The following is a 231740-nucleotide window of genomic DNA, read 5'->3' on the forward strand; positions in this document are numbered from 1 at the left end:
AAAGTTGTTTTTTTTAAAAAAAGCACATTTGTATATTGAAGAGTACACATGTTATCCACACTTACTATCATGTTAGCCATTTCCTAGAATGCAAATTGCCCCAATTTGGGCATTCTCTTTCACTTTATTACAGCCCCATAACTGGGGCTGGGGGCAGGGGGGCCTACACCCTCTGCTGTGTCGCTATTGTCACTGTCCATGTGTTGGAGGAGGGAGATTTGAAGCAGAGTGTCTGCATGTCACCTCCTCACATGATCACATTTCCTTGAACTTCTGTGCCCAATTAAAAGGGCAAGAAAAACAATCCCCAAAGTATCTTGGCAAAATCCAAGGTGAAATGGACAAAAGAGTTATAAACTGTGACATCCCAACCATTTGCTGGATCTGCCAGGAATCCATCTGGCTGGGTTTCTCCAGCCACTCTGAGCAGCTTACAACAGAATGCTAGGAACACGATAAAACATCAGACATTAAAAACTTCCCTAAACAGGGCTGCCTTCAGATGTCTTCTAAAAGTCAGATAGTTGTTTATTTCCTTGACATCTGATGGGAGGGCGTTCCACAGGGCGGGTGCCACCACCAAGAAGGCCCTCTGCCTGGTTCCCTCTAACCTCACTTCTCAGAGGGAGGGAACTGCCAGAAGGCCCTTGGAGCTGGACCTCAGTGTCTGAGCTGAACGATGGGGATGGAGGTGCTCCTTTAGGTACACTGGGCTGAGGCCGTTTAGGAGTTCAAAGATTAGCATCAACACTTTGAATTGTGCTTGGAAACATACTGGGAGCCAATGGAGGTCTTACAGGACTGGTGTTATGTGATCTTGGCGGCTGCTCCCAGTCACCAGTCTAGCTGCTGCATTCTGGAATAGTAGTTTCTGAGTCACCTTCAAAGGTAGCCCCACATAGAGCACATTGCAGTAGTCCAAATGGAAGATAACTAGAGCATGCACCACTCTGGTGAGACAGTCTGTGGACAGGTGGGGTCTCAGTCTGTGTACCAGATGGAGCGGGTAGACAGCCGCCCTGGACACAGAATCGACCTGCGCCTCCATGGACAGCTGTGAGTCCAAAATGACTCCCAGGCTGCGCACCTGGTCCTTCAGGGGCACAGTTACCATATTCAGGACCAGGGAGTCCCCCATACCTGCCCGCCCCCTGTCACCCCAAAACAGTACTTCTGTCTTGTCAGGATTCAACCTCAATCTGGTAGCCGCCATCCATCCTCCAACTGCCTCCAGACATTCACACAGGAAATTTTGTCAGGAGTGTATTGCTTAGCATGTAGCTAACCCATGCCAAATATCAGACAGTTTGTACAAATCCATGGGGGTTTATTATTATTATTATTATTATTAATAATAATAATAATAATAATAATAATAATAATAATAATGTTTTATTTATTTATTTATTATAGTATTTATAGTATTATTATTATTATAGAATAATAATAATATCCAGGCTGTGGAATGCAGCCTTGACCAGCTCTGTTTACCTGTATAGGGAGTCTCATGCCTGTATAATTTCCATGACCATGAGGTAAAATTTGATGCGGTGATATATATATTTAATCCACCTCAAATCCTTTCAGGGGAGAAAATCCCAAAGGAAGGGGAAGCAGCCTGCTTCTGGGATGAGAGGAAGTGAGGTCGGGGTTTAATTTGTTGTTTTTTAAAAAAGATATTTATTGAAGTTTTACAAAAACATAAGTTTACAAAATAAAAAAGGTCATATAAAAAGAAAAGGATACAAAAAAGAGAACATAGAAAAATACATGAAAAAGAAAAAAGAAGAATAAAAATACAAAAGACAAAAGACAAATAGCTAAAAAAGAATTAAAAACAAATCCGTTTTTTGTAACTTTGAACTCATTAGCTTATTTCCTTGGCCTCCTCACACCTCCCCTTTTTGTATTCCCATGTAAATAATCAAATCAGCAAATCCTTACCCTCTTTCGTTTATCTTAACTCCGTATCTTAACATATTATAACTCTATATTTCATCCATTATCAATTCATTTTTGCATATTCTTATTAACTTTGTTGCTAATGCCATTTATTTTCAATCCAACATCATTTTAACATTCATTAATTTTACAGTATTTCTGAAGATAGTCTTTAAATTTCTTCCAGTCTTCTTCCACCAACTCTTCTCCCAGGTCTCGGATTCTGCCAGTCATTTCCGCCAATTCCATATAATCCGTCACCTTCATCTGCCACTCTTCCAGGGTGGGTAATTCTTGTGTCTTCCAGTACTTTGCAATAAGTATTCTTGCTGCTGTTGTTGCATACATAAAGAAAGTTCTATCCTTCTTTGGCACCAATTGACCGACTATGCCCAGGAGAAAGGCCTCTGGTTTCTTCAGGAAGGTATATTTAAATACCTTTTTCATTTCATTATAAATCATCTCCCAGAAAGCCTTAATCTTTGGGCACGTCCACCAAAGGTGAAAGAATGTACCTTCATTTTCTTTGCATTTCCAACATTTATTATCGGGCAAATGATAGATTTTTGCAAGCTTGACTGGTGTCATGTACCACCTGTATATCATTTTCATAATATTCTCTCTTAAGGCAGTTACAGATAGGTAGCCGTGTTGGTCTGCCATAGTCAAAACAAAAAAAATTTTTTTCCTTCCAGTAGCACCTTAAAGACCAACTAAGTTAGTTCTTGGTATGAGCTTTCGTGTGCATGCACACTTCTTCAGATACACTGAAACAGAAGTTGCCAGATCCTTCTATATAGTGAGAAGGTGGGGAGGGGTATTACTCAGAAGGGTGGTGGGAATGGGTGGTTGGCAGATAGCTGTGATGAGCCTGTTGACAACTCTTATTGCAGTCGTTAAGAGAAGGATCTGGCAACTTCTGTTTCAGTGTATCTGAAGAAGTGTGCATGCACACGAAAGCTCATACCAAGAACTAATTTAGTTGGTCTTTAAGGTGCTACTGGAAGGAAAAAAATTTTTTTGTTTTCTCTTAAGGCATTACATGCCGTAAATTTCATACCGGTGGTCCACAACTGTTCCCAGTCAGCAAACATAATGTTGTGACCAATATCTTGTGCCCATTTGATCATAGCAGATTTAACCGTTTCATCCTGCGTATTCCATTTTAACAGCAAGTTATACATTCTTGAAAGTATCTTAGTTTTGGGATCTAACAGTTCTGTTTCCAATTTTGATTTTTCCACCTGGAAGCCAATTTTTTTATCCAAATTATAGGCCTCTCTTATTTGATAATAATGAAGCCAGTCTCGCACTTTATCTTTTAATTTCTCAAAACTCTGCAATTTCAATTTGTCTCCTTCTTGTTCCAATATTTCCCAATATTTCGGCCATTTGGCCTCCATATTGAGCTTTTTCTGAGCCTTCGCTTCCATTGGTGACAACCACCTTGGGGTTTTATTTTCCAGTAAATCTTTGTATCTTATCTAGACATTGAACAATGCTTTCCTGACAATATGGTTTTTAAATGCTTTATGTGCTTTAACCTTGTCGTACCACAAATATGCATGCCAACCAAAAACGTTGTTAAATCCTTCTAGGTCCAAAATGTCTGTGTTCTCAAGAAGCAGCCAGTCTTTCAACCAGCAGAATGCTGCTGATTCATAGTAAAGTTTAAGGTCTGGCAGGGCAAATCCGCCTCTTTCCTTTGCGTCAGTTAATATTTTAAATTTTATTCTAGGCTTCTTGCCCTGCCAGACAAATCTGGAAATGTCTCTCTGCCACTTCTTGAAACAGTCCATCTTGTCCAATATTTGCAATGATTGAAACAGAAATAACATTTTTGGCAATACATTCATCTTTATAGCTGCAATTCGACCCAACAAGGAAAGCTTCAAATTTGACCATATTTCCAAGTCTTTTTTCACTTCTATCCAACATTTCTCATAGTTATCTTTAAATAAGTTTAAGTTCTTAGCAGTCATATTAACCCCCAAATATTTTACTTTCTTAACTAATGTTAAACCAGTCTCCTTCTGAAACCTCTCTTTCTCAATCGGTGTTAAATTTTTCTCAAGAACTTTAGTTTTTTACTTGTTCAGCTTAAATCCTGCCACATGACCAAATTCTTTTTTTTTTTATAAATATTTATTAGAGTTTTCAATTTTATACAAACAAAAAAGAAAAAGAAAAAGAAAAAAAAATATTAAAAACAAATCAATTTCAATACCAATTTTCAATAACATATTTCCTTGACTTCCTCATACCTCCCCTTCTTGTTTTCTAGTTCAAATTATTTATCCAGCAAATCCTAATCTCTTAACATTCCATTTAGCTAACACCTTATTTTCCAATCAACTTCTTAAATTTTGTAACTTAAACAATATTTATACCAATTCATTTTACCATAACAGCTAGAGACCACATAAATTCAATCCAGCATCTTTCAAAGTTCATTAATTTTGCAATGTTTCTGTAAATAGTCCTTAAATTTCTTCCAATCTTCTTCTGCCGACTCTTCTCCCTGGTCGCGGATTCTGCCAGTCATTTCTGCCAGTCCCATACAGTCAATCAACTTCATCTGCCATTCTTCCAGAGTGGGTAGATCTTGCGTCTTCCAGTGCTTTGCTATAAGTATTCTTGCTGCCGTTGTAGCATACATAAAAAAAGTTCTATCCTTCTTTGGCACCAAATGGCCGACTATGCCCAAGAGAAAAGCCTCTAGTTTCTTCAAGAAGGTATATTTAAATACCTTTTTCATTTCATTATAAATCATCTCCCAGAAGGCCTTAATCTTTGGGCACGTCCACCAAAGGTGAAAGAATCATTTTCATAATATTCTCTCTTAGGGCATTACATGCCGTAAATTTCATACCGGTGGTCCACAACTGTTCCCAGTCAGCAAACATAATGTTATGTCCAACATCTTGTGCCCATTTAATCATAGCTGACTTAACCGTTTCATCCTGTGTATTCCATTTCAACAGCAAGTTATACATTTTTGACATGATCTTAGTTTTGGGTTCTAGCACTTCTGTTTCTAATTTAGATTTTTCCACCTGGAAGCCAATTTTCTTGTCCAAATTATAAGCCTCCATTATCTGGAAATAATGAAGCCAGTCCTGCACTTTATTTTTTAGTTTCTCAAAGCTCTCACATGACCAAATTCTTGAATCAGTTCTAATACTCTTTTCGTACTAGATTCTGGCTCCTGTAACGTCAAAACTAGGTCATCTGCAAAAGCTTTCAATTTGTATTGTTTGGCTCCGACCGAGGTCTGGGTTTAATTTGAGCCAGATGGAAGTGGTATGTCAACCACAGAATCCCATCCTGATGTCAGGTCTGGCATTTGGATCACAAGGACTTTTAATGCTGCTGGACGAAGGATTTGACATTTTGAAGCTCATCGTCTCGCTGAGAAAATAGCCACTGAGCTTGCCTCGTCACCTGCAGGAACAGGGAGAGAGGAATGGAGGGCAGTTGGTGTGAAAGGCAGAAAAACCCAACCAGTCACACGCCCTACAGAACAGCTAGAAGGTTCTCGCATGCCGGCTTCCTTAAAATGAGCATGAGATGATAGACTATATGGAATTGGCGGAAATGACTGGCAGAATCCGAGACCTGGGAGAAGAGTTGGTGGAAGAAGACTGGAAGAAATTTAAAGACTATCTTCGGAAATACTGTAAAATTAATGAAGGTTAAAATTATGCATGGATTGGCAATAAGTGGTAATTAGCAACAAAAGTTAATAAGATTATGTAAAAAAATGTATTGATAAATGGTTGAAAATATTGAGTTATAATATGTTATGACACAAAGTTAAGATAATTGAAAAAGGGTAAGAATTTGCTGAACCAAGTATTTAAATGGGAATACAAAAGGGGGGAGGTGTGAGGAGGTCAAGGATACAAGCATATGAATTTGAGGACATTGAGAAAAATGGATTTGTTTTACCTTTTTAACTTCTTTTTTAATTAGCTGTTTTTTGTGTATTTTTTGTGTTTTCTTTTCTGTATTGTTTATCTTTATCTGTGGTTTCCTTTTTTATTCTGTAAATTTTTACTTTTTTCTTTTGTAAAACTCCAATAAAAATTTATTTAAAAAATAAAAAAATAAAATGAGCATGAGATGCCCAGGACTGCTGCAGTGGGTCAAGAGAGATGATAATAAACAGCCAGGGTGTGACAGCAGGGAAATAAATAGGAGATGTGTTAGTGCTAGCATCATCTGAGAAACCAGACAGGCTCTGGCTGCAGTGTGACAGATGTGTGGCTCGTTTGCAATCAACCAGCAGATTAAGCCTTGGGGGCTTTTAGGGGCTTGTGGGGTTTATTATCAGCTAAAGCAGCGAAAGCTACACGGAATTGATTCTGTTTCTGGTTCCTGTTGTCATTTTCACCCTCTCCGAGTCAGAGGGATGGCTACGGTTTGGCCGGATGGCCTAGAAAACGGCTCCCAATCCCACCGCCCTCCACCAATGGCAAGGTCATCTACTGCCCTGGAACATGAGAGGGGGGGAGAGAAGGAAAGACATCCCAGCGTATTAATGGTTACGGACAGTGGTGTAGCGTGGGTTGTCAGCACCCGGGGCAAGGCAAGTAATTTGCGCCCCCTAACCCGTGGATTTGCGCCCCCTAACCCATGGATTTGCCCTAACCCCAGATGTTGCGCCCGGTGCGGCCCGCCCCCCCTGCACCCCCCACGCTACGCCACTGGTTACGGAGCATGAGCCAAGTGGAAATCGTCACAACCCTGCAGTCCCTCGGGAGAACGGGGAGTGTCACACTCCTAACAGGGGTTCCCTGGACCACTGTAACTAATTTAAATGGATTTTTCTACAGAGGAAAGGTTTTTTTTAACCACCCAGGGAATGGCCTAAATTCTATTTTTAGAGGTTTAGAGTCCCAAATGCATACTTCCAGAAGCAAACCTACAGAGAAAATGTTAGATTTCAACTTGTGTATCTTGACACGAGAGACGTCACCTTGCCAACTAAGGTCCTTATGGTTAAAGCTATGGTTTTCCCAGTAGTGATGTATGGAAGTGAGAGCTGGACCATCAAGAAGGCTGATCACCGAAGAATTGATGCTTTTGAATTATGGTGCTGGAGGAGACTCTTGAGAGTCCCATGGGCTGCAAGAAGATCAAACCTCTCCATTCTTAAGGAAACCAGCCCTGAGTGCTCACTGGAAGGACAGATCCTGAAGCTGAGGCTCCAATACTTTGGCCACCTCATGAGAAGAGAAGACTCCCTGGAAAAGACCCTGATGTTGGGGAAGATGGAGGGCACAAGGAGAAGGGGATGACAGGGACGAAATGGTTGGACAGTGTTCTCGAAGCTACCAGCATGAGTTTGACCAAACTGCGGGAGGCAGTGGAAGACAGGAGTGCCTGGCGTGCTCTGGTCCAGGGGGTCACAAAGAGTCGGACACGACTAAACGACTAAACAACAACAACATATTGACACGGTTTCTGTTACAGTAAAGGTAAAGGGACCCCTGAACATTAGGTCCAGTCGCAGACGACTCTGGGGTTGTGGCGACCATCTCGCTTTACTGGCCGAGGGAGCCGGCGTACAGCTTCTGGGTCATGTGGCCAGCATGACTAAGCCGCTTCTGGCAAACCAGAACAGCGCACGGAAATGCCGTTTACCTTCCCGCCAGAGTAGTACCTATTTATCTACTTGCACTTCGTGCTTTCGAACTGCTAGGTTGCCAGGAGCAGGGACCGAGCAATGGAAGCTCACCCCGTCACGGGGATTCGAACCGCCGACCTTCTGATCAGCAAGCCAAAGAGGCTCAGTGGTTTAACCCACAACGCCACCCGTGTCCCATCTGTTACAGTATTCTGTTTTAATATCCAGTTGGAAAGAACATTCTTCACTGTTATTTTATGGAGCGTGGAGCTGAACTTTACAATCCACTACAACTAGCGGCCTGATGGAGCGTCTCCACCCCTATCATTCAGCCCAGACAATGAGGTACAGCACCATGGGTTTTCTGGCAAGTCCCCTCACTGCGAGATGTGAGGTTACAGGGAATCAGGCAGAGGGCCTTCTCAGTGGTGGCACCCGCCCTGTGGAACATCCTCCCATCAGGAGATAATCATATGACTTTTTGCAGACATCCAAAGGCAGCCCTGTTTTAGGAAGCTTCTTATGTCGGATGTTTTGGTGTGTTTCTTTTTATTATTATTTCATATTCTTTATTGAAAAATAAAAAGTACTGGGGTAACACAGTCAGATGGGCGGGGTACAAGAAATAAATTATTATTATAATTCAGCTATTTGATCACAACAGTTTCCTAGAGTTTAATTCATGGAGGGGTGGGGTATTTCTGAACCTCTAATAACCTATCTGTGGTATATCAGTGTCCTGTGGATATATTAAGCCCCCATGCGATACTCCCTGAAATGGTTAGCTGTATCCATTTATTTAATTTTGCTATTTTGTAAAAAAAATATATACGTTGCTTGATTGCAAAAACACCCACCCACACAACCACATATGAAAAGATAAAACAAGAAAATCAAGTGAAATTTGCAGCTGTACTTTAGAACATGCGAAAGTTGCAATTCTAAAACAGATTAAAATTACTTCAGCTTTCTAAGAATCTGGACAGAGTTGTCAAAACAAGAATGTTTTTAGCAGGTGCTGGAAAGAATACAGTGAAGAGGCCTGCTTGATCTTAACAGTTAGGGAGTTCCAAAGTTTCAGTGCTGCCACACTCAACGACCGAGTTCTTACAAATGCGGAATGGGTATTTATATGGCAACTGTAGTTGTGCCAATTCCACCAATTGGAGCAACCGAGCGGGCAAATACGACGAAATCATAAGTAAACTGGTCCCATGTTGTTAAGGACTGTATATTCTAATATAAGAGAACCGATGTTGTTTGATAACTATCCCTGCTGTGGTTGGAAATTATATTCATTTACTACTTGCTCAAGTTTAATGGTATCTGTTATCCATTTGTGTCCTGGGCGCCTGTTCCTCTTTACACAACTCTGCTCAGCCTTCAAGTCTGTGATGCTGTTGATATACAGTGGTACCTCGGGTTAAGTACTTAATTCATTCCGGAGGTCCATTCTTAACCTGAAACTGTTCTTAACGTGAATCACCACTTTAGCTAATGGGGCCTCCTGCTGCCGCCAGAGCACGATTTCTGTTCTCATCCTGAAGCAAAGTTCTTAAACTGAAGCACTATTTCTGGGTTAGCAGAATCTGTAACCTGAAGCATATGTAACCTGAAGCGTATGTAACCTGAGGTACCACTGTATACCGTATTTTTTGCTCTATAAGACGACCAGACCATAAGACGCACCTAGTTTTTGGAAGATGAAAACAAGGAAAAAAATTCGCTGCGCAGCGATCCCGTTTGCTGTCCTGGCTTATGGGATAGCCTCTCCCGGGAGTCTTCATCCCCTGCCCAGGAGAGGCTGCATGCGGCTAAGGCTCCCCCAAGAGCCACACTCCCTTTAAAGAGCGCACGGACTGCACCCACCGCACCCCCTTCCTCCGCCAGTGGGCCTTTGGGAACATGATATATAATGAAATGAAGACCATTTTAAAACTGACTTTTCTCAAGAGGGCCGAATCTTTCCTGCTGGCGATATTAAACAGTGGAATCCCAAAGAAATCCTCAACGGTTTTTCTTTAGGACTGCCATACGTCTACATTTTCCCAGATTTTACTGGGATTTCAAAGGCAGAAATGATGCTTTGTCAATCGAAAAAGTACAATTTTTTTTGGTGTTTTTGTAAAAAAAGCTCAAGAACCTTGGTTATGGTCTTCCTTAAAATGTTCAATAATTTGGGGGGTTACCTAAAAGAGGTTCAACCATTTTGGAGTCTTCCTTAAAAAAAAGCTCAATAACTTTTCAAAATATGACAACCCTAATTTATGTATGTGACCACAGGCAAGGAATCTCTGCACACAGAAATGGAAGTAGGAGAGAACACCCTCAAAGGAAGATGGGTTAATGAAAACCTTGAATATGCAGAGATGGCTAAACTGATGGCGCTGACAAGAGACACAAATTTAGAATCCTTTGAAGACAACTAGAAACCCTTTACTGTCTATTTAAAAAGGTATTTCCCATATGCGAAGACTACAGCAGGGTTTGAAATGTAAGAAAATAGCAGGTTTTATTAAGAAACATGTTAAAGCTGGAAATGTGTGTTGCTTTGCTGCTTCAAAATGTGCCAAGCCAGCTGTTATGTAGTTGAATAGGATCCAAAAGGCAGCAGCCTGATTGGCCCTAGAACAATAGGATTCAGAATGCAGCAGCCTGATTGGCCCTAGAACAATAGGACCCAGAATGCAGCAGTCTGATTGGTCCACAGGAGCCACCCAATCCAGCTCCAGGTGGAGGTGAATCCGCAACCTGATTGGCCTACAGGAGAATCCCGGAATTAGCCAGTCACGTGGGGCCCATTGTGTAAATAATGTATATAAAGCGGACATTCTGGGGGAACTTCCATTTCCTCCTCACCACTATGAGCTGAACAAAGAGCACGAAATCCACTCTCGACTCCGAGTATATTTCCCCAGCCTTGTTGCGTTTGGGTGCCATCCTGCCCGTGATGCTGAGGGCTGCAAAGGGTGGTTGTGGAGGTCTGTTCCAGAGTCCCACCTCCTCAAGCTGATACGTGCCAGACGTCAATAGCCGCTTCTTTTCTACCCCGCCATTTCCACTGATGTTTCCTGTGCATTGATGGGGATGATGAGCCTTGAGGGTGAAAGTGAGAACAAAGAGTCCCAGGTGCTTGTGGTGTGTGATGGGGTGGAAGAACCAGCCGCTGTTCATGAAATAACAGCTGGTCCACAGTGGCGGGCAGAAATGCACTACAGCTCTCCACTTAGTGAATTGAAGCAAACCTTTTAAAAACAACAACATTTTTACTTATACCCCGCCCATTTGGCCAGACCTTCCCAGCCACTCTGGGTGGCTTCCAAAAGGATACAGTGGTACCTCGGGTTAAGTACTTAATTCGTTCCAGAGGTCCGTTCTTAACCTGAAACTGTTCTTAACGTGAATCACCACTTTAGCTAGTGGGACCTCCTGCTGCCGCCACGCTGCTGGAGCATGATTTCTGTTCTCATCCTATTTCTGGGTTAGCGGAGTCTGTAACCTGAAGCGTATGTAACCTGAAGCGTATGTAACCCGAGGTACCACTGTATTGCAAACACAATAAAAGATCAAACATTAAAAGCTTCCCTAAACAGGTCTGCCTTCAGGTGTCTTCTAAAAGTCAGATAGTTGCTTATTTCCTTGACATCCAATGGGAGGGCACCACTACTGAGAAGGCCCTCTGCCTGGTTCCTGATAACCTCACTTCTTACAGTGAGGGAACCACCAGAAGGCCCTCAGCGCTGGACCTCAGTGTCCTGGCAAAACGATGGAGGTGGAGACGCTCCTTCAGGTATACTGGACCGAGGCCATTTAGGGCTTTACAGGTCAGCACCAACACTCTAAATTGTGCTCGGAAAAGTACCGGGATCGAATGTCGGTCTTTCAGGACTCAACAATGAAATGCTCAAATGTTTCTTTGGTTGTTCCAGCCACGCTCCGTACTAGGAGCCTATGTAGGTCTTTCAGGACCGGTCTTATATGGTCTTTCAGGACTGGTCTTATATGGTCTCAGCGGCCACTCCCAGTCACCAGTCTAGCTGCCTCATTCTGGATTAGTTGTAGTTTCCGGCTCACCTTCAAAGGTAGCCCCACATAGAGCGCATTGCAGTAGTCCAAGGAGGAGATAACCAGAGCATGCACCACTCTGGCCAGACAGTCTGCGGGCAGGTAGGGTCTCAGCCTGCGTACCAGATGGAGCTGGTACAGTCTTATTAAATAAGACAGTATTGTAGATGATAAAAATGTAAATTACATTTTTTTCTTACCTGAACTGATGATAGTCATTGTTTGGATGGGGGGGGGCTTTTATCCATTTCTGCAGTCACACAATCAATCAATCAATCAATCAATCAATCATAAAACAAACAACAAGTCACAGACACAAAAATGAAAAAGCCACACCAACAAAAACGCACAAAACAGCAAAAACAAAAGCACCAGATATCACCTCAGAACACTGCAATCAGAAGCGGAAGGCTTTAATTATGATGGGAGGACTTAATTTTGCTGCTTAAGGGTAAAAACGGGGGTGGGGGGGAGGAAAGCTTATTACTATGTGGGGGGAGTTAAATTTGCTGCGCAACAGTAAAAACGGAAGCTCAGGAGCACGTTCGGCTTCCGATGCAAAGTTCGAAAACCAGAACACCTACTTTCGGGTTTGCAGCGCTTGAGTTCCGAGTTGTTTGGGAACTAAGCTGTTCGAAAACCGAGGTACCACTGTATATTCTCAGTTGTGAGCTTTAGAACTTTTTTTGCAGATAGTTTTCAGAACTCTTTTTATAGCTGTGTAGATCTAGCCACAGAGCGGATGGGGCAACCCAGACAGATGGGTGGGGCATAATAATCATGATGATGATGATGATGGAATAGGATGTCCTTACTTTCAATGGGATACACGGGTGGCGCTGTGGGTTAAACCACAGAGCCTAGGACTTGCCGATCAGAAGGTCGGCGGTTCGAATCCCCGCGACGGGGTGAGCTCCCACTGCTCGGTCCCAGCTCCTGCCAACCTAGCAGTTCGAAAGCACGTAAAAGTGCAAGTAGATAAATAGGTACCACTCCAGCAAGAAGGTAAACGGTGTTTCCGTGTGCTAATCTGGTTCGCCAGAAGTGACTTAGTCATGCTGGCCACATGACTCAGAAGCTGCACGCCGGCTCCCTCGGCCAGTAAAGCGAGATGAGCGCCGCAACCCCAGAGTCGGCCACGACTGGACCTAATGGTCAGGAGTCCCTTTACCTTTATTCCATTATTATTATTATTATTATTATTATTATTATTATTATTATTATTAAAGGTAAAGGGACCCCTGACCATTAGGTCCAGTCGTGGCCGACTCTGGTGTTGAGGCGCTCATCTTGCTTTAGGTTGGAAGGAGCAGGGCCCAAACAATGGGAGCTCACTCTGTCGCGGGGATTTGAACCACCGACCTTCTGATCGGCAAGTCCTAGGCTCTGTGGTTTAACCCACAGCGCCACCCATGTCCTTAATAATGGAATAGGACGTCCCTATTTTCATTGGAGAAATCTTGGATGGTATGTAAAGCTCTCAAGCAGAGGAGGCATGCCAGAAATGTTGTTGTTGTTTAGTCGTTTAGTCGTGTCCGACTCTTCGTGGCCCCATGGACCAGAGTACGCCAGGCACTCCTGTCTTCCACTGCCTCCCGCAGTTTGGTCAAACTCATGCTGGTAGCTTCGAGAACACTGTCCAACCATCTCATCTTCTGTCGTCCCCTTCTCCTTGTGCCCTCCATATTTCCCAAAATCAGGGTCTTTCCCAGGGGGTCTTCTCTTCTCATGAGGTGGCCAAAGTGTTGGAGCCTAAGCTTCAGGATCTGTCCTTCCAGTGAGCACTCAGGGCTGATTTCCTGCAGAATGGATCGGTTTGATCTTCTTGCAGTCCATGGGACTCTCAAGAATCTCCTCCAGCACCATAATTCAAAAGCATCAATTCTTCGGCCATCATCCTTCTTTATGGTCCAGCTCTCACTTCCATACATCACTACTGGGAAAATGCCAGAAATAAAAGGTGTCAAACCTGTTTTGTTGCTACTGGCAATCCGCACTCAGACAATTGTTGGTATTGGTTTCTCTTTCGGCAACAAAGGGGGCCCCATGTGTTGCTCTGTTGCCAAAGCAGGGAGCTAGCTGGTTCCTCCCCCTTCGTGAAGCTGTTCTTTAAGGAAAGGAGGGCAAGGGTGGCGAGAGTGGGGTGGGATTCATGCCTCTTTGGGGGACAGATGTGGGGGTCTCAGCCCTCCGCCTGTTAAAAAGATGGAGGAAGAAACGCCTCCTTTATTTATGAAGGCCAAGCAGGGATGAGCTCTTCGAGGCCTGGAGAATGGGGGAAAGCCCGTCAGGATTATAACTTCCCAAATCCAAAAGCCTATTAAAATTAAAACCAAATTGATTTTTCAGCCGACATCGAGAGAAAATGAGGGCTCCTCCCCACTGCTGTTTAATCTGCTTGTTAACAGCAATAGATTTTTGATGTCTGTGTGACTGTTTGCTGGGAAAAGGTAATGATGCCCTCCTCCCACAAGCAAAACACAACCAATCTAAAGTGAAATCTGAAATATAGGATTTACATCTGCCCCACATAGGGAAAATATGGGACACTTCCTCACCTCTGTGATCCTCTTCCTTTGTTTTGCTCTGGTGTCAGGGTTTAGATGAGGAATTAGGAGGTCAACATTAGACAAATGGAAACAAATATTGCAGTCCCTGAATAAAAATATTGTGGTTCACAGCTCCAGACAACTTGAAACAAAAGGTTTACAGTGCTGTTTGAAGCTCACTGAGAACGTTGGGTTTTTGTTTTTTGTTAGGAAAGGATATATAATGAACTGAAAAAAAAGTTTGTTTGTTTGTTTTTTAAAGCGTTTTATTGAACATAACAACAATATAATATTTTAACAATAAAACATACCTTCCAAAAAAAAATTCCCTAATTTTTTTCCTCCCCCCTCCCCCAAAAAGAACCCCCTCCCCCCCCCCCGGACTTCCCTCAGCTCCTCTCTCTGGTTTTCTGTACTTATAATTCTCTGTATATTGTAAAATTGTAAAGATCCTTAACTTATCTGTCTATGTATTATTCATAATAAATTTGTGGGTGTTTATTCAAAACCTGCCAAGGAGTCCAATTCATTTTGTTGTTTCTTTAAGTACTTTGCAAAAGGTTCCCATGCTTCTTTAAAGTCACAGTTGTCCTTGTCACGCAGTTTGTGTGTCAGTTTCGCCAGTTCCACGTAATCCATCAATTTCTCTTGCCACAGTTCTTTAGTCGGGGTTTCTTCATTCTTCCATCCTTGTGCTATTAAGACTCTTGCCGCCGTTGTCGCATACATAAAGATATTCTTAAATTTCCTTGGCAGGTCTTTCCCAACAATTCCTAACAAAAATGCTTCCGGTTTTTTTAACAAATGTTAATTGGAACATTTTCTTCAACTCATTATATATCATTTCCCAAAATTTTCTGATCTCACTGCAATCCCACCACTTATGATAAAAAGTCCCTTCTTTTTCCTTACATCTCCAATACATGCTTGAGCCTGTTTTGCACATTATTTGGGAAAAAATGTTTAAAATAAAAAAAACGACACCAGAAGCCTTCTTATTAGGAATTGTAGGTACCGACATCCCAAAGGAACAGATAAGGCTCTTCATGTATGTGCCAACAGCAGCACAGATGCTATTAGCCCAGAGATGGAAAGAAGAAATAGTCCCTACCAGAGAGGAATGGCAAACCAAGCTGTTAGACTACGCTGAAATGGCAAGATTTACCGGAAAGCTCAGGGACCAAGACGACAAAAACTTCAAAAAAGAATGGGGGAAATTTATAATTTATTTAGGAGACCACTGTAAGCAGATGAAAACATTAGCAGGATTTTAATCTCACTTGTAATATAACAAATACTATGGACAATATGGAGAGATATAAAATGTAGATTATGAAATGATATGCAGTTGAAAGAGTGGACAATAGGACCTGTGGAGGGGATGGGAGTCTGGAGATATAGAGGAATCTCTTTATATGGATATGTATTTGGTTTTGTTATAAATTTATATATAAAATCAAATAAAAATGACTTTTTAAAAAAGAGAACTTTTTTGTTGGTGGTGGTTTTGTCTTTGTCACTGTTCTACATACAGACATACCTGGGGTTACACTTCAGGTTGCGTTTTTTCGGGTTACGGAACCGCCGAAACCCGGAAGTACGGGAATGGGTTTCAGCGGATGCGCATGCACAGAAGTGCTAAATTGCACTTTGCCCATGCACAGAAGCACTGAATCGCAACCCGTGCGTGCGCAGACGCGCCACTGTGGGTTGTGAATGTGCATCCCGCACGGATCACATTCACAACCCAAGCGTCTACTGTAGCATAGCTGTCAACTTACAAATTTGAAAATAAGGGACCAGCAGCCTCGAAAATAAGGGATCAGAAGCCAAAATAAGAGATTTTCCGGGCACAGGTATGTTCAACTTCTGAGCCCCTCCGAGCCAAAGGCAGAAAGCCCAGCCAGCAGCCAAACGAAGCCTCAGGCGGTGGTTCCCACAGCGCAGCAACCCGGCAAAGGGGATGCAGCAAGGAAAACCACCGTCACCTCTCCGCTGGGAAGTGCTGAGCAAAGGCGAGTCCCCAGGCAACGCGGCCGATTTGATCGGCACAAGGCATGCAAGCTCCACCCCCCCAGTCGTTCTTAGACTCCTTATTGGGTGAGCAACGCAGCCAAGCAACCCAGTTGGAGCCTCCCTCCTCCCTGGCCGGCAGGGAGGGAGGGAGAGGAGCTGCTTCCTTTGAAACCCGGGAAATTTAAGGGACATCATCAATAAGGGACAGCAGCGGGACACGGCAGTGGGATAAGGGAGTTTCCCGCCAAATAAGGGACGGATGACAGCTGTGTACTGTAGTTCTAAAGGGATCTGTTTCAGGCCTGGCTTTTTTGCTCTGTGGTGGGTGAGAACAGGGAGCATAAATGTTCAACCAGAACACATTCCTCTTACGTCTCATAGTGAGAAGCAGCCATGCCTCTGAATGACAGTTGCTGAAAACCGCAGGAGAGGACAGTGCCTTTGCGCTCGGATCCTGCCTTTGGGCTTCTCACAGGTCAGCCACTGCGACAACAGGGTGCCAGACTAAATGGACCACTGGCGTCATTTTTCACTGGAAAGAGACGCGATGTGATGGGTTTGAAGTTGTGTCTTCTATACAACATCACATTTTCATTAATCGGCCCTGAGGAGAGGGAAATTCCGCCCCATCATTCTGCACCCACAAACACTCAAAACAGATTTCATAACTTTGCTTACAAGCATGCCCTGAGCAGGTGGAACCCCCCCCCCCAACTTTTAAACTATGTGAGATTCACAACACTTTTGCAAATTATCTCCATCGCACGCACCATGTCGTATCTGCAAAGTAAGCCCAGGCTTGCTAGGTTTAGATGTGGTTAATGCAGCACTTATTCTTGGCGTGTTTATCTCAGTATCAAGGAGGGGGCGAGCCCTTTCAGAATCAGCCACAAAATCGCTCGGCAGAGCAGCCGGCGTATAAAAAAAACGAGACAGCCTTCAAGGATGTGACTGCGACATGATGGAGGGCAAAGAGCACGTTGAAGTTGAGGTAAGTGGGAGAGGACTTGCTCTCAAGAGCGATTGGGGTGTACGCTCCTTGCAACCCCCCTTTTGAGAAGAGACGAGCAGGAGGAGAAGTTCGTGAAATTACGAGATAGTGGGTAGAGAAATGTTTTCCTCCCTCTCTCACAACCGTGGAATCCGCGGATATCCAATGAAGCTGGACGCCGGAAGATTTAGGACAGATAAAAATAACTTACTCACAGAGTGTGTAGTCCAACTATGGGACCGGCTTGACCAGGACTGCCCCCGACTTCGATGGCTTTAAAAGAGGATTAGACAAACTGTGCTAGCCATGATGGTTATGCTCTGTCTCCATCGTTGGAGACATCAATGCTTTTGAATACCAGTTACTGGAAGCTACGGGAGGGAGGGTGCTCTTGTGTTCGAATCCTGCTTTCCAGTTTCCCACAGGCATCTGGTTTTGCCACTGTGAGAACAGGATGCTAGACGAGATGGACCATTGCCTTGATCCAGCAGGCTATTATTATGCAGCGAGTGGCGCTGTGGTCTAAACCACTGAGCCTCTTGGGCTTGCCAATCAGAAGGTCAGCGGTTCGAATCCCCGAGACGGGGTGAGCTCCTGTTGCTCAGTCCCTGCTCCTGCCAACCTAGCAGTTTGAAAGCATGCCAGTGCAAGTAGATAAATAGGTACTGCTATGGCAGGAAGGTAAATGGTGTTTCCGTGCGCTCTGATTTCTGTCACGGTGTCCCGTTGTGCCAGAAGTGACTTAGTCCTGCTGGCCACATGACCCAGAAAGCTGTCTGCGGACAAACGGCGGCTCCCTCGGCCTGGAAGCGAGAAGAGCGTCACAATCCCGTAGTCACCTGACTACACTTAACCATCCAGGGGTCCTTTACCTTTACCTATTATGTTCCTATGGAATCCCAAGGGACAAGCGCAGGATTATTCTAGATTAACCCCACCAGTTTATTCCTTGAGATCCTCCCTGCCATCATAATACTTGTGTGTGTGACTATTTTGTTTGTAACTACAGTGGTACCTCGGGTTAAGTACTTAATTCGTTCCGGAGGTCCATACTTAACCTGAAACTGTTCTTAACCTGAAGCACCACTTTAGCTAATGGGGCCTCCTGCTGCTGCCGTGCCGCCGGAGCACGATTTCTGTTCTCATCCTGAAGCAAAGTTCTTAACCTGAAGCACTATTTCTGGGTTAGCGGAGTCTGTAACCTGAAGCATATGTAACCCGAGGTACCACTGTATAGTGTGCATTTTTGTGTTTTTATATTGTGAAATGCTGAGTGGTCCTTGGATGAAAGGTGACGTATAAATTTATTAAATAGTGAAATAATAATCATCAGCACAAACATACCGGAATTACTTTGTTTTTTTGTTTTTTTGTTTGTTTGTTTTTAATAATTTTTATTAACTGGCCAATCACATCAAATTAAATCACATCACATAAATTCCAAATTACAAAGACAAATTTTTAAATTTTGTTGGGGGAACCCATACTTCAAGATCCAAAGGGGGATTCAGATCATCTTCTTATTACTGCGTTAATGTCCAAATCAGTCCCAATCAGTCCAAACAAAATTCATAATTCTATCCAGTCTTATCTTGGTGTTTCCACATCATATCTTGTTCATATAATTTCTATTTTTCCTTTACGATCTCTTCTGTTAGTCTCCTTAAGCCGATAAGCAAAATAATAATCCTGTGTGGATTTCCCGTTCCTCCACTAAGTCCAGATGGTTTCCATATATCTCCTTCGTAGATAACATCGCTCTTTCCATCATAAATTTGGCATTTGTCGCTCTTAAGTCCCACCGAGAAGTTGATCCATGATATGTAAACAACTCTATTTCTCTCTTTCTCCTCCCAGACCCAAGAGCTCCAACAATGCCTCCCAAAATGGCGACGGCATTTTTAACTGCATCATTCCAAAACTCTTAGCTTTCCAGCTTCATCTTGAAACATTGCTTTGGTTCGAAAGTTTATCTCCACACAGCCTTAAATCCACAGCTTAAGTCCTTAGTTTCTGACTCATTAGGGGAGGGGATTCTTGTTAAATCACATAAGAAAAAGGAAGGCAGGTTTTTTTCCCCTCCCCCCTCAGTCATACCGTATCTTGACGTATCTTCTCATATTTTATTCTTGTCTTGTTATCAGAGATCTCTTCTGTCAGCAGTCTTTACTCCCCTTTTTCCTTGAAGCATGTGCAATTTATCTCGTCCAAATTGTTTCTTTTGAAGATGCTTGCAACTAGCGGCGCGAATCAGGGACGGCGTCCAGGAGTGCCGGAATCCCACAGGAGGGCTTTGTGCCTAGTGCCCCCACCCCCACAAATTTGGGGGGTGGTATAGGGCACAGCAGGCAAGGGCCGTCCCCCCCACAATCCTGGGGGGGTTAAGGAGGCTAATTACCCCCATCATAGCCTCCAAATTACCTCGTGTGGGTCGGAGAGATGTTATTGTCAGCCATCGTCCGATGCGCCACCTAGTGGCCCCCCCATACCAGAATTATTTTGAAAGAGGTTGTTATTGGTAGGCAGTGGGGAGGAGAGGGATAGCAGCCCCACCGCCCAGTGACTTGCAAAAAGGGAAAAAGAAATCTACTACCAGTTGAGATTAAGCATCCTGTTAGTCTGCACTTGTCGTTACTTGCAGGTATCTGTAAAGCAATGTATAACTACATGAAGAGGTATCTAAAATGATGCATATTGTGGAGAAAGTGAATGGAGGGGATGTTTCGCTCGCTCTCTCATAATACTAGAAACTGGAATCATCCAGTGAAGTCGAATTGTAGAAATTCAGAACAGATTCATACATCACATAGTTACACTTTGCAATTTGCTACCCAAAGACGAGGTGGTGACCAGCAGCTTAGATAGCTTTAAAGGGGGGTGACACCAGGGACGGAGAACCCCCACCCCCAGGATCAATCCTGGCCCACCATGGCATCCAAAGTTAACCCTTTTATTGCAGGGAGGGGGGTGGAGGCAAGGGTGGAGACGGAGCATTTTCTGGGAGCATTTGTTCAGTGTGCACATCTTCATCCGTTTTGCAAACTAAAAGGTGCGCCCACGTCTAAGCCACGCTTCGCATGCATGTCACATGTCACTGCCCACTTTCACCATGTCACCCATCCCATAAAGCAGAATTCAGAATTCATAAAGCAGAGTGCGGAATTGAGTGGCCAGGACGCTCACTGGAGAAGGACGGTCTGTGCATATTACACCAATCCTGCTCCGACTGTATTGGCTACCAATTAGTTTCCGGGCCCAATTCAAAGTGCTGGTTTTCACCTCTAAAGCCTTAAATGGCTCTGGACCACAATACAGTGGTACCTGAGGTTACAAACTGTTAAGTTGTGGGTGAACATATCAGACGACACAGCGATTCTTCAAACAGCTCTTGTTTATTCACAGGCCAGAACAGAACTGAACTGAACTGTTCAGCCAGCCTGCTTATATAGAGCTCCACTACAACGCAACAGTAACCATTTTCTGTAACTATCCAATCACTGAACGTCATTTTCAATCCCTTATTTGCATATGTGGACCTGAGTGAAAACTATCTATAGTATCCCCCTGCTGGCCCAGGGTGAGAACTTCAGTACATAACACAGATGCTTCAGGTTACAGACTCCGCTAACCCAGAAATAGTACCTCAGGTTAAGAACTTTGCTTCAGGATGAGAACAGAAATTGTGCGGCAGCAGCAGGATGCCCCATTAGCTAAAGTGGTACCTCAGGTTAAGAACAGTTTCAGGTTAAGTACGGACCTCCAGAATGAATTAAGTTCTTAACCTGAGGTACCACTGTACCTAAAGGATTGCCTATATTCATATGAACCTACCTGGATCCTGAAATCATCTTCCGAGGCCCTTCTTCATGTGCCACCCCCTAAAGAGGTCCGGAGGGTGGCAACACGAGAACGGGCCTTCTCTGTAGTGGCTCCCTGTTTGTGCAATGCTCTCCCCAGGGAAGTTCGCCTGGCGCCTTCATTATATACCTTTAGGTGCCAGGCAAAAACGTTCCTTTTTAACCAGGCCCTTAAAAGGTAAAGGTACCCCTGACCATTAGGTCCAGTTGTGGACGACTCTGGGGTTGCGGCGCTCATCTCGCTCTATAGGCCAAGGGAGCTGGCGTTTGTGCGCAGACAGCTTCCAGATCATGTGACCAGCATGACTAAGCCAGAGCGGTACCTATTTATCTACTTGCACTTTGACATGCTTTCGAACTGCTAGGTGGGCAGGAGCAGGGACGGAGCAATGGGAGCTCACCCCATTGCGGGGATTAGAACCACCGACCTTTTGATCAGCAAGCCCTAGGCTCTGGTTTAGACCACAGCGCCACCTGCGTCCCATCCAGGCGCTTGGCTGACCTAATCAACATCCTATACCCTTTACAATATGATTTTTTGTGGGGAGTGGGCTATTGGGTTGTTTTTGTTGTTATTATGTATTTTGTGGTTTTATATCTAGATTTTATTTTGTGAACCGCCCTGAGATTCACAGGTATAGGGCGGAATAAAATTCTATTATTATTATTATTATTATTATTATTATTATTATTATTATTATTACCATATTGGCCCGAATATAAGCTGCACCTGAATATAAGCCACACCTTTAAAATTAGAGGGGGGAAAGAAAAAATACCCGAATACAATCATACCTCGGGTTACAGATGCTTTAGGTTGCGCGTTTTCGGGTTATGTACGCGCCGAAACCCGAAGGTACTAGAACGGGTTACTTCTGGGTTTCTGTGCTTGCGCAAGCTCAGAAGCGCTAAATCATGCTTTGTGGATGCGCAGAAGTGCTGAATTGTGGCCCGCGCATGCGCAGATGCGGCACTGCGGGTTGTGAATGCTGCTGGTTGCGAACGTGCCTCCCGCACGGATCACGTTTGCAACCCGAGCATCCACTGCATAAGCTGCTCTGTTCCTGGCTGCATACTGGGGGGTGGGGGGGCTGCGTTGACGGCAGCCTTTTCCCTTCCTTGCTTCCCAGTCTTGGTGGAGAGGACGGGGGACTACACACCACCACTTTGCTGCGCTACTGGCGCTATTTGCCCCACGCTCCTGGCTGCATACCGTAGGGCTGTGAATATAAGCCACACTTTTAACTTTTCATGGTTGGAATTTGGGAGGAAAGCGAAGCTCAGATTCAGGCCAGTACAGTAATACAGTGGTACTTCGGGTTAAGAACTTAATTCGCTCCGGAGGTCCGTTCTTAACCTGAAACTGTTCTTAACCTAAAGCACCACTTTAGCTAATGGGGCCTCCTGCTGCTACCGCGCCGCCGGAGCACGATTTCTGTTCTCATCCTGAAGCAAAGTTCTTAACCCGAGGTAATATTTCTGGGTTAGCAGAGTCTGTGACCTGAAGCGTCTGTAAGCTGAAGCGCATGTAACCCGAGGTACCATTATAATAATAAAGCATGATAATAAGCACCCCCTGCTTTGCAGGAGCCGATTCCTTGGATGGATGAGCCAGCGGTCACCACCGAGTGGTACCCGTGGGATTACAACGCATCGCCGCCAGACCTGCCTGAGTTGTGCGATAAGGCGGCCCTCCGTGCTGTGGCTCACATCTACCTCCCCGTCATGGCCGTCCTCTTTTGCGTGCTGGGCGTCCTGGGCAACGGGATCCTGTTGCTGGTGCGCACCCGCTATCACACGGCCCAGTCCCTCGGGGACGTCCTGCTCTTGCACCTGGCCGTCTCTGACTTGCTGCTTCTCCTGACGTTGCCCGTGGGCGTGGCTGGGATGGTGGGCAGCTGGAGCCCGGGCACCGGCACGTGCCAGGCCTTGCAGGGCCTCCACGCCCTCAACTTCTATAGCGGCTTCCTGTCCCTCATGGGCCTCACCGTGGACCGCTACGTGGCCATCGTGGGGGCACCCGTCGCCCATCGCCTGCACTCCTCCGCCACCTTCTGGGGTCGGCTTTGCTCAGGGCTGGTGTGGCTGCTCTCCGCGGCTCTGGCACTGCCCCACTTCTTGTACGCCCGTGTTGAGGACTACGGGGGCGTGAGCCTCTGCAGGGTGGCGGACGTCACAGCGGCCATCAGCCTGGTGCAAGTGGCCTTGGGTTTTGTGCTCCCGTTCGCAGTCATGGCGGCCTGCTACACAGCCATCGCCCGTGCTCTCCTGGCCTCTCCGTGCGCCCAGTCTCTCAAGGCCCTGCGCTTGATTTTGGCCCTGGTCTTGGTCTTCCTGGCTTTGCAGTTGCCCTACGCGCTGCTCACCGCACTGGACACGGCCGATTTGATGGGACACCAGGCGTCGAGCTGCAAAGTCATCCTCCGCCGGGACTTGGCCCTCCTCATCACCAGTGCCTTGGCCTTTGCCCGCTGCTGTCTGAACCCTGTGCTCCACACCTTCCTGGGCATGCGCTTCCGTAAGGACCTGCAACGGCTGAGCCGGGATATGGGCTGCCTGAGGCAATGGGCATGCTGCGGTGAAAAGCCCGGCAACTTCAGGCAACAAGCATCGTTCACCACCCATCTGGACGGAATCTCAGGAGTGGCACCGTGAAAGAGCAGCACCCAAGTGCCACCCACCCGGGAAGAGTCTTGGCATCTTGCAAAACCCACATGCAAACACACACCCATTTCCTGCATTTTTTGACAATAAAGCCTTTATTTTAGGATGATGCTTTGTCGTTCTTAATTTCACTGTAAGCTGTGAAGACCACACGGGCCCTGGTCCTTTTCCCTTATGGGCCCGTATAGAGTCCTTATGTAGGTTCCCTACTGGTAGGAGAAAATGACAGAGGCCAACCAGAGAATACTGAGAAGCAAAGCAACTAGTAAGCCTGATCTTTATTCAACTGTTGCAACAGGGTCCTCACTCATCACATGAAGGAGGGAGGAGGAACCCAGAACAATGGTGCACAAGCCCTTACATAGACTTTTGAAATTGCCCTCCCTGTAGCTCAAGACCTCCCTCCCCCAACATCATACATACATCACAGAAGGAGGTGGTCTACAGGAGAAATCCTGTTGGCCAGGATATCTGTTAATGGTCACTGATGGCAGCCTGGCCATCTTTTGTGATGCTAAATACTTTAATTCCTGAATCTAGGTCACAGGCTCACCCTAAAGGTAAAGGGACCCCTCTGGGGTTGCAGTGCTCATCTCGCTTTACTGGCCGAGGAAGCCGGCGTACAGCTTCCGGCTCATGTGGCCAGCATGACTAAGCCGCTTCTGGCGAACCAGAGCAGCGCACGGAAATGCCGTTTACCTTCCTGCCAGAGCGGTACCTATTTATCTACTTGCACTTTGATGTGCTTTTGAACTGGTAGGTTGGCTGGAGCTGGGACTGAGCAACGGGAGCTCACCCCGTCGTGGGGATTCGAACCGCCGACCTTCTGATTGGCAAGCCCAAGAGGCTCAGTGGTTCAACCCACAGCGCCACCCGCGTCCCTCACCGTACTCATACACGAATATGCCCTTAAGACAGGGTTTATAAGCAGAAAGACAAAGAGAAGGCTTTCCCATTTCCTCCCTCCTTACAGAGAAATATATTGAGGTCAATTTGAGAGAGTCAAAATGACTTCAGGATTGCTCTCCTGTACTATTTCAGATACGTGGTTTATATACTTATGTAGGTGTTTGCCTTGTACATTTATGAACGTTTATTTTATGTTTGGGACCTTAGAATTCTTCTAACACCATGCAAAGCCCAGCTTTTTGAAGACAGTTCTCTGCTTGGAGGTCTGTCCAGTCCAAGTCTACCTTAAAGATAAAGAACTGTCAGAAGGGAGGGCAGAGAGGACCTTGAAGAAGAGAGAGAAAGAGCCTTGAAGTGTCCTGTCAACAGCCCTGGACAGCACACCGACCTGCCACACAAATAAGCATGGGCAAATCTGCCAGGTTCATCAATTTCCCATTTTGCCAATATGAAGTTCAGTTCACCACAGTTCTGCATCAGTCTGCAATTATTTTTTAGTCCTCGTGAACATTTATCAGCATTTTAGGAGCAGATTTCTCCCAACGCACCCATTTTTTGTATGGAATTTTGCCTAGCATACACATTGTCACACGCAATCGGTGCGAGTACAATGCATTTGTGTGTGTGTGTGATCTTCACTAACATATGCATGTTTATGTGCACTTTATTTGGTAATATTTTTTATTTTATTATTTTTTAATTTCTATACTGCTTTATATTTTTACTAATAATCTCAAAGCGGTTTACAGCATATTAAATCAATAAAACAATAGCCGGGCGATGTTCCTCCGGCCTCGGGGGGAGCCTCTTTCGTAGGGCTGGGTGGGTCTGGGCCTCACCCCCCAGACCTGGTAGAAAGGGCCTTGCAGGGAGCGGCCTTCACGCCTCACAGCCGGGCGATGCTGGGTAAGTATTTTAGTTTATAGCTTTAGAATTGATTTTCCTTTTCAAAATTGTTGTTGTTATTGCTGCCTGTCGCTCCCTGAGATCCTAGAACCATTATAACAGAGCAAATCTCTCTCATATTTTTGTATGTGTTTGTGTGTGGAATGCTCTACAGTGGTACCTTGGTTCTCAAACTGAATCCGTTCCAAAAGTCTGTTCCAAAACCAAAGCGTTCCAAAACCAAGGCGTGCTTTCCTATACAAAGTAATGCAAAATGGATGAATCCGTTCCAGACTTTTAGAAACAACCCCTAAGACAGCAATTTAACATAATTTTTACAATCTAACGAGACTATGGATCCATAAAATGAAAGCAATAATCAATGTGCTGTACTATAAAATAAATAAGACAGTATTGTAGATGATAAAAACTGATTTTTTCCCCCTTACCTTCACTGATAATAGTCATTATTTGGATGGTGGGCTTTTATCCATTTCTGCAGTCACACGATCAATTAATCAATCAATCAATCAGTAGCTGAACTGGGTTCCACACAGTCACAAAAATAAATTAACTGAAAAAGCCTCAAAGACAAAAAGGCAAAATAAATAGCAAAAACAAAAACGCCAAACTTAATCTGTTCCGGAAGTCCGTTTGACTTCCAAAATGTTCAAAAACCAAGGCGCAGCTTCTGATTGGTGCAGGGGCCCCGGGGAAAAAAGCCAACAGATACATCGGATGTTCGGCTTCCGAAAAACGTTTGAAAACCGGAACACTTACTTCTGGGTTTTTGGCATTTGAGAACCAAGGTACCACTGTATAAGCATTGCGGTTTTCCATAGTGCCCTGCAGGGGTCAGCAAAGGCAAGTATTTCACTTGCTATTTGTCCTTTTCTTCACATCTGAAACCAATGGTCCCACAGTGCTGGGTTTATTAAGGTCTTCTCAGTCCATCTGTATAAATTATTTTAATGTTTCCATAGGGGGAGAGCTCTACTTAATTCTTTTCCTCCCTCTGTTGATGTTACTTCAGGGCTATGTACTTGGCCCTCAGTTTCCTTTCTACACACTGTTCTGGCGTGACTTTGTAATACAGTGGTACCTCAGGTTAAGTACTTACAGTAATTCGTTCCGGAGGTCAGTACTTAACCTGAAACTATTCTTAACCTGAAGCACCACTTTAGCTAATGGGGCCTCCCGCTGCCGCTGCACGATTTCTGTTCTCATCCTGAAGCAAAGTTCTTAACCTGAGGTACTATTTCTGGGTTAGCAGAGTCTGTAACCTGAAGCGTATGTAACGCAAGGTACCACTGTATGCATGGATTTCTGCATCACCTGTATGTTTATGACATTCAACTCCACTTCTCTACCCCAAACCTTTCCCCACCAGTGGCGTAGCGTGGGGGGTGCAGAGGGGGCCAGCCGCACCGGGCGCAACATCTAGGGGGAACGCGCTCGCACTCGCAGCTCTCTGCCCCCTGCTAAAATCCACAGGTTAGGGGGCGCAAATTACTTGCCTTGCCCCGGGTGCTGACAACCCACGCTACGCCACTGTTCCCCACTCCAAGTCTTCATCTCCAACTGCTTCTCTGATATTTATCTTTGTTGTTGTTGCTTAGTCGTTTAGTCGTGTCCGACCCTTTGTGACCCCCTGGACCAGAGCACGCCAGGCACTCCTGTCTTCCACTGCCTCCCACAGTTTGGTCAAACTCATGCTGGTAGCTTTGAGAACACTGTCCAACCATCTCGTCCTCTGTCGTCCCCTTTCCTTGTGCCCTCCATCTTTGCCAACATCAGGGTCTATTCCAAGGAGTCTTCTCTTCTCATGAGGTGGCCAAAGTATTGGAGCCTCAGCTTCAGGATCTGTCCTTCCAGTGAGCACTCAGGGCTGACCCTTGACCAAAAGGTTCCTGCCCCGAGGGGGCTTACAATCTTTAATTGGACAGAGGAACGGAACAGAGAAAGGTTGAGCTCCAGGCTGGATCCTGAGTCCTCCTGTGACACATAAGCCAAGGTCTCTGAGTTTAGACTTTGGGATTCCTAGACATTTCCCACCTGTAACCTCTTCCTCTGTTTGTGTTTTCCTTTCTGTCTCCCAGGTCCTAAGAGGCTCCTGTGCCGTCGGGCGCAGATGTCTAAACATGGCAACCTTGAAGTTGTGGAACTGATGGGTCCAAGAAGGCATGATGGAAGGAACAGTATTTGTTCTTTAACTGTGTCTGCCACATTTATATGTGAGGAAGCCAGAATCTAGCAGCAATCCAAAAGAATAAGAAAGCTAGCCACTATTGTCTGCATTGCTGACACACATCTAAAGAAGCAGGTAAGTTTTGGCACTTTTAAGTCACTGGTTTTTATTCACACAGTGTTCCCAGTTGCGCCTCAGCTGTGTCATATCTACGGGAAACTGCCAAGAATAGACCCAGATCCCATGTCATTCTGGCCTCCTTCGGGAGAAAGAGTGCAATATAAATTCAACAAAGGAAGGAAGTCAATTTGTGTTTATGTACGTAATGATATGGTTTTTTTCTGTAGATGTGTGCTTTTTCATTTTTGTTTAATTTAGTTTTGTTTCCTTTCCTTTTTTTTTTCTTTTCTGTTTTTTTTTTTCCCCCTATATGTTCCGGGGTTTTTTTTTGTTTGTATAGTATTATTTTGGATTCAATGTTTGTAATTTTTGTTATGATTTTGCATTGGGAAAAAAATGAAAAAATAAATAAATTCAACAAATAAAATAATTAAAAGTGAGTGTCCGGCTTGGGAACGTTCTTTGGAAGCCGAACGTCCGATCCACTTCCTTCTGAGTGCAGGAAGCTCCTGCAGCCAATCGGAAGCTGCGCCTTGCCCCCCCCCTCTAGAACCCGCCACTCTCAACCAACTCTCAACCGCCTTCCCCCCAACATTCAGACTTGCTTTCAGAACCTGACCCTGCTCTACTGCTCCACTATGGCTGAGTTTCGCAAAGGTGAGAGCCTGGAAGCTACAATACCGCTGCTCTGGCGCCGTGAGGAGCGACTGGATGTCATGGCATGTTAATTCCATGGGGAATCCATTTCCCACACATTTATTTATTTGTTTATTTATTTTAATTTCTATACCGCTTTCTATTTTTAATAAAAATCTCAAAGCAGTTTACAGCATAATAAATCAATCAAACACTAGCTGGGCGACGTTCCTCCAGCCTCAGGAGGAGCCTCTTCAGTAGGGCTGGCTGGTGGATCTGGGCCTCGCCCCCCTGGCCAGGTGGAAAGGGCCTTGCAGGGAGCGGCCTTCACCCTCCCACCTGCCCCCTAGGTCCCTCCGCTGGCTGGCCGCCCCCTGATGTGGCTGGGGGGAGAGAAAAGATGAAAGGCAATCTGCCCCAGAAGAAAATAATTGGAAAAGCTTGCAAATACCAGATAGCCTTAGGATTTAAATACGTAACGTGATGAATTGATATGTTTAATGCTGAATTGTGAAGAAAGAAAGATGTTAAGTGATTAAGTTAATTTTTTAAGAATATAGGTTTTGGAAAACTGTTAAAATGATATACACGGAAATTCAACCAGGGGGATATGAGGAAGTCACTTAACAATGTTACTAAGTTTGGTTTAAATACAGTTGAGATTTATGTTTGCTTGTTTATTTATTTTGGAAAATTAATAAAACATTTTTTGGGGGGAAACAAAATCTTTGGGGAGGGCCCCTGGGACCCCTGTCCCCTCGAGCGGATGCCTATGGCAGGAGAGTAAGATGTCCTTCCTTTGCAGGGCCGTGGTTTGGGAGTGCCAGTCAAGGCTCCGGCCACGCAGCAGCCCAGCGGTGCCACGTCCCAAACCAACATCTGCAGGTATGCTGTGCCCTTCTGCGGCAGGGGTGGGGCAGTCTGAGGGGGGCACGGCCGGTGCGCTCACACTCGGCCCCACACAGCAGAGGGGGCCCAAAGAAGGCGGAAGAACAAGAGGGAGGGGTGCCAAATTGTAGGGTTGTACAGGCAGGGCCGTAGTTAGGGGGTGGTAAGGTGGGCCCCTGCAGGTGAGGGGCACAGCGCAAAATGGGCTAAAAATATGTCCATAAATATTGATTATTGCCTCATAAGGAAAGGTTTTTAATAGAGGGTGAATTGAATGGGTGGAGGGTTGGAGGAGAGGCAGAAAGTAGAGCTCATTTGTCCGTGGCTAGGGGGCGCAATCTGGATAGTTCTCCAGGGGCGCAAGATCACCCAGCTACAGCTCTGCCTACAGGGCACCCTTGACATTTGAGAACCCTTGGTTGGACACAGTTCCAGGTTGAAACCTGTGGAGGCCCCCAGGCAGTCAAAATATCCCTGGGCTCCTCGCAAATCATATCCTGATACATTTTTCATTTTACCAATAATTAATAGGCAAAACAAACAGTATTTATTCTCATCCGTTGTTGCCTGGCCCATAGGCTGGTGCCTGCTCCGTCCATTGGGTAATCTGGCTCTGGTGGGGAATGCTTCTGTGGAGATCAGTCCCAGAATTCTCCCCACCCCCCCACCCCCGGTCATTCCTTCCTTCAGACAAAAGAAGAAGTGGCTCTCCTTGCCTTCTTAGCCCATATATTTCTCTGATTTCTGTATCCCATGCAAATGTCCTTCCTGAGATTCTAGCCAAGCTCAACTAGTGGTCTCAGTTACCATAATGAACCTTAGAATAAAAGAGATACCTGTTATTACCTATATATTTATTTATCTGGAACTCCTCCAACCAATCTTACTAACTGAGCTTGTTTGTTCCTTAGGCGAGAGGCCGGCCAGAACAAAGAGGGAAAGGCTCCCAGCTCAGGTAAGTGGAAATGCCAGCTGAGTGCCCCATATTCTAGGAATGCCTCCTTCCCTTGTCCCCCACCCTGATGCTCCAGACTGAGGCTAGCATGGCAGGGAGCCAGGCGCCTGCTCATGTTTCTTTTTTCTTTGCAATGTGGGAGCCTTTCCCCAACACCTATTTTGTTCTGGCCAAATCCCTGGAGAGACGTGGCGAACATCAGGTACGAGGACAGAGGGAATGAAGGGATCTTTGTGGGACGTGTTTTGGGAGTCCTAGAAACACTCTCCCACCTGTGGCTTCCATTCTCATGTGATGTCCTTCTTCCTCCACAGGGCCACGCCTCCAGGGATGAGGCTCCAGCGCCGGCTCCCTGGATGAAGAACCGGGGGATGAAGAACCGGATGACATCCCGGCGGTTCCCGGCAGACGTCCCTCGCGGCGCGTCCCCACTGCCCCTTCTCCGTACGGGCATGGCTCCATCCCGGCCTGGTTTGGCACAGAAGCAGCAGCCAAAGTTTCCTCCCATTAAAACAGCTTCTCAGGTGATTTCTGAGAGGGAGGAGATTTTGGCTGTTGCTTCTGTGCTAGGCCAGTCGGACTCCCGTACGGTGGAGAAGTGGGGAGCCCTGATAAGATCAGGTAGGAGGAAATGCCCCTTCCCTTGTCCCCCACCCCCCCGCCCCAGACTGGGACTAGCGTGGCTGGGAAACAGGAGCCTTCTGATGTCTCTGTTTGTTTTGCAGCGAGGGAGAAGTTCAGCCATGGAACCACCGCATTCCTGGAGGGACTGGAGCCCAGACTACGGCCTCTCGCCCCTGAGGTAATGGGATGGGGGTAGGAGGGGGCCTTTGGAAACACACCAGGAGGGCCTGCGGGATCAGGCCAAGGGCCCGTCTGGTCCAGCCTCCTCTTCTCCCAGGGGCCACCCAGATGCCACTGCAAAAGCAGCCAACAGGATTTGACCCCAAGAAGCAGTGCTTCAAAGATCCCTTCTTTCTTGCAGGATCTCGATCGTGCACCGCTGTGGCTGCTGCCCAAGCCTCCTCCAAAATGACCAGGTAAGAGGAAGGGAACCTCTGCATGGGGCGGGGAAAACACCCTCCAAGTTGAGTGTACGTGTTTATGCTCTGGGTGCATTTCTGAAAAAAGGCATGCACTGATAAGGCGGGTTTGGGGACTGGCGGCCTTTGTACAGGGGTTGCTTGACTACAGCTCCCATTGTCTTTGACCACTGTCCTTTCCCCCCTTCTTTTTTTATAAAAAAAAACCACAGCTTGAGGCGAACTCCAGAGCGTTTGGATCTCAGCGGACAGACTGTATTCCGGTTTCTGATTTTTCAGCTGCTGAAGCATTTGAAAGCTGTGGTGTGATAAATAGAGGCTTTACAAATGTGAAGAGCGAACTTTTCCCTGTTCATCCTTTGGACACACCGGATAATTTTGTTGTTGTTGTTGCTAAATCAAGATAAGATGAATTTGTCTACTCTGAGAAATATTCCAGAGCTGCATGCACCGCTGAAGCTGCAGATGGAATTCCAAGCAGCGAAGCAGGTCCAGCGTTTTCCTTTCCTTCCTAGTTCTAACTTGTCCCCGGATATCTGGAAAGGCAACTGTGACTGCATTGGTTTTGAGGATATTCTGAACGACCCGGCACAGAGTGAAGGAATGGGAGATCCTCATCTTTTGGTTGAACACAAACTTGGTTGCTTATAATGCGCACATCCTCCATCCTTCTGTTCATGAAAATGTTTCTTACTGTGTCCCTGTGGCTTCAAGTAAACCATATAAACAGTAGTTGTACAGCACTTGTTTTGATACACACAATCTCTCACCTGCCTTGATAAAAACAAGGCACATTAAATGCTTAAATATATTACTTTTGTTCTGTGTTTACTGTCAGTACAAATGTCTTGTAACTGGGTATTTTTTAAAAAATCAGGTAATACATCTCTATCCAGGGCAATAACTGTTTCATGTCTGCAACTGTGGAACTGTAGATATTAAAAAGTTTATAGAAAAAGGACATTTTAGATTGAATGTTCGTGTTCTTTGCCTTATATAACCCAGGTATTTGCTGTTTAATCTTTCTTTCCTTGTGCTTGATGACTTCACCTGCCATCTTTAAAAAACAACGAATATATATATATGTAAAGGGAATTGGGGTTGCTCGTGCGTAAGGGGGCTGCTGCTCTAGGCAACGTTGTCTGGCTAAACCTTTCCCTGGCTGGACAGCCCTTTCTCCGTGGCTGTGTCAGTCACTGGCAGAATCCGTCAGTGGGTGTTTCCTGAACTTCTTCCAACATAAAAGCTCTTAGACGCCAAGTCTCCGCCTAGCTTCCCTGCGCGGAAGTCTTCTGCGCAGAGTGGGCGTGGCCAGCGGAGGTCCTGGGCTCTCCCCGCTGGTCTCTGTGGAAGAGTCTTGGAGCCATCTCTCCGAAGTCCTTCCCTGCTCCCCTTTCTTCCTGGTGTCACGCCGATTTCCTTCCCCAAAGGAAGTGTTCTCTCTCTTCCTGCTGGTCCCTTCTCCTGCATCGTTGGGGAGCCTTACCTCCACTCTTGGCTCCGATGGCAGTTCCCTGACAATATATATATGCAAAAAAAAACCAAAACAAAAATGAGCTCCTCGCCAGAGCAATGCAAGCTCTGAAGAGTTTGGGCTGTCGCAATTTGGGAAATGAGCTTGTGGCACTAGAGGGAGAGAGCAGCTCATCGGCAAGCAGCCTCTAAGACTCTCACCAAAGCAAGGAAACTGCCCCAATTAAATCCATATAAGAAGAGAGAATTCTTGAAAAGCGTCTGGGGGTACAGCTAAACCTTTAGTTTCAGAGTATATGGCCATAGAATAAATCACAGAATTGTGGAGTTGGAAGAGACCTTGAGGACATCTAGTCCAACCCCCCGCAATGCAAGAATCTTTTCGCCCCACATGGGGCTTGAACCCGCAACCCGGAGATTAAGGGTCTCGTGCTCTACTGACTGAGCTATCTAGGATAATTGTTCTGGTAATGCTGAAAATGGAGCTCGGCACATGTCCAGCTCAAATTTTTATTTAATATAATCCAAGGCTGGTATTGATAGATCCCCAACACAAATTCAAACCTGCTTCTTGCCCTTCTATAGCCTTCCAAATGACAAGTATTCATTTAGTTAGTGACAATACACCATAGGATGTAATGCAGATGCTTTCAAAAACTGTATTTTGCTGCCCCCACGTGGCCAGAGCTGGTTTCAGCTATTGCCTCCCTTGAATTCAGCTTTCCGAATTGACGCTTCTGAGATTTTGACTCCCTGATCCAAGATGCTATGCTACTCACCTCAGTGATTTTTTGAAAGCAGCTTGGTGTCCAGCAAGAACGCAGCTTGATAATAACACGTCAGGTCATGCGTGTTCTTTTGGCATACTTATAATGCAGGTATTCTCTTCAACAATAATGCATTATCCAACCCAACGGGTCCCAGCGCAACTTCCGCAACTGCTTGAGGTCCCTCTTCCATCCGAATCCTTGATCTCTCTTCCCCTCCCTGCTCTCCTGACTTGGCTTCTCGCTGTTGGTGTTACTTGGATGTCAAGACGGATGAATGATGCAGCAAGAAAACAAGCAAAAAGGTGGCGCAGAATGCCAGCTGGTGGAGATACAGGCATCTGCCATGGCTGCACCTAACTCACTGCAAATAAGGATTGAATCTGGGCCCTTCTGTCTGCAAGGGAGACACTCTACCAGGGAGCCACTTATAAAGGAGGAACATAGTAGTTAGGTTCTGTATGAGGTGGCGGCATAAGGCATGCCTCTCCCCTATGGCTTCAGTTCCCCCGAAATGTAGGAACCGTCACCTTCACAATAAGTAAAGGTAAAGGGACCCCTGACCATTAGGTCCAGTCGTGGCCGACTCTGGGGTTGTGGCGCTCATCTCGCTTTATTGGCCGAGGGAGCCGGCGTACAGCTTCCGGGTCATGTGGCCAGCATGACTAAGCCGCTTCTGGCGAACCACAGCAGCGTCCGGAAACGCCATTTTAGCTTCCTGCCGGATCGGTACCTATTTATCTACTTGCATTTTGACGTGCTTTCGAACTGCTAGGTTGGCAGGAGCAGGGACCGAGCAACGGGAGCTCGCCCCATCGTAGGGATTAGAACCGTGACCTTCCGATAGGCAAGTCCTAGGCTCTGAGGTTTAACCCACAGCGAGGGGTGTGTGGGTTGTTATGAGTTGTTATGAGGCTTCCCCCTAAGTACACTCACACCCTTGACATTGTGGCTTGGAACACAGTTTGATAAAACTGCAAGGTTCTTTTTCTTTTTTAAGTGGAGGAATAGGATTTAAAAGAATTCTGAGAAAACTGCTGCTGCCAAAGCCCCCCTTGTGAAAAGAACAGGTAAGAAGACGGAAAGATTTAAGAAGACAAATTTCTTACGGTAAATACGGTCAAGCCAGAGTGGGCCATGTTTGCTGCACTGCAAGATTGCAGAGTCCCCTCTCCACAAGAGACAGTCTCTGCCTCTCTCTCTCTCTGTGCCATCTCTAGGGTGCATAGAATCAGGTTGTGGGCCTCAGTTCCTCATCCCAGCTGTCAACTGCCTGGCCATGGTTCTCCAAAGGGTGGCAGATAGAAGTTGTTCCCAGCCTTGCCTAGATATACAAAGGATGGACCCACCATTTTAGGCCATAGCTCAGCACCTGTGGAAGGCCACAGGGTCAGTCCTCAGCATCCCCAGGTGAGGCTTGGGGAAACTCTGATTCCCAGGTGAGCTGCTGCCAGCCAGGCCAGAGGAAGGCAGTCTGGAGCTCCCGGTACCCGGGACCTGGCTCCTGAGGCAGCTGTCTTTGCAGCCCAGTGGGTGAGGTCTTCTGCCAGGCCAAGGGCCAGGCGCTTTCCTGCATATTCACCTCTGGCGACTGAACCCTCTGTGGCTGAGGTTCAGTCTGTCTCTCTGTGCTCCTGTGTTGGGTTAGCACAGCGGGAGTGCAAATGCTTCCAGCATCCTTAGAATCAAAGAATCACAGAGCAGGAAGGGACCTTGAGGGTCATCTAGTCCAACCCCCTGCAATGCAGGAAGATGCAGCTGTCCCAGGTGGGGATCGAACCTGCAAGCTGGGCCTTTTAATCCCCACACCTGAACCGAAGCAGGGAGGTGAATCCAAGCCCTTCTGGGTGCCCAGAAGATGCTCTGCCACTGAGCTATAGCTCCTCGGAAACAGAAACACAAGAAGGTGATTTAGGACTTAGATTGCTCTTTCCACCTCAGAGCGGCTGGGGCAACCAAGTCAGATGGGCAGAAGACACACACACACACACACACACACACACACACCGTATTTTTCGCTCTATAGGGCACACCCGAGCAAAGGACGCACCTAGTTTTTAGAGGAAAACAAGTAAAAGATATTTTGAATCAAATCAGTGTCGGGGCTGAAGGGGGAAGCCCGGGGTTTTCCCATAAAGCCCCAGCATCCCCAAACTAGAACAGCGAGACGGAGGGCTGTGCAGTGCTCAGTCTCTCTGTTCTGGCTTCGGGGACAGCCTTTCAAGCCTCCGCAGGGCAGCGGGGTGCCTTCACCCCGCTGCCCTGCGGAGGCTTTGCGCAGCTAACCCTGAAGCCTTTGGAGCGCAGCGTGAGGTCCCGCTGCGCTCCAAAGACTTCAGGCGGCTATCCCTGAAGCCTGGAGAACGAGAGGGGTTGGTGCGCACCGACCCCTCTCGCTCTCCAGGCTTCAGCGAAAGCAACGCGAAGCCTCCGAAGCGCGGAGGGAGCGCTCCCTCTGCGCTTCGGAGGCTTCACGTTGCTATCGCTGAAGCCAAGGAGCCTGCATTCACTCCATAGGACGCACACACACTTCCCCTTAGTTTTTGGAGGGGGAAAAGTGCATCCTACAGAGCGAAAAATACGGTGTGTGTGTGTGTGTGTGTGTGTGTGTGTGTGTGTGTGTGTGTACATATATATATATATGCAAGAAGATCAAACCTCTCCATTCTGAAGGAAATCAGCCCCGAGTGCTCACTGGAAGGACAGATCGTGAAGCTGAGGCTCCAATACTTTGGCCACCTCATGAGAAGAGAAGACTCCCTGGAAAAGACCCTGATGTTGGGAAAGATTGAGGGCACAAGGAGAAGGGGACGACAGAGGACGAGATGGTTGGACAGTGTTCTCGAAGCTACAAACATGAGTTTGACCAAATTGCGGGAGGCAGTGGAAGACAGGAGTGCCTGGCGTGCTCTGGTCCATGGGGTCACAAAGGGTTGGACACGACTAAATGACTAAACAACAACAACAACATAGATGCCTACACTGACCAGCAATTGCTCTGGAAGGTCTCAGGGCAGCAGTATTTACACACACACACACACACACACACACATTGTTTCCACACACACAAATTGTATTAGCCATTGAGGTTGTCCCAGCCACTCTGAGGTAGATGGAACAATCCGAGGTTCAATCCGTGCACGTTTTAAAGGTAAAGGTAAAGGGACCCCTGATCATTAGGTCCAGTCGTAACCGACTCTGGGGTTGCGGCGCTCATCTCGCTTTATTGGCCGAGGGAGCCGGCGTACAGCTTCCGGGTCATGTGGCCAGCAAGACTAAGCCGCTTCTGGCGAACCAGAGCAGCGCACGGAAACGCCGTTTACCTTCCCGCCGGAGCGGTACCTATTTATCTACTTGCACTTTGACGTGCTTTCGAACTGCTAGGTTGGCAGGAGCAGGGACCGAGCAACAGGAGCTCACCCCGTCGCGGGGATTCGAACCACCAACCTTCTGATCGGCAAGTCCTAGGCTCTGCGGTTTAACCCACAGCGCCACCCACGTCCCTTTATGCACGCTTTACTTGGGAGTAAACCCCACTGAACCGTTGGGATTTATTTCCAAGTAGAAGACAGCCTCCCGATCAGGATTGGAAACAATCATTTCCCCCCAAAATTGTGCCCTAATTGCTTCCTTTGTTTCTTATATATTGTATTTTATTGTATTGTATTTCACACTGAATTCCATAAAATGATACTCATTTTAAGTACAGTGGTACCTCGGGTTACAGACACTTCAGGTTACAGACTCCGCTAACCCAGAAATAGTACCTCGGGTTAAGAACTTTGCTTCAGGATGAGAATAGAAATCACACGGCGGCATCGGGAGGCCCCATTAGCTAAAGTGGTGCTTCAGGTTAAGAACAGTTTCAGGTTAAGAACGGACCTCCAGAACGAATTAAGTTCTTAACCCGAGGTACCACTGTAAAATGATACTCCTCTTAAGTCTGCCTGATAGCTCCTGCAGTCCTGCATCAATTTTGAGCTTTTCCATCTGCCCGCTTTCCCTCCCCACTGCACCCCACCCTGTTACTCTGCTTCCTCTCTGTTATGTACTGAGTTGAATAGGATCCAAACTGCAGCAGTCTGATTGGTCCTTGAACAATAGGATCCAAAAGGCAGCAGTCTGATTGGTCCTAGAACAATAGGATTCAGAATGCAGCAGTCTGATTGGTCCTAGAACAATGCAGCAGTATGATTGGTTGGCAGGAACCACCCAATCATGCTCCAGATAGAAGTGAATCCACAACCTGATTGGCTTACAGTAGAATTCCGGAATTAGCCAATCATGTGCAGCCCATTGTGTAAATAATGTATATAAAGCAGATACTTTGAGGGGACATTCATTCATTCCTCCTCACCACTATGAGCTGAATAAAGAGCATGAAATCACTTGCAACTCTGAGTATATTTCACCCTCCAGTTTACTCTGAGTAACATTTCTCGGTATTCCCAAATCTTATTCACCCCACTGTGACTTTGCATGTGGTGCTGATAAAGATATCCCTGAATGGCAGCTTTCTTTCTTTCCCACAAATGGACCAGGGCTCATGCCCAGCCATTCCTGCATCCACACAGCTGCAAGACGTCCAGGAGTCAGCATCCCGGAAGCTGCCTGCTTCTTCTTGCCCTGCTTCCCAATCAGCTTCCCTCTCTTTACACACGAGGTGTCCTCTGCAGCAGGCAAGGGCGGCCCTTCCCTGGGCACGCAGCAGAGAGCCATCTTAGTTGCGTTGACAGTGCAAAGGGGGGGGGTGGATAATCAAAAAATTTAAGGTGCTGGAATGCCACCGGGACCATAGAACACCGGTCCTAAAGGATCTACGGTGGCTCCCAGTATGTTTGCGAGCACAATTCAAAGTGTGGGTCCTGTATACCTGAAGTAGGGTTGCCACCTGGTCCTTTAAAAACAGTTTTAAAATCCCATCCTTGGCAGCAAACTTGTTGTTGTTGTTTAGTTGTTTAGTCGTGTCCGACTCTTCATGACCCCATGGACCAGAGCACGCCAGGCACTTCTGTCTTCCACTGCCTCCCGCAGTTTAGTCAGACTCATGTTTGTAGCTTCGAAGACACTATCCAACCATCTCGTCCTCTGTCGTCCCCTTCTCCTTGTGCCCTCCATCTTTCCCAACATCAGGGTCTTTTCCAGGGAGTCTTCTCTTCTCATGAGGTGGCCAAAGTATTGGAGCCTCAGCTTCACGATCTGTCCTTCCAGTGAGCACTCAGGGCTGATTTCCTTAAGAATGGATAGGTTTGATCTTCTTGCAGTCCATGGGACTCTCAAGAGTCTCCTCCAGCACCATAATTCAAAAGCATCAATTCTTCGACGATCAGCCTTCTTTATGGTCCAGCTCTCACTTCCATACATCACTACTGGGAAAACCATAGCTTTTACTATACGGACCTTTGTTGGCAAGGTGATGTCTCTACTTTTTAAGATGCTGTCTAGGTTGGTCATTGCTTTCCTCCCAAGAAGCAGGCGGGCAGCAAACTTAAAAGGGTAGAAATCAGGCTGCAAAAGCTTGTGTTGAGCAAGTCCAGCCATGAAGCTAGCTGCCTCCCGCCCCCTTTTGCCCCACTTAAGAAAGAATCTGGTATCAGCCTGGGAACTTTAAAAATAAGCTTTACTTACTTTATAATCATGCATCGGTTCACAACAGTAGAGGCATTAAAAACTGTACAGGAAAAATTCATACATTTGCAGGAGACTCTAAACCCTAGAAATTGATAAATGGTAGGATTTTGATTAATTGGGATATCAATGAAAGTATAGAAGATTGGAAGAAATTTAAAGACTATTTACAGAAATATTGTAAAATCAATGAATATTAGAATGATGTTGGATTGAAATTAAGTGGTTTCCAGCTGTAATGCTTTAAGAGAATATGAAAAAAAGGATTATAAATAGGTAATAATATAATGGTAAGGATTTGCTGAACTAATAATTTGTGGTGGAATACAAAAAAGGGAGGTAAGAGGAGGTCCGGGAAACAAGTTAAAGGAAAATAAGCAATTGAAAATTTATGTGTTTTTAAATTTTCTTTATTCTGTATTTTTGTTATTTATCTGTTTTTTCTCTTTTTTAATTTTACTGTAATATCTTAAAAAATCTTAATAAATATCTTATAAAAAAAAAGAAAGTATAGGCTTGCAGAACTGTGCCAGGCAAGGAATCCCTGGGCTGACTTTTGCGAACCAGGCCGGCCAGTCTAGCAAAGAGCAAATCTGTTAACACACCTGAGCTTGCTGGTCACATGACCCAAGGGGAAGTGGGGATGAGCTCCAAAGGTATGGTGGGTACACAGCCTATGGTTTCTTTCTTTCTTACTTTATTTTCAATGCATAATTACAATACAAAATACAAAAATAAAACATAAGTAAGAAAAATCAAAGAAAAAATAAAAATAAAGAAAAACAATATCAACAAAAAAAAACATAACAATACATACATACATTTTGACATCCTTCCACCCTTTCTAGACTTCAAATTTCCCATTTATCTTATTTGTTGTGTTATTTTATTTACATATATGTTACTTCTGGTTTTATGCCTTTTATAGCCGTTTCTTCATTTCACTAACCCTGCAAAAGTCATTCATTACATATCGATATATTTATTCCAGAACAATGCCTTTTCATGTACTCTTTAACACAGTCCCATTCTTTTATTAATTTTTGATCTGATTGTCCCCGCAAGACTGCCGTTAACCTTGCTGACTCTCCCACTCACATGAGAGCCCATACTGGATCCTGCTTCCTCCACAGGAATGGCGTGGCTCTCATATCCATGTCCTGAGGGACAGAGAGCAAAACGTTTCTCTCTCCCCTTTCTCCAGCCCAGGCAGAATTGCAAGGGGTCAGTGAATCTGGCTGGTAAGAAGATGGTTGGAGCTTGGAGCCCAGCCAGGGCTGGCTGTGGGCAGGATCCTGGCATTGCCGGGGGTTGGACTAGATGACCCTTGGCATCCCTTCCAACTCTACCATCAAGCAGCCAAAGGAAGGGGCGGGGGAGCAAGATGCCCAACAAGGGGAGACACAACCACACACCCCAACAGCACCCTCTGGCCTGACCCACGGTGGCCTCACCCTAGCACACTTTGACCACCCTGATTTTATTTTTCTTAATTCATCTGCCTGACAACCCAGCAGCCTGGCCCCTGTTTGCCAGCTGATGTCACAAAGTGCTGCTTTGCAAGCAAGCCTTATAGTGCCCTGCAAGAGGGATGCCTGTCAGATGATGGTGATAGACTTATCAGCAATGCTGAGAGGGAGGAACTCTGAAGGTAAGAGGAGCTCCGAGGCCCATAGAAATAAGAATATTATTACTACCATATGTGGTGGTCCTGTCTAGAGATACAAAGATTTTGGAATATGATTTATGAAGAGATAAAGAGATTGATAGAAACTACATTTAGCAAGAAACCGGAAGAATTTTTACTAGGAATGGTTTCAGATAATATTCCCAAAAATAAAACCAGGTTATTTATGTAAGCAACATCAGGAGCAAGGGTTATAGTGGCAAAACACTGGAAAGATAAAAATACACCCACTGAAGATGAATGGGTAGTTAAATTGTGCAAGTACTTGGAGCTCGCAAAGCTGACAGATGCAATAAGAGATAAACCTAAAAAGATGGTGAAAGAAGAATGGGCATGTTTAAATAATTATCTAGGACATAAGGGTTCATCAAGGTTATGTTTAGAATGATACCGCATAGGGAAATGTTCCCTGATCCCAAGATGAGGGATTCTATGGAATGCAGATAGAGAGAATTGATAAGAATAATGATCTGTTGTGACCTTGACGGAAGCGTACAATAGACGAACCTTCTTGTGTTTGGGCTCATCTTCCTCTTTTTTTTCTCTCCCCCCCCCCCCGTTTTTTTCCTTTTTCCTTTCCCCCCCCCCCTCCTCCTTCTTTCCTTTTTCTTTTTTCTTTCCCATAATGGCTTATATTCTATGCCATGTACTTTGATGTTTTTTGTAGTTTTTTTTAGCTTTTTTCATTATTATTATTATTAAGGATTTTTCTTTTGTAATTTTGGTTGTTTATATTTATCTGCATTGGTTTAAAGCAAAATAAAAGTATTAAATAAAAAATATTATTGTTATTAGCGTCACCCGTCACTGATGGGTGTGGCCTGGCTCCCTGGCTTGCCTTGTCCACAGCTGTCAATAACTTGGCAGGTCCCCAGATGATATTTTCTGTTATGAATAACTGGTTGGTAACTTCCTCTGTTTTTATTTTCCTTCCTGTCTCCCAGCTCCTGTGAGAGGAAGGTGAATGCAGCGGCTGTGGCACCGTGGGGAAGCACTTCAAGTCGTGGTGTGTTAATTCCATGGGGAATCCATTCTCCACATGTGCCATATAGGGCTGGCGGGGGGAGCAGGCCCGCCTCACCCCAGCCCCAAATAATTGGGGAGGTCCCAGGGGACCCCGGTGCCCCAGAGTGGATGCTTATGCCAGGAAAATACAATGTCCTTTGTCTCTCCCAGGGCCATGGTTTGGGAGGAAAACCGAAGGCTCTGGCCCACCACCACCAGCAGCCCATTGGGCAATCTGGCTCTGCTTGGGAAGGCTTCTGTGGAGATGCATCCCAGAATTCTCCCCACCCCATACGTCCTTCCTTCCTTCAGACAGAAGCGGTCATGGTGGGTGGAAGTGGACCAGGAGAGGAAGTGGCTCTCCCATTGCTGGGGATGGGATTGCCATTTCCTCATGCCAGCAATGGGACAGCCAGCTGGAGGAGGAAGGCCTGATTTAGATACCGTATTTTTCGCCCCATAGGGCGCACTGGCCCATAGGATGCACCTAGTTTTTTTTGGGGGGGGGAATAAAGAAAAAAATATATTTCCCCCCCAGGCGCGGGGCTGGGGCGGGGGAAGCCCGAGCTTCCCCCGACCCCAGCCCCCAGAACAGCGGGCTCCTGCTGGGCTCCCACGCCTTGCGGATATCTGCCTGAAGCCCAAACCAGGTCGGGGGACAGCGGGATGGCGGCGTTCCGCCTCCCCGCTGTCCCCCGAGCTTGTGGGGCTGGCGGCGGGAAGAAGCGTGCTTCTCCCCACCGCCAGCCTCCAAACCAGGTCGGGGAACCGAAGCCCGGGGCGCACTGTGCAGCACGCCCCAGGCTTCGAGATGCAGGCTGCTATCTGCAAGCCTAGGGAGCCCGACGGGAACTCCCGCGGGCTCCCAAGGCTTGCGGAAAGCTTCCTGAAGCCTAGAGAGTGAGAGGGGTCGGTGCGCATTGACCCCTCTCGCTCTCCAGGCTTCAGCGAAAGCCTGCATTCGCCCCATAGGACGCACACACATTTCCCCTTCAGTTTGGAGGGGAAAAAGTGCGTCCTATAGGGCGAAAAATACGGTATTCCTGTAGTTTTACGGGAAGTGTTTCTTTGTGGTCCACTTCTCTTCCCCCCGGCTATTGCCTTGGGGAACAGCCCCCCACCCCCCGGAACTGACTCCATGACTATGGCTTCAGAACTGCATGAATCTATACCTACTAGCCCATACCTAAATATTTTGGGAAATAGATAGTTCTCCATGTTTGGGCTTCAATTTAGGCATACAGTTGGCAGAAATATGTTGCATTTCAGGTTCTTTCTTTGCCTTGTTAGCCCATATTTCTCCTAATTTCTCTAGGGATGAGGCTTCAGATCCGGCTCCCGGGACGAAGAGCAAGATAACATCCCAGCGGTTCCTGGCTGAGGACGCTCGCGCCAGTTCCCCACTGCCCCGTCTCCGTGCGGGCATGGCTCCTCCCCGGCCCTGCCTGCCACAGAAGCAGCAGACAAGGTTTCCTCCAATTCGAAGAACATCCCGAGTTATTTTAGAGAGGGAGGAAACCTTGGCTGCTGCTTCTGAGCAAGGCCGGCCGGGGCGGAGCCAAGACGCCCGTACGGAGGCGGAGGCCAGGTTGCGGGAACTTGCAAGATCAGGTAGGAGGAAATGCCCCCTTCCCAGGTCCCCCACCCTCCTGCCCCAGACTGGGGCTAGCCTGGCTGGGAGTGCCGGCTGATGTCTCCTTTGCTTTGCAGCGAAGGAACAACTCAGCTTCGGAGCCGCCGGATCCCGGGAGGGACTGGAGCCCAGGTGGAGGATACCTGCCTCAGAGGTAATGGGACAGGGGGAAGGAGGGGGAAGGAGATAATGGGACAGGGGGAATCAGCCCTTAGCGTGGAGTTCTCCCCTGCTTTAAAGATCCCTTCTTTCTTGCAGGATCTCCCGCCTGCACCGCTGTGGCTGCTGCCCAAGCCTCCCCCCAGAAGAAGACCGTAGGATGTTCCGGCAGAACCAGAGACTTTTTTAGTAGCTTTGATTGCTCAGCTATCAGTGGCTGCTGCCCAAGCCTCCCCCCAGAAGACCACCATTGTAGGAAAGAGGTACCTCTGGAACGCCCTCTAGTGATGTACCAGCAGCTCCCCGACCCACAGTGAGAGGGACCTGTTCCTTTGATTACCTGGGGCAGGGATGCCCTACTGTTCTTACTTCCTCAGATCCTTTGTGGATTCCAGGTCGCTGTACCCATCCCTATAGGCCAAGACATGCGCTGGCACCAAGGCCTACAGAATCCCCTTCCGGACTTTGCAAGGACCATGACCCTGACTCCACCTCTACAGGCTCATCAGGCTCTACAGGTTTGCCCTCTCCTCCATTAAGTCGTCTAATCCTCTTTTAAAGAGGGACACAGTACAAGTTGAGCGTCAACGGGGAATGGGAGAACCTTCCTGCATGAGAAGTGGGTGGGCCAAGCTTTCTTTGGGAGTAATGTCAGGACAGGGGCATTGGGCATCCGTTCCCCACGTCTGCCAGGAGGATCCCAAGTCCTCCTTCCTCCGCAGGGCCACGCTGCAAGAGATTGTTGTCCGTTGCCACTTCCCAAGCTGAAGGACAAGAGCGAAACTTTGTCATCCATGGTGTTCCAGTCTGGCCTTTCTGGATTGTAAAGTCCTTCCAAGTCGCTGGAGGGATCCATGCCGCTCAGTGCCTTGCATGACAGGGATGCCACGCATGATGTCTGAATGTGCCAGTCCCTGACGAGGAGAATGGCATCACTGGCATTCTTTCAATAAAGAAATTGGAGGAAATTGTTGCTTTCGATATGCCGAGGATCAAATAATATTTATTAATAAATATTGTTAAAATGAAAAAATAATGAGCAGTTTTCTTTCCTTCTCTGACTGCTGCTGGGAGCTCTGCTTCAGAAGGCTGAAGCCGGTTCTCAAAAGCTCCTTTGTGTGCTTGAAGCTGCAGGTGAAGTCTCTCCACCATCTCCCCCTTCAGGCTGCTGTTCAGCAGGTGAAGCTGATTCCTGACCCATGACACTATTCGCTGCCCCAAGGAGCCCTTACTCCTGCCAGTTGGGTGCCAACTTTCAGGGAGCAAGACGGTGGAAGTATTGGACCAACCGGGGGGAGGGGAGGCATGGACATGTGAGGCATCTTCCCATGAGGATTTTCTATGAAGTCCATGTCCATGGAATTGGCCATAGCCCCCCAATTTCTATCATCTTCTTCTTTGGCGATCACACGTAGCCGAGTAAAATTGTCTTCCATGAACACAATCTTAACGGTGAGTCCATAATGGACTGTGGAGGCCAATTCTGAATCCACACGTCCTTCCACGGTGGGGACATAGGTTTCTGGGCAGGAGCTGATCACGGTGAGGGTTTGCCAAACATGCTTCCTCTTAGATTGTTTTTCCCTTTTGTCCTGAGTTCGAGTGTCCAACGTCCCTGACATCATTGGTAAAGGCTGTTCTCCATTTGAAACGCTCACGGGCCAGCCTTTCCTGATTGTCTACACAACATTTCTTTTAGATTTGCCTTGAGGAAGTCTTTTAACCTCTTTCGTTGACCACCAGCATTACGCTTTCCATTTGTAGGTTGCTTGGGAAGACAAGAATCAGGCATAGCCCAGGTCTGTAAGCTGCTTCCCAGGCACTTGGAGGGGGTGGTGCGAAGCATCTGGGCCTTACCAGAACAAGCCAAGCCCTGGCTTTGTGGCTCACCTAAATTGAGGGAATTCTGTTTCTGGGCAGCTGGCAGAGCCCCTCTTCGCTGGGCATGGGACTGCCACATGCCCCGGCCTCCACAGGAGACTCACAGTCCCTCTCTGCGTCTCTGTTCCTTTTGGGCCACCTTCAAACGAGGGCAATGGCGGCTGGACTACTGATCCTAATCTGAAGAGCTACCCAGCCCAGCTTCAGGTTCTTCACCAAGTGAAGACAACGGCAGCTGCTGCCCCTTCCCTAAAGAGAGGTGCCTTCTCACACTGCCCCACAGGGACCTGGGAAGCACCCCAGGCCAGCTCCAGAGGCACCATTTGCCTGGGGAGCTTGTACCCAGGGCTGCTACAATTAACAGCAGTGCAGGACTTTGGGAGGCAGAGACGCAAGAAGGCATCAAGGGGGGGAGGGAAGGAAAGAGGGACAGAGGCCAGTGTTGCTTGCAGCACCCTTAACCATCATTCAAGGCACCAAAGGGTGCCACAGCACCCTGGCTGAAAACCACTGCCCACCCAACAAGCATCAGACATACATCACAGAAAGAGGCAGTCTTGTCTCCTGGCTGGTCTCTTGTTCATGATACTGGAAATGCTTGCTGGATGCTCTTTCCTGGCCAGTCTGAGCCGTTCCCTTGAAATGGTAAAAACCTCAGTTCTTGAATCAATTGTCACAGATCTACCCCTATTTATGTGAGAGGTTTATAGCTTTGGAAGGATTTGTAAGTGAAAAGAACTATTGGGAAAGGTTTTTCCTTCAACTGCAGAGTATATATCTGGGGTCATAAAGAGGGTCAAGATGGCTTCGGGATTGCTCTGTGAACTCGAAGAAAGTGTTTCTTTTTTCAGGGAAAAGTTTATAATTTTTGAATGGTGAAGGACTGGTTTTTCTCTAGGGTGCTTGTCTGCTATGTGTGCACCTTCAGATCTGTGTAACACTCCTGGCAACTTCTGTTGCCCAGTGCCTGCAAGCCCCCTACTGTGACATCATAGAATGCTTGGAGTGTTGTTGTTTTTTCAAAACCCACCAGCAACTGCTCATCAGGAGCAGAACTGAGCAGCTTCTGTGAGTGAAGTGAAGGGCTATTTCTCAGAAGGGGAAACCCTGGGAGAGACTAGGGTTCAAATACCTCCTTATTAAGCTGTGAAGCTAACTGGGTAACCTGGGGCCAGCTTGTGGGGATTAAACGAGAAGGTGAGAACTATGTATGTCATCTTTTGAGCTCCTTGGAGAAAAAGATGGGATATCAATTCAGACGCCCTCAGAAGGTGGTGGACTCTCCTTCTTTGGAGGTTTCTTATTATACAGAGGTTTCTGCTGTAAACTGCCTCCTGTGATGTATGTATGATGATTTCGGGGTGATCTTTGGCTAAGGGGCTGGGCAATGTCAAAAGTCTTTCAAGGTTCCTGCACACTTTGGTTCAGGGTCTCTCGCTCCTTGAAAGGAGGGGAGGGAACTCTGTTGCAGCAGAAAAATAAAGATCTGCCTTGCTTTCCACTGGATCCTGCCTCCGTCCATTCTTCTCTGACTGATCATGGACTTAAGGGAATCAGAGTCCCATGGGGAGTTGGGCAGCAAAAGCCAAACCCCAATTTTTACATCATACTGAAGTCAGAAGGCTGACTAATATGCCCACAAGGTTTGGGTGGCAATAATAGTAGTTTTTGCTATGAGAAAAGAATAAAATTGTGTACCACACAACTAGGTTGTTGTATTGCTTGCTGGCTGGTGGCTGCTTAAGCAGCTGGAAACGATAAATAATAATAATGTCAGAAAAAACATAATTGTGGACCTGACTGCCTATGATAATACAGTACTGGGCTATGTGCAGTGTATTCACAACAAACACAACACGGTGCTAACACAGACAGACAAAGAATACTGAACACAGCTGTAAAAAAAACCCTCACAAACTTAACCTAAACACTAAAATCCAAAAGAGTTTTCTGTATCATTTAGGCCACATATTTATTTATTTAAATATATTTAAAAGCATTTATAAACTTTTAATTTTTTAAAAAAAACTCCAAGTAGTGTGCAACATAGAAACAAGTTCATTAAAGCAAAAATACAACACTATAAACGCTTACGTATCCCTGGTATTTGCAATGTTTTGTACTAGTAGTGTAAGATTAAGCACACTTAGATGGAATTAAGTCCGATCAAAATAAATAGGACTCCTTTTCTAAGTAACTATATTATATAGACAGCTTGGAACCATAGCTGACCACAGGAAGAACTCAGTATCAGTAAATATAATCCATTTGCCCCAACAGTTTCTACCAGATTAAATATGAAGATAAACCCTCAGTCTCTAATTGATATGAAGCCAATCTGTGTTCCAAAGTTCTCACCATCACGGACATGAGAATAGAATTTATCAGGGCAACATGATGTACAGACAGTTACATTTTGGTTCTGGTCTGTTACAGAGTCGTCCTGGATGTTCTGAGGCAGAACCCCTCCAGTCTCCAGAAGAATACTAATAAAGAAGAAGAAAAAAGGATGATGGATTATTAAATGGACAGTTATTAGAGGGTAGTTATTATATATACACAAGATATTACTTCCAATATCTTAGGGTTAAAATCTTTTCATATGGCACTAAGCCCCAAGACCTTCTTCCACATATATTGTGTTTAAAATTGGGAAGCTCTGATTTATAGAATGGGGGTGATAAAGATAACATGTAACCTTAAACATGTAATATTAATATGGGAGAGTATATAGTGGGGGCCTCTGGCTTCTTCCAAAAACAGCCCCAAGTGGGGTGCAATGCTCCTCACTGCCAGAGAAGGCGAGATTAAATGCTGACCACCAATCATGGCTCAGCTAGTAGAGCCTGATTCTTAACCTCAGAATCGTGGGTTTGAGCCCCACTTTGGCCGACAGATTCCTATATTGCAGGGGGCTGGATTGTCCTTGTGGTCCCTCCGGGCTCCACAATCCTGTGATGCTAAAGGAAGAGTTAAGAGCCTAAGCTCTGCCACAAGCTCCATAGCGGCAGCAGCCCCCCTTCTGCTCTGCTTTCGTTGGGACTCCTAAGCGGTGGACATACTATCAAAGGCTCATTGGCATGGATAGCCAAGGCCATCGCTACCAACAACGCCCTTTGGAAAACAGAACAGTGGATGGGAAAGGCCTCCTTAGAGGGCCGAACGGTAAACTGGGTGCAGATAGTACAGATAGTCAGAATTGGCCCTTGGATGCACATCTGATTAAACCTGTGGGGCCTGATTCAGCCAAGTGAAAGGAAAGCAGAAGGCTGCTTATGTGGGGAAAGGGATGGGCAGGGAGACAAAGAGCCCCACCCTCCTCTTCTTCTGTAATGGGATCAATTAACCAAAAGGGAGCAAAACACACAAGGTTGTTGTTATTATTATTCTTTATTGAGTTTATATACTACCTTATACCCGGACGTCACAGGAAAAAAAATCACAACATACATAATCAGAATAAAAACAACAACCCAACAACACCCCCCTCCCCGAAAAGAGCCACATTTTAAAACAGTATAGGACGTCAAACACATCAACCAAAGGCCTGGTTAAAAAGGAAGGTTTTTGCCAGGTGCCTAAAGGTGTGTAAGGGACGCGGGTGGCACTGTGGGTTAAACCACAGAGCCTTGGGCTTGCCGATCAGAAGCTCGCAGTTCGAATCCCTGCGATGGGGTGAGCTCCTGTTGCTCGGTCCCTGCTCCTGCCAACCTAGCAGTTTGAAAGCACGTCAAAGTGCAAGTAGATAAATAGGTACCACTCCGGTGGGAAGGTAAACGGCGTTTCCGTGCACTGCTCTGGTTCGCCAGAAGCGGCTTAGTCATGCTGGCCACATGACCCGGAAGCTGTACGCCGGCTCCCTCGGCCAATAAAGCGTGATGAGCGCCGCAACCCCAGAGTCGGCCACAACTGAACATAATGGTCAGGGGTCCCTTTACCTTTTTTAAAGGTGTGTAATGAAGGCGCCAGGCAAAGTTCCCTGGGGAGAGCATTCCAGAGACAGGGAGCCACTGCAGAGAAGGCCCCGTTCTCATGTTGCCACCCTCCGCATTTCTCAAGGAGGCACACAAAGGAGTGAGATGATCTCAGGGTCTGGGTAGGTTCATATGGAAAGAAGCGGTCCCTGAGGTATTGTGATGTGCTAAACACCAAGAACTCTCCCAATTAAGAATAAGCAGAACCAAGCTCACCGTGTTGCTCTTCTGATGTCAACGTACGGGGTTGACGATTCATAAAGTCTTACGCACTTGGGATCAATCCTAAGAAAACTCTTTGCCGATTCCCGAGGCAGTTTAAAGCAACAGGGCCCAACCGACGGCCCCAGGACCACAAGGATATCCTTCACGTCGCAACCGTATTCAGTTACCATCGCGTTAACGACAGCCATCGATACTCCTAACAATGTGCCTTGCCAACCTTAGAAGCAAGGAAAGAAAAGGAAATCTTGCAGCTTTTAAAATTGAAAAGCAAAAGAAAACCCAACCTACAAAAGTTGCATTCAATGTATGTGAACTTTTAAATAGGTGTAAGCATGCAAAATAGGGCACAGAAGTATGGGTTGATGGGTCCAAGTAGGCATGATGGAAGCAACAGTATTTGTTCTTTAACTGTGTCTGCCACATTTACGTGTGAGGAAGCCAGAATCTAGCAGCAACCAACAGAATAAGAAATCTAGCCACTATTGTCTGCATTGCTGACACACATCTAAAGAAGCAGGTAAGTTTCGGCACTTTTAAGTCAGTGTTTTTTTATTCACACAACATTCCCAGTTGCGCCTCAGCTGTGTCATATCTATGGGAAACTGCCAAGAGTAGACCCACATCCCATGTCATTCTGGCCTCCTTCGGGAGAAAGAGCGGAATATAAATTCAACAAATAAAATAACTATATTTTGATTCTTCAGTTGAACTGGTTAAAGATATGACACAATCCAGCGATAAATAATTTTTAAATCCCAGAAAAGTCAAAAGGTCTTATCTTTGGCTGCATCAGTCCATTAGAAAATACCATTACAGTGGACGCTCGGGTTGCGAACGTGATCCGTGAGGGGAAGCATGTCCGCAACCTGCAGCGCCGCATCTATGCACACGCGGGTTGTGATTCGGCACTTCTGCGAATGCGCAAAGCGCGATTTAGCGCTTCTGCGCATGCACCAAAACCAGGAAGTAACCCATTCCAGTACTTCCAGGTTCGGCACAGTGTGCAACCCGAAATCACATAACCCGAAGCATCTGTAACCCAAGGTATGACTGTATAAACGTTATGCTATAAATAGAGATTCAGGATTAAACAGTGAACTGAAAACAAAAAGGTCCCGACTCAAGGATAGCCATACCTGTATTTACCGTATTTTTCGCTCTATAAAATTAAGGGGAAGTGTGTGTGCGTCTTATGGAGCGAATGCAGGCTCCTTGGCTTCAGTGATAGCAACGCGAAGCCTCCGAAGCACAAAGGGAGCGCTCCCGCCGCGCTCCAGAGGCTTCGGGTTGCCTTCACTGAAGCCTGGAGAGCGAGAGGGGTCGGTGCGCATTGACCCCTCTTGCTCTCCAGGCTTCAAGGATAGCCGCCTGAAGCCTCCAGAGTGAAGCGGGAGCTCCCGCTATGCTCCGGAAGCTTCAGGTTCCTTTTGCTTAAGGGTAGGTGCCCCTTCAGCTAAGCGGGAGGAGAAATGGAAGGGGCTCCGTTTCTCCTGCCGCTTCGCTGAAGGGGCGCTGCGCAGAGAGGGGGAATTTCCTCCCCCCTTGTTCTCCCCCTCTAAAACAAGGTGCGTCCTATGGTCGGGTGCATCCTATAGAGCGAAAAATACGGTGAATGGAATGAAGGATGGGGTGGGGACTGACGGGAAAATTCAGAGCAAGAAAGCACACCCAGGGCAGAGCCAGAGTAGAAACAGAGAAATGCATAAAAGGAATGACGGTTGTCCAGTGGGTTTCTTGACCTTTGCAAAGCAAAAAAAGGAGTCGTGTTACCTGAATGAGCAGCACCACATGCTTTCTTGACAGGATCAGCGAAAAGCACAGGGATGCAGTCTGCTCCAGGGGCAGCGAGTGTAACACCTTTCTGGTTAGTTACTATCCCATCATAGCTCTCCGGCTCGGCCTTTCCCATGACCCAAACATCACTGGCGTGGTTGACCTGTTAACACCAAGGGAAGGCAAGGCAATCTGAAAAGCTGAAGTTAGGAGTGCTCTTTTGCTCCTGTATTTCCTGAGGCAACACTTCTGCCTAGCAATATTGAGCAAGTCAAAGTGACACAATTGACTTCCGAAGCCTCAAATGGTCTGCAGCCAGGATATTTCAAGGACTGCTTACTGCCTATTCTTCAGAGGTCCTTCTGTGTTGAACCACCACCATCTCAGGTATGGTGGGGGTTCGTAAGGGGGGGGAGAGTGGTGTCAATTCTTTGAAATCCCTTCCCTGAGGAGATTTGCTTAGCTTCTCCACTTTCGATTTTAATCAATAAATTAACCCTTTCAGCCAGCCATTTATTTTCTAAACCCATTTAGTTCTGCTCAATGGCATCATAGGCAGAAGGGCGTTCCAACACAAGGACTGCTGTCGGCGAGACAGGATGATGAGTTCTCAGATCTTTTAAAGGCTTTATCAAAGAGGAGACAGAAGGAGAAATCCTTACCAGGCAAGAAGCAGTCTGGGGCATTATCGGGTTTTTTTCCGTTTCATGAGAAGTCTAAAGAACCATTCCGCTTTATCAATGTTATCGCCATGATTACATTTGGGTTATTTTGTGTTAATTCTGTCAAATACCTGGGATATCTCAGCTGGTAGAGCATGAGACTCTTAATCTCAGGGCTGTGGGTTTGAGCCCAGCGTTGGACAAAAGATTCCAGCAATGCAGGGGGTTGGACTAGATGACCCCCCAGTGTCCCCTCCAACTCTACAGTTCTTTGATTCTAATACAAATGCTGTGAATGGCATGCATCTGAGGGGCTGCGATGACCCCCTAAGTTGCATCCTGCAGGGACAAATGCCTCACCCTGAAGAGAGACTGCTTCCCATCACTCATTTAGAACTCTAAGGGTTGGACCACCAGGAGCAGGAAGAAAGTAAAGAAAAATCTGTCCCAGGATCTGTTTCCTTCTTCCTGCTCTGCATGGGCACCAGGGCACACTAGCAATCAGCAACAGGAGGGCATCTTCTGCACATATTTTTTCCAAATACATTCTGACGAGTTCCCCCCCCCCAAAAAAAATGACCCCTGAATTTTTGAATTTTATTGATATTGATGCTGCATTGTATTCTATGCTGTTTTATGCTGTTTTAAAGTGGCATTTTAATCAATGTTTTATATTTGCTGTTAGCCGCCCTGAGCCCGGTTTTTAAACTGGGAAGGGTGGGGTATAAATAAATTATTATTATTATTATTAATAATAATAATTTTAATTATAGGTGGTTAGTTCTGCCCCAGTGAAGCCAGGTTGTACCTTTTCCTATTATTGTGACTCACAATTGCTACCTTCACATACTATAAGCATTTCTGTTACCAAAGGGGAATCCTATAGCAAGATCCACTGGGATGAGCAAGTTAGGGTCCATTGGATCGCTAGCTGAGCCAGGAGGTTCCTGGAGCAGCCGGACTACACAGACTGAACTCCCTTATCCTCAGCTCAGCGGGAGACAATCTGGAGCAGGCATAGGCAAACTCGGCCCTCCAGATGTTTGGGGACTACAACTCCCATCATCCCTAGCTAACAGGACCAGTGGTCAGGGATGATGGGAGTTGTAGTCTCAAAACATTTGGAGGGCCGAGTTTGCCTATGCCTGGAGTATCTTCCTCAGCCTGGCTTAGCCAGAACAGAGACAGCTGAGCTGAGCTTGGCTGGTCTTAAACTGGCATAAGCCCTGAAACAGGGTGGCATTTAGGCTGGATCCTAGGACTATTCACTTGACTCAGCAACTCAGTGAAACTCAAACACAATAATATAATTTCTTGGCTGCTTTTCATTCGCATGAATCACAAAGCGGCTTACAAACAATAAATAACAGTGACATACTAGAACATCACAAATGCAACATGAAGCAGACAACATAAATCTTGTGCACAGGATTAGTCTCCATGTGGATGAGCCTCAGTGCTGGGAAAACGGCTGAGTTTTGTTTCACTTTCAAAGCATCTCTGCTTCTCACTACATTCCAAGCAGAGATCTTTGTTCAAAAACAAGCTTTTAGTTGGTTTTGTAATAAATTGGCCTAAAACAGTGACTCATGAAGCTGGTTCCTCCGCTGAGAATATATGAGAATATAAAAGTGGGGATAAAAGACAAGGTAGGACCGCAATCAGCAACTGGAATACCTGAAGATGCTGTTTTCAACAAGAAAAAAAAAAGGAGTAGAAGTGAAAACCAGACCTGAAGTCATATCCTTTGATCTGAAAACCTAAGTCCTTAGTTTCAGATGGTGGGAGCAGGTGGGCTCATTATTGGGGGTTTTCTGTATAGAATTTGTTAAAAATACATTTCATTGCCAATGTGTTTAGCACTGCAACATGTACCGTATTTTTCGCTCTATAGGACGCACTTTTTCCCCTTCAAAAATGAAGGGGAAATGTGTGTGCGTCCTATGGAGCGAAGACGCCATAGCCCTGCGACCCTCTCCCGGCTGGAGAGGTGACGCGCGCCTATGGCAGGAGCCTCCATAGGCGCGTGTCACCTCTCCACCCGGGAGAGCGCGTGCGGGGCTAAAGCAGCCCCCCGCGACCCTCTCCCGGCTGGAGAGGTGACGCGCGCCTATGGCAGGAGCCTCCATAGGCGCGCGTCACCTCTCCACCCGGGAGAGCGCGTGCGGGGCTAAAGCAGCCCCCCGCGACCCTCTCCCGGCTGGAGAGGTGACGCGCGCCTATGGCAGGAGCCTCCATAGGCGCGCGTCACCTCTCCACCCGGGAGAGCGCGCGCGGGACTAAAGCAGCCCCCCGCGACCCTCTCCCGGGTGGAGAGGTGACGCGCGCCCATGGCAGGAGCCTCCATAGGCGCGCGTCACCTCTCCACCCGGGAGAGCGCGCGCGGGGCTAAAGCAGCCCCCCGCGACCCTCTCCCGGGTGGAGAGGTGACGCGCGCCCATGGCAGGAGCCTCCATAGGCGCGCGTCACCTCTCCACCCGGGAGAGCGCGCGCGGGGCTAAAGAAGCCATAGCCCCGCGACCCTCTCCCAGCTGGAGAAGTGACGCGTGACTATGGCAGCAGCCTCTCCGCTGCGCCTTTCCGCTGCTCCCTGACCTGCTCTTTGGGGCTGGTGGTGGGCTTCCCCCCGCCAGCCCCAAAGAGCAGGTCGAAAGGAACCTGAAGCCTGGAGAGCGAGAGGGGTCGGTGCGCACCGACCCCTCTCGCTCTCCAGGCTTCCAAGGTAGCCGCCTGAACGCACCTTAAACGGCACCTTGTTTTAGAGCGGGAAAACAAGAGGGGAAAAATTCTCCCACTCTCTGCGCAGCGCCTCCTGCCACTTCACTGAAGGGGCGCTGGGCAGAGAGCGGAATAATTTGTTTCCCTTGTTCTCCCCCCTCTAAAACAAGGTGCGTCCTATTGTCCGGTGCGTCCTATGGTGCGAAAAATACGGTAAGCAGATGTGAAGGCTCAGCCCTAGCAAGGATTATCCTGACAAAAATTTGGGAGTATTTCAGAGTCTTTTGGTCTGAGTACAAGAAGTGCATGATGAAGTAATACTTTTGACTACCGATCCTGCTGATGGCTTAACTTCACGGCCATTTATTTATTTAAAATACCTCTCATCTTTCCACAACTGCTCAAGATCGCTCATAGCATCTATTTGAGAGAATTACGTTCAGCAAAAACAAACCTAAAGCTGAACGCTTTTTTAAAAGAAAACTTTAAAAGAACATATCCGAATTCAAAGCAGCAAAGGCCTCTGTCAGGTCCAGGAGGAACACTGATGACCTCTTGGACAATACTTGTCCACAAAGCAGGGCCAATTTCCGAAAAAGGATTAAATCAGATGTTTGAGGCTCTTGGTGGAGATCTTAAAAAGCTGTGTCATGAGTTGTTGTGACCCTGAATGGACTCCTGTGCCTTTAAGAAAAGCATAAACAGAAGAAGTCATACTGGGTATTTCCCCCTTAAAAGTCCTCCCCCAGTTTCAGTTTTCTTTGCCTTACCTTTACCCTATGATATGCATCAGGGTTGAATCCAGCAGCAGCAGCTAGCCTGCGAAGGTTTTCCTTAACCACAATGGGTGGGTCACGTCGTTTGGAACTACTGAAGAGATTGAAAGAGCTCAACGTCGGTATATAGGAGATGCCGCCCATTCTCGTAGTGAATCCATGGAGGAAGACAGGATCTAGTGAAAAGAACAATGGGGTGGGTCATGGTTATGCAGGCCTAATATCACCCAAAATATGCTTCAGGGGAGCAAGAATTTGGCATAAAGCTGGGATGGGGGAGATAGGCTGGCATAACTCTGGATGAGCTGAGGAGGAGGGAATTAAGCAAGCATAGTCTGACTGGGAACCTCCTGGGATTCACTGAACCCAAACCTGCAGCAGATCTTCAGTCTCCAAATCTATTCCCATCTCTCCAATACACAATCTGGTTTAAAACCAGTTACAGATACAGTGGTACCTCGGGTTAAGTGCATAATTCGTTCCGGAGGTCCATACTTAACCTGAAACTGTTCTTAACCTGAAGCACCACTTTAGCTAATGGGGCTTCCTGCTGCTGCCGTGCTGCCGGAGCACAATTTCTATTCTCATCCTGAAGCAAAGTTCTTAACCTGAAACAATATTTCTGGGTTAGCAGAGTCTGTAACATGAAGCGTATGTAGCCTGAAGTGTATGTAACCCGAGGTACCACTGTAACTTCAACCTGCCAGTAAAAATTCCAGCAAAAAAATCCCTCCAGCTCAAAATTCACACATTACTCTCCATAATTTTGTCCAGAAATATTTTACTCTATTGAAGTCTAAAGAAAATGCAAGATTTTGAATCAGGCTTCTTCTCATGACCTTTGCCACCCGCTTTTTATACTCAGAACTTAGTGCCTCCTGTTGCATTTTATCTCTATCCGTAGGAGTTTTTGCCCAAACACAGAAAATTCTGCAAAAATCCTAACTATTGCTAAGAATAGTAGGCAAAATGTACGATTACTGGGGCAATCTGACTTTTCTTGCTGCAGAAAGTCCTGGTGGTTGAGGATAGATTGAAGCGCATGTACAGTCATGAATATGAACAAAAGCTGTTTTTCTAATGAAATGTGCATTTAAGAACCAAACGATTATTTTTTATTGAATGCTTCAACTCAGTAGACATGCTTGCTTTTTTTGGTGGAGCGTGACATTCATAAGTCTGTTTTTCCCCCCACAAGCACAACCAGGATCATACCAGGTATCGAGCAATAAAAAAGGACATTTGAAAAAAGAAAAGTACTGCAGTACTAATAATATGATTCTTGCACATATTTTTTTGTTACCTGGGATCAGTGAAGATTTGAGAATGGTAAGTTCCCCTTTCAGACTAGGAAGGCTCTTCAAAAATATCGTTATCTCAGTTTGGATCGTTTCTCTGTCTTGGTCTGTAAGTGGCATTAATTCACCTTGCAGTTCTGCAGATTTTCTGAGGTTGTTTTCTTCACAGTTCATCTGAAAATCTTTAAACTCAAACTGGTAAACACTAGTAAAAAGTTGATTCATGTACTCTCTCATTAACGGTTTTCTTTGCGCCGGCACAATTACTTTAACAGTGTCGATGTCTTTTTCATCGAGTTTTTGTTTAATGGTGTATAAGACAGCAACTGTATTTTTGGCACACACAACCTCAAGTTGTTTCCCTGGACCGTGAAAGCCTCGTATTGCTGTATGAAATACATCTCCACAATTCCCTTCACTTCCAAAGGTTTGGCAACACATAAGGTAAACAGGGTAGTTCTCCCCCAGAGTTTCTAATGTTCTGATCACCGATGCCTGGGTCCAGTTATTCCACGACCTGGGTCCGAAGATGCACAAATCAATCAAGACTGCCTTCGCCATATTCTATGGACAACACCTGATGATGGCAAACGTGGGGTGATCGGCTGGCTGGTGGAGGGAAAAGAGTAAGAGAGAGAGAATGCATCATCAAAGATCTGGCAGATCAAGCAGATCAAGCAGATAAAATGAACAATCCAGAAAGGGATTCACAATCCGATGACACAGAAAACAGCAGCAGCCTATCACTGAGTGCACAGCAAAATTTTATCATATTTCGAGACCCACCAAGGACTTAAGAAGGGAAACGTCTGAATCAAGTTTCAGCTCCTTCAACTACACTGAAGGACTCTCTTACGAAGCTTAATAAAAGGATATTGTTTCTTAATGCAGAGGTTTGTGATGAAATATTTTTGTTTAGGCAACTTTATCCAGACATGCGGATGTTGAAGCATTTCCATCTATTTTTAGTTTATGGCAGATTTTGTCTTTAAAATGTTTTTAATTACTAGGTTTTAGCTGTTTTTATTGGTAATTTTAATATTTCCTGTAAACCTCTGAGAGGTTTTGTTACAATCAACCAGTATATATATATATATATATATATATATATATAGTAAATAAAGAATAAAATGAAAAACTCAGAGGCTAAATAGTATGCCTGCTGTTTACCTGGGAGTAAATCCCATTAACTTCAGCAGGGCTTACTTGCAGGGATACATGATGCGATCAAGCTGCGTGAATATTTGCTAGGATAAGACCCTTTTCTACTGTGGAAAGGAATAGAAAAATTCAATAAGCTGAAGCAGACCTAACTTGAACAGAATCTAATTTTAAAGAAATTATTACGTGAAGTCTACTAGGGCTGTCTTCGTATGTGCATTATAAGATCCTGCTCCCACCAGAAACAACCAGTGGGAGGAGGGGGGAGAGCATAGATAGGATGCATAGTTGAGGACAAGATCTGCCAAAAAAAACCAAAGAATCTTGCTGGCTAAAAATTGGAAAACACAAGAAGTGCCAACAGTGGAGGAATGGCAGATGAAGATGATGGACTTTTGGGAGCTAGCCGACCTGACCGTAAGAGTCCGTGACCAGAAGGAGGAGGAGTATCAGGAGGAATGAAAGAAATGTAAAGACTATTTAGCTAAATATGCTAAGATAATCTAAATAGAAATCCTTGCAAGTACCAGATAGGCCTAGGATTTAAATATGTGATGCTATAGAATAATATGTCTAAAGTAAAAATGAAAAGAAAGATATTAATTGACTAAGTAAATTATATGTGAAAATAGTTTTGGAAAACTGTTACAATGATATACACTGAAACTCAGCTTGGGGGAGTCGAGGTCATCCAACAATGTAAAGAATGTAAAGAAAAGTGGAATTATTACACTTAAGATTTATGTTTGTTTGTTTGTCTGTTTGTCTGTTTATAAATATGGAATAATAATAAATATGAAAATTCAATTAAAAAATGGGGGGGAAGAATCTATTTATGTACGCTACAACATCGGCAAGAGTCTTGTTAGCGCAAGGATGGAAGAATGAGGAAATCCCAACGAAAGAACAGTGGCAAGAAAAATTGATGAGCTATGCGGAATTGGCTAAATTGACATACAAACTGCGAGAGAAGGACAACGGTGACTTCAAGGAACCTTTTTACAAATTATCTAAAAAGACAACAACACGATTTGGACTCCTTGGCAGTTTTTGAAGAAACATCCACAAAGTTATCAGTTGAATATATGATAGATAAGGCAACGATATGTACAATTTTATAATATGCAGAGGATAATATGTGCAAAGAAATCAGGGAGGGGAATTGAGGGAAGTCCTGGGGGGGGGGGAGAGGGAGAAAAAAAGGGGGGAATGTAAATGGTTATGTTGATTGATAATCTGTTTGTTAAATCGTTCAATAAAAATATATTTAAAAAAGAACAAGATAGGATGCATGGCTGCAATCTTAAACACACTAGCATCTCAGTATCAATGGCACGTTCAAGGGAACTTAGAACTGGAAAGAGTATATAAATAAAGCCATTAAACGCCCCCCACCCCGTGAGATACAACCCCCATAGGAAACTGATGTAATTTACTTACCGATCGGGAGGAAACAGTTTGCACCTCCCAGAAATATCCGCGCTGCGCTGCAAGCTGCGTCCTCTTCACTTGGTATAACGTGAGAATGCAAAAGCCACTTCCTGAAAATGCCAGATTGCACAGGCCCGGGGGAATTCCAAAGTTTGCGCAGGGAGGCGCTAATCCAATTAATTTCCGCCAAGCGGCTGGACAAGAAGAGCAGGACTTCGCTTCCCAAAAGGGCGGCGAGCAGAGCGGGCCAGGATCCGCGCTTCTCCCCGGAGAGGAAGGCAGAGCTGCAGCCCGCAGCCCGGCGGGAAGAGCGCTGCAAAAAGGAGGGAGCCTCGGGGGTCTTCTGCAATTCGGGCAAAACACACACAGACACACCAAAAAAAACACAAAACCCGTTTCGTTTTGGAAGCCTGGAACAGCTGCTCTGCAAATGCTGGCGCCCCCGGGCGCTCAGCTGGAGAAGGAGGGCCAGCCCCTCTCCTTCCCAGTGGGGCGTCCCGGCCAGAGGGCGCCCCCAGCGGCTCCTCGAGGAGCTGCGCCAATAATAATAATAATAATAATAGTTACAGATAGGTAGCCGTGTTGGTCTGCCATAGTCAAAACAAAAAAATTTTTTTTCTTTCCAGTAGCACCTTAAAGACCAACTAAGTTAGTTCTTGGTATGAGCTTTCGTGTGCATGCACACTTCTTCAGATACACAGATGTATCGTCAGATGTGTATCTGACGAAGTGTGCATGCACACGAAAGCTCATACCAAAAACTAACTTAGTTGGTCTTTAAGGTGCTACTGGAAAGAAAAATAATAATAATAATAATAATAATAATAATAATAATAATAATTATTATTATTATTATTATTATTATTATTATTTATTATTTGTACCCCGCCCATCTGGCTGGGTTTCCCCAGCCACTCTGGGCGGCTTCCATAGAAACCAAAAATACACTAAAATATCACAGATTAAAAACTTCCCTGAACAGGGCTGCCTTCAGATGTCTTCTGAATGTCAGGTAGTTGTTTATCGCTTTGACATCTACTGGAAGGGCGTTCCACAGGGCGGGTGCCACTACCGAGAAGGCCCTCTGCCTGGTTCCCTGTAGCTTTGCTTCTCGCAGGGAGGGAACCGCCCGAAGGCCCTCGGCGCTGGACCTCAGTGTCCGGGCAGAACGATGGGGGTGGAGATGCTCCTTCAGGTATACTGGACCGAGGCTGTTTAGGGCTTTAAAGGTCAACACCAACACTTTGAATTGTGCTCGGAAACGTACTGGGAGCCAATGTAGGTCTTTCAAGACCGGTGTTATGTGGTCTTGGCAGCCGCTCCCAGTCACCAGTCTAGCTGCCGCATTCTCAGTGGCGTAGCGTGGGGGGTGCAGGGGGGGCCAGCCGCACCGGGCGCAACATCTGGGGTTAGGGCAAATCCATGGGTTAGGGGGCGCAAATCCACGGGTTAGGGGGCGCAAATTACTTGCCTTGCCCCAGGTGCTGACAACCCACGCTACGCCACTGCGCATTCTGGATTAGTTGTAGTTTCCGAGTCACCTTCAAAGGTAGCCCCACGTAAAGCGCATTGCAGTAGTCCAAGTGAGAGATAACCAGAGCATGCACCACTCTGGCGAGACAGTCTGCGGGCAGGTAGGGTCTTAGCCTGCGTACCAGGTGGAGCTGGTAGACAGCTGCCCTGGACACAGAGTGGACCTGCACCTCCATGGACAGCTGTGGGTCCAAAATGACTCCCAGGCTGCGCACCTGGTCCTTCAGGGGCACAGTTACCCCATTCAGGACCAGGGAATCCTCCACACCTGCCCGCCCCCTGTCCCCCAAAAACAGTACTTCTGTCTTGTCAGGATTCAACCTCAATCCATTAGCCGCCATCCATCCTCCAACTGCCTCCAGGCACTCACACAGGACCTTCACCGCCTTCACTGGTTGTGATTTGAAAGAGAGGTAGAGCTGGGTGTCATATTATATCATAATAATAATATTATTATTATTCTTGGCGCAACTCCTCGAGGAGCAACTGGGGGCGCCCTCCGACAACCGGGGTATATGGGCGGGGTATTCATAATAATAATAATAATAATAATAATAATAATAATAATAATAATAATATATACCCTGCCCATCTGGCTGGGCTTCCCCAGCAAATGCGGAAATTAATTCAATAGGGCTTGCTGGTTTGTTGTCCAGTGCCGGGTTTTACGTACAAGCTAGACAAGCTTATACTTTAGGGCCCCACTCTTTTGGGGGCCCCCAAAAAAATTAAAGGGGAGAAAAAAAACCCTGGATGTACATTTCCAAAATATAAGATAAAAAACAAAATAAAACCTACCTACAGCAACCGTGTTAGCCTGCTCCCTAAAACATTCTTGTGGGGAGTGGGAGGTTATTGGGTTGTTTTTTTATTTTGATTACATATTTTGTGGTTTTATATTCTGATTTTGTTTTTGTTTTTTTTATAAGATATTTATTGAAGTTTTACAAAAACATAAGTTTACAGAAATACAACAAAAAATAAGAAAAATAAAAATACAAAATACAAAAAACAAATAGATACAAAAAAATTAAAAGCAAATCCGTTTTTGTAACTTTAAACTCATTTAACTTGTTTCCTTGACTCCCTCACACCTCCCCTTTTTGTATTCCCATTTAAATAATCAAATCAGCAAATCCTTACCCTCTTTCAATTATCTTAACTCTCTATCTTAACATATTATAACTCTATATTTTCATCCATTTATCAATTCATTTTTGCATATTCTTATTAACTTTTGTTGCTAATACCACTTATTTCCAATCCAAACATCATTTTAACATTCATTAATTTTACAATATTTCTGAAGATAGCCTTTAAATTTCTTCCAGTCTTCTTCCACCAACTCTTCTCCCTGGTCTCGGATTCTGCCAGTCATTTCCGCCAATTCCATATAGTCCATCACCTTCATCTGCCACTCTTCCACGTTTATATTCTGATTTTGTTCTGTTGAAGCGCCCTGAGACCTCCTGGTCTAGGGTGGTATATAAATTCAGTAAAATAAATAAATAAATAAGCAAGCCACTAAGTAACAGCCTGAGGTAAAAACACCATTTTAACCGATCGCTGAAAAGGCGAGCCGTTAATCTGTTGAAACGGACCCACCTGGGCCCATTTGAAGCGGCATCTTTTGAACAGCCGTGGCGACATATTACTGATTTTTGCTGAATTTGGGGTGGAAGAAGTGTGCTTGAGGAACCAGTTAAGATATTGAGCCAAAATTTTTAAAAAAGCAAAAAAGATATTAATCGAGTCTATAGGCCCAAGAAAAAGGGGAGGAAAAGAGGCCACATTGAGAAAAATACGAGGTTTTGTGATTGCCTCCTTAAATTTAAACTGCCACAGGCCTCAATTGGCTGCTCTTTACATTTATCTATGGCTTCATTTTACGAGGATAAGAGTAAACATGTATAACGTGGTCACCAAAAGACAGATAAAGTTGTCAGGTTTTTTGACACTGCATTGGCTGAACCTCTTTTGCCTCTGAAATAAATGGCATGCGATTTTATTTCTAAACCCATGTCATTAACTGAGTCGACCCTTTTCTGTGGTTTTGCCACCGTTTTTTCCTGTCTAGTCTCCTCAATACCTGACTTGAGGAAGTCTTTGTGGAATAAATTCTTTTTTCCTTCCCCTCAGTCCATCAGTTTTCGATGATAAGCTATTTTTCAGTTTACAGAGAAGGTCTTGCCAAGTACTATTCTGTTGTGAGGGAATCATATTCCCACACAGAAACTGAAGGAAACTCACTCACATAATACTTTTGCTGTCATACAGATTGTGAATTATCTCAGCTAAGGTCTGGTTCAAATAGTCTTGGAAAGGCACTGAAAATCTATTTAATGTTGAAAAGTAATTTCTGTTTGCATTCATTATTTTGAATCTCTCAGTGCCCTCATCCTTGGATGTCCTTCTATCATTATATTTGCTATTTTAGCTAGCTTGATAATATAAAATTATGAAATTAACATTTAAAAGACAAAACAATGGCAAAATAATAATGCAATTTATTTGATAGAGATGATCCTGGAAAGTTTCAGAACAAAATGGAGGACGGGATAAGCAATCAAAGGAGCCTCTAAAAATGTGCACTTTATAGAAATGTGCACTTTGGGATCCAAGCCCATTTTTCAAGAAAAATAATATGTTCCTAAGGTTTCTGCAAGGAAAAGGAAACTTGCCAAACCCATCTTTGTGTGCATATGCACAATACCTTTAAAGCTTGTTTAAAGCTCATTTCTCTGCCTCAAAGAATTCTGGGCTCTGTAGTTTACTCCTCAAAGAGTTACAATTATCAGCAAACCTTAACAAACTACAGTGCCCAGTGTTAAGTTGTGGGTGAACATATCAGACGACACAGCAATTCTTCAGACAGCTCTTGTTTATTCACAGGCCAGAACAGAACTGAACTGAAGGGTTCAGGCAACCTGCTTACCGTATTTTTCGTCCCATAGGACGCTCCGTCCCATAGGACGCACCTAGTTTTTTTTGGGGGGGAAATAAAGGAAATTTTTTCCCCTTTATTTCCCCCCCAAAAGCAGGTCAGGGAAACTGAACCAGGTCGAGGAACAGCGGGATGGCGGCGCTGCGCCTCCCTGCTGTCCCCCGAGCTTGTGGGGCTGGCCGATGTCTGTCCGGTGCACGGGGCGCTGTGCTTCAGGGCGCCCCGCCCGGCGGGCGGCAGGCTGCTATCCGCAGCGTGCGGAGCCCTACAGGGAATTCCCGCAGGGCTCCCCACGCTGCGGATGTGTTCCCGGAGCGCTGGGCGCCCTGAAAGCAGAGCGCCCGACGCTCCGGGTAGCAGACTGCTATCCGCAGCCTAGACATCCCTGCGGGACCTCCTGCAGGGCTGCCTAGGCTGCGGATGTGTTCCCGAAGCGCCGGGCGCCCTGAAAGCAGAGCGCCTGACGCTCCGGGAAGCAGGCTGCTATCCGCAGCCTAGACAGCCCTGCGGGACCTCCCGCAGGGCTGCCTAGGCTGCGGATGTCTTCCTGAAGCCTGGAGAGCGAGAGGGGTCGGTGCGCACCGACCCCTCTCGCTCTCCAAGCTTCAGCGAAAGCCTGCATTCGCCCTAATGAACTTAAAAAGGTATTTAAATATACTTTCCCCAAGAAACCAGAGGCCTTTCTCTTGGGTATTGTCGGCCAAGGGGTGTTAAAGACGGATATAACTTTCTTTATGTATGCTACAACAGCAGCTAGAATACTCATTGCGAAGTACTGGAAGACGCAAGAACTACCCACACTGGAAGAATGGCAGATGAAGGTGATAGACTATATGGGTTTGGCAGAAATGACGAGCAGAATCCGAAACCAGGGAAGAGAAGCAGCGCAAGAAGAATGGAAAAAATTCAAGGACTATTTAAAGAAATATTACAAAGTTAATGAAAGTTAGAATGATGTTGGACTGGAAAGTAAATGGTTACTATTAGTAATGGTTAAGACAAGGAAAATAAGGAAGAATAGTCTAAATTTAAATTAAAATAAGGGAAGATTTGCTGAACAATCGATAAGAATTTGGAATACAGAAAGGGGAAGCATGAGGAAGTCGGGGAAGATAGGATATGAAATTAGGATATGAAATGATACATGTTTTTTGTTTTGTTTTTGTTTTTGTATGTTTATGTTTGTTGTATGGTGTTTATATGGAAAAATAAAAATTTTAAAAAAAAAAAAAAAAAAGAAAGCCTGCATTCGCCCCATAGGACGCACCCAGATTTCCCCTTCATTTTTGGAGGGGAAAAAGTGCATCCTATAGGGCGAAAAATACGGTATATAGAGCTCAACTACAAAGCAACAGTAACAACTTTCTGTAACTATCTAATCACTGAACGTCGCATTCAATTCCTTATTTGCATATGCGGACCTGAGTGAAAACTATCTACAGTATCCCCCTGCTGGCCCAGGGTGAGAACTTCAGTACATAACACCCAGAATTCTCTGAAGGGGAAAATGTGCTCTGAATGTGCACAATGTCTAGTGTGTATACAGACATTCTTTAGCATCTTCCCTCTGCAAAGGGATTTCTTCTGGAGAGGGTTTTCAGAGTGTAGGGCTACAGGTAGGAGGACAGGAAGAGAAAGATGAGTTGGGCAAGCTGCTTTTTGGATACGATAGAACATACTTTCCATATCATATTAAAATATATGCATATTTAACATTTATTCACAGGGCCCTACTTGTATAAACTCAACTTTCAAAGCAGCTCTTCAAATAGCAAGACTTATGTTAGATGTAGGAGGCGGGTGGCACTGTGGTGTAAACCACTGAGCCTTGGGCTTGCTGGCCGGAAGGTCGGTGGTTCAAATCCCCACGACGGGGTGAGCTCCTGTTGTTTGGTCCCTGCTCCTGCCAACCTAGCAGTTCTAAAGCACACCAGTGCAAGTAGATCAATAGGTACCACTGTGGCGGGAAGGTAAACAGCGTTTCCTTGCGCTGCTCTGGTTTCACCAGAAGCAGCTTAGTCGTGCTGGCCACATGGCCCGGAAAAACTGTCTGCGGACAAACATCGGCTCCCTCGGCCAGTAAAGCGAGATGAGTGCCGCAACCCCAGAGTCGTTTGCGACTGGACTGAACTGTCAGGGGTCCTTTACCTTTACCTTTTTATGTTAGTTGTACAGTGGTACCTCGGGAAGTGAAAAGGATTCGTTCCGGAGCCCCGTTTGCATCCTGAACAGAACGTAAGACGCGTCTGTGCGGGTCGCTTTGGCTGCTTCCGCGCATGCGCGTGACGTCATTTTGACCATCTGCGCATGTGCAAGTGGCAAAACCTGGAAGTAACACACTCCGTTACTTCCGGGTCGTCGTGGAGCGCAACCCGAAAATACTTATCCTGAAGCGTATTTATCCCGAGGTATGACTTTAGTTTTCAAAGCTGCTTCTCTCCAACACTTTCTGTCTTTTCTTCTTCTTCTTTTAGGCATGGCTAATCCAAGTTCATCATTGTTAGATGAAGCTGTGCAGCAAATAGCAGAACAACAACATGCCCAAGCCTCTGAAATAGAAAGCAACAAGGCTGTCCTTATTAGGTTGCAGGTAATAGGACTTTTAGAAAATAACACTTGCACAAAAGGAAATGCCATCCTGAAACTCTGCTCAGTTTCAGTTCAAATACACGGCTTAGTCAAGAATTGTCCAAGAGGGCAGTTTTTAGGACTCATCCAATTGAAATTACAGTGGTAACTCGGGTTACATACACTTCAGGTTACAGACTGAAGCGATTTATGAAGTCCCCAAGGCTCAGGTCCATATTTAACAGATGCAATGCCTGGGTGCAGATATCCGCCCAGTACCCCCAAATTACCACGGATAGTGTTGGGGTGGCTGCGCACTGCTAGCAATCTGGGGTGGGGGACTCTCCCCCATGCCGCTGCGGGAGAGCGATCCCGCAGAGGCTTCGGTGTGAAGTTGCGCTCCTCCCAAGCCTCCGCGGGAGGAGAGCGCAGCTTCCCTCCGAAGCCTCCTTGGGAGGAGAGCGATTCCCGCAGAGGCTTGGGAGGAAAGCTGAGTGCCCACCAGCCATATGGTTGGCGGGGCGCAGCTGGCAGGCATGCAAGGAAAGGGGAGGCCGCCGGCAAAGCTGCGTAGCTCCCCCACTTGCTGGGGCGCCCCTGAGAGGCCTGCACCCTGGCGTGACGCAGCACTAAGCCCTATGGGAAAGACGGCTCTGCCAAGGCTATATTGCACTACAGCATTTACCTCAGAGACATCACCTTGCCAACAAAGGTCCGTATAGTTGAAGCTATGGTTTTCCCAGTAGTGATGTATGGAAGTGAGAGCTGGACCATAAAGAAGGCTGATCGCCGAAGAATGGATGCTTTTGAATTGTGGTGCTGGAGGAGACTCTTGAGAGTCCCATGGACTGCAAGAAGACCAAACCTATCCATTCTTAAGGAAATCAGCCCTGAGTGCTCACTGGAAGGACAGATCCTGAAGCTGCGGCTCCAATACATTGGCCACCTCATGGGAAGAGAAGACCCCCTGGAAAAGATCCTGATGTTGGGAAAGATTGAGGGCACAAGGGGAAGGGGACGACAGAGGACGAGATGGTTGGATAGTGTTCTTGAAGCTATAAACATGAGTTTGACCAAACTGTGGGAGACAGTGGAAGACAGGAGTGCCTGGCGTGCTCTGGTCCATGGAGTCACGAAGAGTCGGACATGACTAAACAACAACAACAGAGTTGTCTGTACCATATGGAGGATGATTTTAGGGACAAGTTACATATTTTTTTCTTAGAAGAGCAGCAATTTCACATTTGAGTTCTTTAAGAATTATTGGGTGGATGCTACTTGGACACCAACTTGTCAGATTTCTTTTGCCATTAAGGCCTGGAACCTCATCTCTTGTCAACACTATTTGCCCCAGTTCCTTGGACTCTCTCTCTTCCTGCGTACATTAGTTCAGGCACAAGGATATGTCCTATTTCTTCTGCCCTAAAGAGAAGTGGAAAAAGTCATATGATTTCCTGCAGTCTCCTTGCCCCAGCGCCCCAGAAGAAGACGTGAAATGCAGCAAGTTGGTGGAAAGTTTTTATTTATTAAAATAACAACAAATAGATGATCTGCAGAATAAAAGTCAATTCGAACAAGTGTGGGCAGGTGAAGATAGTTTTTTCTCCTATCGGCATGGCTTCTCAGCCAAGGACTGGAATAAATTACCTTCCTTGCTGTTCTAGAGTCATTTAGGCTACCTAGAAAAGAAGTCTGTCATGTGGTAGGGGAGGGGAGGCAGAAGCTGTTTGAGGAAGACAATTCCAAACTTCCCTTGAGTGTACAGAACTTGTCATGTTGATTGGGTATTGTGACAACATCACAGATCATTTTAATCAGGAAAGGCCAACAGCAAAACAATAAAATTATTTTCTTCAATTTAATAAATTGGAAAGCCAAATTTCTAGATAAATCAGAGTCATGTGTACTTTTTACAGTGCTATAAATTTTTATACTACTAATTATAATGCTTTCACAATTTTGTTTTCTTTTAAATAAATAAAAATAACTAGTTAACTAAACCTCAAGCAATTACACCATTGTATAAATAATTTAATGCTATCCACCAAAAGTATTAACCTTTCACTGTATATTACTATATTTTCCCATAGACTCAGCTTCAGGATCTTGAGGCACAAATGAAACTTGTTATGGCAGACAGAAAGGCAACAGAAAGGCAAATGTTTCATCAAGATGAAGCCATAATAAGGACAAAAGATCACTGTGAAAATCTGGAGGTTCAGATCACAGCCTTGTATGTTGAGAATCTAAAGCTTGCATTTGATACAGAAACACTGCAGGAAGAGTATAAACTGATGCTTCAAAGAAACAGTGCCTACTATGCAAAAATGGCTGCTCATAGAGACCACTTTGTGGAGGCAGAAAACAAATTGCCACTCATGACTGAGCTCACTAAGAAAAGAACTGCGGTCAAAGAGATGATTACAAACAAGGAGGAATTAATGTCTGTTCTTCAGAATCCAGAAGTACCGGTAAATACAACTAACCAATCTCAGGTCCAATTAATTGGCTTTCTCACCTTTGTTATCTTCTATGTAAAATTGTGTTTTCTTTATGTATCTGACTGGGACCTAGCCTAATACTTTGTTCACAAGGAGATAAGTGCTGTTACTCACCATTCTCTACGTTTGTGACCAGATGCTGCTGTTTGCAACAATTCTCCTTGACAACTGGGGGGAGGGCATTCCACAGGGTGGGCGCCACCACTGAGAAGGCCCTCTGCCTCGTCCCCTGTAACTTTACACAGTGAGGGAGCCACCAGAAAGCCCTGGGAGATGGACCTCAGTGTCTGGGCTGGAGGATGGAGGTGGAGACATTCCTTCAGGTATACTGGGCCGAGGCCATTTAGGGCTTTAAAGGTCAGCACCAACACTTTGAATTGTGCTCAGAAACGTACTGGGAGCCAGTGTAGGTCTTTCAGGACTGGAATTATATGGTCCTGGCGGCCGCTCCCAGTCACCAGTCCAGCTGCTGCATTCTGGATTCGTTGTAGTTACTGACTCACCTTCAAAGGTAGCCCCACGTAGAGCGCACTGCAATAGTCCAAGAGTGTACCACTCTGGCGAGACAGTGCACAGGCAGGTAGGGTCTCAGCTGGAATAGCAGGTGGAGCTAGTAGACAGCTGCCCTGGACACTTCTCTGTGTATGTCAGTGTATGTGTTTGGGTGTTGTAGAAGTAACCCAAAACCACAGCAAAAGTAAATAGCCAACTGGTGGCTGGCAACCTTTTGACTTAGCAATGTAGAATACACAGTCGGAACAAAGTAGGAACTATACAGAGCATATCTAAAGCAAAAATTAAAACTGCTTAACTAATTTCAATTTCCTGCATGGGTACCACAGACATGTCCAAGTCCATGAAGAAATCAGGAATAGCAACAGTACCCAGAGCTTCAGCTATGAGAAGTAGTAACTGTACTTACGTATAATGTCCTGTTGCTGCAATCTGACCTCAAGTGAAGACACTTTCTGTAGGAGTAGATTTGGCTGTCATTTCGATCAGGAAATGAATTAGGGTTAAATGCCCTTCAGAGCTGCTTAGCTTATGAGATTAGGAGCATCCCATAACTGCTTTAAAACAAAGAGAAAATATTAGGAGATCCAATTATGGATCTCCTCTATCACATCTAGTTTGGGTCTAAGAATCAACATGCTTGGACATGGAAAACCACATTAGTTGCTAAGCACATTATTGCATGCTTGAAAAGCGAAAGTTCTGTTTCTGATGAAATTTGGGTATTCAACAAATTTAGATATTACTTTTAAGAGCGAGTTGATCTTGGGAGATCATGTGAGGATCATGTATCCTACCCATTCTATGTTTTTATTTTTTTCATTTCTCCTTTTGTTGTTGTTCATCTGCCAATTACTATTTAGATTCCATTTTGGCATTTACTTAAATCTTCTAGCAGTGAATCTTGAAACAATCCCAATTGTTATTTAAATTCCAAAAAGATCTGTGAACATAAAAATATTTTCACATTCTTTTATCTATCTGTAGGACGAAATCGCATATTTGGAAGCTGAAATTAATGCGTTGAAAGAAGCTATCAGTGGGAAGGAAAATGCACTTAGAGATGAAAGAAATGTGCATGCAAGGCTTCAAAAAGAAATTCAGGTGATTTTCAGTCAATAGATCATCATCAATCTTTATTACGGTCCAGAGACCCAACAAATCATTACAAAGCAATACACAATTCATACAGCCTACCTCCAGGTTAAACAAGCATTTTGTTCAGAATATAGGGATCATTTGTTCTTGCAACCACTGATAAAAACTTTGCCACTGCTAATGTTCTAGCATTTGTCTGGTCTTCTAATAGGAACCTGACATAGTGAGCCTCTGATTTTCCTGGGAAAGGTACCAGCAAGTGTAGTATCAGTTCAGCCCTGGCTTGCTCATATTTTGCACAATGCAACAAAATATGTTTTATGGAATCGATGTCTTGAGCACACAAGCAAAGTCAATAGAATAGAATATGTCACCAGCTGTGTTGTGGTTCATGTCTTCTAGAAAAAGAACTCTTAATTCTAAAACTTAAACATTTTTGAAAAATCCCAGTAGTCTAGGAATATGAATAAAAGCAAATCAGTATTGCTGGGGTTCTCTCCCACCTCCATTCCACAAACACAGAACAACAAAAGCTGGTATTTTACTTTATTGCAATGTGGAATAGTTACGATATTCTGTTTATTGTTATTTATTATTTATCACATGAACCACTTGCTTGACAATTTGTATCAGTAGCGCATGATGAGCTGGAAAAATATTGCTATGTTACAGAATCAAATGTTGGGTACCAGTATTGTGAATATTTGGGTCTTATTGACTCTCAACATAGACCCTGGTGGTTGTGTCGTCTGTTTCACTGTGTACTATAAACCAGCACATAGAGGAGCTAATTGATCTTTGCGCAAATGACTACAACATATTGATTCCTAAAATGGTACATTGGTGAGTCAAACAAACATTGTGTGTGGGTCCTCTCCACACTGGTTATACAGTGGTACCTCAGGTTACATACACTTCAGGTTACATATGCTTCAGGTTACAGACTCTGCTAACCCAGAAATAGTACCTCAGGTTAAGAACTTTGCTTCAGGATGAGAACAGAAATCGTGCTCCGGTGGCGTGGTGGCAGCAGGAGGCCCCATTAGCTAAAGTGGTGCTTCAAGTTAAGAACAGTTTCGGGTTAAGAACGGACCTCCAGAACAAATTAAGTTCTTAACCCGAGGTACCACTGTATTGCTGTAACCTGCTCTGAGACCTTCTGGGGAAGGGCAGGAAATAATAATAATAGATAACATGAGCAATGCAAATGAGGGTTTAATAACTGCATGCAAATAAATTTTAATGAAGCTCCAAAAAGTTGTGGTAGGTATCTCAAGATATCTCTGTGAAGTCCAACAGGAGTCTGCCTTGCCCACTTTGGTGTGAAGTTTTGGAGTAGTCTGCTAGCAATATGCTGACAATACCCACTCTCTCTCTCTCTTCTGGCCTCATGGTCTTTCTCGCTACACAGTCAGAATGACCAATGGTTAGAGATGATGGGAGGGGCAGTATTTAATCCCATACATGTCAACTCAGAAATAAAACCCACTGTGGGAGAGAACTGCATCCTAAAAAACCTTTGTGACCTTATACAGTGGTACCTCGGGTTAAGTACTTAATTCGTTCTGGAGGTCCGTACTTAACCTGAAACTGTTCTTAACCTGAAGCACCACTTTAGCTAATGGGGCCTCCTGCTGCCGCCGTGCCGCCGGAGCCCGATTTCTGTTCTCATCCTGAAGCAAAGTTCTTAACCTGAAGCACTATTTCTGGGTTAGCAGAGTCTGTAACCTGAAGCATATGTAACCTGAAGCGTATGTAACCCGAGGTATCACTGTATCTGTTTGCTGTATGTCTGTTGTGCTCAAGCATTTCTCAGCTGTGTTTATTCTTATTGTAACAGGTGCAGAATAAAAGATATGAAGCTATACTAAAGCGTTTGCATTGTCAAGTGAACAAATTTCAATCCAGCAAAAGACAGTGGCACTGTAACCTTCAGCAAATGGAAGAAAAAGTGGCAGAACTAAGGAATCTCCTCGAAGCAACAGATTGATAGACTATATGCTCATTTTAAGGATATGGTCTGCTCTCTTTATGTAACAAACCGTTAAGTTTGTCTTATACTTACCGTTCATGGAGCTTTCCTATCTCCTCAACATTTTCTTTCTGATACTGTCTTTTCCCCAGTTACAAATGCACTTGTTACCTACACAGGAGTCACTGTGATGCAGAAAAGCATTGAAGTAGGGGGAAAACAGAAGTTCACGCCACCTGCTTACTCTCTGATTTGCTGTTCTTATAAAGCTTGGTTGTGCTATTTGAATTTAAGCCCCACAAATATAAAGAAGCCACCAGATAGATCTGATTCTGGGGTAATTCTGTGACATGCAAAGCTATACCTAGTCTGAATCTGGGAAATCCATAAAGCAAAATATTTAATTCATCCGGATGGACAAGAAAAGGTGAAGCGCGTGGCTGCAATCCTAAGGCTGTTTACCTTAAATCTCAGCAAAATCACTGAAATTGGGGGCCTAAATACAGGTTATACACAAATGCATGTAACTGAACCGTGAGGGTTATTATATGTTTAGAACACTATGGGACAAACTGGTGCATGGTAGTACTACCATTTGGTACTCAAACTTGCCCCTTCTCTGAAGAAAAAGAGGACAGAGGTGTTATAGGCATTAGATAGGAGGACCTGCACTTAAATATTTGGGGTTCCAGTATCTCTGAACAATCTGTTACTTTCTGTTTCCCTTCTAAGGGACTGAATTGTTACTACCTGTTTCTTTGCTATTCCAGTATTAAAAGAAGACTTAAGCAGAATGGAATATGAGGGGGTTCCCTGTTTCATTGCTGTGGCTGGGACACTCATGTGCCCTGTCTGTCTGTAAAATATTTTTCATGTGGTTCAGTCTAGCAAACATATTTTTCTGTATAGCAGAGGCTGTTTGAGAGATGCTGCCTGGACAGCGAAGTTTTGCACTACTCTCTATGTAAAAGGTAAAGGTAAAGGTACCCCTGCCCGTACGGGCCAGTCGTGTCCGACTCTAGGGTTGTGCGCCCATCTTACTTAACAGGCCGGGGGCCAGCGCTGTCCGGAGACACTTCCGGGTTATGTGGCCAGCGTGACGAAGCTGCTCTGGCGAGCCAGCACCAGCGCAGCACACGGAAACGCCATTTACCTTCCCGCTATAAAGCGGTACCTATTTATGTACTTGCACTTAGGGGTGCTTTCGAACTGCTAGGTGGGCAGGAGCTGGGACCGAAAGACGGGAGCTCACCCCGCCGCGGGGATTCGAACCGCCGACCATGCGATCGGCAAGCCCTAGGCACTGAGGTTTTACCCACAGCGCCACCCGCGTCCCCCACTCTCTATGTAAGGGCTAACTAAATGCCAAAGAACCTTTAAAAAGTGGAATAAAATTTTTGAAAGGGTTTTTCTTCCAAACTTCACAGCTTATCCTTTTATTTGGTGCAAGGCAGGACTGGCCCAAGACATTCTGCCACCTGAGGTGAACCAGAAAATGGTGCCCCCATCTGGTATTAGAGGTAGACTGCCCCTGAAGTTGGGGACTCTATTTCAGTTAGGGTCATCTAACAGCTCTTGCTAGGACCGCCCCCTCACCGCAACCCACCACCATGTCTGCATGCCTCTTGCCTCTTTTTAAAGCCATCTGACCTAGCAGCAACTTCACTGAATCTTTAGACTGTCAATCCTACTAGTTCAAAGCAGAAAGGATCTCCAAGGATTTCATGCCAAGGATCTCCACTGCATGCTGTCTCTCCCGCATGGAAGAGGCAGGCAGTGAACCTGAGATATACTCGGAGTCGAGAGTGGACTTCATGCTCTTTACTCAGCTCATAGTGACGAGGAGGAATGGAGTTCCCCCAGAATGTCTGTCTTATATACATTATTTACACCATGGGCCCCACGTGATTGGCTAATTCCGGGATTCTCCTGTAGGCCAACCAGGTTGTGGATTCCCTTCCACCTGGAGCTGGATTGGGTGGCTCCTGTGGACCAATCAGACTGCTGCATTCTGAATCCTATTGTTCTAGGACCAATCAGACTGCTGCCTTTTGGATCCTATTAAACCACAGAGCCTAGGACTTGCCGATCAGAAGGTTGGCGGTTTGAATCCCCTCGACAGGGTGAGCTCCCGCTGCTCGGTCCCTGCTCCTGCAAACCCAGCAGTTCGAAAGCACGTCAAAGTGCAAGTAGATAAATAGGTACCACTCCGGCGGGAAGGTAAATGGCGTTTCCGTGCGTTGCTCTGGTTCACCAGAAGCGGCGTAGTCATGCTGGCTACATGACCTGAAAGCTGTACACCGGCTCCCTCGGTCAGTAAAGCAAGATGAGTGCCGCAACCCCAGAGTCAGTCACGACTGGACCTAATGGTCAGGGCTCCCTTTACCTTTACACCTCTGTACATAACACCACCGCTCTGACCATGACAAGGGACTGATGTCAATATTCCCCCACTTTCAGGTCACCCTCTTCCCATGCCCCAGTTGTCAGGATTTTATCGATTTATTCCCTGTTCTTCAAATGCATTGTCACGTTGGCTTCCAATAGAATTTTATAAAATGCCATAAAGATTATTAATGCATTAAAAGGCACTAAGAGCAGCAACTATATGAAAGTAGCATCCATTTTAACATAACTTCTAAACAAAAGTTTAAAGCCTATAAGTCCAGGCTGGGTGCATGGGTGGGACAACCAAAAGATATAAGACTTAAATTATATTGTGAGCTTACTCTGCCTGCAGGTCAATTGAGAATGCTTATGGGTTCTGGATTACTGCACTGATGCAATTGAAACCAGCTGGAAGTTCCAAGTGCTTATTTAGGACAGCCTCCGGCAAACTGGGTCCCTCTAGATGTTTTGGTCTTCATCAGCCCCAATTAGCACAGCCAAGGATCAGGGATGAGGGGAGTTGTACCGTATTTTTTGCTCTATAAGATGCACTTTTCCCCTGCTAAAAAGTAAGGGGAAATGCATGTGCATCTTATGGAGCGAATGCAGGTGGGAGGCTCTGCTCAGCACTCCCTTTAAAGAGCCGCGTGGAGCGTGTGTGCGGCTCACTTGGGGCTTTTCCCTGAGGAGAGAGAAGGGCTGCCCTTCTCCCTCCTCGGGGAAAAGCCCCCAAGATCCACAGACACACTCCACGCGCTCTTTAAAGGGAGCGCAGCTCTTGGGGGAGCCTCTCCCAGGCAGGGGATAAAGAAGAAGCCCAGACAGCGAATGGGATCGATCCGCTGGCTGATCAATCGGCAGGGGAGGCTGTGCGTGGCCAAGCAAGAAGGCAGGACGGCCAGCGGGATCGCTGCGCAGCGCTCCTTCTCGCTGTTCTAGCTTCTGGCTTAGACGCGCAAAGCCTCCGCAGGGCAGCGGGGAGCCTTGATTCCGCTGCCTTGCAGAGGCTTCATGCGGCTATCCCTGGCTTTTGCGGGAGGTGGGGGAAGGGACGGAGCGTGTGGCACCGTTGGTGAGCTTCACAGACTAATCTGCCTGAAACAAGCTAAGTAGAAAAGCCCCCAAGACTCGGGGAAAAGCCTGCAAGCCCCGCACACACGCTTCACGCGGCTCGTGAAAGGGAGCGCTGAGCAGAGCCTGGGATACAGGCTCTGCTCTGCGCTCCCTTTAAAGAATACCTTTTTCCTTGCATTCCCCCTCTAAAAACTAAGTGTGTCCTATCGTCCGGTGCATCTAATAGAGCGAAAAATATGGTAATCTGCCAGGTAGGGAGAGCTGACCTATAGGTGGTTCCTTCTCTTGCAGTGAGGACTGAACCTTAGTAATAAATCAGTCTGTGACTCCACCTTGTGGAAAAGAGTTATGCCTGCACAGATGCATTTTTGGACAACGCTGATTTTTTTTCTTGTGGGAGTTCTTGTTGAGAGAGCGGTGCACATCTGCACAGGATATGTGACTCACCAGGCTGAAAGCATTCTACCAGCCACATGTGGTGGCCTAACAGTGGTTTCACAACGCACCAATTTTGTTGCTTGGGGTTTCGAACCAGCATGATCCTGACAAGCCACAATGCCTGAGTGAATCAAGCTTGGCTTGTTATAATTACTGCAGTTCTAAGAACAACGACTTAGACTATCCAGTTGGCTCACAGCTGGAATGTGATTTGAAACTGGGCACTGCCTGGGCTCCAGATGACAACATTGGATGGGTTGGGTGAAAGGGCCCTGGGACCTTATGGTGAAGGGTGGGTAAGAAATTGAGGAGAACAACAACATGCATGAAATCCAACAGTACACCTCATAATCTCAAATACAGATCTACACCTCTTTCAGTGAAACAAAGTGGCACTTGATAGGTTGGATAAATTAAGGACTATGAACCTGTGACGTTTGCAGAATGAGCAGCCCCAATGGTACCTGTACTGAGAGAATTCTCCTCAATTTGGTTCAGGATTGGACTCAGCAAACCACACAGCTTTTAAAAGTGGATTATCCATTTCACATTTCCAGCTTTGGAATATCTGTTGCACTCCTGATGACATAATGAGGATTGCGACAGCATGTCAATGCCTAACCCTACCCCCCCACCCAAAGCTCACCAACACTGCATGTTTTCTTCACATTTACCTGGCAGCAGCTGGAGTAGTGGAATGTCAGGAATGGTAGTGCCCAAGGCCCAAGCATCCTTGGAAGTTTAATTTTCCAAGGGCATCTGAGTATTTAGGAAGCTTGGGGGAGGAGAGGGAGGTGCACTGGTTCAAATCATTATGAAATCCAAAGTAGAACTCGCAGGACATACCGTGCTTGCTTTGTAATGTTCCTGAGAGCATTATGTGCTAGCCAAGCTCATGTTCAAAGGCCTGCATCTATGAACTTCAGCAATATCACTAATGGAAGCAAGATGGCTCTGTGTACAACTATGTCGTAATTTATGAAGTGCAGCGTTCTTTCAAATCCTGTATTTGGGGAGGAGATCTAAGAAGGGGGCAAACTCTCTCTCTTGTTTCACTTTTAGGGTGGAGGGCCCCTTGCAGATTTTAGAGGGGCGCTGACCAGAGTTCCCAAAGTTTTCTTGTTATAACAGTCCATAACTGTCAACTTACAGATTTGAAAATAAGGGACCAGCAGCCTGGAAAATAAGGGATCAGCAGCCAAAATAAGGGATTTTCAGAGCACAGGTATGTTCAACTTCTGAGCCCCTCCGCACCAAAGGCAGAAAGCCCAGCCAGTAGCCAAATGAAGCCTCAAGCGGTGGTTCCCACAGCACAGCAACCCGGCAAAGGGGATGCAGCAAGGAAAACCGCTGTCACCTCTCCGCTGGGAAGCGCTGAGCAAAGGCGAGTCCCCAGGCAACGCGGCCGATTTGATCAGCACAAGGCATGCAAGCTCCATCCCCCAGTCGTTCTTGGACTCCTTATTGGGTGAGCAACGCAGCCAAGCAACACAGTTGAAGCCTCCCTCCTCCCTGGCCGGCAGGGAGGGAGGGAGAGGAGCTGCTTCCTTTGAAACCCAGGAAATTTAAGGGACATCATCAATAAGGGACAGCAGTGGGACACGGTGCTGGGATAAGGGAGTTTCCCGCCAAATAAGAGACGGTTGACAGCTATGTGACAGTCACCATTTTAGATTTTGAAGAAAGCCCCATTCTGAAGGGATTTTGGTGGTGATGGGGAACAGCGCTCCTTTTGTTATAGCAGTCAGTCCCCTCCCATGCGCTTCCAAACAGCTTCTGTTGCTGTTCTGTTGCGTCTGCACCTCTGTTGCCACTGCCAACAGAACAGAGCATTAAGCACTCTGGTAAATTTCAGCAATTCAGTAAATTTGCCCCCAGCTCCCCATTTACCCTTTCCATGTTTTACGAATAGGACTACGAACAGAGGGGAGGGCATTCTTGCTTGCCAGCAAATTTGGGGTGAAGAAAGTGTTGCAATTATCTATCCCAACATGTTTGGATTTTGATTCATCATTAGCTAGAGGCCAGCTACGCACATGAGTCACGCTTCTCAAAGCCTCATACTTGATTCCAAGCAGTATCGTCCGCACACCAAGGGCTGTTTAATTTAAGTTAATTAACTGTAATTTTATCCTCCTTTCCAGACAAATAGTGTCTCCTACAGCAGCTCACATCAATGCAAAAAATGAGACAGGCCCTGCCTTCAGGTTAACAAGTGGGGGGGAAAGGACAAGTTATATCCAGGTATTCTCATGCAGCTGGGGCACGGCTGATCTTTGCTGGGATAAAGGTGCTGCAACTGCCCCAGTGTTCCAGACACTGGTGGCATTACCTCCTTTCAGGAAAGAACAGGCAGTAAATCACACTGTGCAAATTGGAGTTAACTCTTTATTAGCAAGAGTACTATTTGTACAGAATTGGCGGAATGTCAGGCCTAACGAGCTCAGAAGCTCAAGTCCGGTAGGTCTTGCCCCATGGATCAGTTGCTGAGACTGAAAGTCCCAGCCTCCTTAAAGGTAAAGGGACCCCTGACCATTAGCTCCAGTCGTGGCCGACTCTGGGGTTGCGGCGCTCATCTCGCTTTACTGGCCGAGGGAGCTGGCATACAGCTTCCGGGTCATGTGGTCAGCATGACTAAGCCGCTTCTGGCGAACCAGAGCAGCACACGGAAACGCCATTTACCTTCCCACCGGAGCGGTACATATTTATCTACTTGCACTTTTTTGACGCGCTTTCGAACTGGTAGGTTGGCAGGAGCAGGGACCGAGCAACAGGAGCTCACCCCGTCGCGGGGATTCAAACCGCCAGCCTTCTGATCAGCAAGTCCTAGGCTCTGTGGTTTAACCCACAGCGCCACCCGTGTCTCATCCTATTATTGAATAGGATGTCCCTATTTTCATCAGAGAAATGTCAAAGGGTATGTTATAACAATAATCTAGGGACCAAGGAATGGGAGCTCACCTCATCGCGGGGATTTGAACCACCGACCTTCTGATCAGCAAGTCCTAGGCTCTGTGGTTTAACCCACAGTGTCACCTGCGTCCCTCCCAGCCTCCTTACAGCCGTCTTAAGTACCCTGCTCTCCGGGTTTCCCCCAAGCAATCAGAGACTATACCTGCGTCAAGCTAACTTCTCTGCCCTGTTCGCTCTGCAGTGTATCGTTTTGTTTGTTATTCCCCTTGTATACTTACAAGAATATGTCATTAATGTGCCTCGGTATTTCTTTGGGCCATGCTGTCCCTAGCACCCAAAATATTTTTATTCTACTAATAAAAATATTTAGCAACAACCATTATAAAAACGGCTTAAGCAACTCGCTGAGCCAGAATACCAACCATGCCCAAACATGCACTGGCAGCTTCAAAGCTCCTTGGCTTGTACGTCTATCCATGCAGCCTCTATAAAGATCCAGCATGGTAAGGGTGGGGCTTGCCACGGCACGCTCACTTTGCCCAGTTGTAGCATCGTACATGTTCTACGGGAAGCCAGAGCAACTAAAGATCTCGTGGGCTAGAAGTGAATGTACGCTTGGGAGTGAGCATCCAAAACACTTCAGTAAACACGGCTTCTTTCTCAATAATACGAAGAGGCCCAACTGAATGGAGTGTTCATATGTACACCTTCGAAGCCCATTCTTTCCCTCAAGGAATTCTGGGCATTGTAGTTTTCCCTCTCACAGAGTTACAGTTCCCAGCAAGCCTTAAGCCACTGTGCCCAGATCTCTCTGAGGGTGTACAAAGCCCAAGTTTTATATGAAAAGAAGGTTTAACGAACAATTCTACTGCCAAATACTACTTCCAGTGAGCATTCCTGCTAAGTCCTTTGTGCATGAGGTGTATACAGGTTTTTTGTTAGATTGTCTCATACATACCATCCAATGTTTCTCAGATGAAAACAGGGATGTCCTATTCCATTCTTCTTCTTCTTCTTCTTCTTCTTCTTCTTCTTCTTCTTCTTCTTCTTCCTTTTCCTCTTCTTCCTGTTCTTGTTCTTCTTCTTCACTTTTCTGATTGGGTTGGCCCAGCCACTCTGGGTAGCTTCCAACTTATGTAAAAACATAATAAAACATTAAACATTAACAAACTTCCCTCTACAGGGCTGCCTTCAGATGTCCCAAACACATCATTGAGACTGGAGGCAAGTCTCTCTTCAGTAGAAGTATGGACTTGGCAAAGAACTCTTAACTTCTGGCTCTGCTTAAACTCAAATCCCCCCGGTTTACTATCCCTAGTACTTCAAGACTCCCATAACAGTGCCTGGCTTAAAACCGTCTATCAAAAACTTCACTCTTGTGGCCTATCCCCACAACACCTACTCACTATGGGCCCTACTAAAGCAAATAGTCTAATTGGTCAACGTCTAAAAGATATTGAGCATCAGAATAACCTGGCCACTATAAGGAAATTCTGCCCTTGGTATGTTCATTTTCCACCTCTCTATTTTGATTCTCTGGCCCCATATCTGCACAAACTTATTATCCCAAAATACAGATGTGCTTTTACACTTGCAAGACTGGATGTTCTGCCATCTGCGGTACTTGAGGGTCGATTCCAAAAGATCCCACCTGAGAAACGTCTTTGCCCCTGTGGAGATGGTAGCACCGAAACAGCGGCACACGTCCTCCTCTCTTGCGCTCTCTACAAAGACCTGAGGAACGAGAGCATCACCCCACTCGTACTAACCATCCCAGGGCGCTCAAACACTGCCACCATGTCCTTTCTTCTATCAGATAAAAATGAGCAGACAACAGCAAAGGTTGCTAGGTTCATAGCAGGGGCAATCAGAATAAGGGCCACTAACTGATGGCTGATTCAGGACTTTAAATTGTGCTCTTATATCAAATTTCCTTTTTTGCATATACTGTAATGTTTTACTGCTGCTATGGCAATTGGCTAATGCGAATAAAGTTTTATCTCATTTTGTTGTTGTTGTTTAGTCGTTTAGTCGTGTCCGACTCTTCGTGACCCCATGGACCAGAGCACGCCAGGCACTCCTGTCTTCCACTGCCTCGTGAGAGATTTTACTTTCTTGGGCTCCATGATCACTGCAGATGGTGACAGCAGACGCAAAATTAAAAGACGCCTGCTTCTTGGGAGAAAAGCAGTGGCAAACCTAGACAGCATCTTAAAAAGCAGAGACATCACCTTGCCATCAAAGGTCCGTATAGTTAAAGCTATGGTTTTCCCAATAGTGATGGATGGAAGTGAGAGCTGGACCATAAAGAAGGCTGATCGCCGAAGAATTGATGCTTTTGAATTATGGTGCTGGAGGAGACTCTTGAGAGTCCCATGGACTGCAAGAAGATAAAACCTCTCCATTCTGAAGGAAATCAGCCCTGAGTGCTCACTGGAAGGACAGATCCTGAAGCTGAGGCTCCAATACTTTGGCCACCTCATGAGAAGAGAAGACTCCCTGGAAAAGACCCTGATGTTGGGAAAGATGGAGGGCACAAGGAGAAGGGGACGACAGAGGACGAGGTGGTTGGATCTTATTTTATCAGATGTCTAAAGATTGTCTAGTTACTTATCGCCTTGGCTCGGAGGTCGCATAACTGTACCCTCCAACATTTCTCCAGTGAAAATAGGGATGCCCTACCATGCTCTCCAACATACCTTCTGGGCTGAAATCAGGGCTGGTGCTGGTGCTACTTCCCCACTGCTGGCAGCCTCACCTATGTGCTGCCTATCACCAAGCCACAGCCATTCCCCTCTTGCCCCATTGGATGGGTGGTACTGCATGTTGCCACTGCACTCGCCGCTGCTCCTGCCCATCCCAGAAAAGGAGGTGGGTCAAACATTGTGCCCACCCATATCCACAAAATAGGAGTGTGGCATAGTACCCCATTCTAGATTAAGGCAGAAGACTGGGGCTGTATACACACCTCAAATGTAAAGCACATTTAAAGCACATTCCCTAATGGGAACTGTACTTTGTTATATCACTCAATCCTTTATTAGGCGTAGCAAACCACACATTATAAAACAAACACCGTATACAAATTGTGGAAAATACGAATTCAGCATAACAATTTGCATAAATAATACAGTATAACACTACGACATCACCGACCAATCAAGAACCACTAAATCTCTCTATAATGGCCCAGTCTTTCCACATGGACAGCACTCAAAAATTTAGCCACTATTAAACTAATTTGTGAAGGGTGTTGGGGATTTTATTTATTTATTTTTAAAATTTAACTTAGATACCACCCTTATTCCAAAGATCACGGGGGAGTTTACGGCATAAAAATACAAAATGGGAACACAAAATACATAACAACCCCCCAAAAAACAACAACAACTCCCCTGTATAGCTCTGTGAGGGGTAAACTACCGTTCTCCAGATTCTTGTGTTTGCATGTGTGTACTCACACTTTAAATGACACCAGAAACCACTATAGGCCTATTTGATAGACATGTAAAATAACTTTGCAAGTCCACAATAGTTACAAAGCTGTGCAAATGTTCAATAGTCCACCTGACCCTACGCATATTCATGTTGTAGAACAGCAACAGCGGGCAGGGCGGGGCGGGGTGGAGAAGGCAAAGCACTGCCCTAACCAATTTGTTCCCTCCTCTTCCTCCTCCTCCTCCTCCTCCTTCTTCACTTGTTTCTCCCTCCTTTTCCTAGACTCCCAGGTGGAGCCAGCCTGGAGCAGCAGGAGTGTTAGCCCCCCACATTGAGTTAAATGACAGTTCAGAAGGGTCGTGAGGAGAAAACCAATATGTCCTCTTTACAAAGTATTCCTGGCTTTTGAACATCTGGATCATAACACATAACATGATCTCCAGCTGCTGTGTACTTTCAAAGCAAACACACACACAAACATATATAAGTAACAACCCAAAGTACCCAGCTAGGCATATTATTTATGCTCTTGTGCTCATGCTCTGCTTACTAGTTTTCTACAGACATCTGGTTGGCCACTGTAGATGGGCCCTTGGCCTGATCCAGCAGGGCTCTTCGTACGTTCCTATATTCTTGTGTGTGTGTGTGTGTGTGTGTGTGTGTTAAGACTAGGATATAGTCCTTGGCATTCATTTTTTGAGCCACTACATGCATGTGCCACAGCAGGAATTTTATTTGCTTTGAAGATTGCAAGCACTGGGTGGCTCACCTGCTGTTTTGCTGAGAACCTCCCCTTCTTTTAAAGAGACTGTCTTCCTCCAAAACTCATAAGGACAGGTAATTAACTAGCTCAGCGGGAAGAAACCACCTTTGACCCCCAACTTTTTACTTGTCAATATATATCCTTTAAAGAATATATATGACCCTTTATAGAATTGTACAGCAATGTACGTGCAAGATTACAAAGGTTACAGGAGCTTACCCAGGGCTCGTGTTTCCTTTTGAAAATGAGGTGCTTTATGATATATGGTGTATTTACACACATATAACCTGAGCCTATGATGGAGGGGTTCACAGTACAGTGGTACCTCGGGTTACATACGCTTCAGGTTACAGACGCTTCAGGTTACAGACTCCGCTAACCCAGAAATAGTACCTCGGGTTAAGAACTTTGCTTCAGGATGAGAACAGAAATCGCGCAGTGGCAGTGCAGCAGGCCTCATTAGCTAAAGTGGTGCTTCAGGTTAAGAACAGTTTCAGGTTAAGAACGGACCTCCGGAACGAATTAAGTATGTAACCAGAGGTACCACTGTATTAACCGCCCAAGAGTCTTCTTTCTCCCATAGCCACAGCATTGGATTCAAGCACACATCAAACACCATGCTCAGACTCTTCTCTCCAGCTTGCTGCTTTACTTCTAGTTTACATCACACACATACTTTCTACTCTGGCTTTATCTGTTGAGGGCCCCACATCCGTTTGCCATCTTACACCAAGCTCCTTAATCCCCCCTAATGGCTCATCACCCAGGCTATCACCTCACAGGAAGCTGGATTGTAGCACATGCTGGATCCAGGGATTGAATAATACTAATACTAATAATTGTATTATTTATACCCCACCCATCTGGCTGGGTTTCCTCAGCCACCCTGGGCGGCTTACAGTACATAAAAAATAGTAAAATATTAGACATTAAAAATTTCCCGATACAGGGTTGCCTTCGGATGTCTTCTAAAAGTCAGATAGTTCATTTCCTTAACATCTGATGGGAGAGTGTTCCAAAGGGTGGGCACCACCACCAAGAAGGCCCTCTGCCTGGTAAGCTGCCCTGTAAGCTGACTTCTCACAGTCAGAACGCCCTCGGAGCTGGACCTCCATGTCCGGGCTGAATGATGGGGGTGGAGACGCACCTTCAGGGGTCTGGCACCCAGTTTAACACTCTAAGCCTTCATTTAATTTTAACACTTGCTAGATTCAGGGATGAATTGATGGGTCTGGCCCCCACAAACTCGCAACATCAACAATCATTGCTCTATGTTTGTTTTTCTGCTAATGCATGTACAAATATTTGTTTAGAAACTCTTTAATAAAAACTAAATTAAAACAGAAGCAGGATGTGAGGGTCACAATTAGGGTTCCCACATTTGTTCTGGCAAAATACAGGACGTTTGGGGGGACAATTTCTTTCCCCCCACCTACTGCTTAAGCGACTTCAAAGCAATCCATTACAATCTTTTGCAGGATGGCCCCTCTGGAATTTGTCACACACTCATGCACGCACACACTCACACGAATCCGTAAATCTGTGTGTGCTTTGCTACACGGAGCTTAAATACATGACCTTTCAGACCCCATTTCAAACACATGCATTTGGATAGGGTCCCTAACTTGGCAGAAAGGTAGGTAGCTATGTTGGTCTATTGCAGTCTATAAATAATAATAATAATAATAATAAGAATGTCACTCTGGGCAGCTTCCAAAAAAATATTACAATACATTAATACATCAAACATTAAAAGCTTCCCTAAACAGGGCTGCCTTCAGATGTCTTCTAAAAGTCTGGTAGTTGTTGTTCTCTTTGACATCTGGTGGGAGGGCGTTCTACAGGGAGGGCGCCACTACCGAGAAGGCCCTCTGCCTGGTTCCCTGTAACTTGGCTTCTCGCAGGGAGGGAACCGCCAGAAGGCCCTCGGCGCTGGACTTCAGTGTCCGGGTAGAACGATGGGGGTGGAGATGTTCCTTCAGGACCGAGGCTGTTTAGGGCTTTAAAGGTCAGCACCAACACTTTGAATTGTGCTTGGAAACATACTGGGAGCCAATGTAGGTCTTTCAAGCTCCCACTCACCAATCTGGATTAGTTGTAGTTTCCAGGTCACCTTCAAAGGTAGCCCCACATAGAGCGCATTGCAGTACTCCAAGCGTGAGATAACCAGAGCATGCAGCACTCTGGCCAGACAGTCCATGGGCAGGTAGGGTCTCGGCCTGTGTACCAGAGGAAGCTGGTAAACAGCTGCCCTGTATGCTTTTGAATTATGGTGCTGGAAGAGACTCTTGAGAGTCCCATGGACTGCAAGAAGATCAAACCTCTCCATTCTTAAGGAAATCAGCCCTGAGTGCTCACTGGAAGGACAGATCCTGAAGCTGAGGCTCCAAGACTTTGGCCACCTCATGAGAAGAGAAGACTCCCTGGAAAAGACCCTGATGTTGGGAAAGATGGAGGGCACAAGGAGAAGGGGACGACAGAGGACGAGATGGCTGGACAGTGTTCTCGAAGCTACCAGCATGAGTTTGACCAAACTGTGGGAGGCAGTGGTAGAGAGAAGTGCCTGGCGTGCTCTGGTCCAGGGGGTCATGAAGAGTCGGGCACGACTAAACGACTAAACAATAACATATGTATTTGGCAGATATATACACACACAGAGAGAGAGAGATTATATATAAATTGTCTCTAAGATGCTACTGGAAATAGTTTTTTATATATATATATATATATATATATATATATATATATATATACTGTATATACTGTATATACTGTATATATATATATATATATATATATATATATATAGGCAGAAAGGGAGAGAGAGAGAGAGAAGACCTGAAACACAGGACCAAACTGTATCAATACAGGACGAAATATTTTACATGGAAAAACAGGACCACCCTGTATCATACAGGACAGGCGGCAACTCCAGACTGACAACTCAGAGATCCCCCAGCGCAGCGCTTCTCGTGCGCAGACACCAACCGGCGCGGAAAGGGCGCACGGCGATGACGCACGAACCGCCACCCGGAAACCCAAACCTCGGCGCAAGCGCAGAGGGTGAGCTAAAGAACAACAACGCCCCCCCCCCCCCCACCTATTCCCTGTTGGTGTTCACAGAGCTCGTTCCGGCCGCGGCCGAGGGCGTCTGCGCTTGCGCGGAAGCGACGCGGCGTCGGCGTCGGGGGGCGGGTCCAGTCCTGACGGCAAGCCTGAGGGCGGGCGGCGCCGGAGCGAGCCGGGTCGGGCCGTGGCGCTGGCCTGCGGGTCTCGCGAGAGCTGCTGCTCCTCCGCCTCCCTCCCCGCTCCCACCTCCGCCACTTCCACCGCGACGGCTCCAGAAGGTGACCGGCTGCGAGACGGCGCGGGCGGGCCGGCGGCAGAGCGGTGGCGCGGGCGACCATGGAGCCTCCGCCGCCTCCTCTGGCGGCTGCCGCCCAGGCGGAGGTGAAGGGCGGCGGGTGCGAGGGGGACCCCGAAGGGCTGGCGAGGGTGTGCGACCTGCTTCTCCTCAGCGGCGAGGCGCCTCCGCCGCCGCCGCCGCCTCCTCACGGGCAGCAGCCGCCTCAGCCGCCGCCGGCCAAGCGGAGCTGGACCCGGCGTCGTCGGAGGCAGCAGCCGCCGCCTCAGCAGCAGCCGCAACCGCCGGGCGGGGAAAGCGGCGTCGGCGGCCGCAGCAGCAGCAGCAGCGAGAGCAGCGAGGAAGAGGAGGACGACGACGACGACGAGGAGGAGGAAGATGAGGAGGAGGAGGACGAAGAGGAAGACGACGAGGACGACGACGAGGAAGAGGAGGAGGAGGAGGAAGTGTCTGAGGTGGGTCGTCGGGTGGGGGTGGGGATGGCCGGGGGGGGGGTCACCTCTTCCTCTTGCCCCCCCATCTCCCTGAATGGGTCTCCGGGGCGGGAAGGGGAGAGGGGAGCCTCTCCAAACCAACCCCCCCCCGCCTCTGATCTGGTTTCATAACCTTGTTTTTTTTTGCCCGGGTGGAAGGAGAGCGCAGCCAGGCGGAGGCATCTGCCCCGTTGGGCTTCTTCAGCCCTGCTGCCCGCCTCCCTGAGGAGGATCGTGGAATTGTGAAGTTGGAAGGGGCGCCCCCCCCAGGGTCATCTAGCCCAACCCCCTGGAATGCAGGAGTCTTTTTGCTCAGTGTAGGGACCGAAACCACCAGTCTACTTGACAGTCAGGAAGTTCATGTTGCCTGTGGGGGGGGGGGGAGAGTCAGAGAGCATGAGTGGGGGTCGATCTGGACTGGGGAGGGTTGATATGGGGCCCACGCGGCCTGAATCCGCTTTGCACCCCAAAGCTGGCAGCAGGGCTTGGAGCTGTCGCTGCTGCCGCCACCGCTCTCCCCAAAACAAATGTCCCGGCAGAAGCTGTGCTGCGCTGTGGCAAGCTTCAAACCACAGCTGTCATCACCCCCGGTGGGAGTCTTACAGGCTGCAATGATCTTGGAAGTGCTTCTTCAGGACAAGGCCCTGCTGGGATCTGTTGGGTTTTTGATCCATGGGAATGGTTGCAGTCACTTGCACATGTCTCTTGCTTTCTCCTGGAGTGGGTCAGTAAATTGAGTGGCCTCTGCTATGGGCTGGGGGAAAGGAAAAGGGCTCTTTGAGCTAGAAACATGCATAAGGCTCTTGGAGGCAATGTGAGAGAGGCCTGCTTGCTAGGTGTGTTAGATGCTTTCTCTATCAGTTTTTATTTCGAAAGCTAGTTTCTTATCTGCTGCCTCCTAAATAAAGGCAGTTTCTGCATGTGCTGCAGAGGGAAGCAAGGGGCAGATGGGGCTCTTCAACTCATCTAGGAGAAGGAAAATTCTGATCCTAAAGCTCTGCTGCCTGGAGGAATATCTTCAGGAGAAGAAAAGGCTAAGCAGTAAACCCTACACAAATCCAGAGTGGAGACCCTAAGACAGTTGGATGGTGCCTTGTACGCTCCCTGTCAGCAACTACAGCAACCAAGCTGGTGCCAAACGTATTGCTCCGCTTTCCTTTGGACCACATCAATGAGAATGAGGGGGGGGGTCATCTGGCTAGCCCAGGACCTCTGCTCAGGACACACTGCTCAGGCGTGCACCCTGGGGAGCTGCTAATGCAACATTTAACATCACCCCTGATGGTGCACTCCATTGTCTCTTGAGACTGATGGGTGCCAACAAAGACATAGGCGTCTCAGACTATTCTCAAGCGCTGTCTTTTGTACTTGCGTGGCACGCGCTTCCGTGTAAACTACAACTCCCATCATCCCTGACTGCTGTCTGTGATGCCTGGGGCTGATGCGAGTTGTAACTCAACAACATCTGAAGAGCCACCGGTTCCTATCCCTGCTTTAGGTGCTGGTTGTTCAGCCCCTGTTGCCTTCTGTCTTAAGCATGGCTGTTTGCTTTTTTATGAGATTAATTTCCTAGTATGAATCCATATAGTTCCAGCCTTACAGCATGAATCTAACATGATTCTAATAATAAGTCCGGTTGGTTCAGATTGCAGATAATTCCAGGTAAGTGTGGTTGCAATGGCTCCATATTTTAAAACTCAAATGGAGGTAATTCTTATCTGTAGGCATCTCCTCTGTTTTGACCAATTGATGCATGCTTGATTGGTGTGCTACAAAACCCATAACTACTTAATATACTTAAAAGTTTGATGTCTCTGAAGTTGTGAGTCTCCCACCAATTTGATTTTTATATGTGCAATTGACTCTTGAGCCATATAAAGAAGTGCATAAAAACATACATATAATTTAAATAAATGTAAGCAGCATGCTGGTGGGAATATATTGTGTTGAGCATCATTAGCTTTTTTAAAACCAAGGTGTGGCTATTTATATAATAGAAACAGGCCATGTATAATTTAGCATAGATTTGTTCATATGATTCATGCACAGTTAATACAATGAAGTTCTTCCCTCACTGGCTAGCTCATTCCCTGAAGAAAAAAGCCTTTAAAGCATATCCCACTTAAATCAGTGAGTGTGAAGAATATGCCATATTCTATATGTGGATGATACTTGGCTCCTTTCCATAGAATGGCAAGGAAACTAGAGTTCCTGTGTATATTAATGGATGTGGGCTAAGAAGCTGAGGCTTAATTCAGACAAGACAGGTACAGTTGACTCGTATCTTGCACACATATAACTTGCGTGATCACAGCTTTACACGCTCGGCGGCCAGCTGGTTGCACTTTCCTGGCACTGAAAGCACCTTTAAGCTCTCTGCCTTGCTTACCAAGCTCTGGAAAGGTTCTGTGTGGACCCTGTGAGGTTCCCAGAGCCCAGCGTGGCGTTTGATACTAGCTTAGCTCACCAACTCCAAAATGGTAGGGATGGTTGTGCAGGGGCACTTCTAGGATTGTTCTGGCTAAATGTAATTTTGACTTTACACACAATCCCTGGAACCTCACCCCCAACACTGGTTATGAAATAAATATTGAGATTAGGCTAAAAAAGGCAGGAAAAGGAACATAGGTTAAGGTTTAAGATTGAATACAGGGTAGTATTGTCAGCTTCCAAGGAAATCAATTTCCTAACCTATCAGAATCTTGCTGACATGGATTTGACAGAATTGTAGATTTTGGTGGATAGGACAGAGGTATGTGGGCCACCATTTAATTTTTGTTTGAAGAGTGCAGTCAAGAAAGCTAATTCCCAGTGGGAATAGTGGGAAGAAGACAGCATCTATGATATGGAAAGCCCATGCTTCTTAGGGATATGCTGTAAAGTTCAGTACTATGCCCATGCTTCTTAGGGATATGCTGTAAAGTTCAGTTTCTGTCTTACATAAACAATTGTTGGCCAACCACTCACATCTGCGGAAGCATTCGTGGCCTAAAAGACAAACAGACCAGCCGTAGCAGAGTTTCCCTGCTTGGTTACCTGGAAGCAATTCTTATTGTCCCCAGTGGCTAGGTGAGAGGCTGCTACAAGGTTGGTAGTGATATTTTGTGCAATAATCCACCATGAAGTGGCTCTACAGTACATCATGGGAGGTAGGCTGCTTTGTTCTACATCCAGTGCAGTTTTAAAGAAGTTTTTGGGCAGCCACATTAATTCTTTTCATACATGTGCATCTCAGTTTTCCTCCAAGTAACTTGGAGCAGCATTTCTGCCTCTTGACAGGGTGTGAAGTAGGTTCGACTGAGAGAGTGCTCATGGTCAACTCAATGCCATTGGCAGAGAAGCTATAATGTATTCCCAAGTCAGTATAGCTATGTGATGAATGTGACGGCATGATGTCAACTGCATGTTTTTGTCCTCGACCCCATTGAAATGTGCACTTGGTTAATGCTTCCGTATTCAGCTGCTGGGAAGGCCACAATATATCTATGCTGTATTGCTTTGTTAGAATTTTAAGGTAGGAAGCACTCGGCATTAATGCATGGTTTTCTTAAATCTGTGCGACTGTAGCATTTGTATTGAAAAAAACATGCTGTATGGCCTTAAAATAGCTCTGTTTGTTTTAGCTAGGTTCTTTGCTCTTGATTCCCTTTTAGAAACTTGAGAGGAGAAATATCCTACCCTGTAGGGGCTTGTTTTAAGCACAGGATACCTACTGCAGAATACAGAAGGAGCACTATTCAACTATTTTGCGAATAGGTTCTACAGGATAGATAGGAGTTCTGTGGACTAAACTTAAAACCAGGTGCTATTAAATGTTCTGAAACATTATTAAAACTGGTGGTAATTTATCTCCAGCATCTTCCAAAACCAAAGAGAAACAGTTTACATTTCTATCAAGCTATTGCTAGCAGTAGTTCCAAATAAATCATAGAATCATAGAGTTGGAAGAGACCACAAGGGCCATCGAGTCCAACCCCCTGCCAAGCAGGAAACACCATCAGAGCACTCCTTACATATGGTTGTCAAGCCACTGCTTAAAGACCTCCAAAGAAGGAGACTCCACCACACTCCTTGGCAGCAAATTCCACTGTCGAACAGCTCTTACTGTCAGGAAGTTCTTCCTAATGTTTAGGTGGAATCTTCTTTCTTGTAGTTTGGATCCATTGCTCCGTGTCCGCTTCTCTGGAGCAGCAGTTTACATTTCTATCAAGCTATTGCTAACAGTAGTTCCAAATGAAAACACAGTTAAAACTATTTTGTTAGACTGTGAGTATCAGTCTGTACAGAATGATCTAAATCTTCTGTCGTATTCATTTCACATGGATGGTATATTTGTCATCTCCCAGTCAGGCTCCTGATTTTCATCTATGAGAATCTTAAGTGTGCAGGAGCTTCCTTCCTAGTGTGATGACTTATATTAGATGCACAGCACTACTGATGTGGCCTTGGACGACTGCATCAACAAACCTATGATTTCTCTAGTGTTCCTGTAGTGTCTCACAGAAGTCAATAATTCAGGCTCCTCCTCCAACTTTTCTGCATTCATCCTGCATTCTTTTACAAGGTCCATCCAAATGCAAAGGAAAAATTGATGTTTATGGAATCACTATTATAATGCCTGTGGTCATGACGGCCCATATTTTGATCAGTGGTTGCAGTTGATGTGTTGCTCCATGTGGCCACCATTGATGCAATTCTGGAATTTTTTGAGGGTGGCAATTGAAATGCCAAGAAATCTTCACTGCAGGTTGAGGGAAGAACCACTAGGATGTTTTGATAATTGTCTTTTTAGTTTCTTTTCTTTGCTTAGACTTTCTTACGTTTTCCACTGCCTGAACTGTACTTATAGCCAAACGTGGCAGTTTGGAACATGCATATACTACTCTTACAAAATTGCTTTAGACACTCTTCATCTTGGGATCTACTATCATTTTTTTTCTGTGGAGCCTAGAGACCAGAGGCCTAACTTGTTTACTCACATTTTCTACGGTCTGTAAACCTTACCAGCAGCACTGACTCTTATTGTTCCTGTGATCTAATTGTTCCTGATTATTATGCTGCCTGTTTCTCCCTCCTGCTGCCAGTTAGCTGTCATACTCTGTTGGCTCCTGCCTGTGCAGAGGAAATGCCATCAGGATGCAAGGGTCTTGGGACTTGTCGTTCTTGAGAGAGCATGTGACATAGGGTAGCATACTACTCTCTTTCTCACCTTCACAAACAACACGTTCTGAAGTGAGAAGTTTTTGTCGCAATATCTGCTGTAGACCTATGTCAAAATATAGATTGATCGTTCCGTTGTGTGAAGACTAGACTACCTAATTCCTTTTGACACTTTTTTTGGAGGAAGGTCAACCACAGGATAGAAGGGACAGCTGCCTGGTGGAAACAATGGGAAAATCCAGCATATTTGTTTAACTGTAATTTTATTGCTTACCTAAAATTTCTTAACTACTCTTCATTGGAAAGATTTCAGGGTAGCATATAAAAGTGTTAAAACAATACAGTGGTACCTCGGGTTACATACGCTTCAGGTTACAGACTCCACTAACCCAGAAATAGTACCTTGGGTTAAGAACTTTGCTTCAGGATGAGAACAGAAATTGTGCTCTGGCAGCGTGGCGGCAGCAGGAGGCCCCATTAGCTAAAGTGGTGCTTCAGGTTAAGAACAGACCTCCGGAACGAATTAAGTACTTAACCCGAGGTACCACTGTATGTACAACAGAAATGCAGGATTGTGGAAAAACCAAATCAAAAGGCAACCTAGCAGTCACTAGTACAAGTAAGAAAGTATTAATCTGGTGTCAGAAAGGTGATATGTCAACACGTGATGTGTCTCCTTAGCGAGGGCAGTTTGGAGATGGGCACCACAGAGCAAGCTATTTCCTTTGTGACTATATAATGCACTTCTGTTAACAAAGATGCTAGGAGAAGGGGGTGGGTGGGGAGGGCTTAGAGACATGCAGGGCAGATATATGTAGTGACTTTGATTACTAAAGCAGCTACTCCAGCTGTGTTGCTCCTCCCTCCAGGTGTATTTCCATGGAAAAATTATTTTCTGCTGCTTGGTAGTTTGAATATTCTAGGGGGCAAACCACCCATCCAGAACACAGCTCAGATTGCAGCAAAGATGGGCCTTGTTTAACAGCCCTCTTTATCCCCCATCCCAAAATGAATCTGCTGTTCAGCTGCATGCATAAGCGTTGCGCACCATGGTTTTGCAAGCACCCTTAGGAAGTGGCACATCCAAGTCTACCAGGAAGCTGGACACAGTACTGGACTTGCATCTTTTATAAATCTGTAATTATACACTGCCATTTCTTTGGTTAATAACTGCTTTTTGTTAGATTTTCTGGCACCAATCATATCTAGACATCTCTTTATAGATAAAGGAAAATACATTTGCGTGAATTTCCCTCAAGCCGATGTGGCTATTATTAGCCACATTTTCCCTCCCCATGAAAATTGTTCTATTATATACTATTGAAATAATAATACAGTTGTACCTCTGCTTATGTATCCCTCTGGATATGTAAACTTCGGGATGCGAACTTGGCAAACCTGGAAGTATTTTTCCGGGTTTCATCGCATGTGCATGCGCATAAAGATGTTAAAAAGCATCGGGGAGAGTATCGCACCCTGAGGCACTCCACACACCAAGGAGTGGGGCGATGACAATTCCCCCCCAAGCGCCACTCCTAAGTTATAAGCCACTATGTGTAGCTTTATCTCTCAAACTGGAATAAATTCAGTCTGAAAGAGTTTCAAGGGGTAGGATCGCATTTATAGTTTAAGGCACTTGCAATGTTTTGTAGCCAAGGGAACAGAATTTTCTTGGATCTCTCTGTTAGATCTAATGCACACTATTTTAGTAATTCACTGGGCAAATGAACTATTAATGAAACATAAAAGCACAGTTATTTGCATGTTCCAAAGTCTTCATGACCAAATACCTCAAGTATTGCCTGTCAGAACTTCTTAATAATTTTCTCACTTTCTTGGAGGTGACATTGCCACCTACTTTCCCCATCCTCTTACACTCACATTGTATAACAAAATTGCCTTTGACCTTAGCCTGAGATAATTTCAGTAGTGATATTGATGCTGCTTTTTTATTTTAGAGATCTTAGTTTGTTTTGCTTTAATATCCTCCTTATTCCATTATGTGGGGAATATCACACTGAATATCTGTATCTAGCATGACCAGTTATTTCTTATTGTCTGTCATCCATATACTGCATTTCACCGTGTATAAGGACGGGACGCGGGTGACGCTGTGGTGTAAACCACTGAGCCTAGGGCTTGCCGATCAGAAGGTCGGCGGTTCGAATCCCCGCTACGGGGTGAGCTCCCGTTGTTCAGTCCCAGTTCCTGCCCACCTAGCAGTTCGAAAGCACATCAAAGTGCAAGTAGATAAATAGGTACTGCTCCGGCGGGAAGGTAAATGGCATTTCCATGTGCTGCTCTGGTTAGCCAGAAGCAGCTTAGTCATGCTGGTCACATGACCTGGAAGCTGTCTGCAGACAAACGCCGGCTCCCACGGCCAGTAAAGCAAGATGAGCATACAACCCCAGAGTCATCTGTGACTGGACCCTAATGGTCAGGGATACCTTTACCTTTACCTTACCATGTATAAGATGATGCTTTTTTATTTAAAAAAAATAAAATAAAAATTGTGGGTTGTCTTATACATGGATATTGCAGAGGGTGGACGGGCCATTGGTTGCCCCTGGGAATAGGAGATTGTAAGCGGTGATTTGATGGGTGATTGGTGACTGCTGGGGATTGGCTGCTGTGGCAATTGGGTGGGCGATTGGTTGCTGCGATAAGGCGGGTGAGCGGCAACCCCCCCCAAAAGCTCAACAACTCTTGGCAATCTCTCCCCCATTTTTCCATGTTATATACGGAAAAATATGGTATATATATTTTTAAAAAACACGGCTTAATAGCATTAACTTTTGTGTTCTTTGTTACACAATTATTAATAGAAGAATTTAGGCAGCAATCTTATTCATACTTACGTCCAGCTAAGACCCATTTACCTCATTGGGTACAAGTATAGCATTACCCTGTTAATCATTTTTATTTTTCTGCATCACAGTACGAAAAACCTTCATTTGGGACCAATAGACATGGCATAACATTTATTTAAAACTTAGAAGTATGAAACTTGCAGAGCAGTTCTGTACTAATATTACGCAGGGGAGGGGAGAGATATATCACTCATCTCCCCCCCCCCTCCGCCACCGTCCCATTCTGAAGCCAGCTGAAGTGAGATCACCCTAGTTATATTCCATACTCTAGCAACAAAGAGATAACATATGTGATGAAGCCATGGCCTTCATTGAACAGGATCCTGAATGGAAGAGATTCTGAAAGGCAAAGAAATGTGCATAGGGTTGCTGACTGGCCACCCCAGCAACCCTTTTGTGCTTGGGACAGTGGTTTGGCAGCAGAGTAGGTTTTCCCAGTAGTGATGTATGGAAGCGAGAGCTGGACCATAAAGAAGGCTGATCGCCGAAGAATTGATGCTTTTGAATTATGGTGCTGGAGGAGACTCTTGAGAGTCCCATGGACTGCAAGAAGATCAAACCTATCCATTCTTAAGGAAATCAGCCCTGAGTGCTCACTGGAAGGACAGATCCTGAAGCTGAGGCTCCAAGACTTTGGCCACCTCATGAGAAGAGAAGACTCCTTGGAAAAGACCCTGATGTTGGGAAAGATGGAGGGCACAAGGAGAGGGGACGACAGAGGACGAGATGGTTGGACAGTGTTCTCGAAGCTACCAGCATGAGTCTGACCAAACTGCGGGAGGCAGTGGAAGACGGGAGTGCCTGGCGTGCTCTGGTCCATGGGGTCACGAAGAGTCCGAAACGACTAAACAACAACAACATAGTAGGTGTAGTTTTCCTGATTGTACCAGCTTCATGGCAGGAACACTTACCTGTCTTGGAGCTTGCAAGGGTACAGGCAACTGCCCTGGAGGAAGTAGGTTACTAATCCCATAAAGAAACAGCCAGGAGAATCCTGGTCCATGCTGTTGGTCTTGGAGTGGGTCAGTTCAAACAACATACCATTGTTCAGTTACAGAAAACAAGGTGGGGGAAACAAGACAGTCCCAGCAGTTAAATTTTGCAATGTGTCATTTCCTCTTCCCTTGCTTATCTGTGTTGGGTGCCTTCTCCAGGTACTCTTAGTTGTGGGAATGGAGTTTGGTGTTGGGTGTGTGCCTGGGGTCCTGTGGCGGGTATCCAGTGGGGTTCTCAGCTCAGGAACATTAGCCATGTGGGCTATGGAAACCTTCTGTTTTGTGCACAACGCCCTTTCCTCATAGTTTTACATCAGCAGAGTTCCTGCTTGTAAACTCGAAGTGTGAACTACACGAGGCCAGGGAATTAAAACCCATTCCGTAAACTCTTATCATCTGAGTTGTGGTCTTCCTCTTTGAGGTTTATATATTGATGGTGATGTGTTTTGATTGGGTGCTGAATTGCATTACATCCTATGCTCTGTTGTGGCAACTATTGATGCGAGTGGCTGTTTTAATTCTCCCCTTTCATTTAAGTTGATGGGAGCAACTTATTGGTGCCAGGTTCTGGTGTAAAGTTGCACTGTTTACAGGAACATGGTGTGATTGAAGGGGCATAGGGAATGATGTAACAGTACTTCTCTGTTGCCCATGAGTGCACTGTTTAAACTCTTCTGCTGGCATATCTTTGCTGAGGAATTGTTTTGCAGATGTAAGATGCTACATTTTTGTGTGGCAGTGGCGTTTCTGGCACTCTGTGAGTGTAAAGGAGGCATTCAGCAAATCCTGTTGCTTCTCAGCTGCCATATAGTCAGCATAAGATTGCACCTTTTTCTTCTATGTAATATTTCAGATAAGTTCCAAATAAAGACTTGCTGGTGGTATTCTGGCAAAGCTACTTATTGACAAAGGCTGTAAATAAAGAAAAAGCAATATATGTCAATCATAATATCTTTGCTAACCAAATCAAACTCTAGATAAAGCAGCCAAATAAAATACCGAAGTGTTATCTTTTTTCTTAAATATGTTCTTCTAGAGGTCAGATTCTTATACTACTTGGGTTTTGTTGTTGTGATCTTAAAGAACTAAAAGTTCATTTTTGTTTACTTAAAGACTGCTTATTCTTCACTTACTGTATGATATCTAGAGTTGTGAAATTTCCAGAAATTTTGAAACCATGGGAACACATGGGGAAAAATGGATTTTGGGGGAAATATTTTTTAAATGCAGTATGGTTTTTTAAAAAGTATTTTACATATCAAAAGCCACTTTTTGAGCATAAAATGTATTATGTTTACCATAGATATAATGTCTGGCATATTAAAAGTACAGGTTATTCAGGCAACAGTTACAGGCTGCTGAACTTTAAGGAATCTGGCAACTATTTGCTTGTGGCCGTTAATAAGGAGCAGGCAAAAAAAATAAAATAAAAACAGAAACCACTAATTTTGTAAAACCATTTATTTTTTATTCTGAAAATTATTATGTCTTCTCTAATCCCCCACAGTGTCAAGCAGACATAAAAGGAGATGAGAAAAAGAGGGGAAATAAGTTTCAGTGAACACAACATGAAATTTAATCGGTCTCTTTTTCTACATTGTCATTATCTGTTTCTGTTTCTTTGTATTTGTCATCATGTTTATCACGACCTTCTAAAGTCTGAAGGTTTGCCCAAACTGAAACAAGCTTCTACCATATCATATGTCAGGTCCCCTGCCCCCAAATTGGGTGTCTTTCCAAACATAGACCATTTCTTTCACATGCTGCAGAAGATGGGGGAATCTGAGTCAGAGGTGGAATCTACACACACATAAAAACGCTGTGAAAAATACATTGAATTTTGCATAGCTCACTGTCGCCATCTAGTGTCATGTTTGTATTGTGCACTTTACAACACATTTAAAACGTTTTATTTGCAGCTGTGCAGCTGAGTCCAGAGGCTATGTTGTGCAGAGGCTTTGCCATCATTTTGCAGGAGAGATATCCTTGGCAGAATTCCAGACTGCATTCCTTTGGCCAAGGAATACCTGAAGATGTTCTTTTGTTCTCTGCAATGTATGAAAATACCTTTCGAACACCAGACCCTAACTGTGCTGCTTGGTTTGTAATCCATTCAAATGCAGAAGCAGTGCTATGATCACTTATGTTTCTGCATTTGAAACTTGGATTCAACACCTTTGCAGCAGCACAGATTGGATGGCAACAAAATTATGTTGCTCTGTCCTTTTACCCCACTTTCCGTCCAGAGGACAGAAAGATCTATTTGTAACTATTGAGGTTCAGCTTATTGGGCTGGATTCCAGTTCATAATCAGTCATGAAGCTCCTTTAGTTGCTCAATGTCATCCGCTGTCTTTAAGCCTTTCCTACCTTTCACTGGACATGGGTGGGGCAGTGGTGTAAACCACTGAGCCTAGGGCTTGCCGGTCAGAAGGTTGTGGTTTGAATCCCCGCGACGGGGTGAGCTCCCTTTGCTCTGTCCCAGCTCCTGCCAACCTAGCAGTTTGAAAGCATGTCAAAGTGCAAGTACATAAATAGGTACTACTCTGGCGGGAAGGTAAACAGCGTTTCCGTGCGCTGCTCTGGTTTCACCAGAAGCAGCTCAGTCATGCTGGCCACATGACCCGGAAAAACTGTCTGCAGGCAAACGTCGGCTCCCTCGGCCAGTAAAGCGAGATGAGCGCCGCAACCCCAGAGTCGTTCGCTGTCAGGGGTCCTTTACCTTTATCTTTTTACCTTTCACTGGTATGGGAGGATAAAAGCAGGGATGGGGGCGGTTGTTGGGGACAGCCTATGAGTATCACTCAGAGCTTCTTGGAGGTAGGATGTTGTAAGTAATGTTGTAAATAAATAGTTCCGTTTATTCCGTTTGGCTATTCTGTGCCCATTCAACACGAACATTTATTCTTTAAACACGCCCCCCCCCTGTACTTTTGTCTTTGGCAAACCTCTGTTCCCACCGCTCCTCCCAAAGCATGCTGATATATTCCTCCAGTTACACAACCTTTCTCAATCTTGGGTCTCCAGATGTTGTTGGACTACAATACCCATCATTTCCAACCATTGACCATGCTGGCTGGGGCTGATGGGAGTTGTAGTCCAACATCATCTGTGGACCCAAGATTCGGAAAACATGCTGTAGTACCATGGTGCTAGCATTTTGGCCATATAAGTAAAGGCATTTGAAGGAGTGATATCACTTTTAGTATACATGCTGATAATGACATCATTGTATAGAGAAAATATTTAGGAAGTTTCCCCCCCAGCTTTTCTCCCCGACCCCACCCCTGTACTTTCTTTAAAGAGTCAATAAGAGAGAGCCAAGACTGCTTTGATGGGAGTAATAAAAAGCATCTATTTATTTAGTGAATGAAGTCAATGTATTCCATTGCTTTGGAGCTAGAGAAATAAAAATAGCAAATGCGATTCTTAGTTTGGTTCCATGCTGACCTTGTACCACAGGCATAGGCAAACTCGGCCCTCCAGATGTTTTGAGACTACAACTCCCATCATTCCTGACCACTGGTCCTGTTAGCTAGGGATCATGGGAGTTGTAGTCCCCAAACATCTGGAGGGGCGAGTTTGCCTATGCCTGTTGTAATTTCACAAGTGCTGTTGAACCCCATATGATGCTCAAGCTTGACAAAAATACAGTGGTACCTTGGGTTACATTAGCTTCGGGTAACGTAATTTCGGGTTGTGAACGCGGCAAACCCAGAAGTGTATACTTCCGGGTTTCATCCCAGACACATGTGCAGAAGTGCTCTTTGTGCATGCGCAGAAGCGTTCTATTGCATGTGCGCAGAAGCGGCGCCTCTGAATATGGACTTTTCAGGGTAAGTACGGACCCCCGGGTTGAATTAAGTTCATATCCGGAGGCTCCACTGTAAAGGAAAAGGAAAAAATGACATTTAAGTCTTGAGTAAAAAATAATGGTTCACCTGGCTTTGTTGTCTTTTACAGAAACACTGAAACCATGGATAAAATTGCTTTCTCTTCCGGAATGGTTACAACTTCAGGTTTTATTCTCAAAACAAACATGTAAATAAAGCATTTAACTAAAATAGTGGAGGGAAGCTGACATCAGAAGTGACATGTTTCTGCCAATCCTTTGCCATGCTGTTCTCCCATTTTATTTTTTATTTTATTTAAAATTACGCATTAAGATTTGGGGTGAATGCCTTAGTACATTCAGTTCAACTCCCTGTCCTAAGATGGAAGCCTTTCCTTGTCCTGCAGTGAAGGTTTCCTTGCCATTCTAGGCAGCTAGTACCTATTGAATTCCTCCTGTAGTTCATAAATCAATGTGTTCTTCCTTTTAGTGGAGATTTATACGGAAAGGGAAAGAGGAAAGTGCACCCTGGCCCTTAAAATACCTGAGTAGATAATGTATAGCCACCATAGTTCTGCCAAGGGATGGGGGCAGTGGCACAGCTTCACAACTAGGGTAGTGTAATAGTAGCTGTAGTGAGAAGAATGCGGTGAGGACCAGCTTTCATTGCCAAGCAATTTGTAAGACTAAGTTAGCTGACATCTTGGATGAGTGGGCCAGTTGCTGGAAACTGCAGGAGGGGAGAAGGCCTGGTGCTCACGTCCTGCTTTCTCGTTTCCCATCAGGATAGCCATTGTGAGAACAGAACGCTGGACTGGGCCATTTGCCTGATCCAGAATTCTTAAGGGATGAAGTCCCATGATGCATTTCGCTTTAAACATAATTGATGTGGGGTTGGGTCTGGGGAGAGAGGGAGAGAGAGATGTGTGTAGTTGCTGGTTTTGGCATCCACACTGGCTTTAATTTAGTTACCATTTTCTTTTGCACACAGTACAGTCATACCTCAGGTTGAATATGCTTCAGGTTGAGCGCTTTCAAGTTATGCTCCGCGGTGACCCGGAAGTAACAGAATGCGTTACTTCCGGGTTTCGCCACTCGTGCATGCAAAGACGCTCAAAATGACGTCCTGCGCATGCACAAAAGCGGCAAAACGCGAACCGTGCAGTCTACTCAAGATGTGAATGGGGCTCTGGAACGGATCCCGTTCGCATCCAGAGGTACCACTGTATGTACAATGGTACCTCGGGTTACATATGCTTCAGGTTACAGACTCCGCTAACCCAGAAATAGTGCTTCAGGTTAAGAACTTTGCTTCAGGATGAGAACAGAAATCGTGCTCTGGCAATGCGGTGGCAGCAGGAGGCCCCATTAGCTAAAGTGGTGCTTCAGGTTAAGAACAGTTTCAGGTTAAGTACGGACCCCCAGAACAAATTAAGTACTTAACCTGAGGTACCACTGTACAAAGTATGTTGGATTTAATATCTCACAGACCTCAGGGTTCTCTGTATCATTTGTTGGAAGCATGTAGTTACCTGGCTCCAGTTATGACCTGGAAAAAAACCCAACAACGTTGTGTTGAACTCCCCCATCCCACCCCCAATTTCCAGGAGAACCTGCAGTCTATAGTAATTTTGAAACTGTTCGCAGCAGCGACCGAAGGAACATAGTAAAAAAGCTTACAACTCATTCTTAATCATAATCGTTTTATTTATTTTATTTAAAGTATTGTTATCCCACAATTCAGCCAAAACAAAGAGAAGTTTTCAAAGGTCACCTATAACAGCCTCTGCTCTCAGGTTTGCAGTCTAAAACAAATGAATGGAATGGAATATTTTCAAGGAGAGGCAGAGGCACTAACTTGCGTCCAAGACTGGGGGGCGGTGGCACATATCACACATGTGTGACATTATGTATGCTTCGTCATGTGCGTGTGTAACGTCATGTGCATGTAGCACACAGCATCATATAATCAGGAGGAGACTGAGCGCAGAGCCCAGCGTGGTGCGGCTTCAGTGGCCAGCGGCTCCTCTTTCGCGTTTATGTGGAGCCAGTCACTGAAGCTGTATCGCTCTACTAGGGATAACAGATGCAGGTATAGCAAGAGAAGATCAGAAAATATTCTTCTACGCTACAGGAGCGGCAAGGATCCTAATTGCTAAAAACTGGAAAAAAGAAATTGTTTCAACAAAAATGGAATGGCAAGACAAACTGTTAGAGTATATTGAACTGGCTAGATTAACAGAGGCAATTAGAGATCATACTAGACAATAATTTCAAAATGCATGGGGAAAATGCAGAGAATACTTCACAAAACAGTGCCCTAAAATTCATACCTGGACTTGTTTCGATTAATGTCTGCAGGAGACTTTGTGGATATTTAAGTTATAATTGGAAAAATCTTAATAATTATTCATAAAGGAAACAGCTTATAAGAAGTAAATAAGGATGCCAGAAACAGGATAAAGGAAGTCTTTTATTTGGTTGCTTGTATTGTTGTAAATTATGCTTGTTGTTTGTTATGTTTGTGTCTGATGGGGGTGGATTTCTGTGTTGGGGGGTGGGGGGTTTGTGTTATGTTGTAAATAAAATTTCCAATAATTTTTTTTTTAAAGAATATTTCGTTCTGAGATGGAAAAGCCAGGCAGTCCATTCTGCTTTTTTCTTCTTCTCTTGCTTTGTTCTGGTGCTATGTGAGCTTCTTCTAGTACTAGAGCTTTGCACTCTTAGATGTACAGTGAGAATGTAGCAAGGGAAGGTAGGGCTCATTACTTAATGACTCCCTGTGTCTTTATGTCCATGCAGCCTCGTAACAGCTGGCTTGTTTGGTCTTGCAAGGTGGTGCCTGAGGCCCACTGGTTACATCACCCTATCTTGTTCTGGTATGGTGTCTGTTGCATCCTTTTTGCATAAATTTATGTAAGATTTGCTGGGTTTATACAGTATGTGCTACTTGGTCTCGTCTTCTTAGGGCCATTTTGTGCAGTAAGTAGCAGTAAACCCAGGTTTCTCTGCAGAATGTACACCTAAAATAGCAAAACCATGGTTTCAGGGCTGTGCCTCAGGTCTGCACTCTTCAGACGCTCTCCTTTTCTTTCCAGGTTGGGTAAATTACAGTTTGCCATTGCCATTTGTTTTCACAAACCACAGTTGGCCTGCAATGCAGAACTGGAAGCCATAGCTTTATGGTTTCTAGTTCAGTGTTAGAGACCAACTATGGTTTGTTCAAACCAAGAAGTGAGGAAGGGAATAAAGAATATGTAAGCCTGAGCCATGGTCCTGATGACTAAACCATGGTTTTGCTGTTATTTGTGAAGTCAGAAAATCCTTTCTTGACTGTGTCACACCATGTGAGCTTGTTTAATATATCAGTCTTGCACTTAATGAGGAACATAGGAATCTCCCTTATGCTGAGTCATACCATTGAACCATTTGTTGTATATAGCAGCTTTTCAGAGTTTCAGATTAGGGTCTCTCCTAGCCATACCTGGAGATGTTTGGGATTGAACCTGTAATGTTCAACGTGCAAATCAGTTGTCCTACTGCTGAGCTATTTCTCTAGGCTCTCCTGTCCATTGCTGGTACTTCCGACAATCCTTGGGAAGTGACAAAGCAGATAGATTCCTGTGCTGATTGTCCATATATTTATATATATATAGAGAGAGAGAGAGAGAGAGAGTAGGAGACAGAACACAGGGGAAGATCTCTCTGTCTTTCAGCTGCCTTAAAAGGGCTAGTTGACATTAAAGCAGAAGGACACTGAGGTGTATGCACAAGCATGATTGCAGTGGCAAGTTAAAATAGTCACACAGGGCTCCACAAATTTTGGCTGGTCTTAGTTGTCCAGCCAAAACTGGTGGATGCCAGAACCTTCCCTTCCCCTTCCCTTTGGCTTCACACTGCACCCGTGAACAGTGTCAGGGACACTGCCTCCCCACACTACAAGTATAAAGCTGGAGAAGGAAGAAATGTGGACCATCTCCATGTTTGTTCAACTTTGTGGATGAGCCCTTTACTTCAGGTCCAAGCTTGAGTAAGTTGTTGCGGTGTGGAGTCAGGGGAAGTTGGAACACTGGCTGTCTAGCATCCAGTCAACTACCCCCAGATTCTTTCCGAGCCAAAGAGAGAGGTTAGAGTTTATTTTTGTGTTGAGCAGGTAGGCTATCTATCTGAGCTCTCCAGTGCTCTGTGCTTGATGCCAAAGTCGGCATTCCCAAGCTTTGTCTACAGAGCTGGAGGAAAAGGCTGGACCTTATATTGGCACTGGATGGGCAGGCATTCTGAGTGCCCCCACCACCAAAGCTGCCAGTCTCAAGGGAAGGATTTTCTTTGTAACTGACCTATGCTCTTAGGTTCAGTGCTGCAGGGGTGTTGCACTTTCCCTCCCTAGCCCTGAGCAAAAGTAGAAGGTTGGGACTCCTCATCACACTCACTTCAAGGGATCGCTTGCCATGGTGAAAGTGACTAGGGGGATGCTTCTCTTGAACTTTTTTCCTGTCTCAATTTGCATGTGCAGCAGCCTTAGTGCTGCCCTGTATTAAATACAAGGTGGTATATAGATCACTGTCCAGTTATTCACTGTTCCCGGTTTATTTCTTTTCAAGGCAAGAGGAGAAGAGCTGTGTTGTTTGCCACTTGGTGTTCACCTGATGCAATTGCTGCTTGCCCCAGGGGTGCAGGCAAGTTTCATATAGCAAGGCTGCATTAGGCTACTGATAAGTTGGCATGTAAAAACAAGTTGCAAGCAGCTCACAAATAGAACATGTGCCATTAGCACCTAAGGTCCAGGTTTTTTGTAATCCTTAGCATTTCTGCTTTGGGAAGCGTGACGGAGAAGGCTTTGTACCTGAGACTCAGGTGGCCCTGCTAGCTAGGGGATGACCATAAGGCAAAACATGGATAATTGTTCAGACCTGGTATAAATTAGGAGCCTATCTCTGGAATTTTGAGACATCACTTGTTAGTGACCATGGACAGAACCTGGGGCGGGGGGGGGGAAGGGTACCTATCTCACGGTGTTCCTCAATGCAATATCTCATAGTCTCTTCCCTACTTTGGGGACTGAGTGGTCAAAATGTCCTATAAATAGAAATGATGGATTATATTCAACTTTTACTCAGAGCAGGCCCATTAGAAGTGATGGACCCAAGTAAATCGTTAATTTCAATAGGTCTACTCTGAGAGGGACTAACATTGGCTACAACCCAATAATTCTCTGTGGAATCCAGTGAAATGTTTATTAGAACCGCATCTCTTTCACAGCAGCAAATATTTCCCCCTTCTTTTCCCACAAAAATTGATCACGTCCTCCAATACATGTAAATATTGGACAGAAGAGTATTTAAAATGATGTTGCAACTATCATGTCAATCCTAATTAGCAAGTGTTGGCAGCAAACCACGCTTTAAACTCTCATTGATGCAATTATTATTCTTGACAAATATGTGCCCTTTAAATTGCTTCCAGAAGATAAGGGTTGCAGAAGTTAATTAAATGTGTTTTTAGGCATGCAACCCTACTTCAAATCCAGAAAATGGCCATTCAGACAGTATGGAAATCCTTATGAATTTGGTTATTCTGTTTCCTAATTCTGTTTTTCATAATCGTAGAATGCTGTTAGTAGAGCCTTGTACATAAGGCTACAGATTACAGTTGCTCATCTCATCTCTTCTTCTCTCTGCCACCTGCCCCCCGGTAGTCTATCCTTTTCTAAGTTTCTTTTCTGCTCTTTCCTTCTGAATGGGTACACCTGAGACTGGAAATGCCCAGGTTCTGTCTGCTTCAGATTTTAAGCCTGGGATAACCCAAATAAACACGCATTGGATTGCAATCTAGGTCTAGAAGGAAGAGTTGCCTCACAGCTTTCACAATGTAGCCTTGCCTTAGACAGGGCTGTGTTTAATAGTCAATGTGTTGTAACTGTTGCAATGCTAGAGGCTGTAGATCTAAGGTTAAGCAGCAGGAAGGAACTTTTCATACAGTCTCCAGAATGTAGCCTTGTTTGACACTTGTTTTGGCATTCTGGAGGTCAGCCTTGGGACTGTTTCGTTCCTCTTTTCAGGGACAGCCTCTTGACCTTTAAGTGCTGTTAGCTGTTAGGACAGCATGGAGAAGGCTCACTTTGGGATATTCTTGCATGGTACTGGCAATGAAGGGACGCAGGTGGCACTCTGGGTTAAACCACAGAGCCTAGGACTTGCCGATCAGAACGTCGGCGGTTCGTATCCCCGCAATGGGGTGAGCTCCCGTTGTTCGGTCCCTGCTCCTGCCAACCTAGCAGTTTGAAAGCACGTCAAAGTGCAAGTAGATAAATAGGTAACCGCTCTGGCGGGAAGGTAAACAGCGTTTCTGTGCGCTGCTCTGGTTCACCAGAAGCGGCTTAGTCATGCTGGCCACATGACCCAGAAGCTGTACGCCGGCTCCCTCTGCCAATAAAGCGAGATGAGCGCGCAACCCCAGAGTTGGTCACGACTGGACCAAATGGTCAGGGGTCCCTTTACCTTTACCTTACTGGCAATGAAGTAAAGTGCGTCTTTATGCTAAGTCTGAGTTAGAAATCAAGGGTCCTTCAACACTACCGGGACTGACTTTGTATAAATAATCACTCTTATCTCGTTTCTTCCCCCCTCTTTTCAGAACTTCTAAAAATGGATTTTTCCTGATTCAGAAAAATCATACTTTATGGCATCAATCAGAAATACCTCAATACTGTACACACTTTCCCAATAAAACAATAGTGAAATATTATAAGGAAAAGAAGCAGCTAGTTTTCACCTGTATGCCATATATAGATACCTGTGGTACTACTATCTCACGTGCATTCTGGAATGGCAGTAGATTGACCAGGTGCCTCTTAAATAGATCTCTCAGGAAATATATTTCTTTTTTTAGACCCTTAGCGAAGTGCATATACTTTGTCTTCATAAGCCCTTATTACTAGATGATGCAACTGAGTCTTGCTTTTTTGTACTGTAGAATAATGCATTGCCTGGGCACAGAATTTTAAACTTTTCCACTGCAGAGTACATATAACTCTGAGATTAGTTAGGTTTGTTGCAGAGAGGCGGTGTTTGTATTATTCTGTAGGTCAGCTTGTGTTAGGTATGAAATAATCTTAGGAAGAGAGCTATCCCATGTAAACACGTGAATGTTCATGTTTTAGAAGACTCAGGCAGTTCTGTCATTTGCTGTAATGGATGAGCAGAGTATTGGAAATTTGTCACAGATATTTATTAAGCACAGATTCATTCAGTGTCTGGTATTCTGTGGTATATCTGACAGAGCTAAGCAGAACAGCATGCAGGATTCTTGGGTGCAGGTGAACTGCAATTAAGTTTTAAAAAATGCTAATCCAGGATGGTTTGGTTTTTAAAAAAGAAGAAGAAGAGTTGGCTTTCTATTTCCAATTCAAACGCGCGTCCAGAAAAGGATGTTGCAAAATAAGATAAATCTACTTGTGTTTGCTTTGTGTGCTTCCAGAAAAGAGCAGCTGTGTCTTTAAAAAAAGATATCCAGTGAGTCACCCCTGCTCTGTTGGTAGATCCCTGGTTTGCCAGCAGTAAAGCTGCTTGAGGGGTATAATAGAACATTCCATTTCCTGTTCCCTTGCTGACACAGAGGAGTGTTCCTACTGGCAGTGATCTAATCATAGTGCAGTAAGAATCATGGCAGTTTGATAAAACATGGTGGAGACAGCGGCTGAAATGGAAGCGTATGTTTTAGAAGACATTCTCGAGGTAGGGCTTGCTTTTTTTGCATATTGCAGGGTGCATTTGAAAGCCGATAATTTTAAAAAGTCCCTTTCGGGCGACGCTGTGCTTCAAGGCAAGTCACAGAGTCCTTGTTACGTGTGTGATGTGCTAAGATTAACTTGCAGTGCAGCTAGATCAGTCGAGAATGGAACATTCAGTGTTTATAAATTGTGGATGTGGAATATGCAGTGGGGGGAGAGAGGGAGGGAGGGAGAAAGAGGAGTCTGGGATTTCACATTACGCCTGCCTGCTTGTGACCTTTAGATTAACTCGTTAGAAGGTGGGGCTGCACATCGGCAGATAATCATGTTAGATTCTGAGTCCGACATACTTAATTATTTGGAAGAAAACATATGTTTTATATTTCAGTTTTGAGGGAGCAGAATTGTTTTTAATGTTAGTCTTGACATCAATTCAACTGCAACAGAAAATTAATTACCAAGTAAAATACACGGCCACATCTTGACTGCCGTTTTAAAGGTGAAGTGCTGTTTAGCAGTGTCTTTACAAAGTAGGTGATGGCCTATGCACTGTGCAGTGACTGCAGACTTGCAAGTTATTACTTAAATATGACAGCTTGGCCGGGTGGTCAGGCAGGGTTTTTTTTTTTTAATATGTCTATAGCATGCCGACTAATAGAATTCTCAGTTACAATAATGCTGAGCTGGGAGGAGAGGAAGCAGTGCAGGAGATAAAGGCCTACTGCGCATTATAAAGTGCTGCATGATCAATGAACATTTTCTGGAGTCTGTGTGTGAGAGAGAGAGTGTGAGAGAGAGATGGGAATTGAGCGAGTGTGTGTTTTGTGGTTGGGGATGACACTGCAGCAGCAGTTTTATGCCTCTGTGATCTGGAGAATGAAAGCTGCTTCTGTAATTTATGTTACTGAATTTGCTTGGGTTTTTTTTTTTTTTTTTACTAATCTGAATTTTTTACTCAATCTGAATCTGTAAAATAGTCCACCCCATACCACAGTCGTCAGACACCAAAGGCTGAATGCCTCTCTGACTCAAGCAAGACTTTTTAGAAGTTCACTTCTAAAGGTGCATCTTCAGCGTGCTACGGAATACTTTTTAGCAATGCATGCACTTGATGAAATCATGGAAAATGAAAGTAGGAAAGCATTTTTGTATGCAGTTTCCCTTCTACAATTAAATGCCCTGTGCATGGCTAGCTTTTCTCTTGTAGTTGTACATGCCGTCTACAGTTTCCAAAACAGCAGTTGATTTTTCCATGTTTTTAAAATGTTTGTAGGCATCATAGTTGTGCATCTACTGTTGTGGTAGATTGAAGCAACTATGTTATGAAACTGCTTCCCAGTTTACAATTAATTTAAAGATTTAGGTACCAAAGATATGACATCTTCAAAGTACTTGCTCTTGGATTGTCACTACATCATGGGTTGGCATTATAATTTTTATTTTCTGAAAATATTCCACAAGACTCTTGAAGCAGATTATGATATATAACCCACAACAATACAATAACTGTGTGAGAATTAGAATCAAGCAGTAAAGTAAAACAATCAGAAAAATCCATAACCAGATAATCAGTAAAGGCAGTCTGAATCTCCCTCCATGGGGAGGGAGAAGTGTATACAGGTGAAAAACATCAGCGACTGTCAGATGCCTTGTGGGAAAAGCATGGGTGACAGAGCAATTATAGCAAGAATCCATCCCCTGTAGTTCTCTCCTAGCTTAGTAACTGTTGGTTGACTTGCATTTATGAAGATTTATATTTATATTTATATTTTTAGTCAGCTTGCATTTTTAAGCTTGTTTTTTTTTTGTAACGTTCCATAGGTTTAATTGTGTGTAACAAGTAGGAGGTACTTCCATTAATTGTGTTGCTCTGTTAATGTAAGTTAGATGAATGTAATTTTGGTCCTTCCTGGTTTTGGGTGCACATCAGAAGCAGGAAATCAGCCAGGGAGGAGGTTAGAGTATTAGACAAAGAGGTGTAAGATATGTTAAAAGAGAATAGGGTGATTGCAGAAATGCTGAATGAATTATTTGTGAATCTCTTCACTGAGGAAGATGTAAGGCAGGAATGCTGAAGAACTGAGTCAAACAGAGGTGATGAGATGAGGTTTTGGGGCTTATCAACAAACTAAAAGTTAACAGCTCACTAGATGGCATTCAGCAGAGAGTTCAGAAAGAACTAGAGTTTAAAATTGATGGTCTTCTAACAAAAAGTGGATTCCCTGTCAGAGAATTTTAAAAATAGTTGTTATAACATTTTTAAAGGATCCGGGAAATTGCAGGTCAGCGTAACGTTGAATATGGTTAAATTGGTGGAAAGCATTATTATTGTAAACTCCCCTGGAAGTTTTGAATTGAAAGGTAGAAAGGGGTCGTCTTTTAAACCTTGTAACTGGCTAAGTAACAGTAAGTGGAAAATAGTGTTAGGTTGTGAGTTTTCACAATAGATGGGAGTAAGTAGTAGGATCCTCCATGTATCTGTGCGGGGAGCTATGCTTTTGACTTGTTTGTAAATGATCTGGCATGATGGGCAAGCAGTGAGCCAGGGTGACACCAAATTATGTCACAAGCAGTCTGCAGAGAGCTCCAAAATGATCTCCCCAAATCGGATGAAAACTGGCAAAGGAAGATCAGTGTCAGTAAGTGTGAAGAAATGCACATTGGGGCGAAAAAAATCCAAACTTCACATATACACTGGTGGGGTATGAATTGGCAGCGTTGAGCCAGGAAGGGCATCTTGGGGTCATGAGCTTACTGAAAACCGTAACCCAGCATGCAGCAGCCATGGAAAAAGGCAAATTTCATGCTGCGGATTATTGTGAAAGAAGTTGAAAATAAAACTGCTTGTATTGTAATGCCCATATAGAAATCTGTATTGTAGCCACACTTAGAATACTGTGTACAATTCTGGTTGCTCGCCACAAGAAAAGAAAAGGAAAAAAAAGAGAAGAGAAAAGAAAAGAAAAGAAATTGTCAAGTTGGAAAATATGCTGAGAAGGGCAACTGGAATGAGATGGAACATCTTTACTATGAGTTAAGATTAAAGCATTTGGGACTTAGTTTTGTGGGGGGAAAGGTAAGTTGGGCATGACAGAGGTTTCAGCACATGCTAGAAACGTGGACAGTATCCTGCTGGCTATTTTAGATATAGGAAAAAGACTGCATTTTATATTGATTTTAGGTTATTTTATTTGCCATTGTTCTCTTTTGTACATCAGCAATTTTTAAAATGTTGAGTGGTTTATACTTTTCTTAGAATAAATCAGATAATAAAACTACTATAAATGGTGTGGAGAAGGTTGACAGAGAAGGCTTTTTGTCTTAGTGGCATGGAGCGCTTTTCATCAGCTTTGACTGGTGGCCCAGCTGTGCCCCTATCTGGACAGGGGCAGCCTAACTTCTGTGGCTTATGCTCTGGTAACCTCTAGGTTAGATGGCTGCAATGTGTTATATGTGGGGCTCAGTGCTGGATTTACATATAAGCTAAACAAGCTATAGCTTAGGGCCCCACTCTCTTGGGGTCCTCCAAAAAATTTAAAGGAAAAAAACCTGGATACTTCTTAACTGTATTTCAGTTCAACAATTACTTTGATAAAATACATGTTTTGTATTGTGCAAATGGCTTTAGATACCTATTAGGTCCATAAAATACCATATAGCATATATTAAACACAAAAAAACAGCGACCATTTGTTTTTGACAAAGGACAGCTGGACATATAAAGGGCCCCATTACCTTCAGTAGCTTAGGGCCTCATCAAACCTAAATCCGGCCCTGGTGGGGCTGCCTCTGAAGACTGTTTGGAAACTTCAGCTGGTGCAGAATTCGGCAACCAGGATGCTCACTGGGGTAAGACGGTTTGAGCATATTACATTGATCCTGGCCCAACTGCACTGGCTGCCAATTAGTTTCCAGGCCCAGTTCAAAGGGCTGGTTTTGACCTCTATAAAGCCTTAAACAGCTCAGGATCGCAGTACCTCATGGACCACCACTCCCCATATGAACCAACTTGGCTGAGGCCCTTCTTCATATGCCACCTCCACGAGAGGTCCAGAGGGTGGCAACACGAGAATGGGCCTTTTCTGCAGTGGCTCCTCGATTGGGGAAAGCTGTCCTAGGGAGGCTGGCCTGGTGCCTTCAGTTTACATCTTTAGGTGCCAGACAAGATTGTTTCTTCAAATAGGCCTTTGGCTGATTGACATCCAATGCCCATTTAAATGTGTTTGTAGGAGGGAGAGTGTTACAGGTTTGTTCTGTTCTTGTTTTTATTAGGTATTTTGTGTTTCTGTTTTGTATTTTTATGGGGTGAACTGCCCTGAGATCTTTGGATGAAAGGCGGTGTACAAGTTTTACTACTACTACTACTGCTACTACAACTACTACTTGAGTAATGCACTCAGTGCTTTGCCTAAGCTTGAAGACAGACCTGCTGCATGCCATCTTAAGACTGTGACTAGATGCAGATTCCATGACTTCAAAGTTGGCCAAAAGCAGTTAATGATAGCCGCTGGATAGGATGACTGTAAAAGGGGAATGGTTTATTGATGTAAGGCAGGGGTCAGCAAACTTTTTCAGCACTGCCCCTCAGACCTTGTGGGGGGGTCGGACTATATTTTTTTTGGGGGGGGGAGAACGAATTCCTGTGCCCCACAAATAACCCAGAGATGCATAGGCAGGCCCCACAAATAGACCAGAGATGCATTTTAAATAAAAGGACACATTCTACTCATGTAAAAACACACTGGTTCCTGGACCATCCGCGGGCTGGATTTAGAAGGCGATTGGGCCGGATCCAGCCCCCGGGACTTAGTTTGTCTACCCCTGATGTAAGGTAAAGTTGATCAATAGCTAGTAGCTATGGCTGCTGTGGGACGCGGGTGGCACTGTGGGTTAAACCACAGAGCCTAGGACTTGCCGATCAGAAGGTCGGCGGTTCGTATCCCCGCAACGGGGTGAGCTCCTGTTGCTCGGTCCCTGCTCCTGCCAACATAGCAGTTCGAAAGCACGTCAAAGTGCAAGTAGATAATTAGGTACCGCTCCGGCAGGAAGGTAAACGGCGTTTCCGCGTGCTGCTTTGGTTTGCCAGAAGCGGCTTAGTCATGCTGGCCACATGACCTGGAAGCATGACCCTTGGCCAATAAAGCGATATGAGCGCCGCAACCCCAGAGTCAGTCACGACTGGACCTAATGGTCAGGGTTCCCTTTACCCTTTACCTTTATGGCTGCTGTAGGCAACCTACAGTTTCAGAAGAAGTATGTCTCTGGAGTGACAGTCGCTGGAGAGCGGCAGTGGGAGGAGGCTACTTGTGGACTTAGCAGAGGCATGTGGTTGGCCAAAGTATATGAAACAGGATACTGTTCTAGATGGACTTCTGGTCCGATCTGGCATGCTGCAGTGCTTATGTATTTTCTACCACTAGCTATATCTCCTTGTGTTGCAGTGAAGGTTGCTCCTGAGGGGTCTGTTTTGATTAAGACAAAACCTTTCTTGCTGCTTTGCCTTGCTGGAATGTGAAAGTTCTTTCTAGAGGGGAAGCACATAACTGAACACACTAAACCTTGTAGTCAAAACAAGCCGTTCTGCCCTAATGTTAGAAATGCAAGAAGGAAGTATGAGGTGAGTTGGTTATTTTATTTGGGGATTGTTTATGCCCACAGAAATTTGTCCTAATATGCAAACAAAGCAGACATTTGTACAGAGGGTCTTTCTATAAGGCAAGTTGCATTTATAACGCTTAATAAAAAATTATTATCTTGGGAGCATCCCCTTTGATAGGGAGTTTGGTAGAGGGATTCTTTACGGATTATGGATTTTTCAGCTGGCTTCTGAAGTACACTCAAGTAAACGAGCATGTGAATGCTTAATTTTTCATTCATATTAATTGTATTTGAATTCTCATGAAATGTAATAACAAAAGCACCAATCTAGCCTTGCAAGTGGCTACAACATTTAGTAGGCCTACATCGCCTTTTTACTAGACAAATTGCCTCATAATTTTATTTTATTTTTGATACACTGATGGTGTATTTTAAGACAAACAGCCAATTATTGCTTGTTGTAAGTGACTATTATAAGCTGGGTGTTTTTTTCTTAATGTTCAGACCATTGTGTTAGTTAGAACAATGTTCTTAGTGGGTTGATTTCTAGAGCTAAAATGTTAAGTATACAGTTCTTCATTGTCACATCTTTGTATATTATAGAAGTGGTTTTGAGATAAGGGTTGTATCCAGAGCCAGTCCTCCTCAGGGTAGACCCATTGAATTAATTCAGTCTGATTGGATACAACCATAATATGCTATGAAAAATGGCTTCCTTAGGTGGGTGCATCAGCAGAAAAAGACACGTTTTAATGTTAGTTGTACATGTCAGATACAGTCTTCAAATTAGTTAAAACAGTTTTTGTTGTAATAAACGAGAAACATTTTAGGGGCAGTCTACCTAATAGTAAGTATACACATTTTGTACTACTGGACTAGGATACAATCAGTGTGGGCTAATATAAAATTATTCTATCCTTTGTCTAGGTGAATCTAAATGATTTTTGAAATAAAATGACTGTACTTTATTCTGAGGGTACATTCTTGGACACTGAGCCCCTAGTGGGCATTGCCCTAGGCTCTTTTTGTGATGCTAAATCCACGCTGTGCAATGCATGCTGTGAATCTTATGCATATTTGTTCAGAAGTAAAGTCCAACACTGTTCAGTGGGACTTTCTCCAGGTAAATGTGCATACTGCAGATAACTCAGTCTGATGAATTTTGTAAACTCAGGCTTCATCTAAGTTGTTAAATGTGATAAACACATGAAAAAGCCTATATACTTTTATTCTTTGATTCATTTCACAGCTTTTGAGAGGTTTCTCAAACAATTTGTTTTCAGGTTCAAAGTCCAAACAGCTGTGCATGTGTGGGCTTTGATATTTAGATGCCTGTTTTAATTTCCTGACCACGAAATGTTATTTCTAAAATGACATAGTTGTCAGTTTCTCAGTGCAGAGTCCCTGAATGACTAACATTTTTTGTTGGACGAGATTTCGTAGACGAGAGTCTATTTATCATATGCAGTCTTTCCAAGATGGATTGTTGAAACTCTCTGGCCATGTGGTTTGGAAAAGCTGTACTCTGGATTTTATAATGAAACTATTTTTAGCGTATGGGATTATTCATTTAGTGTGCTGATAATGGTGAAGATAGTTCATGATTGGATTTCTCCTTTGCCGGCTTGCATGACACATGATATGTATGGTACAGTCATGCTTTCACAAGAAGATGCCACTTTACTCTAAATGCCTGCTGAGAAAATCCATAATTTGGTAAGCTGTTGAGCAAGTTTTACATGAATTATTGGTTGATAATATTGGCCTAAAAAAAGTTATTTTAAAGCAGTGAGTTGAAAGGATTTTAACTGTTTAAAAGGATTTGTGGCAGGTCTCCAGATTCATAGAACACTTCTTAAATTCCAGCTGTTCCTGAGTCAAAAATTTGGACTTTTCACCATGTCATTCTAAAACTGCAATTCATATTTTATTCAGAAGTAAGCACTATTAAGCTTACTAGTGCTTACTTCCGAGTAAACATGGATAGGATCTGTAATATATATTGAACATTGGTTAACAATATCTTTTATTAAGCCAGCTGCAGTACAGTCCATACATTTATGTTTGAAAGCTAAACAATCTTGCAGATAAGTTATATTACTTCGAATGAATTTTATTCAGAAATCTTAAATTACTAACCCAATCTAGGAGTCTCATCAAGGTAGGGAGAGAAGTATAGAGGCTGTATTTTATTTTTCATTTGTTGGTATTTAGTACCTCACAGATCATACCAGGACTCTGAAGTATTAGAATTGAAGATATTTTTCTTAGTGATTTGCAGACCAAAAGAGAGAACTGAATTCTACTCCATCCCCCAGCACTAATTTTTAAGCTGGAATCCCTGTTTCTTCCAATTGATTAGTACAGATAAAACAAGTGAACAAATGTTCTCATGCACCTTGTGAATGTGAGCTAATCAGCACAAACAATAGTAAACTTTAAAGCCTGCCTGTGCCTTATCCTTATCTCCTCATTTCACTCAAGTCAGAGAAGAAGGGAGGATCACTCTCGTGAGCAGGGAGGAATGGTCTCTGTTGTGATTGCGACCATGGCATTTGTGGAATCCTTACTGGAATGTAACTTTGGCTTAAATGGTATTGCTCAAGAAATGGCTGGTCCACTTGGTATTGCCTCGTATTGTTAATGCCAATTCTATTCTTAAAAACCACATTTATCAGACCATTAATCTAACTATAACAATACCTCTATAATGCACCCCCCCCCCTAATTTATAAAACAGTGTTTTGGAAGTCTGTGCAAGTAACTCACTCATTATAACATGGTAAGGAAATCCTTGTGATCTAGGCCAATCATCTAAAGTTGTCTTAGGGCTGGGACCTTCCTCCAACCCCAGTCTTTTAAATGGGTTTCACTCTTCTTCTTCTTCTTCTTCTTCTTCTTCTTCTTCTTCTTCTTCTTCTTCTTCTTCTTTTTCTTCTCCTTCTCCTTCTCCTCCTTCTCCTTCTCCTTCTCCTTCTCCTTTTAGGATGTAACTTTCTGATGACTGTGTCCTGGTGTGACTCACCTTACAAGGCCAGTGGTTTAAACCTATGGAAACAAATTACCTTTAGGCCCCAGAAGGCTGCTGGGTACATAATACAAAATTAGAACATATTTGTCTGCACACCTTTTTAATTGTAAAATTTGCATTAGGTGCTACCAGGGAGTTGGGACAGTTAGGAAAACCCTTTCTAATTAGAAGGGGTTCCTCCTTAAGTCCCTGCTAGTGAGGAAATGTGGTGCCATCTGAGTTGGACAAAACACTTCCCTCTATTATACAGTTCAGGGCTTACTATTGTGTTAGTGAGAGCTATTATTCCAGCCACATTTATTTCTACAATATATAAAGAACTCTTTGTTTTCTCAACTGTCATTCTGGATTTTGTCATGAGAATCAAATTTGTGTAGCATAATTTGGGGGAGTTAAGGGGGTTTCTAAGTTGCATACTGCATTCAACCACCCTACACTGGCTTTTTATAGCAGCCTATGGGTTTTCGTTAACAATCCCAATAAAACTTATATGCTGCCCTCACAGTTGCAGAAATTTGAGTGCTGAGGCACAAATTTCTATGTAGATTTTAGTGGTAAAGTAGTTGTTGACAGTGCCCACTTCGCATTAAGATTTACTTGAATAATCTGTTTATGTGGAATTTGTCAAAATCTGACAACAATCAAAGGTTCCTGAGAATTCCAGCTAGCTATTATATTTTCAGCTTTAAATACATGTAAGAATGTTGGTGGCTTTTGAAAAAAGAATGAGAGCTTTTCTGCTTAGGGATAGTTTGTACGACTAGGTGCTCCCGTCCCTAGTCACATTTTTTCACTTACATTCATTTCATTGATCATTGCCAAAAGAAAGGCGAGGTGCATATTTTACAAAAGCAGCAGTAGTGAATAAAGCATGACATTTGTATGCATTCTGAGAAATAAATTGTTTTTCATTAGTTAGTAAACTGTTTAAAAATTTAGTACCAAATTGTAAAATCTTAAGACATATATATATAACATGATAATTGCAGAATGTTGCTTAATGAACATATGTTTGGGTTCAAAATGTGGTGTGTTTGGTGCAGAATTCGGTTTGTTTTACTTGGGTCACAAAATATCCTGTATTAAAGGAAATAAACTTGTATAGATGAGGGATGATTTCACTAAACTTTGCTCATTAAAATTATTTCTTACCCATATTTCATCATAAGGTTCCAGTTACAACCATATAATCCAGTAACAAAGGAGTTCAACGAAACAATTTAAAACAAGTCAAAGAATGAACAAATGGAGGTAGTCCTACAGAAATCACATACATTTTACCGGCCCAGAAAAATAAATTGTGCCCAAGAAGGACCTAATTTTGCATGCAAAGCTATTTACCTGAAACCACACTCAATTGTCTCACACCTCATGTCATGTGTGGGACACATTAAAAGGCAAAGCCTGCCTGCCAAGGAATGGTGTTCATTTGCATGCAACTTGAAATCACACCACCCCAGCAAAGAAAATGGGCTTTGTAGGCAGCTGCTTCCTTTGCCTGCAAGGTTTGAAATCAAACTGGGGGCAAAGGAACATTTTGTTTGCAATTCAGGCTGGTCTGTAAAAGAAAACACTTGAACTGATGCCATGGTGATGTCAGGTCATGGAGACCTGCCACTCTCTCAGTGTGACTCATGGAAGTTTGGCGAGGTCAGGATCTGGTCCACTGGCTGCATCCAGTTCCCTACTCCTGTCCTAAACAGTTGATTCTGCACTATGTATTAGGAGGCAGGCTTTGTTCAGCAGGGATGACTCTGAGGGCTGAATACATGGCTCTTCCATGTGACTGCCATTTTTTTTTAAAGCAACAAGGTCAGAAGCAATCCCATGCAGTGTGTTCAGAGTGCTCACTTAGAAGCACAGAAAGGGTGGATAAAGCAGTCTTGGTCATCCCACGTAGCAACCACGGCTACCTCCTAGAATCTGTACAAGAGGCTATTTCCTTTCTAGTCTTAATTGGGCGTTGCCCTAAAGGGTGGTGGTGGTAAGGGAAAGCTTTTAGGAAATGACACATGGAGCTGCAGACAAGATAGCTGCTATATATTGCCCTGCCGCATGTCCCACCGTTCTTAATTTAAAGCTGTATTTGTTTGCCCAGCAGTCGCAGCATAAGACTAAGCGCCAACTTTTAGCCTTGTGGAGAGGGATAGCTGCCTCCAGGGACATGAAAGAATGAAGAACAAGCCTCCGTGCAGCTTTTGAAGCACTAGCCGATCCCATGTTAAGAGGGCAGTACTAAGAGAGTCTAAACCACAGAGCCTAGGGCTTGCCGATCAGAAGGTTGGCTGTTTGAATCCCCACGACGGGGTGAGCTCTCGCTGCTCGGTCCCTGCTCCTACCAACCTAGCAGTTCAAAAGCACATCAAAGTGCAAGTAGATAGATAGATACCGCTCCGGCGGGAAGGTAAACGGCGTTTCCGTGTGCTGCTCTGGTTCGCCAGAAGCGGCTTAGTCATCCTGGCCACATGACCTGGAAGCTGTATGCCGGCTCCCTCTGCCAATAAAGCGAGATGAGCGCCGCAACCCCAGAGTCGTCCACGACTGGACCTAATGGTCAGGGGTTCCTTTACCTTTACTGAGAGAGAAGGTACACATTCTTCCTTCTCCTAAGAGATAGCAGCCAGGCTACAAGAGCAGTTATAGCCCTGTACAGTTTAGAACAGGTATGGTTATAAAGGCTTCATGTGAGACCTCATTGTTGCTGCTATTCCCGACTTTGGGTTAAGCGCACCACTGCTGTATGGGGATTGCCAAAGTAGAGTCCACAGAGCACAAGCTGGGCTGCTGCCCCATTCACAGTTGCTTGCAGCCTGATCTACCTTGTATTTAAACTTTTTATATTTGCACTGTTAAGACGAAGCTACAGTTAAGCACCTTATATCTCCTGTTGTGCAGTGTGAAGTGATTTGGCCTTTTATGTGATTTCTCCACAGAGTGAGGAAGCAGGTCCAACTAAGCTGGTACATACAGTGCCGTTGAAACGTGGTTTTTATTTATGTCCTTGTTTTGTAGCTGCACAGAGAAAAAACACTTTAGGCACCCCCGCCATCCCTTCTTCCTGGTCCTTCTTTTATGAAGATGAAAGCAGGGATCCTTTTTTTTTTATTTTAAACAGCTAGCTTACCAAGAAAATAACCTTGATCTTTGAGGCTGTCATCCTTTCTGCACAGGAAGCCTTTATTTGGCAATGAGATTCTGTTCTAACTCACAAAGGCAACGAGAGTGACAGTACTTGCTGTGGTAACTGAGCATTCAGCTTGGAGCAGACCTTGAAATCTCCCAGGTGATGTTTTCTAAGCCTAGGTAACTAGGTCTCTAACAGGATCTGGACGTTAGACCTTATCTCACCATTACTTGCCACATCTGAAATACATTCCACTTGTAGATGGAGTAGGGAAGTTAAATTTGATAGTCTGCTTAATAGTGTCTGCTGTATCTATTTGTTTCAGGAACTTTTGGGTGGATTGTGAGGCAAGCCTGCCAGGATTCTTCCCTCACCTCATGTTCCAAAACTGCAAAACTCTACCTGCTATTCCAGTGCACCTTCAATACTAGCGAATGTATTATGACATAAGCTTTGGGGTACAGAAGTATTTAGGTAAAGGTAGAGGGACCCCTGACCATTAGGTCCAGTTGTGGCCGACTCTGGGGTTGTGGCGCTCATCTCGCTTTATTGGCCGAGGGAGCTGGTGTACAGCTTCCGGGTCATGTGGCCAGCATGACTCAGCCACTTCTGGCGAACCAGAGCAGCTCACGGAAACGCCGTTTACCTTCCTGCCGGAGCGGTACCTATTTATCTACTTGCACTTTGACGTGCTTTTGAACTGCTAGGTTGGCAGGAGCAGGGACCGAGCAACGGGAGCTCACCCCATTGCGGGGATTCGAACTGCCGACCTTCTGATCGGCAAGTCCTAGGCTCTGTGGTTTAACCCACAGCGCCACCCGCATCCCCACAGAAGTATTTACCTGCACCAAATACTACCTTTTATCAGCAGTAAGGGTGATGTGGAAGGAGCACTTAAACCCTAGACTTGGGACCTCTCTCTCTTTTCCTGTAATGGAGGAGGGGTTCCATGAATGGGTTGTCTTCTCCCAATTGCCGCCCTAGGAGGGAAGATGCAAAGGAGCAGGGCTCACCTGAGGGGGACAGACAACCTCTCCCCAGTTCCCTTTCTGCCCATCTCAACCCTAGGATGTGTTTGGCTTGACTGGCTGTCAGCTTTGGCCCTGTATACCTGAAGGAGTCCTAAGCAGTGTAGGGATTCAGAGGTGAGCTTGGAAATGGTCTAGAAACCTTTCAAAATTGACTAGGTATGTTCCTGCCAACCAGACTCAGTATTTTGAACAAACTGCAGCTTATGAAGTCTTCAAAGGCTGCCCCCCACAGCACACATTGCAGCAGTAAATCCTAGATGTTGCCAGAGCCGTGGCCATAGTATCTTTGAAGGAGAGGCTACAGCTGGCACACTGGCCATAAACTGCTGAGAGGCACTCCTTGCCAAGGTGACTACTTGGTCCTCTGGTGATGCAACTTGATCTCGGAGTACTTCCAGGCAGTGATCTGGATCCTTTTATAGGGAGTTCAGTTTCATCTGGGTCAGGTTGAGCACCATCTCCCTGGATGGGCAGATCAGCTACCCACAGAATCTCCATCTTCTCAACTTTGAGTTTCAGTTTATTGGCCCTCATTCAGTCCATTACTGAGTCCAGGTAGTTTCAGCATTTTGACTGCCTCACCTGACTCCTGAAAGAAAGCTGAGTGTTTGGGGAAGCTTTTAATATTTGATGGATTACTGTATTTTAATATTTTGTTGGAAGCTGCCCAGAGTGGCTGGGGAAGCCCAGCCAGATGGGCGGGGTGTGTGTGTGTATTTTTTTTTTTTTATTATTATTATTCATTTGCACTTCACTCCAAATCCTTGAATAATCTCTCCCAGCAGTTTCATGGAGATGTTGCATACTAGGGGTAATATCTGATGCCTTCCTTCACTTAGGATAAGGATTTATGCTTCCACAATAGAACTTTGCCCCCCCTCCCTATATGTACCCTATAGCCTCCCAAAATCTGCTCCGGAAAACCCCTAGGACAGATTTAGTGGGCGTGCAGGGGGAGTTCTGCTGCACAAGGGAAAATTCTAGCGCTGGTGGAATGAGATGGAACGGGCGCTGACGGAACTTAGCTCTGTTTCTGAAAGAAGCATAATCAATGTTTATTAACCTATAAAACAAGTGATTTCTACTTGAATGGTAATTTATACAGAAGTGAATATTGTAAATAGAGTATTCCCAGGCTGAGATTATTTTACTGATTTTATTCATTTATGAACCACATCCCGTAAATAACTTTTGGATGTTTTAACAATGAAAAGCATAAATAAAAACAATTCAGGTCCAGTGCAGATTCAGACTGCGATAAATGTCTCCACTTAAAAGGTTTTTGGTAAGGGAAAGTCTGCAAGAGGCACCGAAAGGGTAGGAAAGATGGTTCCTGTATTGGAAGGGAGTACTGTAGGTGCCACCAGACTAAAGGCCTGGTTCCTACATTGTGCAGAAGGGACCTCCTGATGAAACAATATCTGTAAAATGAGCTTGAATTGGATAATATGAGAGAAGGGGGAAAACACATTTCTATCTGCTTCCTCGACTCCATATATAATTTACAAGCTTTCATCGTAGTTTGCATTAGTTGTCTTTCAAAAAGCCAGAAATGCTTTATCTTATTGTAAAGATGTTCCCAACTCATTTCAAGATGCCCTTTCCAGCTCTACAGCATCTTCTTTGTGATGGGGACAGCCAGAACTGCACACAGTTGTGGTTATGCCAGAAATTTGTACAAGAGCTTAACAGTATTAGCAGTTGGGTGTTCATTCCCAATCCCTGGCATGAAATTTGCCCTTTCCCATGGCTGCTGTACATGGGACAGTATGTACTGTACGTGGGCTGCTGTACATGGGCTATCCACCATGACCATCATATCTTTTTCCTGCTTAGTAACTGCCAGTTCAGACCCCTTCAATGGATATGTGAAGTTAGGGTTTGTTAGTGTGTGTTGACTTCTGTATGTGTCCCTTACTCTACATGGTAAACCCATTTGGACTTCATTGCTCCTTATTGTGTAAATAAGCTAGTAAACAATGCAGAAGATGAGATGAGCCCTGCAGTTATTCAGTTAGTCTTAATCTAAGACACTTTGATGAGATCATGGCTCACAATGACTAGGGTAAAGGTAAAGGGACCCCTGACCATTAGGTCCAGTCGTGGCCGACTCTGGGGTTGCGGCGCTCATCTCGCTTTATTGGCCAAGGGGGCCGGCGTACAGCTTCCGGGTCATGTGGCCAGCATGACTAAGCAGCTTCTGGAAAACCAGAGCAGCGCACGGAAACGCCGTTTACCTTCCCGCTGGAGCGGTACCTACTTATCTACTTGCACTTTGACGTGCTTGTGAACTGCTAGGTTGGCAGGAGCAGGGACCGAGCAACAGGAGCTCACCCCGTCGCAGGGATTCGAACCGCCGACCTTCTGATCGGCAAGTCCTAGGCTCTGTGGTTTAACCCACAGCGCCACCCACGTCCCTCACAATGGCTAAAGTCCCTTACTAATGGGAAGCTTTTGTTAGGCTAGAGATGGAGTGGCATGTCAGCCGGGTGTTCAGAAGCAGCTGTGCATGGTGTTTCTAGGTAGGAGTGCAAAAGAAACCAATAAATTTAGAGACAAATAATAAGTATTGCGGTTAACTTTGTTGTTTTCATAAATATTGCCCAGTTGGTTGGAGCGTGGTTCCGATAACGCCATGCTTGTATGGTTGATCCCTGTAAGGGACAACTGCATATTCCTGCATTGCAGAGGGTTGAACCAGATGGTCCTCAAGGTCTCTATGAAATAAGGCCAGTGTTTTGGAAGCAAGTCTGTATGAATGCTTTTATTGACATTTATTCTCACACTATAATATAGCCAATTGGATATTGAAGGGCATCATCAGCGTCTTTTGATTTTGTCACAGCATTGCAAATGGAGTATGTGTTAAAACGTTTTCCTTCCTTTTAGGTGGAGTCCTTTATTTTGGATCAGGATGACCTGGAAAATCCAATGCTGGAGACAGCTTCAAAATTGCTGCTGTCGAGTACTGCTGATGGTGCTGATCTAAGAACAGTAGATCCAGAAACCCAAGCTAGGTTAGAAGCTTTACTAGAAGCTGCCGGTAAATATTATTATTATTATTGTTATTATTAGTTTTATTCGAGTTCGGGATTTTTACTTACATTATATTATCTCCTTCCAGTTTTAAATTTCCCGTACAATTTTTTCCTTTCCCTTCCCCCCTGCCCCAATCCATTGGAAGGGTTCAAACTATTATCCTTAGCCACGGGCATAGTGTCTTTAGTTTCCACTGAATGTCTTTTGTTCCAGTAGTTTTTATCCATTGAAGATAGGGGTTCCATCTGTTCCTTATCGTGGTGGACTTGACCTTCCACGTTGTTTCCTGTGACATGACTGCGACAATGTCCGACTGAATAAGTTCAAACAAATAACTATTCCATAGTTGTTGTTGTTTTGTTTTTATTATTATTATTATTATTATCATCATCATTATTATTATCATTATTAATATTATTATTTATGTACCACTATTTATTGGTAGATCCCAAGGTGATTCGCAACAGAAAAATACAAAATGAGAACGCAAAATACATAATAAAACAAACCAATAACCCCTCCCACAAACACACTTAAAAAGCCATAGAATGTTAATCAGCTGAATGCCTGGTTGAAGAGAAACGTTTTTTGCCTGGCGCCTAAAATGTAATGCAGGCTGCAGGCAAGCCTCCCTGGGCAGAGGATTCCACAAATGGGGAGCCACTAACAGAAAAAGCCTGCCAAAAACTATTGATCTTAATTTAGATACTTCCTTACACTTGCCAGTGCCTTTTTGATTTTTTAGGTTTTTAGCAAAGCACAAACTTGTTTTTTACCTGCTTAACATTTGCACAAACTGTTTTATGTTGTTTTATGAGCAGGTTCTATTCATTTAATTGCTAATGCTGGTTTTATTTTCTGCCTGTACCTTGGTTGACAGACTTTTTTGTTATATCTTAAATGTTAAGTTTATTGATTTGATATTTGCTTTGGAAATGTATTTTAAATTTAAAAACAGTGTATAAAAGGAGAGACTGTAGTAACACTATAAACACAACCTGTCAGTTTCTTTCTCATTAGGTCTATACATATTTGGTTGTGTGGAGATTCTGGTTTCTGATTCAAAAGTCAGAATCGAGGATTGGTAGCGATCAGTAGTAACCTGAAATAAGAAACTATAAACTCATTGAAGCCAGGAAGAATGTACTAGTAACTTTTAATATCCTCAAAAGATTGATCTCCAGTGAATTTTCGCACTACATTTCCACCGCTGAAAGTTTGTTGGCCTTTCCCGATATGATAAAACTAGAATTTTGCTTGTATTTTGTATGTGCTCAAATGGTCTTTGTTCTTCTCTTTCCCGTGCAAAAACTGCTTATCCACCGGCTTGTTGATCTTGGAACAAAAGGAATAGGTAAATTATCCACAGCCGATGGAAAAGCCTTTGCAGATCCCGAGGTGCTTCGCAGATTGACGTCTTCGGTCAGCTGTGCGTTAGATGAGGCTGCTGCTGCGCTCACCCGAATGAGAGCCGAAAGTACAGCAAATTCAGGGCAGATGGACAAGTGAGTGTTTGCTTCGCCAGAGCCTGTTCTAACAGTCTTGACAGCTGTTCCTTGTGTTTCTGCGATGGTTGAAACGAAAGTGTCTGCTAAATTACCCATATTATTAATACAAATATTATTTCCTACTTGAACCATTTGGCACTAGGGATCTCAAGGAAGAGAAAGCAGTGCACTTTGGAATAACCTTGGAACCCCCAGAGGACGGGGTGCACAAATTTTGGCATGTCTTCATACTCAGGCATTGTTTGGGGTCACCATCAAGGCCCACTCTTAAGTCCTCTGGCAAATATCTTTCATGGCTTCTGCATTCTGCGAAACCCAGCATGAAGAGAGAGAACAATCCTTTCTCTTCCCCAAGTTCTCTGCATGTGCCACAGGACTCGGCAGCAAAGGCAGGATTAATATTTCATACCAGGCATAGTGAAATACCTCTCTCTCTCTCTCTCTCCAAGTACTCTGCAAATTGCTGAGAATTGAGGGAGGAAGATGTACATTTGGGGCAGAGGTACCGTATATACTCGAGTATAAGCCGAAGCACCTAATTTTAGCACAAAAAATTGGCAAAACTTATTGACTCGAGTATAAGCCGGTTTGCCACACCACAAACCTGGTGGTGGCGGCAGTGGAGGAGGAGGAAGGAGCAGCCCCAAAGGGCTCCTTTCAGGCCACTCATCCCTCTGCTGCCTCTGCCGCTCGCAAGAGCAGGTATAGGAGCCGGCTCCTGTGCCTGCCCTTGCAAGAGGCGGGCGGCGATGGCAGGACCAGTGGTGAGAAAGGGCTCCTTTCGGGCCGCTCATCCCTCCACCACCGCCCGCCTCACTCAAGTATAAGACGAGGGGGGCTTTTTCAGCATTAAAAATGTGCTGAAGAAGTCGGCTTATACTCAGGTATATACGGTACTTGAGTCCACAGGCCTAAAACTGTTGACATGATAGAATTGCTCTCTCTCTCTGTGAACGTGTATATAAATATATATCGCTGCACATGCAGGATCAATTTCTGCTATTTTAAAATTTCTTTTGTTGAAGATTCCAAGACTGTAGCCAATAGTATTGGTCTAGTTATTGTGAATATTTTTCAAGACGTTCATTCAAGCTTTTCCTTTGTCTTCCTGTGTACTAGACCTTTTCCTCCGAAAAAATAATGCAAGACTTTGTTTTGCTAAGGTGTGTTGTCTTGTCTTGAAAGATCCAGTGGATGAGTGCTGCATTAAAAAAAACACGACTTGGACTTCATTTTCCTGTCTCATGCACAGTTTATGATTTGTGATTGGCCTCTTCAGTGCCTGCAAAATCTGCTTCGGACAAAAATATTGAAAGTTCATATTGTGTTTTGAAACAATCCCTGCAGGAAGCCTTTAAGGAAAGGGTCTGAGCTAAGCTAGGTTTAAACAGTTAACAGTTGGAAGGGCCCTAGCTCAGTGGTGGAGCAAGGTACCAGGTTTGGTTCAATCTCAGTCATCTTGCATTATAGTGTTTTTAGTAAGTAGCTTTTATATTCTAAGCCTCATGTGTTTTCCCCCCGTTTTCACCATTACCATGTTTTTCGCTCTATAGGATGCACCCGACCATAGGATGCACCTTGTTTTAGAGAAAAAAAAAATTATCCCCCTCTCTGCTCAGCGCCCCTTCAGCAAAAGCGGCAGGAGAAACGGAGCCCCTTCCATTTCTCCTGCCGCTTCGCTGAAGGGGGGCTGTGCAGAGATGGGGAGATTCCCCCCCCTTGTTCTCTCCCTCTAAAACAAGGTGCGTTCTAGGTGCGTTCATCCAAAGCCTCTACCTTGGAAGCCTGGAGAGCGAGAGGGGTCGGTGCGCACTGATCCCTCTCGCTCTCCAGGCTTCAGTGAAGGCAACCCGAAGCCTCTGGAGCGCGGCGGGAGTTCCCGCTGGGCTCCGCAGGCTTCAGGTTCCTTTCGACCTGCTCTTTGGGGCTGGCGGGGGGAAGCGCTGCTTTCCCCCACTGCCAGCCCCAAAGAGCAGGTCAGGAAACAGCGCAAAGGCTGCGTGCAGCCTTGCTGCTGCCCCCTGAGCTTGTGGGGCTGGCGGCGGAGGGAAGCGCTACTTTCCCCCACTGCCAGCCTCAAAGACCAGGTCGGGGAGCAGCGCAAAGGCTGCGTGCAGCCTTGCCGCTGCACCCTGAGCTTGTAGGGCTGGCGGTGGGGGGGAAGTGCTGCTTTCCCCCACCTCCAACCTCAAAGATCCCTGAAGCCTTCAGAGCACAGCGCGAGTTCCTGCTGCACTCCGCAGGCTTCCAGTTCCTTTTGCTGAAGCCGGGAGAGCAAGACTCCCCTGGCTTCAGCGAAAGGAACCCGAAGCCTCCAGAACGCAGCGGGAACTCGCGCTGCGCTCCGAAGGCTTCAGGCGGCTATCCCTGAAGCCTGGAGAGCGAGAGGGGCCTGCGTGTGGGAGTGCTCCCTCTGCGCTTCGGAGGCTTCACGTTGCTATCGCTGAAGCCAAGGAGCCTGCATTCCCTCCATAGGACGCACACACGTTTCCCCTTAATTTTTGGAGGGGAAAAAGTGCATCCTATAGAGCGAAAAATACGGTAATAAGTTTGTGTGGATTCCTTAGTTCACCAGCAGATTTACCTTGGTGTAAATGACTATGTTAGATTATGAGAGGTCAGAGATGATTGGAGTTCTAATTGAAAGCTACTGGAGGGCAGCCAATTGAGTAAAGTTGACCTACAACCATAGCCAGACAGTGCATTTTTTTAGCTCCCTATTTTTCCCCACGAGGCCTAATTCATGACATGCAGCCATTCCTGATGTCCAGTTCCTTGAGCCCAAGGACAGTTCCTAGCACTCTAGTTATATTGCTAATTTTGGAGGCACCAGAGGCAAGTATTGTGGTGACCACTATACATCCCATAGTAATCCTCACCTTTGCTTTTTAAGGCTTACCTGTTGCATTTCAGTGTATCCAGGTGGCATGCCAGGTTTGTATTTGATGGGGACTGTATTTGATGCCACTTCAAAGCACTGGTGTATAGCCATAATTTCCTCTTTCTCTTTATAGCCGCAGCTTGGCAGAAGCTTGTTCAGAAGGTGATGTAAATGCTGTGCGGAAATTGCTAATTGAAGGGCGAAGTGTGAATGAGCACACTGAAGAAGGGGAAAGTCTTCTTTGTTTGGCTTGCTCAGCTGGATATTATGAACTTGCTCAGGTTTGTACCTTATGCTCTATTTTGGCAGAAAATACAGAGCACTGGCATTTGACTTTTCGGGATTCATAACCCATCTTGAACGGGGAGGGGGGCATTTTTAATTTTTACACTTAAGATGGTTAAGCTCACTGGTGTTTAAGAGCAGGGATAGCAAACTTCTGAATTGTTCTGTTTGTTGCTATATTTGTTGTTGTTGTTTAGTTGTGTCCGACTCTTGGTGACCCCATGGACCAGAGCACGCCAGGCACTCCTGTCTTCCACTGCCTCCCGCAGTTTGGTCAAACTCATGCTGGTAGCTTCGAGAACACTGTCCAACCATCTCGCCTTCTGTCATTCCCTTCTCCTTGTGCCCTCCATCTTTCCCAATATCAGGGTCTTTTCCAGGGAGTCTTCTCTTCTCATGAGGTGGCCAAAGTATTGGAGCCTCAGCTTCAGGATCTGTCCTTCCAGTGAGCACTCAGGGCTGATTTCCTTCAGAATGGATAGGTTTGATCTTCTTGCAGTCCATGGGACTCTCAGGAGTCTCCTCCAGCACCCTAATTCAAAAGCATCAGTTCTTCGGCGATCAGCCTTCTTTATGGTCCAGCTCTCACTTCCATACATCACTATTTGGAAAACCATAGCTTTAACTATGCAGACCTTTGTTGGCAAGGTGATGTGTCTTGTTGCTATATACCCCCCTCCAATTATTGTTTTGAAGGCTGGAGCATTCCAATTTCTCTGCATATACTTATGAATAGGGATCTGCTAACAGGTCATCTGGATTTCGTGGGTATAGATTTTGTGCACTTAGATGCTGGGATGTCATTGATTGGGGACGGGACAGGAAAACTCGTGTGCATCGTGGAATCTTTAAGGAGCATATTGGCAGTGATTCTTTGCTCAAATGCGTACAAGATGGCAATACAATAACTTCTGGCAAATACATGCAGAATTTCATTTCTGATTTTCCTTTCAAATCAAACAGCAAAACTCTTTCCTCACACCCTAAATTAGATGTCGGAGAGCCTCCATAAAATAATTAAAGTTGCTTTGAGCACCAAATCTAGTTTACCAGTTGACCACCCTATGTTGTTCACCTGCCTGTTAAAGAATGCATATGCCAAAAGGGTCACCTACATTTAGAGTAGGTTAGAATTATATTGGATTTGTGGGCTGGATGTTTGTTATATTATGATTTCTGGCTTTTTTTGATTAACTGTGTTCATTTTGCTTTCATTTTGTAAACTGATTTGGGCTGATTTTAAGCTTAAAGGGGGCTAGAATTTAAGTGAGATGAGAATTAACTGAGATGTCCTCAGTTAATTAGAACACGAGGAACGTGTAGCTCTCCCTGCACCCCAGAATACAAACTCTTCCACCTTAATAATTAGTCTTTGCTTGAAGTTTCAGACTTCAATGACGTTTCAGCCACCTGCCCTGCAACCTTGCAATCGGTCCTTGAGCTCCAGGGACAAATGGAGGCCACTGCGATTGCTTCCCACAAATCTGCAGCTTGGGAGGGAAGAGACCTTGTTTGTATCCTAGGGCTGCTTAGTGCCGGTATTGGCAAAGACATAACAATGTGCTCAAGGTTACTTGTGTGATAGCACACTACGTGGAAGGAAGGAATGGAAGGAAGGAATCATTTTCTCACAATTAGCTGTATTTTTCAAAATTCTTTCCTTTATTTATTTAAAGTCCTATTTTTAAAAAAATTACCCTCTGCCTCCATTTAGTTCCTTCTTCCTTCCAAAGGAGGTAGACTTCATTTTTAACATTATCATTTCATTTTAATGTTTTCTATTTTCTTTACAGTTACATTTTCAAATGGTTATCATTCCTTTTTTCAGCCCTTTTTGTAAAATTATTCTTTTTCTGATTAGTTCTGCCAGTTTCCAGTTAAGTTTCCTCCCCCTGCCCCAAAAATTCTCCAAAGAAAAGTTTTGTTGCTTAGCAGTTATAGCCCACACTCTTCACTACTTCATGCTGTCCACTGTGAGCTGTCTGTCTGGCACCGGATGCCTTCATAAGGACTCAACAGTGATGGTTAATCTTCAGGTGAACGCTGACCTATTTATACTGATTGCAGCTCTATCTGCCACTTTGATGCCTTTGGCAGGAATTGGCAGTCCTAGTTGATCTTCGGCTGCCGGTGGCATTATGGGTGTTTAGCACTATTAATGTTTAGCACTATTAATAGTGGCAAAACACAATTACAAAGGACACGTTTGGGAGGTTTTTTTGAAACTGTGGTTCTGGAAAATAAAAATTGAGGGAGCCCAATGAAGTTTGGTAGACAGTGAAATGTTTTAAGGGTGTGTGTAATTGTATGTGTGCGGAATTTTGCCACCAAATTGTCAAGGCTGCTACAAAATATATGTGAACTCTGGGCTTGCCATCGCTGCAGCAAGGCATGTGGAAAGTATTTTACAGTGTGCACAGTGCTGAAGAGACCTACAGGGGTACCTTGGTTTACAACCGTAATCCGTTCTGGAGGTCCAGTTGTAAACCAAAACAGGTTGTAACCCAAGGTGTGCTTTCGCCAATGGGCCCTCCAAAAGAAAATTGGTTATAATCCAATAAAAGGGACACGCACTTCCGGGTTTGACATGGTTGTAATCCAAAACGGCTGTAATCCAAAACAGTTGCAAACCAAGGTATATTGTATATTGTCCTTAAATACATATCTGCTTCCTAGTCAAATGCAAAGTCTGTATGAAAATGCTTTGTTTTGATGATGACCTGTATCAGAAATGGAGATTTCATGACCTTGATCAACCTTGATCAACTTCAGAGGCCTGGCCTACCTTCACATCCCCAGTTTGCAGAGTAGACTGCAGATTCCTTTGGTTTAACAACTGCAGTCTCTTCATCCTAGAGTCTTCTCTTAAGATTCTGATGGCTCCAGTTGCTGTAGGTTGGTTCCTAATCTACTCTTTTTCTGTGAAGAAACTTCTAAAGGACATTGCTTTGACCATCTTTGCTTGAGTAGAGTCACTGCTTCCTATCTCTGTCTCTTCTTCCTCTCTACTAGAACGATGATCTTGTGTCAATACTTTCTCCTGGGGTGTGAAATGGAGTTTTGCACACACAGGCAAACATTCCCCCTAGGACTCCTAGGATTCCAGGTTCAGTCACAGTCCATTGAACTCAATCACTTGAAGGATCAATATGACACTTCAACCCAGGAATTCCAGTAGAGAAACCCTCAAATGAGGTGATCACAACAGATGTCAACCAAGTGAATGGAGTGCTCACTGCAAAAGCGTTTGGGCTGTTAGATTCCTCCCCCCCCCCCCCAATAAAAGAGAAGAATATTAACATTCTGGAGCATTCATAATGTTACCTTTCCCTTTAGCCAGTTCATCTTCTGTAACCCAAGGGAAGTTCATTAGTTTTTGCTGATATTGTCCAAGGTTGCTTCAGTCTTTCCTACGTTTTTCACTAATTTGGTCTGCTCCTTAACCTTTTTTTTCTTTCTTTGAAACAGTGGGGTGCTTTGCCAACTATGACTGGGGTTTGAGGTGAGAGGCCCCATTTCCTCTGGATACAGAAAATGGGGGGCTGTTTTCATTGCCCTGATCGACAAGCTTATCCGAGGACTTGGTGCCATTTGCCTTGATAAGAACAGAATTTCACAGAAAAGTCCCAATAATTTCTGGGTTTTGTGAGCCTTTTTTTGCAGTTGAAAAATCCACTTCAGTGTTGGGGTCATAGCTGCAAAACGCAATAGAAGTATTTTGCCTTGTCACAAAAGCATTATCCTGAATAGGATTAGTTTTCATATTAGATATATAGCACAGAATATAGGTATAGTCGCTGCTTCTCTGCCCTTGCAACGCCCAGTCATATGTTTGCATATAAGGGCAAGGTTTGCAAAGCTTATAGGGGATCAAATTTGAATTTTTGTGTGGCAGAAATAAAAAAGGAACAAATTCAGTCATCGCTGAATTAGCCATAGAATGGGATGGGAAAGAAGTTGGAAATTGGAGAGGAAACCGTGGGATTGCTGGGGGTGGGGGCAACCACCACTGTACTTTAATAATGTTGTCATTCCTGCGATGCAAACACTGCAGCAGCTGCTCCTTCTGCCCTGGGAAACAGTTTGTGTAACGTAATGTAGCCAAAACACTGCATAATTGAAGCACAAACATGCTAATATACCTTCTTGTTGTTTAGTCGATTAGTTGTGTCCGACTCTTTGTGACCCCATGGACCAGAGCACTCCAGGCACTCCTGTCTTCCACTGCCTCCCGCAGTTTGGTCAAACTCATGCTGGTAGCTTCGAGAACACTGTCCAACCATCTCGTCCTCTGTCGTCCCCTTCTCCTTGTGCCCTCAATCTTTCCCAACATCAGGGTCTTTTCCAGGGAGTCTTCTCTTCTCATGAGGTGGCCAAAGTATTGGAGCCTCAGCTTCACGATCTGTCCTTCCAGTGAGCACTCAGGGCTGATTTCCTTCAGAATGGAGAGGTTTGATCTTCTTGCAGTCCATGGGACTCTCAAGAGTCTCCTCCAGCACCATAATTCAAAAGCATCATTTCTTCGGCGATCAGCCATCTTTATGGTCCAGCTCTCACTTCCATACATCACTACTGGGAAAACCATAGCTTTTACTATACGGACCTTTGTCAGCAAGGTCTCTGCTTTTTAAGATGCTGTCTAGGTTTGTCATCGCTTTTCTCCCAAGAAGCAGGAGTCTTTTAATTTCATGACTGCTATCACCATCTGTAGTCATCATGGAACCCATATATACCTACTGTACATTTTATGTTTGAAGGTTCTTGCACAGATTATTTTACAAGACACAGTAAGCACCCAATAATGGCACCTAACTGAACCAGTCCCTTCTACCTCACCAGTTTTTTTTTCTCTCCGTCAACAGGTTCTCCTGGCAATGCATGCAAATGTTGAAGACAGAGGCATCAAAGGAGATGTAACACCTTTAATGGCTGCTGCTAATGGAGGACATGTCAAAATGGTCAAATTGCTGCTAGCTCATGGCGCTGACGTGAATGCACAGTCTTCAACAGGTAATGAATGTGTTACAATTAAATGTAAACGGAACGTGTCGCAACCTGGAAGCTGTACCGCATTTCTTAAATGAAGGAGTTCAGTATTTTGCTGGCTATTCAGTATTATACCAGTTGGAGGAATTTCCGCAGTGCTAAGTTATCTCCAATCTGAAGAATTTTGGCAGCGATTGGTTGGCACTAGAGTGCAGGCAACAGAGACGTTGCCACACTGGAGCAAGGAGGTGTTTCAAAAAGAAGTGAGTGCAGAGAAAGGGGAAGGGAATTTAATGCACTGTTCTCCCTCATCTGGGTCAAGAAGACATTATTTTTAAGTTTGGCAGAAAACAATGCAAAACAACTAGGTGAAGTTGGGATGTAAAGAGTGTACAGGGATGCTATGCTAGCAGTTTCTCTGGAGAGCTGGCAACTTTGGTTCCGATGCTGGCAACTTTTCAATTTCAATTCATTGCCCTCCCCTTTTTTGTTGTTGCAAAAACTGCACACACAAAAAACAGACATTGTATGATCACATCAGGGTACACACTGGCCCCGTTTGCACTAGCTTAATCTGTGGCTCAATGTGAATGAGCAACAAGCTAGGGTAAGGTTACCAGATTTTTTTCAAAGAATCCGGGGACACTTTTTTTTTTTTTGGAAAAGAGGAAACAATTTGTATTTTTAAAAAGGGGTTTTAAAAAATAAATAAATTAAGAAGTAATATCTTCTCTTCTGTGGTCTTCCCTGTCACGCGGCCTTCCTCTCTTGGAGCGCTAGCTGCCATGGAGTAGTCTCAGGTCAGGCCTGGGCTCGGCCATGTGTCCTTGCCTTCCCGGTGCTCTCCTAACCTTCCTCCTCAGCTGCGCAGCAAGGTCGGGGCTCCTCTTTTTTCTCCTTCCTCTTTCTCTCTCTCCCTTCTCCTTCTCCTTCTCCTCTCCTCCTCTATGCCTCGGCTCTGGGGTTTTCCTGGCCTGGGAGCGCTGCTGGGCAGTCAGCCGGGTGGCTGGGCGCTCTTGCTCCCGGCTCAATTTGGGTCGCGGGGTGTGTGTGTGTGTCAGTGGTTCCCCTAGTTGATGTGCTAGATGTCCCTGGTTCCCCCTTGGCAGTGGCAGCGGAAGCTCTGGCTGGCTCTGGCTGGCTTCAGGAGCTGCTCGCTGCTGTGGTGCCCACCATTTTGCCTCGCCAGAAGTCCCCATATGATGTGTCTTGTGCCATTGAAGTAATCACGCAACATTCATTCCCTTCTAATAAATCTACAACACTTAAAATATAAATCCGGGGACATTAAATGAAATCCGGGGACATTCCAGGGATGGATTTTGTCCGGGGACAGATTTGTAAATCTGGGGACTGTCCCCAGGAAACAGGGATGTCTGTTTTGAATAAACATCCACAAAGTTAATAGTTGAATATATGATAGATAAGGCAACAATACGTACAATTTTATAATATGCAGAGGATAATCTGTGCAAAGAAATCAGGGAGGGGAGCTGAGGGAAGTCCTTGTGGGGGGAGAGGGAGGGAGGAAAAAGGGGGAAAATAGTGTAATTGATTACCGTATTTTTCGCTCTATAAGACGCACCAGACCATAAGATGCACCTAGTTTTTGGAGGAGGAAAACAGGGGAAAAAATATTCTGAATCTCAGAAGCCAGAACAACAAGAGGGATCGCTGCGCAGCGAAAGCAGCGATCCCTCTTGCTGTTCTGGCTTCTGGGATAGCTGCGCAGCCTGCATTCGCTCCATAAGACGCACACACATTTCCCCTTAGTTTTTAGGAGGGAAAAAGTGAGTCTTATAGAGCGAAAAATACGGTATTTGGATTGATAATTTGTTCTGTTGAAATTGTTTGATAAAAATATATTTTTTTTAAAAAAAGAAACGGGGACGTCTGGTAACGATAAGCTAGGAGCTACTGCTCAAAAGTTCCTGAGTTGCTCATTGCCCATTCCTGCTGCCATGCCAGGGAGGAAACAAGCCAGTCTGTGGGAAGTGAGCAGCCAAGCCTAACAGATGCATGTTCTTGCTAGTTAGCATGAGGAGGGGCTGTATTTCTGATAGGCAGATCCTCAGACCACAGAAATACAATTGGTAGGGAGGGCTCAGTGTCGTGTCATTTCCCCTCCTCTCCTGGAGAAGGAGGATCAGAGAGTACTTTCTGTTCTTCTTTCTTCATCTGACCAGTGATGGATGCAGACGTGCCTCTGCTTGCTCCAGCTCCAGGCACATGCCTGAAGCTGATTATACTGTAGGCATAAGTATGTTGCCTGCATAGCTTTCACTGCTACTGCTGCTGTGAACAGCTGCATGAATACAGAGTAAGTAAATCTTATTTTAAAATTTACTTTACCTGTCGTAGTCTGATTCTTCGTTAAGCGGGGAAGAAGGGGGAAGCCAGCTTTCTTCGTTAGGTGAACTCGCTGGAAAGGAGGCTTTGCAGCCCAATTCCTGTGCTTCTAATTTTGCTGCCAGGGATGGGATTTCGAAACGCCGTTTAACCCACATATGTGGGGGCATGGAGGGATAAATTGCAATGAATTTCCTCTCCTACCCATTAAAACTCATCCCACACAGTCATGGCTTTACGTCATTTGCAGACTAACCTTGAAAAGAAGCCAAAACCAAACTTTGAGCAAACCAGCTCAAACGGCTTCGTATAGTTTACATACAGTGAGTTAACAGTGACCTCCAGATTCACATTCTTTATCTGAAAATTTACGGTGCTTCACATTATTTTTCTTAATAAGTGATGTGTGCATTCACTTCATTCCACACCAGTTAGTTTCCTTCCTGCTGTCTTTCTGTCATATGAGAAATAGTGAAATGTCTCTAGTTATCTTTTTTTTTTCTAGCTTAACTTACAATTGAAACCACTTATTGGACTATTTGTTGTTACCCTTTGTTTCAACCAGTTGCGTTTCATGTTACGGTTCCCTTTAGTCTGTTTTTCTCAAGCTTTCTTGAGAGGGTGTCTTGTGGGACTAGGTTAAAGGCCTTGAACTTGCTTTCTTGTTTTCTTTTTCAAAGAAGAAAACTTGGTTGCATTGGTACAACGATGCCTTATGAGGAACGGCTAAGGGAGCTGGGCATGTTTAGCCTGGAGAAGAGGAGGTTAAGGGGTGATATGATAGCCATGTTCAAATATATAAAAGGATGTCACATAGAGGAGGGAGAAAGGTTGTTTTCTGCTGCTCCAGAGAAGCGGACACGGAGCAATGGATCCAAACTACAAGAAAGAAGATTCCACCTAAACATTAGGAAGAACTTCCTGACAGTAAGAGCTGTTCGACAGTGGAATTTGCTGCCAAGGAGTGTGGTGGAGTCTCCCTCTTTGGAGGTCTTTAAGCAGAGGCTTGACAACCATATGTCAGGAGTGCTCTGATGGTGTTTCCTGCTTGGCAGGGGGTTGGACTCGATGGCCCTTGTGGTCTCTTCCAACTCTATGATTCTATGATTCTATACTCCATATTTTCCCAAAGATAGAAGCCATACTTTCCTTCTGTGTACCCTTCTCCAGTTATCTGGAAGGTGTTCTCTAATTCTTCTTAGCCCTCTATCAATTTTCATTTCTGATAACTAGTTCTTTTTCCAGCAAACACTTCCCAAAATTTTGGGTTGAATAAAAAAACTGGGACTGAGGCAAGATGTGCTTGGCAAGATTTGGGACACTTTACCACCAGGCACGCCCAAACTCGGCCCTCCAGATGTTTTGGGACTACAACTCCCATCATCCCTAGCTAACAGGGCCAGTGGTCAAGGATGATGGGAATTGTAGTCCCAAAACATCTGGAGGGCCGAGTTTGGGGATGCCTGCTACCACTTTACTCTTAAGAGAAATGATCATGAAAACAAGAATCGGTTTATTGTCATTACTGGGACACATTTACTACTCACTTCTCTGAGAGCTCAGGGTGGCTTAAAACAGAATTATCAATAATAAAACCCTTATAATACAGTAACAATAAAACTTCATCTCATTTATACATCAGTCAGACCTTCACAGTAATATACAGTGTCCAAGGCCTGCTTGAAAACAACAATTTTAATAATAATAATAATAATAATAATAATAATAATAATAATAATAATTTTTATTTATACCTCGCCCTCCCCAGCCAAGGCTGGGCTCAGAGCGGCTTACAAGCAATAATAAAAACAAGTTGAATGATTACAACTTAAAAACAAAATTAAAATACAACATTAAAATATTGAAACATTAAAATATTAAAATGTAGCCTCATTGCAGGAGGAGAAGGAAAGGAAAAAAGAAAAGAGATGGAGGGAATCAAATTGGCTCCAAGCCAAAGGCCAGGCGGAACAATTCTGTCTGGACCTGCAGAAAGAAATCAGTGCTCCCACCGATGAATTAAGTGATCTATTGTTGCTTTTTTCAATGCAGAATTCTTGGGTCACGTAGAAGTTACCTCTGGATAACACTCTTGTTGTATGGCGGTGTTTTTTCAAAAAGGCCAATTAAACAGCTTTGATATTGCAGTTTAAAGGGTTCAAAGAGCTTCACGTACCTCCCCTCTCTTGGCAGCAGTATTATTATTATTTCCTTATCTCACATGAGGTCTGAGGGTGAGTGGACTTTCTCTGGACCACTAATGAGCGGAAAGATTGGAATTTGGGATTTCCAGTCTCATAGCTCAGCTTCTTAGCTGCAAGACCACCTGTTTTCTCACGAAAGCTCCGTGAAATAAAGGAGCAAGTGGCCAGGGCTAATGCGAATTTGGGGGACAAGAGAGGATTATCCAGACTGACTTCAATGTATTTTCTTTTCTGAAATTAGGGAACACTGCACTCACGTATGCCTGTGCTGGAGGCTATGTAGATGTGGTCAAGGCCCTGTTGGAGTCGGGTGCTAGTATTGAGGACCATAACGAAAATGGCCATACTCCTCTCATGGAAGCTGGGAGCGCTGGGCATGTGGCAGTTGCCAGAGTTCTGCTGGAAAACGGAGCTGGAATCAATACGCATTCCAATGAATTTAAGGAAAGTGCACTAACACTGGCTTGCTATAAAGGTACAGTATCTCAACTAAAGCCTTTCACTGATAAAAAACTGACATCACTCTTCTGCGGGGCTTGCAAAGCCCCTCAGTCAACTTAACGTTATTAGGATTGAATTTGGAGATCTTAATTCTCATTTGCTTCTGCACTTTTGGTTCAAACTAATAAAGTGAGAGTGGGATGCGGGTGGCGCTGTGGGTTAAACCACAGAGCCTAGGACTTGCCGACCAGAAGGTCGGCGGTTCGAATCCCCACGACGGAGTGAGCTCCCGTTACTCGGTCCCTGCTCCTGCCAACCTGGCAGTTCGAAAGCACGTCAAAGTGCAAGTAGATAAATAGGTACCGCTCTGGCGGGAAGGTAAACGGCGTTTCCGTGCGCTGCTCTTGTTCGCCAGAAGCGGCTTAGTCATGCTGGCCACATGACCCAAAAGCTGTACGCCGGCTCCCTCGACCAATAAAGTGAGATGAGCACCACAACCCCAGAGTCGGTCACGACTGGACCTAATGGTCAGGGGTCCCTTTACCTTTACCTTTAATAAAGTGAAAGAGACTGTAAATGGTTTTAATTTCTGACCTAATCCAGCCCTACCTTTGTTTGATGTTCAGCAGTTTTCATTACTCCCCAGCCCCCCTCCCCCCCAAAAACCCCTACTTAAATTACACAAGTTCAGTACCGGAACATGCTGCAAAATAACAGGGGCTGTTGTATTGAACATTGTGTAGTGTTCAGTAGTCATGCTATACTTTTGTTCTTTTCTGCTAAGGAGTGAGGTGCAGGTCTTTCCAGGGCTGAAAACAGGTTGAAGCAGTGGAGGACTTCTAAAGCAGATTATTAAGATTAAAATTATTAATATTTCAATTTTAAGCTGTGAAATATAGTGCCCCATGGAAAGAAAACGGCTAAAGATTTGAGGCTATAAAAAAAACCCATTTTCTGCAAGACTCACAAAGGAAGAAAGCTTTGTGTTCCTTTCTCATTTTTTTAGTTTTTTTCAATGAAGTCATCCTGTTAGTGCAAGGACTTACACCTGTGCAATGGAATGCCCTCTCATCTCCCTGTGCATAGCCTAATCTAGGCATAGGCAAACTCCGGCCCTCCAGATGTTTGGGGACTACAATTCCCATCATCCCTGGCCACTGGTCCTGTTAGCTAGGGATGATGGGAATTGTAGTCCCAAACATCTGGAGGGCCGGAGTTTGCCTATGCCTGGCCTAATCTGTTCTGGTGGATCGCCTTCAGGGCAGATTTTCTTTAGGAGAGGAAGAAGTCCTGTTGCACTGGCAGAAGCCCTAGCACTGATAGGATGGCATTGTTGGATACAATCTTTTTCACTTTTCCAGGTTTTGTTCCTGGTTTCATTTTTGAGATTTGAAAGCTATTTTTATCGCGGCAGTTCAGTGAGTGTCAGTATGGACAAACCCACTGTTTTGGGTGTTGTTCATCCACTTTCCCTTGATTTTAGTAGTTTCAAGAGCAAATAGAAATTAACATTTTAGAAACAGAGATTTTATTTGGATTTGTATTCTGCTGTTTCTTCATGGCTGATAGCAGGGGCAGCCAACTCCCAAGAGACTGCGATCTACTTTCAGAATTAAAATCTGGCTGTTATCTGCCCCCGTTTTTTGGGGGGGTCTGTTTTTTTGGGGGGGAGGAAGGCAATGGAGTTTGAGGTTAAGTCACTCACAAAAACATCACTATGGATTAAAACAGCCACACAGAGGGATCTCCATCTTCCCTTCCTGAGTTCTAATAACAATGGAGGGCGGGACAGGAATCAGATTTAACAACGCAGAGGAAAGGGAGTCAGAGATCGACCGCAATCTACCAAAACATCGTGGGGTTCTACCAATACATCGTGATCGACCTGTTGGACACCCCTGGCTTATAGCTACACCAACACTTTCTCTCCCCCGCCCCCCCCACAAAAAAAGAAAAGTGTTCCCAAATTGCACCATTAAAGAGAAAATAATATCTTTCTGAAATCATCAGTGGATGCCAATAAATCTTTTCTGCGTTTTGTTTTATTAAAATGTGTGTTTGTGTGTGTTTCAGGTCATTTAGAAATGGTGAGATTTTTGCTGGAAGCAGGTGCAGACCAGGAGCATAAAACAGATGAAATGCACACTGCATTAATGGAGGCATGCATGGTAAGAAGTACAGTAGAAATCAGCCTGCCTTTGTGCTTCGATTTTTGGTATAAAGCTGCTACTCCTGAAATTGATAGGAGGGGAAGAGCTGATCTCACCCTGTTCACTAGACAGACAAATGTGTATTTTATCTGATGACATACAACCTATGTTGATCTTGTCTGAAGGCAGAAATTTTGCTAGTGAGGTATTCCTCTTCCACAGCACGAGACATTTGTGAGACTCAAACTATTACTGGCTGGGTAGAGATGTGCTGCCTAGGTTCTGTTCCCAAGTAATTTTTGCACTTGTTAGACAAGGCAATATTACAATACATGTACATCTGATCATGACTCAGGATGCGTAACACATAACACGTGAAAAAACAATCCCCAGAAAGAACTATGAATATGAAATATAACTACAGCCACAGTGGGGGGTCTAATCTTAAAATTCATGAGCTAAATTCTCACTGTGCATGAAACTCAAAACTTAGCAGGAGACCAGTCTGTTTTGCTTTAAAATAATAAGAAATAAATGTTGATATGTATACTAGGGACTGCCACCCCTGCTCATTCCACTTACCAGCCCCACCAAACCTTCCACCCTTTTGCCACTTCCTTCCCCTCAACCTGACCAACTCCCTTCCCTTTATACTTTCCCCCCTTCTCCCCTATTCCTTCACAGCTCAGAGAAACCTCCAACCCCTTTTAAAGGAGGGTGGGAAGTGCTTCAGAGAACGGTTTGGCAAACTGCTTTCTGAAGCTCCTCCCACAGTCTTTTAAACACTGGTCCAGCAATGTTTAATGGGGTGGTGGTGGTGGTGGTGGTCCCAGGGTCATTTTAGAAAGCAATTATGCAAACTTCTCTCTGAAGCTCCCCCCCCCCTTTCTGCTTTTAAAATTGCTTGCTTTTTTGTGTAACTGCTCTTGTGATTCGCCTCCCCCTTTAAGAAGAGCTGCAGGAATTGAGAGACGCATTGGCTGGCTTCACGGTTTTTCCAATATTGTGATTTTTGCATAGTGTGCATGCAGACCTCCCCCCCCCCCCCGATTCGCAATATATTACCAGGTCAGAAATTATGAAACCAATATCACAATATGGGCTTCTAACCGGTTTTTGACGATATAATAATAATAACAATAATACATTTTTGTTTATATCCCGCCCTCCCCAGCCAAAGCCAGGCTCAGAGCGGCTAACAACAATAAAAGTAACACAGCATTCTAAAATCAATTCATTCTAAAATCAATTCAAAATCAAATTTATGGCAACCATTGGGCTAGAGTTCTGTGAAGATTGCCAAAGGAGGGAGTCAGGCTGTGCCCTGGCCAAAGGCCTGGGGGAACAGCTCCGTCTTGCAGGCCCTGCAGAAAAATGTCAAGTCCCGCAGGGCCCTAGTCTCTTGTGACAGAGCGTTCCACCAGATCGGGGCCACAGCCGAAAAAGCCCTGGCTCTGGTTGAGGCCAGCCTAACCTCCCTGTGGCCCGGGACCTCCATGATGTTTTTGTTTGAAGACGTAAGGTCCTCCTTGGGACATAACAAGAGAGGCGGTCCCGTAGGTACAAGGGTCCTAGGCCGTATAGGGCTTTAAAGGTTAAAGCACCTTAAACCTGATCCTTGGAGCCAGTGCAGTTGGTATAGCACCGGGTGAATGTGATCCTGCGGTGAGGACCCCTTAAGGAGTCTTGCCGCGGCATTCTGCACCCGCTGGAGTTTCTGGGTCAGTCTCAAGGGCTCTACTGCCCAGGCTTGCACCCCAGAGAGGTCACTTTCCTGCAGCTAACACGGCCATTTGACTTCACTCCTGGAGGTGCACTCTGTTGTCTCTTGAGACAGACGGATGCCAGCAACAGTTTTCGAAAACCTGAACCTGCTGCTGCCTGCCGACTGTGCTTTGCAAAGCTTTGTATAACTGCCTCCCTTAGTGGTGTGAAGTAAGTTAGTGGGATTGAAGAAGTTCTTCATCCAGAGCTCACGTAGTTAACCTTTTATTTATTTGTCTGTTTTTGCTTTCTAGGATGGGCATGTGGAAGTTGCAAGGCTGCTCCTCGATAGTGGTGCCCAAGTGAACATGCCTGCTGATTCCTTCGAGTCTCCATTAACTCTGGCAGCCTGTGGTGGACACGTAGAGCTGGCTGCCTTATTAATAGAGCGAGGGGCTAACCTGGAAGAGGTGAACGATGAAGGGTACACGCCATTGATGGAAGCAGCCCGAGAGGGTCATGAGGAGATGGTGGCATTACTCCTAGGTCAAGGTAACTGTAACAATATACAGTGGTACCTCTGGTTGCGAACGGGATCTGTTCCGGAGGCCCGTTCGCAACCTGAAAAGAATGCAACCTGCGTCTGCGCATGTGCGGGTCGCGATTCACAGCTTATGCGTGTGACGTCATTTTGCGCGTCTGCACATGCGCGAGCGGCAAAACCCTTTCCGGTACTTCGGGTCGCCGCGGGATGCAACCTGAAAAAATGTACAGTGGTATCTCAGGTTACATACGCTTCAGGTTACAAACGTTTCAGGTTACACACTCCGCTAACCCAGAAATAGTGCTTCAGGTTAAGAACTTTGCTTCAGGATAAGAACAGAAATCGGGTTCCGGCGGCACAGCAGCAGGAGGCCCCATTAGCTAAAGTGGTACTTCAGGTTAAGAACAGTTTCAGGTTAAGTACAGACCTCCAGAACGAATTAAATACTTAACCTGAGGTACCACTGTATCATGAAGCAAATGTAACATGAGGTATGACTGTAACAAGTACGCTAATAGCGGCACTGAAAACTTCTGAATATCCTGAACTGTATCTTTTAGGAAGTGAGTTTTCAAGACTGAATTGTTCTGCCCATTTTTCCTATTTAACTTGTACTGGACATTATATAAAAGCTCCCTTTTCAAAACGTAACATGTTGACTCCAGGGAATGCCAACCTTCCTATGAGTTCTGTTAATACCTTACATGTCAATCACAGCAGAAAATACGTTCCTTAGAAGGTCACCTTAGAAAGTCCGTATTCACTTAATAGGTGCACTTGGCAGACTCATATACTGGAGTACAGTGGTTCCTTGGGTTACAAACACCTCAGGTTACAAACACTTCAGGTTACAGACTCTGCTAACCTGGAAGTAGTACCTCAGGTTAAGAACTTTACCTCAGAATGAGAATAGAAATCGCACAGTGGCAGCAGTGGGAGGCCCCATTAACTAAAGTGGTACCTCAGGTTAAGAACGGTTTCAGGTTAAGAATGGATCTCCAGTACGAATTAAGTACATAGCCAGAGGTACCACTGTAATTGTAAAGAAGGGGCCATCATGAGATCTTGAAAAACTACCAGTCAATAACCTGAGGAAGATTTATCTTAATTGATTTATTAATTCATCTTGAAAAAGACTTGATACCCGTGTACAAATATTGTCTCTCTTTCTGTGCTGTTTCTAAGCTTAATTTCCATTGGTATGTTTCTTTCTGGAAGGAGCCAACATCAATGCCCAGACAGAAGAGACCCAAGAAACTGCCTTAACTTTAGCGTGCTGTGGAGGCTTTCTGGAAGTGGCTGATTTTCTTATCAAAGCGGGAGCTGATATAGAGCTTGGCTGCTCAACGCCTTTGATGGAAGCTGCTCAGGAGGGTCATTTGGAGCTAGTTAAATACTTATTAGCTGCAGGTATGGAATTGTTCCCTTTGCACACTTTTGTTCATATTTATAATTGCAAACCCATTCTTAAAGCAGTACTGTCATGGGGCTGTATTTCCCTGCTGCGTGTGTTTTAGTAGTCCATGCAAATATATGTAAAGTGGTTGCTTTGGAACATAGTATCCAAGCACCCTAATACTTGGCAATTTTATGATGGACTATATGGGATTGGCAGAAATGACTGGCAGAATCCGAGACCAAGGAGAAGAGTCGGTGGAAGAGGATTGGAAGAAATTTAAAGACTATCTACAGAAATATTGTAAAATTAATGAATGTTAGAATGATGTTGGATAGAAATTAAATGGTTTCCAGCTGTAATGCTTTAAGAATATGGAAAAAGGGTTATAAATAGGTAAAAACATAATTAAAATGATGTTGGATTGGAAATAAGTGGTATTAGCAACAAAGTTAATAAGAATATGCAAAAATGAATTGATAATGGATGAAAATACTGAGTTATAAAATGTTAAGTTATAGAGATAAGATAAATGAAAGAGGGTAAGGATTTGCTGATTATTTAAATGGGAATACAAGAAGGGGAGGTGTGAGGAAGTCAAAGAAACAAGCAAATGAATTTTAATTTATAAAAAATGGAATTGTTTTTAATTTTTCTTATTTTTTCTGTGTGTTTATTCATATTTTTTTTGTTTCTTTTATTATGTGTTTTTGTATATCTGTTTCTGTAAAACCTTAATAAATATTTTCCAAAAAAAAAAAAAATACTTGGCAATTTTGAAATGTGATGAAATGTCTTGCTGGAGGATGAGGCACGTGCATATTTTCTAAGCTTATTGTACTTGTTTCAGGAGCCAACGTGCATGCAACAACAGCAACAGGAGACACAGCGCTGACATACGCCTGTGAGAATGGCCATACCGATGTAGCAGATGTGTTGCTTCAAGCAGACGCTGATTTGGTAAGCTGCCAGTAGAAGCTTTGAGCTTTTTTTTACATTGTGTAAGGACCCTATTGGACTTGGTTATATTGATCCATCCCAACTCTCACTTCTCCCAAGTACTGGCAAATAACAAAGTATAATTACCGTATTTTTCGCTCTATAGGACGCACCGGACGATAAGACACACCTAGTTTGGGGGGGAGGAAACAAGAAGAAAAATATTCTGAACCCCAGAAGCCAGAACAGCAAGAGGGATCTGGCTTCTGGGATAGCCTCTTGCTGTTCTGGCTTCGGGGACAGCCTTTGAAGCCTCCACAGGGCAGCAGGGTGAAGGCACCCCGCTGCCCTGCGGAGGCTTTGTGCAGCCATCCCCAAGCTAGAACAGCGAGACGGAGCGCTGTGCAGCGCTCCATTTCCCTGTTCTGGCTTTGGGCTTAACCATGCAGCCTGCATTCGCTCCATGAGATGCACACAAATTTCCCCTTACTTTTTAGAAGGGAAAAAGTGCATCTTATAGAGCGAAAAATACGGTAAACGGATTAGAGGAAAGTTGCATATTCGATCAGACAAAATGAACAGCTGATCACCACTAACAAAAACTTTAAAAAATACAATGCTGGGGGCTACAGCTTCTAATGAGATATAAAAGGAAGGTTCAACAACAACAACAACAGGCAAGCATGCTTAATAAGATTTTTAAAGACTTAATCAAGCAGACATGCTTCCCTGGAGAAGAGAGTTCAAGCGTTGATGCTTCAGCTCAGAAAGCCCTAGACCAGATGTGGGGAGTCTTCAACCCAGTTGGGCCAATTAGGCCTGCTAGACTATTTTGGCCAAATTCCATACCCTGCCCCACACCCGACATGATATATCAGGTATAGGGCAGGTAGGGACATGGCTAAGCTGAAAGTGGGTTTTTCGGCAACTGCCACTCAGCTGATTGGTGGCCACTGCAAAGCCCTGTGTACCTGACTTAACAGAGTCCGACCATCAGCCGGCCTATGGGGCTTTTGAAGCCCTGGGCACAGTGCTCCAAAAGACTCCGACTGGTGGACTTGCAGAGCGCTATGAAAGGGGCTTGCAAAGCCCTGTGCGTGGGCTGTGCTTTTGCCTGTGTGGCTTTTATTTCTAGCCTTGCAAGCAAAGATGGATCCCCTGGTGCTGTTGTAACATCACAGCCCCGCTTGGGCTGCGGAAGGGGATAAACAACTCGGCCTTTCCCCACTTCTTCTCTAGACTTTCTTCCAGCCTCCCCAGCAGATCTTAAGGCACTTTAAATTGAGCCTAGAAAAAGCTGGTAACTCGTATGACCTCTACAGGACAAGTGTCATAGGATCTGCTCCATTCTGAACCAGCTGTAGTTTCTGACCACACTTCAGAACCAGCTCTGCAGAGAATACGTAGTTATTAAAGTGTGATTTCATCACGCTATGTATAATGGTAGCCCTGGCAGTGTCATTCTTGCCCAGAAAACAAAGACATTACTGGCATCCTTGGTGTCAACTGCCCCTTCAGTTATATTCCATCCGAGTCTGAACAGTAATCACAGGTCAGATATATTTGCGGGAAAGCTCCCAAGGCTCCAGGGAATTGTGCAGTGTCTGAGTGAATAGCACAGGACACAGATCAGGAAATCACCTCCTGAGTTTTTGGAGCAAAATACCTAGGCAATCCTGAAACTTGTTAGATCAATCCTGTAGAGAGAACATATAAGAAGCTCCTGCTCACATAACAACAAAGGAAGAGTGGACTTGTAAATTAAGTGATAAGTAAATTAAGTAAATAGAATTGGCAAAATTAACTTCAATTATAAGATATCAATCAAATCAAAAGTTAAGAATGGAGTGGAAGTGTTTCGAAGATTATATGTCAAAATACTGTTCTAAAAATGACATGTTAATAAGCTTAGAATAAAAAATGTAAGCAATAACAAAACAAATAAAGAAAAATCAGAATTTAACAAAAATAATTTATTATAGAATGCAAGGGGGGAAAGGTAGAAAGAAATATACAGAAGTCGAATTGCTGTGGAGGGAAGTAGAGGGTGGGTGATGGGTTTTATAATTAAGTGTATAATTATGCTACTGTTGTAATTTAGATATTATATTTTTATGTGAGGGCATCATTGAAAATTTGGGTTATTATGTATATATGTTAAGTTTCAATAAAGATCTTTGAAAATTAAAAAAGAAGAAGAAGAAGAAGCTCCTGCCAAAGCTTATTTCATCGCATCTTTATATAAAACCACTACTATAGTATACCAAAGTCCTGGGCATGACTCTGGGGTGGAGTCTAGGGTTGCCTCCCTTCTAGTCGGTTTCATCACCAACAGTTCTAAAGCTGCAGTGATTTACAGGAGTCCATTCCTTTTGACTAGCTTTGGCAGACAATAAAAGAAGCCCTCTTCTTCCTGCTGGTGTGGTGGCTGCATAGATGAGACACTCTAGGTACTTTGACCAAGCAGCAGCTAAATAAGCTCTTAAGTCTGGTAATTCCATCTGGAAATTATGTTTCTGTTGCAATCTGCATTTACCCCAATTGATGGCTTTGTAGTTGGCCACCTACTTATTTCTTGGGCTGCCTAACTGAATCTTTTCAAGTTCAGCTCCATCAGATACATTGGAAGTACTGAGTTACCTTCAGAACCTAATATCCTTCCATAGTGTGTTGTTCCAATTATTCTTTGCATTTATTGAACTATATGCATTCTTTCAGACATTTTTCTTATGGAGTAAGTGTGATGAATCTAGAGTTGCCCTCAAAAGAGTTGTGCTCGTATTGATTGAAGTGTATGTTTCTGTCACTGATTCCTCCTTTCCAATTATTCCAATTATTCTGTCCACTGATTCTGTCACTGATTCCTCCTTTCCAATTAGAGCCTCTTGTTCCCCTAGGAAAAGCTGCTCTGGAAGGGGGGGAGGAGGAATGAATGAAGATTGCCATCTACTGTATTTTTTGCTCTATAGGGTGCACCGGCCCATAGGGCGCACCTAGGTTGTTTTTTGGGGGGGGGGGCAATAAAGAAAAAAACACCCCCCAGGCGTTGGGCTGGGGCGGAGGAAGCCCGAGCTTCCCCGACCCCAGCCCCCAGAACAGGCTGCTATCCGCAAGCATTTGGAGCCCAGCGGGAGCTCCTGCCACACTCAGAAGGCTTGTGGATAGTTGCCCAAATCCCGGAGAGCCCAACTCTGCGCTATCCGGGCTTCGGGAAGCAGGCTGCTATCCGCAAGCCTTCGGAGTGCAGCGGGCACTCCCGCTCTGAAGGCTTGCGGATAGCTTCCTGAAGCCTGGAGAGCGAGAGGGGTCGGTGCGCACCGACCCCTCTCGCTGTCCAGGCTTCAGTGAAAGCCTGCGTTCGCTCCATAGGACGCACACACATCTCCCCTTCATTTTTAGAGGGAGAAAAGTGCGTCCTATAGAGTGAAAAATACGGTATTTCCTTCTATTTCCTTCCTTCGGTGGGGAGCCTCCACTGGTTCCCAGTTGCTTCCATGAATAGAAGGAGCCCTTCCATTTGTGAAGGGGCAAATCTTGATCTAACCCAGCAAATTTAGTTTTGAAAGCGTAGAAAGTTTCCGTTGCAGTTAACGGATTATTAAACACTGCACTTTGAAATTTGGGCATAACTATTAGGTAAAACAACTTTGAAAAATAGAGGTTGCATGAAAAACATTTAAAAAAACAACAACTAGGAATTTCTGATTTGCAAGTTGGATTCTATTTCTCTTTTCCCCCAGGAACATGAATCTGAAGGGGGAAGAACTCCTTTAATGAAAGCTGCAAGAGCTGGTCATGTCTGTACTGTTCAGTTCTTAATTAGCAAGGGTAAGTTTGAATAATGTTTCACCTTTTTAAGGATTTTCAGGTGTTTGTTTAATAGCCCAGCAGTTCACAGAATCACAATTGAGCAAAGTATAATTTCATAGATTTGAGTCTTCCAGACATTAAGGGTGAAATTAATTTCTTTCACTTGCCTGTGATTCAGTTGAGGAAGAAAAATTGTCGTATATGCTCATGCTTTTTCTTCTATGTCAGACTTGCGTCTCCTTGGTTACTTACATGACCCAGTGTGGCCTTGAATAATGGAAAAGAGTTCAAATTCCACTTAGCCTTGAAGCTTAGTGGGTAGATAGATCACTATTCATAGGGTGGTTGTGAGAATAAAATGGGATAAGCTTCTTGGTTATGTGATTTGGGTGCAAGTGTGGTGAATATATTGCAACACAGCGTGCAGTTCCAAAGAAATGTACAACTTTTAAGCAACCTCGGTAGTAAATAGTCATGGTATAGGAGCCGCCACAGACAGATATGGGTTTTTTCAGGGATAGGGATGAGATTGGAATCCAGCCCCTTATAGGAGGAGATCAATGGGAAGGTTCTAACCTTAGAAGTAAAGGTGTGTTTTAGAATACAAAGTACTCTTCATCTTCTTTCTATTCTTTATGTCAGGAGCAAATGTGAATAGGACCACAGCTAACAATGATCATACAGTATTGTCGCTTGCCTGTGCTGGAGGCCACCTGTCGGTTGTGGAGTTGCTGTTAGCTCATGGAGCTGATCCTACGCACAGACTGAAGGTATGCAGTGTTTTACTTTCCATATTTTGTAGTGTGTGTGTGTGTGTGTGTGTGTGTGTGTTTTAGGGTAATAAACCAGTGTAACAGTGGGTGGTGCTGTGGTCTAAACCACAGAGCCTAGGACTTGCTGATCAGAACATCGGTGGGTTGAATCCCCGCGACAGGGTGAGCTCCCGCTGCTCGGTCCCTGCTCCTGCCCACCTAGTAGTTCGAAAGCACGTCAAAGTGCAAGTAGATAAATAGGTACCGCTCTGGCGGGAAGGTAAACGGCGTTTCTGTGCGCTGCTCTGGTTTGCCAGAAGCGGCTTAGTCCTGACCCGGAAGCTGTACGCCGGCTCCCTCAGCCAATAAAGCGAGATGAGCGCTGCAACCCCAGAGTCGGCCACGACTGGACCTAATGGTCAGGGGTCCCTTTACCTTTACCTTTAACAGTGGGGAATATCAAAATGACTTGATTATACAGTTTGGGTATTTTTCATCCACAAATGGGTTTTGCATCAAGTTCCCCTCTAACTTTTTTATGGGGGGGGGGGAATCTGTAAGAAAATCTTATATTAAAAAAATTGGCTGTTATGCTATTTTTATATTCATCTCTGAATATAACTTCCTAGTAAACTTTCTGTCCATTGTACCATTTACAAGCAGCCAGGGAATCTTGCTTAAGGAAGCCAAAAACTGATTAAAGTGTGGGCAGGAGCTAAAATAAATTCATTAAATACTAGTTAAATTTACTCTTTTAAACACTGAGAGTAATTAAAAACAATTTAAATGTTTTGTAAAATGTTAGATATCATGTAACTTACCGTTTTTGGGTTTTTTTAGAATTTAAAACCAAAATAGATCTTTCAGTGTGGCTCCTTATTTTAACCCATGATTTCTTTCCAGGATGGTTCAACCATGCTAATAGAAGCCGCTAAGGGTGGTCATACCAGTGTGGTTTGTTACCTGTTGGACTACCCTAACAATCTGCTTTCTGCTCCTCCGCCCGAGTCCACCCAGCTGACTCCTCCATCTCACGATTTAAATAGGGTAAGATTTAAAGCGGCAGCACGCTTGCCCCCTTCTAAAATGTTTTAGAGTCAATTTCTTAGTGATGAATTTATTGCCTCTCATCTGAAAAGTAGGTGTTGTAGTCATCAGATATTGTAGAAGTCCCGGTAATCTTCAGTGAGAAACTGCTGAAATTCAAAGGAAATACTGCCGTCTTTTGTTAGATGTAGCTTAATCCTTGCCTTCCAGATCTGCAAGAAAACTATTACAGAGGATTCTTTGCTTGGAAAGAGTATTTTGCTTATCACTTGGTTGGGCTTACTTGCGCCTCAAGTGGACCAAGGCAGGAGCATCTTTTACAGGAAATAGGCTGGCCACTCTTCAGCTTTTGCTCCTTCTTCAACAAAACAGTCACATTCTCCTTTGGCTCCTCTTAATCCTTCACCTTGGCTTGGCAATTTACTTCTTCTGTGATTCACTCTTTTTACGGTTCTTTTTCTGTATTTTCTAAAAATAAAAAAGATTAGAATCCTCCCTTTCCCTCCTCTCCACGGACTGGCTTCTGGGACAAGCGGCCCGCCTACCATTTTTTTCTCGTATGGACGAAGCAGTGAATGATCTCCCCATCCCAGGGAGCATTGGATCGTCCTCTGTAGGGTGGTGGCAATATACTGAGACCTACCAACCCACAGGCTTTAATTTTCAGCCCTTACGGAGGCAGCTTCAGCTGGGGTGGATTCCTTGAGACATGTCCAGGCAGCACTAGTCAAGATATGGGCCATTCCCCACCCAGACTCCCAAGCCACAAACGCATCCTACCAACGCTCCCAAGCAGGCCAGATTAGGCCTTTTGGGGCCCATGGCTTCCCCATAGCAGTTGCGTGTGGCATTCCTTTCACCACTGGAGCTCTTATCCTCCCTTATATGGAGAGATGGCAGCCTTGGCCCCACAGAAAGCCCCAATGGATGATAATGGAGCCTAGCAGCTCAGTAAGGCCTCATGCAAAACATGCACTTTCAAGGGCCTGCAACAGTGGACAGGCAGGAAAAGAGGACAAGCAGGCTACAGATAGCAAGGCAGAATGAAGGAATACAGGGCAAAACAACAACATGTTTTTCTTCGAAGGGACAGCAGGGGACAGGTTCAGCACCTCCAACCTTCACCAAGAACCCTCAAAATCACCAAAGGCTCCATCAGCGACAAAGTTCAGGGGTGTTTGTGTGTCGCTTTCAAGTATTCATACATAGTTGGCACCACTCAACGACAGATCAGTGGGTTCTGAATATCATCTACAGTTGCTGCAAAGAATTCATCAGATATCTCATCACTCACCCTGCCTCACCCTCTACATACCAGATTGGGGGGGGTGTGTGTGTACAGCATCTGATCAACATGGCAGCAATAGATCCAGTACCCTCAGAAGAACACTCATCAGGTGTCTACTCAGTCTTCTTTGCAGTTCCCAAAAAAGACCACAAAGCCTGGAAGGCAGTACTTGATCAGAAGGATCTCAACTGCTGGGTGATCAAAATTTTCTGAATGGAATCCCTAGCCCCCATCAAGCAGTCCCTTCATCTCAACAACTTCATGACATCCATAGACTTACAGTATGCATACCTGCATCTTCCTATTAATTCCAAGTACCACAAGTATCTCCAGTTCTTCATTGACCTGCACCATTACCAATTCATAGCACTCCTGTTTGGATTGGCCTCATTTTCAAGAGTCTTCATGAAGATAATGGTTGCCCTGGTAGCCCACCTCCACCAACAGGGCAACCACAACTACCAGTACTTAGACAACCTCCTCATCCATTCTCCAACAATGAGCCAGGTGGCCCGCCATCTTTAGGGCATTTTGAGGACCCTCCAAACTCACAGATTCATCATCAGCCAGGAAGAGCCATTTCCTCCATATGTAGTTCCTCATACATCTTTGTCCACTGATAAATGCCACCTGTCTTCTGAAAGGATCGTCAAGATCAAGGCAGCAGCCACGTTCCTTATATCTTCCAAAAGGATGGGCATCATGTTATTGGTTTGTATCCTGGGCCTATGCATGTCAGCCTCACAAGTCTCCCCGTGGACCAAGCTTCAAGTGAGACCACTCCAGTGGTTGATCATTCACAGCAAACACTGCTACATCTCAGTCCCTCCATGCCTAAGAGAGACCATGTGCTGTTGGAGCAGGGATTGCAACCTCTGAAAAGGAACCCAATTCAGAGATTCCCCCAAAGACAACCATAACATCAGACACTGCCAGCCTACAGGGCTGGAGAGCACATTGCGAGAGGCAACTGGTCAAGGTGGACTGGATACCTGTTGAGTCACAGCACAGCATCAACTGGCTTGAACTTTAGCACGGTTGGCCACTTAGCACTTCTTCCACAGCATGCCTCTGTCTCACATCCTAATCAGAACGGACAACACACGTGTTTGCTCCTATGTCAATGGGGAAGGCTGGACCAAAGCAGTGGATTGGTAACAGGAAACAACATTATTCCTGCTCTGGATTTGAGAACTCCCTTCTCAGCGGAACACATGTCCTGGATGTCCAACACACAAACTGACTGGTTGAACTGCACCAGACTGAACCCAGGGAAATGGACACTACACAGTGCATTATTTCAACACTTTCAGTAAGTCCTAGGTCCATTAGACATAGACCTCTTAGCCTCCAAGGTGAACCACCAGCTTCCTTACCACTACTCAAGGTTCAAGGATCCAGGAGTAGAAGCCTGGGTCTTGGGGTCTCTACTATGCCTTCCTGCCAGTAATGATTCTGCCCAGAGTTCTTTGCAAACTACAGGGGGGGAGCACAGCTGATCCTGGTGGCTCCCTATTGGGATCTTAACCATGGCAGTGAACAAACCCCCCAACGGACACTTCTAACCAGACTAGACTTCATTTCACAAGGACTAGTCCTGCATCTGGACTCAGCCTAGCAATACCTAACTGCCTGGAAATTTGAATGGCAATGTCTGAAGAACTAGGAGCTCTCACTGATTTCCATAATTGTGCACTCCCAACACCCCTTCACCCACATCTACCAGATGATTTGGAGGGCCTTTCTTAAATGGCCCAGGCCCAGGCAAGTTTTGGCGGAAACCACCTCCATCCCTGACTTACTGGTGTTCCTACAGGAAGGCCTTCAACAAGGCCTCAAAACTTATACTCCTAAACAACAAGTGGTGGCCAATTCTTCTATAATATTAATAATAATAATATCTGACTGAGTTGCCCCAGCCACCCTGGGCTGCTCCCAACAAAATATTAAAAGCATTCTATTCTGGCATGGCCATATATGTCTGCTCTGACCACTCACTAGTAAAACACTTGCTCCATGAAGCCGTTCTCCAAAGCCCTCCAGTTATTCACCGTTTTCCTTCCTGGAATCTTCACAAGGTGCTCTCAGCTCTCCAATGACCAGCTTTTGAGCCACTGAAACAAGTACCATTGAAGATCCTCTCTTTTCATGTCCTGTTCCTGGTTCCATCACCTCAGCCCACAGAGTCTTCAAGATCAATGCCCTTTCGGTAGCAAGGCATCTCGGTGTCTTCCATAGTGACAGAGTGATTCTCCAGTTGGGTACCACCTTCCTTCCCAAGGGGCTGTTTCATTTTCCGTAATAAGTCATCTTGCCCACCTTCTGCCCAAATCCATCACACAACTTGGAGAAGGCTTGGGGTTCCCTTGATGTTTGCCCAACTCTGAAGGTATATATTGCCCATACAAAGGACATACGACAAACTTCCTCCCTCTTTGTCTCATTTCACCGCTTCTTCCTGGAGCAGAGGGTGACACCAACTATGCTTCCCAGATGGATAAAAGCATCCATTTCACTGTCCTACAAAGCACAGAAACTGCCTGTTCCCAAACAACCGACCGCCCATTCCATGAGAGCAGTGGCAACTTCTGCTGCTTTTTCTACAAATGCCTCCTTGTTAGAAATATGCAGAGCAGTGACCTGAGCGTCCCCAAGCACGTTCACCAGGCACTTTTAAGTTGGATGCCTTTGCTTCCTCTGAAGTGTTATTTGTTGAGGGTCTTACAGCAGGCTCTCCCACCGTAATAACTTGTTGCAATCGAAACCCACCCTATCTGGGTGATCTTTTGTACGTCCCAACCCAGTGATGCTACGCTAGCAAGCGAAATAGTACCATTGTACCTACCTGAAGGGTAGATCTGCTGGTCTAGTGTAACATCTCTGGGGCCACGCTTTTGCATAGCCCGCAACACCTCTTCCCACCTCTATTTGTGCAGTTAGCTTTCAGTTAATGGTTTGGTGTGAGAAATAGATTAATGATATTCCGAATTTCAGTTCTGGACTGTTGATGCTTGTTGAGTACGCAGAACTGAAGAGGGGCCAGCCTATTTTTTTTGTAAAAGCTACTCCTGCCTTCGTCCGCCAGAGGCACAGTAAGACCCAACCCAGTGATACTACATTGGACGAGCAGATCTACCTTCCAGGTAGGCACAGTGGTACTTTTTACCCAGTTAACTCTCTTGAGATGAGTATGTGGACAATTTTGTGACTTCGCACTTGTCTTAAAGCAATTTTCATTACACTAGGAAAGCTCCTTCTGTTAGTACAAATCAAAGCATAAGCCATCCGAAGCTGTAAGTGTTGGTGCTGAGTCTATTGTATGAATTGTGAGGTGTTTACACATGCCACTTCGTTGGAACAGTTTGTTTTGGTCATGTAGGACAACAAAGGATGTAACCTTAGTGTCGCCTGTTCTAGGCTCCTCGTGTACCAGTACAGGCACTTCCCATGGTCGTCCCTCCCCAAGAGCCTGACAAACCCCCTGCCAACGTCGCCACAACCCTTCCCATCAGAAATAAAGGTCAGTTGTAGCTCTATAGATTATCAGTAAAATACGTTTTGTAGGTGTAATGTTAGGATTGCTTTCAATTCTTCAGCATCTCTCTAGTTTCTCTAGTGGGTATTTGTGGGAAACAAAATTATTAAGGGATGTTTTCCAGGAAATCCGTCTTTATGTATAAGTTAGCTAAATTGCTGGCTTGGGTTTTCACATTAATAAGGAGACATTTTTCATGGTGGTGCAACTGAGAGATAATTGTGGTGTTACAATTGTTCTGGCAGAATTTCTGGCTAGCACTACACCGATAAATTTTGATATGCGTGCACTTTGAATGTTGTCATTAAAATAAATAATTTTTAACACATTTATCCTTTTTAAGATACACTTCTCTGTAAAGGATTGTTAATAACTCTCCTATATTTGGGAGAAAGGAGTCAACAACTTATTTAGAAACTGGGGTGCTTGCATTCAGATGAGGGGATGTTGCCTTCTATTTTACTGTGTTTTTGTTTGTGTATTAAAATAAAAGTGTAACTCTGTCCCTAGTGATGCATCTGCAGCTAAATCACTGTAATGTTGCTCAAAGTGGTTAAAAAACAACAACAACCCATGAAAAGACTTGTAATCTAGCAGTTGTTATTCTGCAGTGATGGGATTATTTGCTTTTCAGTTCAGGAAACTCAGATTGGTGGCATGTCTAAAGCCACTTCTTACATAGAACATGGAAGTGTACTCACTGCAGGCTTTTTTAATGATTTCCATTTTTGAAGATTGGGCACTGTGCACAAGCCCTCAAATGTTAAAAGGTAAAGGGACCCCTGACCATTAGGTCCAGTCGTGACCGACTCTGGGGTTGCCACGCTCATCTCGCTTTATTGGTTGAGGGAGCCGGCGTACAGCTTCCAGGTCATGTGGCCAGCATGACTAAGCCGCTTCTGGCAAACCAGAGCAGTTCACGGAAACGCCGTTTACCTTCCCGCTGGAGTGGTACCTATTTATCTACTTGCACTTTTTGGTGTGCTTTCGAACTGCTAGGTTGGCAGGAGCAGGGACCGAGCAACGGGAGCTCACCCCATCGCAGGGATTTAAACCGCTGACCTTCTGATCGGCAAGCCCTAGGCTCTGTGGTTTAACCCACAGCGCCACCCGTGCTAACAAGCTAACATTTTTAGTACGGTACCAATATAGTGTTTAAACTTCATAGAGGCATTCAAAGAATGTGTTTTTGCATTAAACGATGCACACACCAGCCACACTTCCAGCATCCCTTCCCGCTTGACCTCTATCCTTCCCACATTGAGTATGGTGAACTGAAAGGGAATTCTTCACACATTTGGTTTGAACATGCTTAGTATCTCACTGCTGCCGAGAACCTCGGTCCTGCAGGTTTCCAGATCGCGAGGAAGATTCTAAGCACTTTCAGTCAAATGTCCATAGCCTCTTCCTTCATCCCTCCCCAATCAATGCGGGAAGGTTGGGGGTGTAGTGTGGACATGGGAATGGGGTCATATGGACTGCACCCTACAATTTAAGCGCATGTGTGTTCTTTGACTGGCAAGTAGGTTGCAAAGCTACTGCTGTTTATGTACCCTTTATCTGAAGTGCACAGCTATTGTACAATATCTGTACCCTGAAGCAACCAAGCTCTTTTGGTTTACAATCTTAATTCCTCAATAAAATGCTCAGAAGAAAAATAGGTATGTCTCTTTTCCCCATAGAGACAGTTCACCTTTTGTGGATTCCACAATGTGTTTGTGCTTTCTTGATCAGTAAGTCTGTAATGAGAATGCTGTTCACATGCACGTCCATTTGGTACTGAGGGGGTTTCTCTTTCACACAGCCACTTCCAAACAAAAGTCCAGCAACCATTTGCAACCAAACAGCCCAGATGTACAAGGTTACATCGCCAATCAGTCTCCAGAGAGTATTGTTGAGGAGGCTCAGGGCAAACTGACAGAGTTGGAGCAAAGGATAAAGGAGGCCATAGAGAAGAATGCCCAGCTGCAGTCTTTGGAGCTGGCACATGCCGACCAGCTGACCAAGGAGAAGATTGAGGAGCTGAACAAAACGAGAGAGGAGCAAATTCAGAAGAAGCAAAAGATCTTGGAGGAGCTGCAGAAAGTAGAGCGGGAACTGCAGCTGAAAACCCAGCAGCAACTGAAAAAGCAATACCTGGAGGTTAAAGCGCAGAGAATTCAACTTCAGCAGCAGCAGCAGCAACAACAGTCGTGTCAGCACTTAGGACTTCTGACTCCCGTTGGAGTAGGAGAGCAGCTGACCGAGGGAGACTATGCACGGTTGCAACAGGTGGACCCGTACTTGCTCAAAGACGATCCCCAGCAAACGGCGGCCCAGATGGGCTTTGCTCCAATCCAGCCTCTTGCAATGCCTCAAGCTTTGCCTCTTTCTGCGGGTTCCTTACCTCCAGGGTCTATTGCAAATCTTACAGAACTGCAAGGTGTCATAGTTGGACAGCCAGTATTGGGCCAAGCACAACTTACAGGGCTGGGGCAAGGAATTCTGACAGACGCACAGCAGGGGTTAATGGTAGCCAGCCCTGCCCAGACCCTCAATGACACGCTGGACGACATCATGGCAGGTGTGTATAACTTGTTACATACAAGTGCAATGTCGTATGCTTAAAAAAAAAAAAAAAGCAGTTGAGGCATGCCAACATTTTTATTTTCTTTCAGCTTTACAAAGCCTGGGTTGTTTTGGCCCCTTATTTTAGAATTACCTGAAATAGAAGTGAAACCAACATTCACATTTAAGTTTGCTGTTGGCGAGTTACGTTGTCCCTTTTAGTCCCAAGCCCCGGAAGTCAGAGGTTTTTGCCTTGATAAAGGATGCTGTGTTCCTTGCCCGCTCCCATGAATTAATTTCACTCTTTAATTACAGCCCATTCATGTTTCTGAAATACATGAAAAATACTTTGAATTGGCTTGAATTAACACTTTGAATTGTAGAAGAACATTACTTTGGGAAGGAGGACTTGGATAAGAAATTTAATTTTCTACTTTTTTTACTTCCACAGTAATGTTCTGAAGAGATCATAGCCAAGATCGATCTAGCCATATTAATGCGCTCCTTCCAGAGCTCTGTGGCTGCAACAGAGTTCTTCATTCCCTTCCATCCCCATTGCATAAACAGAGCTAAACAAGGAAGGCCTTTTCTGCATGGACCTCCATTTGTGCAAATTGACTCTGGGTTTAAACTGGCATTCCTTTGTTAACCTGAGTTCATGGTTGTTTTGGTTTAGCAGAGTAGGTGTTGCCAGTTCAGATTCATCTGGCCATTCACAGCTAGACATCTTTTGGTCAACGCTTTGAACACGCGAGAAGCAGAAAGATAGCAGTAGTGAAAATAGGGTTGTCACCATAACCTGGCTTTTTAAAGATGCTCTGTGCTGCCATTTGTAAATTTTACTAGTTTACAAGTATTGAAGCTTCGCTCTTCAGTCCAAAGAGTTTACTGTGCAAGTCAAGCTGCCCTTTCTCCTTGCATCTGCCACAGGCCCTTCATTTCATTTCAGCAGCCTTAGCCGGCTTTATTACATATATCTCAAATCCACCCAAAGAGTTCTGACACACATCTGGCTCTTAGGTTATTTTCCCTTAAATATTCCAACTGGTCTGTGACTTGGCCAGAAATCTGTTTTTGGGGTTTTTTTTAAAGTATAGGGGTGAGTTGGAATTTCATTTACACAAAGAAGTTGTTTAGCACCCTTTCAGAAGCTTTGTGGTGATACTAATAGAATATTGGTAATTTTCATCTTCTGATGTATAGACAGCTTGTTTCTTGATACAAGTCATATTGAATCTGAGTTTGAGCAGTTAGTGGTCTTACTGCCCCGTGCTCTCATAGTTATAGCCATGTACTGATACATAAAGATGTTAACCTTAATTATAGGATAAAAGGGATGAGAGACCACAACATGGTAATTTACTTGCTCAAAAAATTCATAATCTGCTGGCAGTTAAGATTTGTTTCAGTGTGTATCAATGTTTTCTAAGACAATTAAAATAAAGATAATGTGAGCTCTGACTCTGAATTTGCTATTTCTTGTTCGACATCAAATTCTCAAGGTTTTGATTTCCCCCTGGACATTTTTTTTGGGTGAGAGAAGCTTCCTAAAGATATTTAATACAATTGACTTAATTGAAGGACCGGTTCACATGTCATCCTAAACCATGACTTCTCTGGGAGCAGGACTTCCCCGCCCCCCCCCTGCTTGCCCTGAATCCCTTTATGTCATTTGTACCCAGGAATCGTGGTTTGTAACAAATTATCGCATTTACTTGAATGTAATGTGCACCTTTTTTGGCGAAATTACATTGCGAAAATTAGGGTGTGCATAAGATACGATGGCGCTTTAGATTCGATTGCAACCTTGAAAAACACCGCTGACATAGCAAATACTTTTTTGGTTTCAAGGTTGTGAAAATTGAGGTGTGCATTAGATTCGATGGTGCATTAGATTCGCATAAGTACAGTATAGTTAGCTTAAACTAGCTTCAGAAAGCATGATTTGAAGTCAGATTGTTCTGAAACTGATATGAGTTTAAACAAGAGGCTCTGGTCTGGATGCCACAACAATCAAACTGTTAAGAAAGGTGAAAGTAAAGCAGTTGTAGTCCTCCTGGCCATGCAGGAAGTGCAGGAGCCCAAGACTCACAGGAATTCCTACATATGGCTGTCTCACTAAAGCATGACTTTGTATGACATGCAAACTGGGCCAGTGCCTTCTTATCCTAGGTCAAATATTTTGAGCATAGTTCCCTGAGTTAAGGAATCCCTATAGTTCCTCTCACTAAATACTCTGATCCATACATAATTGTAACTTGGTGGTTTTCGTTTTTCAGACTGTTGGGTAGAAGCAGAAGTATTTTAAGAGAGATTTGATGGCTGTTGGGTTCTAACAGTCCAGTCCCAGATAGCCATTTTTAAAATGTCAAACCTCTGTTCTATCAAGCCTTCCATTTCTCAGCAACTCTTATCTAGCAGTACATTCCAAACAAGAATTAAATTGGTACAGGCTAAATTTTGGGCTGCTCTCATTAGGGCCAAATGCTGTCACCTGCCCCCATACAGCTGACTCTTCTTGGCTACGTTTTTACCCCAATGAAAGAAAGGCAAGAGCGTGGCATGTTTTGAAGATTGATTCAGCCTAAGGAACACCACTTTTCACTTCTTGCCTAACATGCAGCTTTTAATTAGACCATTTTGAGAAAGTTCTAGCTAATCATACTTCTAATAAGCACAATTGTTCTCTCCAATAGCAGTGAGCGGAAGAGCGTCTGCGGTGTCCAACACCCCTACCCACAGCATCGCGACATCTGTCTCCCAACCTCAGACACCAGCTCCAAGCCCTATCATTTCTCCCTCAGCCATGCTACCGGTCTACCCTGCCATAGATATTGATGCGCAGGTAAGCCAGAAATAAGCCATAGACTCGCATACTCACTCCTCCTCCAGTTCTAAGAAGTTTAAAGCTGCTTCTTGTGTTTTTGAACAACGCGCACTTGCCTGTTACATCTGAATGTAATGAGCTATGATTTGAAGCTAACCATGGTTAGAGAAAATAATCCTGGTTTGTTAGATAAAACTCTTAATACACATGAAGATGGGAGAACACGAGCCCAGTGTTTACCACAGGGTGTTCTTGTTGCATCAAATCCCAGCTTGTGATACAGGAACTGGACTGGGCATGTACATTTACTCAGTTCTGAATTGTGCTTTTGTGTTTTGTTTTTGACATGGAGACAGTAGGAACATTTTTGGGAAGTATGACTCCCAGTTTAAATAATAATAATAATAATAATAATAATAATAATAATAATAATAATAAAAAATTTGTTGATTTATTATTTTTTGTATTTGTATTTATTATTTGTATCCCGCCTATCTGGCTGGGTTTCCCCAGTCACTCTGGGTGGCTTCCAACAAAGACCAAAAATACCGTATTTTTTTCTCTATTAGACTCACTTTTTCCCTTCTGAAAAGTAAGGGGAAATGTGTGTGCGTCTTACGGAGCGAATGCAGGCTGCGCAGCTATCCCAGAAGCCAGAACAGCAAGAGGGATTGCTGCTTTCACTGCGCAGCGATCCCTCTTGCTGTTCTGGCTTCTGAGATTCAGAATATTTTTTTTCTCTTGTTTTCCTCCTCCAAAAACTAGGCGCGTCTTGTGGTCTGGTGCGTCTTATAGAGCGAAAAATACGGTACACTAAAATGTCACACATTAAAAACTTCCCTTAATTGGTGATTCTTTATCAGAGACTGAATTAGATGGATTTCTTAAATTGCACTGTGTTTATTACAAAGCAGCTTTAGAAGCAGAGCGTCTCGTCCAAAGACTCTACAGGCAATAATATTTCACATTTAATGATGTTTGTTGTTGTAGTAGTTAAATGATGTACATTTCCTTCACAAAGTATAAGGAAAGCCATTAACGTGTTGAAATGGCCTTTGTCTTCCAGACTGAAAGTAACCACGACACTGCATTGACCCTTGCATGTGCTGGTGGACATGAGGAGCTGGTGCAAACGCTCCTAGAGCGGGGAGCTAATATTGAACACAGGGACAAAAAAGGTACATGCCTGCTGATCAAGTAATGGTATAAATAGAGTTTTCTGTAGATGACAGATTTACATATGCTGGTTTTGACCTTTAGAGCCCTATGTGGCCTAGGACCCTCATACCTACGGGACCGCCTCTCCTGGTATGTCCCGCAGAGGACCCTAAGGTCCATGAAAAATAATAGCTTCAAGGTCCCGGGCCCTAAGGAAGCCAGGCTATCCTCCACCAGGGCCAGGGCTTTTTCAGTGACGGCTCCGACCTGGTGGAATGCTCTGTCCCACGAGACCAGGGCCCTGCAGGACTTGATCTCCTTCCGCAGGGCCTGTAAGACAGAGCTATTCCGCCTGGCCTTCAATATGAATTAGCCTGATCCTCTGTTCCCTTTCCTCTTCTATGAATAAACCCTTTCTGGGACCCCACATTTAAATTCTTGTTCACACACCTCCTTGCTGGCCCTAGTAGGACCAACTTGGCCACTTAGCCCTGGTGATCATTCAATGTCTACTGACTGGGGTTTCCCCCCAAAAAATGACCCCCGAATTTTTGAATTTTATTGATATTGATGCTGCATTTTATGTTGTATTCTATGCTGTTTTTAAGTCACATTTTAATCAATGTTTTATATTTGCTGTTAGCTACCCTGAGCCTGGTCTTTAAACCGGGAAGGGCAGGGTACAAATAAAAAATCATGATTATTTATGATTATATTCCCGTGGAAGGAGATCCTCTCCATCTAATGTGTGTTTCTGCTGTAGATAACATTTTCCACCTGCAAAATTAATTTTATTCCAGGTGTCCTGTATTAGGGTGGTGGTTGTTGTTTTGGTCTTCTGTTAAAATTTGTTGTTATCTTAGAAATGGGTGCAAGTCAAAAATCCTTAAGCGGTGCCTATTTTCCCCTTCCAGGATTTACCCCCCTTATTTTGGCTGCTACAGCTGGTCATGTCGGTGTTGTTGAGATCTTGTTGGACAACGGTGCAGATATTGAAGCTCAGTCTGAGAGAACCAAGGACACCCCATTATCTTTAGCTTGTTCTGGAGGAAGACAGGAGGTGAAGTAAACAGTCCCTGTTGTTGCGTACTAACTGAAAGCCTTTCACTGTGATTAACGCTTGTCATAGAACTCTAATCCTTGATTCTGAACACACTCCGCAAAAGCTTGTTCAGCTGTTTCCAGTTAGAATTTACAGAATTCTAATCAATTTAAAAATAGGTGTTTCTGATCATCTCATCACTGCTGTACCAGAAGGGGAGGGAGAGCACATGAACTCCAGGCTCGTGAAGGCTAATATTAAACATGTGTCTCCCAAACTGTTACTTCCAAACTGAGGTGCAGTATTAAAATGGCAGCTCAGCCCTGGACACGTAATATTTAACAGGAGTATTTTTTTGCTAACCATATTTTATAACCAGTGTAATCTACCGTTTTATGTTGTTTATTTGATTGTGCAAATTACAGTGGTTCTTGTTTTCAGCAACTTGGTATGTTGTTGTAAGTCACCTAAAGACCGCCCTGTAGTAAATGTCTTCTTTTTCAATATTATTACTGCTATTAGCATATTTTTAATACTGTAATTGTGATTTAAGATATCTAAGGTAGAACCGGGTTAGGAGTTTGTCAAGTCTTCTCTGTTTACTCAGATTTTCCTCGGTACCCCAAAGGGCCAGAAAACAAGGGTGTTTACTAGGTAAAATGGCGGTAGTTATCCAAAGAACTTTATGACTAGCTCCATGTATATAGAATCGTAGAACTTCAGAGTTGGATGGGACCATGAGGGTCATCTAATCCAACAAGTGACACTACTTATTTCAAATAAGGGTTCTCTGCCCCCATTTACCTTATGGAACATGTATTTGAGAAGCTTCCCCTGTGTTTCTATGTTAAGTAGCAAAGCTGCTGTGACATATGAATAAACGATATCTAATTTAGGCACCAGTTGTATATGAAGTTCCATTACAGCCCCAGGTCAATGTATAATCATCTTGCATGGTTAAAGCAGATCTTACAAGTGTTTATACCATGGCTTAATATCACTAGCATGGTACATAACCTTACATTCTCTCTGAGCCACGTGAGCAGAATTGTGTGTTCTACCTGGGGTAACACAGAGATGGCAATAAGCCTCCATTTCCACGCTGCTGCCTGAGGGGCCTCTGACGGCAGTTCTGTGTTCAGGAAGGGAGTGATAATCATTTCTCGAAGGTAACTATTCGTATTTTTACAACAATTCAGGTGGTGGAGCTTCTGTTAGCTAGAGGGGCAAATAAAGAGCACAGAAATGTTTCTGACTACACCCCTTTAAGCTTAGCTGCTTCTGGTGGTTATGTGAACATCATCAAAATACTGTTGAATGCCGGTGCAGAGATCAATTCAAGGCAAGTTCTCTTTCTACGCTTATTTCATGGTGCTCTTGTTTCTTGTTATGTTCTTCCATTCTACCCTAGGTTCACAACAGGGTTCCAGGAGGACCCATCTCATACCGAGAGAAGCTTTAGCCTGGGCTCTTGATCCAAAGAAAGAGAAACAGAGCAAATTACGGCTGGCATCTATGCCCAGACCAGGTGCCCTGGTGGCCCTGTTGCTGCAATATAATTTAGTGGACTTCTAGTGCCTGTTGAATCCTATTGAGATAGATTTCTCTTTTTCTCTCCAGCAGCTATGTGTCGTGTAACAGAATTGATTCTGTGTTATGATTCCTCTACCCTATCTAGTAATGTCAAAGCATCTTCTATGAGTCTTATTTTGATTTCATATGACAGCCTACTATTTACCATTTTACAGCTCAATGATGAACTGTGAAGGGATCCTACTTGAAGATTGAATCCTCTCCTTCTACAGTGAAGAGAAATAGTTGATAGTCTGAAGCAATGGATAGGAGAGGTTTTTGTGCATAGCAATCCTATTCAGTTTCCTGAGCCTTTGCTTTGGGAAACTCTAAAAGCAGCCATCTGGGGAGAATTCATCAGTGGAAACTGTTACTTAAAGAAAGAAAGGAACAAAACATGCACCTTACTGATCAAAGACATAGCTGAACAGGAAACCTAAAATATAAATATACAGAGAGAAATCTGCTGTATAACAAATCCAAAGAGGAACTGAATTAAAAGCTCTTGAAATGATTATGATATTGGCTTGTAAATCTGATTATTGGCTTGTAAATTTACAAAACCTGTTTAAACTAATAGCTGCTAACCATAACTAATTACACTTACAGGTACAGTGGACCCTCCGGATACGAACTTAATTCGTTCTGGGAGTCCATACGTACCCAAAAGGTCCACATCTAGAGGTGCCGCTCCTGCGCACTCATGCGGCGCAATAGAGTGCTTCTGTGCATGTGCGCGTGGCAAAACCTGGTTTGCCACGTTCACAACCCAAAAGTTACGTTACCCGAAGGTAACGTAACCCAAGGGTCCACTTTATATGGCCTCTGTAGCTCCCATTTAGAGGTCTACAGGCAGCTATAGGTTCATATGTACGTGGACTTTCATATTACAGAAATAGGTAAATGCGAATTTAAAAATCACCATGCTATATAAATTTAAAATGTAACCTGTGTTCATTTGTTTCCAGAACTGGTAGCAAGCTGGGCATTTCTCCATTAATGTTGGCAGCCATGAATGGTCATACTGCTGCTGTTAAGCTGCTGTTGGACATGGGTTCTGATATTAATGCACAGATAGAGACCAATAGGAATACTGCCCTGACCCTGGCCTGTTTCCAAGGAAGAACCGAAGTGGTTAGCCTTCTCCTCGATAGAAAAGCTAATGTTGAGCACAGAGCTAAGGTAGGAAGATCTTGGTTTAAATGTCTTCAGCTTAAATTTGTTAGTACTTCTATTACTTTTCACACTCCAGATGTTTGTCTGCTCAATCTTGAAGGTACACAGCCGTTCTATGTCCACCATCAGGGTAAACAAATTTTATTTGCTTCAGTGGAGTGTTGACTTTATATCGTTCCTCACTGCCTTGCGAGGAACTTTGCAAAAGGTGGAATATACAGCAAAAAAATTCATCATGCTTATTTATTTATTACATTTATATACTGCCCTTCTGGCAAGGCGCCCAAAGAGGTTTACAGTGGTACCTCGGGTTAAGTACTTAATTCGTTCCGGAGGTCCGTTCTTAACCTGAAACTGTTTTTAACCTGAAGCACCACTTTAGCTGCTGCCGCGCTGCTGGAGCCCGATTTCTGTTCTTATCCTGAAGCAAAGTTCTTAACCTGAAGCACTATTTCTGGGTTAGCGGAGTGTGTAACCTGAAGCGTATGTAACCCGAGGTACCACTGTACTAGGCAAAATCCTAACATGGAAAAATGGGACAGAATATTTTCAGGCAAATTTCAGGAGTTGATGCTGGCTCTAGCTCCCTGGCCTGTGTTTCTTCTCTTAAGCCTTTCCTCAAGACCCACAGACTTGCCTTAAGCAGCCCCAGGGAAGTTGGGGTTGCCCCAGTAGTTATCTCAGATTATCGATGGCCCTTTCTGGAGTTGGTATCCATCCATTTGAGGAGCACATGTGGTGTGTAGTCCTTTGCTTCTGTTTTAAATCATCACTATGGAAGATAAAACAGGTTTGATGTGGATGAGGGGGTGAGTTTTAAAAAGTAAGTAAAAGGAGGGAGTTTTTTATTCCCAACACATTCTATTTGGTGAGAAGTGGAATGGGTATAAAGTGATGAATCTGTTGGCTCTCTCTTCATTCAGCTGTTAATAGTTGAATATTCCATGCAGTAGAGTGTGCCTGATAATAAACATACCTGAAGGAGCGTCTCCACCCCCATCGTTCTGCCCGGACACTGAGGTCCAGTGCAAAAGGGCCTTCTGGCGGTTCCCTTGCTGCGAGAAGCCAAGTTACAGGGAACCAGGCAGAGGGCCTTCTCGGTGGTGGCACCCGCCCTGTGGAACGCCCTCCCACCAGATGTCAAAGAGAAAAACAACTACCAGACTTTTAGAAGACATCTGAAGGCAGCCCTGTTTAGGGAAGCTTTTAATGTTTAACGGACTATTGTATTTTAATATTTTTTTGGAAGCCGACCAGAGTGGCTGGGGAAACCCAGCCAGATGGGCGGGGTATAAATAATAAATTATTATAATAATATTATTATTATTGTGCATTAACAGTGGTCACTGATACTCTATAAGCCAGAAATGATTGTTGCCTTCTTGCAGCCATAGATTTTCACACGTTTCTAATGTATTCTTAACCTAGACCGGCCTGACACCCTTAATGGAAGCTGCCTCTGGTGGATACGCAGAAGTGGGCAGAGTTCTTCTAGACAAAGGTGCAGATGTAAATGCTCCGCCAGTCCCTTCTTCAAGAGACACAGCTCTGACCATTGCAGCAGACAAAGGGCATTACAAGTTCTGTGAGCTGCTTATTAGCAGGTACCATATTTGATACGATTTGAAGGGGAGGATCAAGAGGCCTAGGTTACAAAGAATGTCGCTGGCTCTAGGATCCTGATACGCTATCTATGGGTGTTTACTAATGAGTTTCGTTGCGCCCACACAGAAGTTGCACTTATAAGAGTAGAAGAGTTGGTCTGATGAGAAAGTTTTGATTGGTGAATTTTTCAGGAAACAACTGTGTGTGCTTTAAATTGTGGATCCTCATTGAAGGTCTGGCATAAATGTTCCATTCCTGAGTGGCAATTCCATAATTGCAATTCCAGAGGCACTACTGTAGATGAAAGCAGGAAATTCTAGTTCTGATGTGGCACTACAAGTCCTCCTATGGGAGTTGCGCGTTGACAGCATTACATTTTCATTATATAGGAAGAAAATAGCATCTGTTAAGATAGAAGGTGTGCAGATGCCAGGAGTTCATGTTTCAGAAATGAACTATTTCAGAGTTGTTTAGAAATGGTTTTATGAAGAGCAGGTGATGTTCTCTAGAAGTGCTGTCCCTCCAACTTCCACCACCTTTCTAAAGCCAGTAGCAATAACCAGTCCTTCAGTTCAAATTTTTTGTGTGTGTGTTTTTTAATGGTAAAATATGCATTCAGTATTTTCATCAGGCTTTTTGATTTTTTTTTGTAGGGGAGCTCACATCGATGTCCGGAACAAAAAAGGAAATACTCCATTATGGCTTGCTGCAAACGGTGGTCATTTAGATGTTGTCCAGTTGCTAGTGCAAGCTGGAGCAGATGTAGATGCTGCTGATAACAGAAAGATAACCCCGCTGATGGCAGCCTTTCGAAAGGTAGAGTGAAAGCTTTTGCCTTGCTTCTTTTTAACCCTCTTGATAAAAAAGAACTAATTGGTTGCAGTATGAATTCGGAAATATAACTGCATCACCCACACAGTGCGTGGCAGAAATTTAATAAATGGACTGCTACACTTCCCATAGCGTACGGCTTTCAGGGGGGAGACTTATATAACCGTTGCAAAAAACAACATATTGGCAGTGTGTGCAATATTGCAATTGAATAAGCTGCCCTCTCTGCTTTTCTGTATCTCAGAGTATTTTCAAATGCCTTGCTTTATTAAAGAAAACGGGAGTTTTTCCTTCCCTAGCTTCACAGATTGGCAATTTTTGTATGCTTCTGAGCTTCTGCTGCATTGGGGAATTGAGGTTGCTGCAGTTACTCTTTTCACTGAATTGTCTTTTATAGTTTTGTTACCGTATTTTTTGCACCATAGGACGCACTTTTCCCCACCTAAAAAGCAAGGGAAAATGTGTGTGCGTCCTATGGAGCGAATGCAGGGGGGAGGCAGGCGGGAAAAGCCCCCAAGAGCTGCACACAAGCTCCGTGCGCTCTTGCGGGCTTTTCCACAGGAGGGAGACGGGACTGACTAGCCGCATCAGTCCCTTCTCCCACCTCCCAGAAAAGCCAGGAGAAGCCGCGATCTCTTTAAAGGAGTTGCACGGCTTCTGCCGGTTTTGCGGGAGGTGGGTGAATCCCCCCACCTCCCAGTGAAGCCAGGAAAGCCCTGCGCAGCGTCTCCCGGCAAGGAGAGGCTGCACGGGGCTATGGATTCTTTAGCCCCACGCAGCCTCTCCTGGGAGGGAGAGGCTGCACGGGGCTAAAGGGGAAGCCAAAACAGCGAGCGGGATCTATCCCACTTGCTGCTTTGGCTTGCTCCATAGCTGCTCGCAACCCCTCCGGCAAGGAGAGGCTGCACGGGGCTATGGAGTCTTTAGCCCCACGCAGCCTCTCCTGGCAAGGAGAGGCTGCACAGGGCTAAAGGGGAAGCCAAAACAGCGAGCGGGATCCATCCTGCTCGCTGCCTTGGCTTGTGCCATAGCCGCGCGCAACCCCTCCGGCAGGGAGAGGTTGTGCGCAGCCTGTACGCTGCACTTTGGGGCTGGGGGGGGAATTTTTTTTCTTGATTTCCCCCCCTAAAAACTGGGTGCGCCCTATGGTGCGAAAAATACGGTATTTCACTTAAATGCATTTCAATGTGCAGCCTGCCTTCATGTGAAAGGGACTAATGCTGGAAACCTTCATTTTTAGGGTCATGTGAAAGTTGTACGCTACCTGGTAAAAGAAGTCAACCAGTTCCCGTCAGATTCAGAATGTATGAGATACATAGCAACAGTTACTGACAAGGTAAGAATAATTTCCTGCTCAAGTTACTCAGCAAAACTTTGGTAAAACAAGTGTTTCCCAATAAGCTGATGAATACATCATAAGTGCTTATGAAAACCTTGCACATCTCAACCCTGAACAGCATTGGACAGACTCTTTTTCTCTGACTTTACACTCCCAATTCAGTTGTATGGCTTTATTCAAGAGCACACTATGTTTTAGTGTGTTTAAATATTTAACCTTCCTAATCCCAAAGTATGTTACACAATTAAATACCAGACCAAAGTTACCATTATTAAATTTCTATGCCACCCTTCATCCGAGGATTCCAGGAAAGTTTACAGTATAAAAACACAAAAATACAAAACAATAACACCCCCCCCCAATTTAAAAGGTTGTCAATAGTTTGACAAAGGTTAGCCAAAGGTTGCAAAGCTCCTCTCCCTTCCCACTTTTTCTTATTATATTCATATCTGGTCTCAGCATAAAAACTCCTTTCCTTGGTTCCAGTGCCTATATACAGTCTTTTTTCCCAACCAAACTTTTTTTTCAAAACTAGAGCACTTCTGAATCCTGTTTTGCCATTTGGAATCGCTTGACTCCCACTCTGGAGAATTCTGTCCCTGCGGCATTTGCCATTCCACACAACCTTCCCAAAGCAATTACAACCCTTTCGCTTTTACTGGCAGAATAAAATCCCTCTCACAATGTGCTCTCTTGTTTGTCTCCTCTGCAGCCATCTCTCCATTCTTATACGAGGAGACACAGCATATCCATAGTCATTAGCAGTTCGGCCCCTTTAATGCCACAGGAGCCTTTCAATCCATTCCTTTCATTTCTGCCCTCTTGCCTGTTCGTTAAGCAGCCTCCCTTCCTTTGCAGATCACAATGAGCCCCTCACGCTCCCTGTCATTTCCCTTATTGCAGTATTTGAGGCTGGTACATCCATTATTTGTTCAACTGCTTGTGCCAATTCAGAAATGATGTTCTTTTTGCATTGTCATCGCAGGAAATGCTGAAGAAGTGCCACCTCTGTATAGAATCAATTGTTCAAGCCAAAGACAGGCAGGCTGCTGAAGCAAACAAGAATGCAAGCATTCTTTTAGAGGAGTTGGATTTGGAGAAGGTAAGTAACGCTGCAAGTTCAGATTTCCACTTTAAAACACTTTATAGGCTGGTTTTCTGTAGTTGCTCAAGGCAGGGCATGCAAGAATAGGGGGGAAAATAGTCATCAAAAAATACTCCTTATGGTGGAGTTGAGGAACCCCCCTACTGTAGGGTTACCAGACGTCCCCGTTTCCCGGGGACAGGCCCCGGATTTGCGAAAAAGTCCCCGGACAAATTCCATCCCTGGAATGTCCCTGGAATTCATCTGATGTCCCCGGGAAACGCAGCAGTCTCAGCAGCCCGCAGCAGTTGGCTCTGGCTGGCTTCAGGAGCTGCTTGGAAGTCCCTATATGATGGTGGTGCAGGGGCTCTAAGATGCAGCTTCTGGGCTGCCCACCTTCCCTGACCCCAGCAGTTAAGCTGTGAAGGGAGGTTTCATGCGGCCTATCGGAGCAGCTACCTAACTCCTACTTGCGTGCAAGCAGGAGCGGGGCGGGGGTGTCTCAGCTGTGAAGGGAGGCTTCACGCTGCCTATCAGAGCTTGTGTGCAAGCAGGAGGGGGCAGGGATCTCTCAGTTAGGCAAGGGGAAGCCCCCTTCCCAGCTGAGGGATCCCTGCCGCCTCCTGCTTGCACGCAAGTAGGAATGGGATTGGGGCTGCTCTGATGGGAAGGGAGCCTAGCCGCTGCCGCTGCTCTCGGCCCTCCTCCATCTTCCATGCCTGACCCATCGTGCCACCGCTGCCCCACCACCACCGAAGAACTCAGGGGCTGCCCAGGCTCATGGAGAAAGGAGATAGAAGCCTCGGAGGATGGGGAAACGTGGCGGTTGAGGTCAAGGCGGCGGCCGCCTCTCTGCCACCGCCATCACTTCAGCATTAACGTCCTGAACGTGTAGTATTTACTTGTTTAATTAATTAAAGGGTCCCAGATTCATTGAAAAAAATCTGGTAACCTTACCCTACTCTCTCCCTGAAAAGGAAAAGTTGCCAAAATGTTTAATTCCCAGCTGAAATAATCACCCTGTGGGGCCAGAGGTTCAACCTCCTCCATGAGTGGAAAGCCTTTATGTTCAAACTTGAGAGCCTCTTCCAATAGAATCACAGAACTGTAGAGTTGGAAGGGACCACGGGGGTCATCTAGTCCAACCCCCTGCAATGCAGGAATCTTTTGCCCAATGTGGGTCTCGAGAACCCACAACCTTCAGATTAAAAGTCTCATGCTTTACCACTCGAGCAATCCCAGCTTCTGTGGCTCAAAGTGGGCTCATTGATAGACAGCTTGCCCACAAAATTAGATTCAAGGCCATATGATTTCCCCTCTGCTGGCTTCCACTTGGTCTGGATGCAGGATGATCAGTTTAGCCACTTCACCTTGGGCCTGTGACAGTAGACTTGGTCAAGTTTCTCTTCCCACTATCAGCTGAGACTGGTGAACAGCATCCAGTCTCTTCCTAACGCTAAGCTGTACAGCCTTATCTGCCCAAGGTGCAGTTTCCTTTTGGCAGTTTCCTTTCATCGCTGTTGAATGAATTTGACTTGCAGCTACGGGAAGAAAGCAGAAGGCTGGCATTAGCTGCTAAAAGAGAGAAAAGAAAGGAGAAGAGAAGGAAGAAAAAGGAAGAGCAAAGGAGGAAGCTGGAAGAAATAGAGGCAAAAAACAAAGAGAATTTTGAACTGCAAGCTGCTCAAGAAAAGGAAAAACTAAAAGCTGAAGGTAGGTATTTGATTTGTGTCCCATGGGCTCAGAGCAGGTTTCAGCAGTTGTCTAAAAAACACAAAAGATGGCTGTTCTTCCATTTTCAGCATCTCTCCTCTGAAACACAACCGAATGTTAAATCATTAAATCCTGTTAGCTTGAATATATTCAATTGGAAATAATTACAAATTATTGAAGAAAATAGGATAGATCAGTGTTAAAATCATGGGATAAAGATAAATGGCAGTCAAGTTACATAGTTTATCTGCTGAAACTAGATTTTTCCTTTCAACCGTCATAGTAAGCATTTCACTAGGGGAGGGTTTTTTGTTTGTTGGTTTTGCAAAGTACTACCACTCTTGACAAGGGACGCAGGTGGCGCTGTGGGTTAAACCACAGAGCCTAGGACTTGCTGATCAGAAGGTCGGCAGTTCGAATCCCCACGACGGGGTGAGCTCCCGTTGCTCGGTCCCTGCTCCTGCCAACCTAGCAGTTCGAAAGCACATCAAAGTGCAAGTAGATCAACAGGTACCGCTCCGGCAGGAAGGTAAACGGCATTTCTGTGCGCTGCTCTGGTTCGCCAGAAGCGGCTTAGTCATGCTGGCCACATGACCCGGAAGCTGTACGCCGGCTCCCTCCCAATAAAGCGAGATGAGCACCGCAACCCCAGAGTCGGCCACGACTGGACCTAATAGTCAGGGGTACTTTTACCTTTACCTTTTACCACTCTTGACACGTGCAGTGGCGGAAACATTGCCTTTCATGAGCTTTTGGATAAACCACCTGGTTGGGGATCCAATGAGCTACTTAGGTTCAAGCAAAGAGATTGAGTTCCCGTTGGGGCATTTGGCTACCTTGTGAGCAGCTGATCCTCGAAATCATCTGTCTAATTCTGATCGAACCTCTCTCTAAACAGCAGTTTGCCGCAAGGCACTCAAAGTTGTTGCTTGAAGTAAAATAAGTGTGGAGACTCCTTGAACTTGTGGAAGTTGTTTCATGATTCTTTGGATCCTGGTTTTGAAGAGGTTGCATACAAAGGCCAATAGGCAGAACATGATAGGCATTTCTTCACTGTTCAGTCCTAATTATAGTTGGTTCTCAACTTGCATATTAGTATATAAGCATTTATTATAAAAACAAGAGACTCGTGGCATAATAAATACACATTTATTATGTCACAAATTTATCAGATGGACAAAATAATGTCCTGAGTTGCCATAATAAATTTGTGCCATGAGACTTTTTGAGTTGTTGTTGTCTGCTGAAAGCAACTAACATGGCTATGCCTCTGGAAAGTATCCGTTAGAGCAGGCATAGGCAAACTTGGCCCTCCAGATATTTTGGGACTACAACTCCCATCATCCCTGACCACTGGTCCTGTCAGCTGGGGATGATGGGAGTTGTAGTCCCACAACATCTGGAGGGCCGAGTTTGCCTATGCCTGCCTTAGAGCATATCAAAGTAGGAATCAGCCTTTCTCAATTGCAAATGCTTAACTAAAATTGCTTATGTGAATACATTGTGGTTTATTCCAATATGTCATTATCCACCTATGCAAATAACCATTTGTGCCCATATAAGCATGTTTCTAACGGAGAGTATTTGGAATCCCCTTATCCCAGGCCATTCAGATATGACTGTCCACTTGTAAACCTTTTCCATAGGTTGTTCTGAGAGCTTAATCTTTCCAAACCCTCTTCATGTGGAAAGCCAATAAAGTTATTATATCAATCAGTCCCTAAACCCAGGTGTTCCAGTTCCCTGGATATTTGCAAATTACAATGGTATTAATTTAAACTGCTTTTTGAAATTGTGTGTGTGTGTGTGTTAGGCCATATGCACAAGGTAAATAGGTTTGAAATACGACGGATGTTTGTGCTGTATAAGTGACTTGCATTGATCTTCATGGGCCAGTAGCATAGTAAAAACCTGTTCAGGCAAGATGATTACTGTGGACTTTAGTCAATTCTTCTTCTCGTTCTCAATTAGATGAGCCAGGGATCCTAACAGAACCACCCAGTGCTACCACAACGACCACCATAGGTATATCTGCAACATGGACAACTTTGGCAGGTTCTCATGGCAAAAGAAACAATACTGTCACTACGAGCAGCTCTAAGAGGAAAAGCAGGAGAAACAAAATTGGCCAGGATACTGTTCAGATCATCTTTGATGATCAGCTCCCCATCTCCTATTCTCAACCAGAGAAAATAAATGGCGAATCCAAAAGCAGCAGTACCAGTGAAAGTGGTGATAGTGACAACATGAGGATTTCCAGCTGTAGTGATGAAAGCAGCAATAGTAACAGCAGCCACAAGAGTGACAGTCTTTCTTCCACAGCAGTCACTAATGCTCAGAGCAACAAGAAGCAGCCGTCGGTGCTGGTCACTTTCCCAAAAGAAGAGCGAAAAGCAGTTTCTGGGAAATCTTCAGTCAAGTAAGCTACTTTAGCTTTTGCACAAACACAAACAAGTTGTAATCTCATCTCTTGGGATGTTCTCAACGCTTCCATCTTCTTCCCCCAGTGTTACTTCATGGACCAGAACTGTGAAATTATTATTTACCGTATTTTTCGCTCTATAAGACTCACCTTTTCCCTCCTAAAAAGTAAGGGGAAATGTGTGTGCGTCTTATGGAGCAAATGCAGGCTGCGCAGCTGTCCCAGAAGCCAGAACAGCAAGGGGGATTGTTGTGCAGCGATCCCTCTCACTGTTCTAGCTTCTGGCTTAGCCCCTCAGTCTCTTCCCCCACCTCCCGGAAAAGCCCCCCAAAGCCGTGCTCCCTTTAAAGGGCCGTGTGGAGCGTGTGTGCGGCTCTTGGGGGCTTTTCCCCAAGGAGGGAGAAGGGCAGCCCGTCAGTGATGGGCTGCCCTTCTCGGGGAAAAGCCTGCAAGCGCCACACACGCTCCATGTGGCTCATGAAAGGGAGCTCTGAGCAGAGCCTGGGATGCATACAGGCTCTGCTCAGCGCTTCCTTTAAAGAATTTTCCCCCCCCTTGCATTCCCCCTCTAAAAACTAGGTGCATCTTATGGCCAGGTGCGTCTTATGGGGTGAAAAATACGGTACTTTTTATTTTGTTGAAAAATCTTCTGCCTTTCTACCAACTTTTGGTACTCAAATTGGTTTACCAGAATTATTAAGAACAAACCAGAATATACGATGCCAGTAGAACTGATCGTGAAGCAGCAGATAAATAGCATAATCAATAGCTATTTGAGCAGCCAAACTAATTTGGCTTAGTTCTGAGTTGCTTAATTGGAGACCATAGTAACAGAAGACCAAAATCATAGGTGGGAGATTTTCGAGATCCTATCCCCACAGCAGAATCACAGCAGCTGAAAATCGGGCTACATTCAAACATTGAAATCAAAAGAGTGCTGTCACAGTTTTCACATCCTAGACTATCCAAGTGCATGCACCTTTTCCCCTTTAAGATTTTACTTCTGCCTTCAGACGGCCCATATCTGCTGATGAAGAGGGAAAGGCCCAATTTTGAGTTAGATTGTGATGAAGGTAGCGTTCAGCTGTATTCCACCGCTTGTGTTTTTACATATGAATGGACTTTGATTATCAGTTGCTAGGTGCATTTCAAGCTATGGTTTGCATGAAATGCAAGTGGAAAACTTTCTTATGTCTTGCTAGTCTAGATTGCTTTGGTGCTGTTCTTCGTCTGCCTCATATTTCCCCCACTGTGAATCTTGGGATACTGAGATTCATCCTCATTTATATCCAAATGTCTTTTATTCTAAAGAGGCTTACAAACAAAAGCAAGCAAACAAAAGCCAAGTGTACTTTGTCTATGATTGATTAGTTTACTTTTTAGCATGGTGTTAAATTTAATATTCTAATACTAAAGATGTTATTAAAAGGCTAAACAAGAGTCTCTGCATTTGTCTTTTACGGTTTTCTCATAAGAGTTAAGTTAACAAGCACTCTTTTCTCCTCCCCTCCCCCTTTCCTCTGAAAGGTTGTCAGAAGTTATTAGTGAAGTAACTGGCAATTCCTTATCTACTTGCACAAAACCTTCTCCATCGCCGCTGTCTTCTCCTAATGGAAAATTGACCTTAGCTAGCCCTAAGCGTGGTCAGAAGAGGGAGGAAGGGTGGAAGGAGGTTGTAAGAAGGTAAGTCCAATTCCGTGATGGTGGTAATTGCCAGTGATTCTCTACTTCATCCATCCACCCACCACTAGTCCCTGTTTTGAATATTTTACTTTAAACCATGCTTTGCATTGCCGGCAAAATTAGTCATGGTATGGCCGTTTCATTCCTTGGTCCTTGGAAGTCTGTAACTTCCAAGAGATAGCATTAGAGCCTGTTTTCGGTGCCAGCACCTGAGAAGCAGGATATGAATACACTCCCCATGCTAGTGTCTTCCTGTTTTCTGTTTCTCTTTCTCCTCTCTCGTCAGCTTTTTGTGTAGACTCGGGACACTTTCACAGCGACAACTATTAGCAAAGTGCTTCAGTGCTTTGTTTCAGCCAAAGCTTTCTAACCACAGTCTCCAAAGGCCATGTACAGGGGACCCTCCGGATACGAATTAAATTCGTTCCAGGGGTCCGTACTTAAACTGAAAAGTCCGTAACTGGAGGTGCTGCTTCTGCGCACATGCATGGCATGATCGAGTGCTTCTGTGCGCATGCGCACAGCAAAACCTGGAAATATACACTTCTGGGTTTGCTAAGTTCGCAACCCAAAAATTACATATCCAGAGCGGTATGTAACTCGAGGATCCACTGTATTAGCTTTTCTCTTTTTACATTTGAAAGATCGATGGACAGGAGAATGTCTCATAAGAATGCTTTTCTTCTCCACTAAATATCTATAGGGTGAATTCCATTGATGTCTTGCTTGCGCAATGGGACTTCCAGTTTCTCTCTTTTGCCCTCCAGCCCCCAGAGCGGATTTGGTGGGGTGCAGGGGACTAAAGGGGAGAGGAGAGAAAGAAGCCCAGTTGTGCAAGCAGACACCTGCCTGTGCTACGTTGGATTGCATCCATAGCCAGCCTTTTGGGCCTCTTTGACTTCAGGCATGGCATACATGTTACAAAGCTTACAAGCCGCTGGCGCATCTCATTGCATCATACATACTTGCTTCCAACCATTCGTTACCAAACTTTTAAATATGATACAAGTATACTATACTAAATCTGTTCTACCTGATTGCCGTAATTTTCTCTGTCTCTTAGATCAAAGAAGGTTTCTGTTCCATCAACTGTCATTTCCAGAGTAATTGGAAGAGGTGGTTGCAACATCAACGCTATCCGAGAGTTTACTGGCGCGCATATAGACATTGATAAGCAGAAAGACAAAACGGGGGACAGAATCATAACAATAAGGTAAATTCCTATCCAGGCACTGTTTACCTTAAGTTACTGAATTGGTTTGGAGGACTTCGTATTTAATTTGCCATTCAGTTTCTATAGGAAACAGATTTCAAACTAATTTCTGTTAGATGGACATTTATTTATTTATTTTATACAGTTTATGCACTGCTTCAATTTATATACTGCTTGATTACTTTAAAAACAAACAAACAACCCAACAACTTCAAAGCAGTAAACATACATGGGACTTGTATGAATCAGAATGTCTCAGTGATTCCTTACCCTCCAGCAGGGTTGCTCCTGTTCAGAACTCCAGTAATAATAATAATAATAATAATAATAATAATTAATAATAATTTTTATTTATACCCCGCCCTCCCCAGCCAAGGCCGGGCTCAGGGCGGCTAACAACCAATAATAAAAACGAGTTGAACGAATACAACTTAAAAACAAGATTAAAATACATTAAAACAATTAAAATGCAGCCAGCCATTCATATTCTCTCCCAAGATTCTATAAGTCTGTCAGGCCCATTTATTCTCCCCACCCACTTAGTCTGCTTTTTCCTATTCCACCTGTTTTGTAGCTTCTGGAGGCCACTGAGCATGCTCAGTCCTCCTCAAGCTTTTCAATTTTATTTTATTTTTTACCTCAGATATATGCTGACACCCCACTTTTGTTTCTCAGAGGCCCCGTTGCAGCTGAAACATTAGCATTTTAAAAATGGAATCAGTCCGGGCTGCGCCAAACCACCTAACCTTGCTGTCCGAGGGAACGGTTGTGTATTCAACCATTGCATCATAAAACCGTTAAATTTCATTCATGCGAAGGTTTTTACACTTAATGCATTTTTCTAAAAATAATAATAATAAATAATAATAATAAATTTTTATTTATACCCCGCCCTCCCCAGCCAAGACTGGGCTCAGGGCGGCTAACAACCAGTAATAAAAACAAGTTGATTAAAATACAATTTAAAAGATTAAGATACAACATTGAAACATTAGGATGCAGCCTCTTCACAGGAGGAGAAAGGAAGAAGAAAGAGGGGGAGAGAATCAAACTGATTCTCAGCCAAAGGCCAGGTGGAACAACTCTGTCTTACAGGCCCTGCGGAAAGAAATCAGATCCCGCAGGGTCCTGGTCTCATGAGACAGAGCGTTCCCCCAGGCTGGAGACAGTGTTGAAAAGGCCCTGGCTCTGGTTGAGGCTAATCTAACTTCCTTAGGGCCCGGGACCTCTAGGGTGTTGCTATTTATGGACCTTAAGGTCCTCCGTAGGGAATACCGGGAGAGGCGGTCCCGTAGGTACGAGGGTCCTTGGCCGGAAAAGGGGAAATATTTCTTATTACGCTTATCCACGAATGAAGAAATGGTCTTCATGCATTTATTCCCGAAGGATGCGTTTAGACCTGAAGGAGAGCTCAAGTCAGTAGAGCATGACTCTTAATCTCATGGTTTGACCCCCATGTTGGCCAAGAGATTGCAGGGGTTGGGCTGGACTAGATGCCCCTCGGGGTCCCTTCCCACTCTACAATTCTATTATTCTCTTGCAGGGGAGGCACGGAATCAACAAGACAAGCAACACAGCTCATCAACGCTCTGATCAAGGATCCCGACAAAGAAATCGACGAACTCATTCCAAAGAACCGCTTGAGAAGCTCTGCGGCCTATCCCAAAACGGGGGCGCACGCCAGCCCCACGACTACCCACAGCTCCGTCGCTGGGAGCAAGGTGACCACCGTCGCAATCTCCTCCTCGTCTCAGATGGCCACAGCGCTTTCCGTGCCTGTCCTCCCTTCGGCACCGGCGCATAAAGCAGTCAAGAACCCGGTGAATAACGTGCGGCCTGGGTTTCCAGTTTCTCTGCCGCTGGCCTACCCTCCTCCCCAGTTTGCACACGCGCTGCTGGCTGCTCAGACTTTCCAGCAGATCCGTCCGCCGAGGTTACCCATGACCCACTTTGGGGGGACTTTCCCGCCGGCTCAGTCCACCTGGGGTCCTTTCCCCGTTCGGCCCCTGAGCCCCGCAAAAGCTACTAACTCACCTAAGCCTCACACGGTGCCTCGCCATAACAGTCAGAACAGCAGCGGTTCTCAGGTGAATTCGGCGGGTTCGTCGGCTCCCAGCCCAACGGCCGCCACAAGTCCGGCCGTGTCTGCTGCGCCTGTTCCTCCTGCAAATGGCAGCCCCAGCTCCCCTTCCGTCCGAAGGCAGCTCTTTGTCACCGTGGTCAAGACATCCAGCACCACCACCACCGCCATTGCAACCACGGCCAGCAACAACAGCACAACGCCCACCAACGCCACCTACCCTTTTCCTACCGCCAAAGAGCACCACCCTGTGTCGTCCGCTTCCTCCCCTTCACCGCCAGCCCAGCCAGCCCGGGTTTCCAGAAGCAGCCCTTCAGAATGTGTCGCGAGTTCTCCCAGCAAAGGGGTGCCCTCCTCGGACCAGGAAGTCAGTGGCCCCCCAGCAGCGGAAGCAGCAAATCTGACCAGCAACAGGCAGGCGAATAGCGGCTCTGCTGGGATTCCGTCGGAGCATCTTGCTCAGCCGCAGACGCTCGGGTCTGTTTCCCAGGAGGCAAGGCCACCTCTGCAGCAGCCTCAGGTCCCGTCACAAGATCCGCGAATGGCTGTGCCTCCAAACTTAGCAACTGCGAGTTCCGCTGCCCCGGTAGTTGCGCCTGCTAGTACGCCAGCGAACTATCTCTTGCCTCAGGCATCGGCGGGATCTGCTCAGCCGTCTCCGCCAGCGAAAATGGAAAGCCCCGCGATCAGGCTGCCATCCCATGGGGCGAACCCCGTGCACAAGAATTCCGCTCCCGTTCAGAGTTCTTCGGTTGCCGTCCTCAATATCAGCCACATCAAAAGACCCCACAGTGTTCCTTCTTCAGTGCAACTTCCTTCTACCTTAAGTACGCAAAGTGTCTCTCAGAATTCTGTCCATCCGGCAAACAAGCCCATGGCTCCCAATTTCAGCGCTGCTTTGCCGTTTGGGCCCTTCAGCACACTGTTTGAGAACGGCCCGGCCTCTGCTCACGCCTTCTGGGGTGGATCTGTCTTGTCGTCTCAGGCAGCGCCGGAATCCATTCTGTCTGGGAAGTCTCCATTTCTGCCAAACTCGGATCCATTGCACCCGTTAGATACTTCCAAAGCCCCAGGTTTTAGGCCCCCACTTCAGAGACCAGCTCCGAGTCCCTCAGGTGAATAGTTATTTATATTCCGCAAGGATAAAGTGATCTTCGGGTCTGATTGCTTCATCTGTGTGTGTGCAGTTGGGCAGGGTGGTGGTGGTGGTTTGGGGGTTTGCCCCAACATGCATATCTTTACACTTAACCCTTGAGCCTCGCCTGCTGTTTTGCTGTCCATTCATTGTCTTGGTTTCATTGGTAAATTTGGTCACATCGCTGCTGACTCTAGTCCAGTTATGAACAAGTTAAATAGCACCAGTCCCAGTTCTGATCCTTGGGAGATTTCCATGCTTCCCTTTTCTCTTTCCATTACCAGTTACTAATCCATAGGAAAATCACGAAGTTCTAAATTTATTTAGGGGTCCTTGGTAAGGGATTTTGTCAAAAGCTTTTTGAAAATCCAGGTATATAATGTTGACTGGATCACATCTATTCATATGCATGTTAACATTCTCAAAGTAAAAGATTGGCATGGTAGAACTTCCCTTTATACCAGGCATGCTGTGATTCTTCCCCAGAAAGGCTTGTTGTTCTGCAAGCTTCATGATTCATAAATGCAGTCATACCTCGGGTTGTGTAGCACATACTGGCATTCCACATGTGGTCCCTGGCTTCCTTCCTGCACATGTCAGGGTTGGTACTAGCAGCAGCTGAGGAGCAGGCGTATTGCGATTCCTGAGATACCATCATTTGCCCCCCCTGCCAAGCTGACTGGTGACAGGTACTTAAGATTTTTTCCCAGCACCAGTCAGCAAGACACTGGGAGTATTGCAATATCAACATGCCAGAATGAGAAGCTTTAGCTTCCTCGTCTCTGCTTGCTGAGATGGTAGGAAAGGCTGTACATTCATACCTCGGGTTACAGACGCTTCAGGTTGCATTTTTTTGGGTTACGGACACGCTGAAACCCAGAAGTACCGGAACAGGTTACTTCCAGGTTTCGGCAGTTGCGCAGAAGCGCTAAATCGTGCTTTCCGCATGCGCAGAAGCGCCGAATTGCAACCTGCGCATGCACAGACATGCCGTTGCGGGTTGCAAATGTGCATCCTGCATGGATCATGTTCCCAACCCGAGCGTCCACTGTAATGATTTATTTCCCCCCAATTTAACCAAAACAGTTGCTAGGTTAACCGACACAGAATTTTGGATGCCAACTGGAGCAGGCGACTTGTTTGCAATCTGTCAGTTTCCCCTAGAACTTGCCATGTCACTTCTTTTTGATTCAGTTCTTCAGATGCTAGATTTTGATCCGGACATAGGATCCCATTGAGGATTATCTGCAGTGAAAATAGATGGAGGAGTGAATTGGGAGATTGTACAAGCATTCTTTGCATCTTACAAGAATAGATTCAGGTTGTGCAGTCTCCTATCTATACTCCTTCATGGCCAGAATGCAGTTGCCACATTCCAGCATAGTCCCTTCTCTTGGTTGAAAGACGGGGTGAGCTCTGTAGACCAGAGTAGCCCAGTTTGGGGGGGGGGGAGAAGCCCTGGTCACCTGGAGACCCTTGAGGTTCCCATCTTCTTCTGACTTTCGATTTCCCCTGCACCCCTACTTTTTTCCAACCCTTTAAAATCATCCCTTCCCTCTCTACAAACTTCCGAAGTCAAAGATGCATTTTTATTTTTGTAGGGAATCTGGGATGGAATTCTCAGAGTCAGCTGCTCTGTACATAGCTGGCAGGCTTGGCATAGAAAATTTATCTCCACTTCTTCCGACTGGACAGCAAGGGCACATCAGTCCAACGACCTGGCTGCTGAGTGGTTCTCTCTCCTGTAGCCCAGCTGGAAACAGGAGCACCCCTTGCTCTACTGCCCTTTCCCCCCATGTCTGCCATGCAAACATTATGACAGATGCCTTGATTTTGGCTTGCATAAGATATTTTCTCCAAAACATAGGCAGTTTTTTATACTTTATAGAGCAACTCAATACTGGCAAAAGAGGCTTCGGTGTAGAATGAATGGGGAAAACAAACGGAAATGGATGTGAATTAAAAATGAGAACAAAATTATAACCCATTGGTGCTATGCTTCATGAGAGGATAAGGCAGATGTTTTATTTGTTTGAAAGTATGCTGGAGGTTTAATTTCCAAAGAGGTGATTTTAAATGTGTGTTACTGAGCATCTTGTTTAATTTCAAATAGAATCACTGATCCATTGAGATATATCTGAATGGTCAAACCATAAGAATACAGTATTATAAGGAAGCACATAGTCTCAGGAATCAGTGCCATAAAAACATAGGCTACAGAAAAGCTGTCTGGAACAAATTAGTTTTCCTGGCTCCATAGAAGAGAATCATAACTATTTTAGTCCGAACTGGAAGCAAACTGTACAAGATGCAAAAGTTAAGCTCCTTCCCTACACCCCCTGCTTTGAATGCTGCTATTTTCCCAGAAAGTACTGACGTTTTGCACATCATTCTATAGGTATTGTCAGTATGGATTCACCATATGGTTCTGTAACACCACCTTCTGCGCACTTGGGTACCTTTGCCTCGAACCTTTCAAGCAGTCAAGTATATGCACCAGGAACAGCCCTTGGGGGAGCACCGGCAGCTGCTAATTTTAACAGACAGCATTTTTCTCCACTGAACCTATTGCCTCCATGTTCCTCTGCATCAAATGGTAAGCTGTTAAAAAAAGAAACAACCGCACTGTTTTGTTGCTGTAATAAAACTCTGGGTGTTCCAACTTCTGAATTGGATGACGCAGGGAAGAGTGGGATGGTGGTTGTTGTTGTTGTTGTTATTATTATTATTATTATTATTATTATTATTATTATTATTTTATTAAATTTTGTGTGTATCACCCTTCATCCAAAAATCACAGGGCAGTTCACAACATAAAAACACAAAATGAGAACACAAAATGCATAATAAACAAAAAGACACTAATAGCCCCCCCCCAACACATTTAAAAGGCCGTAGAATTTTAATCAGCCAAAGTCCTGATTGTACAGAAATGTTTTTGCCTGGTGTCTAAATATATGTAATGAAGCCTCCTTGGGGAAAGCATTCCACAAGCGGGGGGCCACCACAGAAAAGGCCCTGTTCTCATGTTGCCACCCTCCTGACCTCTTGTGAAGAAGGGCCTGAGATGCTTACTGCAGGGTCCGGGTCAGTTAAGAATAATAATAATAATAATAATAATAATAATAATAATAATAATAAAAAAATAATAATAACAACATTGCAGATCTGATGTGCAAACCCAGGCTCATGAATTTCTCTCCAAACAAACCTTGAGCAGTATTCAAGTTCTCGGCTTACTACTCCTGATTTGTTTGCAGGAAACAAACTAGAAACATCACAACAAGCCAGACTCTGCCTTGTTTTCAAGCAGCAGCAGTAGAGCAGAGAGAGCGTTTCGTCAAGTGTGTACAGCACACTGAGCATTCACATTAAACCACAGTTCATTTTTAACTGTGGCTTAATATGACTTGCAAAAAGGACCGTTATATCCTAAATAATCATTTTTTTAATATATTGAGTTCTGATAACTTTGACAGTGATTTTTGCAACTGACCAAGATTCATTCCATTGTACGTTGATTATAGAAAGCCAGTTATAAAAGGTTTAAACTACTGGCTCAATGTGGCATAAACCTCTAGTAGGCTGTTTATAGCTAATGCTGTTTTAACAAGTCATGAAATTTCCTGAGCTTGCATTGCTACTTCTGCTGAGACTGCTGTAGAGAGAGTATTTTTTTAATGCAGTCATATTGCCTTATGCAACTCGTTTAAATATTTGTTTTCTTCTAGAACCACCTGCTCAGCCAGTGTCTGCTGGAGTTCGAGCACCATCTCCAACCCCTTCCTCTGTTTCCCTGGGGTCAGAAAAACCCAACAATGTCTCTCAGGACAGAAAGGTCCCTGTCCCAATTGGAACAGAGCGTTCTGCGCGTATCAGACAAACTGGAACGTCTACACCCTCTGTTATAGGGAGCAACTTGGCCACTCCAGTGGGGCACAGTGGTATATGGTCTTTTGAAGGGATAGGAGGAAACCAAGCTGGTATGTATTGCCCCTGAACAGCCATACATTTTTATCATCTTCTGATTTTCTATTAGAGGAGAGCTAAGACAATTGATTGGGTAAAGGTAAAGGTACTCCTGACCGTTAGGTCCAGTCGCGGACAACTCTGGGATTGCGCACACATCTTGCTCTAGGGAGCTGACGTTTGTCCGCAGACAGCTTCCGGGACATATGGCCAGCATGACTGAGCCACTTCTGGCGAAACCAGAGCAGCGCATGGAAACACTGTTTACCTTCCCACCAGAGTGGTACCTATTTATCTACTTGCATTTGACGTGCTTTCGAACTGCTAGGTTGGCAGGAGCTGGGACCGAACAACGGGAGCTCACCCATTGCGGGGATTCGAACCGCCAACCTTCCGATCGGCAAGCCCTAGGCTCTGTGGTTTAGACCACAGCGCCACCCGCATCCTAATTATCCTAAAAAGACAATTGATTAGGACAACTTAAAATGCAGAAATAACATTCCCACTACAAATGGTAGCCTTGACAAACCTGCATTGCAGCATGGTTCATGAATTGACTAATTTAAAGTTCACAAATGATTTAATCCTGCTTTAAGAACATAATTTCTTTTTAGTCTCACCATGAAGCTGCCACTAAGTATACCTTACCTTTCCGATGACCAGTCTGACTCTGGACTTCTTGTTTAGATGGTTCTGCCAAGTGTTCAGGACGCTAACTGCTACTACCACAACAGAATAATTTAGGTTAAAGCGTGCTACTAACGGGTAATACCCACTTCTTTCTTGCCAGATAAAGTAGATTGGTGTCACAGTGGAATGGGGAACCATATGATTCACAGACCAATGTCTGATCCAGGTGTATTCTCGCAACATCAAACAATGGAGAGAGACAGCACAGGAATTGTAACTCCTTCCGGTACATTCCATCAGCATGTCCCTGCTGGATACATGGACTTCCCTAAAGTTGGGGTAACGATCCAAATGTTACTGTTTTTTTGCTAGAAACTCAGACATAGAAGCTTTATAATATGCATACCCTGTTTAAAAGCTACATCACACTTTGCTTTTTGTATCGGAGCTTGCATTACCTTTGTCATTCCTTTTTAGTAGTTTTTGGTGGGCCTTGTATTATAAACCTCTTTATAGCCAGAGGGTGAGCAAATATCAATTTGCCTGACTGTTCCTAGTTACTTCCTTAAATTGACCAGGAGCAGCACTAGAGGTTCCTGGGAGCCACATTTGGGTCACCTTTACACACACAGAACTATTAATTCAAAACGTTTACCGTATTTTTTGCTCTATAAGACTCACTTTTCCCCTACTAAAAAGTAAGGGGAAATGCGTGTGCGTCTTATGGAGTGAATGCAGGCTGTGCAGCTATCACAGAAGCCAGAAAAGCAAGAGGGATTGCTGCTTTCACTGCACAGCAATCCCTCTTGCTGTTCTGGCTTCTGAGATTCAGAATATTTTTTTTCTTGTTTTCCTCCTCCAAAAACTAGGTGTGTCTTGTGGTCTGATGCGTCTTATAGAGCGAAAAATACGGTGCCGTATTTTCGCTCCATAAGACACACTTTTTCCCTCCTAAAAAGTAAGGGGAAATGTATGTGCGTCTTATGGAGCGAATGCAGGGGGAGGCAGGCAGGAAAAGCCCCCAAGAGCCACACACAAGCTCTGCGTGGCTCTGGGGGGCTTTTCCCCAGGAGGGAGAAGGGACTGATGCGGCCAGTCAGTCCCTTCTCCCTCCTCGTAGAAAAGCCCGCAGGAGCCGCACATTCCTTAAAGGGTGTGCGGCTCCTGTGGGCTTTTGCGGGAGGTGGGGGTATTGCCATAGCCGCGCGCAGCCCCTCCAGCTGGGAGAGGCTGCGTGTGGTTATTGCTTCTTTAGTCGAGCGTAGCCTCTCCCGGCTGGATCCATCACTCTCGCTGTCTTGGCTTCTCCCGGCTGAAGAGGTTGCACGAGGTTTCTTGATTTCCCCCTCTAAAGCCTAGGTGCGCCTTACGGTGCGAAAAATACGGTAATTCAAAATCATTTCGCAGAGAAGTTGTGAAACAAATTTATTTGGCAGATTATGTTGCTTTTATAATTGGGATGAAAACGCACACACTTTTCAAAATTTGAGAGATGAAATGATGTTTATTGTGACTGTAGAAATGTAAAGCATGATAAACTAGCTCTTTTCCCCCTTACAGGGCATGCCTTTCTCAGTGTATGGGAACGCAGTGATTCCTCCTGTCGCACCCATTGCAGATGGTACTGGGGGGCCGATATTCAATGGACCTCATGCTGCTGACCCATCTTGGAACTCACTTATAAAGATGGTTTCAAATTCCACAGAGAATAATGGCCCTCAGACGGTAAGCTCAGGGGTCGCGTAGTCACTTTCAAACTACAACATTACTATTCCACCTCCTTTTCCAAGTTAAAAGTGTTGATTGGCTGGGGAGGGGGGCTAGGTTTAACAGGAGAATTCCTGGATGCCGAGATCCAAGTTAGAGGCAAGTATTCTTTGGTGAAAGAACCCCAGCAGAGATTTAAAATGGCAAAATACGCAGCAAAGTAAAGCATGGAAATGTAGGCTGTTAGACCTTTAAAATATGCTCTTGTGAGTTCCAAAACTGCCAGTGTGGTGTAGTGGTTAAGAGCGGTAGTCTCGTTATCTGGGGAACTGGTTTCTTGTCTCCGCTCCTCCACATGCAGCTGCTGGGTGACCTTGGGCCAGTCACACTTCTCTGAAGTCTCTCAGCCCCACTCACCTCACAGAGTGTTTGTTGTGGGGGAGGAAGGGAAAGGAGAATGTTAGCCGCTTTGAGACTCCTTAGGGTAGTGATAAAGCGGGATATCAAATCCAAACTACTATTCTTCTTCTTCTTCTTCTTCTTCTTCTTCTTCTTCTTCTTCTTCTTCTTCTTCTTCTTCTTCTAATTCTTCTTCTTCTCCTCCTCCTCCTCCTCCTCCTCCTCCTCCTCCTCCTCCTCCTCCTTCTTCTTCTTCTTCTTCTTCTTCTATATTCCACTAAATGCCGAAATAGGCTTCTGAGCAGTTTACAAGTATAGTTGTACGCACGCTAAGATTATTTCACACATGGTTAAAAATAAAAGTAAATTGAGATACGTACAGTAGTTTGTCCTTGAAATACAGAGCCAGGCAGTATAAAACCCTATTGCAATCCATTTTTATACCTATATGAAACAGCTGGTTCTGCATAGCTTAACCCCAATGCTCCTCTTCTTCTTCAGGTATGGACTGGAACGTGGACACCCCATATGAACAGTGTGCATATGAACCAGCTGGGTTGAGCGGGGGAGGTCTCTTCGGATCGCCCAGAGATTTCCTTTCGGCTTGGAGGAGAATGCAAATGGCAGCACCGTTTTCCTCGTCTCTCAGATCATTCTTCTGATAGGTTGGACTGATGTAGGCTTTTGCAGAGGAGCGTACTAACTGACCCTTTTCTGTGAACATTGTGACTGCCCATTCCCTGCCGTCATATGGTTCCACTTAGCCTCTCTTAGTTTCATATTTCTTTCCCCTTTGATTATTATTAATTTTTGGGACATAACTTTCTGTTGAAGCTGTTCTTTGGCTGGTTGGTTTTTAGTACTGTAAGCTGCTTCTGGGCATACACAGAAATTTAGCAAAATTATGTAAACTTGATCTCGAAGTTTTAGAATGGCAAATAAATGTACAATTGTTTACATAACAGAAATGGCTACGCAGAAAGTAAATTTTTTCAGTATGTCAGGCTCTACTTAATGTGACAGATGTATCTACATATACAGCAGTCTGGATGTTTCCTTCATACATTAAACTATTAATAAGCATAACTTTTTTTTCTACTTGTGTAATTTTAAATACAGCATAAAATTGGGCATTATTTGTGGGGTGCCCCACAGTTTTATACTACGGAATTTGACATCGATTCAGTATTGTTTTGTTTAATTTTGTAACAGAAATATGAGGAATTAGTTCCCCCGCTCCTTTACAGACATCGAGCAACACAACACACGAACACAAATCTCTCATCTCAACTACGGTTTCTAAGCTATTTTTTTCCTTCCTCAATAAGCTTCGCTGTTCTTTTAAGTGATTTTGCAGCTCTGCAGAGATCTCCTCTAACTGATCTCCTCCGAAGGTGGGTTTATAAAGCCTGGTGAAGGATGCCCTAAGGTGTGTTTGAGCAAAGTCGTCCATTGCTTTCTCTTGTCATTCATCGTTGTTGCCATATGTCCTTTTACAGATAGCTCCCCCTGAAGGAGGAGGTGCATAGATTGGGTGTGCTCCTTGATCCCATTGCTGTCACTCGAGGCCCAAGTGGTCAACTGCAGCCTGGTGTAGCCTGGCCCCAGTGGTCCATGCTTTGATAACACAGGCTGGATTACTGCATAATGTATTATGTGTGGGGCTGCCCCTGCAAACTGTGCAGAAGCCACATCAGTTGGGAAAGAACTATATAAGCTGCGCATGTGCTAGCAAGCCCAATTCAAGGTACTGGTGGTTACCTAAACCACTCAGAGCCCAGATTTCAGAACAAGCGTCTCTTTCCATATCAACTTTCCTGTGTATTCAGATTGTCAGAGGAGACAATCTCTTCACTGTGTTCCATCCATAGGAGGACAACACTATGCATGCACAAAAGAGAGGGCCTTCTCGGTGGTGGCACCCCGACTTTCAAATTCTCCTGCAAGGGGTGGTAGCACCGACACAGTATTCTTTTTGGCAACACGTTCAAACAATTCTGTTTGCCCAGGCATTTAAAATGCTTGCTTTCAGCTGGCTGAATAGTTCTTTTCCTCTCGATTTTGTTGCTTTTCCCATTAATTTATGTCTTAATATTGCGTTGTGGATTTTAAATTCTTATGCGTCCTGCCCCTGAAATCTGTTTTGGATTCAAGTGAGTTTCATTAATTCTTTAAATAAATACAGTGAAGCGAGCAGCCGTGTATTCAACAACTTGCTGGGTAGCCATAAGCAACCAGGGATTCCATGCAGGTGAGTAAGGAGACTGGTGGACAAGGGACAGCTCTTTCTATTCCTCCCTCCACCTGTCCGCTTGGTTTCTGTGCTAGCCACAGAGGAAGGAAATCTCCTTCCTTCACCACAGCGTAGAGGTCAATCGAACTGGTGAAGGAGGGCTGGACACTTCTGATTTCTCCTGCATGTAAAGAAAGGCTTGGGGCAGATTGAGTGGACGAGACCCCAGGCTATTGTCCTCTTAGCAGGCTAGTGAAACGTTTTGCAGGCTAGCAACTTTTGAAGACTGGATGAGCATCATCTGCTAATAGAACTTCACTATCGGGCGTGTCCCAAATACAAGCATTCTTCAGAAGACCTTGGGCTACTATGCCAAGAAAACGATCTATTCTGAAATGAAACGGCTTCGTTGCTCAGTTGTATTGATTTGCAAGATTCCAATCTAAGATGAATAACGTGGCCATCTTTAGTTACTTGCCTCACCTAGAAAGCTGGATGGCATGAAAGCATCAACGTTCCAATTAAGAAAGAAGCTGTTTAGCTCTAGAGGAGATTTTAGAAGTGCCTGCGGCAGCTGGTGACGCCCAATTATCTTAACGGAAGACCCTACATATAACTGATATGTCTGTGAATGTGTGATATGTATTTTAGAATTTATAAACTGATCTATTAATCATGTTTAGTATTGCATGTTAGGATACAAACAGTCCATTGTCTCTTTCCTTTGCTAGTTTGAAGAAAGTGAACTGAAAGTCTGTTTTAATGTTACACTGGCACTCAGATTAGCCCTTTCTCATACAGAGGTAGTGGCTCTAACTCAAGATTTGGATGAATGGAAATCTCAGATTACCTAGACCAGCTCAATTTCTCAGCTACGAAACTCGAGCTCTAAAATGCTTGCTTCACCTGTAAAGCCAGCAAGAATAATTCTTTTCCCAAAGAACCCTGCAGCCTTCTAAATGCAACTTAAAAGATGTTGAGAGGCTTGTGAATAAATACCAGTTCATCTGTGTACATGCCCTCTGTTGGTGCTCTTAAAATAAAATAAAAATAACCTTTCCATTGTCATGTACTATTCCTACTGATATGTCTGAAATTGGTTGAAGCAAAACGAATGCCTAACTTAACCAAACAGCCACTGGTGGAAAGGAGAGGAAGAGAAACTAATTTTCAGCACTTTACTACGTAGGAGGGGGGAGTAACGCTATTCAAGTATTTTATATAACACCACTCCCCTTTAGTGTATGCAAAATGCCTCTCCACAACTAGCTAGGATTATTTTTGCTCACGTGAAATAATCCTTCAGTTTGGAGTCGATGCTCAGTATTTATTACAACAAAACTATATTGTCAGAATCAGCTGAGCTTAATTTCTTAGGATGTGGTTTCTTATTAAAGCTATCTGTATTTTATTGACTTGAAAGCAAAACTGTTAATAGGAAAACAACGCCCCGTGTCTTGTTTCCTGGATGAGGCTTGTTGAACAGAATATTTGGGGTGGGCTGGGGGTGTGATAGAAGTCTGTATTAGCAACATTTTTGGAACACTTTTTTATATTTCAAATGTAATGCGTACTTGACCAATAAAAACAAGGAACATCCTCTTCTGAGACCTTCTAGGTCTTCTCTATTTTTTAAAACGTATTCATTTATAACATACAAGAACTGTGCACAAGCAGAATTCCCACCCCACCCCCATGTGATTTAGGGCTGATGTGGTGTATTTTTAATTTGTTTTGTTTTGGTGTATGAAAGAGGCGCCCCACATTCACTCCTTAAAATCTCAGCACGCCAAATGTGGTTGAACTTGCTTCATAAACCCACCCAGGCACTTTAAAATCCTAATGTGCTGAAGTGCATTTCAGACCACATGTGGTATCTAACCTGCTGTTTTCTCTGTATCTAAGGGACTTGAGCATGTCTGGGTGAGTTTTTAGCTTTCTCCATTTTGAATAGCAGACATAAACGTACCACAAACTGCAGAGGCTGAGAGCCTGCTGTTCAAGAAACACAAGTCAAAACCTCCCTTGGGCTCTTGGAAGGAGTTGCACAGTTCTTTCGAGCCAAGTCCACGACCGTGTTCTCACAGTTTCCACTTCTGCGTTTCCCATGTTAACCTGTTATTAACCGCTGCTCAACACAATTCATAGCAGGAGAGAACCACGTGAAGTAATACTATTTATACAGACTAATTAAAGTCCCTACATTATATGAGAACAATCTCACAAAAGTTGTATAACACATACTGGCATTCCACATGCAGTCCCTGACATCTTTCCTGCACATCTCAGGGTTGGTACTGGCAGCAGCTGAGGAGCAGGCATATTGCGATTCCTGAGATCCCATCATTTGCCTCCCCTGCCTAGCTGACTGGTGACAGGTACTTAAGATTTTTTCCCCAGCGCCAGTCAGCAGGACACTGGGAGTATTGCAATATCAACATGCCAGAATGAGAAGTTTTATAGTTTCCTTGTCTCAGCTTGCTGAGATGGGAGGAAAGGCTATACAGTCATATCTCGGGTTACAGACGCTTCAGGTTGTGTGTTTTTTTGGGTTACAGACCTGCTGAAACCCGGAAGTACCGGAACAAGTTACTTCCAGGTTTCAGCAGTTGCGCATGCGCAGAAGTGCTAAATCGCGCTTTCCACATGTGCAGAATAATAATAATAGATTTTATTTATACCCTGCCCTCCCCAGCCAAGGCCGGGCTCAGGGCGGCTAACAACCAATAATAAAAACAAGTTGATTGAAATACAACTTAAAAACAAGGTTAAATACAACAGTAAAACATTAAAATGCAGCCTCATCACAGGAGGAGAAAGGAAAAAAGAAAGAGGGGGAGGGAATCAAATTGACTCCAAGCCAAAGGCCAGGCGGAACAACTCTGTCTTACAGGCCCTGCGTAAAGAAATCAGATCCCGCAGGGCCCTGGTCGCATGAGACAGAGCGTTCCACCAGGCCGGAGCCAGTGTTGAAAAGGCCCTGGCTCTGGTTGAGGCTAATCTAACTTCCTTAGGGCCCTAGGGTGTTGCTATTTATGGACCTTAAGGTCCTCCGTGGGCATACCGGGAGAGGCGGTCCCGTAGGTACGAGGGTCCTAGGTCGTGAAGGCCTTTAAAGGTCAAAACCAGCACTGAAGTGCCGAATTGCAAGCCGTGTGTGCACAGACGCAGTGCTGCGGTTTGTGAACGTGCCTCCCAGATCACTTTTGCAACCTGTGCGTCCACTGTATTTTGAGAGCTGGGTAGTTTGTCCACCTTTGAACACCACCCTGCACTCAGTTCTCGCCTGTGGCTCCTAGAAACTGTCAGTATGTGACAGCAGCCACACCCTGGGAACGGCTTCAGCCGGCCAGCTAAACCTGGTGTGGTTAGTTGATGGGTCTTAAACCCTTGGTGAGTTAGGGACTTCCCCTGTATGCAAAGACGAGCTCTGGCAGATTGAGCAAATGAGGTCAAACGTGGGTCTGGTGGTCAAGCAGGCAGTTTCGTGCTGCAGAGGGAAGTGAAGGGCAGGTGGGGCTGGTCAACTTGGGGAGGTGGCCTGTCTAGGAAGAGGGGAAAAATGGTCCCAAACCTCTGCTGCTTTGCGGGATATCAAAAGTCGATAAGGAGTAAACCCAACACAAATCTGGAGTCCCTAAGATGGTTGGATGGCGTCTTGCATCCTTCTGGCAATTTTAGCAGCCAAGCTGGTGTCAAACCTATTGCTCTGCTTTCCTTCGGACCACATCAGCGAGGCCAAGAGCGGGGTGGTCTTATCTGGGCAGCCCAGGATCTCCAGACACACTGCCCAGGCATGTCACTTCAGAGCTGCTAACACAGCAGTTTGACTTCACCCCCGGAAATGCACTCTGTTCTCTCTCGAAACAGATGCCAGCAACAATTCCACCTTGGGCATACGGTGAGCTGAGGCTGAGAGAGTAACACCCCCTATTGGATTTGTGATGATATTTGATACAGCAGCTTGCGTGTCGAGACCCCACCCCCTCGTTGGGAAATAACTCACACCAGGACACAAATATTAGGTTTATGTTACTGAGCAAATTTTGGCCACAGTTTTATTGAATTACAGAATGTGAGTGGTATTGGCTTAGGCATTGATTGGACCCGACTATATCTGACTCTTGCCCACTGTGCAGGAAGTCCAGAAAAGGGTAAGCCCTGTCTATGCAAACCAACTCAAGCTCCCCCTGGTGTTTCCGTCGGGGTCGTGTCAAGGCCCTAGCCCCCAGCTGGGTTTCGGACAAGATCAACACCCCCAGATTCCTTTAACAGAACACCCTTAAGCATGGAGGGGCAGGTGATGGCCACACCTCCCCTCCCCCACACAAGGTCAAACAATGCCAAACTGCAACCCTATCAAAGTTGCGACGATTGCTACAAGGTAGGCGAAAACTAAGTGGCCAGTGCCAATCTGCCAAATGGAAAAATTCCTACCAGGCCCCTCGGACAACCAAGGCGACCAACCAAAGTCCATAGCAAGGCCAGAGCCTAACCTGCAAATAGGGAGCGAGGGCAGGTGATTGAGGAAGCGAGCCAAAGAGGTGGTCCACTGGAAAAAGTTACCGTAAGTTCTACTGAGTCATAGTCACAGTGATGCTTTTGTTGTAGAGAATGTTTTATTCTTCCCATAAAGAAGACAAGATGGCAGGCTTAACCTGGATCCTTTTCTGCAGCACCCTTCTTGCTGGCAAAGCAGAAAAGTGAAAGAGAAACACAACTTGGGAAGGCCACTTTCTGTTCCCAAGCCTAGATACATTAATGCTTTAGTTCACTGGTTCCCAATTAGCTAAGTGCTGCAGACCTCCCTGTTTCAAAAGCCAAGCCATGGAAACCGTACTTCTGAAAATGTTGATATACCACGGAGATATCAACATTTTCAGAAGTACGTTTTTTTGTGTGTGAATGGTGCCACCATACCCTCCAACATGTCCCATGCATGTGCTCCTGCGCGAGTCACGTAACCTGTGCGAGAGCACAGCACCCCAAAAAAACACCTTTGGGGTGCTGTGCTCTCATATTGAGACGTGCATCCTGCTGCAACCCTGCACATTTGTGGGTGCCATGCTCTCGTGTGAGAGCACGCCCCCCCAAAAAACGGGATGTCACAGCTAGTTGACAGGTGTGTGCCACCAGCCATGCAGTGTGAACTCCCGGTGCCCGAGGCAGGCACACACACACCCATGCCTCTTAGCAATGATTTGCCACCATGTGGGTGCCATGAAGTACCATATCTGTGACTTAAAACAACAGTGCCATGTGTAGAGACAAATATGATCTGTGATTTGACAGTAGTTTGGTGGGATCCCATGTAAAAATTCCATTAGATAAAGTAGAAATTGTAAAGAGATTTTGATACGGTTTTTCTGAGCATTTAGGGTGAAAAGAAAGCAATTTAAAACAACCGTCATGGAGACAGTTCATTCTGTCAACTAGCTTGGGTCATCTGCTGTTTATTTAACTTTTGCGCGGACCACACCGAAACCCGCCACGGAAAGTCATGCCGTACATTACATTTTTTTCTCCCAGTTTACGCGTTCCACCACCCCCAGCCCGCGCCCCTTTGCTCCACACGCACGCGGCAGCCCTCTGCAGATGCTCAGGAGCCCCCTCTCCGTGCGCCCTTGCGCAGTGCCCACCTTGGCAAGGACGCGGCTCTGCAGGGCGGCGAGCCGGAGGGTGACTCCGGTGCACAGGAGGGCGCTGGCGGCGACCACGGCGGCCCACCAGGGCAGCCTGGACGCGGCCTGCAGCGCCACCAGGCTCGACTCCAGATTTGGAATGAACTGTCAGCTAGCTGGGACATCCCGTTTTTTTGGGGGGGGGTGCTCTCACACGGGGATGTGACAGGAGGATGATGACAGGTGGGAGTCGTGTCCCCACTAATATAAATCCTGGCTACTCCCATGGGATGATCTACTTGAGATTCCTGCATTGCAGGGGTTTTCGACTGGTTTCCCAAACTTGGGTGTCTGGCTGTTGTTGCACTACAACTCCCATTGTATTTAGCAGGACCAGTGGGATGATGGGAGTTGTAGTCCAAAAAACCACTTTTGGGAAACCCTGGACTAGATTTAGGTTTGATGAGGCCCTGAGGTACTGAAGGTAACGGGGCCCTTTATATGTCCAGCTGTCCTTTGTCAGCAACAAATGCTTGCTGTTTTTTGTGTGGAATATATGCTATATGGTAATTTATGGACCTAAGCCATTTGCACATAACAAAATATGTATTTTAGCAAAATAATTGTTGAACTGAAATACAATTAAGAAGAAGTATATTAATTGTTGTTTAGTTGTTTAGTCGTGTCCGACTCTTCTTGACCCCCTGGACCAGAGCACGCCAGGCACTCCTGTCTTCCACTGCCTCCCGCAGTTTGGTCAAACTCATGTCAGTAGCTTCGAGAACACTGTCCGGCCATCTCATCCTCTGTTGTCCCCTTCTCCTTGTGCCCTCCATCTTTCCCAACATCAGGGTCTTTTCCAGGGAGTCTTCTCTTCTCATGAGGTGGCCAAAGTATTGGAGCCTCAGCTTCAGGATCTGTCCTTCCAGTGACCACTCAGGGCTGATTTCCTTAAGAATGGAGAGGTTTGATCTTCTTGCAGTCCATTAATTATTAAGCTCTAATTTAAAATGATTTTTATTCATAACAAACTTAATGCAAACACAAAAGTTCCTTTGGAACACAGTTTACAAAGACTCCTAATCTAGCCTCTAGAAACTTGCTATAACATGAAATTATAATTGCAGGTTTAATTTTATTTGTTTTTTTTATATTACATTTTGGAAATGTACATCCAGTTTTTTTCTCCTTTAAATTTTTTGGCCCTAAGCTATAGCTTGTTTAGCTTCTACGTAAATCCGGCACTGCATGCAATTGGGAAGCAACTTCCGAGGGTTGCGCGCGGGCCGTTTGGGGCGCTCCAACCACGGGGCTTGGAGGAGGAGCGCGGGGAGGAGCGCCACCGCGCGCCCTGGGCGCACGCGCTGCGCGGTGACCAAGATGGTGCCCTGCGCCTCCCCTGCGCTCCTGGTTGCCGCTTCGGCCGCGCGCAGCTTGCGCGCCCCTCTCCGCCCGGGCCCGCGGCGGCTGCTGCTGCTTTTCCGCGGCTGCGGTGGCGCCTCGCGCGCCCTCTGCGCGCCCGGAGGTAGCGGCGCCGGCGGCGGTGGCCCCGGAGAGCCCTCCGCGTCCTGGGCCTGGTACGAAGCTTTGTCGACCTCGGCGCCCGTGGCGTGGATGGAGTCGAGCCTGGTGGCGCTGCAGGCCGCGTCCGGGCTGCCCTGGTGGGCCGCCGTGGTGGCCGCCAGCGCCCTCCTGCGCACCGGCGTCACCCTCCCGCTCGCCGCCCTGCAGAGCCGCGTCCTCGCCAAGGTGAGCTGTGCGCAAGGGCGCACGGAGAGGGGGCTCCTGAGCATCTGCAGAGGGCTGCCGCGCGCGCGTGTGGAGCAAGGGGGCGCACGGAGAGGGGGCTCCTGAGCATCTGCAGAGGGCTGCCGCGCGCGCGTGTGGAGCAAGGGGGCGCACGGAGAGGGGGCTCCTGAGCATCTGCAGAGGGCTGCCGCGCGCGCGTGTGGAGCAAGGGGGCGCACGGAGAGGGTGGAACGCATACACTGGGAGGGGGGAAAAATGTAATGCACGGCATGAATTTCCGTGTCGGGGGTCGGAGTCGGGCGGTGTGGGCTGCGCGAAATTTAAATAAACGTTGGATGACACAAATCCGGCAAAGTATTTCGAGTCCGGTTAAGCCGGTTAAACTTATCCATATACAGTGGTACCTCGGGTTACATACGCTTCAGGTTACACACTTCGCTAACCCAGAAATAGTGCTTCAGGTTAAGAACTTTGCTTCAGGATGAGAACAGAAATTGTGCTCTGGTGGCGCGGCGGTAGCAGGAGGCCCCATTAGCTAAAGTGGTGCTTCGGGTTGAGAACAGTTTCAGCTTAAGAACGGACCTCTGGAACAAATTAAGTACTTAATCCGAGGTACCACTGTACACATGATACTTCAAAAGTTATTTTAATGCGTATTTGTGTAAGGACCAGATTAATATTTTTTTTTGGTCCAATTAGGAAATGTTAGGTTAGGTTATGATTAGCTGAAAGTTTTTCTTAAAAGTGCATATATAAAAGCCGCCGCCTTGCAAATGAGCTCATATAATTTAATATGTTTTTGAGGGGGGAACAGTTTTATCTAGATGCAGGATGAAGTGTGGGAGATGTTTTTTTTTTCTGTCAAATGAACAACTGCTCTAGGCTGCAGAGCTCCTTGCTCAGATTGTCTCATGGCCTGGAATTGGGGTTATTTTTTGGCTACTCCATGTGGAAAATAAAATTAGAAAACCTAGTGTACACCTAGGAAAATGTCATATATATCAGTCAGTACAGCATGAGGCTGTTAATCTCAGGGTTGTGAGTCCATGCCCCACATTGGGCAAACAATTCCTGCATTTATGGGGGTTGGACTAGATGACCCCCTTGGTCCCTTCCAAGTCTACAATTCTATGATTTTATGTCTCATCATCCAGACCATTTAGCTCATCCAGATATTTCACTACCTATGGAGCCTTTAAGCACTTATGTGGCAACTTTCTAACTTGTACTTCTGCATGAGGATACTACCGTTCCTAGCAAAATACTGAGCTGTACTCAGTGGTAGGGTGCATGATTAATTTTTTTCCACGCACAAGGCCCCAGATTTAATCCCTGGTATGGCTGGGAAAGAGGGATGCGGGTGGCGCTGTGGGTTAAACCACAGAGCCTAGGACTTGCCGATCAGAAGGTCGGCGGTTCGAATCCCCGCGACGGGGTGAGCTCCCTGCTCCTGCCAACCTAGCAGTTCGAAAGCACATCAAAGTGCAAGTAGATAAATAGGCACTGCTCTGGTGGGAAGATAAACGGCGTTTCTGTGCGCTCCTCTGGTTTCGTCAGAAGCGGCTTAGTCATGCTGTACGCTGGCTCCCTCGGCCAATAAAGCGAGATGAGCGTCGCAACCCCAGAGTTGGCCACGACTGGACCTAATGGTCAGGGGTCCCTTTACCTTTACCTATGGCTGGGAAAGAGCTTCACCTGAAACCCCAGAGAGCTATTCCCGGGCAGCATAGACAATCGTGTCTGACTCTTTGTGACCCCCTGGACCAGAGCACGCCAGGCCCTCCTGTCTTCCACTGCCTCCCGCAGTTTGGTCAAACTCATGCTGGTAGCTTCGAGAACACTGTCCAACCATCTCGTCCTCTGTCGTCCCCTTCCCCTTGTGCCCTCCATCTTCCCCAACATCAGGGTCTTTTCCAGGGAGTCTTCTCTTCTCATGAGGTGGCCAAAGTCTTGGAGCCTCAGCTTCAGGATCTGTCCTTCCAGTGAGCACTCAGGGCTGATTTCCTTCAGAATGGATAGGTCTGATCTTCTTGCAGTCCATGGGATAGACAATACTCAGATAGACAGAGCCATGGTTTGACTTGTATTTATATTGCCCACTTACTACATTTCTATAGTGATGCCTAGGGAGCCTGGGTCTACATTTTGGCAGGTAAGCAAGAGTAAACCATTAATGCTAACGGAGAGCGCTTCAAGGGACAGTGCTTGGGGGGGAAAGAAGCACTAAACTGGTTTATAATTAAGTCATCTGTGTCTTTCCAGCTAGCTTGAAAACCTGCAGCCTGAAATCCACAGCCTGGCCAAACACCTTCGCTATGAAGTTTCCGTTTGTGCAAAACAACGGAGTTGGTCTGAAAAGGAAGCCAGGTAAGAGCATTTTGATCCAGCTAGAATAATATTCTGTGGCATTAAACATTTCTCTTGCTCGTGGCCACTGCAAGCCACCTAGCAGAATACAGTGGCACCTTAGTTCTCAAACTTAATCCGTTCCTGAAGTCCGTTCCAAAACCAAAGCGTTCCAGAACCAAGGCAGGCTTGCCCATAGAAAGTAATGCAAAACGGATTAATCCGTTCCAGACTTTTAAAAACAACCCCTAAAACAGCAATTTAACATGGATTTTACTATCTAATGAGACCATTGCTCCATAAAATGAAAGCAATAATCAATGTGCTGTACTATAAAATAAATAAGACAGTATTGTAGATGATAAAAATTAAAATGTATTTTTTTTTTCTTACCTGCACTGATGATATTGTTTGGATGGGGGGCTTTTAGCCATTTCCGCAGTCACTCAATCAATCAATCAGTAGCGGAACTGTCACAAAAGAAATTAACCAAAAAAAGCCTCCAAAACTAAAACGCCAAATAAATAGCAAAAACAAAAGCGCCAAACTTAATCCTTTCCGGAAGTCCATTTGACTTCTGAAATATTTGGAAACCAAGGCGCAGCTTCTGATTGGTGCAGGTGCCCCGGAAACAATAGCCGACAGACACATTGGACGTTCGGCTTCTGAGAAATGTTCGAAAACCGGAACACTTACTTACTTTTCAACGTTTGGAAACCAAGGTGTTTGAGAACCAAGGTACCACTGTACTTGTAAGATTCCCATGTGAATAGTGCTTCTGTGGGGAAGATCTACCAAGCTTGTCTGTTGAGTGCACGCCGCTTTATGGAAGCGAGTCGTGGGCAACTTACGCCTGTCAGGAATGACGTCTCAGTGCCTCCTACATACGTTGCGCCAGGAGGGTTTTGGGCATCAAATGGCAGGACAGTCTGAAGCCCACATAGCCAGCATGTTCGCACTCCTGTCTCAGCAACGTCTACACTGGCTTGGTCATGTCCACAGAACGGAAGATAGCAGGATCCCCAAGGACGTGCTCTGCGGGGAGCTGGCTTCAGGCACCAGGTCCACTCGCAGACCCAGACTCTGTAACTCTGCATTACAAAAATGTTCGCAAACGTGATATGAAGACTGCCGTGTGGGTGTTGGGATACTGCCGGGAAGATGGGCGCATCAGGCAGGCCCCCAGCTGGTTCCAGCCACTGGCCGGCAGCCGGACGATCACCGGTCTCCCTTGGAACAGCATCAAACAGCGACAAGAGCCTCAGATACGTTTAGAGACCCACTGCCCTTGTGGCTCGTTGGAAGTTGAAACTGCTTCACATGTACTATTACGTTGTCGTTTCTATGAGGATATACGTTTGACTTTTATTACACCTGTTTTGCAAAAGTCCAGGAAAGAATCGGAACACCATAGTTTAAAACTACTGCTAGAGGACAAGAATCCCAAGACTACATTAAATGTAGCTAAGTTCTGTGCGTCTGCAATCAATCGCAGGAAGCAAGTGGTATTCCATAGTGACTAAACCCCTAAATGTTATTTACAGGGGGCACGCTAATAATTAATTTTAATTTTTATATTTAAATCCTTGTTATATTCATATTGTCTTTTGTATTTCTGATATATATTTTTATGATCTGTGATATTGTGTGTGTTGACGCTGGTCTGTGACCGTATTAATAAATTCATTCATTCGTTTAGAGACCCATGCACGCTCTATCAGCAGTGTGTGTAAATCATCTCACAGCAGAAGCGGCGGACAGAGAGATGTGCAAGGATAATGTACAGCATTTTATTCAGGACAGTTCAGGAACAAAGGAAAACATGTCTGCTTCCCTTCGTCTCCAGCAAAACAGCAGCAACACAAAAGCTATATAGAAATGGAAGTTCCCAGCGAGTGCTGGAAGTAAACAGGCATGTGACACACAAACATCATGCCTGTACCCTTTTAAGGTGGAACGGAACTACAGTGGTACCTCGGGTTAAGTACTTAATTCGTTCCAGAGGTCCATACTTAACCTGAAACTGTTCTTAACCTGAAGCACCACTTTAGCTAATGGGGCCTTCTGCTGCTGCTGCGCCACCGGAGCACGATTTCTGTTCTCATCCTGAAGCAAAGTTCTTAACCTGAAGCACTATTTCTGGGTTAGCAGAGTCTGTAACCTGAAGCATATGTAACCCGAGGTACTACTGTATATCCTAACAGTGGGAACCCCTTGCACATGAACGCAGGCAGTCAGGTCATGCATCCGTAGCAGTGACTAAAGGAGGAATGACCGCTGGGAGGAGTGCAGAGAGAAGAAATGCCCTGGTTCATCTTCAGCAGCACAACCGGACACCTTCCTCTGCCCCAGCTGCAAGAAAACATGTCTCTCCCTTATCGGTCTCTACAGCCACAGCAGGCGCTGTAACTCTCCAACGGTTTGACTTCATCCCCGAAGGCGCACTCCTGCATTGTCTCCCGAGACAGATGGATGCCAACCAGTATGTGGCGCATAATGCAATGGAGAGAGTCTCTTCCTTTAAATTTCTAGGAGTTGATCTCAGTGAAGACCTTACTTGGAAAATAAATACAACCCAGGTGGTTAAGAAAGCCCAACAGAGACTCCATCTCCTCAGAGTATTGCGGAAGAACGATGTCAATCAACATTTGATGATCTCCTTCTACCGGTCAACAATAGAAAGTGTCCTTTCATACTGCATCACGGTGTGGTACGCTGGTTTGACATCATCTGATAGGAAGTGCCTACAGAGGGTGGTGAATACAGCACAAGATATTATGGGCTGTCCCGTGAATCCGCTGGATGAAATGGCGGAAGAACGTTGCCTCAGGAGAGTGAGGAAAATTCTCAGGGATGATTCACACCCTGGCCGGCACTTTCTTGATTTCCTGCCCTCAGGCAGAAGATATAGAAGCAGGATTAGTCTCACCAACAGGGTAAAGAACAGCTTCTATCCATGGGCTGTTAGGCTGCTGAATGAAAAGATAACAGCAGGGCAACTGACACTTGGGTTTCATGGGTTTGCGTCAGTAAACGAGGGGAATTAAGACTAAGAGAGCTGAGTGGGGGGTGCTCGTGTAATCTCACTGTATACAAGTTGTACAAGTTACAATAAGGTAAAGGTAAAGGGACCCCTCACCATGAGGTCCAGTCGTGGCCGACTCTGGAGTTGTGGCGCTCATCTCGCTTTATTGGCCGAGGGAGCCAGTGTACAGCTTCCGGGTCATGTGGCCAGCATGACTAAGCCGCTTCTGGCGAACCAGAGCAGCGCACGGAAACGCCGTTTACCTTCCCGCCGGAACGGTACCTATTTATCTACTTGCACTTTGACGTGCTTTCGAACTGCTAGGTTGGCAGGAGCAGGGACCGAGCAACGGGAGCTCACCCCGTCACGGGGATTTGAACCGCCGACCTTCCGATCGACAAGTCCTAGGTTCTGTGGTTTAACCCACAGCGCCACCCGCGTCCCCTCCACAATAAAGTATTTCAATTCAATTTCAATTGTTCTGCGGTTGGCCTTTCAGCACTTCCCACAGACCTGTCTACGGGTTCTTCCACTCCTTCTCTGTTCCTTTATATTGCCCACTTACTGCTAGTAAGCCCCTTGATAAAGATCGCTGTAACCTCCTTGTTCTTCCCTCACTTCTGTTTCCCTCTGCCCAACCAGGTTCTATTTCAAGAAGAATCTGAAAAGGATTGTTTCTGAGTTGTACGTGCGAGACAACTGCCACCCTTTTAAGGCCACCTTGCTCGTATGGATTCAGATTCCAATGTGGGTCTGTGTTTCCATGGCTTTGCGCAACTTCAGCGTCGGTAGAGCAGCTGCTGACGGTAAGGCTTTTAAACTGGTGTCGCGAAATGTTAGGAAGTCATTCTTCAAACAAACAGGTGCTTGTAGCTTTAAAGAAGTTTTCTTTAAAGGTTAGGAGTGACACACTTGGCTGATTGGTTACAGCTGGGAATGGAAATAAAAAGAAGGAAATTGCAGGTTGCCCTTCCCTGCATGAGGAAAGAGTACCCGCACGGTGTGAGTTAATAATAATAATAATAATTAATAATTTTTTATTTATACCCCGCCCTTCTCAGTTTAAAAACCAGGCTCAGGGCGGCTAACAGCAAATATAAAAGATTGATTAAAACGCGACTTTAAAACAGCATAAAACAACATAGAATACAACATAAAATGCAGCATCAAAATCAATAAAATTCAAAAATTCAGGGGTCGCTTTTTTGTGTGTGTGTGTGGGGGGGGGGGGAAATCCAGTCAGCAGACATCAAATGATCACCAGGGCTAAGTGGCCAAGTTGGTCCTACTAGGGCCAGCAAGGAGGTGTGTGAATAAGAATTTAAATGTGGGGTCCCAGAAAGGGTTTCTTTATAGAAGAGGAAAGGGAACAGAGGATCAGGCTAATTCAGATTGAAGGACAGGCAGAATAGCTCTCTTACAGGCCTTGCGGAAGGAGATCAAGTCCTACATATACCAGGCATAGGCAAACTCCGGCCCTCCAGATGTTTGGGACTACAGTTCCCATCATCCCTGACCACTGGTCTGTTAGCTAGGGATGATGGGAATTGTAGTCCCAAACATCTGGAGGGCCGGAGTTTCCCTATGCCTGCTTTATCCCGTGGTGGAAAGATGTATGTAAATAGTTTTGTATATAAAGGTAAAGGGACCCCTGACCATTAGGTCCAGTCGTGGCCGACTCTGGGGCTGCGGCGCTCATCTCGCTTTATTGGCCGAGGGAGCCGGCGTACAGCTTCCGGGTCATGTGGCCAGCATGACTAAGCCGCTTCTGGCGAACCAGAGCAGCACACGGAAACGCCGTTTACCTTCCCGCCGGAGCGGTACCTATTTATCTACTTGCACTTTGACATGCTTTCAAACTGCTAGGTGGGCAGGAGCAGGGACCGAGCAACGGGAGCTCACCCTGTTGCGGGGATTTGAACTGCCGACCTTCTGATAGGCAAGTCCTAGGCTCTGTGGTTTAACCCACAGCGCCACCCGCGTCCCAGTTTTGTATATAGTCGCAACTAAAATGCTTGTGAACCAGCCAAGAAATAAAGTAACTCTTGACTGAGTATTTTGTACAAGTCTCGTAGTCTCTTGTTGTCTGCCGCCAGGAAGGAGCTCTGCTATGGGCTGTTTAAAGAGGTTTTACAGAGGAGCCACCACACCTGCAACAAGCGTAGTTGAAGTTATATTGGCAACCTCCAATATAAAATGTACAGTAGAAACTCTACTTACGTCCCGCTCTACTTAGGGCCGTTCCAAGTCGTGACCGTGGCAAACCCGGAAGTAAACACCAGGTTTGCCGCGATTTACGCATGTGCAGAAGCAGGCTGCCGCCAAATGTGCCTGCGTACAACGATGCTTCTACCAGCGACCCATTTCTCCATAAGGACGGGCCTCTGGAACGGATTGTGGTCGTGAGTAGAGGTTCTGCTGTCTCCCCAAAGCCTATTTCTCATCCCTTGGCTTAACTGAATGCGTCTCCTTTTCTGTACAGTGGTACCTCGGGTTACATACGCTTCAGGTTACATATGCTTCAGGTTACAGACTCTGCTAACCCAGAAATAGTACCTCGGGTTAAGAACTTTGCTTCAGGATGAGAACAGAAATCGTGCTCCGGCGGCGCGGCAGCAGCAGGAAGCCCCATTAGCTAAAGTGGTGCTTCAGGTTAAGAACGGAGCTCCGGAACGAAATAAGTACTTAACCCAAGGTACCACTGTACTTGGTTAGCTGTTCAACAGCATGAACTGATGAAAGGACTCCTTAGCTACCGCTGCCAGCTTGACTTTCCAGCTGCAGGGATAGATCTAGCGATTGCTAATCTGAATCATGGAGAAGGAGAAAGGTTACGTTCCAGAAGTTGTTAGTTGTTTATCCAAGATCTGCCAACAATGTTTTCTTGTCTGGATTCAGCCTTGTCTGTCCTCAACCTAATCCGCTAAAGTGATGAATGTTTAAGGTAACAAAATGCGCCAACCGTGTGTGTGGTTTTTCAACAGGGTTCTTAATTCAGGAGCAACTTTCCACAGGAGGGGTCCTCTGGTTTCCGGACCTCACTGTACCTGACTCAACTTGGATTCTGCCAATCACTCTCGGACTCCTCAATCTGCTGATAGTGGAGGTATGGAAGGCTGACTCTGGGACCACCATCAAATCACATCTACAGCTATTTGGCCGACTTGCAATTTACTATGCAGTGGTACCTTGGTTCTCAAATGTAATCCGTTCCAGAAGTCCGTTCCAAAACCAAAGCGTTCCAAAACCAAGGCGCACTTTCCCATAGAAAGTAATGCAAAACGGATTAATCCGTTCCAGACTTTTAAAAACAACCCCTAAAACAGAAATCTAATACGAATCTTACTATCGAGCAAGACCATTGATCCAGAAAACGAAAGCAATAAACAGTGTACTTCAGTCACAAAATCAATCAATCAAGCAATAGCTGAATTGGGTTCCACACAGTCACAGAAACAAAACCTAAAAGCCGCAAAAACAAAAACACAAAATAAATAGCAAAAACAGACAGGCCTCAGTGTAACACTTAAAACAGAGCACGTTTGGCTTCTGAAAAAAGTTCACAAACTGGAACACTTAATTTCCGGGTTTGCAGTGTTTGGGGTCCAAGATGTTTAAGTACCAAGGCGTTTGAGAACAAAGGGACTACTGTATTGTAAATAAAATAGCACAGCAGTTTGTCAGCAGAGACAGATAAGCAAACACTGTAATGGCATTTAATTGCTGCTTTGGAATAGCAGAGCTATACTTCTTAAAAACAAAAACTGTTCCAGTTAACATTGTCTTTCGACCGTTAGATACAGTTTTTAAAGGAGGCGGGAAGCTTGATATGTAAAGCAGATTGCTGGTCACATTGGGAGTTCTCACACTTTAAAGAAGAAGAAGAAGAGTTTGGATTTGATATCCCGCCTTTCACTCCCCTTCAGGAGTCTCAAAGCGGCTAACATTCTCCTTTCCCTTCCTCCCCCACAACAAACACTCTGTGAGGTGAGTGGGGCTGAGAGAATTCAAAGAAGTGTGACTGGCCCAAGGTCACCCAGCAGCTGCATGTGGAGGAGCGGAGACGCGAACCCGGTTCCCCAGATTACGAGACTACCGCTCTTAACCACTACACCACACTGGCTCTCCTGGGAAGCACTTTAAAGCGTAGATAATAACTTGTGTTTACCTGTACGCATCAGTTCCCGAGTTGCATATTTGCCTCCTCGATGCTCCAGCTGACATTTTGTTCCCCAAATTTCTTACAAGTGAAATTTGTCTCTCCAGATTTTTGCTTTGCGGAAAACCGAACTGTCCCGGCTCCAGAGGTATGGCACTAACTTCATCCGAGGTGTCTCAGTGCTTATGATTCCAATCGCTGCAACTGTACCATCAGTAAGTAACCTAGAACAACATTGTGTATGCCATCAAATGCCAACAGTGCCCTTCAGCTCTCTGTATTGGACAAACAGGACAAACCCTACGCCAAAGGATAAATGGACATAAATCTGATATCAGGAATCACAAGACAGCGAAACCAGTAGGAGAACACTTCAATCTCCCAGGACATTCTATACAAGATCTCAAAGTAACTGTCTCATTGCAAAAAAATTTCATAGACTGGAAAGAGAGGTTGCTGAATTGCAACTTATTACCAAACTTTTGGGAATAAATCTTGCCGTCCAGTCAGCGCTTCCCTGCATAGCTCTGTTGTTGGGGCTTGAGGCTGACCTGGGCAGGAAAACAGAGTTGCAGCGGTCCTGCCGTCCTTGTGAGATAGAGGGATAAATCAAGTCCAGAGACAGTTCGTTGCTATCTCTAAAAGCGTTTATTTACAAGCCATAAATCAGTCTCATTCCATCGGAGCTTTCTGGCATCTTTCCCATGCTAAAAGCACACACAGTCTCTCTGCAGAGTCTCTCAGTCAAAAGTGAAAGCAACTCTCACAGACAAATCAGACAAAGCCTGTCTGCTTCAGGCCACTCCCCAGATACAGGACACCAAGGAGTTTTAACCCTGTAAACTCCAAACTCCGCAAAACTTAAAGGGACGTGGGTGGCGCTGTGGGTTAAACCACAGAGCCTAGGACTTGCCGATCAGAAGGTCGGCGGTTCAAATCCCTGCGATGGGGTGAGCTCCCCTTGCTCGGTCCCTGCTCCTGCCAACCTAGCAGTTTGAAAGCACGTCAAAGTGCAAGTAGATCAATAGGTACCGCTCCAGCGGGAAGGTAAACGGCGTTTCCGTGCGCTGCTCTGGTTCGCCAGAAGCGGCTTAGTCATGCTGGCCACATGACCCGGAAGCTGTACGCCGGCTCCCTCGGCCGATAAAGCGAGATGAGCGTGCAACCCCAGAGTCGGTCACGACTGGACCTAATGGTCAGGGGTCCCTTTACCTTTACCAAACTTAAAACCATGGAGAGACCTGGTCTGAATAGAGACATTGGATTCTTATCTCATTATACATGATAAAGCTATTTTTAGCCATCTCACCCCTTGCTTTTTCCTGTAAGACCAATTGCAGTCATTAACAGGTCTACCACACCAATCAGCCAATCACCCATTCCCACCACCCTTCTGAGTAATACCCCTCCCCACCCACTCACTATATATAAGGGTCTGGTGACTTCTGTTTCAGTGTATCTGAAGAAGTGTGCATGCAGACGAAAGCTCACACCAATAACTAACTTAGTTGGTCTCTAGGGTGCTACTGGAAGGAATTTTTTTATTTTGTTTTGACTAGAACAAGAGCGCTGAGTTGGGCCAATGCTTCTTCCAGGCTCTGAGGTGGTTTGGGAAACCCATTGCGAGTGAGCCCCTAATTCTCCAGTTTGGAGCCTGGAAATGGTTTGTGTGCCGTGGCCTCATTTCAAGAAGTAATAATATGCTCCAGCAGTGTGTACAGGCCCCCTCCCTGGGTTATTTGTGGGGCCTGCCTGGTGTTTTTACATGAGTGGAATATGTGCTTTTATTTAAAATGCATCTCTGGGTTATTTGTGGGGCACAGGAATTCATTCATTTCCCCCCGAAAATATAGTCCGGCCCCCCCACAAAGTCTGAGGGACAGTGGACTGCCCCCCTGCTGAAAGCGTTTGCTGACCCCTGCTATGTTAATAATAATAATAATAATAATAATAATAATAATAATAATAATAATAATAATATCTTTATTGTCATTGCCCCCTCTCAGGGACAACGAAATTACTTGACTGCTCCATAAAAACACTAATTAAAACAATACAGTATAGTACAGCAAGGAAGATTAGATGACTTTCAAAGTCCAGGCTTCCCATTCAGGGCCGAGATCGCTCTGGAGAAGAAGCTGTTCTTAAGACGGCTCGTTCTTGTCTTCATCGTCCTGTATCTCCGTCCCGACGGCAGGAGCTTGAAGAGACAGTGACCAGGATGCGATGGATCTTTTACTATGTCCAGTGCCTTCCTATGGCACCTTGTGGCATAAATCTGCTCTAAGGTGGAGAGTGGGCAGCCAACAATGCTCTCTGCTGCCTTAACAACTCTGCACAACCCCATCCTGTCCTGGGTGGTACAGCTTCCGTACCACACACATAAGCCATAAGTGAGCACGCTCTCAATGGCACAGTGATAGAAGGCAAGCAGCAGTTTCTGCGGAAGATGGTTTTTCCTTAAAACTCTCAAAAAGTACAGTCTCTGCTGCACCTTCTTCACAAGCCCCCTTGTGTTGACACTCCAGGACAGATCCTCTTGTAATTCAATGCCCAAAAATCTGAACGTTGTTACCCTCTCCACACAGACCCCTGCTGAAGCTGGGCAGAATATTGCTTCTAAGATGCTCCAGTTTTTAAGACGGCTTCATAAATTTGGAAGAGCCAAATTTTGTGGCTGGAGTGAGGCCTGGGTTCAAATTCCCCTCAGACTTGGTGATTGGACCATCTTTTACACTAATGTACCTCAGGGGGTTGTTAGGAGGAGGATAAAATAGGGGACTGAGCACTTTGTCACCCTGAGCTTTTTGGAGGAAGGTGGGCCGAAATGTATCCCATCAAGTTTTCCACATATAGTGGTACCTTGGTTCTCAAACTTAATCCATTCCAGAAGTCCGTTCCAAAACCAAAGCGTTCCAAAACCAAGGCACTCTTTCCCATAGAAAGTAATGCAAAACGGATTAATCCATTCCAGACTTTTAAATTGAAACAACCCCTAAAACAGCAATTTAACATGGATTTTACTATGTAATGAGACCATTGGTCCATAAAATGAAAGCAATAATCAATGTACTGTACTATAGAATAAATAAGACGGTATTGTAGATGATGAAAATTAAAATTGATTTTTTTTTCTTAGCTGCACTGATGATAGTCATTATTTGAATGGGGGTCTTTTATCCATTTCCTCAGTCACACATTCAATCAGTAGCTGAACTGGGTTCCACACCATCACAAAAACAACCGAAAAAGCCTCAAAAACAAAAACGCAAAATAAATACCAAAAGCTCCAAACTTAATCCGTTCCAGAAGTTTGTTTGACTTCTGAAATGTTCGAAAACCAAGGCGCAGCTTCTGATTGGTGCAGGTGCCCTGGAAACAATAGTCCACAGACGCATCGGATGTTCAGCTTCTGAAAAACATTCGAAAACTGGAACACACACTTACTTTTCAGCATTTGATATTCCTAAAAGCGGAAGGTAGTGTACGTCCTCTTGGGTGGTTGCGATACTTTTTCAGCATCCCGGCTTTGTTGAAAGTAATGCTTCTTTCGTCTCTGGTTTCAGGCAATGGCTTTGTACTGGGTCTCCTCGAGTTTCATGGGCCTTTCGCACAACCTCCTGCTTCGTTCTCCTGCTTTCCGTAGACTCTGCCACATACCCCGGACCAAGTCTGATTCAGACACTCCTTACAGAGATATTGCTGCTGGAATCTATGCAAAGTATTTCTCAAAGTGAAATACTCTTTCAGAAGACCTGTGCTATGTTTAGATTTGGAACTGAGCTGTGCTCTGCTATAAAAGACTTATTTAATGTGGCTCCATTGAGCTGATGAGAATTGTGACACCGTATTTATTTTCCTAATAAAAGAATACACGTCGTTACATTGGGAGGCCTTGTGGCTAATATGTTGGCAAAGTGGGGAAATGTGTCGATCCTTCACCAGCACCAGTAATAATTTCATCTCTACATTTTGTTCAGCTTCTAAAACAGGCACCCCCAACCTGCAGCCCTCTAGCTGTTTTTGGACTACAACTCCCATCATCCCTAGCTAACAGGACCAGTGGTCAGGGATGATGGGAATTGTAGTCCAAAACATCTGGAGGGCTGAAGGTTGGGGATGCCTGTTCTAAAACATTGTGCATGCTTTCAGATTGTCTTGGATTTCTGAAAGTCCCCATCTTTAATAATAAAAATAATAAAAATAATTTATTATTTGTACCCCACCCATCTGGCTGGGCTTCCCCAGCCACTCTGGGCGGCTTCCACAGAGACCAAAAATACACTAAAATATCACAGATTAAAAACTTCCCTGAACAGGGCTGCCTTAAGATGTCTTCTGAATGTCAGGTAGTTGTTTATCGCTTTGACATCTGATGGGAGGGCGTTCCACAGGGTGGGCGCCACAACCGAGAAGGCCCTCTGCCTGGTTCCCTGTAGCTTTGCTTCTCGCAATGAGGGAACCGCCAGAAGGCCCTTGGTGCTGGACCTCAGTGTCCGGGCAGAACGATAGGGGTGAAGACGCTCCTTCAGGTATACTGGGCCGAGGCCGTTTAGGGATTTAAAGGTCAACACCAACACTTTGAATTCTGCTCGGAAACGTACTGGGAGCCAGTGGAGGTCTTTCAAGACCGGTGTTATATGGTCTCGTCAGCCGCTCCTAGTCACCAGTCTAACCTGCCGCATTCTGGATTAGTTGTAGTTTCTGGGTCACCTTCAAAGGTAGCCCCACGTAGAGCGCATTGCAGTAGTCCAAGCGGGAGATAACTAGAGCATGCACCACTCTGGCAAGACAGTCCACGGGCAGGTAAGGTCTCAGCCTTTGTATTAATCTGCATTTTAACAAACGCTGTACTGAAATTCGTGATTAGATGCATACTTAAGTTTGTAGCTTATTTACATACATATTTAAATACCTATTTTATCACAGTGTATGCATCTCTATGTATCCCCAAAACACACGTCTTTAATCTTTTTTGAATCGCTTTTTGAGATGAGAGGTGTATTGCAGAATTTTGGGATGCACAAAATCTGAAGAACAATTATGTTCCAATCCAAATATTAGATGGGGAGATGTGAATTAAGTCAGTTCGTTGAAAAAACCCGGACAGAATGACATTCACATCCATTCTTAGAACCAGGCTGAGAATGTCTTGTGCTGTATTCACCACCCTCATGTATGGCATGGGTGAGGAAGCTGCATGGCCCGTAGGCCAGTCCCAGGTCCCGGCTGAATTTCACCCAGGTGGCAGCATGCTAGCAGCAAAGTGGGCAAGCTGTTACCCCACTGCGGCTGGCGCTGGGCTCTTGACAGTCACAGACAAATCAAGTGGCCAGCACCAAGGGCACAACAGTCTTGGCAGCATAGCTGTCAACTTTCAGATTTGAAAATAAGGGGTCAGCAGCCTCGAAAATAAGGGATTGGCAGCCTCACCTGTCCCAGGGACAGTCTACGGTTCAACTTTGTAACCAGAGGTTCAACTGAATAGAATCTGAATCACATGCACCACAAGGCCTATGCAGCCTCAACTTAAGATGGCTCCCCGGCCTGGCTTTGCACTGCAAAGTTTGCAGCAGCACGTGCAACAAAATGGCGTCCAGCATTCAAAAACCCCCTCAGCTTGCATTAACTAGCCACACACACATGAGGCGGTGGCAGCCTCCCCCCCTCGCCATGAGATTGCCGCCCGTCATTTTAGTCAACCAGCTCCTTTCCTTTCCTCCATAACAGTCAATCAAAGGAGCCCCCAAAACAAATCCCAAAGCCCCCCCCATGAGATCGGCACTCGCCATTGTACTCAACCAGCCACTCCTTCTGTTTCCCCCGTGTGTCCCCGCTCCAGACAGACCTTATCCCCAGCAAGGGTGAGTGGGCCGTCAGTGTATCCATCCGATTCCGAGCACAGGTACTTTCCGAGCCCCTCCGTGCCAAAGGCAGAAAGCCCAGCCAGCAGCCAAACGAAGCCTCAAGCGGTGGTTCCCACAGCGCAGCAACCCGGCAAAGGGGATGCAGCAAGGAAAACCACCGTCACCTCTCTGCTGGGAAGCGCTGAGCAAAGGCGAGTCCCCAGGCAATGCGGCCGATTTGATCGGCACAAGGCATGCAAGCTCCACCCCCCAGTCGTTCTTAGACTCATAGCTGTCAACTTACAGATTTGAAAATAAGGGACCAGCAGCCTCGAAAATAAGGGATCATCAGCCAAAATAAGGGATTTTGCTTGACTTATACATAAATCCGGCACTGATGAAGCCATGCTGCTTTGGCTGCGACTGACTGTGTTTTGCAGGGGGTTGGACTAGATGATCCTAAGGATCTACAACTCCGACCAAAGAAGAGTTCCAGACAAAACTGATGAACAACGTCGAGATGGCAAAGCTTACAGGCAGAATTAGAAACCAGGAAGAGGACCTCTTTAATAAAGAATGGGGAAAGTTTATCATTTATTTGAAAACTATTGTAAAGAGTTACATACATTGGTAGGATTGACAGAAAACTTGTAGTAAAAATTTGAACTATGGGTGGACAAATGATTTATAAAAATAGAGTTATGAAAGGGATGCAGAGGGGGAAATCACTACATTAAGATGCTGCGCTGGTTGGAGGGGATGCTAAGCAGCACGTCGAGGCTGCTGTTGTCCTGGCGCGAGGAGTTCCATCGGCCCTTCCCCGCCCGAGAGAGAGGGTTTCCTTACATTTCCAGCATTTATTATCAGGAGTATGAGAATGGAAGGCGAGACCTTTGGATCAGGCCAAAGCCCCCTTGAGCCCAACATCTTGTTCTCACAGCAGCCAACCAAATGTCTAAGGGAAGCCTGCAAACTCTTGCCACTTGCGATTCCCACCAATTGGTATTCAGAGGCGGACAGAGGAGAGGATGGCTGGAGCAAGGATTTTTGGGGGGACGTTGGGCTGGATACCCACCTGTCATTATCCTCTGTCTGGTTCTGCCCAGCAGATTCAGAATGAAACATCTCAGCCAGTGCCGGATTTACATATAAGCTAAACAAGCTATAGCTTAGGGCTCCACTCTATTAGGGGGCCCCATGAAATTTAAAGGGGAAAAAAACTGGATTTACATTTCCAAAATATAAGATAAAAAACAAATAAAATAAAACACACAGCAACAGGGTTTTGTGTTGTGTAGGCTCCTCAGAGAGGGCAAGTTTCTTGGGGACGCGGGTGGCGCTGTGGGTTAAACCTCAGCGTCTAGGACTTGCCGATCGCATGGTCGGCGGTTCGAATCCCCACGACGGGGTGAGCTCCCGCTGCTCTGTCCCAGCGCCTGCCAACCTAGCAGTTCGAAAGCACCCCCGGGTGCAAGTAGATAAATAGGGACCGCTTACCAGCGGGAAGGTAAACGGCGTTTCCGTGTGCGGCTCTGGCTCGGCAGAGTAGCTTCGTCACGCTGGCCACGTGACCCGGAAGTGTCTGCAGACAGCGCTGGCTCCCGGCCTCTAGAGTGAGATGAGCGCACAACCCTAGAGTCTGGCAAGACTGGCCCGTACGGGCAGGGGTACCTTTACCTTTACCTTTTAGGCTCCTATGATGTAAGTCATGGGCCCCACCTGCTAGCCTGCTCCCTAAAATATCACTGGTTTGCTCCTTTCTATATATAGGGTATAGGGACGTGGGTGGCGCTGTGGGTTAAACCACAGAGCCTACGACTTGCCGATCAGAAGTTTGGCGGTTCGAATCCCAGCGACGGGATGAGCGCCCGTTGCTCAGTCCCTGCTCCTGCCAACCTAGCAGTTTGAAAGCACATCAAAGTGCAAGTAGATAAATAGGTACCGCTTTATAGCGGGACACGGGTGGCGCTGTGGGTAAAACCTCAGTGCCTAGGACTTGCCGATCGTATGGTCGGCGGTTCGAATCCCCGCGGCGGGGTGAGCTCCCGTCGTTCGGTCCCAGCTCCCGCCCACCTAACAGTTCGAAAGCACCCCTAAGTGCAAGTAGATAAATAGGTACCACTTTATAGCGGGAAGGTAACGGCGTTTCCATGCGCTGCGCTGGTGCTGGCTCGCCAGAGCAGCTTCGTCACGCTGGCCACGTGACCCGGAAGTGTCTCCGGACAGCGCTGGCCCCCGGCCTCTTAAGTGAGATGGGCGCACAACCCCAGAGTCGGTCACGACTGGCCCGTACGGGCAGGGGTACCTTTACGTGGCGGGAAGGTAAACGGCGTTTCCGTGCGCTGCTCTGGTTCGCCAGAAGCATCTTAGTCATGCTGGCCACATGACCCGGAAGCTGTACACTGGCTCCCTCGGCCAGTAAAGCGAGATGAGCGCCACAACCCCAGAGTCGGTCACGACTGGGCCTAATGGACCTTTTACCTTTATATATAGGATGCCTACATTCTGCATGTGCAAATGGCTTTAGATACCTATTAGGTCCATAAATTACCACATAGCATATATTCAGCACAAAAAACAGTGACAGTTTGTTGTTGACAAAGGGCAGCTGGACATATTAAGGGCCCCGTTACCTTCAGCAGCTTAGGGCCTCATCAAACCTAAATCCGGCCCTGGTCTCAGCAATAGTTGCTTTACTTCCTATGGACCCCAAGCACTCAGCAAAATCTTCAGTCACTTGAAAACTAGGAAGTGAAATACAAAATCAAGTACAGCCGTACCTCGGAAGTCGAACGCCTTGCGAGTCGAACATTTTGGCTCCCGAGCGCCACAAACCCGGAAGTGAGTGTTCCAGTTTGCGAACGTTCTTTGGAACCCGAACGTTCCGCTTTAGCTTCTGCAGCTTCCGGTTGGCTGTAGGAGATTCCTGCAGCTAATCAGAAGCCGCGCCTTGGTTCCTGAACATTTTGGAAGTTGAACAGAAGCCCGGAACGGATTCTGTTCGACATCTGAGGTACGACTGTACCTTTCATGCCGTTAACAAGTATAGCTTGCAAAATGACAAAGAGCACACCACTTTTTTTGGCCTTTTTTTAAACTAAAGCAAGTTTACTTGGATTTGCTGAAAACTACCCCAGAAGGCACACAATGTGTCCCCCACCAGAGGTACTCCCCCTCTTCGAATACATTGCCATAAAATTCTGCGAAGACCTTTAGATGCAAAGCTGAAATTCCCCATGCATTTCTAGTTGTGGACACACAGTGGCAATATTGCCTACTGTAACGTGTAGGCTCCAATACTTTGGCCACCTCATGAGAAGAGAAGACTCCCTGGAAAAGACCCTGATGTTGGGAAAGATGGAGGGCACAAGGAGAAGGGGACGACAGAGGATGAGATGGTGGGACAGTGTTCTCGAAGCTACAAACATGAGTCTGACCAAACTGCGGGAGGCAGTGGAAGACAGGAGTGCCTGGCGTGCTCTGGTCCAGGGGGTCACGAAGAGTCGGACACGACTAAACGACTAAACAACAACAATGTGTAGGCCTAGCAGTTTAGAGGAAGTTTTCTAACTGTAAGCTAGTTAGACTGCCTTGGACCAAGCAGATATATTTCAATTTTGCTAGCTTTCAGGGCTTCTGATTGTTTCCTCACAATGTTAAGTTTAGGCAGCATTTAGTAGTGTCTGTGCATGTGCAGGTTTCTTGTGAGGTCTTCCTCAGGGGCAGCAATACAGAGCCTTTTGAACTCGGAGCTCCTCAGTCCAAGGCAGCCTTCCTCACCAACTTGGTGCCCTCCAGATGTTTTGGACTACAGTTCCCATCAGCCCAAGCTGGAAAGGCCCAGGGGTGATGCGTTTTGTAGTCTGCATCATCTGAAACGCACCTGTCAGGGACTCAGGAGCAGGAGCACTGGGGAGAGAGGAAATGGAGAGCGAAGGGGAAGAATCCGAGGGCAGCGTAGGGGAGTATGACAGTGGCCCGAGAGATTCCATGAGCTTCTCCAGCGAATCAGAAGATTCCCAGAAGGGGGCGCCTATGGTCAGGGCAAGGGGGGTCCCAGGGGGGACGCACCAGAAACAAGGAGCCAGCGGGGAACCCCAAAGCAGCAGCGGGGGATCAGGACCAGTTTCCCCACCAGAGCGTAGTGGGGGGGAAGAGTCACATGTGTCAGGGCCAGCGTCTCCTCCAGCGGGGAGAGAGAGTGAGTCAGGGCTGACCACGCCTCCAACGGAGGGGAGGTCAGTTGCAGCTAGCCCCCCCAGAGGGGGAAGCAGTGACAGCAGCAGCGGTGAAACGGTCAGGAGAAAAGTTACCGGCTGGGCGCGTGCGCCAAGTTCAAATGTACAGGCGCGGGGGACAGCAGGAGACCCGGATGGGGAACCAGCTCCTAAAGCCCGCCGGAGGGAGGGGGAAGGCTCAGGGGACTCAGCGTCAGAAGAGTCTAGAAAGGGCGAGACCCCAACGGCCAGGCGGAACCAGAGGCGGAAAGAACAGAGGAAGAGGTGGAGTAAGGCTAGAGTCTTAAACTGGTGCCTGGGGGGAGGAGACTCAGACGGAGCATCAGTGGTCTGACACTTGAGACGTGGAGCTGCGCGCTGCGGCTCTGGAAGTGAAGCTGTACTTCAATAAAGACTTTTGTACTTAACAACGAAGCAGCGTTGGTCCTTTGTGAGCTGGGACCTTGGGCAGCTCTGACAGCACCAGATCGAGGAAGGCTGTATCTGTCGTGATATCCCTCATTCCCTGCACCTGCACCTTAATTTCTGCTTATTTGAGGCTACACATCTGCTTCTGAGCCACATGGCTCCCCTGTGCCCCCAAATCGAGACCAAACCCTGAAAGTTTTGGAGGTGCCATTTAAATGTTTTTTTGCGCGGCTATTATTATTGGGGGGTTTTCTGTGATAGTTTTATTTTTTATTATTATTATGGTATGCAAATTATGTTTTTTGTTATTATTTTATATATGATTTTCAGTTTCATACATTTCAATAATTTTACAACCATTTTAACATTTCAACAATCGACTTCCTTCCCCTCCTTTCTGCGGTTCCTTAAATTTGTCCCCCCCACCCCCGCATATTCCAAATTAACTTAATTGACTCATTTATTCATCTACTTTAAATATATACTCTTATAAAACTGCAGGTCACTGCAATAATCCTGCCCATGTCCTCATCTGTTTACAATTCATTTGTAAATATTCAATAAACCATTTCCATTCTTTTGTTAAAAGTTTGATATCTTGATTTCTTATTCTTCCAGTAAGTCTCGCCATTTCTGCATATTCCGTAAGTTTTTGTATCCATTCTTCTTTCGCTGGGAGTTCTTCTTTTCCATTTTTTGGGAAAATGGAAGAAGAGGAAAATGGGTGTGGGTGTGTAAATTGCGTTTTTATTTTTTTTTTTATAATAATATTTTATTAGATTTTAACAAGAAAAAAGGTTACAAAGTCATAAACAACAACAAAATCAAAAATTCAACACAAAAAGAAAGAGAAAAAAAAGAAAGAAGAGAAGAAAAAAGAAAAAAGAAAAAAGATAAGAAAAATAAAAATCCCTCTTTTCAATTTCTCACCATTTTTCTTTTACTTATTTTCCTGACTTCCTCCCACCTCCCTCTTTGTATTCCATTTAAAGATATGTTCAGCGAATTCATACCTCTTACCTTACCCTTAATTATATATCCCCATATAATATCCTCATATTTTCATTTATAATCAAACCATTCTTGCAAATTCTTATTTCACCTTATTACTCAAACCACTTCATTTTTACAATAATTTCATTAATTTTATCTTGTCCTCAAATCATTAAACTTTCAAAATTTAAACCAAATTTTGCTAAAGCCAATTACATCCTTTCCAACATCTTTTAATGTTTCATTAGTATTAAACTAATTCCATAAATATAAGTTTATTACAAAAAGCATTTCTCATTCTAAGTTAATCCAGCGTCCCTTTTCCTGGTTCACGGCAATGTCAGTCCATATATCATTATATCCTTGTCAATCAGGTGTCCTAATGTCTGAGGCTCTCAAGTCACTTCCAAGCCCCTTCTGCGAGTTTTCTTGTTCCTGTTTGTAGTTACATAGATCATTGTTCCCTGTTGAGTTCTTTCGCCTTTCCTTCTCTTTCTCCTTGGGGGGCCAATCTCCGGGTAATTCCGTACAGTAACATTCTTCATTTCCTTTTATCCAATTGTCCCATTCCCCGGTGTTGCACTCCCCAATGTTTAGTTTGTAATCCAAAAAGTAATTGTTCCAAAAAAGATCTTCCACTCGTTTCACAGTCCCACCAGAAATAGAAGTTTTCTTAACTCCAAAGTTTGGCCAGTGTCCTCCAAATTCCATCTTCCAGTATTGCAACCGTTGCTCATGTGAGACTTTAATTCTCTGTGTCTTTTGAGATACATTCACAATCTCATCCATCTTTCTCTGCCCTTGCACTTGCCCTATTGAACCAGTTTCCTGAATAGATTGTTGTGCAGTTTCTGTAGCTGCATTTTCCATTGGCACCTCTTTGCTGACTTCAGCTGCTGTATAGTCCATCTTTTGATTCATCAAAGACACTTTCTCCTCCAGCTGTCGCAGCACATCGTATATTTTGTCCAGGGCAGATAAAACTTCCTCTCTATTCATTTCTGTCAAGGTCAGGGAGCTGGTCCCACGGTCTAATTTTCCCAGATACAATGTTCTCTTTATAACTTAAAACAAACACACTGGCTAGCTTCCTCTAGGGGGTGTAGTTACTTTTTGGCATCCATTTTTAAATTGTATCCAACAAGGAAAAAATTACTTTCGATTTCCAGATATTTTATTTCCTTTCAATATAAAACAAACAGGCAGAAAGCAGCATTGGAATTATTTTTTCCCTTTTCCAGTTCTATATGTCAATTTTTCTATTTTCAAATTGTAAATATCACCGACCGTTTCTTTCCTGTAATTCCGTCCCCAGGTTAGGGACAGTGGAAGCTTATTTTCTTAACTCTCTCTCTGCAGGATTAGAAAGTCAAATTTTCTCCCCCTTTCCTCCTGCTGTCAAGGGGGGTTTTGATGGTTAAAAGTGCAGGAAACTTCAGGCTATCTGTTTTCCCGGCTTTTAGGTTGTAAAATCTTTGCTTTGATCTTTATACAAAGAACGGGAGGTGGACTTCCTTTTTGCACCTTCCCGTTTCAGGTCAAATTCGAGGCAATATTTTAATCCAGAATTTTCAATTGTCCTACTCACGGGTTGTTGTTTAAAATCCGAATTGTCACAGGAAGAAGGACAGCGCTCTCCGACAACAGCTGTGCAGCTTCGCTCCGCAGAAGTAGCGATTGACTCTCAGCACCACGCCAACCCCCGTCTCACTCCGGAGCCCCTTATAGGGTTCCTTTGCCGAACGGGGGGGCGCAAACGGTGCCCGCCGAGTCCCACGGCCGCAGGCTTCTTCCGCCTGCGGTTTTCAAAGGGTCCCCGCTTCGCTGCAGCTTAGGACCCGATTTCCGCGGAGCTGTCTCCCTCTGAATTAGAGGGAATCCGCCATTGTAGGAGGCGCCGCCTCCGGAAGTCGTAAATTGCGTTTTTAATGTACACCGCCCAGGGATGTTCCGATGAGGGGCAGAATATAAATTTAACAACAACAACTAGTGCATTTCTGCCCCCTGAACTTGCTTGTGGCTAAAAATGCGAAACGAGACGATATGCTAGCACCCCAAATCTCTTGTGGTACAAGCTGATGGGGGGGGCAGAGAAACACCACCTCATACTTTTCCATTGTGAATTAGAGAAAGGAGCAAAGCATTCATCTTTAACTCCCCCCACCCCCCACCCAAAAAATGGGTGACTGGCTAATCCTGCACTGCTGGGGAGAAGATGTTTGTGTTTAGAGGGAGACTGAGAGATCACAGGTTGCCAATTTGCTTCACATTGAGAGAAGTGTGAGGGAGATGTGAGCACATGAAATCAGCTCTGTGTAGGTCATTTGGCCATGTGGGTCACTTTTGGTGTGATGTCAAGTGGACAGGTGTGAGCAACTGCTTTGGCGCTGGTGTAAAAATTGGGGTTTGACTTTTGCTGCCCAACTCCCCATGGGACTCTGAGTCCGCAAAGCCCATGATCGGTCAGAGAAGAATGGATGGAGGCAGGATCCAGTGGAAAGCAAGGCTGGTCTTTATTTTCCTCCTTCCAAGGAGCGAGAGACCCTGAACCAAAGTGTGCAGGAACCTTGTAAGACTCGACATTGCCCGGCCCCTTAGCCAAAGACCACCCCAAAATCATCATAGGAGGTAGTCTACAGCCGAAATCCTGTCTGCCAGGATACCTGATAATGGTCACTGGTTGCATTACCTGGGCAGCCTGGCCATTCTTTGGTGATGGTTAATGTTAAGTTGTGGGTGAACATATCAGACGACACAGCGATTCTTCAAACAGCTCTTGTTTATTCACAGGCCAGAAGAGAACTGAACTGAAGGGTTCAGCCAGCTTGCTTATATAGAGCTCCACTACAACGCAACAGTAACCACTTTCTGTAACTATCCAATCACTGAACATCCCTTTCAATCCCTTATTTGCATATGTGGACCTGAGTGAAAACTATCTGCAGTATCTCCCTGCTGGCCCAGGGTGAGAACTTCAGTACATAACAGTTAATACTTTAGTTCATGGGTAGGCAAACTAAGGCCCAGGGGCCGGCTCCGGCCCAATCGCCTTCTCAATCCGGCCCACAGACAGTCCAGGAATCAGCGTGTTTTTACATGAGTAGAATGTGTGCTTTTATTTAAAATGCATCTCTGGGTTATTTGTGGGGCATAGGAATTCGTTTATCCCCCCCCCCCCAAAAAAATATAGTCCGGTCCACCACATGGTCTGAGGGACGGTGGACCAGCCCACGGCTGAAAAAGGTTGCTGACCCCTGTTTTAAGGGAAGTGTTGTTCTTCCTGAGGTTCTCCGGGAAATGGGCTGCCTTCACCATCTTCTTTTCTCTCCTCGTAGAATCCAGGGGGCAGATTGTCATCACTCAGACACCAGCTTCCCTACAGGCAAGTCCTGGGGACAGAGTCACCATCTTGTGCAGGGCTTCCTCTTCTGTCAACAGTAATATGGACTTCTATCAGTTTAAACCAGGGCAGAAACCCAAGGTGCTGATTTATTCAGGTTCAAGCCGTTTTGGAGAGACTCCGGATCGTTTCAGTGGCAGCCGCAGCAACACTGACTTCTCCTTCACGATCAACAGTGTCCATGTTGAGGACGAGGCAGAATACCACTGTATCCAGCGCCAAAAGTTCCCACTCCACAGTGATACACTTCAGTACAAAAACCAGCTCGGTGGCCTAAGAAGGCAGGAAGGAATGACAGTGGGTCTTCTGCAGCAGCAACATGCATTGGCAGAGCATCTTTTTTGAAGTCAGAAGGTGTGGCGATCACACAGGGTCCCCGGACGTTTGACGGTCTATTGATCCCTGTGCCACCACTGTGCTCGCTTCCCCGCTGCCACCAACCAGTAAAAGGTAAGGTAAAGGGACCCCTGACCATTAGGTCCAGTCATGGCCAACTCTGGGGTTGTGGTGCTCATCTTGCTTTATTGGCCGAGGGAGCCAGCATACAGCTTCCGGGTCATGTGGCCAGCATGACTAAGCCGCTTCTGGCGAACCAGAGCAGTGCACGGAAACGCCATTTACCTTCCCGCCGGAGCGGTACCTATTTATCTACTTGCACTTTGACGTGCTTTCGAACTGCTAGGTTGGCAGGAGCAGGGGCCGAGCAACAGGAGCTCGCCCCGTCACGGGGATTCGAACCGCCGACCTTCCGATCCTCAAATCCTAGGACACTGAGGTACCACTGTATTCTAAAATCAATTCATAATGAGAAATTAGCACAAAAGTCTGGTGAATTTTCATGAGGATTAAAAAACAAAACAAAACCAAGCTTCACCAATTGGAGACGTTTGGCAAACTGAATTCAAGATGGAAAAATAGGGAAACAGAGAAAAGCAAAAGCAGTAGAACTATCATTCCCTAACCTCAAGTCATCACGGTGACCAAACCCCTCTCCCTTGTGAGACCCATGTGGCTGAGCTGGAGAAAGCAACTCAAACCTCCTCACAAGCTGAGTTTCTCAGGTAGATTGGTGCAGCTGGAACAACTCGGGGCAGTTTAGGCACTGGGTAGGCATAGTTTTGGACAGAGGAGAGGTTGTAGCCTCTACCTGCCCCTCTGGAAAGTGGGATATCCCATTAAAGGGATCCGGGTGAGATGCTTATGTCTGGACACCCAGACTCTCCAAGTACAACCCAGAAGGTTAACAACTCTTTGATGTAGGTAAAGAACTCCTTCTCTTCCGGTTGACCCCATATTAGGTACTTCCAGCCGGAGGGCCAGACGGGGTGCGGTCTACCTAATGTCTATGCCAAACTTCTTACATCTGTAGTCAATAAAGTTGTGTCCTGGTTTGACCCAAAATAGAACTTGTCGTGCTTCGTTATTTGTGGTTTAAGACAGTCCATCGGATGGGGGGCGCTTGGGCGTGCAGAGAGGAAACCAACAAATGCCTATAACTTTTTTATGCTTTGGCAAAATCGATTAAAAATCTCAAGCATAGTAAAACCTTCTAAGAGAACGACTCTTTACATGAATTGGCTCCCAGGTGTTTCTCCTGATTTGTGAGCTGGAACCATGAACTGAATATGGCATCGTTTCCGTTGCCATTTTGGCGGCTGGCAAAGCAGTTGCCAGTTTCTGAACTGACACTCAGCCGTTGCCACAGGTCCGCGTGGCATGATATCGCCAGCTCTTGACAAAACTCCCATAGTTTAATGTTATATCAGCCCAAGACGTTTTGGCACGTGAGGCGAACCACAAAGTGGTGCCCCCTCGGCTCGCTCAAGCTTTAGGGACATGGTACTGTTGCTGTGGGGACATGGGTGGCGCTGTGGGTTAAACCACAGAGCCTAGGACTTGCCGATGCATTATGGGGAACGGATAACAGTGTATTGCAGTGGAATTTAGAGTTGCTTGAGCAGTGAAAAACATCAGCATGTGGGGCAAATCCATGGGGCAAAAGCTGTGGGTCACTCTCGGCAATGGGATCAAGGGAGGGGGGGGAAAGAGTGTGCCTTCTTGTTCTTTTCTTTCTCCCCTCCGTCCCCCAACATCTTGGGACTCTGCATGAAAATAATGCCAGCAGAATTTCTAGCCAAAGTTGAGGTGAAGCTTAGAATGACTTCTGTAATAGATTGAGCTGGTATGAACTTGTGAAAGCTCATACTTCACCTGACTCAGTTGGAGGAGCTTGAGCCTCTTAATCTCAGGTTGGTGGGTCTGAGCCCCACATTGGGCAAAAGATCCCTTCATTGCAGGGGGTTGGTCTAGATGACCCTCATGGTCCCTTCCAACTCTACCAACTCTTCCAAGTCTATGATTCTACGAGTATGAGAAGACCACAGACTCTACAGCGATACATTAATTTGCGAATCAGGTATTTCCAGGGAATGTCATGTTTGCCCAGAGTTAACTCTGTCAGAGGCAGAATTCTGATCACTGGTGCGATAAGGAAAATAATAGTAGTAGTAATAATAATAATAATAATATATTTATTTATACCCCGCCCATCTGGCTGGGTTTCCCCAGCCACTCTGGGCGGCTTCCAACAGAACACCAAAATACAATAACCTATTAAACATTAAAAGCTTCCCTAAACAGGGCTGCCTTCAGATGTCTTCTAAAAGTTGGATAGTTGTTTATTTCCTTGACATCTGGTGGGAGGGTGTTCCACAGGGCAGGTGCCACTACCGAGAAGGCCCTCTGCCTGGTTCCCTGTAACTTGGCTTCTCGCAGCGAGGGAATCGCCAGAAGGCCCTCGGCGCTGGACCTCAGATAAAAATCGTAAACTGGTGAAGTTCTTTTCAAAGGGTACACAGTGGGCCTCTTATCCCTGTGGTGTCAGATATATCAACCTGAGGTCGTCATCGTTTGAAAGTGTACGTTGCAACAGGTAAAACGTGTAAGTCCTTCAAGGAGCTGAGGACAAAAAGTGGTCAGAGTTAAACCCATTGTAAGTTTAGACAGTGTTGTGTCATTTGTGCGTTTACCTTGCAGGAAAAGGCCCTGTCTTTTGTGGGACGGGGATTGTTTCGCAACAGCTTCAAATCAGCTTTAATTGTGCAGATTTTGCTGGGATGTGTTTGGAACTCTTTGTGGGTTTACTTTTCAGTTCAATGGCATTTGCTTCCAGTTAGGTGAGCTTAAGACTGCCACCTAAGTGAAGAAAATAGACGCCGTTTTTCTCTGTTCAACGACTACGCTTAACGTTCCACTTTGTAGGCACTCAGTTTGTCGTGAGACTGGTACCTTGTTTCCAGATCTCTAGGAGTGAAACCATTTTGCTTACTCGTAAAAACTTTGAAATCTTCCCTTCAGTGGCCACAGTTGGGAGGGACTTGGGTTTTTGCTGAGGGCATGAGCAATGGCAAACCACTGTGGCTCGCTTTTGGTGGTGGGACCAAGTTAGAAATGAGGCGTAAGTTTGTTTTCTCTCTCTGTTGCTTTGGGGTACAGTGTGTCGGAAATCTATATTTTCATTTTTGTTGAGTGTTGGCAAGCTTCTGGGCATTGGGAGAAAAACTACACAAGCTGGGGAACGGACGATTATGACAGAAAACTGAGGTAGGGTTTGGGATTGTATTTTTTTCCTAACTGAAGCTGCTAAGAGCTTCGTTGGGTGGTCAGTAAAAAACTTCAGCGTGCGGGAAAATGCTGCGATTCACTCTCTGCAGTGGGACCAAACGGGAGATAAAAGAGTGTACATTTTATTGTTCCCTCGTGTCATCTCTGCCTCTTTCCCCACAATGTCTTGAGCTCCGCATGAAATTGATGCTAGCAGAATTTCTAGCCAAAGCTGCAGTAAAGATGGGAATAACATCTCTAACTGGTTTAATTTGGTATGAGCCAAGTGATATCCAATGGAGAGCCAATTTAAAGAAACAGTTTAAAGGTTTTCAGAACGTAGGGAGTCGTCCCAGAAGCTAAATTGGGTTGCCTCTAGACAAACCAATAACAGTTCAGACTTACTGTTTTAAAAAACTGCTAATTGTTGAAAACTTGATGAAGAAACCAGATCACAGACAGAGAAGTGCAGAAAAAAAGAACTGAATATTCAGTTGAAACAAAATTCCCCCTTTCTGCACGTTACCAGGTTTTTGCACTGGGTGTTCAGCAGTTGCTAATAAAAACATGTATTCTTCGAGGGGGCCACTAGGTGGCGCATCGGAAGATGGCTGACAATAACATCTCTCCGACCCACACGAGGTAATTTGGAGGCTATGATGGGGGTAATTAGCCTCCTTAACCCCCCCAGGATTGTGGGGGGGACGGCCCTTGCCTGCTGTGCCCTATACCACCCCCGAATTTGTGGGGGTGGGGGCACTAGGCACAAAGCCCTCCTGTGGGATTCCGGCACTCCTGGACGCCGTCCCTGATTCGCGCCGCTAGTTGCAAGCATCTTCAAAAGAAACAATTTGGACGAGATAAATTGCACATACTTCAAGGAAAAAGGGGGAGTAAAGACTGCTGACAGAAGAGATCTCTGATAACAAGACAAGAATAAAATATGAGAAGATACGTCAAGATACGGTATGACTGAGGGGGGAGGGGGAAAAAAACCTGCCTTCCTTTTTCTTATGTGATTTAACAAGAATCCCCTCCCCTAATGAGTCAGAAACTAAGGACTTAAGCTGTGGATTTAAGGCTGTGTGGAGATAAACTTTCAAACCAAAGCAATGTTTCAAGATGAAGCTGGAAAGCTAAGAGTTTTGGAATGACGCAGTTAAAAATGCCGTCGCCATTTTGGGAGGCATTGTTGGAGCTCTTGGGTCTGGGAGGAGAAAGAGAGAAATACATATCGTGGATCAACTTCTCGGTGGGACTTAAGAGCGACAAATGCCAAATTTATGATGGAAAGAGCGATGCTATCTACGAAGGAGATATATGGAAACCATCTGGACTTAGTGGAGGAATGGGAAATCCACACAGGATTATTATTTTGCTTATCGGCTTAAGGAGACTAACAGAAGAGATCGTAAAGGAAAAATAGAAATTATATGAACAAGATATGATGTCGAAACAGCAAGATAAGACTGGATAGAATTATAAATTTTGTTTGGACTGATTGGGACTGATTTGGACATTAACGCAGTAATAAGAAGATGATCTAAATCCCCCTTTGGATCTTGAAGTATGGGTTCCCCCAACAAAATTTAAAAATTTGGCTTTGTAATTTGGAATTTGTGTGATGTGATTTAATTTGATGTGATTGGCCAGTTAATAAAAATTATTAAAATAATAATAATAATAATAATAATAATAATAATAATAATGCTGTATTTTCAACTGTTAGACAGCAGGTGGCGCCATTGGTGTAGATTGCTCTATATGCAGTTCGCTCAGATCACCTGTGTTAGGATATATTGTAGCATCATTTATTTTATTTTACTTTTTGTAACTTTATTAAGAGTTTCAAAACGAATATTTTGTAAATACAGTAACAGAAAAACCATCTTGAGGTGTAGGACAATGGCACATGTGGATAACATTGTTCTACCATTATATAAAGCAGTGGTTCTCAAACTTATTTCTCTGGACCACACTTCCAGGAAAAAAATTTGCTCGTGCCACACCATTTATTATTATTATTATTATTATTATTATTGATAGGAAATACATTGAAAAACAGAAAGAAGCAGCTCCTAGCAGTGCTTGCTTCATAACATAGAATGTGACTGCTTTATAATATGAAGACGAGTCATCCAGAAAGTGTAAAACATAAATCATTCCCAAAATATAATTATGAATGAGCCTCTTACATATATCTAAGTATGTATATGCACCTTAAGTGTGTATGCAAACTGAACAAAAGTTGTGAGCTCGCAGTATCGCCTGACGCTCATTCCCTCATTTTGAAAAGATATCTATCTATATTCTGCAAATAATAAAAAATATTTCGACGCTGCACTACACTATACTGCACTGAAATGTTTTAAATGTTCCTGTTTTTTATTATTAATTTTTATTGAAGTTTTTATCTCTGCAAAATAACAGAAACAAACGTTTACACACATGTACATGTTAGTAACACAAAGCATCCCACCAACTCACACAAACCCCACCCCCATTGGTTCAACATAACTCAAAATGTGAGTTAAAATCTGACTTGCTTCCATCGTTTCTTGACCTTGATTCTATAACTTATCTTTACAGTTGTGTTGTTATATTGTATTTGACAAATATTCTGATTTTACTAGCATTTGTAACCTTTTCCCCTTACAAACTTCATTCTTTACATATCAGTATTTCTGTACCGGAGCAGTGTTTTTTCGTATATTCATTCACGCAGCTCCATTCTTTTATCAAAATTTGATTTGTTTGACCTCTGATAGCTGCCGTCATTTTGGCCAGTTCAACAAAACACCCACAATAATAGATTGGCAAATCAAACTTATTGAATTGGTTAAATGTTCCTTTGGTTGTTCTTGAATCTTCCTGCCACGCTTGCCACCCTCTTCTCCCACACCGTTTGAGAACCACCAATATAAAGGATCAGTATGATCCTTTATGATCCAGTATGATCAGTATGATCCAGCATTTAGCAAAACGTGCATTTCTGGTCTCTCTCTAATTTTATTTTATTTTTAATTAAAATGTAAACAGGCCCAAAGATAGCACAGGTCAGAAATTCATTCTTCCCCCAGTGGGATGAAATTACAAACCTATGACTTGTATCTTACAAGTCCAGTATTTTCCAGTGATTATTAATACTTCTATTGCATTCAGACGTGATTTTGCTTTTCTGTTCTAGGGGTGGTGGAAACAGGCCTGTTTATCGACATGGCGGAACGGGTTTACTTTGGCATGGAAGATGGTTCTGTCAGCGTCCGGGAGAAGCCAGTCCACTGACCACCACCCAGCCCCCAAATCTATTCTGCCTTCAGCAGAGTACAGTTTTATCACTTTGGTGCCAATTTGACATCTTGCCTTAAATCCTGTCCCGATCTTGGGGAATGTAACCAAAGGTCCAGCAGATCTCACTAATACTGGAAATGAATGTTGTTTTAAATTATATTTTTTTACTATTTTTCGTGTAAATCGTTTTTTTAAAAAATCAATCATTTCGAGCATTTTAAACCTTTTTTTCCACTTTGGTTTTTATACAAAACATTTTACCAAAGAGGATATTTTATACAGTACTTGAACCATCGGGTTGCTTGGAGTGTGTCTAGCGGGGGGGGGGGGGGAGGGGAGAAAATAGAAGTTGCAATTTGTGGTATTTGCATAAACACCCCCCCCAAAAAAAAATGCATTGACGCAGAAGGGTTGTGCCCAGTTGGTACTCACAGATGCCTTATTAGAATCTTTTTTGGTTCTCTGATTTATGCCTTTCAATGATTTTTACCATAACTGTTTTTAACAGGGAATGTTTAGTCTCAGTATAGATAATTTGCTGATAATTTGTGCTGTTGGCCTCCATGGAATTTGTACGGCATGGGATCAGCCACGACGCCCATTCCACGCAAGGAATTCATGGATGTCAGGGAATCAGGAACAGGAGCACTGGGGAGAGAGGATTGGGAGAGCGAAGGGGAAGAATCCGAGGGCAGCGTAGGGGAGTATGACAGTGGCCCGAGAGATTCCATGAGCTTCTCCAGCGAATCAGAAGATTCCCAGAAGGGGGCGCCGATGGTCAGGGCAAGGGGGGTCCCAGGGGGGATGCACCAGAAACAAGGAGCCAGAGGGGAACCCCAAAGCAGCAGTGGAGGATCGGGACCAGTTTCCCCACCAGAGCGTAGTGGGGGGGAAGAGTCACATGTGTCAGGGCCAGCATCTCCTCCAGCGGGGAGAGAAAGTGAGTCAGGGCTGACCACACCTCCAACAGAGGGGAGGTCAGTTGCAGCTAGCCTCCCCGAAGGGGGAAGCAGTGACAGCAGCAGTGAAACGGTCAGGAGGAAAGCTGCTGGCTGGGCGCGCGCGCCAAGTTCAAATGTACAGGCGCGCGGAACAGCAGGAGACCCGGATGGGGAACCAGCTCCTAAAGCCCGCCGGAGGGAGGGAGAAGGCTCAGGGGAATCAGCGGGAGAAGAGGCTAGAAAGGGCGGAACCCCGGCGGGCAGGCGGACCCAGAGGAGGAAGGAGCAGCGGAGAAGGTGGAGCAAGGCTAGAATCTTAAATTGGTGTCAAGGGGGAGGAGACTCAGACGGAGCATCAGTGGTCTGACACTTGAGACGTGGAGCTGCGCGCTGCGGCTCTGGAAGTGAATCTGAACTTCAATAAAGACTTTTATACTTAACAACGAAGCAGCGTTGGTCCTTTGTGAGCTGGGACCTAGGGTAGCTCTGACAATACCTTTAAAATAATAAACTTCGGAAATGTTTCAGACCCCCCCCAACTTCCCCAATAATGGATATGGCTGAAATTTGAGGCTGCCTAGCCATCCGTACAGGTGAAGATGCACTGGGTTAACGCCCAGTTTAACAATTTTGGGCCCAGTTGGAGTTTCAAAGAGTTCCTGGCCCTCCCTTTGCATGACGACATTTTCACAGAAACACATCCAAAGAACGAGCCTTAGTGGAAGGATTGTATTAATGTAGCAAGAGCAAGGCACTTTTTTAAAAACAAAAAACCTGTTGTTTCTCATCTCTTAAGTGCTTTGCATGATAACCGTGTCAGAAATGTACGACTCGTCGTTTTTGTTTTAGGCACCGAAATTAAAGAGCTGTAACGCCAGCCATTTGTGTGTTCGTGTTTGTTCTTAAATGCCTTTCTGATCTGCCCTTTGGTCCCCGGATTGGGTCAAAGTGCCCCATGCCTCATCTGCCCCAGATTGGTGCCTGAAACAATTCGGGGACAGGGCTATGGGTTTTTCAAAATCCTGTTTTAGAAACGCAGTCAGTAGTGGTGAACCGGCATCATGCAAGATTGGATCCTGACACTTAACAGGATCCAATCCTGGGCCCTGTTGCTTCAGGGAAACAACATCAAACCTAGCGTTACGTAAAATACATTCAACAAACCCACAAAATGTAACCGGCTGTGCATGCACATAAACAATGCTCTTCTGTATTTATCACAGTGGTACGCGGGTGGCGCTGTGGGTTAAACCACAGAGCCTAGGACTTGCCGATCAGAAGGTCGGCAGTTCGAATGCCCGCAACGGGGTGAGCTCCCGTTGCTCGGTCCCCGCTCCTGCGAACCTAGCAGTTCGAAAGCACATCGAAGTGCAAGTAGATAAATAGGTACCGCTCCGGCAGGAAGGCAAACGGTGTTTCCGTGCGCGGCTCTGGTTCGCCAGAAGCGGCTTAGTCATGCTGGCCACATGACCCGGAAGCTGTACTCCGGCTCCCTCAGCCAATAAAGCGAGATGAGCGCCGCAACCCCAGAGTTGTCCACAACTGGACCTAACGGTCAGGGGTCCCTTTACCTTTACCTTTACTATTTAATACAGTATCAGCTATTTCTCTTCCACATAATCAACACATAAAGTACAACAAAGTAAATGGAAATCCCAATAGATCAGTTCATTCAGAGAGTCCAAATATTTGCTAGTTTCTGTTCCACGTATGTCTTTGTATGTTCATAAAATCCAAATGGGAGCTTACTACAGTTCCACAGAATCTTGACAAGGATTTCCAGAATAATGCCTTGTTTCGCACTCCTGGGCTTCATCAGTTGTTTCTGCAGAAACCATCATGTCATACCGTATTTTTCGCTCTATAGGACGCACCTGACCATAGGGCGCACCTTGTTTTAGAGGGGGAGAACAAGGGAAAAAAATTCTCCCCCTCTCTGCTCAGCACCCCTTCAGCGA

The 231740-nt window shown here is 45.1% G+C and overlaps 6 protein-coding genes across 25 annotated transcripts; 5 read left to right on the top strand and 1 right to left on the bottom strand.

The window, feature by feature from the left end:
* Positions 1-17145: 17145 nt before the first annotated feature.
* Positions 17146-23774, top strand: CCR10 (C-C motif chemokine receptor 10). The gene is made up of 2 exons (XM_083583420.1): positions 17146-17194; positions 22639-23774. The coding sequence occupies exons 1-2, from the start codon at positions 17162-17164 to the stop codon at positions 23704-23706; spliced, it is 1101 nt and encodes a 366-aa protein (XP_083439546.1). The 5' UTR covers positions 17146-17161; the 3' UTR covers positions 23707-23774.
* A 6896-nt stretch (positions 23775-30670) lies between these two features.
* On the top strand, positions 30671-44015 carry LOC310748130 (uncharacterized protein; the record flags this gene model as incomplete). 5 transcript variants are annotated; one of them, XM_083583733.1, is made up of 4 exons in its annotated part: positions 30671-30917; positions 31022-31098; positions 43791-43853; positions 43948-44015. In XM_083583733.1, the coding sequence occupies 3 exons, from the start codon at positions 30680-30682 to the stop codon at positions 43848-43850; spliced, it is 375 nt and encodes a 124-aa protein (XP_083439859.1). In that variant the 3' UTR covers positions 43851-43853; positions 43948-44015. The 5 variants fall into 5 exon arrangements, 4 of the variants coding, with proteins under 4 accessions (XP_083439859.1, XP_083439858.1, XP_083439861.1 ...); XM_083583735.1 differs by lacking the exons at positions 30671-30917; positions 31022-31098 and adding exons at positions 43324-43510; positions 43610-43686; XR_014541105.1 differs by lacking the exons at positions 43791-43853; positions 43948-44015 and adding an exon at positions 31282-31517.
* A 3503-nt stretch (positions 44016-47518) lies between these two features.
* LACC1 (laccase domain containing 1) lies at positions 47519-60073 on the bottom strand. 2 transcript variants are annotated; one of them, XM_083583292.1, is made up of 6 exons: positions 59600-60073; positions 57004-57607; positions 55695-55876; positions 51542-51707; positions 49763-49988; positions 47519-48058 (listed from the first exon to the last, which is right to left on the bottom strand). In XM_083583292.1, the coding sequence occupies exons 2-6, from the start codon at positions 57557-57559 to the stop codon at positions 47884-47886; spliced, it is 1305 nt and encodes a 434-aa protein (XP_083439418.1). In that variant the 5' UTR covers positions 57560-57607; positions 59600-60073; the 3' UTR covers positions 47519-47883. The 2 variants fall into 2 exon arrangements, with proteins under 2 accessions (XP_083439418.1, XP_083439419.1); XM_083583293.1 differs by lacking the exon at positions 59600-60073 and adding an exon at positions 58169-58277.
* CCDC122 (coiled-coil domain containing 122) lies at positions 59651-73518 on the top strand. 9 transcript variants are annotated; one of them, XM_083583518.1, is made up of 6 exons: positions 63490-63947; positions 65557-65683; positions 66542-66657; positions 68726-69106; positions 70637-70753; positions 72588-73518. In XM_083583518.1, the coding sequence occupies exons 2-6, from the start codon at positions 65575-65577 to the stop codon at positions 72735-72737; spliced, it is 873 nt and encodes a 290-aa protein (XP_083439644.1). In that variant the 5' UTR covers positions 63490-63947; positions 65557-65574; the 3' UTR covers positions 72738-73518. The 9 variants fall into 9 exon arrangements, with proteins under 9 accessions (XP_083439650.1, XP_083439648.1, XP_083439651.1 ...); XM_083583524.1 differs by lacking the exons at positions 63490-63947; positions 65557-65683 and adding an exon at positions 59651-59678; XM_083583522.1 differs by lacking the exons at positions 63490-63947; positions 65557-65683 and adding an exon at positions 62557-62664.
* A 13255-nt stretch (positions 73519-86773) lies between these two features.
* ANKRD17 (ankyrin repeat domain 17) lies at positions 86774-189015 on the top strand. 7 transcript variants are annotated; one of them, XM_083582296.1, is made up of 34 exons: positions 86774-87552; positions 123829-123982; positions 125327-125483; positions 128501-128648; positions 133515-133662; positions 138433-138666; positions 140706-140800; positions 142801-143038; positions 144249-144440; positions 145277-145386; positions 149106-149193; positions 149818-149945; positions 150831-150974; positions 155680-155782; positions 157602-158360; positions 161041-161189; positions 162238-162349; positions 163244-163389; positions 164571-164713; positions 165912-166125; positions 167548-167723; positions 168378-168540; positions 169796-169891; positions 170880-170996; positions 172520-172691; positions 174663-175110; positions 176641-176796; positions 177860-178009; positions 179553-181204; positions 183623-183820; positions 184956-185207; positions 185984-186162; positions 187384-187548; positions 188431-189015. In XM_083582296.1, the coding sequence occupies exons 1-34, from the start codon at positions 87139-87141 to the stop codon at positions 188488-188490; spliced, it is 7860 nt and encodes a 2619-aa protein (XP_083438422.1). In that variant the 5' UTR covers positions 86774-87138; the 3' UTR covers positions 188491-189015. The 7 variants fall into 7 exon arrangements, with proteins under 7 accessions (XP_083438422.1, XP_083438424.1, XP_083438423.1 ...); XM_083582298.1 differs by having other exon boundaries at positions 175014-175110; XM_083582297.1 differs by having other exon boundaries at positions 86877-87552; positions 161044-161189.
* An 8127-nt stretch (positions 189016-197142) lies between these two features.
* On the top strand, positions 197143-210945 carry COX18 (cytochrome c oxidase assembly factor COX18). Its single transcript, XM_083583449.1, has 6 exons — positions 197143-197532; positions 199799-199899; positions 203546-203709; positions 205888-206009; positions 207170-207277; positions 210629-210945. The coding sequence occupies exons 1-6, from the start codon at positions 197164-197166 to the stop codon at positions 210797-210799; spliced, it is 1035 nt and encodes a 344-aa protein (XP_083439575.1). The 5' UTR covers positions 197143-197163; the 3' UTR covers positions 210800-210945.
* Positions 210946-231740: the final 20795 nt, after the last annotated feature.

The sequence above is a fragment of the Podarcis filfolensis genome, assembly GCF_964270895.1.
Source record: "Podarcis filfolensis genome assembly, chromosome: 13".
Taxonomy (NCBI): Eukaryota; Metazoa; Chordata; class Lepidosauria; order Squamata; family Lacertidae; genus Podarcis; species Podarcis filfolensis.

Bases quoted from the DNA above. Each gene is read 5' to 3' on its own strand.
- CCR10 (XM_083583420.1), top strand. From the start codon at position 17,162: ATGATGGAGGGCAAAGAGCACGTTGAAGTTGAG. The intron at 17,195-22,638 runs GTAAGTGGGAGA...CCTGCTTTGCAG, and splicing joins AAGAGCACGTTGAAGTTGAG to GAGCCGATTCCTTGGATGGA.
- LACC1 (XM_083583292.1), bottom strand. From the start codon at position 57,559: ATGGCGAAGGCAGTCTTGATTGATTTGTGCATCTTCGGACCCAGGTCG. The intron at 51,708-55,694 runs GTAAGGCAAAGA...TGGTGTTAACAG, and splicing joins ATGCATATCATAGGGTAAAG to GTCAACCACGCCAGTGATGT. The intron at 49,989-51,541 runs GTAACACGACTC...CTTGCTTCTAAG, and splicing joins ATGTGGTGCTGCTCATTCAG to GTTGGCAAGGCACATTGTTA.
- CCDC122 (XM_083583518.1), top strand. From the start codon at position 65,575: ATGTGCTCTGAATGTGCACAATGTCTAGTGTGTATACAGACATTCTTT. The intron at 66,658-68,725 runs GTAATAGGACTT...ATTTTCCCATAG, and splicing joins CTGTCCTTATTAGGTTGCAG to ACTCAGCTTCAGGATCTTGA. The intron at 69,107-70,636 runs GTAAATACAACT...ATCTATCTGTAG, and splicing joins TTCAGAATCCAGAAGTACCG to GACGAAATCGCATATTTGGA.
- ANKRD17 (XM_083582296.1), top strand. From the start codon at position 87,139: ATGGAGCCTCCGCCGCCTCCTCTGGCGGCTGCCGCCCAGGCGGAGGTG. The intron at 145,387-149,105 runs GTAAGCTGCCAG...CTTTTCCCCCAG, and splicing joins TTCAAGCAGACGCTGATTTG to GAACATGAATCTGAAGGGGG. The intron at 181,205-183,622 runs GTGAATAGTTAT...ATCATTCTATAG, and splicing joins ACCAGCTCCGAGTCCCTCAG to GTATTGTCAGTATGGATTCA.
- COX18 (XM_083583449.1), top strand. From the start codon at position 197,164: ATGGTGCCCTGCGCCTCCCCTGCGCTCCTGGTTGCCGCTTCGGCCGCG. The intron at 203,710-205,887 runs GTAAGGCTTTTA...GTTTTTCAACAG, and splicing joins CGGTAGAGCAGCTGCTGACG to GGTTCTTAATTCAGGAGCAA. The intron at 207,278-210,628 runs GTAAGTAACCTA...CTCTGGTTTCAG, and splicing joins TCGCTGCAACTGTACCATCA to GCAATGGCTTTGTACTGGGT.